Below are 278267 nucleotides of genomic sequence, written 5' to 3'. Positions count from 1 at the left end.
ACCTCAGGATGTTGTCGTCTCAGCTCCTGTCTGTGTTTGGATAGGGCTGCGACGATGCACGTGGGCATGAGGTCTGTGCTGTGAACCAATGCTGTTGGTCATTTGAGTGGGGGATGCATTTATTCTGTTATAAAAGAGAGCCTATTGATAATACTCCTTGTGAAGTTAACGAAAGTCTTTCAGAAAGAAATGGAAATGTATTACTCTCTCTCAGAAATAACTGTCCTGGCAATTTCCTATGGCTTTAGTTTGCCTTTTTGTTCTTTCTTGACAGTAGGATATTCTCTTGTTTTCACCAGATCCCAAGTCATCATCTCAATTTACATGTGAAGCAACAACCAAAATCGACCAATTGTGCTACAAAACCTATGATTAATATCTTGTCTCCATCAGAGACAAAACTATTTCACCGGTAAGACACAGAGTGTGGATTTCACTTAAGGAAGGATAGCTGATCTAATCAAGGCTACCTCCCTCACTGATTCCCCTCCAAAATTGTAATGGTGTTACAATTAGTCTCTCACACAACATAGCCCATACCTCCTTCCCACCTACTGAGAACTTGCATGAAGAGGGGAGATTTAGATTGGGAATAAAGAAAAAGGTTTTTATACAATAAGGGGAGCAAGTCACTGGCACAGGTTGCCCAGAGAGGTGGTGGATGCTCCATCCCTGGAGATGCTCAAGCTCAGGCTGGTTGAGGCTCTGAGCACCTGAAGGAGCTATGGGTGTCCCTGTTCACTGCAAGGGAGCTGGACCACATGACCTTTAAGGGTCCCTTCCGACTGAAATGATTCTATGACTAAGAGCTGCAGAACTGTCTTATAAGTCTGGAAGTGCTGGTCACAGCAGGGCTGTGTGCAGTGAGCTGTGTGATTAGCCAGGATATAACTGCACATGCTGTGCAGTCGCTGGGTCTACAGGTCAGCGGCATGGCTTGCGTAGCTGATTCCAGAGCTGTGCTACAGTTTCTGTCGGGCATCTGTTCTGGGGGCTTTAGAGCACCATATGGTTTTAAAAATCACAGTCATAATCTTGTTTCCCCATTGGAACCCTGTCTTGAAGTAGGAATTATGATCTTTCATGAGAGGAGGCTGGAAGAAGTTGTTGTGTTTAGATTAACAAAAGTTAGGCGGAGATTTGGTGCCTGAAAGGAGGTTAAGCATTGGTAGATTATTGTATTGGTATTGTTATTTAAATGTAAGACAATGTATAAAACGGGCATTGATGAAGTTACACTGAATTAGAAGATCTGGTATTTTCAGAGCAATGAGATTGTGGAGCAACTTTCCTGCACTGAGAGCTGCGAGCCCATCTGCTTTGAAATTGAGTCCTGATCAATCTATAAAAGTGCTTATGTGATACAGTTGCCTGAGATAGCAGGAGACTAAACTCCAGAAGCTTTCCAATTCTTTGTTTCTATTTAATGTTGCTTTTAATGCTTATTCCATGTATAATTTAATGCACGATTTACTGCACAGCACTATCATCCATTAAATAAAAATATTAATTTCCTTTAGAGCATTTTAGAAATGCTGTCATCCTGCTAAACATTAACAGTGTTATCTGTGTAACACCATTATGAAATGGATGGCATTATCTTTTCTTATGTCCAGGAAATGAAAAAATAACACCTCTAGATACCTGTGTGGTGAAATATAAGGATTCCTTTTGCAGCGTGTTGGACAATCAAAGGCTTACATTTCAACTTTCTAGTGCTTACATGTATTCAGAGTCCACTTCTCACTGACTTTAGATGTGCCTATGGATGTTCAGCATCTCAGCAGCTCACATAACAAATTACTCAACTGAGGTGGGGCAGAAAATGAGGAATACACATAACACAAATTCCTTAGATTTGCATGTGAATTTGAGGATGGAGTTAGAATTCAGCTTTCTAGAGGTTTAATCATTTGCCGTAACTTTAAGGCTGCTTTCCCTTTCTTTACCTCACCTTTTGCTCAGCTCTTGCCCATATTCTCCCTAATCTTGCCCTCCTTCCTGTAATTCCTTACCCACTTCTACTCACTGGCCTTTTCTTTTTCTCAGCTCCCAAGAAAACCTGTGAGTGGAGGACAGGGCTTGCTTAAGAGGACTGAACATTCAGTAGTCTTATGTGAGAGCTGGACTATGGAGGCTTGAGAAAATGTACTGGCAAATTTTAAGACGTTTCCTGAGCATACTCAAATTGAGTTTTTTTGTGAAGTTTACCACATTTGGGTAGTTTCCCATGAAACCTGCAGAAGACTTGACCTCAACTGGCCAACTTCTTGCTAAGCTTAAAGGAGCCACTCTAGTGGTTGTAGATGGTTTGGAGACTTGGGAACAAAGGAATAAGGTGAAGGTCTTTTGTTACACTACCATATTTTGTGTTTACTCTGTAAAGGTGCCGGAGATTGACAAAAGTGCTCTTCATGTTAAACCTACATTAAAGGTAAAAAGACACCCATCTAAGAGGCGAAAGCATCACCATCGTCCAGTAAGTAAGACATAACTGTGAGCTTCTGGGACCAAGCTCTTTAGACTTTATTCAGCCTGACTCCACATTGTATCTGCATTATGCTGTGAGGAAGGCCACAGGACTTCCTATGTTTTGAAAATACTTGCAGGGTTCGTTCATTACTGTGTTAAACAAGTCACTTCAGGGAGGGCAAGCCTCTAAAGGAAGTTGTTGAGTGTGTAGGCTTATAATGGGTGCAGTTTTTCTGCAAACTGTGTCCTCATGGGAGAAGAAAAATCACAACATGTCTGGGTTAGGAAGGTGAGTGTCAGTGTGGGGTGGTGGCATTGAATTTCATGTCTGCTGCTGTTCACCATTTGTCTGGTTTAGCTTGCTGCATGTTAAGTGTATCTGTGCTGAGAGTCATTTGTCTTTGCTGCTGAAGGATGATGCTGATGGTTATTGATACCTGCTGCTGGGGTAAATGCTGCTGTAGCCTGATAGACTGGAGCAGCTATTGATCATGGGTGGTAGTAAAATCTCAGTATTTGACACTTGCTTTTTCATACCATTGCAGTTGTTAATGTTAAATTCCACCTCTCTCTCTGGATGTGAAATTACTGTCACGTTATTGCATATAACTGTGTTTCTCTGCATCTTTTCCTTCTGTGTTGTGTGGTACAGAGGAGTGGAAGAAACTCTGGGGAGTGCAGTCAAATCTCTTTTATCCAAGTGAGCTGCCTACCTCCCTGCCGCAGGCCTGGGAGGATGCTGGCTGGACACAGAGCAGTTCCTCTTTGTGCTGTTTGGATAAGAACACAGGCCTGGCAGTGCTGGCCCCAAGCAGGTCCAAGGAACCTCTTGCAGAGTGGCTCTTAAGCCTTAGGGCCAGTCTAGGCTGCAGCTGCCAGGAGAGAGCTGTGAAGGAGTCCCAGAGGGGATTCCTCTCCCAAAATGCCATGCATGGGTCTAGCGAGGCCTAGGGACAAAACTTTTGAAGATATCCCTTGTGCCTCTTTTTGTTTTGCCTGTCCCTGTCCCAAAAACTGTGACTCGCAAGGGGAAGGGCAGAGGAGCCAGCTGGGGCTAAATGGCATCCATGAAAGTTGAGGTGTGTCTTTTTTTTATGGAAATGAAACAAACAGTCTTGTAATGGATTCTGTTCTGTTAAATGCAACTTGTTCTGCCAAAACATAATAAAGCACCCGCTTTTGCATGAACAAACAGGAGTGGCAGAAGTCACAGAGACTGCCAAGTAAATGTTATCCTCCTGAAGCTTCTCCTATTGGGAGGTAACAATAGGACCCCTAGAATTAAGATAAATGCAGCTAATTTCCTCATAATGGTGATTTGATTATCTTTCTTTACAAGTAACTAGTTCCCTTTTCTAATTATATAGCTTGCTTTTATCCAAGAAAAATTACCCAATTTACGAGAGTGAACCATTAAAGTCACTCATCTGTGAAGAGCTTATTGTAGTGCCAGCTTCAGAAAACATCTATATTGCAAGGGATACATATAGATTTTTGTATCTTCTGCTGTTTTGCTAACGGTCGTGACAAATAAGAAAGCAGATAGCAGGAATGGATGTGCAAGTGGAAATGAAATCACGGGGCTGGGAGCATAGACCCTTACGCCCATGTAGCGTGTCTTTAAAGCAGGGAGAAGGTCTTGGAGGGAAAGGGGGTACGGAGGAACAAGACAGAAATGTGTGATGTTATGCTGGTGGTTGGCGACCCTGCACATAGCAGGGGGGTTGAAACTAGGCGACCATTATGGTCCTTTTCAATCCAGGCCATTCTGTGATTCTATGATTCCTTCTCTGGCAGCTGCTCTAGGGCTCTCCAAAGGGGAGATGGGACTTCACCCAACCCGACTGCACAGCGGGACGGGAGTGTTGGTGTGTAGCCAGGAGCATGGTGAGTTTGGGAGAGAGCTCAGGTTCCGCTGGTAGGCTGCTGCTGGCTGCTCTGATTAGTCTGGTTGTCCAAAACTGTGTAGCTAGGGATGTAAGCAACATAGCTGGTGCAGATGTACACCCTCCTACTAATGATATTAAATCAAACAACAGTTGCAAAATGTAGACAAGCATTTGATCCAAAAGCATCCATTCTCTGTATAAGTAAAACATAATCCTTTGCTCTATGATATTATCATATTAATGGTGATAGATATTGAAGGTCAAGAATTTGTCTGAATTGGGAAGCTGACTGTTAAAGAAATCAAAAGAAGCATCTGTACAGTTATGTAAGCTGGGGTAATTCCCCATGTGAAAACTGTTCTAGAAAAGAAGCCACTTTTATTCTGAAATGCTTCTGCTAAGGGATAAATAACAGCAGAACTGCAATTATCAGATTATTCTCAGTGTTGGCAAACCATAAGAACAAAGGATATAAGGGAGAGGACAGAAAAGATGGGGTAGGAAAGAAGGTAGAGAAGCAATGCCTGTGGGACAACTATCCAGACTCCTGTGAACTCTGCAAGCCAAAATAAAGGTTGTAGAAAGAATCGGAACAGAAGTTTGTTTCAAGGTAAGCTATTTTTTTCAAACTCTGTTTTGAAGTGTTCCTGTGTTAGCTTCCCATGCCAATAGGATGTGTGCATACCGAACTTTTTCTTACAATCTGTAATGGAAAGAGTCTTGGTTATGAATTTATTTAGGACTCAATACAGCCTTCTTCGTATGCAGATCAGAAATCTGAAGACTATGACAAAGCATGTTAGGTCCCTACCTAGTTGTGATTGCATGCCCAGTACACAATAGCGATTTATATGCAGAATGAAATAATTTTTCAGTTGAAAAAGGGGATGACATGTGCATGTATGTGTGTATGCATATATGCATATTTTAGGCTTAAAGCTCTTTGATAAGCCAAGTACAGGACACTATGTCTGCATCTTTAATAATTGAGCTTCTTGTAGCGTTTAGCATACAACATCTTTGCTTTACTGAAATATTTTATCACGGTCATATACTGTGATTATAAGCAAGCTGCTTAATGATGACCCATGCTAATGCAAATTGTATCACTTAACTACTTGCATTAATATTGTAGGAAGCCTCAGATACATGGAATGAGCATCCATGGAGTTGCAAGCAAGAGAAAAGATTGAGACTAGTGAAAGAGGTCTCTAGGCAATGAGTTGTCTCCTACGTTAGTGGGATGAGCTTACCTATGGGAAGTTTTCCCTTCTGGAGAAACCTAAGTGAGAGATACTCCCTCCACCCCTTTCTTCTCTTCCCATTCTGCTGCTAATGAGAGAGTAAAGCTTTCAGTTGAGGTAAACAGCTATGCCTACAATATGTAGCCCCGAAACATCAAGGTAACACATCGTGGTTTGCTGTGGTAATGCTTTTTCTGTAGTGGGAGATACTTCTGAATAGAGAGACTTAAATGTGAGACTCATTCATGGATGAGTAGATGAGGGGTTTAGTGTGAGGGTACTACATGTTCACTATGGCGAACAGGGATACTGGGAGGAGTTTTTAGAACTAATTTCCATGTACTTAAACAGTGGAGACTTTCAAACAGAATACACAATTGTAATTAAATTCTGATATTTATTTTGTTCTGTTTCTTTATAGGATTCCTCCTAGTGCAGCTAAATTGTTCTTGTTCTTCTCAAATTATTCTTGTTTGTGTAACTTTCAGTAAAGTGTTTTTCAGCGGTTAATACTTACTGATACACAGCTAGCATGTTCCCTCCTTGTTCTTACCAACAGGGAGTTCTGTGAATTCGTTTAATTTATGTAAGTTTGAGCACCATGTTTTTTATAAAACTGCCTATGCTTAGAAGTTATGCATGGATCTTCAAGATGGTAAGATAATTAAGAGGAAAGCTTTAGTATAAAAGATTTCGTTAACTATATCAAGTGTTCCATAAATCTGTTTTTCTAACATCATAGCAATCTTAGCTACTTTATTCAAAACTTTCCAAGTTTGATATTTTTTATTTCCTTGGTTAATTTTAAATATAGAGTGATTTTCTTATATTTTCCTTATCTCCAGCATAAGAAACTTCTCAAAGCTGAAGTTTTATTGATCGTTACTTTTCCAGCAGCCCCTCCTTGTGTTTCAGCAGATAACACTGCATCAGAGCCAGAGCTGTTCCTGGCTTCATTCCAAACATTTCCCTGAAAATGAATACACAAACTGCCCATCCTTCCTAGACTATGGACTCAGTGTGCATAATACAGAAGAAACGTCTGGTTTTGTAATGTGATGCCAAAAACAAAGCTTTCATTACTCCTTGTGAATAGGTATTTCTTCTTAGTGTGCATAACTTAAAAAATATGTCGTTGCTGTTATTGTGGCTGTCATACTATTCCATTCTGGAATCTGGAATATTATAAAAATGAAATACTATATGAGAAGTGAACCTTGACAGACATTTTCCTAGAACATGTCTGAAGCGACCTTTCTGGGAACAAATGAATAAAATTCATCCTTCTCAAAGCAACGGTCAATTTGTTCTTAAGAGCCATCAAATCTGTGGCTTGTACACATATTTTGTCCAGTTAAAAAGCATAATTTTCCTTTCTTCTTTTAGATGGAAAATGGCAATCAGTTATACCTCTCAAGTCTGGAAGGCCTTTCTGCTTGAAATGCTCTTCGAGTCTGGGTCATGACACAAAGTGCTGCGCGTTGGCGTTGGTGTAATGGGTTTTCTTTTTTGACCAGCACCCTGTTGTCTTCAGGTTTTTAAACTGTAAGACAGTTAAACCATTTTAAACAACTCATCCTGACTCCAAATATTTTTGTAAGAAAATAGTCCTTTGGTGAAGTTGACTAGATTGGCAGGTAGCCATCAATGAGGGCAGAAAACTGTTATGTACATAGGAGAATATTGTAACCGTCTCTGCTAGGTAGCTGCCCAGGTACCATGCTGGCATGCTGGCAGCAGTCTATGTAGACATGATGTGAAATAACAAAGACTTCACCTGGCCAGCAGTTGTTTGAGAAGTAATTAGTTCTCCAGTTTCATAAGTTTACAAAGGAGCTAAGAACCCATTTTGGAGTCTTGTGGAATAATTAGAATTTCCGCATCGAATTTTTGTTGAATATGTATTAACTCTTACAGATTAATAGGATGATGTATCCTGGAATATAAATGCTGTTTTACAGGATTTTGCTAGGACACTCCCCAAAAAGACACGTGAGTTTCTCCCTTGTAGGTACAGTTCCAAGTTCCTGAAATTTTGAGCATGGAGGCCCTAGCATCTCTTTGTTGCCTGCGGAAGGCATTTCCAGAGGACAATTCTTCCCATCCCACTGAGACTCTGGAAAAGTCTCTTTCCAGATCCTTTAGCAGCTGCACTCCTAACAAGATGAAAGTGGCTGAACATAAGGCAAAGGCTAGAAATATGAGAGCAGTTTGATAAATATTCATCATGGCTGAAGTTTCCTCCTCATGGACCAATACAGAGACTATATACTATTTGAGTGGAGGCTGAGTTCACTCAGGAGGTGCCCAAGTGGTGGTCAGGCCCTCACTGACACTGTATGTAGAGCTGAATTTCATATTGTTTAAAGCATCGTTTGTCAGGACCCTGATTTCTCTAGATTTTCTCCCTTTGTATCACACATACTTTCATTCAAAATCATACTTCCTTCAGGTGGAGAGGAATATTCTGCATTGCTGAATCAGTTGACTTTATGATTGTTGGCGCACAGCAGTTTAATAGGTTTGAGCAAACAGTAGTTGCAGAGCCCAGTAGATACAATGATTGTCATCAGGAGTCATTTAGTGCTTTCTTTTACAGGGCCCAAACTCCCTGTGACTCACACTAACAGGATAAGGTCAGATTTTCATGTGGCGTAAATCAGAGGAAAACGTTGCCTGTGGTAATGTGTGCGTTTTCTGTATTAAATTAATTAAAGATTTTTTTCTTGTGTGCTCCTTGTAAGATTTATATAATCTGGGTCAGTCCAACCCTGCATCTGAAATTCTTCTGTTGTACTTTTCTGGACACTTTCTGTTTCACATGAATCTCTGTGATGGGAAACTTGGAACAGAACACCAACTGCAAGGTGAGACCGTATTGATTTAGACAGTGGTTTAATGCTTTCTTTTTTTTCTCTGTCCAATACTTTCTCATACTTTGTCAGCTCTTTAGAGTGTTTCTGAACATTGTGCAAATGTTCTTATTTTGCTGACCACATCAATACTCAAATATTTTTTCCAAGGCTGTAGTTGATAACATGAAGTTTTCCTCGTTTTTTGTGTTGCCCACTCAACCAGCGTCTGTTAGATCTGTATGCAGTTTTTCACAGCCTTATCTCAGGCTTCTGTTTTGACTGTCAAATAACATCATGTCACTTGCAAATTCACCCTGCTCAATCACTTTTCCAGATCATTAGTCGAGACATTGAGCAGCACTCTGCATCTTTAGGCACTGTGCAGTTAATCTTTGGCCTCAGTGAAAGTAAAGCACATATTCCCACTTTTCTGTCTGCATCGGTGACAACAGCAGACATTAATATGGCTGATAAGGCAACTAAAAAAAATCTTTTCCTGTAGATCACAGCATTGGGTGAAGTTTGAGCCAGTTTGGATAAAAGATCACACTGTGAGCAGCTGTGTTGGCCTCAGAATCTCAGAGTGGTTCCAAGAAATCTGTAGGGGTTGCAGGAGTGGAGCCCACAGGTGAGTGTTTCCTCCTGCACACAGAGTCACACAGTTGCTGTATCTGTAATCTAACCACCAAGGTGCCTCCAATGGGCAGATGGAGTCTTGAATGGGAGGTGAAGTGTGGGCTAAGGTGATAGATGCATGTTCTGTTCTCTAAGTATGCACAAGCCTCCCTGATGCATGGAGATGGTACAAAGTGGACCAGCCTGTGCTGGGATCAATGGCATTCTGTGCCATTTTTTCCTTTCTCCTGCCAGTCTTTCTGGCTGTTACCAGAAAGGGATATTTCTGCACTTTGCTTGTCATTACTGTGGTTCATTCAACAAGCATGGAGGAGTATGGAAGTCTCACAATCCCTAGAAATTCAGCTCTTTTTTTGGATAATGTTACATTCCCAGAGATTCAACCTAGGATGACTAAGACTTGGCATCTCTCACATTCCCAAATGATTGCCTGGCCCCATGTCAGATATGGGCCTTCCACCGTTCTTGTGCTGCTGAAATATCAATGCTGTTCCATTGCAAAAGAGCTACTTAATGTCCATGTTTAAGCATAAGAGCCTTATGTGAGACATTCCCTTACTTAATTCATGTCATCCCGCAGATGTTCACAAGCAGCTTGTGGAAGGTATGGGTTGGGGTGTGAGGAGAAATGTGTGAGTGCATGGGGAAAATGGGATCAGATATCAAAATATCAGGAAAGAATTCCCTGCTGAGAAACTGGAGAAAAAAAGAGTCATTTCATTAGTTGGAACTAGATGGGTATGTCTAGTCCAATTTGGCAAGGAAGATCCACTTTTCAACACTTCACTAAGGCAGCTTCTGCAGGAGCCATTCAGGCAGGCCTCTCTCCTCTCAGGTTTGTCATTAGAAACAGTAGAATTATACTCTGGATGCCTTTGGGAAGGCAGTAAGAGGGACACTGGAAAGCCCTGTGTTGGCTCAGCAAAGCACAAGAGGAGATTCTGCACTCACGTCCAGGTGGGGGAATGCCTGGTTGACAGCTTCTGCTTCAAATACCACAACCTTGTGATTCACTCAGACTGCTGTGCAAGTGTAGCCTAAACCTGTATGCTAGCCTGCATCTCCCTCCTTCTTTCTGCCAAAGCAGCCACAGCATCTCTTGAACTTGAACTTGTTTTTTTCAACAAAAAATGCCTGGCATCTTAGAACATCCCAAAGAGACCTCAGTAGGACTTTCAGTGCTGACACATTCACTTTATTACTGGTAAAAATGAATCTTCTTATACCTCCTGGCATCACACTTCAGTTTCTCAGCCCTGCATCTCATCAGTAAGGAATTTTAACATTTTTTAGCTAGAAATATGAGGTGCTCCTATTTTGCTGCTAAATGATGGCCTTCACAAGGCCAATGATAACAGAAATTCTGGTGTTAATCACTAAGTACATGACCTTATACTTTGTGATCTTCAGTTTTATCCTGCTTGTGTTACCTTTAGCCTGCCTGTTTAAAAAAAAATGATCTTCCTTTGCAATGACAGAGACTTAGAATGTAATGTGCTCTAGTTTCACTAGTATGTTTTCATTTTCTTGTGCCAAGGTCATTAATGAAAGTATTAAAGAAGACCTGTTGCAAGGTCCCAAGCTTGAAGAAGACCTAATTGGGTGTGCAGAGTGTGTTTTGAAGATAAACAAGGGATGCAGCACAAATCCTGCCAAGCAGCCTAATCCCAGTGACTTCTGTAGAGTTATCCTGGTTACTCGAAAGCTTCTCCTTCAGTTCAGTCTTTTGTTCTGTGCATAGATAGCAAAATAGTGCCCTCTGCCAAGTCCTAAGTAACTTTTTAAGGACAATTAAATAATTTGGAAGAAGCATGTTTAGACAGATAATACCACTGTTGAGGTGGAGATGGGACACAAATACTAGTGTCTTACTGCTGAGCGCATTTTGCAGCAACTTAGTAAGGACATAAACATAGAGAGCGTCCTGTGCAGATGTGGGAAGAGGCAGTGGATATAACAGCAGTCAGATAAGGAGCCCTCACAGAAATGCTGTGTGCTCTCAGGGGCACAGAATCAGAAACGGATTGTGCTCCTGGTGTGACTCAAACAGCCGCTTGTGAAAAATAGAGATGCCTCTGTATAAGGCATTAGTCAAGCTTATTACATGTCTACTTGTGTTTGGGGTACTATTATCATGATTCATGTGCACATTTTACCTTATTCTATGTGAAGAATTAATCATACTTTCTGTGAAATTGAAAGATATTTTTTAGTGATTTTTGATAAATAACGAGGAGTACATCGAGGTAAACATTGAGCAAAAATCAGTATTAAGCATTTGCAAAATGTTAGGAGTATCAAAGGCAGAGGGCTCCAGGGTGGTTATCTACCCCTGCACAACCCCAAGAGCTGTTTTGCTGCAGTGTATGAGCCCTTTTTCTGCCCTCCTCTTCTCCTGATTGTACTGATGCTTTGCACAAAAGAGAAGAATACGAAGTTGCTTTCCATCCTGTAGGGATTAGCTCAGTGCAGTTACCCTTTTGTCTTTTCCTCAAGTTTGCATCACCATACTCATATTCTTTCTAGACATAAACAAATCTGAAGTTACAAGGATTTAATCTTCCCAGCTTTTGCTGGCCCCCTGGGCCTGTTGTATTAAGGCAGTGCCTTGCTCTTCTGGCCATTTTTTAAAAATACCATGGATGTTTAGATATCCAGGGAAGGAGCAGAAGGCTAGAGGGCTGTTACCTGAGAGAGATTTTGGTGTGTGTGCGTCTCTGTTGGGTTGATGGCTGCTTTAAGTACAAGGTAGCAAGGTGCAAGAGAGTTAAATTAGTAAGTGGGCAGCTTTAGGGCTGTTGTCACTTTGAAGGATGTCACTGTCAAGCACATTGCCAGCAGTCAAGATCAGATTTTTTTTAATGATCTTGGGACAGAGTATGAAAATACATTCTGTTCCCCCAGAATATGTCCCCACACCAAAGACGAGCACATGTCCACCCAGTGTGAGCATCACCAGAGAGGTGGTCAGTACACAGCCTCCATGCTATCAGAGACCACCAGATTTGGCGTAAGTTCCTGTAAGTCCAGCAGGCCAGCATGAAGTACTGCAAAATGACAGGAAAGCTGCAGAGAAATCCCCTACAGCAACTCTCAGAATTGCTTTCTTTTGGCAAGTGTCTGCAATGCCTGAGCTCAGCAATTTCCCTCATCACAATAATTGATGCTGGCTCAAAGCTGAGGGCGTTAATTTAATTGTAAGCCAGCAACATGTCTCTAGAAGTTGTTTTTTTGTTGTTGTTTTTTTTTGGTTTTTTTTTTCCCCTTGTTCAGTAAGCACTGTTAGGATAAAATAACTTTTCCCTTCAACTGATGTGGTTTTGCTTTAGCTGTCTCTGGCCTTTGGCCAACAAGGCAAGGGTGGTGATTCTACTCTGCTCTGCTCTGGTGAGACACCATGTGCAGTGCTGTATACAGCTCTGGAGCCCTCAGCACAAGAAAGACATGGTCCAGAAAGGGCTGGAGCACCTTTCCTGTGAATACAAGCTGAGAAAGTTGGGGTTATTTAGCTTGATGACAATGAGGCTCTGGGGAGACCTTATTGCAGTGTTTCAGTACTTTAAGGCTTGTAAGAAGACTGGAGAGAGACTTTTTACAAGGGCATATAGGGATAGGACAAGGCATAACGGCTTTAAACTGAAAGAGATTAGGTTTAGATTAGATATAAGGAAAAAAATGTCTTATTGCTGAGCACATTTTGCAGCAACTTAGTAAGGACATAAACATAGAGAGCGTCCTGTGCAGATGTGGGAAGAGGCAGTGGATATAACAGCAGTCAGATAAGGAGCCCTCACAGAAATGCTGTGAGGTGAGGAGGGAGGTGAGGCACTGGAACTGCTTACCCAGAGAAGCTGTAGGTGCCCATCTCTGGAAGGGGCCAAGACCGTGTTGGATAGGGCCTGGGCAGCCTGATCTGGTGAGGGTTAATCAGCCTACGGCAGGGGTTGGAACTAGATGGGCTTTAAGGTTCCTTTCAGCCCAAGTCATCCTATGATTCTGTAGATTTCTTTGACTGATGTAATTCTCCGTCATCTAGGCAATCAGCTAAGTGAAGGAGGAAGCAACAAACATTGTGGTGGATGTGGAAGGACATTTTGGGGGGATACAGAAGATCTCTTGTTGTCTGTGATCTTACTCGTTTTGAGGAGTTCTTTTTGTAGGCTCTGAACATTTGCTGTTTAATATATCATGTGATACCTTCTGGAATGATCCTTTCCCCTGTCTGCAGAGTGATGCCCAGCAGGGACTCAGAGAACCTGAGCAGTCAGGTCTTCAGACACAATGTGCAGTAGCAGGCCGTCTTTGCTTTTATTGATGCCTTGTTACCATTCTTGCACCCTAGCTCTATTTTCTTTATTTTTATTACCATTACTGGCTTTATTTTTTTGTCTGCATTGAGCACCAACTAGTGATGGAAACAAGAAGCAGTCTTTTCAAGAGGCCATAAACTCCAGACTTCAGTGTAGAGTGGCAGTGACAAATCAGCTTGCCTCCAGCTGGAATGCTGCAGAACAGCCCTCAGCTGTTTGCCACAGCACCCAACAGGCAGGTAGCAGCAAAAAATGGGTAGCAGGCAAATTAAGCTGGAGCATCAGTAAAACAATAAGGGGCCATTTGAGAAGAAAGATACACCTCACAGAGTCACAGTATGGTCAGGGTTGGAAGGATCCTCAAGGATCATGAATCTCCAACCCCCCTGCTGCATGCAGGGCCACCAACCTCCACATTTAATACCAGACCAGGCTGCCCAGGGCCCCATCCAACCTGGCTTTGAACACCTCCGGGGACGGGGCATCTACAGCCTCTCTGGGCAGCCTGTTCCAGCACCTCACCACTCTCTCTGTAAAGAACTTCCACCTGACATCCAACCTAAATCTCCCCTCCCTCAACTTAAAACTATTTTCCCTTGTCCTGCAGTTATCTACCCTTTCAAAGAGTTGATTCCCCTCCTGTTTGTAGGCTCCCTTTAGGTATTGAAAGGCTGCAATGAGGTCACCCTGCAGCCTTCTTTTCTCCAGGCTGAACAAGCCCAGCTCCCTCAGCCTGTCCTCATAGCGGAGGTGCTCCAGTCCCCTGATCATCTCTGTGGCTCTCCTCTGGACCTCTCCAACAGCTCTCTGTCTTTTTTGTACTGGGGGCTCCAGACCTGGATGCAGTACTCCAGACTCCAGGGCCTCACAAGAGCAGAGTAGAGGGGGACAATCACCTCCCTGTCCCTGCTGTCCCTCCCTGGCCCTGCTGGATTTTATGCTGAATGGATTAGACTCCTCCAGCCATTTACCAGTCTGCCTCCAGACAGAGTTTAAACCTCGGTCAGTTTGGAATAAGTTACTTATTAGTTGAAGCAAGCCTAGTTAACAGTAGTTTACAAGCTCTCCCACAGGCATCCCTGGTGAAGACAAGGACAACATCCTTTCTTCAGTGACACTGATCTCTCTCTCAGTTCATAAGACCGAAAGGGAGGATGTGGATGTGCTTGTGCCTCCATTGCTTGAGCAGACATAAAGATACATCTGAATATGCAGTGCTGCCCTTTTTCATTCCTGTATTCATATTTAAGCTGTAGTTTCCACTGTTGTGACAGTCTTTAGGCTTAAGTGCAGAGCACAAGGGAAGGAATTACCACTCCCCACTGGACACCATTGTTGTTTATTGTGTATTGAGTATTAATCTCAGTGTTGTTAAACTCTGTGAGTTTGTGTACCATATATAACTCCTATGCCTCTGACATCACTCCAGCTGGAGTCAGGCATGGAAAGAGAAAGAAAGCAAGCTCGCTCTCTTGGCTCATCTATTACTGTAGGAGATCACTTTTGTTCCATTTCCCCACATTCTTTGCATTCTTTTGCAGTTAGGTCTGGGTCTGGAGCCAGCACCAGCCAGACTGTGAGCCTCCTGCAAAGCCACAGGCCTGAGGCACACAGACAAACCTTAAAATGTTCATCTGCAGGAGATGGGGAGTGTGCCCTTTGCAGCATCTCTCTTTTTGCACTCAGGGATTGAGGATCTGTATTTGCAAAGTAGAGGGTGCCTCAGGGACAAATATTTTCTGTTCAAGTCTATTCCCTTTCAGTTTCTCCTCTCAGGTAAAAATGGCTGGACCAGCAGTAGATTTGGACCCTGAATGCAAGACGTTGTATGACCTACCTTCCCATGTGAATTTTACCATACATATTCTCCAATGTCTGAGCAGAAGTTTCCTACCATACTTAAAGGAATATTTGCCACACATTTGAAGGTATGCTGTATATAGCACATATATACACATAAGGGGCTCATTCCCATTCAGGTTGGAAGCTTTCACTGCCAAATATTCAAGAGCATTTTAGTTCATATGGTAATGTAGGTATAGATATACAAGGGTGGATCTGCTTTCTGCAAGCATTTGCCTTTGAAGCATGTATACTAAGGGGACATTTCTTTTGAAGTTCCTGGTGAGGACAGCTTGAGAAGGCACAGCAACCTGCTCCAGGGCAGCTTTTTAACTGAGAGAAGAAGTATGGCCACAGCACTGCATCCTACCATTAGGGAAAATAAAGCTGGGAATGTTGCTTTTTTCCTGCTCAAAGAAAGCAAAGGGAAACAGAAGCCTCCCAGCCTTTCATAGCAACCTAATTGAACAGAGAAATGAAGGACATCAAGTAATCTGGACTTTATAGCTGAAATCTAATCTCTGTCAAAGCATTTCTAGGATGTGCATCATGCCTGTTAAAGCCATTATAATTCTGGTAGCAGAACTTGCACGCTAATTTGCACTGCCTTTGCCACAAAGTACCTTGGCGGTTTTTCTTCTTGTCCTCATTTTGCAGCGAGGCTGAATCCATGTTAAAACTGTAATTGCAGCAGTGAAAGTGTGTCTGCCTCGCCTGGATGTGTTGGTTTGCACTTAGGAGACATATAAACAGCTCAAAGGCAGTTATGTGAGGTGGAGCTGTTTGTGTTTTCAGGCATTGCTGTGCAACAGGCTCTGATGACCTGCCTGTGATATCTTTGGGAAGCTCCTATCACTTTGTCATCATGACTGTGCTTGGCATATCAGAGGGAGTAACGCTGTGCGCCTGTGATTACTCCTCTGTTTGTTTATTTAGCCACTTCCATACCTCAGTCTCAGCCCAGTCCTTCCCAGAGCTACAGGAGCTGCTGAGTGAGGACTCGAACAACTTTCTGATGAAGCAGCGTTGGGAGCATGAAAGAGGGCCGCGTTTGTGAGCACAGGAAATCTTTGCTCGCTCTTTGGCTGCAGAGCCGAGGAGGCTGTTTGCTGCAACCCTGCTCTCATCAGCTGCCTCTGTGGAGATGTCAGCTATGTGCTGCTAATATCCTCCAGCCCAGAGAAGTATCACATTTCTCTCACAGAATTTGTCAGGCTTTGTCTGATTCAAGAATTAGATTTAACCCCTGCTTTAAGCACTGTCTGAGAGCTTCTTAAAACTGCATGTTAAGCATCCAAATTTTATTCCTACACTTCATTTAATATCTTTTTCTTTTCCTTTTTTTTTTTTTCCTTTTTATTGCATTATCTTGCTTTTGTTTAAAGTCCACCTCTCTGCCTAGCTTTTTATGCATACCAGCACAGTATCTAAATGATTTAGATTGTGGTATGACACATATTTAAGATATTTAATTGCAAGCCAAGGATTGCTTTATAACTCATCATTTTTACTAGCATCGTTGGGAACCCTGAAGAACTCTCTGAGTCTTAGGCCTGAAACACTGCTTAGTTCCTTTTTATGTTGCAGAAGATCTGCTTTGACCTGCAGAACTGAAGTTCCCAAATGTTAAAACTCCCTCAATCTGTGAAAAAAATAGAGATCACGTTAGCAGACATTACACAGTTCAGACCCTCAGTTGGGCTACAGAGATTGGGAAGGCTCTGGAGGTGAGGTGTGTGAGGAGCAGCTGAGGCCCCTCAGTGCGCTCAGCCCAGAGCAGAGGAGCTGAGGGGAGGCCTGATGGCGGCTGCAGCTCCTCACAGGGAGCGGAGGGCAGCGCTGAGCTCTGCTCTGTGTGATAGCGACAGGGCCGAGGGAACGGCATGGAGCTGCGTCAGGGGAGGGCAGCTGGGGGTGAGGGAAAGGGTCTGCGCCAGAGGGCCAAGGGCATGGAACGGGCTGCACTGGGCTGTGGGCACGGCCCCGAGTGCTGGAGTTCAAGGGCACCGCTCTCAGACACAGGGTCTGGATTTGGGGTGGTGCTCTATGGAGCTGGGGATTGGACTGGGTGATCCTTGTGGGTCCCTCCTGTCTTGGATGTCCTATGATTCTGTGACTCAATTCCTTGTTATTACCTGAACAGCATCCCTGAAGGCTGTGGGAGCCAGGCAGTTGGTATCTCTGAGCAGGCAGAAGGCCTCTGACACCAGGAGAGAGAGATATATAGAATAGGAGAGAGAGCATATTCAAGCTGAAAGCAAAGCACGTTTCACCCTCCTGATACTTTTAGCAGGTCCTTTCCTAGGGCCCAAAGTGTTATTTACAACAGAGGAAATATTACAGTCGAAGCAGTCCCCGGGGAGCACTTCCCTGCCTGCTCTAGCTGGAGGAAATCTGGCCCACCTTGCATGTGACCCCAGCGCTGCTTCCAACCTGCGCGTAGACCTGGGCTGGCAGGGATGCCAAAACCAGCACTCAGCTGCTGCTTTATCCTGTGCAAAGCTGCAGTGTTTCTAAATGCACACTGTCTCCCAGACACCAATTTGTGGACTGTCAGCTGGATGCTGAAATGCTTTTGAAGGCCATGCTGACCCTTTTCCAACGCAGAGGTCACAAATTGCTCTTGACATACCTTAGAGAAATAAGAAAAGCAATCCTCTGTGACAAGAGGGGGGTGGCACTGCCTGTTGGTACGGATACACTTGTCTAGTACAACACTGATTGTTTTCCACACTGGAAAATCAGAGCTCTGCATTGTCGGGACATCCTGGAAAGCTGTGGCTGCACTTGCACCTGGGACTGCTTATTGCCTCAGCAGTCTGCAAGAGCCGCATCCAATGGGAAAACAGTTATCTGTGTCCTTCCAGACTATAGGTATGCTGTGTTCTTAGCTAAAATTGTTCAGAGTTGTGCTTGTCAGCATTTTATCAACACAGCTATGTGAAGGCAACTAACATTTCAGAAGAGCTGAGAATCCATGATTCTTGGGCTTCTGAAACTCAGTTCTGAGTTTCAATCTATATAATTAACCATGATATTGTTATGAAAGCTGTGTAACATTTTTTAAGGAAGAAGGTGTCTTCCATCCTTCCTAAGATCATCAGTGCACTATCAGGCTTATGTGAAGACAAGAGGGGTCTCTGGCACTTCGGATTTTGGAGGCTGGTGGAGCCCACTGGCTGCAGGGGGTCTCTGGGCAAGGTCTGCTGAGGATGCCACTGGCAGGTCAGAGATAACATCAGGCAAATATCAGGCATTTAACTCCTAAAATATTCTTGTAGAATAGTGCCCAGCTCTACAATCAGCACAGAGGAGAGGAAAACAACAGGAAAACTTGAGAAAAGACTGAGAACTCTTCAAGGTAATGGTTTAAATTCTGCCCTTATATAATTTGTTGAAGTCACCCAATATGAATTAGGTCCAGCAAACTCATTCATTTGCTTGTTCTATAAATAGTTTCCTCTCTCCAGCAGCATAAGTCTAGGGCTTAATAGTGGTTTGGCAATTTCCAGTTCTTACAGAGAAAAAGCTGCAGGGTTTGCCAGTTCTTGGCAAGGGAGGAGCAGAGGCGTGGTGAAACACCCTGCGACTCATTTCCATCTGAGCACACGGTGACTTAATGCTTGAACTTAACCCCTCTGTGGGATTCAGCGTAGCTGATTGTTCATAAAACATCATAAAACGTAAAGCTCAGCAGAGGCTTCTTTCCCCGGCAGTGTGACTCAGCGCTGGAGCCTCCACATCTCATGCTCATGCTTTGGCAGGACACCCCAGCTTCAGGCACACCTTTCACTGTGTGGCTTTTTCAGACTTCTGAGGAACAGGGGGAAGGCACCCTAAATGTGGTGGGCTTTGGCTTTTGTGATTGTCACTTATGACTTACTTTCCCTGCCCAGTTCTGTGTTGCAAATTGGGATTACAGAGTTAAAGAAGGCTATGCTGGAGTAATTTGAGAAGCCAGGCAGGAAAGAGAAAACAATAGCTTGGGTAAAAAGCAGCCCCAGTCATAAATGGATGACCAGGCTTAGAGGCGTGGGGAGGGTGTTCTGAGCTCCAGTCCTGTGAAGGCAGGACAGATGTGGGGGAATAAAACCACGCGAATATAACCCCGCAGCAAGGGAGGGAGCAGTGGAGGGCTGCTGGGCTGCAGCGGTGAGATGCTGGCAGACTGGGGAGGTTGTGATGGAGACGGAGGAGTCGGCTGTGAGCAATGCTGGCTGCTCCTGCGGCTTCCGAGGATGAGTGAATGGGATTTGCCAGGTCTGGGAACAGAGTGGATGCATTTAGGTAAGGGAATATGGAGAAGTATATGTGTGCCTGGGGGGAGGGAGGAGGAGGTTACACCTTGACTGTGTCACCCTTTGATTTTTGTGAGGATGAGTGAAAGAGATTTCTTCTGTGATAGCTGCATCTGATTCATAGCAACCAACTGCTGTCACAGGCACATGGCAGAGAGCAAACCTTTTTCTGGGAGAGATGAAGTAGCTGCAGTTGGTTGCAGCATAGCATAAGCCTTGGCAAACCCCTCAGGAGAGGAGGGACACAAACCACTCTGCTCTCTGTCCAAAAGGCAGGACAGTGTATGTGGCCTAGCAGTCACAACAGGTCCAAGTTCTGATTTTCTGCTTGCTGTCATCACTCTTCAGTTCAAAAATCATGCCAACATATCAGAGTCATCTCAGTCCCTGCTGTGAGCCTCCTCTGCTTGGAGGGCAGTAGGCTGGGTCCAGCTGCAGACCTGCTTCACGTCACTGGCACAACTGCATGCAAAGCCAGCACACGCACGGGGCTGTGCCTCTGCTGTGTTGCATGAGAGAGGCTGCAGCGCTGATGCTTCCAGCCACGGTCACAGGGACAACTTGCTCAAGTAGCACCACCTTGCCACCAGCCCCTTTCTTTCAGAAGCATACCCCACTCAAACAAGGGAGGAATACCGTAAAATCATGGAACCATTCCCTAACCCTGACCCTCCATGCGATTGCCTCAGGTCCTGTCACTGCCCCTCTGCTCCCTGTGAGGACTGTAGGCATCCAGACCTGTAGATGATCAAATGAGGAGAAAGAAACTCAGAAAAAAAATTAAATCTCAAGATGCTCCTTATATACCCTTACACAGGAAATCTCCTAATATAGACTTTCATGGATGTCCCCAGCTAGGACAAGAGTAGGGTTTCCATCTCAGAAAGTCACAGAGCTAACACTTCTTTCCCATAATTCTCTCTGAAATTGTCTGTGTCTTTATGTACTGGTAAGGACCAGGTGGTGTACATAAATGGCACAATGGGACATGATTTAGTAATGGAACTCCATAGATCAAGTTGATGGCTACATCTGGTGATCTTGAAGGTCTTTTCCAGCCTAAATGACTCCATGATTCTCCTGGCTCCTTCATGCTTTCAAACATACTGTACCACTGAGTTTCAGCCCTCCTGTTCTTTTGCCCTAGGATTTCACCTTCTTTTAATAGTGTTCCATGGCAGGACATTGTCATGGTCTTCTAGAATGCAGGTCCCTGTGTATCCTGGGGTACCTTCACAGGATCACTGGAAATGGGATTCACTGGCTTCTCAGCTGGCCCTGATTTTGCCTGTGATGTCGTGCCTGCTGTGGATACTCTGTGATCACCCATATTCTGTGTGAGGCTGTGCACAAAGAGCAGATCTTCCCCAAAGATGGTGTCTACATAGTGGAGTCCTTGGCCAGGCATTTCCGCCTCATGCTGAAAGTGGAAGCCCTGTTCTTCAATGTGTAAAACCATAAAGAGAGAGGTATTTTCCATTCATAAAGCCATCCAAGATGCTTCAACATCTGACTTCTCTCATTTTCATTCATTGTGCAGTCACCTTTTAATTTTTTCTTTTTTTTAAGAAGGAGGATGGAAGTTGTTAACTAACAAATGTATTAAATATTTCAGCAAGAAAAGTGGTTTAACAGGCACTCCTGGTTTCATGCACTAGTTACTTGCGATAGCTTAGGTGAAAAGTGTTGTTTGAGGGAAAAATGTGATGCATTTTTGCCAAGACAAAATTTCTCTCAGCCCAAATGATTGCATTTACTTGGTTATGGCCTTCATCAGGAGAGCAGTGAGAGTTTTTTAATTTGAGTTTTATATAGCAGGGGGTTTGGAATTAGATGAGGTCCAAAGGGTCTTAAGGGTCTTAAAGGTCCCTTCCAACTCAAACCATGCTATGATTCTGTGGTATCAGTGACCTAATGACAGACCAGGTCCTCAGACTTTAATGGCTGCCTGGCACTGTTTTGCAGAAGTTGTACTGTTAATGTTTCTATAATAGCCACATTTTTATGTGTAATTTCATGTTGCTACACGAACAGTCCCTTGAATGTGGAATGAAAGCTGGTTCTCCCAAAGACAGTGCTGAACTTCACAAACATGTGGGATTTGGTTCTCCTTTGGAGTATATTGCATCTGTTACACTGACTTCATGCCTGTAATTGATACATCCGTATGGAAGTTAATGGTTGTTTGGGCTGTGCTTCGACACAAGTTGTTCTACTTAGATACGGAGCACAGTCTATAGGAATATAGATGACAGGATGTGATCTGTAGTTTGATAAATTGCCAACGTGCTCGTGAGTCTGATGCAATGTGCTTGTGATGAGGGACAGCTGATTTGGGGATTGGAAATGAGCTGTTACAGAAGATATCATCAAACCAGCCTTAGCCTGCATCGCTAACTTCTAACCTCTGATTCAGCGGGAAGAGGCGATCTCTCTTCTCTTGTATTTTAGTATTTAAAATGATTGCATTAGTGTAATAATGAGTGGAGAAAAAGAAAAAGAGAAAGAAAAAGCAATCTGTTTCTGTATTCTTTTTCAACCATAAATCAAATGGTATTTTGGGAATACTACAGTCCTATAAAGCAAGTGAATTTACATCAAATAATTTTGTTTCAAGTTGTGGAGCAAAAAGGGTAGAAAGGAAATGTCTGATTTCTCATCTTTACCAAAATTTTTTCCCTCCTTCTTGACAATACGCAGAGGGAAATTAGGATCGTAGAAACACTGACTAATTAAGATTGGAAAAGATCACTATGATCACTAGTCCAACCATCACCCCATCCCCACCATGCCCACTGACCGCGTCCCTCAGTGCCACATCTCCACGGTTCTTGAACACTTCCAGGGTCGGAGACTCCATCACCTCCCTGGGCAGCCTGTGCCACTGCCTCACCACTCTTTCTGAGAAGAAACGTTTCCTAATATCCAACCTGAGCCTCCCCTGGCTCAGCTTAAGGTGATTCCTCTTGTCCTGTCACAGTTACCTGGGAGAAGAGGCCAAACTCCACCTATTCAAACACAGTGGGCTTATTTCCCTCTCCCACACTGCAGCACAGATGAGGGCCAGCTCACATCTGCATATGAAGCCAGAGTGCCACAATTACAGATCTGTTGCTGCAGTTACACTGGTGCAGTCTCCCATGTGAATCTTCTTATTACAGGATAAAGAGATTTTTTTTACTTTCTCTTCAGAAACAACTGTGCTGAAATTGGCCACTACTTATATCAGAAGAGAAATGCTCCCAAGGGGGATAAGGTTACCAGCATGATTAACTTCACACCTTCCTTTATCTTGGCATAGTTCCCCTCATCTGTGCTTTTGTCAGATTTGAGGCAGTGTTAGTCTCTCTTTCAGCCTGTTTAAACATCTGTTGGGAGTCTGCTGCTGATGAGCTGCCCAAGCAGAGTCCTACAGCTGGCATTGTAGCACCAGTATCCTCTCTGCTGTTCATCATGGTGGGCAAAAGCCAAAAGTCACTGATGTTATCATGTCCCTTGGATCTCAAGGCAGTTGACTTTCTCCAGTGAATGTCTCCTTCCAGTTTTTCATCTTTTTTTGATACCTTTCACTTCCTAGCCCTAGCTCACCCCACTAAGTCATCACCTCAATGTATTAGAAGATCTTCTCCCATGGATTGGGTTAGTTTTAGTTTTATCAGTGCTGATTTCTATGGGACATGACTTTGTGCCCAGAACTTGCTCAGGTCCCTGCACAAAGCTGTGCCAAGGCTGGCCAAAAAGCCACGGGCCTGTGGTATCCCATTCTGCATGCTGGAGACATTTCTCCTACTTTATTGGTCATGTCTTGCTGCACCTCAGAAACCAGAACATCCCTTCTCCATTTCCCAATCTGACTGGCAAAAAGATGTGCTACTTCCAGGTACAAGAGTCAGCAGTTTCTGAGCCAGGAAGGCTTTTTTTCTTCAGCAAATCCACCCCAGCTGTGGGAAACAGCGTGCCATTGTCAGCTCTCGTATTGCAAGTGAGTTGGTGCTCTCTTACCCTGTTTGAAGGCAAATTGAAATAAAAAGGATATTTTTCATGTGGTTATTAAATACATGCCTTCTTGGCATTAATCCATTCCAAAGAGTAAGTCCTGTGTTTTTATTTTACTGCATGCAAACCTTTGAAAAATACACTAAGTGTTTTAAAGCCCTTCTTTAACTACTGAAAACAATATGAGTAAAGATAAACCAAGAAAGCCAGCTGGAAAGATTTGTGATGTGCCCTTGCTGCTGTGAAGACTCATGGTGTCCTGGGTGGCATCAGGCCAAGCACTGCCAGCAACAGGTCAAGGGAGGTCTACTCAGCACTGGTGAGGCCCATCTGTGGCTGCCCAATACAAGAGAGACCTGGATATAATGGGAAGAGTTCAGCAAAGGGCGGCCAAGATGGTGAAGGTTTTGGAGCACCTGTTTTATGAGGAGAGGCTGAAAAAGCTGGAAAAGAGGAGGCTCAGGGGGATCTCATCAATGTCCATAAATACCTGAGAGGAGAGTGCAGAGAGGATGGGGCCAGGACAAGAGGCAATGGGCACAAACTGGAGCATGGGAGGTTCCTTCTGGGCACCGGGAGCACTTCCATGCAGTGCAGGTGACAGAGCACAGGCTGCCCAGTGGCTGCAGGGTCTGCTCCTTGCACTGGTCCATATACTGGTATATATATACTGGTACATGCACCATACCTCCTTCAAGTTTCTTATGCCACAAGATACATTTCCAGCTTTATGCACCACACACCAAAGCAGCTTCTGTGATCAAACTTGTGCTCTTTTCTCAGTCTTCAGTAATGTTAAAATTCTGTAAGAACTAAAATCCTGCAATGTGAGTCTGTAAATGGAGCCGAAAGGTCTTGCTGAGCGAGATCCACTCTGCAAACGTGGTGATGAATATTTATAGTGTAATACACATTCTTTAGCTGCAATTTTCCAGGAGCCAGCTCAGCATTGTGCAGCGAGCTATCCAGGATCTCAGCGGTGTGTCACACGTTACCCCTTTCTGCTCCAAATGCAGAGGAACTTCTTTCACCCCATCTTTTCTGATAGTGCAGGGACAGGAATTGACCTAAAGACTGAGCATGTAGCACTCCTCCTGGAGAGAGGCATCCCATCTGGTGGGTGTTGGTGGCATCTGCAGAAGATTGGGATTGCAAATGGAATGTGAAAAGATGTACCTTTCCCTACAGTTTGTGTCCATTCCCTTTCCCTTGAGGGATCCTTATGCACTAGACTTGCTTCCTCAGTACTTTTTAGTCTCTGTTGACCTGATATGCTTGGCATGCAGAGGTGATGCTGCTGATATGAGTCACTCCTGTGGGATGAGGCAGCGCTGCTGATGGGTTCCCCACATGCTGGGGCATCTTCAACTGGTGTTCCCCATGGGGTTTGTGATCCAGAGTGGTGCAGCTGATCATTCCTCTTTCTACACCTCCCTCCTGCAGTAGACTGCTACACTATTCTTCATTGATTAACCCCAAACTGTACTTCTCTCAGTTTGCTCACAGGTCATTGCTCTGTGTGCTCAATATACCTTTTTACCTGTGTTACCTCCTCCTCAAGTGCGTGTCTCCAGGTACAAGCAGATTTTCCTCCTGCACAGCAGTGTGCTTACACAGACAGCACATATCTAGGGGGGCAGTGCTCAGGCAGACCATCAAAGCATTAGTTTTTATTTATATTAAATGTATATTTTGCATTTTTACCTCTTTACAAAGGCATAGTGTAGGCAACAGTGTAGGCAACACTGAACCAAATAACCATTGTTTGTGAACAAGGCTGCAAACAGAAATAAAATAATTTGCTCCATCTAAATGGAGCTGAGCCCTTTGTAATACCTAAATGTAAAGGTTTCTGGGCTTGTAGGACAGACTGAGATCCCCATGTGTCCACGTGGGAATGCTCTGGGGCTTAATATTTCCCACTGAACTCAGGATCCAGCCTGCTATCAAGTGTGGGGTAAGTCTGTGCCCAAGAACTGAGCTCGTCGTTCTCATGTCAGTGGAGAAGGTGTTTGGGTTTTGATCTGGTTTTGGCAGTGCTGATGTCATCTTTGCACAGACAGAGTAGCTTTGCAGTTTGAGGCATCCAGTGCCCTGCTCTGCATAGGCCCCATCACGTGCACCGGCAGCAGCAGAAGGGCTGTACAGTGGCACTGCAAGAATTGCCTGTACTGGAATTCCCAAGTCCATGGGTGCATGGACAAGCTCTGGACTCTGCTGCTTTGGATTCAGTCTGCTGGATTCAGGTTTCTCACAGCTTACTGGTGAGTTACATTGCTGCACTAGGGTTTCCCATTGGTGGGGTACTGTCTGCCTATGCCGCTCTAATTTAAGATCAGTTCTTATTTGCTCTCCCAAAGATAGCAGAAGCAACCATACAGCTATAAAATGAGTTTTTCAGAAGTTTCCCATCACTGCCAACAGCAGTTTATCTCTATGAGCGTTGCCACTTTTGCATTCCTGATGCTGTTTAGCTGCCATTTGCCAGTGGTACTTTCAAAAGAGGTTGACTTGACAGAAATTTGTGAAGATGCATATTCCCACAGACATATGTCTTCCAGTGCACAAACAAGGTAGGAGATGTTTTGAAGATTCTTTGAATGAAATAGATAGTGTCATGGACTCGGTGGAGATCCAGTTATGGGGTGCAAGTGATCTACAAAATAGCCCCATTCTTCCCAAACCATTCAGGCATCACCTGATAGATTTTATTACAGTGCTACAGAAGATGAAGCAGCACTCATTAGCCCATAACCCGGTGATTTAAGTGGAGAAGCACCCTGTGAAATACCAGATCTAGTTCTGAAACAGAAATACCTCCATTCAGCTGAGAGCAGTGTTGCTGCTGCCTGAAATCTTCAGCTTTTTTACGCATGCCGTGACATTTCCCTTCCTCTAATGGTGTTAATCCTACTCCAGGATTGCCTTGGTTGTTGCTGGGATGCTCTTCTGCCCAGATTTTTGCTACAGTTGAATAAATGAATACTTTGTAGTAAGCAAAACCTGCCATTTGGGTGTATTTTTTTTCCTGTGTGGTTCATCCCAAATTCCAGAGTCACTTTTGTCCTTCTCTCTTTTGTGCATCCCTTTCCCTGTAGCCCATCTGCATTTAGTCGGATGAGTGGGAACTGTGGGCACGCAGCAGTACATGATCCCCTAATTACATAATTAAATTGCCATTATATATATGACTTAGGAATACGTCTGAACAAGTTGCTATGAATCATACATTTTTCTGAAACTGCCCTATTTAGCTTTTATTAATCATTTCACTGTTCCTACATTGTGAAGGAAAGCTTCTCCTTGCTTTAAAGACAATAAAAATGCAAGGGTGAAACGCTTTTTGATCTCAGATATTCCCATGAAAAAGATAAACCACACCACGTGCAGCTAAGATCAGAATCTGGCAGATTATCTCTGTATTCCTGTGATAATAAAATATTTCTATAGTCCCAAACTACTGAACTATCACCATTAGCATGCAAGTGGATAGGCGTTGTTTTAATTCAGCATACATTTTGTTGGGGTTTTTTTGTTTTGTTTTGTTTTGTTTTGGTACAGATCTTCAGAGGTAGTGGTTTTCAAAAGTAAAAACAATACTTACATTGGTTGGTGTCTTCTCCTACCTGTGGCTAATTGATCCCTTCTTGTCTCTGGTAGGATCCTGCTATGAGCAAAACCAGTTTTGTGCTTATCAAGAGGTATGTCTGATTGGAGAGCAAGGATCCTGCCAAAAATATGGTAGAACTTTGGCTACAAAGAAATACAAGTCAGTGGCAAAAGGAAAAAAGGTCAGTGTTTGCTTATTTCCTCTGTGCAAATCTCTGTCTTCACTGGAGTTAATTTCGCTTTCATTAAGTAACTCTGAGCAGAGCTTGGAACTCAAGTGTCTGAGCTTCTCCGTCCTGGTCCAAGTGAATAAAAGGGATGGCCATCTTGCTGCATCTGGGGAGCAGGCATGAGTCAAAAGTGACACATCCTTCCAGATTAAAGAAATCTGCCTGGGAACAAGCCACATTACTGTGCAGGCAGCACTTGGCGAGTCAGCATCATGATGTCCTCATCCTGGGAGCTGCCTTGTCCTGGCCACCAGTGACAATGCCTCCCCTGTGCCTCAGTGGTGGGAGTGTTGCTGGCGTTCCCCACAAAGCCCATATCAACAGGCAATGAGTGGTGGAGAACAGAACTCTCTTTACTGAGCATTTTGGCTATTTACAGTTTTTCTGTTGCTTTTGCACTATTTCTTTTGTGTCAAGTGACAAGATTGTGGTAGCACATAAATGACATCTTAGTACCGTGCAGTAACTGAAGTCCTGCTATGCAGTTCAGAGGCAAGTTTGCAAAATCACTGGTGGAGCAAAGAGACTGACTGCCATATGAAGGAACTGCAGGGACAGTCCTGCCCTGCAGAGGGGCAAGGTCCTGAATGCACATTTTGACGAGCTTTCTCCACACTGCAGCATGGAATCTGCATGAAATGAATAACAGATGCTGTGTGATTTCTTCTGATTTCACCAAGCAGAGAGAAGCAGTGGTTTGGAAGGGGAGGGGAGGGAGCTGTTGTGCAGATTAACGCAATTGCATTCATACATGTAGGGATTTTCTTAGTGCAGCCTGTGATTGTTCTGCAGCTTTTCTTAATTGTCTGGAAGATTCACCAATGTCAGTTCTATTTCCTTTTTAGTACAGGCATCTAGCATGAACTCACTTTCAGTTAAGGGCTCCCCAGTCCAGTAAACACAAGGAACTGCTGGAGAGAGCCCAGTGAAGGGGCACAAAGATGGTGAGGGCCTGGAGCATCTCCTGGATGAGGAGAGGCTGAGGGACCTGGGATTGTGAAACCTGGGGAAGAGAAGGCTGAAGGGGATCTTATCAGTGCCTGTAAATATCTAAAGGGAGGCAAGTGGATGAGGCTGGGCTCTTTTCAGTGGTGCCCCATGACAGAACAAGGGGCAATGGGCCCAAAGCGGAACTCAGGAAGTTCCATAGGAACACGAGGAAGAACTTCACTGTGAGAACATGTGAGAACTTCACCCTGCGACAGGCTGCCCAGAGAGGTGGTGGAGTTGCCTTCTCTGGAGATATTCAAAACCCACTAAACACATTCCTGGGCAACTTCTGTAGAGAACTGCTTTAGTAGGGGGCTGGAGTAGATGATCTCCAGAAGTCCTTTTGAGCCCCTGGGATTCTGTGTCATTGAGACTGCATTAACTGCACAATGGCTTGATTTATAAAAGATCTGCTAGAGAGCACAACTAGAGGTGGTGTGAAAAGGGATGACAATATTTTCCTCTTCCCCAGCATGTGGTTACAATCTCTTGGTTGTAGGGTTGTAAACATTAAACCCAAACACAATGCCCCAACTTTCAGACTGTCTTTACCAGGTATCAAAACCAGAAAATGTTCTTAGCTAACTCAAACTGGCCATAGAGGATACATACGTTGGTCCTTCTATTTATTTCCATGGAAACTGCAACGGATAAAGAGTACAATAAGACTGCATGATAAAGCAAATTCTCAGCTAAAGGCTATTTTTCGATATAGTCACCACCATTAGCTCTGCATTTTTGTCAGTGATGAATACGAGCCTGCATGCCACACTCATAACAGTCTGCACCAGCAGAGGACATCCACTATTTCACAGTATTTTACCACCTTTTGCTTCACTCTGCTCACACCCACTTTTGGTCTCTGTAAATGTTCAGCAAGCATCAATGAATATCAGTAGGTGCAATATTTTTCTGCATGGGAGAATTCAAAGACACACATTTTCTTCATAAACTCTTCCATGTCAGACAGCATTGTGTCGGAGTGCCCCTCTGCTGCCATGTGCACATGGCAACATGCAATGGGATATTGGTGGGAAGGCTCAAGCTTCCCACCCGCCACTGACATCATGGGCCAGCATAATAAACTAAGAGGCGTTACTTTTGGAACAGCCTCCATAGATGTCCCTTGAGAACTGTAATACATTTACAATACGGGGGTTTTGCCCAAGCTATTTCTTCTGTACAGTTTTACAAATGATTTCAAAAGCGAGTCCATGATGCAGTTCTAAATGTGTACAGAATCACAGAAAACACTGTAACACCAACTGACTCTGTAAGAAAGACGTTCATCTGCATCAGCAAAGCCTACAGCACAGTCACGTTTGAACAGAAAGGCCTTGATAGTTTTCTCTTTGTGGTGTGAAAGATAATGACTAATGCTATCTATTGGCAAACATTGAATTATTATTATTATTATTTTGATAACTCCTTCAGTGGAGACCATGCAGGTGCCAGTCAAGGAGTGCGCAATATCAGTGTGCCAAGATCATGAATTTAAAAATATTAAAAAAAAAATATGTCTCTGGGTCTGTGCAGCTTTTGAGTAATTCAGAGAGGGTGTAAATGAGAAGAAATGACAGAAAATAAGAGCTAACATTCTCATTACCGCATAATTTTCAATTTTTAGAGCATTGGGTTGCCTCCTGAAAAAAGGATTCAAACAAGATGTGCAAGGAGGTGTGGTTGAAAGTGTATGGCACGAAGCTAAGTGCCCAAATCCTGATGTCAGAGGATTACTCTGAAATGCAGAACCTGGTTCCTGTAGCCTGTAGCAGGAAAACAGCCAAGCAGCCAGCCAAAGTCTCCAGCATCAGGCAGCTCCAAACCTCAGAAAACTCAAGTCAAAATTACACTAATTCAAAAGGGATGTGTAGTCCACAATTTATTCTAGTCAATCGTTTCTTTAATTATTTCAAAGTATGTCTTTCTATTTTTGTCACTACAAGCAACCAAAACAAATCAATTTGTGTGCTGAATTCAATAATTTCCCATTGAATCAAATTAGTTTTAAGCATAAATCTCATTTTTAACTCCCAGCACAGCTAAAACACCTGCCTTGGTGCCAGTAATGGCTCCTTTTGCTTAATATGCACAGATGTCCTGGAATGAAAAAAGGATCAGGATTTGGGGAAACTTAATTTGTAGGTTCAAATAACAGTACTTTTACTTTTTTTTTTACTTTTTTTTTTTTTTTTTTTTTTTAAAAAAAGTAAAAAAAAAAAGTAAAACAAGAAAACATTAGTGAGGCACTGGCACAGGCTGCCCAGAGAGGTGGTGGATCCCTTGTCCTGGGGGCATTCAGGCATTCAGGGTCAGGCTGGATGTGGCTCTGAGCACCCGATGGAGCTGTGGGTGTCTCTGCTCATTGCAAGGCACTTGGACTAGCTGGCCTTCAAGGCTTCCTTCCAACTCAACACATCTCAGGCAACCTGTGCCAGTGCCTCAACACCCTTACTGCAGAAAAACTTTTTCCTTACGTATGGTCTAAATCTCCCCTCTTTTAGTTTGAAACCATTTCCCCTTATGCTATCACACCAGGTCTTGCTAAAGAGTCTGTCCCCTTTTTTCTTACAGCACTCCTTCAGATACTGTAAGGCCACTCTGAGGTCTGCCCAGAGCCTTCTCCTCTCCAGGCTGAACAGCCCTGGCTCTCTCAGCCTGTGCTTAAGGGAAAACTGTTCCATCACGTGGATCATTGTTGTGGCCCTCCTCTGGACACACTCCACCAGGTCCATGTCTTTAGTAATGGTTTTCTTCACTTGGTGTGGCAGCAAGGATGGCGCACTGAGGTGGAAAATATTTAGAAGGGTTGTTCATAAAGATGTCAGCAAGTTCAGCAAATCCCCAGGCTTCTGTATGGGACACTTGCTAGCACTCTGCTGTCCCTGAAAGCCCTCCACAAGGTCTGTCACTGCTCTGCTGCACTGCCATACACGTGGGAGAATGGCTGTTTTGCTTGGATACAAAAAGAGAGAAGTTTCATTAAATCTGCTACCTGGGCAGCAAGCCTGCTGCTTTCTGAAACCTCACATATGCGACCAGCTCAGCCTCACAAGAGGCAGAGATGGAAGAAATCCAGCCTAAAGGATAACATGCTACAGGCAAACAAAAGGAAAGGAAAAAGATTACTTCTGTGTAAACTCATGCTAGGTATAAGACAGATGGTTTTCAGGGCCAAGAGCCAATAGTTATTGAATGCTGGCCAGCAGTTGCAAGAAATCTTATTTATTTATTTAGTCTTAAAAAAAAAGTAATAGAAATAAACTCAACAATGTTCTTATTGCTCTAGTCATTATGTGAGGGTCTTAGAAGAGCAAGCAGCAGAAGGGCTCACATCCTTTCAACCACTGATCATTCAGGCATCCCACTTCCTATGGCTGAACCCTGGAGGAGTGGCCAGAAGATGTTCTGCTTATCACCGCTCACCCCAGGCCAGGCAATGACCCAGGTTACTCCTGAGAGCAAGGACTTCTGCAAACCCAGGTTCCATGGAGGCTGTGGCTGTGTTTCTGCAACTGCTCTCAATGCTCAGCGCTGGATCGAGGGTGACTGAGGAAGAGAGCAACGGAGATTATCTGATCCAAAGTGGTGACCTGTGTAGGTACTGTTTGTGCCATAACATCCTCACCAAACTGTGCAAGGTGTGCTAAGGCCCTCAAGACAAGTTTGCATACTAAAAAACATATATATGAAATCTATTCATCTCATGCTGTTAATCTCTTTAAAGTGTTGCCATATGCGGTCTGAAACACCGGTCTGGCACAGCACCGCACCACAACCAAAGGCAAGGATTGCCTGGGGGCAAGGTGATGGAGCAAGAAGTGGCAACAGGACTGCGCCTGGCATAACGCAGTGCATGCAAGAGAGGGGACTGCTTTGTGTGGAGGTGTCTCCTACCTACAACATAGGCATGGGCCTGCAGAGGATCACACCTGGCTACAGCTGCCAGTCCCCCAGCTCAGAGGAGGTGAGGCCCTGGCACAGCTGCCCAGAGAGCTGTGGGTGCTCCATCCCTGCAGGCACTCAATGCCAGGTTGGGTGAGCCCTGGGCAGCCTGAGCTGGTGGGCATCCAGCCCATGGCAGGGGTTGGGTGGGTGGGCTGAGAGGTCCCTTCCAACCCAACCCAACCATCCTGTGATGCTATGATCTCAGATATTTATTTTTATTTTTTTATTTTTTAACAAAAGAGAGGTCTGGTTGTGTGATCCAATCACATTGTTATTTACAATCCTCGGCTCCAAGTCACAGAATTTCCTCAAAGCAATCTACCTAGGGGTGGAATTTGGGTAGGCCAGAGAGTCTGTTAGCTCGCAGAGTTTTCATTCCTTCTGTTCAGTATAGTGAAAGTTATTTTGTAACACCTTAAGGGCGTTATTTAAGAGAAAGCCTCCTTGAAGAAGCTCTCTGTATTTATGTGCGCTTAGTGGTGTCAGATGAGGAGAGAGCAGCAGGCATCTCCTGCTCCACACACAGATAAAATAACTGAAGTGTTGGAGATGGGAGTGACGAGGACCACAGCCTGCAGCCACAGCTGGAGCACAGGAACTGACCAAGGATGCTGCAGAGGAAACCATGGGCCTTCACAAGAGCTGCAAAGAGAATTCATTAATGCTTTCTGAGTTCTGTCTAGAGGTCAGGCCACACATGTCTCCTTGAAGACACTCAAGACCAGGCCGAATGGGGCTCTGAGCAACCTGCTGTAGCTGTAGGTGCCCCTGTTCATTGCAGGGCAGTTGCACTAGATGGCCTTTTAAGGTCCCTTCTAACTGAAATGATTCTGTGATTCTATGATTACCACTACATCTAAACACTAAGCTGCAGCTATGTGTATGGATATGCACAGCAAGGAACACCGTAAGTCAAGGTTTCTTATCTGTTCTTTTTATAATTTATTTTTATTTCTCCATTTTCCCAGAAATGACCAACTATTCCTAAATTCAAGGGGCGAGATTCAAAATTCACTGTATTGAATCGAGTGATTCCAGCATGCCAGGCTTCCACATTGTTCATCTTCCCTTGCTTTTTTTTAATAGAGAAACCCAAGAGCTGCTCTAGGAAAGGAGATGTCCCTGGCACCGTGCTGACCCTTGCAATGACAAGACTAAGCAAAGCTATACCCTTGTGATCTAGTTATAAGCTGCATAATTAGTTCTTGCCAAAGTGTTCAATGCGAGGGCAATAGGGCTCCCTGTGTCCCTCTAGCACAATGTGAGTGTTGTCCACTCAGTCCCACCATAACATTTCCAATTCCTTTAGCCCACTTAAAAACTTGAGGCACTGAAGGCAGAGTCCAGCCATAATCCAGTCCAGCCACAGTGAATCTCAGCCAGCTGGCTCATAAAACTGCAGTTCAGAAGTCAGAAAGTCTCGTTAGAAATAAATTAAGGTTATGGAAAGAGGGAGGTAAAGGAGAAGGAAGAAACCAAGCATGAAACATGAACTGCAAGAATGATTTTTCTTTTCTACCAAGCACACACTAATGTGTGAAAAGGAATGGAGGAGACCTCTTGGAAATCTGCATAATTTTGAGGGAATATAGAGCAGAGAATATTTTTTCTCTGTCTGTGTGCTTTATCACACAAGCCCATTTCAATTATCCTTGGATAGATTTTTATACTTCATTTTTATACTTCACACGTGCTTGATATTCAAATAATTTGGTCAACGTTTGAGTAAATACATTTTCCACCTAGAATCTGCTCCCATTCCCCAAGCTAATCCCTGGCTCACGCTGCAGGAAAAGTCACCCAACTCATACAATAGGATTTTTGCTTTCTGAGCTTATGACTGCCAGTTCATTTCAGTTTGGCCAAGTGGCAGTTTCCTGGAAGCCATGTGATCAATTCACATCTTCAAATGTATCCATGGTGCTTTGCCTATGGATGCTTTAGCAAAAACAAACAAACAAACAAGCAAACAAACTGTGGAAACACTAATGAAAAGAGAAAAAACATAGGAAAATGTAGTAATTTCCTAAAGGAAAAGGATAGTGCTTCTCTGTGGTCAGAGGAAGGAAGGAGGGAAGGGCTCAGTCCCACTCTGTTGCATCAAAATGAAACAAGCAATCCAACAAACTGTAAGCAAGGGGTCCTACCAAGTCTCTTCCATAGAAAGCCTAGTGACGGAAAGAAGAATCCACGCTTCCTCCTCTTCAGAATGAAGATATGGTTGTGGTGTGCCAGCTAAAGAGTTGATTTTTTGCGAATGAGTTGGGAATATGAAAAGCCTGGTGCAGAAGTACTGCCTTAACAAGTCATTCCTCTTGCTCCTGGTGCAGACTGACTGCGGTGTGCCGCTGGGAGGCCAAGGTGCCACAACATGCAAATAATTATCACTCATATAAATAGTGTTTATGTTTCTTTGCACATAGTTTTAAATAAACTGCATTGAGTTTACTGATCCTTCCTACAGTTGCTTTTTTCGGGACCTGCTTTTCCTCTGTTATAATCATTTTATGGTAGTTAAACACACTGAAGGCCTTAAAGGTTAGGCCAAGTTCCAAAGACACTGCAAATCTAAGTGAAGTTTGATGGATACTTTGATGAAGTCTAATGATAAGCAGTAACTACTGTGAGTGAATCAAAGCTATTAATTTATATTGAGTTTAGTACAGTACATTGAGTTTAGACCTAATCAGAGGATCCACAGAAGGTATTGGGGGCCAATGCCAATTGTTTTCCTCTCTGTCCTGCTTGCACTGAACTGGATGAGGATCCTGGCAACGCCTTTGTGTCAGTTTGAACTTTCCAGCCCCCACTGGTACCAATTTACATATCAGAAAGCAATTTCTTTGTATTAAAAGGGACATTAAGGCAATGTTGTTGAAAATTGTTCTGTGCACTAAAATCTATGTAATTTGTTACTCTTAAGCAATTCTGCTCAACTTCCATTACTACAGACTGACAGCAACAAACCATTCTATCTTCCAGGCCTGTCAAATCAAGTATTTTTTAGAGCACTCTTATAACCTCATTTCTGAAAGTGACTGTGACAAACAGGAGGCTGCATTAGCCTCAGTGTCAATAGCAATCTGATTTTCTTCTCAGAAATTTCATTAGCCAGAAATAGATTAGAAAGTGACATGTGTACAGCATAAGAAGTTCAAAACCATTGAGAAATTAAATACTCTTTCCTTTGACAAAGCAGAGCACTTTCTTGTACATGCCCCAGCAGAAGCACTCCCATCCACTGGCACTGCCTTAGTGGTGGCATTAATGCTGCCAGTCCTGCACTTTCTCTTTTTGCCTTGCGAAGCACATTGGATGGTCATGGTGTGTTGCACTGATAGCTTGATCAAGATGACTACAAATTTCTTCCAGAGTCATTTATTGTAAGATGCAGTTCACAAAGTCACAGAGTGATTGAGGTGGACAGCAACCTTTGGGTCCGTTGGGCCCAGCTCTGCTCCAACATGGACTCCCAGAGCAGGGTGCCCAGCACTGTGTCTAGGGGCATTTGGAGGACCCCAAGGAGCAGACCCCACAGCCACTGGGCTTCCTGTGCTCCATCACCTGCACAGCACAGAATGCTCCTATTATTCAGAGGGAACCTCCTGTGCTCCATTTTGTGCCCATTGCTCCTCATGGCCATCTTCTCCAGGCTGAGCATTCCCACCTCCCTCAGCCTCTCCTCAAAGGGGAGGTGCTCTATTCCCTCCATCATCTTGGTACCCTCCTTGGTACTCTCTCCATTATGTCCAGTTTGTCTTAGGGGATGGTCTACCTTGACTGGGTCAAGTATTATCTTTGTATTTGACTGCTTTCAAATGCCTTTCTTTTGGGAAGTCTCTGTTTGATATGTGATACAGATCCTTCTGTCCTGCTCAGTATCTGCTGCATTTGAAATTTTATCAACAGTGATTTTGTGTCTTAAAGATAATGGAGAGGTGCCAAGCTCCTGCTGATCTTCCTAAGGTCCCATAGATAACAAATCTCTCTGACGAAGAAAATACATTTTGAGCTATTTATGACTCACTTCTTCATTCCCTTAATGTTTTATTAATATTGTATATTGATAATTTCTAATCAAAGTGCCAATATGAGTTTTAACCAAAAAAAAAATTGCAATGATCTGTTATGTCTTGGCAGTTATGAATCAAGCATATAATCTCCTCAAAGAATGAAATCTCTTTCTGGCAGCTCTCACCTTTCATGACTGTTAATTCTACTCTTGTCTTTTACCAGCTTTTTAACTTTTTTTTTTTTTTCACCTGAAACCACAACTCACTCTCATCTCTCTCACTCTCCACCTCCAACTCAGTTGATGGGAAGTGCTAACCTGCTAGTTTTAAATTTGCCTCTACAACAACTCTCTCTTGGACTTCACAATTTGCTTAGTGGGCTGAAGCTCATTCAACAATCAATACCAGCAAAGTCCCACCTTTTTTTTTGTCATCTGTCCTGCCAGCTGTGACTTACTGCTGTGATTCTACGTACTTTGTTTCCTTTATGCATTTCCTTAAAACCCCACTGCTTTAAAGTTTTCACATAAAACCATATGGTACAGGACATCCCCTTGGCCAGTTTAGATCAGCTCTCATGGTTCTGTTCCCTGCCAGCTGCTTACGTTCCCTCAGCCCCTCTCTGGCAGAGCAGCACGAGGAGCTGAAACAACCTTGGCTCTTTGCAGCACTGATTAGCAACAACTGAAGCACTGCTGTGCTATCAACACTGTTTTTCTCCTAAAACCAAAACACAGCATCGTACCAGTTACTATGCTTTCCATCCAGCTGAAACCAGGACAATTTCCTACAACCGTTCTTTGTGTTCCAGATCATTTATGAAGATGTTGCTGCGTGATCCATATGATTCATATGATCTAAGCCCTGGGAGAGATACCTGTGGGATTTTGCTGATAATCCCACGTTTGAGAATGCTGTCTGCCTATTCCTACTTCATTTTTTCCAGACTTAATGGTGCTTTGCTCATGCAGTGTCCTTCCTTGTGAGTATGAGACAAAATGCACCTGTTCTGTGCTCCATAGAGACAAGAAATGGGTCAGCTACAAGGGCTATTACTCCTGCATTACACAGGCCACGCTTCCTGCAGCAGAACATCACCGTGGGGTAGAACAGCAGAGTGTACAAAGCTGGAGATCTTGAAAGATTTGGCATTTAACTGTTTGAATAGAACAAGATAACCATGAGATGCTTATGTCTGCTTGCTGGGGCTCTTCTGGCCCTCTTCTTGAATCTAAGGGCACTTGGTAGAAGAATGTTTAAATGCACATTGAACTCTTGCAGGCTGAGTCTGGTTATGTGTCTGACCAACAGTGGGATGGGTGCCTGGGAAATTGCTGGGGCACCAAAGTTCCCAGTCAGAGAGGTTGTCCTTAATTTTTTCTTGATATGTCCAATTTTCTTCACACAGGTTGACTCACAGTGCATCTGTGGCCTTCTAAGAATGTGGAGAATATGTTCTATGAATACCTCTCACTAACAAACATAATCATTCGCCTGCAGTGAACAGTGAACAGTTCAGAAGTCTCTGAGTAAGTAATTCCATTATCTGGTGGTGACAGTAGATCATATTTATGAATGAAATCCTATTTGCTGATATGATACCTTCTGTTCCAGTCAGGCTCACATTCTGATCTAAGAAATTTACTGATGAGCACTAGCACAGAAATAAAGCAATCGTGACTATTAGAAAGTGATCAGATATTTCTCCTGTAAGAATAACATTATTTTAAATAATATAATAATGCAATGAAGACAGGACATTGAATTTTGTGATAATACATAGGCCTTTGTGTAGCAATTGGACTTAACTGTGCTGACACCCAAGCAGCGGGCAGATCTCTGCTCCAGCAGCCCTACCTGGCAGGCCTGTGGGGCTATGCCATGCCTTGTGGGTCAGGGCCCATAGTAGCCCAGCTCATGCGAATGTGCTGGCTTTGAGAGACCACCTAGCATCCCTACTGGAGAACAATTCCTGCCATCTGTGATATGTAAAACCATAGGATAGGTTAGACTGGAAGAGACCTCAAAGCCCAAACAGCCCCAGCCTCCTGCCACGGGCTGGTTGCCACCCAGCAGATCGGGCTGCCCAGCACAGTGCCTTGAACATCTCCAGGGATGGGGTACCCACAGCTTCTCTAGGCACATCTGCTACTTGACCCCAAGTTTTCATCCCTAGTGCCCTCCAGATCCTTATTGCTAAAGTAGCTGACCTCCCTCACTCCAAATGACAGCCAGCTTCTCACTGCTCACCCTTTGGGATGGGAGAAACAAAACTCAGAGGACTTGGCCATTGGCCAGTTGTCCATATGTGTGGTTTGGCCAGCCAAACGGTGGATGCTTTGTCACCAGCCAAGAGCCTGACTTTGGGTTCCCGTGCCTGATGGGCCACTTGGCTGCTCCCCTTGGCCTCTGGAGGGGCCGCATGGCTCCCACTCCTTCAGCAGCTGGGGGCCAAGCCCTCGCCCCATGGACCATATGCTGCACAGATTTTGTCCTAGTTTCTCTCTCTGGTGCTGCCTGATTGCTCTCTGCGAGAAGGCTGGATCTGCTCATGAATTTGTTGTGGTCCTTCTGGCAGAGGGAGGGTAAGATTTAATTTTTAAGAGTCCCATGGGATATATATCCTTGCAGAGGGATGCTAAGAAACGAAATGAAATTCATAATCTACTGCTGACAAACCTATAAGCTTTTCAGTAGAAAATAGCACTGCAGAGAGAGTATAAACTTACACCTCCCCACCCCTTTTTTTGTATCCAAGAATTCCACAAAAATGGGCTATTTTTTTTCCTCCTTAATTTATCTTGCTGATTCTGAATAGTGAAAGAGCCTAGATCTTGGGAGGGGAAGAGATGAGGAGGAATGTGCAAAGGAATAGATGACCCTTCATGAACAAAGCATTTCATTTTCAGGCAAATATCTGCAGTAAAGAGGAGGAGGGAACTGATACATAGGCAAACTTGTTTCAGCTTGGTATTTTTCATAAGACAGTAGCAGCTCTTAAGCACTGTTGATATGTAAATGGTGCTCTGCTGATGGTAAGTGCTATTTACCTCCCTGAAACCAAAGGGTTCTAACGTGAACTCGAGCAAAGAGCATGCATGAACTCCAACTTGGGCTTCAGGGCTGGGGATTTGCTCTGCTGTCAGGCAAGTGCAGGGAGCTCTGGCCAAGCTAAGAAGCAGGAATGTAGAAAAATAAAGTTTTCATTTGTGCGTTGGAGAACAGTCAGTGAGAAATTCCAACCTGCAGCTCCAGCCATTCAAAGGAAAACATTATATAAATATTTTTATCTAACAAGTCTGTAGCAAAAAGAATTCTTAGTTGGTAGTTGAGCCTGTTTAAAATAAACTGAATTTCCCAATGCAGGATGGTTTGTGATCCCTACTACTCAGTACATCATCCAGAGAAGGTAGCTTCCCCTTATGACACAGCCAGAGGCAGCCAGATGCAAAGCATACGCAGAGTTTTCAAGCTGCAGAAGGCAGGCTGTGTAAAAATGTGTTCTGCAGGGAGAGAGGAGTTCAGATTCTAAGAGGCTGCAGACATGAAGGATTTACTGCACTGACCTTCACCTCGTGATGCACCTGGCAGCTATGAACGCTGTGTGGGTGAATGGGCTAATTGTTTCCCCAAGGGAGGGCAATGCAAACACCTGGCTAAGGAGAAACATGGGCAAATGCCAGGGCTGAGCCCTGCCCAGCATGGGGTGGTTTTCTCCTCAGCTGCTCTGAGCACATGAAACAAATTTCCATCTTGAAACTTTCTCCTGGCTGTTGAGAGGGCAAGGTGGCTGTTGTCTCTGTAACCTTTGCTGATGAAAGCATTCAGCCAGTGCATGCTCTTCTTCACAGCTTTAGCTTTTCATATCCTGTCTTGGAAACTGCTTTAGGAATATCTGAAAAGTCACAGTTTTTCATTCCTTTATGACAAGCTGTTTTTTATTTTCAACACCAAAAAGATCTTTGTGCATGAACAATTTGCTCAGCAACTACCACTGCCAGGTGGTTCTGAGGAGGCTACCTTCAATAGAAAGCTATAGGGTAAGTGGGTGTAATAATCCTACAGCTGCTGAAAGTAAATTAAATTAACTCCTAGTTGACACTGTGTGATATGCTGGGAAGGAGTCTGCACTAATTTCTCCTTCTCATTTTCCCCTGACTGCTGTTGGAGAATAGAGGTTAGATTGTGTGGGTCCTTGGTTTGTTCTAGGAAAGCAATTTTGGGGTTCTTCTTGGGCTTTTGATGAATACCGCACATCAAAGGCTCTCTTGTGATCCCAAGTTTTGAAAGGGCACTGAAGCTGTGAGTTCTGCTTCATAACAGCAGTTCAAAGCAGGGATCAAAAATGATGCCATGGATTTGATTTCATTCCAAAAAAAGACCACTAGAACATGGAGCCTGAAGAGATCTCAGTTTTTTCACTTAGAGGGTGGTGATGCACTGGAACAGGTTGCCCAAGGATGTTGTGGATGCTCCATCCCTGGAGGCATTCAAGGCCAGGCTGGATATGGCTCTGTGCAGCCTGGTCTGCTGGTTGGCGACCCTGCACATAGCAAGGGGGTTGAAAGTTGATGACGATTGTGGTCCTTTTCAATCCGGGCCATTCTATGATTCTATGCTTTTTGGTCCACCATCCTGCTCCAAGGCAGGATCAGCTCTGCTTAACAGAGTATTGCCAAACATTTGAAAAGATTATTTGGGGCCAATTCTGCCCAATAAGGAACCAGACTTGGTTTGGATATACCATTGCCCATGTACAAGTTTAGAGTACATCTTAACTATCCACACTTCAGCACGGTGTGGTAAGAAACTGCTTTGGCAACCATCTCACTTGTTAAGGCAGAATGGTTACTTTGCTGTTGGGTTCAGATAAGGGCCCTCAGGTTGGTAATAATTTCCCAAGCAGCATTTTTAGCGGTTTGTGCAAACACTATGCCCTAGGGTGAGCAATGCTGACATGAATATAAATGTTCTGTGGAGGACTCTGGATGTTGTCACTAAAATGCTGCTGCTCAGACCTGAGCTGTGACCTTCATGTCCAGGAGGTGCCAGTGATGTCTGCTGCAGTGGCTGTGAAGCTACCCTGGAGTTGGCCTTTCAGGGGTGATCTGTGTCAGACAGAGCCTGGAAGCAAAGTCTGCTTCCAGCTGCCTCTGTTTCACCTTGCCCCCGTTTACATCTATCTCATTCTTGTCCCTCCCTTTATAGTATAATATTGCAGGTCAGCTGGCAAGACTTCAGATATTTCTTTAAGGAAAAGAAATATGTAGAACTAGAGAATCACAAAGACTGGAAAAGACCTTGACCTCTAGTCCAGCCTCCACCTCATCCCTACCTGCCCACTGACCACATCCCTCAGTGCCACATCTCCATGGCTCTTGAACACTTCCAGGGACGGTGACTCCACCACCTCCCTGGGCAGCCTGTGCCACTGCCTCACCACTCTTTCTGAGAAGAAATGTTACCTAATATCCAACCTGAACCTCTGCAGGTGCAACTTACAGCCATCATCTCTTGTCCTATCTCTGTTTCCTGGTAAAAGAGGCCAATCCTCATCTCATCATAACCTCCTTTCAGGTAGTTGTAGGGAGTTGTAAGGTCTCCTGAGGCTCCTCTTCTTCAGACTGAACAATCCCAGTTCCCTCAGCTGCTCCCCATAAGACTTGTGTTCCAGATCCCTCACAGCCTTGTTGCCCTTCTCTGGACATGCTCCAGAACTTCAGTACCTTCCTTATAAAGCATTGAATGTAAAGCCATGAGTGCAAAACCCCCTAGAAAGGATGCCAACTTATCACTGCACTGCTCAGAAAACAGTAGCATTCATATCACTGTGCTGCTGTATCTGCTGTCTGGCTCTCAGAGATGTTCTTGTGGAAATGGAAGTGGATCTCCCAAGCGGCACATGGCTGCTTCTCCAGACAGTGTTCCACCACCCTGCAGCACAGGAGCACCCAGCATGTAACCCTTGTGCTCTGGAAATCAGGCTGCTCTCAAAGCAGCTGCATGCTTTCATCTGAGACTGTATGTGTGATTGATAATCTATGGCTTAAGGAGTCACACTAATGACTTATGATTCATCTCTGATGTATATGGAAGCACTCACACCCATGCAATGATGGGCTGGCTCGGTGACTCATGCATGATTGAATGTGTGTGCTATGTTCCCGTGTGTGTCACTCAGCAAAACCCCAGGCTGTACCAATGTACCAAAGGGTCCCCACACCTGCAGCAGGAGCAGAGAGGTGGGGCGTCCTTGCCAGCACCCTGACCCTTGGCTTTGTTATGCAGGTAAGGGCTGCAGGAACAGCCTCATGGGGTTCTGATGTTGCAGTTATTCTTCTCCAACAAATAATCACTATGGCAACCTCGCTGTGTTGTATAATGTCTTCCTATTTATTCTAACGCACAAACTGCGACTGCTTCAAACACATTCTTAAGCCATTAGAGACTTTAGAAGAGAAAGAGTGGGCAGCAGCCGGTGCAGAGAAACATGACCAGCCCAGAGCATGGTCTGAGCCTTGCAAGCCTTTGTTTACATACAAGTTTCATATCCAAACTGTAGCCAGGAAATTGTTTTTGTGGATGCTGTGGCTTTCTGTCCAGATAGGTGGGCAGGTATGTGGTGCCACATATGGGGAGGCAGACCACTGAGCTGTCAGCCTCCCTCGTGGATACTGCACTATGCCAGGGCCAGGGCAGGTGGGTCTGCTGAAGTGAAACAGAATGCATTGCAGTTAAGAGAAATTAGTTCAGCAGGAGGGCTGAACTAAGGACAAAACAAAACAAACAGGAGAGAGCATGACTGTATCTCCCACGACCTACAGGGTTTGCCGCTAGACACAGCCCCAGCTGCCCAGGGCCCATCAGGCTGCCAAGATGTCTGCATCCCCCCTTGTTTTTTGAGGGCCTAAAATGATCAGAATCGTTCCATCATAGAATCACAGAATCATAGGATCACAGTGTGGTTGAGTTGGAAGGGAGCTCACAGCCCACCCAGCCCCAATCCCTGCTCTGGGCTGTTGGCTACCCACCAGATCAGGCTGCCCAGGGCCCATCCAACCCAGCCTTGAGCACATCCAGGTATGGGCTGTCCATCACTAAGGTGCTTGGTGGTGTTTTTTTCAGCTGCTATTGTTTTTACGACATTCTTGTATGGGAATCTGAAGGAAGGATTCACCACAAGAATTTTCTGCAAATGGAACTCCTGAAGAGGCACCACTTACGTAGTGCCTGCTTACATCCTGAATCACCAGCTTTCAGCCTTCATTTTCTGCTTGAAAGAACTGTTTGTGATGGGAGAAATGGTAACTGTGGTATTTATCAAAGACCAGTGTTTCCTCAGTGCTTAGAGGTCCCTGCCCTGCCTTATCTCCTGGTACCATCTAAGTAATAGCCCTGGAAAGGGACATCTCACATCAGCTTCTGATCCAGCATTGACTGAAAACTGATCTTTTCCAGCCTGGCCGGCCTGCAAATCTCTAGATCTCAAATCTCTTTCTGGGCCTGCCGCACAGGATGAATTAGGCAAAAGAATTTGTATTGCCTATGCCTGACCTTCCTTGTACGCAAAGTGAGGATAAGAGAAATTAATTTGTTGAGGCTTATGAGATTTGTTATAATCATCCTTTGAGATCTGACTAACAGGTCAAAGTTCAAGCATTGACTGCTTTTTAGCTCAGGTTGCTCTTTGTGAGTACAGCTGCAGTACTGTGCTGGGAAGCTGTTTGCGAGGGCTGATGGAGATCCCTGGATGTGCCCTGGTAGGAAGTGAGGAGCTGTTGAAGGAAGCTGCTCACAGCACATGGGGAAGAGGCTTTCCTGCAGAGGTGACTCAGCCCCAGGGCAAAGGGTGGCTGCATCCAAAAATAACCAGCCCCCAAAACAGGCCCTCACTATGGTGTGCAGAGCAGCACCACCTGAGAAGGCAGAGGACTCTTCTCTGAGTTTCTTCTCCTCTTTAATCACCCCGCTGGTTTCTTACCTGCACTGAATTCCACTAGACCTCTGTTAGTGTTTTTGGAGCACTCTTTAACCTGGCCTTGGGAAAAACACCCTGCCCATCTTCATCTCTGGGTCCCCAGGCAGTTCAGAGCAAACCCATGAAGGAATTTAACCCCAAGTGTCAGTTTCTATCTCCTCCTGTTTTTGAATGTGAATTGATAAACATGTGTTTGCTCCCAGGTTCAAGCAGTTCTCACTAATCACACTCTTATGTTTAGGATGATTATACCCAACTCAGAATATCCTGCTCTGTGTTGTTCTTTGAATAATGTCAATAACAAGCATTTGTTCTTTAGTTTTCTATAACATAATTGCTGCTGGAGGGCAATAGTAAGTGAGGGCAGGCATAACAGAAATATTATCTGGAGTGATTAATCCCTAACAAATTAAAAGCAAAATTTCAACTACTGTTGAATGGAGAAGCAGATACCCTTAAAATCCAGATATTTTCTGTAGAGAAGGGTAGCAGTGTTACAAAGCTGGCATTTCAATTATCCTTTACAAGGGGAAATGGAGTAGAATCACGGAGTCATAGAATCATTAAGATTGGAATAGAACTGTAAAATCATCTAGTCCAACCACCATGCCCACTGACCACGTCCCTCTGCTCCACATCTCCACGGCTCTTGAGCACCTCCAGGGACGGTGACTCTACCACCTCCCTGGCAGCCTGTGCCAGCGCCTCACCACTCTTTCTGAGAAAAAATGTCTCCTAATATTCATCTTAAACCTCCCCTAGCACAATTTAAGGTCGTTCCCTCTCATCTTATCACAGTTACCTGAGAAAAAAGTGTGACTACCACCTCACTACAACCTCCTTTCAGGGAGCTGTGGAATGATGAGGTCTCCCCTGAGCCTTCTGTAATAGTAATAATACTCAGGACTGCCACCAGCATGAGATTATGGGAGGTGAGGAGAGTCAGACCTAACCTCTCATGCAGAGAACCTGGCATTTTACCTGTATCTGTCCAGTGAAGGAAAGAAGAAAGAAAAGAAAGGAAGGAAATCTTCAGATAATGGAAAGCAAGGCCCAACTCAGCCCAAAAGAGTCCCCACCTCAATCTCTCCTGCAGCTGTGTCCTCATTCAGCATCCTCTGCAGGACTGAGCTATGATCAGGTGAACCTGAGCTCTGATCCAGGCCACCACAGCTTCACAATCCATAACAGCACAACTTCTAACATTTACAAAAGCTTACAAACAGGACAAAATATCATAAAAAATGGCAGAAAAGCTGATCAGCCCAGCCAGTGGGGTTTACACCATGCAGCTGCTTATGGACAGTTGTCTCTCATCTGATGTCTAATCATAGCAATTGCCTGCTGCACTGCAAATGCCCATTTAGAAAGGGACTGTAAGAGATGATTTCAGCATCAGATTAAGTGTAAACATGCTTTGCACACATTAACGTTTTATAAGTAGTTAAGTAGAGAAAAACACATACCAAATATTTCCAGGCATCTTTCAAGTGAAGGCCTGTGCGCTTTGAATTTTCCTGGAGATAATTTCATGAGCATCCCATTTTAACAAGGCATTTATCTGAGGGACATGTTTAGTGGACATAGTGGGGATGGGTTGACAGTTGCACTAGATGATCTTGGCGGTCTTTTCCAACAGTAATGATTCTATGATTATCAGTTGGGAATAGCTAGTAATGACCTCAGTGAAAAAAAGATTGGCTTTGGTACTGCTCAGAGTTTAATGTTGAAACACATCTCTGCCTGACCCACACGATAAGTTTTGAACTCTTCCCTGACCTAGGATTGGTGGATTGTATTCTTGCCATTGATTTGACTTTTGTTTTGGTCATGCTTTCAGAGGGCCAGACAAGAGCCTTTCCTAACTTTCTTTAAGACAGATGCACCCTCATTGGATGGGAAGTGCTTGGTCTGAGATATCATTAGCTCATCCCACGTCTCATGCTGAGATGATTCCATAATGCAGTAGATAAAGTTAGATGGGGGACCAGAGAATGAACTGGAGAAGCCCAGTTGCTTGATTGGGGCACAATAAAGCAAGGATGGAGCCAGCCCTCAAGCTAGAAATCCAGACAGCACCTTTGATTTCAGCAGTTTTATGTCAAATTCAAATAGCCAAAGCAGGTCTGCAGGTTGCTGCTGGAGGGCTTATATGGACTGTGGGTGCTTACAACTCCATTGCAAGGTCTCAATAACTGCCCTGCAGAGGTCTTGCAGCAAAGCCCTGCAGGAGGCCACAGTCCATTCAGCGATGGTTTTGCAGATAAAAGCCCCTGTTAAAATAAAAAGTTAACTGTTCCATCACTGGCAATTCTTGAGATGCAAGGTGGAAGGGTCAAGTAAAGACCCTTCTGAGCTGCTTCTCCAAAACAATGTTAATCACACTGTAAAGCCACTCCTAGCCTGGGCTCAGTTTTCCACACTTTAATAACTGCTCTCCTACCGTGGTCAAATATGGGATTTTCCAGGCAGTGCAGCAGCACTGTGCTTTCTCAGGAATTTCTGACAAATAAGCTCAAAAGGGGTGAGGCCACATTCCCAGATAAACAAGAGGATTGTGGAGCAAAATGGTTTGTGGAGGAGATACCATCAATCTGGGTTAGTCTGCCTTGAATCCTATGCACCGAGAGCTGTGACCTGTTGGGGTTTTCCTGGCACTACCACAGGGTAACAGCATGGCTGAGGTGGGCAGAAACCCCTGGGTCCATCAGGCTCAGCCCCTGCTCCAGCAAGGACACCCAGAGCAGGGTGCCCAGCACCACATCTAGGCAGCTTTTGGAGATCTCTTTCTGTAGACTCCATGTATTTTTCTTAGCTTCAGTACCTCAAAATAAAGTCAGCCCAAAGGGGGTGAATGCCCACCTTTGGGAAGAGACTGCAGTGCAAATTTCTGTCATATCAGACGCCAGAGAACACACAGCGAGGCTGCTTATGGAGAAGGCCACCCAAAGGACAGCCCTGTGCAGCATCTTCCCAGAGCTGGGAATACATTCAATACATGCTCATCTCACACCAAAGTCACTCTGGACTTACCCTGAGAAACCTCTAGGATCTAACCCAAAGATCTAAACTCCTTTTCCTATGAAGTTTTTCATTTTGTTTCAATAAGTTTTCTCTGTATTTGTCAGAAAAGCTCAGATCCCAGACTCAGCTGACTGCAAACAGAATAATTCCTGGAAGTACCACTTCAAATTGCACATTCTAAAAGCTGTTCTTGGAAACATATAATTCTGATATTGTGAAACTGTGAGGCATACAGGGCTCTGCATATACAGTGATGTTCACGCTGGAAATTTACCAGATGTCTTGTTATGAATGGTGCTTAGCATGCTATCGGGGGGGGGGGGGGCGAAAAAGAAGAATGAAATCCTCTGATATTTCAAAAGCAGAGAAAGAACAAAAGCATGATATAGTCACACAAACAATTCTGACATCACACTTTGCTCATCTACTGACATAAAATGTATTCAGCACAAATTTCCTTCTCTTCTGGCTGGTGCTCTGCCCATGGGCCAGCTCTGACTTTATAAATTGCAGTCACCAACCCTTGTCATGCAGATTGAATGAAGTGACAAATTTTTAGTCTCCCAGCTTTCCAAAGCTCTTGCATCAATGACACATATGGTAAGGCCAGTCCCTAGGACAGCAGCGCATTTACCTGCAGCTTAGCCTCTGTCCCTAGTATTTTTGCAGTTATGAGAAGAAGATGAGGTTTAGATAAGCAGCAAATATGTGCTAAAATCAGTAAGCACCATGATTTGCAAACAAACATGGCATTAATACCTAGCAGTTGTTTGAAAGGAAATAGTTCTGAGCAGCTTTTACCCAAACCCTCTTTACTCTATAACTACTCTGCAGCAGCAGTTTACACAAAATGCATACTGATTCTGTACTTGCAAAGCTTTGACAGCATCCTAGGAGGGGAACCAGATATCTCTGCATCTCCCCAAGCCAAGAATGTGGATTTTCTTGCTGTTCATCCCCAATTCTCCCACATTATCTCATGACTCAGCTGCCTGATGCAAAGGATTGTAATTACAGCTTTGCTGATGAGCTATGCCAGTTTGTGTGCCGTGGTTTCTAGGGCTTCATATGCAATTTTGATAAACGTTTGTATTTTGCAAATTCACTTTTGTAAATATGTATAGGCACTGTTCTGTCCTGTTTTGGTCGACAGCAAACTGTACATGAGTGTACATGAGTGTACATTGTGCCCAGGCAGGAACGCCAGCTGGACTGAAGGCTGTCTTTAAGGGTTTCTTCCCTTTGGGATATTCTATAACTCTGTGATTCCATTTCATGGGTTTTCCTGCTGATAAACCCCAGCTGCCTGAACATGAAAGTCACAGGGAAGCCAGGGCACAAACCAGAAAGAGGCCCAACCAAGACTCGGTTCTCCTCTTAAAAACACTCTGTTTGTTGCTTAGTATAGCCAACAACCTCGAGGCAGAGAGGATCTCCACGCAGCCACCTCTGGACACCTCCTGGCTCCCAGCAGCTCACTGGAAGCAGCCCCATCCAGGTGCTGCCCACCAGGGGCTTCCTGCTGCGCCCATGGAGCCATAAGCAGACAGGAGAGGGAGGTTCCTCCTGCTTGTGCCTGCAATCAAAATAACTTCCCTCAGACCATGCCAGCTCAGCAGGAGGAAAGGCCTGGGGGCCTGGAATGGTTTCTGCTTCCTGTTTTTCCTCTTTGCAGGGTAAACGAGGTTCTGAAGTCTCCAGACGCAGCCATGAACCAAAGCCATCCTTGAACTTTTGGGAAGTTTGGGTTCAGCTCTGGATGCAGACATTGCAGCTTTGGTGCATTGTTATCTATATTTATCCCCACGAGGCACAGCAGTGGTACCTGTGAGCTAACACTACGTGTTACACAGGCAGGAGGGATCACAGCTTGCCAACAACTTGTGCAATTATTACTTTTGCTATTGTTTGCCATTGTGCATTATATAAGCAAGTGTGTATGTGCACATGAGGTCTGTCATTGGCTTTGCCATTGGGTGTGCTAAGGAAGGAGCAGCTCCCTCCTGCCTCCTCTCTCTGATGCTGCTTCTGGCACAGGTGAGACACCAGTGATACATTTTAGCATCCAAACAAGTCCTTCGCCCTGAAAATCTTGTGTTTACTGAACTCCCATAAGTCTTCAGTCTCTAGTTTTAGGTGGTTGATTTAGAGGATACAAGTCTTTATAATGGTGTAAATCAGATTTAGCAGCCTGGTTTGAGACATTGGACAAAACTAGGAGGTTTTCTGTTAGTATTTGCCATTTTCCCAAGCAATGCTGCAAGTCTGATCATTCAGTCATGTACTGTAACTTCCCAGACAAAATTCCCATGGCTTTCAGCTAGCCTTTTGCTCCCAGTGATCATTAAATACTGATTATGGAAACATCAATGAAGAAATCAAATCACTGTGATTATCCCCAGAACCTCATGGAATAGGACCTCACTGATGAACCCACCCTCATTTATCGAGCTCTTTAGCCTGAGATGGCATTTTTTTTAATTAGAAATTAAGGCCCAAGTAGCCCTTTTTATTTTGTTTTACTTTATTTTGTTTTTTGAAGCGGCTGTGGGCTGAAGTGGTGAGGTTTGTGTATTTGCACTGCTAAGCAATCGCTACCACCTGTGCCATTGAGTGCACTCACATTTGTCCCATCGGGTGCTGCTGACGAGGAACATGAGACCCACAGAGTGGTGTGGGGCCTCCTGCTCACTGAGTCCCCAGGTGCAATCTCAGCAGCATTAAAGCAATGGCAATGCTCAGGTCTTCACAGCACGTTCCTGCTGAGAAACATTGTCCTGAACTAAAAGGAAGTGGGGAGCTGGAGACACCATCCATGGCCCCCCCGAGTAAGAAGGGCTTTCTACCTATTAAAGCACAAGTATCATCCCATTAAAGCAGAAGAGATTTCCTCCATCCACTAATGTGCTATTACTTATTAATGTAAAAACACCACTATTCTGTGTAGTGAGTTATATGTCTTCCTGCAACCTGTTTTTATCTGTCTCACAGGGGTTACATGCACTCTATGTTCTGTTGCCTGGGACCAAAGCTGATGCTGAAGGTGCAGTCGTGAGCAGTGCAACCCACAGGTGAGCACGGTGCTGCAGGGTAGGGCTGTGCAGAGCCAGGTCTGGACATCTCACCCATGCAATATGGATGAACCATGGAACCTGCACAGAGGACAACCAAAAATCACTTCTGGAAGCCTTAGGACAAATTATTTAGATCTTCCTCTCTTTTCACTGCACGCCCCATGTTGATGTTGGATGTCCTTAGACAAACTACTGCTTTGGACATTGTGTTGAGGGACATGGTTTAATGAGAACTATTGGTGAGAGGTGGATGGTTGGACTGGGTGATCTTGTAGGTCTTTTCCAACCTTGGTGTTTCTGTGATTCTGTGCTGGTGAGCCCGTGCAGTGACCAAAGGCTCAGGAGATGGATGCTGTTCTCCATCCATGGCTCAACAGCTGCTGCAATCCAGGCTGATCCTCTCAGTCACTTACTCATCTCTATTAATTTCAACTCAAATGTCAGCTCTCCTCCCACTAAACATGCATGTTCTTGGATGTTCCTATACATCCCATTATATCTCTTGCCAGCATAAGGCAAGCAAAAGGAGTTTATGCATAAATGCAGACGGAGACATAAACATAAATACAGAAGCAGCAAAAAGAGTGAATATACTCAAGAAAAGGTGTTTAGATATAATTATCTATCTTAACTGCACTCTGGTGCAAGGTGGCATTTCCTCCTGGGCACAGGCTGGACCAAGCTCTGAGCAACCTGACTTGAGTTGTAGATGTCCCTGTTCATTGCAGGGGAGTTGGATTAAATGGCCTTTAAAGGTCCCTTCCAACTCAAATGACTTTACGATTCTAAAGAAGGGGTAAGAGGGGCTCTTTTCTTCTTGTGCTTTGCGTGTTTATATGTGCTCATTTGGTATTCTGATTAATTACCCCTTGTGAAAAGGGGCTCATCCTCCCATCATTACTGGATCTAATAGCATCGGAAACAGAGAAGCTGCCTTCTGTGTAAGGGCATTAGGCAAGTGGATAATGGCTTTTAGCTTTCTGTTTCCCACATGCTCTGTCCCTGTGGGGTTGTCATGAATCGTGTTCTCCAGAGCTGCTATCAGGCCAATCCTTGCTGTCAGATGCGTGCAGTGCTCAAAAGCAATCCCCTTCCCCTCCCATAAATGCGCACCTCTGCTTGGCTGCCTTCCAGCCTCAGGGAAGTTTAGCAACAACCGAAAATAGCTGCTGAAGAATTTTGTGGGGCACTTCAGAAAGTTCATCATTACATTGATACATCCTCCTATAATGATATGTTCCTCCATGTGAATGATGCTAGCATCACTCTTCTTCGGACTTTTGGAATAAGTCTGTTCAAACAATCCTGCTCAGCTCTGGTAAAAATGGGGAAAAGTCAGGAAGGTTTCAATATTTGCACTGCTCATTGCAGAAAATGATGTGAGGAGGTGGCCAGAAGAACTCTCTCCTGGTGCCAGGGAGCACAGAAACTCTGCTGCCGTGGAGGGCCAGCCTGATCCTGCAGACAGGAGTCTGCAGGGAAGCACGTGTGCCAAGAGCCTGTGAGGTGGAGAGAATGGTCTGGTAAAGGGAGCAGGAGGTGGTAGCCACCATATTCTGCCCGTGACAGCCATATTGCGTCTCTGAGGGGGAATTGCTTGAGTGACAGTCATGTCTGGAGCACAGCATTTTGGCAGCCATGCCATGCATTAGAGCAGATGCTATGTCCATTCCATGCTTGCCCTTAACTGTGACACTGGAAGGAGCTGCTCGTGCCCTGATGTAGGTGCACACACAGGTTAAACGGAAACAGCTTGCTGAGGAATGGGAGTTTGTCCCTGATGTGTCATAGGAATACAGCAGCCTCCAGCCTCTCCTTTGCCTCTGCAGATTTGCTGTTTATTTCCTGTTCTCCTCCAAACTTTTTCCACAGTCCTATTTCAACAACTGCGATTCCAAATTAACCAGGTTTTTGTCCTGTAAGTGCTCCTCGTTATTCCATAGCAATCATAATCATTCACCTCACAAAGGTGATGCGAGGGTTAATTAGCCTGAACATGCCATTTATTTTGGAAATGGAGAATATAAGAGCTAAATATCATTAACTGGAGTAATTGGAATGAGGCACCACTCTAGTAATTGGAACAAGGTACCAATTTCTTTCAAGTAACCAAGATAAACTGGATGATTTCTTGATCTATTGGCTGTGACTGCAGCAGAATTGGGATCCATGGTGGCAGTGCACTGCTGTGGCAGGAGCTCTACAGCCACATGTGGATGCTTCTGCCACCTCCCAGCTGGGTGCCACAGATTTCTAGAGGGCTGGAAATGGAGAAGACAACTGGCATCTGCTCCGTTCATGGTGCAGTGTTCCTAAAGTCCTCACCAAGACAGAGCCATTTTCCTTTACCTACTCACTAATGAAGTGATTCTGCTGAAATAGTTCATTTAGAAATCTATTTTCCCCACTACTACTGTAAATGTTGAAGCTCCCCATTCCCACAGGTCTTCTCCATCAGCCTGAGCAGGCTGCAGCTGGCACAGGTGGGCTTCCCTTCCACCTGGGCTGATATTGCTGGCACACCTGGGACAGGATGCCACCTCTGTGCATCGTGCCCTGTGTATAATCAATGAATATAAAGATGCTATAATTATGAAATAAACCAGAGTTCGGCTAAGCAGGTTATAATAACAAAAAGAGAATAGATAGAATGCTTACCTGTGTCCTGGGCCCACTGCAAAACCCCAGAGGAGGAATCTCCAGAAGATTCCCTGCTAGCAGTCAGCTCTTACATGGGTCTAGGAGAGGTGCAGCCAGGCTCCACCTCTTCCTGCAGCACAGGTGAGTTGCCTCCACCTGTGCTCCCTTGGCTCACTCAGTGCTCGCCTCAGGTGATCAGTCAGAGGTTCAGGCTGTGACTCAGCAGTTCCCATACACCCTGCAATGGCTGCATGGAATCATAGGAACCAAATCACAAATCCTCTTGAATGGAGACAGAAATACCCGTTTCATGCTGTTTTTAAAATGTTCAGTCATCAAATGACTCCTTTCCCAGTTCCTTCCTCTCTTTGGGTGATTTTCAGGCAGAGTACACTGTGCTGTAAACAACATGTTTTTCAGCATCAGCTGACTCCATAAATGGTTGTTCTGGCTGTACTCTGGCAGGTTTTATTGTGTAATTAGGCTGACAATGTGCTACTGCTCTGCCCCAGACCTTCCAAATTCCTCTAACAGAATTTACACATCTGAAAATAAAATAAAATAAACAACAAAACAAAACTAAAAACCTGAGGAAGTGCTTTCTGTACTGGAAATGTTGATTCATTGCCATGCCTCAGTTTGCAAGGTCACTCTCTGAACACTGCAGCCTTGGTCAGCTGCTGCTCGAGCATCTCATAAGCCATTTACCTGACCTTGAAGGTCTCTTTGTGCACATCCAAGTGCTGAGGGCTGTCACTCAGCAAGACCAATGTGCAACACAGCCTCCCCTTTCCAGCCTGAGCAGGGATACGGCTGCTTTACACCCCTTAGTCCTCAACATGCCACAAAGACAGAGATGAGCTAAAGGATGCTGGTGTGTGGGCATCTCAACGTGAGTGCACCGGCTGGGTCTTTGCTCCTCTTTGTGTCCAGATGTCAGCTATTGTAGCTGAGGGCTGCTTCACCCATCTGGAGCATAAAGCCCAGAGGCACTTTATTTCAGCATGGCCATTCCCTACTGGCATTTGAACATGTGTCTGTGCTTGGGGGATGAGTGCTTTTAGCTGTACTGCTGCAGTCAGGGTTCCACCAACCTTGGGTATTGCTGGAAAGGTCCAGCATGAAACAGGAAGTTATGCCTACCTTTCCTCAGCAATAGGTGCTAGAATGATCATCACAGAAAACTAAAATTTCTTTTAAAAATGGAGAAAAAACAAATTTTCACCTTGCAAAACGTTTCTCCTACCTGTTGCCAGTGCAGGAAAAGTAGCACAGAGGAAGATAGAGACCTCCTCACCTGAGGGAGAGCAGACGTGGCATTAGTCTTTCCAATAGTAACTTTGTCTGAGGAGAGGAAACTGTTGGATATCTTTGTCACCATTAAAATGATCAAGCTGCTTCTCTTTTCTTAAAGAGCATCTCAGTCTCTCTCAGCAGCCTGTGGATGTGCAGGTCTGTGCACACCACCCATCATCTTCCTCACTGGGGGCTGTGGGGTGGGCAGAAGGATGCCCCAGAGTCTGAAGCTGGGATGTCCCCACGGATCAGTGCTTGCCACTGAGCTCCTGGGGGATGGGGGCACCTGGCAATGCCAGCAAATCCCCTCTGATGGAGAACAAAGTGCCTTTAAAGGTAGAAAACAAATCCACAGGCAAAGCACAACATCACGTCCTGTGAGATTCCGACTTAGCTGTTGACTTAATCATGACTTCAGGATGGGAACAGATCTACTAAGAAACAGCTTATTGCCTGTTATTGCTGCTTCCCCACACACCTTGGGTGATGATCTTTCCTGACACTTTATTCTGGTGTTTACCTGCACGTATGCACAGATCTCACTGCAGCATCCCAACCACTTCTGGTAGGCACAAACCTGGGGGCTGCAGAAACATCCAGCAGCACATGGAGCAGCCCAGCACCTTGTGACATTTCCTGATCCCATGAAGTGAGACACGGAAGGGGACCGAGCTTTACCAGGGAAAAATTGGCACAAAACCACTGCTCAGAGCTGAATCTGAAAACCCAGCCATTTTTCAGCTCAAGTCAGTGGGAGTTGATACTTAGATAGGAACAGAAAATTACCAACGAAAACATGCTGTTGAAAAGAAGCTGGAAAAAGAGAAAGTCATAGCATTTTATTTAGGCAATTATTTCTACTTCTTTGAAATACCTCTACGAAAACATGCAGAAAACTAAACTAGCTAAACTAGACTGTAACTGTTCTTCAAAATTCTGTTCTTTTAGTAAACCTATTTAAGATGTGATCACCATTACTTTTTCTGTGGAGGCACAGTAGCTGTTACATGCGTGTTCCACCTTTTGCAGTGTATTATTTCCCAAAATGACAAATGAATCTGAACGTGTGCACACAGCTATTCCCCTGCAGGTGTTAATGGTCATCATTAGGAAGAGTCCTCCAGCTGCAGCTGATCAATGCTTGATGGGTTGGTCCAAACCAGCAGAAGGGGTACCAACTGTCTTTAGGAATTAAAACCAGCTGCCAACAAGGATCTAATGAAGGTATTAGGCCACCTGGCTAGAGCAGAGAGAAATCGTGCAGATTTGGTTGGAAAAGAAATGCTACTGAAAGCTACATCATCTGTGGCTTCCCAGTATGCAGCTGCGGCTTCACGTGAGCCTGAGATGGGGGATGTAGAAGCTGCACCTCTTCAGATGTTAATATGTGTTGCAGTGTTTCACTGCTATGCATTTTTCTGTTCCTCTCCAAATCCTGCACAACTGGCCTTTGGGTAACCAGGTAACTGCTGCACCGGAGTTTCTGAACTGATGTGTTGAAAATATTCCAAAAGGAGCCTTTCTGCAGTCCAGACAGTGGATTGTAATGCTTACTGCACAGTGCAATGCTTATTGGCACTGCTGAGGGGTGAGCCGAGCAGCTTGCCTGTGCCTCTTTCACACTTGGGTGATGATCTGTCAGAGCCCATGCCAATGACGCTGCATCCCACTGCACCGCACTGCACTGCACTTCACGCCTGAGTGTATTGATGCTGCTGTTAGCATCAACCAAACTCCCTGCTGTGCTGCCTTGTGCTGGCTTCCACTGGCTCCCAAAGGAGATGCAATGACCCCAGGGGTCGTGCTGTGTCCTCACCTTCTTCACTATTGTGTGATGTTTATTATAGGGCTGTTTTTTTCCTTCAGTAAAAGCCAAAGTTTGCAGTTGTGCTCAGCAACAAATGAGAATTTTTTCATGGTGATTTTCCTCTTCCTTCTGAGGACTGCCTGTCCCCCCCTTGTTCCCCTGCACACAGGGACAGGCTCCTGAGCCTTACCAAAAGGTAAGGCTTCAGCTTTGCTTTTGGCTGCCCTGCTCAGTAGCCATGGAAACGAGGATGACTTTGCCATCCTTTCCTAGGGAGGGCTCGGCACTCGCTGCCATGTGTTCTGTTCTGCACAAATCTGGCAAAATGGATCCACAAAGGCATGAACCCTCTCCTTTCCAACAAGGAAAGAATGCATACTGCACGCTGATGTATTACGGTGTTTGGTAGAGCTGAGTACAACAGAAGTGATGCCGTGTTAAACACCTCCCCATCCTTTCCTCACTATTCACTGAAAGCAAAATCAATTTACATGGAATTTTCTTCTACGCTGCTTCTCCAAGCAGGATTTTGCACGCACCGTGCTCCTTTCCCTGCACTGACTGTGGAGCTCAGCACACAGCAGCACCCAAGGCCTCATTCAGTTTGATGATGGTTCAGAGCCCACAGAAACACACTGGAGGAGGTTTCCCCTGCCCAAAGCTCTACCTGATGGCGGGTCTCTGTCAGGCTGGCTGTGTGCTGCCTCCTGCATTGTTATTTTGCAAAGCAGTCCAGCGTGCTCCCTTGAGCCCTGGAAGTGAAACAAAAGCATCCCAACTATCTTTCTTGGCAGTTCTCGTTCCTCTGCAGCATTTGTGGTGATACTGAGTATGAGAAACCCTCATGCTACCCTTATGGGAACCAGTCAAAGGGGCAGATGATGAGAAAAGCTTTAGATGCATTTGGAGAGGGTGACATTTGGTTTCAAGGCTGAACCATTTAACCAAAATCTCAGCATCCAGTGCACTGTTATTAGTAGTTTTTGCTCCAGGTGCTGGAGAGCTTCATTGCGAGTCATTCCCACCACCTTCAAGTAGAAAATGGTAAAAAGATGTCTTCTGGTGGTGAGTAAGGACCAGCATGGCAGGGCTGGCGTGGGCTTGGGGGTATGCCACAGCATCACAGGGTCACAGCACAGCTGAGGTAGGCAGGGACCTCTGGGTTCCTGTAGCCCAAACCTGCCCCATCAGGGACACCCAGAGTAGGGTGCCCAGCACTGTGGCCAGGCAATATGAAGCACATGTGCTTTCCTTATTTGTTTTTTTCAGGTGATGGATTGGAGGGTCCATTCTGACTCTCAGTCTGCTTTCTTTCTACATGGAGAACTTTTCAGTTTATAAACAGTAAGAAATGTGCTTCAACTCACAAGCTGCTGAGAAGACAATCCATCCCAAAATGAAATCTCCATTTCAGATCTTGCACAAGTTACAGAGAAAAGCATCTCGAAATGTTTTCCTCATCCTGCCAGTGCTGAGAGTGGCTTTCCTGCCTCTGAGGAGTAGGCAACAACCCTGACACAGCTTTACAAAGATGCTTGAGCTGTGGAGATGAAAAGTGCTATTTTGCCTTTGTTTTGACTTCTTGTTGTACTCACTTGCAAAACTCCTGTAATTATTTTGCTTCGTTTGTTTGTTTTATCAAGCAAAGGAACAACACCAAAGCCTAAATTTAGTGCCCTGTGTTTGTGAGCAATCTGCAATTAGCAAACAATGAATCTGTGTGTGTGATGGCGGCAAGAAAGGCGCTGCGCTAGGTAGGTGGTATTTTTTTCTCCTAAGTAAACAACTTGTAGGAAAATACAGCCAGGCTGCACGTTTCTGTCTGCTCCTTTCCTGCTGTGCACATGTCTGTTGATGCTGGGATATCGATGTGGGCTGTGTCTGAAGCGCTTCCCAGGTTTCAGCAAGCTGCTTCCACACAGAAAGCACTGAGCATTGTCACTCTCTTAAAGTATTCCCACTCTCTTTAACGTGATGGTTGTATTATCCCTACTGAACTGATTGTGTTTATGTGCTGCACCAGGTTTCCTCCCTTGCTCTGCTTCCCACAGGATGGATGGATGCCCCACTGTCTCTCTTCCCATTCCTCTGCCCTTTTCTGAGGATGTGTCCAGTGCTGAGTTCAGGTTTTGTTACTAGAGGCAGCTGCTGTGGTGCAGTCGCTTGGGAAGGGCAGGAGTCTGCATTTAGCTCTGAGGAAGGAGATCTGCTGCCATCTGCACCTGGGGAAAGAAAGAGCTCCTCATCTGGAGGCAGGACAAACTCTCTGCCTGCAGCATGAGGCTCAGCTTGTGCTGGGTAGGAGTGGTGCAGTGATTTCATCATCTGGCAAAGTGGCTTTAACAACAGGATTCATTTGGATCGTGTGCAACTGGATCTAAGTATGACAGAGAATGGCCATGCACATGCAGAAAGACATTTTTCTCTAGTTTAGACATCAAGATCACTGGGCTATTTATGCACGTGAATAGATACTGAAAGGCAGCACAACTCAGACTCACTGCAGAGTGGGATGAAACTTCAGGAAATTGGACACCAGGTACAGTCAGCCCTTTGTCAAGCCCAAGGCACAGGGTGGCTAAAAGAAGAAAAAGAAAGAAAGGAAACCTGGAATGCCGTTTCCTTATTGCAGGCAAAACACCCTGCGTAAAGTACAGGACTTCCCCAAGACCAAAGTCTGGGACTGGGAAGGATTTGATAGCTGCTGACACTGTGAGCTAGCAGCGCTGCCACACTGACTCACCTCATCTGTTCAGTTAGCTAAGCATTCAGCTAATTGATTTTTCTAGAGATGAATGCTCTTGGGATGCAGCCAGCTGCTGCTCTGGATCCACGCAGGGGTGGCACACAGCTGTTGGGATGGCTCTGGTAGTCCCGCTTGCCCTACTCGTGCCCTGAGCATACTATGCTCCCCATCCAGATGCCTGCCTGCTGTTCTGGGGCTAAGTCTTGGATTAGCACAGATCTGCAGGGCCAGACAACAGCTGGGGCTGCCTTGTTAGCATGTTCATCCCCATAACGTGCTGATGCAAGGGCTGCCGTGTGCCTGTATGAATGGCCTCAGTTCCACTAGGTATCATGGGCATGAGGTGCTTGAGCTGCACAGATGGGTTCCTCACTCTGCGTCACCCCTCAAGCACATTGACACTGAGGGCACTTAATTCCCCTCCCTGTTTATTTTTCATGAGTCATTCCATAAGTGAGGACCCAAGGGAAATGCCCAGCTGGGGGGCTTCAGAGTGACTTCAGCCCTGCTCATCTGCAGGAGAAGCCTGCCAGAATTGATACAGGTAGACCTGATGGCAGTCTGTGGATCATAGAATCATAGAATGGCCTGGATGGAAAAGGACCACAATGATCATCTAGTTTCAATCCTCCTGCTATGTGCAGAATCATCAACCACCAGACCAGGCTGCCCAGAGCCACATCCAGCCTGGCCTTGAATGCCTCCAGGGATAGGGCATCCGCAACCTCCTTGGGCAACCTGTTCCAGTGCATCACCACCCTGTAAGTGAAAAACTTCCTCCTGATATCTAACCTAGACCTCCCCTGTCTCAGTTTAAAACCATTCCCCCTTGTCCTATCACTATCCATCCTTGTAAACAGCCGTTCCCACTCCAGCTGATATGCTCCCTTCAAGACAAGCTGATGCCACCAGCAGTGCAGTTGTTGGCTTCCTTGGACAAATACAAACAGGTGTGAGGGATCCTTCTGCCTCAGGTGCCATCCTTCCACGTGTCTTTGTGAGGAGGCTTTGCATGCCAGAGGGGAGGAGATCAACCCACGCTGAGTTCCCATGTCTCTTCTTCCTATGGCTGGCAATAGTGCCCACCATATGAAGAATCCCATAGGATCGTTCCATCCGTTCCCAGATGCCTTGGGTGAGCCTGGCATGCAGGCAGCCGGCGTGGGTAAGCCAGGCCCTCCTCCCCGACCTCTTCCCCTCTGTTCCTTCCTGTTGCTCAGAGCACGCTGCTGAGTCAGAGCCACTAATTTGGCCAGCGAGCAGGAAATTCTCAGCTTTGAGGGTGAGCTCAGGGTGTTGTTCCTGCTAAGCACAAGCAATTTATTTTGCTTTGCTGGCGATTTCAGCTGTGAGGCTGGGCACTGCGCCGGGCCTCCTCCCTGCACTGCTCACTATCGGCTCGCTGCTGTCACAGCACTGATAGCACGTTGCAGATACCATCACACCGGTCTCAGCGATGAAGTATTGCAGCACCGTGATGAAGTGGGAGTCGGATTATTAAGAACAAGTCATGAGACTTTTCCATGCCTGTTTTCACAGTAACTAATTATAAATACTCCATCCCATTCTCAGGACTCTGAATTGTAATTATATTAGAAATTATTGAGAAATGTTTAACGTGACACAAGAGAAAAAGTAAAGGGGGAAAAAAGCAGCATTCCTTCATCCAGCGACATTACAGTGGTTAACAGGATGTTCCTTTCAAATCCATTTTGTTGTAGAGGTTTTATTAGCAAAGAAAGTCTATTGAGACTATGTAAAGGGATGTAAGCATTGCTCTTAATTGCTTTTGCTCTGAGGGTTACACAGAGATACTTTCATGGGGCTGCAGATGACATTTCCCCTATAATGTGGAGGATGCCTTGTCGTCGTCTAAATGAAAAGCACAATTCTGTCGCCTGTCTTCATAAACGGTCCTTTCAGAAGGAGAGCTTGCATAGTCAAGCCCACAGATGGAAGAGCAAAACTGGATTCTCTAAGAGCCTCTCTAGGAGAGTGATGCTGGGACTTTCTAAGCTCTCAGCACAGAACAAGTTGCGTTGGCTGCGCCTGTTTTGGCCAACAATGCAGTATTTCAGTATGCCACGGTTTTGCCCGATACACATTAACCTCCCTGCTCCATGTGGTACAAACCCCTAACAATCCACAGAGCCCACATGTTAGTTTATATTCATAACTAATAGCTGAAGTTTTTCTCCAAAAATATTCCAACAAATATTTCCATTTTCAGCATCTGAAACCAGGAGATGTCGATCTTACTGTTTATAAACACCTAAAGAAGAAGCTGTGGAGCTTCCCATTTGATCACAAAAACATTCAGGGTTGGGATTCCAGACCTCTTGTGTGCAAAAAACCACCTGATGCCTCCCCAGCTCCTCCCTGTGCTCACAGAGCCATGCACCCTGGAGTGGAGGAGATATGGAAAGCAGCCTTGCAGGTGAAGGGACATGGAAGTGTCCGGGCAGGAAGGAGCTTGGCATTGCCGGGGAGCAGGAGCTTGGGGTTGCTTTCTGGGGCCAGTGATGAATGTCAGGACATGTGACTGCAGCCTGTTGAGCTGTTGGCCACCTACATGTTTCCATAGAGGTTTGGAGCAGGGATTCATTTAAGGTGAAGAATTTCTGTGCATGGGAAAAAAAGAAGAAAAAAACAAAAGCTTAACTAATAGGCAGTGTAATTAAATAGTGGGTAATTGACATTTTCATTTCCTGTACTCTGCCCTAGGAGGATAATGACAGGTTAGGCCATATCAAAGCGTTTCTGAATACCCCTAGTGACATGACAAGAGACATTACCTACAGAAATGTCTGCAAAGTGCTGGGGCCAGAAACAAGGTTAGGCACTGCGTGCTTTAGGCCTTGTTCTGCTGAGGCACAGCATGAGCACATTTACGCAGCAGGCGGTTCCCATGCCATCCTTGTTTCCATATCCTTGCAGAAATACCAGGCAGCCCCTGCTCCTCTCCAAGAACAGTCCCATTCACAGAATGTCTCTTTCTGTGAAGAACTCCTCAGAACAAGGAGCAGGGGCTAAACAATGTGTTTTTCATAGGCAATGCAGAACAGATAGAAATAGGGTCAACTTCTCCATCAGTTTTATCCGGTGATAAAACAGGGCTGTGTGTAACATAACTGGCCAGTGAGGCAACAGTTATTTATAGAGCACCGTAGATGAGCATCACACTTCACGAGGGCTAAATCTCTTATGGGAAATGGAATTTGTTCCCTAAAGAAATCATATTTCAGAGCACTCCTATGAGAACAGTCTGGCCAGCAGCCTGTGGCCATGGCAAGCAAAACAAGTGCAGTCACCTCAGCTCTCCTCCCTCTGTGCCATGCCCTATCACTGTGGTGCTGATGCTGACTTGTGGTCCTGACATCTAAATACCATGCAAGAAGATAGTGAAGAAGCTCTCCTACCACAGCAGGCTAACAGATCTGTGTTTGCTACTGCATTCTTTGTCCTTCCGCTGCATTATTCCAGCTCAGCAAGAATCACAAGAACAATTTATAATTCAAGAGAATGGCTGGGACATTTCCCCTCTTGTGGGAAAAATAAGCAAAAGTGTTGACTGTAGGTTCCTACTGACTCCTACTCACTTTGTGCCAGGTGCACTGGGAGTTGGAGTGCAGGTTAATAATAAATAAGGGCATGAATGCTGCATTAAGAGCATACAAGTTATTTTAGTTCTGTTTAGCTTACTGTGGAATAATGCAGCACCAGGGCTCTGTCTGTTCACTGTTACATGGATGGCAGCAAAGGACAAGCCTCTTTCAGGGTGGAAATGGATGGCTTGATGTTCATAATGGGATGCTGACTATGTGCAAGTGTCACACAGGGTTGGTGGGAGTCACAGATGCTATGGGGGTCCCATGTTCAGTGGCCCAAGGCAATGTGCCCAAGGAGAGGGGTACAAGCCCAAATGCCTTTCCCACCTCTGCAGCACTGTTGTACTTCAGTCTCTCCATCCCTGCTGGCAGCATCCAAAATAAGGGCAGATCTTGATTTTTTCTGGTCCTATAAGGGTTTGGCATTGAGCAATCCGTGGTGCCACGCAAAGCCAAGCAGCCACTCTTCATATGCTTGAATCCCAGGAGATTCTGTTAAGCAGCAAATGGTTGACCTGTTGGTACATCCACAACTCAGTCCTGCACCGACCACAGCTCAATGAATAACATTCCCACCAAAGTTTGCAGATACAGGTTTGGAAAGTGTCGTTGCTGCAGACATCCCTAGCAACGCTAAATCCTGCTTTTCATCACACCCTGCTGGCTTTTCAATGAATGCTTTGTATGGCACAGGAGCCCATGGCTTTGACCATTGCTCGTATATAATTTTCTGCTGCTGTTAAGGCAGCTTGTGCTGTGCTTGTTTGATAGCTCCTGCCTGTACACAGCACTGACTACTGCATCTATAAGGGCTGTGCAGGAGCAGGTCTGAAAAAAGTTCTGCAGAGCTGCAGGTATCTGCCAGGGGTTGCTGGCCCTGGCACACTGGATGGCTGCATGCTGGTGGCCTGGCAGTGCCCCTGCTGCTCACCTCCCTCTTGATGTCTCCCCCTACCCAGTGTCCCTTCCTAAATGGGTCTCTGGGACAGGGAGCGGGACAAGCAGGACAAATTATCTGTGAAAAATCTATTAAAATAATGTTCTTGATAGCTGGCACATTTGCATGTGTAATGGCCAAGGTGTTTTCCCTGGATTATGCCACCACAAATTCAGGAATGGCCACGAGGCATGTCTGCCATGAGCTATAGTGAGCAATACTGGAAAGTGCTGGGTGGAGCAGGGAGGGGACAGCTGTTATGTGCACACGGTCATTACACATGTAAACACAATATTAAAAATAGAGCTGGCTGAATATTGCCAAGTATTTCTCGGACTACCCATTGGAATTAAAGAGAGACATAGGTTTGGCCAGGTCCCTGCCATTTTGTTCTGTGCTCCTGTGAACAGTGTGCGAGAAAATGCCTGCAGAAAATGGGTAATAAACTCGTGTGTGTGAGTATTTACATGAGAAAGTTCTGTGCCGTGTGGGGCGGGACAGCATTCAGCACAGCAGCAGAACAGGATTCCTGAAACCTCTTGCCAGGGATTTGCATCTCTGCCTCAATGCTGCAGGAGCTGCTGAGATGCGACTGCAGTACATGAAGACAAATGGTGCTGAAGAGCACCCAGGGGAGAGATCTATGGCAGGTGAAGAGTGAAGATCAGCAAAGGGACTCCAAACAAAAGTGGAACCCTGTGATTTCACCCCCTGTCATGAGAAGCTTGCCAGCGCAGAGACAAAATCCAAAAAGTGGGAACTTTCTGACTTGAACTTAAAAGACAGGAATGAGAAGTGAAAAGAGGCCAAACCCAAGGACCCTCCGGCTGAAAGGCTGAAATTGGTCCTGAACATGCAGAAGGGCTGAAGAGCCCCAGGAATGGCATGAAGGCCTGGAAAAAAGTCCTAATCCATGAGCAGATGAGACGGTTTGCTTTATGTTAAAGACTGAGAGATGATGTGACGAGGCTGCAAAGACAATTTCATAGACAGATAGCAGCGCATACTAAAAAGGCTTCGCAACCAACACTTCAGCTTCTGCACAGATCTAAAATCTTTTTCATGCAAGCGGTGACAAGATGTAAACTTCTGTTCTGGTTGCCGGAACCAAGGGAAACAAAGCCAAACCCATCCCTTCCGTGCTCACACACACATAGAGGAGAACGGCTCGGATGGCTCGCACACAGCGTGTGATGCATCCTACAAGGTGTTTCTATTATTAGAAGCTGGCCTCGGCTTTGGGAATAACACACACAGATTGATAAAGCCGGTAGTGGGTCAGGCTCACTGGGACCGCAGGGGAGGCCGGTTTCTATGGCGATGGAGAGCAGCGCGATGGGAGGCATGGCGTGGGCAGCTGCAGCGGCTGCATCGCTCCCAGCACAGCGGTGAGTTGCTTTGGAGACAGGTGTGAAGTCTGAGACAGTCATTTCAGGGGCAGGGAGAGGAGATGGGGGACTGGGAGGCCCAGCTGGGCTGGGTGTGGGCTCGTGAGGGTGTAAAGAACCGAGGTGGTGTCAAACTGAAGCATTTCAGTTATTAAAAAGCTTTATGTGTGTTAAACACCAAAGTTATGAGTGTGCACTTTTGTTATGTGACCTGATAGAAGTCAACAGAGTCAGGCAAATGATGGGTCTAGTGTCACTGACACCCTTGAGAAGCTGGAAGGGGAGGGAAGCTGGTGGGACACCACAGTGCAAGTGTCTCAGTGAGCCTTTGGGCAGGGCAGTGCAGGAGGGAGACTGTGTGCAGTGCTGCTTGGGACCTGGAGCACTCATATATAGCACCATTGAACCACAGAATCATGGAATCATAGAACAATTTGGGCTGAAGGAAGTCTTCAAAACCATCCAGGCAGAGACACCTTCCACTAGAGCTGGTTGCCTAAAGCCCCATCCAACCTGGACTTGAATGCTTCCACAGAGGGGGCATCTCCTTCTGCACATGTGAAGGCAGCATCCAGGTGATGCAGAGCTCATAGTGAAAAGTTAACAAATGAAAGAAGTCAAGAAAGCACAGGTGATCAGAGGGATAAACATGACATTTAAAAATCAGTATGTCTAAGAACATGAGCTGGTCAAACCTCCAGGAGCTGCTTGTCCCAGCTGGACAGTCCCATGGGAGGATGTCAGCAGGAGGGACTGGTGTACGGCTTGTCTTTTCTTCCCGAGGCCAAACACAACACAAGCAAATTGGGGGTTGGACTCGATGATCTCTGGAGGTCCCTTCCAACCCCTACAATTCTGTGATTCTGTGAAATATTCAATCAGAAGTCTTCCTCTCTATTCAGAAAGGGTAACTTTGCACAGTAGAAATCATAAAAGGCAAATATGGTGACACAACTCATAAGGTGGAGATGCGTTGTCTGACAATGTGAGTACAGTTGGTGTCTGAGGAAATAGTGGGACCATGTCCTTTAAAGAAAGGACAATGCTCTGTTTGAAAAACAAGTGTAAATGAGTGTCCCCTATTTACCCAAGCCTAAAGAGATCCTACCTTACCAAGTTTTGTACTTGAAGAAGTCAAAGGCTTTGCCAAGTCCGGAACCATGAGAGACATCTGAACTACAATGTGCAGAGATGGGCTAATGGATCTCTACCAACATCTGCATGGCACTTCAGATGTTAGGGAGACCTGGGTGCCAATGTTTGAAGCTTGCTGTTAGGCACAAGCATGGACAGAAGTGTTCATGAGGAGAAAGGATGCCTGTCCTGCACTAACCAGGAGGCTGGGGGTGCTGGGGATTGCATGGGATGAGGGGTGGAGGCCAGGGACAAGGTTGCATACAGCCCAGAGGCACCAAATCGGAGCAGTGAGGCCAGACCTAGGCTCACCCCATGCTCTTTATAGCTGCATACACACTAGCAGAGGGCCAAAGGCTGCAGCGGAGCTCCACCTCCACAAGGCAGCGTGGGAGTTGGGGGGGGAAGGTGAGGGGGGCTGCTCCTTGCCCCCTGCCGGGCAACCAAGTGCATCAGTCAGCAGCAGTGCTGACACTGATCTGCAGCTTCCCCTGGCCTCGCATTAGTATCACCTTGCACACACAACCATTACAGCCGTTGCATTAGTGATAGATGAGTAATCTTAGATCCTCCTCCTGAATCACAGGGCTGGGCAGTGAGAACGAAGAGAAGGGATTGCTTTTTACCATAAAGGGATCAAAGGGTCCCTTCTCCATCCATCCTGGAACGTTGTGCACTAACCTATTAGTAACTGGGCTTTGAGGAGCAGAAAAAGGCTTAAAAAAGTAATTCCATTATGAGAACTACAACTATAAATACAAGGTTTATTGTGCTCCTGGGAATGCCATTCATATCCCTGCAAAGATAATATGGCATTCTCCAGTGAGGGTTGTTAATTTTTTTACTGGAAAAGTAGTTGTTTAATTGAAAAATGAAGAATTATAAAGATTTAACTAATTTAAACCTCTGAGCAAATTCACTGTATGATAGCTTGTGTATGCGCCTTTCTTGGCTAGCTGTGCTGAGGATGTGCTGTTGGTTTATCCCTGTGAAGCTGCTAACACTTATTTTTCTCCCTCACTTATAATGGGAAGGAAAAGGATTTGAAAAGTAGGCAGGTCCTCTGTTTTGAGCAGTTTCCTTGTAGTGTTTCAAGCACACATTGCCAATGAATTTTCTGCAGCAAGTTGTGTCTCAGGGAGCTGAGAGGAAATAACTGGATTATGATACTATCCCAGAGAATTTGTTGTAACGGTTACAAGGCAACTCTTTACCCATCAAAAAGGAGCTTCCTGGGAAAGTAAAAATGATATTGCTCATGACCCTGAAAAGTTTCTGAGAGAGGAAATTAAAGGCGAATTCAGGTTTATGAGCAGTCATGGCTGTTAGTCATCTATCAGCACTGCTTCTTGTGAGTAAGCGAGAGTGACTGTGGCTCTGCTTTATTCTGTGCTTTGTTTTCACAGACAGCCTTTTTTCTTGCAGAAGAGCGTGGATTTTGTATAGACGATGGTTCTGAATGTCAAGACTGACGTTTTCTCAACCTGAACACAGCACTGCACACCGGCCCTGCTCTGCTTCCCACCGGTCCCAGCTACACCACATCCCAGGTGCCACACACAAGCCAGAGACACGACCCAAGGACGAAGTAATGGGAGCTGACCTGCGGTGTGCAATGTGATCAGGGCAGCGCAGAGCAGCGTCGGGTGAATTTAAGACACAGGGGTACGAGCAGAGCTCACCGTGCCCCGGGTTGCAGCAGCCTTCCTGCGCCCTCCCTGCTGTTCCTCGAAAAACTCCTGGCCACATACTGGCATGAACTGATCCCATTCAATTCTTGGTGTTTAGCATGCTCACAGGCTGCAGTGATTCATAGAAAGCTCCTTGTTCTGGCCCTGGAATGAGCGTAAGTGTTTCAGAGCCTTTTTTTCATGCAGCTATGCTGCAGTCTCCTAAAAATGCGTGTGCAGGCAGATCGTTCTGCAAATCCTGTGGCAACGGGCGGCTGGCTGGCTGCGTGACAATGTGCAAGGCTTCTGCATGGAGAAATACCACGCTCACAGGGAGAAAACTTCCTAGGAATAGTAGTATTCAGCACCCACTATTGAGATACCATAGAAATCCAGCAAGATCTGACTGCTCAGAATTATTATTCATATACAGTGGAATATGTATTTTTTTAAGCAGCGTTGTAAATTAATTCTAGCAAAATGTAATTTGTAATTTAAATGTAAATCAGAATTGACTAAGAATATAATTAAGCTCTGAATGCCTCGGTGGCATTTGCTAACCAGACTGTTTTGTGGTGCTTTTTTCACCAAGATGTTAAAGTTCATCCCGAACACCTGCAAATATATGATCTGTATATGTGTGCAATAAATACGTAAATAATAACAAAAGCTCAGGTTATGTGCTGTTGAATTCTGGATTGATACATATGACACATTTGATGTATTTCTGCCAAAGTGAAGGCTGCTTTGTACTCAGGATTAGATGATGGCTCACTTTTCCCATGCACTTTTTCAGCCGACTTTACATACGAAGGTACCTGGGCCCAAAGCCTGCTGCCAGACATGTGGCTCTGGTTCCCTTTGACAAGCAGAACTGAAATCATTACTGACAGCTGAAATGAAGATTTTAATAATTACTCAAACTCTTTTTTGTATAGACCCAAGAGGAGCACATCCTACGATGTGTGGTGTGTCAGTCACTTACATCAAAGTAAATGAAAGCTGAGGCTTTGCAGCACTGGAAGGATGTTCGGCAACTTTGAGCACGCTGCAGCCAAGTGGGTTTCCTTCATACAAATAGTGGCTATAGGTGCAGTGGAAACTCGCCCTTTCATGAAGGTGAGGACATACACACCTTAGCAGTATGCAGAGTGTAAATGGTGTTAAACAGTGCTTAAATGTAACAGCATTTCAGCACGATGTCATATGGTATGGAATATCGCTTTGGCCACTTTGTCAGCTGTCCTAATTCTGCTCTCTCCCAGCTCCTTTGGCCCTCCACTGCAAATGGCCCCAGCTCTGTACAACACTGCTTAGCAGCAGCTATAAACACTGGTGTTACCAACATTGTTTTTCTCCTAACCAAAATGTAGCATCACACTCTGAAGAAAACAATTCCATCCCAGCTGAAACCAAGACGCATCTTATAATTTCTAAGAGGCTGTGACTTGATGATCTTTTGCTTGATAACCACAAAAAGTGCAGATGAATACTCATCCAGGCTATAGAAGTATTGAAGAAGGGGGAGTGCACTAGAAGACTGAAGGTTGGTTTTCCCACAAATTTGCAAGACATCTTTGTAGTGTACAGTGCCTAACTCTCTAAGTGCTGTATTTAAATTAAAAAAAAATATATATATACACAAAATGTTATTGTTCATATGCAAAAACTCTTACATGCAAATTCTAAATAATTTATTGCCATCAAAATCTTATCAGCTTATCTTAACCCTGGTACACATTTAGTCCTGCACACATTCAAATATCTTATTTTTCTGCTGAAGCCACCTTCCATCCTTTGCCACCAGTAGTTCTCTACCAGTCCTGTCTTTCAAGAGCACAGCTCACTGCAGAGATTAATATTACTGACTGAATGAGGCAGGCAAAGGGCAGAAAGAATAATTTTTTCACTTCTATGAACTATGTGATGAAAACTTTTCTTTTCCATTGAAGACAGTCACCACTACACATAGGAAAAAGGTTGGGAGATAGGATGTTTGGGCAATGGGGCTTGCATTATACACCAGAAGTCCCTGTTCATTGCAGGGCAGTTGGACTAGATGAGCTCTATGGGTCCCTTCCAACTCAACAATTCTGTGATTCTATGAGCTGCCAAATCAAAATTCACCTTTGGTGTACTTGCTAAACCATGTATCACCAACAGTTAATGTAAACTTAAACCTAAACGTGTCTTCTTACCAACCAGACCCTTAAGTCAGACAGAAAAACCCACTGCACTATTCTTAAATGAAATGATTTGTTTGAGTCCTTCAGTAGGGGACAAATTTTAAGACAGAGCTGTAAAAACATGTGAATGAGTGATTGTTTTCAACAGAACTGACTCAAGGAGCCCAAAGGCCTTTCTTTAAGCTCATATCCTCTGTTTCAGTGGAAATATTATAATCAGAAGGATTTTAAAAGTGATTTGGGTTAATTCCCTACTTGGGAAAGGGGATTTTATGCAGTTATATCTCATGGAATAAAAAAAAGTAGAAATGTTGTCATTTGGGATATTTAAAATTGAATGGGCCAGAACTACCAAAACACAATCTAGACAGGAATCCAGCACTGGAAGGAGAAAATCAGCATGCAGCCAGACAGCCTTTTCAGCCCTCATTCCTGCTCTGCCCGTGTTTTTCCCAGTGGTCTATTTATCTGAGCACACTGACTCCTCTCAAGATAAACAGAAAGGATTAATCTTTTGACAAAGAGACTCTGAGAGGCGGGGAACCACGAAGAAGGAAGAGGGGAGTAATGCAATTATTTTTGCGCTTTATAAATAATTTGTAACTGAAATAAGTAAAATTATACACAGCAGCATTTAGATATATTTTCCTCTCTACCCCAAGGGAATTAAATTGCAAGCACAGAGAAAGAGATACAGTGAAATTAATTCCTAGTGAGTAGTATTTGGAAGAACACTGTGCCTTTGGGCAAGAGGGAATGGGCTCATGCTGAGACAGAGGAGGTTCAGGTTGGGCATCAGGAAAAATTTCCCCTCAGAATGAGTGGTGAGGCACTGGCATAGGCTGCCCAGGGAGGTGGTGGAATTGCCATCCATGGAAGTATTCAAGAAATGTAGAGATGTGGCACCGAGGGACATGGTCTAGAGCAGCCACAGGCATGGTCTGGTGGCTGGACTAGATGATCTGAGTGATCTTCCCAACCTTACTGGTTCTATGATTCTTGTGTGCCTGCTCCTTCTCCCAGGACATGGCCCATTGGATGGACATGGCAGACTCCTCCCGTGTAGTCCTGGTGGCTTGCAGTGTGCTGGCAAACAGGAGCAGCTCAGATCTGTTAACTGGTTTTACTGTGAGTAGTGATTTCCTTGTTGATCTGCTCAAGTTTGTGCACCACCTGGTGCAGAAATGCAAGGAGAAGGAAAAGCACAATGCTGAAAGTACACCAAAAGCTTATGAATATGCAGTGTGTTGGTACAGAAAATCATTTGCATTCTAGCAGGGCATTTTCCCCCTCTTCATTAGTGCGTGAGCTTCCAAGGCCTTGTTTCTAATGACGTGCTCCTTTCTGCTCCTCATGCAATCACAGTGCAGCTGAGGCTGATAGTGCTGTCTGGGTCCATTGTGTGCAGCCCTGCTCCAGCAGGGACATCCAGAGCAGGGTGCCCAGCACTACATCCAGGGGCTTCTGGACCTCAGCCACCATTCAGATATCTTCTGAGTTCTCCAACACATAACTACACATTTGCCCAAATGAGCTTCCATCAGACTTTACCAGGGAGGAAGACAGGGCACAGTGGGCAGCAGTGTTCCATGAGAGAGCTTCCCCATTTGGGTGGACACAACCTTTTGGCAAGGGGAAACTGCCTGGGGGAGAAATCAAGTATAACCGTGGTCAAAGGCATGACAGTGTAGGTGACATAAAATTTTCAGTCTGTACCAACGTCACCAGCAGCCAAGTTTATAACAGCTTGATAGGTGACAATTCACGTTTACCTTTGTGGTCAGAAATAAATTACTAACTATAAATTATTTATAACACTAACATATTTTACAATGCATAAACATAAACAATAATTCACAAATACTAGAGATAGCATTTCACAGTGATTAAAAACGAGTTAATCCCTTTTACACAAGGAGCGAATTTGTTCACATAGGGGAAAGAATGCTGAGCTGCTGCAGAGCCTGTTTCTGTTGGTTCAGCTTCAACTCTAAGAAGTGCTGAAAAAAGAGGGGAGGTGGAACTGTTCAGAGGAACTGTGGTACCCCAGGGATGCTGTGCTGGGGCAGTTGGCTGTATGATGGGGGTGGTGTGTGCTTGCCCTGCACCCAATGTGATTTTCATCTGCTTGGTCCTGTGGCTGGAGCTTCTATGGCCATGTGGGCAGATGGTTCAGCTGAAAGCTGAAGCTTACTGGTTTTGGCCAAAGTTTGCTGTGCTTTTGGCAGTTGTGGCTGTTGCAGTTACAAAGCCAAGAAACTAATGGAAATACTAAATTCCAAATTATGCCTTTTTTTAGAAGTTTGCAGAGGGGTATCTGATAACTTCACAGGGAATCAATAGGGTCTTGAGAAAGGTATTTAAATGGAATATAACACTGAGATGGAGAAAGAACTATGTTTGGAAAAACACACCAGTCAGACTCCCTGGGGACGTTCTTTGTTTCTTTTTCCTTTCTAATTACAGAATATCAAACGCTACATAATCCCATAGTATATGCAGTGTGCAATAATATGCATTAATAATAAGCAACCTGTACAGTGCTTGACATCTTCACTAATTAATCTCTCAGCACCCCTGTGGGCTAAGCATGGTTACTCCTGCAGAAGCTGAAAGGTTAAAAGAGCTACTGCAGGGTGGGAACAGCAGAGGGCTGAGAGCTCCAGCCCTGCACCTTCCCCCTCGTGGCCTTACACACCATGGACTATCGCACAGGGGTAACAGGTAAGCAAAGTGTGAAGTTTTTCATTTGACACTTCTTTGGAACAGTAAGATGTTACTCATCATTTTGCCCTCTGGGAGAAAGATGACCCTAAAGTCAAATAAAAGACAAATAAGTGACAACAAGCCATTCCCCTGCTCTATTCTATCATTAATATTGCGCATTTGAATCGGGATATGAACCACCAGTGTTCACATCCCACCCCAAAGCCTGGAGACCTGCTCTGGATGGGGTGCTCTGGGTTGTGCCCAATGTTAGAGAAGGTCTGAGCCCAGTTCACAGGGCTGGCCAGGGGGTGGCTCTGCACCTTCCATCCTGCTGGGCGCATCTCCACGTGTCTTCAGATATCTGTCAGTTGTGCTTGATGACAGATGGTGTTTGGTGGTCTTAGTCAAAACCTGATTGATGCGGGTAGACAAATTCAAGATTGTATTCTATGGGTGCCACTTGTACTTCTGATTTGGTGAATCGAAGAATTTAATATCACCACAATTGGAACAGCATAACTGAAATTTCCAACCAGAATGGTTTTACTTAAACTTTCCCTTCATACTTATATTTGCAATTCAACCACCTGCCACAGAGCTGCTGCATACGGCCACTTGTCACCACCTGGGCTACCCGAGCAGGCCGTGCAGCAGAACTGCAGCTCCGCACTGGGAGCTCCATGCCGTCGAACCAACTCACATGCTGTAGTTTTGACCAGCTTCCATTTTCTGGCTGATTTTGAAGAGTGTTGGGACTGAAGGACACCCCGTTCCTTCGGATAATCAGCCAAAATATGTGCAGCAGAGGCAGAATTAAGGTGAGTAATGCATTCTTTTTTTCTGCGCTGGAGCAGGACCTACTCTGTCTGGGAGCAGAAGGTAGTTATAACCTACTGCTAATGATGCTGAATCCATCCATCGTGGTCGCCTCCTTCCCTCTGGCATGCAGTAAGTAGAGGACAAGGAAGTTGGAGCAGATAAGCACTGCGAGGTTTCCAGTTGAGCAAAACACTGAAATATCAGCATTTCAGTCTTGCTGAATTCAGCAAGTTTGCACAAGGCCTCATACACACAGCATCAGCAAAACGCTACTTTATTAAGATAACCAGGCCTGAGGGAAAAAAATATACAAAGTTCTTTCCCTTACTACATGTGTATATTTGACTGATTACATGTGCAATCCCCCAGTGCCCTTTGGTTCCACCTGTGCTCTCGTGCCCAGGCAACAGTGCCATGGATCTGAGGACCCAGCAGTTCTGGGCCTCATTTCATGTGAGATGGGCTGAGCTGACCAAGCTCTGCTCCAATAACACAACTTCTGCACAAGGTTTTATCATCAGCTTTTTATTAATTCTTGCTCTGTTTCAAATAATAAGGCTTCTCATTTTCTAGCCCACATGTTGAGTATCTGATGGACAGCCAGTGTTTTTCTTAACTACAGCCCACCAAATCTATCCTCAGGGTTACACTGCTCCAGGCAGCAGCTGAATCCCAGGAATTAGCTTAATCTGTTACCTTTGGTTTCGTTTTCCACAAAACATCTGTAGAGAAGACAAATAAGGACAAAGCAATGCGGTGATACAACCAGCACACAAGCAAAACTAAAAATAACGCGGCAAACCATTCTCACTGGGCAGTATAAATATTCCCTTCAGGTTAAAAATATATCTTGGAGGATATAGAACCCTTAAAAAACATAATAGATTCCAGACAATGACACTTCCTCCCAGCCAGCCCAGGAGCGGGTGTTTGCCAGTAAAGGATGTGCTCTGCTCTGCTGAGGAAGCGGCGGTGGCCATCTCACCATGGAGACTTCAGTCCTGGCTATAAAAAGATCAGCTTATCTCCTGGCAAATGTCCTTACATGGGGAGTAACAGCAGCAACAACAGCAAAGGGGGGCTGGCATTGAGGTGTTCTGTTTGAAATTGGCAGAGGCAATTTTGCACATTTCTCTCTCTTCCATTGGACACAGCCAAGATTGGACTTTCCTACTGTGTTAGGCTCTGCCACGTCTCTGGATGATCCAAAGAGAAAAACCGCATGGGCTGGGGTGTCTGTCGCCTGCAATGAGGGACAGGCAGTGCTTAGGGAGAGGTAGAACTGGAGTGCCTGGTGCTGTTGCTGCAGGTGTCCCTGTTCATTGCAGAGAAGTTGCACTGGATGGCCTGTAAGTGTCCCTTCCAGCTCAAACAATTCTAGGATTCTATGATTAACCAAAAGGAAGCATCAGTGCCCTTGGCTTTATTTTTCAGAAAATACAGAAGAAAGGATGCCTTTTTTCTATACGTAATAATAATAAAGTAAAAAATAATAGAAATATACAGAGTGAATAATTTAGAAGAATTTGGGAGTGTTGAAAATAATTTGGAAAGTGCTTTAAGCTAATTTCATGAACCACAACAGAGCTGTAGCGGGTAGGAACACTCTTGCATCTCATTTCACCATCTTTGAGCACTGGGTTTGTCAGTGTGATCTCTTTCTGCAGCCTGCTCTGCACAACATGGCAGCCCCATGGTGCCTACCCTACCAGCCCTCCCCACACGTGGGTCTTGCTGTCCTGTGCTGGCATCATCACACAGCCCTGGTGTTCATCTGGATGTGCTTTAAAGTCAGCTCAGTGCCAGCACCTTCATTGGAGCATAAGGGAATGATTTCCACCCCACATTTTTCCTTTTGTCTCAGACTTTCCTGCACGCCCTGGCACTGATTTCCTCAAAACTCACTGGCTTGGATGCCCTAGTGACCAAAACTGGCTGCTGAGTTGGACTTTGGAATCAAAGGGTCACAGTGCTGCTGAAGCTGGCAGGGCCCTCTGGGTCCATTGAGCCCAACCCTGCTCCAGCAGGGACACCCAGAGCAGGGCGCACCTCATTTGTGGGCTTCTGCAGAGCTCCAAGGAGGAGACCCCACAGCTCTAGGCAGCCTGTGCTCCATCACCTGCACTGCACAGAAATGCTCCCTGTGCCCAGAGGGAACCTCCTGTGTTCCAATTTGTGCTCAGTGCCTCTTGTCCTGGTACTGGGCACCACTGACAGAGTCTGGCTCTGTCCTCTGCTCACTCTGTTCATGCATCTCTGGACATGGATAGGATTACCAGAGCCTCCTTTTCTCCAGGAGCCGTGCAGTCCCAGCTCTCTCAGCCTTTCCCCATAGGAAAGGCGCTCCAGCCCCCTTATCCCTGTGAGTCGCTTCCAACTCAGGATATCCTGTTCTATTAAAATCCCAGCCTTTCCCCTGCTCACCTTGCCGTTGCCCCCGGCTCAGAATACTTCTGATAACTCCGGCTGCTTCCAGTAACTTCTGCAACAGCAGCACTTGCCCGCCTGTGAGTCCTGGAGAGCTGAGCACCTCCAGAGGGAGCATTTGCCCCATCGTAGAGCTGCCACCCAAAGCAAACCTCCTCTCTCAGCTCAGCTTTCAGTAGTTAATAACAAGCAAAACGAATCCTACTTTAGCTTGCAGTTGCCACTACAGTGATACACCAGTCTATACACATCCTTCATACCAGTGATCTGCTGTTAATCTTCGAATGATATTTTACTACTCTAATTCCATCAAGTGTTACCCCTAGCTTCCTTTTTTCAGATGGAACTGTGTTCCTGGCATTTTGTGATTTACAGGAATAACTTTTTCACATTTATTATATGACATTTTACAGCTTGGTCTTCAGTAGAAGCGCTGTTGTTTTTGTTCCTTCATTTCTGCGTGTTCATTTGAGGTGCAAAAAAAGAAGACAAAATCCAGCCTAAGTCCTTCTGCACCCTGAGCTTTTATTTCTGAAGCACAGAAGGCAAGTGAGCTGGACTTCTGTAGTTCTCTTTTTAGCAAGCTAGCTTAACTGAGGGAATGGTGGGAGTACCCACTTTCTAAAGAAGAGAAAGTTGGATGTTATACGGTAGGTCATCCTTTGCTATAGTAGCTGCTATCCAACAGAACATTAACAACAAAACTACAGGAACCAAGCTTTTGTATATTATTCCAAGACATATGGAAATTTTAATGTGCTCTTCAATGTAGTAGAGAAAATACCTTGGCACAGCTGTCCAGAGAGCTGTGGGTGCCCTGTCCCCAGAGGCATGCAAGGCCAGGTTGGGTGGGTGCTGGGCAGCCTGAGCTGGTGGAGGGCAACCAGCCCATGGCAGGGGTTGGGTGGGTGGGCTGTGAGGTCCCTTCCAGCAAACCATCCTTTGATGCTATGATTCTGTCTGGGAGATGTAGTGATCTGCAGTCAGCTCTGGGGGACTCGTGCAAGGCAGTGTCACACCATGTCACACCACTTGTAAGAGCTCTCTGACGCTCCAAGAGAAAAATGCATTAAAATATCCCCGGGGTGTTGCTACAGAACAAACAGCAACCCTTCTTCCCTTCCTATTCCTGCAATCTGCACATTTACAGGTTTCTCTTGCTATCACAAAAAATCATAGATCTTTCTTATGGTTTCCAGTTTTGTTCTGTAGTCTAACAGGAAGAGATATAAGGGGCTCTGAGCACCTGATGGAGCTGTAGGTGTCCCTGTTTGTTGCAGGGGAGTTGGACCAGATGGCCAAAGGTCCCTTCCAACTCAAGTATTTCTCTGATCCTATGATATCCTTCTTCAGACGCAGTTTGTTGTAGCAGGGTTGTTCAGAAATACCAGCTACACAAATGTTCTACAAATGTTGGTACAGAAATTCTGAGGCTTCTTCCACTGTTTTTTGAAGAAATCCTGAAATTCCTACAGAAAGACACTTCCAGGCAACTGGAAAAAAACAATACAATCTTGTAACTGGAAGTCAAAATGCTGACCAAAGCCTCAGCTCTGCCTCCATGGCTGCTGTCATCATGTTTCTTAACTGCAATGGAAGCAGCACAGCTGCCCCTTCAGCAGGGCTAGGATCTACATAACTTAGGAAATGTACCTAATTATTAACTTATATTTGTACTGAAGCTGCTTCTGATAACACTGACATTGTTTTAAATCCTATTCTGATGACTTAGAAAATAGAAATCCCCGTGGATTTGGACGCTTGTCCAGCAGGTGCACCGTGTGAGTAAATTATAACCTGCTGTCTCACCAGCGGTGCCTCTGCCCCGACCACTGCTCTGCAGCCCGTGCTGCACGCACCAATTTTCTGAACAAAGTGAATAAAGTGGCATAAGCCTCTCAGTGTGTTTCCACTGACTCCCATACTCAAATTAAACATGCAAATGAGAACATTAAAAGGGATGACTTATTCATGTTCTTAGGCAAAGCATACATATTAAATCAATGTACGTGTCTCAAAGAAGGCATTAAATGCTGACTCTTGGAAAGCATTGTGTAGGAAACTGTAGTATAAACTGTTCACTTAATATTTTTTATTGTTTAATATGAAACTTGGGAAGGCAGAGTGTATTGATTCTATCATCTTAAATATATGACAACTTATAGTAACTCCTCATTTCTGAATGTATATTTAATGAAGCACACAGCATTTAAAGCAGGCATTAAGAGTGTAAGTTCCATCCTTTCAACATTTTAGGAGTACATGTCAGGCTAACAACTGAGCAAGGGAACAGCTCCTCCAGCACAGCACGTCGGGCAGCAAGTTGTGGCTGCTGTGAAGCGGCGGCATGGGATTGCATTCACAGAGCTTCAGAAGCGCAGAAGAGAACATTTATAAGGGTGACAGTTAGACTGGCTTAAACTTGTGTCTTTTTTTCTGAATCCAGCTTTTTTTTTTGTTCACTGTTCTGCTGAAAATTATTTGCAGACGCGCTTTAAGTTCTCCTTATTTCAGGAGGAAAGGCAGGAAAAGCCATCAGTCAGCAACATTTTCTGTGAAATCACAAGGCATGAACCAGAGGGCAGGGAGGCCCTGGCACAGCTGCCCAGAGAGCTGTGGGTGCCCCATCCCCACTGCTGCTCGGGTTGGGTGGGCACCAGGCAAGCTGAGCTGGTAGGGGGCAGCCATCCCATGGCAGGGGTTGCGTGGGTGAGCTGTGAGGTCCCTTCTAACCCAACCATCCTTTGATTCTATCATTCTGTTTCAGGGCTGTAGTGATCTGTAGTTAGTGTCTCCACATTCCTATCAAGGAAAGGCAGAAAATATGTTGAGCTAACAAAGGCAACAGATAGCTCAAAGGTGGAGATAGGAAGAATGGTTTCTGCACATTCAGCTGCTGGAAAGCTTTTGCAGGGGAAAATTGAAGTGTTTGAACTGCATTTGTATATGGAGTGCAAAACTGCTGGGGTTAAGACTGGAAGAGACTCAAGTTACCTCGCCCCAGGTTAAAAGTTAGGAAAGGAAGATGCAAGAAGTGGGAAGAAAAAACAACAGTGTAACAAAGAGAGGAATCTGGAAAGCAAGGAGAAAACACAAGGGCACTAGTGGGAGGTAAGGGTGGCAATGGGTTGATGGCTAGATTAGATGATCCTAGAGGTCTTTTCCAACCTTAATGCTTCTATGATTCCATAGGTGACCAGGCAAACACAAGGCAGTGAGATTACTGTACTCACCTGGGAACTGAGTGAGGCTGGGTTCCTGCAGCACGGCCACTGTGTAAGTCTTTGCAGTGGGGTATTGGAGCCAAAAGTGTTAGTGTGGGTATACAGGGGTTGGCAGGCACCTGGTGACATGGCCTCTCTTTCTTCCAGAGGAGGGAAGGCATATTGCAATGTTGCTAGGCAGGTAATGGGACCAATGAGAGACCTCTTGTTCCTACACACAGGTCAGAAAAAAAACCAGTATCAGTAATAAAGCTGAGGGTAGAATTGGTGCGAGAGCACAGATGTCAGTAGGTCTGGACCACTGGGAGGATTTTCTAACAAGATATGTACAAAGACGGATGGAGGCAGTGCTAATTTAGACAGAGTGAGGGTGTTAGGGAAGAGGTGGCTGCAGAAAATAGAGCCTTGATCAAGCAGATCGTAGTGGATTTTGATTAACCTGAATGGAAATATAAACACATCCATGCTGTGTGGTCTGGGTTTTCATGTTTGGCTTTTTAAATTTCAAAGCAACAAATCCAACTGAACTGATGAAGTTGGGGACTTGACTGTAGAGGAGATTCCTGAAGTCAAAGACATAAAAAAAAATGTATTTCAAGTTTGCATTTCAGAAAGGAGAACAAGCTCACGGAGAAGAACTACAGACCTAACTGATGACAATCCACCTTGAGAAGGATATGAGGAGTACACACAGGGCCTGTAATGGAAAAAAAGGGGGCTGATTAACGTGGAAAAGTACATCTTGCAGGTCAGAAAGTGTAGAGAGAAAGTGAGAACTGTCACAAGCTGAGCCGTGTTAGACCTAGCAAAGGAAATTAAAAACACGTTGTAAAATGTTCTCTAGCCATATAAATAAACAGAGAAAAAAAACGATTTTGAGGCTGCTCTGCAGGTTGGGTGGGGATTAAAGATAACCTAGGCATGGGCCAAAAGCTAAATGAAAACTGCTTTAGTTTTCAATAAATGCTATGGCACATGGGGCAAAGATAGCATGGCTTGCGGAACAAGTGAGCATCTGAAGCAGAGACAGATATCAAAGAGCTTTTCAGATGGAGAGGACATCTTCTATCCAAACCGTGAAAGGATCAGCACATGAACCAGCCAAGTCCACACAGTTCACATAGTAGGTGCATTGACTCAATAAAGCACAACGAGAGAAGAACAAGAGTAGTTTCTGTATTGCAGAAAGTGTGAAAATTCTGATCTAGCTAAATACCATTGGGTTGATTTCAACCAATGAAGAGGCAAACACAAAGCACCACTTAGCACAGTCTGACCAAAGGTAGTTCACACAACACTAACCTGATATCTTTCTTAGCAGGAAAATCCCCTAACTTTTTCTTATTTTATTTTCATTAAAACATTTCACATTATGTCTCTTTGGAAACTGTTAATTAAATGAGAATATATCCATTGTGGGTGAAGAATTGGCTAAAGTGGAAATGGCTGATAAATAATGGTGTAGAAAAAGGCTATTTAGGCAGCTACTGAAGATTTAAACTTGGAATCCACTTAACTATTCTTATTAGTGAGCTTAACACACAAGTATGCCCATATTAACCACATTTACTGCTGATAAAGACAGAAAAATCAGAATACAGTTCAGAAAACCTGAGGTACTTAAAGGATCTTGAGAAGAAGAAAAGGATGGACTTCACAGAATGGCTTGGGTTGGAAGGGACTTCAGGGATCATCAAGTTCCAACCCCTGCCATAGGCAGGGCGACCAACCTCCAGATCTGGTACTAGATGAGGTTGCTCTGGGCCCCATCCAACCTGGCCTTGAACACCTACAGGGATGGGGCATCCACAGCCTCTCTGGGCAACTTGTTCCAGCACCTCACCACTCTCTCTGTAAAGAACTTCCCCACGATATTCAATCTAAACCTTCCCTCCTTAAGCTTAAAACCACTCCCCCTAGGCTATCTACCCTTGCAAAAAGTTGATTTCCCTCCTTTTTGTAATCCCTTTTCAAATACTATAAGGCCGTTATAGGTCTCCTTGTATCCTTCTCTTCTTCAGGCAGAACAAGCCCATCTCCCTCAGCCTGTCCTTCTAGGGAAGGTGCTCCAGCCCTCTGATTATCTTTGTGTCCCTCCTCTGGACCCTCTCACACTGCTCCACATCTTTCCTGCATTGGTAACCCCAGACCTGGACACAGTACTCCAGATGGGGCCTCATGAGTAGAGCAGAGAGGAACAATCACCTCCCTGTTCCTGCTGGCCATCCCTCATAGAATCATAGAATCATAGAATCATAGAATCATAGAATTGCTCAGGTTGGAAAAGACCTTAAAGATCATCAAGTCCAGCCATGACCTAACCGTACTACCCTAACTCTCACAACCCTCTGCTAAATCATGTCCCTGAGCACCACATCCAAACAGTTTTTAAACATATCCAGGGATGTGACTCAACCACCTCCCTGGGGAGCCTATTCCAGTGCTTAACAACCCTATCTGTAAAGAAGTGTTTCCTGATATCCAACCTGAACTTACCCTGGCACAACTTATGGCCATTTCCCCTCGTCCTGTCACCAGTGAGAAGAGACCAGCCCGGCTCTTGCTGTAAGCACCTTTCAGATACTGGGAGAGATCAATAAGGTTTCCCCTCAGCCTCCTTTTCCCCAGCTTATCAGCCCCAGTTCCTTCAGCCTCTCCTTGCAGAGCATATTCTCCAAGACCTTCCCAAGCCTTGTTGCCCTTCCATGGACATGCTCCAGCATCACAATGTCCTTTCTGTACTGAAGTGGCCAAAACAGAACGCAGTACAGTGAGGCCTCGCCAATCCCAAGTACAGAGGCAGGATTACTTCCCTAGTGCTGCTCACCACTCCATTCCTGATACAAGCCAGGATGCCACTGGCATTCTTGGCCACCTGGGCACACTGCTAGCTCATATTCAGCCAACTGTCCATCAGTACCCCAAGGTCCCTTTCCATCAGGCAGCTTTCCAGCCACCCTTCCCCAAACCTGTAGGTTTGCCTGGGGTGCCTGTATGGTTGCCCTTCATCTGATGGAGCCCAGGATACCATTAACTTGTAGGATAGGGTCACGTATATTAAAAAAAAAATGGCTTTTCCATAAGCTTGGAGTTAATCTTCTGACAGACAAAAGACCTGAGAATACTTGTGTCTTTAAGGCAGGCAGCTGTGGTAAGGGAAAATGCAATTCTGGTGTTTGTAACCTTAGGCTTCCTCTGTAGTCAGTGGGGAGAAAGAGGGCACTGTGATTTCCCATTTTAACAGAGACGAATGACCTGTGTAAGAGACTTATCTTAAACCTCCCTAAACTTTAAATGCCTCACTTAGCTTAGATGGACCTCCTTGAGAGATGCTGGCATGAAAGCCCTGCTCTGCACCCCATTTTGTCTTGTAGTGCTGCTGACTTCTGTTTGAAGCAGTCTATGGGAAGTAAGCACAGCTATGAAAGTCAGACACCTCAAATTTCAATTATTTTGGAAAGGACAGTGTGTCTCTACCTTTTGCAGCCTGCCTTTTGAAACTGCTGCTTGCGGTGAGCTCAGCTACAGCAAAGTGCTGCTGTGGGCAGAGGCCTTCCTACAGTGATGTTCACTGGGTATCACCACAGATTCACAGTGGGAATTGCTGCCTCGTGCTCTGCCAATACTTGCAGCGACATCACCGGAGGATACAATGCTGAAGGTTGTATTTTTTGGTGCAATCTGTGAGCCTACTGGATTGTAGGATGACAAAGCCCGAAGTGCTGCTCTCAGCTCAAAGTCCACAGTTGGACACACAATGAAGATGGTGTCCCAGGTGCCTCAGGAGGTCATCCTTGGAGGTATTGTCCTGCATATGGCTTGCAAAAATGCAAGATGCCGATGTGGAATTCCAGCAAAATGCTATTTCTCCTCTTGATTTTGGTTTATTTTTTTCTGCTCTGTGCATTACAGTGCTGCATTTCTCACCCAGACTGTTGCTAGGAGACACAACGTGCTTCAGCAGCATCACCTGGCTCCTGCATAGTGTGCTTGCACCTCCCATGCTCTATCAGAAACCTGACGGGAAACACTGCATTTCCTTATGCCTGCAGTGACTATAAGGAGCCATCCATGTGCCTGTGTAGGTGAGCGCACACTCTGCATGCTGCACAAGTCTTCATGCCAAAGTACAGAAGCAGTCATTCCCCTGGCCATTGGGCTTGCTTCTGCTGACAGGCAGGGTGGAAATTACTCCATAGTATGGAAGAAAGCCACTCTCTACGTAGCTTTCCCAGGGAGAAGCAATCAACCAATGGAAAGAGGATGCAAAGTGGGAGTGCCTCCAGCCTTTCCCTCGTGAAATAGGGCCCCTGCTTTCACTGGGTGCTGCAGGGTGAGTTCAGGTATTAGGGAAAGGTGGGGCACACCCCCTGGCAGGGTGAAAGTCCCATGGGGAATGCTCTGGGAAGTGTGAATTCTGGCTGTTGCAATAGGGTTTCCACTGCAAGCACCTGTGTGCACACCGTGTGATGAGGGGAGGGATTCTGTCACGCTCATCAGGCCCAGTGAGACCGACAGGGACAATTAGACACTGAGGGGAAAGATAAGGATCGCTAATCAACTTGCAAATCATCTAATCAAACCACGCTCTTCACATCCCACTGTTCCAGTGGATTTATAACTGTAATTATCCTATTTAAATTTTTTCCCCAATCAATTCTACATGAGTATTTATCTTTGTGCACTAAACATATTGTCCTCCATAGATCCGAGGACTTTTTTATAGTCGTGCTTCTCAAGCAGGAACCTTGCATGGCAGCTCTTAACCTTGATGCATGTACAGAGGCAGAATAGTGCTTCTGGGACTCTGCTTTCAGCTGACATGCAGCATTTGATGGTACACAAACATATACTTTGCATTTATCTATAGAGTATTTTCATTAGGGATTCTGTAGGAAATCTGAATCTTAGTGGATGATGTAGCTGAACTTTTAAAGAATTGCAAATTTTTTTTTAGAACAGTTTGATTCTCAGAGCAACTCAGATCCTTACATCTTTGGTTTGACAGCAGGACTTGCCTCTTCACGTCAGCTACACCCAATATATCACATATTGCAGGAAGAGCAGTCTCCTTAGGAAATACTTACATTCCCTAACATTATACATTTCAAGTGAAGTTTTTGAAGAGCTTTCTCCTTTTCATAAAACCCCAGTAGAAGTGCAGCGGCCACTTTTATGCCTCTGGTAGTATTCTGAAAAGCCTCTTTAGAGCCACTGACACCAAAAGTATCCAGGAGTCCTTGACTTGCATTCCCCAGATGGGAGTCCCTCCACATCCACATCCACAGCATGGTGGAAACAACCATATGGAAGGACCTTATCCCTCTTCCCTTCCACTCCTCAAGGGGAGAGTGTGTTGGGAATGTGCTTCTCCAGTGAGGAGGTGCTAAGGGAGCTGAGACTGCCCAGCCTGAGAAGGGGAGGCTGCGAGGGATCCCATCCCGTGTCCATAAATACCTGAGAGGAGAGTGCAGAGAGAGCAAAGCCAGACTCAGTGCCCAGGGCCAGGACAAGAGGCAGTGGGCACAAACTGGAGCACAGGAGGTTCCCTCTGAGCACCAGGAGCGCATCTGTGCAGTGCAGGTAACGGAGCACAGGCAGCCTGGAGGATGTGTGATCACCTTCATGGAGCTCTTCAGAAGTCCCCAGATGCAGTGCTGGGCACCCTGCCCTGGGTGTCCCTGTGGGAGCAAGGCTGGGCCCGATGCACCCGGAGTGCCATCTAACCCAACCTCTCTGTGATTCTGTGTAAAGCTGCAGCTTCTGGCGCAGATCTCTTCCGATAGGCTCTTTTAGATCTCTCGAGCTGTCAAATCAAATTCTTGGCAAGAAATTCAGAAGCTTCAAGGTCAAAAAAGTGATGGGACCCACTGCATTTGTGAATTATCCATGGAGGAAAATGTAGTCTTGTCCATGGTACCGAGCCAACGTGCTAAAGACAAAAATAAAATTAAAAAATTATTTGTATAAGTAAAACTTACCCTAAATAATATTAATGACAGTGCTATTATCGGGATTGCAGAGTGTGTAAAGCCAGGGAAAATTTTAGTCATCTCAAAGCATAAATCTTTGGAGCAGGAAAAGGGATAGACCTTTGCCAGCTGTAAAAGAAACTGCATCTTCATGCTTCACTACTCAACTTGCTGTGGCAAATCCCACCAGATAAACCCTTTTACTGACCTAGGAATTTCAATCCCCTGCCATGGATTCCTCCATTGCAGTGAGAAGCAAAGCAGGGCTCATCACAGCAAGTGTATGTCACTCAGGAAATTGGAGAGCTTCAGTAAAAAGGAAACAAATCCCACCTCCTAAATCAAGAAGCATTTGTGGCCATTGATGCTTTCCATATGTGGTGATGCTGTGTGCTGAGCCAACAACATCTCTACATCTGCAGTCTCAGAGCTTAGAGGTGGCTGTAACACATCAAGTTCAGCCCTGTGTTGCTACTGGAATAACAGACTTCAACCAGTTGCCAAAATTAAAAATATAACAAGCCCCCTCTCTAAAATGTATTTATATATTTCAAATGGGAGGGGGAGATGACAAACCGTTGGTAAAAGCAGCAATTCATTGAATAAATAAATAAATAAGCTACCTAAATTCCAGAAGAAGCGTTGAATGACATTTATTGAAACTGAAGCAGTTCCTTCAGTCATACATACAGCACATTTAAGGCAGTTCTGGGAAAGTTCAGGGGAAGTTGACCGGGAAGGAAAAGATCCCCAAAGAGATGCACAAGAGAAGAGAGCACCTTTCCAAGCCTGGCTTTATTGCTTGGTTTGGAGTTAATCCAGACTGGCTCCAGTAGAGCAGTTTTTTCTGTCTGGGCTCCTCTGCCACAGTTTTACAAGCAGTGTGCTCAGAATTATAAAATAAATGTGCAGCTAAACAGCCCAGAGCTCTTGTTCTGGAGCAGCACAGCTCCCTGCTCCATAGGTTTTGTTGTGTCTGGATACGGCTGGCAGAGGCAGATCCACACAGCAGACAAGACTGGCCAGAAGGTATAGGAAATTTTTCACTCAGAGGGCAGTGAGGCCCTGGCACAGCTGCCCAGAGAGCTGTGGGTGCCCCATCCCCACAGCCGCTCAAGGCCGGGCTGGGGGGTCCTGAGCTGGTGAGGGGCAGCCAGCCCATGGCAGGAGGTGGGGTGGGTGGGCTCTGAGGTCCCTTCCAACCCAACTGTCCTGCGATTCTGATTCAATGATACTACGATTCCATGATTCTATGAAGCGCTGATTTCGGGGCCGTGCCATCCAAACATCCCCACAGCACTCTCCAGGGTCAGCCGTGGGATGCTGGGCACACTGTGCCCTGCTGCTCATTGGCAGCTACATCATATCAAGCTCCTGGGCTGACATTGGGGCTATTAAATCTGCTCAGCAGTAACGTTTTGTAACTCTGGCCAGATGCAAGAGTAACAGCCTTTGCTCATCTCTCTGCACCAGATGGAAATACATCCTCCATGTCCCGGCTGTCAGTGAGTTTGGCCAAGCTTTTCCCTAGCAGAACTGCTGTGGCCCCTCCTTGATGACTGCAGCAGGAAAACTGCATGCAAGCTGGAAAGCATTAAAACTTCTGACACTTCCAAACTTTGAAAGCAAAACAATGAAATGAGTAAAAGTGGAAATCCTGGACTGATGAGAACTCTGGGAAGCCAAATATATTGCAGAAATGGATGCTTATAGCTCTGTGCTGAAGCAGAAGATACAACACCACATTTAAAATGTGTGATAAATTATCTACAGTGAGCCTCCATAGCACTACACCAATAAATCAGAGTTACATTTAATGGGATACTGGTGTGAAGGCAATATTGGGATTCAGATACAGAAAAAGCTAAGATGACAGTAGGGGATTACATTTCCACTCATGGTGCATTAATCAGTGATTTGGATATCCACCTGCATGCCAATAGGCCCCTGAGCTATTCATACATCAGAATACTGAACACTGAACACAGGGCTGCATATGTCTCTCCAAAAGTAATGCCTCCTATTTATTTCCCATCCACTATATCAGTGGATGTATATAGTGGAAACTACAACAGATACAATGAGCACAGTAACTCTGTTTGGTAGAGCAAGTTCTCAACTACAAAAAACACTATTTTTCAACCACCATTAGGTGTGCATTTTTGCCAGTGATGAACAGGAGCCTGCAGTTCACACTCGTAACAATCTGCACCAGTGGAGTGACCCACTGACTGTTGCCACTGCTGAAACGCACCACTCACTGCCTCGCTGCACTCACACCACTGCCTCACTGCTCTCACACCACTGCCTCACTGCGCTCACACCACTGCCTCACTGCACTCACACCACTGCCTCACTGCGCTCACACCACTGCCTCACTGTTCTCACACCACTGCCTCACTGTTCTCACACCACTGCCTCACTGCTCTCACACCACTGCCTCACTGCTCTCACACCACTGCCTCACTGCTCTCACACCACTGCCTCACTGCACTCACACCACTGCTTGTTCTCCATAAATGCTCACAGGTGTCGATGGATGTCAGCGGGTGCCATTTCTTTGCATGGAGGAATTCATTGATACACCTTTTCTTCATACACACATCCATGTCTGACACCATTGTGCCAGAGAGCCCCTCTGCTGCCATCGGTCACACAGCAATGTGTAATGGGTTATTGATGGGAAGGTTCAGCCTCTACTTCCATACTACCAACAACTGCCTCTGAAGTCACGGGCAAACATCATATAATAGGAGGCGTTGCTTTTGGAGCTGCCCTCATAAAATATATAATGTAGTTAATATATATACATAATAAAACATCTTAGTTTTTAATATTTTTTATTAAAACACAAAAAAGAGAGCAAGAAAACTCAAAACTAGTGGGATATGTGATTCTGTTTGGTGAAACAAATGCCTCAGGCTGGTTCTGGCAGTGGCTGCAATTTTCAGTGAGTTCTCAGGATGTTCATCAGAGATATTTGATGAAATTTTATTTTTCCTGTGCTTCACCCTTGAAAACAGTTGTTCACAAATGCATGTACTGCCAAAAATCCATGACATGAGTGAGGCATTACTGTGAATGAGGGATACGTCTCTCTGCTAGGATAGGGCTTATAAAAGTAAAGAGACACGGGCAGATTCTTGAGTTGAATGTCTGATTGCAACTCCATACACTCCATTTGAAAATTTGAGGGTAATGTACAGTTACTGCTAGTGAATGCCAAGTTCTGCAAGATGCTTCTTTTGTATTGTTACATAAAGATGTAAAGCATTTTTAAAACTCTGCTATTGTAAAGGGAGTGTTATAGACGATAGGAATTTAGGACTTGACTTCATTAGGAAGTGAAAGTCAGCCCTAATTCATCCATCCCAATAACTCAGCTTCTAGCAATAAACAGGGTTGCCACTTCTGTAGAGAAGTGGCTGGGTGTACAGACCCAAAGAGAGATGTCTTCCACCGTGTGCATGCTGTACCTCAGCCGTTCCAGCACAAGCCTGTGTCTGTGCAGCAATTAAGGAATGTGAATTGGCACTGGCCATCTCTCACATCTCTCGGCTTTTCTGCAGCTTTCCCTTGTTGCTCAGCCATTTCCCACTGCCAGACAAGTAGGCAAGCTGGGTGCTGTGGCACAGGACTACAACCTGCCCATAGGCTGGGGCCATGTGAGATGGAGCAGGCCCACAAGCAGCAGTGACTCCAGAAGTTGCAATGTATTATTAGCCCTGTCAGTATTATAGCAGGATGTGTGTTTCTACGTCATGCTGCAATGCTTCACTCACAGATGCCCCCACCACCGTTAGCCCTGGGGCCAGGCTTTTTTTTCTGTATGGAAGGAATGATGTATGCTTCTTATTTTGCTTGTAGGGATGGGGCGAAACCAGGAGTAGATGCACACATACAGATGCTGCCGTGCTGCTTCCAGTTCTCTGAATTACTTCTTTTCCTTCTTTTTCCTTTTCAAGCAAGCCCTCTGATCTCTCTTTGCCTTTTGCTTCAGCAGTGTCAGCACCAAGATTCCCTGGTTGTTATTTATACAGAGCCCAAAAGCCTGGGCTGTATTTCCAGCCCTGCAGCAGCCGATGGCCTGCAGCCAGCCTTGGAGCTCCATTCCAAGCTGAAGCTGCTGCGTGCAGCTGCACGGCCTGTGCAAAGCACAGCTATATCAAAAGCTTGAAAATGACTCCACTGTTTGTGGGTTTTGGCTATGTTGACTTATTTGTCGTTTAGCAATAAAGTATATAAATACATAGAAGCATAGATTGTACTGGAAGGAAATCTGCGTGAAACAGAAGGCGACATAACGAGTTGAGTATCTGTGTAATACAGCAGTGAAATCAGACTGATGCTATGGCCTAGAAAGCTGGTCTTTATTCTTTGGAGAAGTCAAAGCTCCTCTTGATTTAAAACGTACGGTGCATATCCATATCTGTGCTTTAAAAACAATAATATATGGCTGCATAAAGGAATTTTTTAGTGGTTTGCAAAAATGTGCACTGTTTCAGCAGCTCAGTGCTATGGGAGAAAGGTATGTTTATGACACTGCCTGCGTTTGGCATCTAACCCAAATATGATCCAAATAATGGAAATTAGGAGCCTGGCTGTATTGCAGAAGTTGAGCAAATTGAAATGGGAGGACTGGGGGACTCTTTCTGAGCTGAGAGCTGTTCATCAAAGTTTGGTGCCTCCACTGCAGAAACCCAAGCAGCAAGGCAGTACAAGTGAATTTGGACAGTCACACCACTGAGATCCTAAAGTCACCTGATATGACGTGAGGATGGCACTACTTTGTCAGCCTCCTGCCGTTTGTGTACACTGTTAGGTTTTCCCCAGCACTGGGACAGTGATGGCTGTCACTTCTTCTTATAGCCATGGACGCCTTCTCCATACAGCAACATCTGGGAAAAGAGCACAAGCAATAAGAGAAAGTTATGCAAAGTGTCATCAGCTGTTCCCAAAGGGTTGAAGAGCGAAAATCCGGAGTCAAGTGATGATTGTCTCCTTCAGATGTTTCACATTATGTGTTTAGGGTCTAAAAGCTACTGATAAAAGTGACCAGGAGAGACAGCAGTAGAGGACAGGAAGTGTGGACAGAAAAGATAAACTGGTTGGGTGTGTGTGTGTCACCAATGGCAGATCCCTGCCAGATCACCCGGTACTGACCAACGTGATTGTATCTCCAGAGACCTTCAGGCTCAGAATCTCACCTCTCTTCTTCTGGGGGTTGGTCTTGATGATCTCTAGAGGTCCCTTCCAACCCCTACAGTTCTGTGATTCTGTGATTCTAGGCATGATCAACCAGGACTGAATGAAATCAGTCATTAATGTCATGATTCATTAATTGACAGTTGGAAAAAAAAGAAAACTAAAAAAAAAGGACAAATTTATTTTTCTGTATCTTTGTGCCTCAGATGAAGACTAAGAAAAACTGTTTGTATTTTCTGATTCTAGTGGGAGGAAGGGCCTTTGTGACACTTCTATGAGCGAGGATAGGAGAATATTTAAGCTGTGTATCAGCCATTTCTCGAGTCCTGCTTTTTAATGCAAGATATTCTCAGGAAGTGATGGTTGAGAGCTGTGAGAACTGCAACTAGTTATTAAATATACATATGCACATTAATAGTTAATTTTGCTTCTCCCCAGTCTCCTCACATATTACTTCAGCTTCCCAAATAATGAAGCCTTTGGAGCAGGGAAGCCATAACAGCATTTCAATGTTGGTCTGGAAAGTGCTCAACAAACCCAGAGAGAAGCTCCAGAGCAGCTCTGGCAACATGGGAATTCTAGCACCCATCTCCACAGGTGGCAGCAGGTGCTAAGCCCAGGATCATAGGTGCCATCTCTTTTTAGAGCCATCACATATCTGTGTGTGATTGATTTCCCTCAGTGGTTGTGTCCTGTCCAAAGGGAGATGAAAATGCAGCACTGCAGGGTTCAGACTCCTTGGTCTGGCTGCAGGTCTCTGATCCAACTGCCAGGCTGGAGATTCTCTGCTGCCCAGCAGAGTGCACTTTTTCCATCTCAAGGATAATTCCAAGCCAGACTGTTTTGTTTCCCAATGTGCAGTTACAGAGCTGCTCAGCCAGGTATGTTTTCCTGTGTGGGTGGACGTAATCTATGCCTTTGCCAGCACCTTCTTAACTCTTTTGAAGCTAAGGGTCACATAGGAGTATTTTCTGTTGCTGTCCACCTATGTTTCAAAGTTATTTGAAGCTGGCTTTGTGAATGGATTATTTTAACATGCCTTATTATATACTCTTGAAAGAACCTTCTGCAAGTTTATAAATCACTCAGTTAATTAATCAACAGCATGGCATTTTTTTTCCTCATTGATCTGTGAGTAAATAAGTGGAAAGTGATTTTCACCTTAGATGTTAGTTCTGCAACAGTATTCATCTTGTCTGCAGACCCGTGTTTGCCAGGCAGATGGGTGCACGGGGCTACAGAAGAGAAGCAAATATAGATGCTTTCTTGCTACCTTACCAAAGCACAAGAGATGGCAGGCCAGTGGACCACACACCTCTGAAGGTCCCTTCCAGAAGAACTGTTCTATTCTAAATGCCAAGAATTATCATCCTGAAATTTGCAAACACATGTGCCAGCCCCTAAACATCAGGTAACCCGCCCCATTCCTTTGGAAATGGAACTGTGGGGTTTGATTTGCCTCTTCATATTTCAAACTTCTTGTCCTTCTATGCTTGTATGGCAGAACTGTGGAACCAACAGAATTCCTTGCCTGTAGTCTCTGATGACAAAGTTCTCATCCTACATACGTTTCCCATTCCCATTCCCAGTCTTTGCAGCAGTCCTCCTCTCTACCCCCATCCCCTGGTGTGCTCTTCTGCCTGCTCCAAGTCTCTGTGTAACCTCAAAGCGGGGAGAATACCATGGGCTTCCTTGTTTCACCTTCACTGGTCGGTCAGGTTTGACTTTTTGACAGGTTGAAGCGTATGTTCTTTTCAGCATTTTAGTTTGAAGAGTTTTTCATTGTGGATTTTGAAAAGACACATTTCACACGAGATTTTTTCTTAAGCTTTTGTCATCACTTCTTTTTTTCTGTATCAGAAAACATACAACAAAGGGAAAACCATTCCCCTGCCACCACTGGCCAGCTCATTTATTCAAACCCTCACATATCTACCTCTGCCTTATCTCCTCTCCCCACTTCCCCACCTCCTGAGACGGAAATGCTGATCAGATGGGTTCACTCATCTGGGTTGAACTTTGCAGGGCTTCTCCCAATTTGGAGATCAGCTCCAGTCCCAGTAAAGTGCTATGAGCTACAAGGAAAAAAACAACCCGTCAACAAAATGTAGGTAAGACCGCAAAGTACAGTGTGTCTGTAGGAGGAATATATTCTTAGGCTGGGGAAATACTGACTTTTCACAACATTGAAGCAGGTAATCTGGAGGAGGATGGAATTTTCTTCCTAGCACTCCCTAGTACAAATAAACAGCACTGAGAAAACAAACTTGTTTAGGTGAGAGAGGGCTGAATTAAACAGCGGTATCCATTTGTGGTCACCCAAAGCTGCTTCTGTGCAGATCGCTTATCTTTGTTTACTGTTGTAAATTGCCTAAATGGTGTGAGCAATGCTGGGGATGGGTGGATGCTGTTTACGCCTTTGTCTGAGATTGCTTGCCCTTGTCATACAGACATGGATAAGATGAAAACAAGATTCCTAGTCTGAACGTAAGAGCTCCCTTTTCTTCCTTTCCTATGAATGTGTAGTACACTTCGAGTACATTAGGATTTACAACCATTAGAATTAATTAAATGATTCCTTCACTAACTTGAATATACTCTTGAATTAGCTTATAGTGTCTTACTTGCATGGCTAAGATGAGAAAAATGGAATAAGTATTGGGAAAGAACCACTAATTTGGGCATGTGGTGTTTTTACCACACATTATTTTCATGTGAGAAAATAAGCATCTATTCAGCTATCATCAAAAAGCTCAAAGAAAACAAAACCGAAATCCCTAGGTGAAATCAAGCCCCAAACCCACGTTCTGTGAGGCCACATGAATTCACTCAGAATGTTCAGAGTGTGATCAGACCACTGCACAGAAGTGACTCTGTTACACACGTAGGTGCAGGCTTTTCCTCATGGTGTGGGTGGGATCCCACGAGTTCTCTACACTCCGCAGATCTGCACCCCTCCTTCCCAGCTTCCAGGACTCTTCTGAGGAGAGCTTACTTGAAGAGGTGCTGCAGGCAGGTAGCGTGGAGAGGGAAGTAGAGCTCATTATTTTTAAGCCTCTGTAGCCAACATGAAATGTTTCCAGTTAACCTGTGCGCAGGTCAACACAAGAAGTGGGGACATTAGAAACATCCATTAATTAGAAGCTTTTAATGTACAGGTAGTAAAGAAGGAGGGAAAAACTGAATAAACAAAGACAACAGGGAAAGAAATCCTTGATGCAATAGTAAGCAATCACTGCAGAAGGATGTGCCGTGGGATTACACACTGATCTGACTAAGGGAACTCGTGGTGTGTGGATTTACAGATGCATCTGTGAGTGGTGACAAGGATGCTTCAGTTTCCCAAGGGTGAGCTAAGGCTAAATACATTCAGCTCTGATAATTGCTACAGTACACAAACACACCCCTAGCCCAAGTCAGTGGCCAAGGGCATGATGCAAAAGCCACTGAAATGAGTGAAAATTTTTTCATTGTTTTTTTCCTAAAGGGCTCTGGATGGGATCTTACTGAATGGTATGGAAACAACCAAATGGTTTTATATTTAAAACCAGGAAAACAACTATTTACGATGAATACTTTTAATGGCTTTAGAAGACAAGCAGGTGGACAATTTTCAATCACAATTAAATCACTGTCCTCAAGTAGTAACTGTGCTGTTTAAAAACTAGAGTCGTAAGATGAAGTATACCAATAAACTGGAAAAGAATGTGACTCATCCCTAATTCTCCTCTTGTCATCCTTATTGCAAAGAATGATTTAAAAATTCATGTCAGTGTTTTTCTTCTGATTATAACACTCAATCCCTCTGTTACTGCAAAATGCATCCCCCTTAAGTTATACCATTAAAACAGGACTGGGCTTGAATTCACTGTACTAAAATGAATCCTCACAGAGTCTCAGTTACATCTCAGCTCTGGTCAGAGCCTGTCTGCTGTGCTTGCAGAACTGACATCCAAACCAAAGACTTTGACACTGTAGGTGCAAAGCTTTTCCCTGCTACCTACAGGTTTTAAGGATGATGTGTAGGGGTAAGGGAAAGAGGAACCATCATGGCTCTGCCCCCTTTCCACAGTGTATTTAATAACCATCCCCACCACAAATACTCCAGTGTGCAGATGAGCTCAAAACACCGTTGAACCTTGCTGAGGCATAATATAAGTCACAGGTTCTCCCCAAGCTGGTGTGAAGCTGTTTGCGTCCAGTGGCACACTGCAATTTACAGGCTTAATCAAGCTATGAATAGTAATGGGGATCTTTTCTTGCTTCAGAGAGGACAGATAAAACAGATGGTAAGAAAAGGAGAGCAAAAGCCGCTGGGGAAATGAGATTGTAAGCCAAAGCAAAACTATGCCTCTATTTTATTATGTTTTTCATTATTGTCATAATAGGGGTCATAACTGCTTTTTATAGCCCTTCTCTTTAAAAAGTCATCCTAGAAACTTTATTGAATTTTTCACTGTTTTTTTTTTTTTAGTTAGAGCAAAAGGGTTGTACTTTTAAGCTCTCATTTTAAGCTCTCCAACCCCGCATAAGCACATACAATAACAACTCTTATAGAAGTTGCAAATAAAGGTTGAGAATAGAAAATTGACAAAGCGTTGTGGTTTTTATTTCTTTTTCCAGAACCATGTGTAGGTCATTTATTTTTCCAGGTACATTTCTTTTTCCAGGACCATGTGTAGGTCAGAAGGATACCTACCAAACCTTTGTCACCTTGAACATGCTTGTCAGCATTGAAGAGTGCTGCATCCAGGGGAAGGTGCTCCTACCAGTTCTTCTGGATTCTCATGAACTCTGCCGTGTTCTCCTCTTGGCAGAGGCAGCTTGGGAAGTCCAGATTAGAGTCCAAAGCTTGGGAGCATTCTGAAAACAGAAGTTTGTGTTCTGCTGGCTTCTATTTCACCTGGATTTGTCTGTCCTTCACCTCAGTGTATTCTAATGTAGAATGAAGTATCATGTTTTAGAACAAACAGTGGAAAACTGCTGTGGGTCCACGCATGGTGGCCTCTAGGAAAGCACGATGGAATGAAATATCATAGGAAAAGGTGCAGGTCTTCTCTGAAATTCCTACTTTTTCAAACCAGAAAACAAGCTGGTGGTTCCTTGCCATAACTTGGTTCAGTATCTTTTTACAAATTTTCTCCTGCTACCACATAACATCTTACATGATTTCATTTAAACTAGTCTGAAGTGACCATTAAGGATAGCAAAAGATAGATATCTTCTGTTTGGCAAAACAGTGTTTGAAAAAGAAGGAAAACTAAACTCTGTTAATCACAAAGCTTATGTTGGGTTTGTCTGCTAAGAGTAGGCCTGAGAAGAATGACTTCTCAGGTTGCTTTCTCATGCTGCTGGCTTTGTAGCATGTTGTGGGATATTAATGATTGTTTGCTTAACAAGAACTCTGAATGTGGTATCTCTTCTGAAATGTAATTTAACTTGGAGCTCCACTAGTGTGTAACTAATTACAAAAGCTTCTGGAGCTGAAACATAAATTACTGGAAGATGGGTAAAAGCGTGTCAGTCTGCTTAGTATGCAGGTCTTGCTCTGAAACTCTGCTGTGTTGTGACTCAATAACCAGGCTGATCACCAGTCGATCACTATCGCTCCCACTTATCTCAGCAGTGGCTTCTCTGGCACCTGGAGAATGGTTCGAGCATCATGGTTCCTTTTTTGTTTTTGTTTTTGTTTCTTGTCTGATCTATTCTAGATATTTAGAGATTTTTTTTTTTTTTTTTAAATTGTGCTTAAGACACCATCTCATGACACTATGTGCTGAAAATAAAGTTTCTGCTGCATCAGGTTAGATATTAGGAAAAAATTCTTCTCCAAAAGAGTGGTCAGGAGCTGGAACAGACTGCCCAGGGAGCTGGGGGAGTCACTGTCCCCGGAGGTCTTCAAGAAACATTGTACTGAGGGACATGGTTTAGTGGGGAATATAGGTGATAGGTTGGACTGCATAATCTTAAAGGTCTTTTCCAACCTTAGTGATTCTATTCTATACGTGATGGGAGAGAAAAAGAAATGTTTTACAGGCCCTATTGCAAACTCTGTGCCAAGACTGCTTATTATTATTAAAGGGTGGTGATGCACTGGAACAGGTTGCCCAAGGAGGTTGTGGATGCCCCATCCCTGGAGGCATTCAAGGCCAGGCTGGATGTGGCTCTGGGCAGCCTGGTCTGGTGGTTGGCGACCCTGCACATAGCAGGGGGGTTGAAACCAGGTGATCGTTGTGGTCCTTTTCAACCCAGGCCATTCTATGATTCTATGATAATTTCTCGGCAGGAACAACAACCACTGAATTTTTTCAGTTATGGATTACGTCCACCAGTGATTTCATCTTTGCTGTACATTATGTTACATGTGGCAAGTTTTCAGACCTGGCAGTCATAATTCTTGATGCTAATAGCTGAATGCTGGACAAAATATGCCTACAACAGATATCTATAGAGAACAATCCCAAAACTTATCAGCACTTTTGAGTATTTAATTACTTACATGGTGAAATATGCCCCATGAACAACATAAAAAAACCCTTCAAACCCTACTATGGCTTTGCAAAATATAATGGACACATTACTTTGCTTCCTTGGTTTTGCTGCTTTCTGTACTTCTCCATCTCTTATATCCCTGCCTCCCACTGCCCATGTATATTTATTTCTTTGCTGTCCAGCATTAATCAGCAGAAGAGAGGTGTGATGCAATGTGCATTTATTGCATGTGTGCAGATGTGCATCCTGTTGGGTTTGGATTCCTCATCGTGAGCAGCTGTTCCCAGCAGTGTTATTCACAGCCCCTTCAAGAATCCCAGCTCCACAAGGTGGCTCTCGATTACTTTGAAATTGCCACTGTGTTTGCAGATGAACTGCATCTCCAGAGCTCCACAGATGCACAGTGATATAGTGAAAAGCGAGATTTCCTTTAGCATGCTGCATATTCTTCTTTCAGTAAAGCTGGAAACGATGCAAAATCTAATACAATTAAAAGTATTAAAACTTGAAGGAATGTTTCGTGTTAGCTATTTAATAAAATCTGAAATAGGAGAAAACAAAGGCATTGTACATGCCTGTGATGTATGGTGGAATATTCAAACACTCACTGCTTACTCTGTGCCTTCGTGGCTGCTAAGACCACTTTCCTAGAAGTGGCCTACCCCTGCCCTGTTGCTCTGTAGAATGAGATGAACACAGTCACCCATTTGGGGGGAAGGGGGTGTGTGAAATCTCTACTGGTATGGACAGAAAGAAGGCAGGTTCTCCTCAGGAAAGACAACTTGCCTTTGAAAGCTGGGACCCACAGTGAGATCTTTCCTTCCTTCCAGACAGGACTCTGGAATTCCCAAGGCAGACCTCACAGCTAAGTTCACAACTGACCACAATTTAGCATGGCTTTGGATCACATGAGGTGGCTGAACCTGAAGAGCTTTGCTTCTTAGATCAGCTCATGCAAACATGAAGCCCTTCCCTGAGGTGTGCATCTCCAAGGCAGATGGTTCGATGGCTGCAGATAAACATCAGCTCTCCTTTGTGTGGGGTCACATATAAAGCTGGAGCAAACCCATGGCCCTGCAAAGTAACTGTGAGATGGGCTGGGCTGCATCTGAGTACGTAGAACTTCATGCTCAGCACATGACCGGATATGTCTGCCCTCACTTGTATTAGTAGTATTGCTGCTTTCACCAGTCAAAAATTCAACTTCATGCTGCTCACATCCTAAGTACAGCACAAGAAAACCTGAGTAATCTCTGAAAAAAAATGTCACGTGCTTTCTGTTGTTTGGGACATTCAAGGTCACATGTTCAGGTTTTCCACATCAGGGCTAGGAACATTTAAAAAATAACATTTGAAAGCTGAAGCTGTACAATAAACACTAAATATCACAAGGCAATTCTGGGTGTGCCTGAGCAGTAATGTTAAAATCATTCTTCTTGTCTCTTCCTTCAAAGCTCCACTCAGCTCAGCCCCTCCCTGGTTATCCTCCCTGCCAGGCTGCCTGCAACCTCTACACTCCATCAGCGTTCCCACCTTTGTCCATTCCTGTGTTTGCTTCTTGCACAACTGCTCTCCCCACAGCTTTGTCTCTGCTGCACTTCTGCTTAGCACAGCTTTTCCCCTTGACCCTTTTATATTGTGATCACTTTTAGAGATTGGTTAGACTAAATCCATACAGTTCAGATAAAAGTGCCTCTGTCTTGTTTTTCTAATTTCCCTATGTTTTCTGTTTCCTTTTTTGAAGGTACAAAAACCAAATTGCGTGTGCTAATAACAATGTATATCTGCTATAAACTAGAATCTGGTAGATGTGCCCAGTGTAAATCTTTACAATCTTTAGAGCAGCCGGGGTTGTGTTTCTGCTCCAGCTCTTTGTAGTAGGTGTCTGATAATGGGTAAAGTCTATATAGGACTCCTGGGAGAATCTGTGATGCAGAATTTTTATCCTGGAGCCAATAAAATTTCATAAGCAATATCCTGAAGGATAGGCCAAAGGACACGTCTTTCGGTTCAAGATGTAGTTTTTGTGCCTTCACATACAGAAAGTCTGCACTCGAGAGCCAGAAATGTGGTATCAGCAGTGGAATCCAGTTCATTAAAAATTCAATTCAATGGAAACAACAGGACATATTATTTATCTAAGCCTTGAATCAATCTGACTACTATGCATAATGATTTTAATTAGAAAAGTGAGCTGAAGCAGGAAGACAGTCTGTCTCCTGGCTTTGAAATTATCATATGCCTATCTGTATGCTTGGGTAACTTGTAATTAGGGACAAAGGTTACACATAATTTTATATGCTGAAAAACCGGTTTTAAGCATGTCATCTCAAAAAAAAAAAATAATTAAGAAATAGATATAAGTCTTGCTACCCCTATTACACTTTGAATTTTTGCTACCAGATTACTAGTTAGTTGATGGTCTTAGAAAATACTAATGGAAGATTTGCACCATATAAAGCCTGAATACGTAACTAGAACCACCAACACTAGTCTTTGTACAGCTTTTTGTCTGAAGTTTGGTAGCTTTTCATATCTTCACCTCACCTGCATGGAAAACACAGCTCAGAAAAGCTGAGCAGGTTGTCCAAAAGCACAGAAACAGTGCTTACCCACTTAAAAACTTCACTAGGCTGTCAAACCAGTATGCTCAGAATTTCACCAATATCGGTCCCCATGCAGTCCCTCAAACTTTTCTTCTTTTGTTCTCTTCAGCTCCTACCACTGACAATGAAGTGCTCTGGTTTTGATGAATTAGCAATGTTCTGTCACTATGCTTCCTTCAACACTGCTTTGCCCAGGTGTAATTAGCAAGCAGAAGTCCTACCGCTGAGGCCCTGCCTCATCCAAGCAGTCGTTCCATGCTTAATTTAAGCGAGTTCTTCGGTTGAGTTAAATCCATGGAGCGGCCTGCTCATTCACACAGTGACTCCAAACCCAAGCCCAGCTCCTAGCAGGAGGAAGGCTACCTCTTCTAACCAGGACACAGCCCTTCCTGGTTTACCATATACAGAGCTGCTCTGCTTTTTTTTCAAGATGGCATTTCATCTTAGAAACTCATTACAAAGAGATCAAACTCTATCACACGAAAAGGTCTTGCTTTCCCAGAACTGTATTTTCACAAACAAAAATTATGGAAATTAATATAACAAGTAGAATCTGTTTCATCAGAGTGTTAGCTGCATTTCTGTGAGGCTGACGATCACCTTTTTACCATGTCAGGAATTATATGCATAATTCCCTCTAATGGGTGTTACAAATGTTCATCCCACACTGAAAAAAGATCACAGTTGGTATGAGTAATAACTTTTTTTTCATGAACATAAACAGTTCCCCTCTAGCTCTGTACATATCCTCCAACATCAATGTAACCACAGCTGTCAAGGGAGCCTCACCTCTTTCCGTGTATATTTTAGCTTTAATTTTTTCCCATGCTTTCACTCAGTGGAATTTTTTTTTTTTTTTTTAAAGGGGTCTAAACCTAAACCTGTTCTCCAATTTTGTGGGCAAATTCATTGCAATAACAGATCTCTGTGTTTAGACATCATTATTAGTATAGCAGAAATTAGAGACCTACATCAAGATCTGGAGGTTTGGTGTTTTGTTTTGTTGTTTTGTTTTTTTTTTTTTTTTAACTGAAAGCAAATTTCAGATCATCGTTTCCCTCATTCAAGGATCTGCAAAGTGCTTTACGTAGTTAAATGAGTTTTGCTCTCCTTTTGCGAGGGCAGCAATAGTCCCCCTCCAACATCTTTGGCAGGGTGTCAGGTGGGGCACTGGCATGGCCAGGGTGATCTGAGGATGCTCAGCAGAGAGGCATGGTGGTGGAGGGGCACATGGTGGTGGGACCATGTGCCTTCAGAGGTGAAGCCCCTTGGTGAAGCTCCCTGTGATCCATCAGGGGTGAAGCCTCCATGTGACTAACCTCTGTGATGCTCCTGCGTCCCCTCAGAGGTGAAACCTCATTGCTCCCATAGTGAAGCTCCCACGTCTCCCCAAAAATGAAACATCCATGCTCTCTTTGTGAAGTTCCCCATGTTTCCCCAGAAATTAGACTTGATATTAGGAAACATTTGTTCACAGAAAGAGCGGTGAGGCAGTGGCACAGGCTGCCCAGGGAGGTGGTGGAGTCACCATTCCTGGAGGCACTCAAGGGATGTGGAGATGTGGCACTGAGAGACGCGGTCAGTGGGCACGGTGGGGATGGGTTGTGGTTGCACGAGACCATCTCAGTGGTCTCTACCAACGTGAGCGATTCTGTGACTCTATGAAGCCCGCACGTCCACTCAGTGAAGAAGCCCCACGTGCCCCCCTCCCGTCTCCGTCCCGGCCCAGCGCTGACGGGCCGGGGAGGCCCCGTGCCCCGAGAGGCCGCCCGAGGCCGCCGGGCAGGGCCGGAACGCAAGCGCCGGGGCTGCCGTTTCCGGGCCGACCGACGGCGCGGGCGCTCGGCACGGCTGCGGCGGTGGGATCCCCGGAGCGGCCGCCCGGCGCTCAGCAGCATGGACGAGGAGGACGCGGTGCGGAGCGGGCGGCTCCGGGAGCGGCCGGTTTCGCCGAGCTGAAACACGGCCGCGTGGGCGGCGCTGCCCCGCGGGGCGTTCGGTGGCCGCGGGCGGGGGGCGGGCTGCGGGCTCCGGCGCTGGGGCGGGAGAGGCCCCGGCGGCGTTCCCGGCTCGGTGTCGGGGTTGGGGCCCGGCCTGAGCGCGGAGCTGCCCGGCAGGCCCGTGGGGCTGTAGAAGCGCTCCCCTTCCTGCTGCTTCTGTGGGTTTCCCTCTTCTCTCCTCCCCCCTCGGATTTCCCCGGGCACGGCTCTCCGTGCGTTGTGCAGGCTTCTTCCACGTGTTTTGCGCCGTTCTGGAGATGCGTTTCTTCACCTCCAGGCCTCTATTCCCCTTCCTGTTTCTGATGGGTGGATTACTGGGGCACTGACTTAGTTACCAGCTTCCCGTTATACTGAAGTTCGCGTGCTGGCGCTTGCCAGCTTGCACGTTGTTGTCTGGGACGAGCTAACAGCAAACACTGCCACTACCCGTTGTCTGCATCAACTCACCTCAGGGACTTGCATTTGCTGTAGCTAATCCTGAAAGCTGTGCAGTAGCCTGCCTGGGGGTTATCTGCTGTACTTGAGCCTGTGAAACTGCTTGTTTTCTCCTTTCAGGGAGGTTTTGATGAGCGCTGCGCACAGTGTTCAGAAGTAAACTGGGGTCTCACTGATGGAGGCAGATTTTACTGCAGAACTTGCCACAATGTTATTGAGGTAAAAAGCAGAGTTATTGGCCTTCAGATTGCTTTACTTTGATTATGCCTGGTTTTTAGGTTATAAAAATGCTATATGGCGTGACCTGGGTGTCCTAACACTACTGCCTGGACATTGCTGTGCTGCAGCACGGCACCGCTGTGACACACTGACAAGTGACAGCTGTATGTCCAGGACTGTAATAACCAATTTTTGCTAATTCTGAATGAAATATTTGTCTGTTTTAAGAAAACAGAACAAGTAATTCCATTGTGTTTTATTATGGGGCGATTGATGCAAATTAGGTCTGGCATTTTTCTTGCTAAGATGTTACTGTTCTGCAGAGAACTCGAGAAGTTGTAAGCACCGATGTTATCCCTAATGCAAGAATCCAGACAATCTCCAAAGGCTCTAGAAGTCAGAAAAAAACTGGTACGTACAGAAAACTCTGTGTTCTGCATGAGTGGATGCACTGATTCACTGAGCACATTGTCTTCAACTGTGGATGAAAGCAGATATCTAAAAAGGACCAAGAACAGGAATGTAATGCATCCCCAGACACTGACAGAGCCTTAAGCAGCCCCAGCCTCAGTGAGTTCCAGAGACACAGGTGGCCTCCATGAAGTTTGTGGATATTGTGCATTAGGCTTGGTGTTTCTGCCACTTGGATTTGTGCAGGCTGCTGCTCACTGAAGATGGTGCATAGTGTTCATCCAGATGTGGTGATCCCTCTGTTCCTTCTTTGTGGTGACTGTCACAAAAGAGCAGTGTGTGTGTCTAAATGAAATGTGGCAATGGTCTCACTCTCAAAATGTGTGCCCAGCTTGCCCTGTGCGCACTTGACCCTGCAACCTACACAGAGATTTAAGTGGATGGGATTTTGTGCAGTTAGAATAGCTAGTCTGAAGTAGCTTGGTAATACATATTTTATCCCAAGTCACTCTGCATTAATTTCATGATTTGAAAGAGCAGTAGCTGTTATATATGGTGATATGCTATGCGTGTTATAGTACAGTTGCTGCTGGAGCTGTGTGTGTGTACTCTCATGGCTGGAGAGTTGTTTTGCTGTTGTGGCCACTTTCAAAAAGCAAAAATGCATTACAGTGCTACGTGAAGCACGGAGCTATCTTTGTCTCTGATAGGCTGACCTATCTTCACTGTACTGCAGTGGCAGGAGATGACTGCATTCCTTTGAAAAGAGCAATTGTGGGAAGTTGAAGGGAGGAGTGAAGAAGGGCCTTAACACCTCCACCTGCCTTTCTCCTGCATTGCTCCAAAAGTCAGTGCTGAGACTTCGTGCCTTTTACTTTTCATGTTGGGCTTGTCATCAGCAATCCCCCATGCTTCTTAGCTTCATACAGTCCCTTCTGCAAGTGCAGTTGCACGAGGCTATGACAGTTTATTTTCATATGTGTGTAGGGTTAAGCTGTATCTGTGGTTAACAGGTAAAGCCAGCATCCTTAATGCTGGGGATTAACTTGGGGCAGATAACTTTTAAGATGATGAGATGCAAGGTGTGATTGGAAGGAAAAATAATGAATAACAGCGATGGAGTGAAAACAGAGTTGGGAGCTACAGAGACATTTTGTTTAAGACCAAGAGCATGTGGAAAGGATTTGTAAATATGGAGAGGTATGGCGGAAAGTAAATGTAATGCTGTCTGAGGAAATAGTGAATAGATTAGAGCAGGCCTTAGGAAATTCATCATATGCTGAGGTATAATAAAAGCTCTGAATGTCTGAGAAACTTTTAGTTAAACCTGTATGATTCCATGAGAGACACTGGTGAAGAGCACAGTAATTTTTATATATATATATTAATATCTGCCTGATGAAATACTGCAACGCAGTGTGTTCCAGCTTTTCATGCTCAAGATAGGGAAGAAAAGACATCTCATTTTTTCAACAGCAGGTCCTACTTTAAAATTGGTCACTAGGCAACTCTCTCCTCATTTACAAATGCTGTGTTAGAAATGATGGTGAAATATATTAGTATTTGGAAATGTGGTTAGAACATCACTTGTTCAGTAATGTTTCTTCTTTCTGAAGCCTGTGAGTAAGTGGAAATTAATGGAATATTCAGTGTAATGGTCTTTGCTCTCGTATCTGAACTTATTTCATAGAGATATGTCTCTGTCCTGGTACAAGATAACAGAATATTAAGTGAAAATACCTTGCTTAAGGTTTAAAAAACACTTTCTTTTTAATAGATGAAGGCTGGGAGTGGTATGTTTGTGAAGGCTTTCAGCTGGTACTAAAGCAACAAGCTGAAGCTTTGGAAGCATTAGGAGTGTGCCCACAAATGAAGGTATGTAGAGATCGGTTTGAATCCTACAAACTGTGAGTTGTGCACACTGTGAGTGTGCAGCAGGGGTGTTATTTAAGGATACTGTAATTTTTTGGGTAAATCAAGTCTCTCTCTTAAAAAAATATATATATATACTGAGTGCATTAAAACAAACTTAATTTTCCTCATAGTTATAAAACGTGAATTAAAAACTGGAGGTAATGAAATCAGAGCAGGAATATTGTTTAGGTTCCTGAGTTAGCAATTGTGTTAGGTTCTGTTTTCTCAGAACGTAACGTTGTCTCTCTAAACCTTGTACGAATCGCTGTCCATTTGTATTTACCAGGATGAAATTCTGTGCAATTTTTGGAGGCGTTACCTTCAGAAGAGCCAACAGGCATATTGCAACAGACCAGCTGGTGAAACTATCAAGGCATTATCAGTAAGTGAAAAGCTCAGATCCTATGAGATGTTGGTTATCTTTCTTAAAGAGTAACAACAAAAAACTTTCTTTAAGCTGCATACCTAACTCACATTAATCTCACCTCAGTGAGAATGTCTTCTAAATGGAATACCACGTGCCCAGTCTCCTGAAGTTACTTATTTCATTAAGCTTTGCTTCTATAAATTACCTCCTCTCTGGTTGTTGTAGGCAATTGGGATGTAACAGAATCACAAAGAAAATTTTTTTTTCAAGGTTTCTTTACATACTGGTGATTCATAGAGCAGGTAAATATGTGAACAGCTTGGGTTTCAACTTCATGTACTAGATCTTCTATCTGTTATGCTTTATTTGGTTTATTCAGATTAAACAGTTACTAACAGTAGATAATACTATGTCATATTTACAAAAAACAGGTATGTGATAGCAGTACAGATATGGACAGTGAACCAGAGCAACCTAGCCTGCTTCATTTTTTATCTGTCTCTGAAAGTGACGGGGATCTACAGACAGATTGCAGCTATGCCTCATCAGTTGGCAAGGTCTCAGGTAGGAGCAATGAAGTGAAGTATCTGGAAACCATTCTTGTAATGACTTGGGTGTATTTGTGTAGAATTAATTGGAAGGACTTTTTGATGTGTAGCTGGAAAGTGTAGAGTTTTCAATCCTATTTGCCACGGAGGTATTTTATATTCTATCTGTAGCAGAAGACTTTTTTTTTTTTTTCCCTCTAAAGTTGAATGTGATCTAGAAATGCAGAGGGAAGTTGTACTTTTTAGCCATGTTGCCCCATGCATCCTGTCTGGAATGTAGAAAGAAAAAGCTATTTTGTCTGCAAAGCTACATGTTCCTAACAAGTCCTGACTTCTATGTTTAAAAAAGAGTTGATTCTCTTGTTTCCTTTATGTTCTTCACGTTATGTGTTGTTTTTTTTTTTTCTCTGTCCCATATGTATTTTTCTTTTTTTTTTTTTAACAGCGTTTTTGGTACTTCTGTATCCCTTCTCCTGCATTATGTTTACTATCCTTATAGCCTTTTTCATCCAAAATCTTGTATCATTCCTTCAGCTTCTCCTTTCTGTTCACAAATGAGCTTGAAAACATTGACAGAATTCTAAACATTTTAATTAAAAAAAGAAAAGACTCCATAAAATTGGAGTCTTTGGTGTTAGTGGGCAAGTATAATCTCAGGCAGTGCTGTGATGTCTGATGATGGAAATACAACTCAAAGCATATTTGAACGTTTTTGCTTGCACTTTGAGTTTCTGATTGTTCTTTTAAGCTTGATTCTTTGTCTTTTCCTTCTTCGTCTGTTTCAGTGTTTACTGTTCCCACGTTAAAAGGTCCTCTTTATGTTCTGCTTCTATTTTTCTACGATATTGTCCATCTACCATCCAAGTAATATAATTTTGTCCTTCTATATTTTTATTTCATACAATCCAGAAATGAAAACAGAATGAGAAACTTGAGCTACAGCAATTAGAAATATTAAGAAACTGAAACTCTTGAACAGGATTAGAAAGGGGGAAATAGGGCAAAAATAGCGACACAAACTTTTGAGAACATAATGCAGGCACTTTTCATTCTAATATACTAAAATGTGAAGACTTGCAGGTAAAAAGTCTCTGTGTGTTCATACACAGCAGATTCAGGGCGTTTTACAAATTCTTTTCTTAAGTAGGAAAGAACACAGTGAAAAAATTCTAGTGCAAATACTCAGTTGAATTCTTCCCTTTTAGATGTCTAAAGGAACTCCTTTCTTTTTAGGAGTTGTGCCTCCTATATGTATCTAAAAGTCAGCATTAAGACAGGCCGTAATGTAATGTGTTCTCCTTGGTCTGTTGTTGTGGAGAACAGATTAACCTCTAAGTAGTCATACCTATTTCACTAAAAGCCTTTGAAGAGCTCAGTGACAGTAAAAGCATATTTTGGAGCAATCAAAGAAGCACAGCGATTATTTACTATATTGAAATTTGATACAAATAATACTAGATGTGTTCTAGTAGACCATAAATGGTGGTGAAGATTGATTCATTTCCTCCTAGTGCCATTTCTACTGAGTTGTTATTGCTACAGACTGGAAACCTCAACACTCTCCTAAGAGGCTGCTCCAACATGCAATTGTTGTGGGATTTTTTTGTTTTATTATTTTTTGGTTATTTTTGTATAGGGATAATAGCAAATTCCACTGAGTGTAGTGCTGAGATATTGCTAGGGAAGCCTATTAAACTCTTAAATTATTAGATGTGTGTAATTGTATGTTGTCATGTCTTGCGTAAGCTACAAGAAATAAAAGGAAATTGTGTGCTATCATTAAAGCCACAAATATAATGAGGATTATTCTAAATTGAGTTGAATGTGAAATTAATAATGAAGCTTCAGTCGTGAAGCTACCTAAGCACATGTATCCATGTAAAAGGTGAAACTGTTGACTAAAAGGATTAACTGAAGGCTGCTGCCTTTATTCCCCAGCACACCTATACGCAACAGCCATCTCAGGATCCTCTCATCTAGTCTGTGTCCCCTGCGTGCCGTCTCCTCTTTTGAGGAGCCAGTAGGTGGCATCAAAGACTAATTCTGACCCAGAAACACAACGCTTGCAGTTCTGCCTGCCAGTGTGTCAGTGGGTGCCAGACCTCTGCCTGCTGCCACTTCACAGACCTGGGTTTCACCTACCGCCTTAACCACGGCGCTGCCCAGCTCCCCGCTCAGGCTGCTCGCTGTGACCCTGCAGCTCCCAGGTTGGGAGCTGTGTGTCAGTCTTCACGCTTTCTGCCCAGTCTGGGGAACTGTGGAGAAGGCACTACAGAGTCAGAGTTGATGTTTTGTGTTGGTGTGCTTTAGAAACAAAACATTTTCATTTATCCTGGCGTATTCATGATGTAGGGAAGAAGAACTTTTCAGTTTTTGTTCCTCCTTCCCTGAACTCCAGGGTTTCACTGCTGAAAAGGTTCTTAATTCAAAGTCTATCCCATAAATTAAGTTTCTCATTGCTGCTTCTCTCTGTTTGGTGATTCATCTCAGTGAGAGTATAGGAAGGTTTGGTTGTTTTGTGGTTCGTTTTGGTTTTCTTTAACCTTCTTTACCATTTGATACTTCTGTGTTCTCAAGTTCTTTTTTTTTTTTTTTTATTGAATTTAAATGAAAAATATCCAACAACCTACTTTATGCAGATGGATACACACCTTAACTTCAGTAAAGTCTCTGCAGTGTAGATTGTGTTCTTGTTAAAGCTCTGACAGTGCAGAAGCTTAAAACTGTGTTTTAATCCCCATCTCCAAGGTGTTGCTTTAAGCACAGAATTTTTCCCCATTTCTCCACTGCTTCCTTATCTGTCAAATGGAAAATAGTATTTCCAGCTCACGACTGTGGTTAAACTCAGACTTCTGAAAAGCTGGAAAGTGTTGCTCCCACCAAAAGGTCCAGAGACCAAAGGGTTCCGTTTTTATGGGTTCCTGAATGAGGTCTCTTTTCATGTGATTCAATGTTTCAATTGAGATAGCTGTTTAGGGGACAGGTTATTACATAATGGCAAATGAATAAACTAGAGTGAAGCTGAAGTACCTTGACTGTCAGACAACTGCAGAGTAATGATTTGGAAATGTTATTAGTTGCTGAACAAGAGTACTTGTATGTTCCTTTGTCTTGTTTTCTGTACCCTATGGATTGTGTGTATGTTGTATCAATTACTTTTTTTCTCTTCTGTTTTTAACATAAACCAAAGAAAGCACCTCTGTATGCTCTGGGTCAGTAGATGGTAGCTTGTACGTAACGAAGAACCGAAAGGACAAACTGAGGATGTCAATGCCAATGACCCTTTCGTTTTGTTACATGGCATTACTCTGGCTGAAAGAACCAATGACGTTGTCTGAGCTCTTAAGGTATGAATGGTCTCTGCTGAGATGGCTGTTGCTTTTGTAACTAATATATATATATATTTAGTGGGATCTTTACTGTTACCTTGTTACTAATTTGTTCAGTGAGTTACCTTATGTTTAATATCCATAACTATGCTGTGACACAAGAATTTGTGCAGCTGCTTCAAGAGAACATTCTCTTCCGTTGTTTACACTGAAACTCAAAGACCTGCAAGGCAGAAGGTTTAGCAGCTAAAGAAGCTTTTAGTCCTTCTCCTTTGAAATTTCTTTAGATTCACTGGAGCAATAGGCATGGTTGCATTTTTGCTATTTTTGCTGTTGTCAGCAAGCCAAAACTAAATGAGTAAATGTTCCCTGGGACTTGCGTCAGTGTCATCATGCAAACAATGCCAGCAGTATACAGAGATCTGGAAGGTAACTAAGTAGCTTCACGTAATGGAGTGGGGCTCAGAAATTGATATAGTGAGTTCTTCTTTGTCTTTATAACTTTGTATCTGTAATCATCAGAGTTCAGAATAAACAGCTTTTAATACGGTAGATATAAAACAATGTAACGATATAGTTTGATGCTAAATATGGGGATTGTCAAGCTATCACTGACAATGTAGTTCTTTTCTCCCCCCTATGATTTGGGTAGGAATATATTCCTTGTTTTCTTAAGGGATTAAGCTGTCAACTTTTTTCTGTTGTTAGCAATAAATATTTTAAATCAGACCAAAGCAGCTTACATTCAGAAATGCGTAGGGCTGCTCTGTAAAACCTTTCGTATGCTGATATTTTTTTTAACCGTTGTTGAAATAGTGTCCATTTCTAGAAATATGGGGAAAATGTCTTTTTCTTCTTGCCAAAGTGATCAGGTAATTGTAGGCGGGCAGAACAAATTTCACTTGGACAGAATAAGGAAAAACTGATTCAAGATTCAGTTGATAAGATAGGCTTCAGTTGTTGAATTGTAATTTTTTTTTCCAAGTATATAACCTGTGAACTAGAAGGCAAGGCAATACTTGTGATGGATGTAACTTGTATTGCTGCTGAAGGTTTAATGCAAGGTGAGTTTATCCCAGTCCCTGATGTGCCTCTCTGGATGCCAAACCCCCTGCACTTGCTAGCTTTGTACAAGCTTTCTGAGAGCGATGAAAAGTACTTTTGTGGCAAGAGAGGTTTGTATGTCTTGAACTAACTATAGCAATTAATACTGAGTACACTAAACTGGTTAAGCTAATGTTTAATCCTTCGATTTAAGTTCAGGGGATGGCTGTTGCCTTCATCAATCACAATCACACAAACTGTTGCATGTTTGCATAACTGTATATGCTGTTGTGTAAAAGATGCTTCTAAAATGTTCAGCAACATGCCATGGCATTCAGAATTCAGAGTAAGTATCCTGCAGTACAGAAGTAAATACTGAGTAGGTTAATAAACAGCAGAAATAAAAACCAACTTTCAGTAAGAAGGCAAAAACAAAAAGCTATGAAAGTCAGTTTAGGTCAGAATAGAATGCAGTAGTGAGATGGACTGTGTTGATTCCGTATTAATGGTGTATTGTTGTGTTTGAGTCTTCAGAATCTGGAGACTGCAAAAACGATCCAGTAAAATTCAGAACCTGGAGAGCATCCTTTGTCTTTGTAAAAAAATAAAAATCAGGTACCAAATACAGCAGAGAAAAGCATAATCAGAAACTGATAACTGGAAACTGAATTAAGATGATTTGAAAGAATGTATCACTTAATTAGGGGCATTGTATGGGTTTAATAGACACTGTATAAGGCCATGAATCCAGTGGGGGATCGGAATGATTCGGTGACTTTAAATGCACTGAACATAAGAAGTGAATTAAATGCAAAAAGTGATGTTTAAAAGAATGCCGTTTGTATTGCAGAGTTTTACGATAGTTGTAGGAGACTGTAATTACATTATCATGTTTCCCTCCCTACCCTTAAGTTCTTTGCCTTTCACAAGCTTGATGAAGAAGGGCAGAGAATTCTAAACTGCGTGAACTATCATCAAACTCTTGTTTTCTGACGGCTGAATATTTAAGCTCAAAATTCAGACAACGTTAACATTTTTGCATGTGTTGAGATACAGATCAAAATAGCGACAGAGCAGAGATGGAAACATGAAATATTCAGCGTTACCTTTAAAATCTTTGTAAGCAAATTGTGTTATTTAAACCATCTGAATTACAGTTGTGCTTCAAAGTTCTGCCTTGTTTTTTGTCCTCAGTTGGTTTTCTCCCTGCCTGCAGTCAGCTGACTCCCGCTCCTCCCTTGTGACACATCCTTAGGCACCACACTGCGGCAACCTGCCAAGTTTTAAAGGATTTACTACACCAAAAATACACTCCTCCTTGCTACTTGACACACTTAGCAGAAAAACACTACAATTACCTCCTCTGAAAGAGACGTTTTTGGTTTAAAAATAACATTTTAACAACCTTCTGCTCTAGTCTGCGTAATAGTAAATCCTTTTCCACTGTGAGTAATCTCACAACGCTCTCTCTACATGCAGTGCATTCTGTAACTATTTAATAAAATGGGGGTTTTGTGGAGGGAGAAGAAGATCGAGGTGCTAGGCTTCGAGAGGCTGACAACTACTGCTTCTCAAATGAGGTTATACCCGGCTACTCCGGCAAGACTGAACTTGTAATCAGTTTGTGGCATTGCTGTGTGGCTTTAACAGATGCATCGTTTCCTTGTAGTATGCAGGATTTTCTTTGCACTTAGCCCTGACTAATGTATGCTGCTGCTGTAATTAAAAGCACATATGCTGTGTGCTGTATGGGCCATTCAGGCACTTCACTGATACAACTTTGTGCTGTGAGTGTTTTGATCACCCATCTGTTAAATGACAGGGCTGGAAGAAGAGCAGGCAGTTAAACTATTTTCAGTTCCGTTCCAAATCCAGGCTTTTAGAGTAAGTGTTAAAATCCTGAATCATTGGCATGTTGCATTCATAGCAGAGTATTTATGCTGTTTCAGGGATTTTTGAAACATAGAAGCAGCTTTCCACCTGAGAGAAGAGCATGTTTTTTGCACGGAGACAGTAATTTCAGGCTAGGATAGGTGTCATCATTGTTTTTTCAGCAGTTGCAATGCTTTGACGTGGTAAAGCCAAGTTAGTGAGAACTTTTAAGAGCAAAAAACCAAAAACACACAACCACCACTTTTGTAGGCGTTGTTTGTCTTTTGTGCATAGATACTGCTTGTTTTCTCTTGTGCTGGGCACTAGCATTCACCTAGCTGTTGATACATTAGCTGAAAGCAGATCAGAAAACTAAATTTGCAGAAGAAAGTTTCAGTGGGCGTTTTAGTGCCGTGTAATTTGCTTCAACATGATCCCTTTCCACATTGTGCTGGCAGTAATGTCAGCAGTCTGGAAATCTGTCTGTTTTAAGTCAAACCCTAGAAAACAAAAGACTGTTTTCAGTCTAATCCTCAGTAGAAGAGACACAAGTGCTTTTGTCAGCAGGGAGGAGACAGGAGTGTGATGCAGAGGGCAGCGGGGAGGGTGGGATTTCCAATTTGGGAGGCAGCAAGCTGTTACGGGTGGTTTAGCTGCAATCGAGGCCACACCACACCCTGTGCCTTGATTGTTTGTCCTCCAGCTGGTGCTGTGCTTGCTCAGGAGTTGCTGCTCTCAGTTTCTTGGAGCCATCTTTCAGATCTGGCAGCTAATTTTGTGAGTGCTCCTTACCAGAAGTCAGGCAGCACTTGCAATCAGCTGAGCCGCTTGTGTGCTTCCCTCTTCCTGGCACTGCTAAGCCAGTTGTGGCACTTGTGAGCAGCCTGTTAGCCTCTGATTGTTAGATGACAGCAGATGAACCCTTCTTTCCTTCTGATAGTAGGGTCACAGGGACGCTTTGGCTGCTTCTGTGAGTTAAATTTGTAGAAGAGAATGGTAAGCTCCAGGAGCACACAGCCAGAACAGGAGGAGGGAAGTACAGCTAATTATGGTTTTGGTTGTTTCAGTCCATCTTGTCGAACCATTCCTCAGGCTGAAATTGTTCAGTTTATTGCAATTTGGTTGCACAGTGCTGCTGGGCAGCAGGGTGGCAAGCGCACAGCGGGTGCTGGGTCTGGCTGGTAACCTCAGCAAGCATGTGGGGCAGCACACATTGCCAGTTGCAGTAACTGGCTCTTAAAACAGAATTTTAATCAGTTTTCCTACACGTACTCTGTAATACCCAGCTAGGGGTGATGGAGGTGCTGTAGTGGAAAAGAAGAGGTGGGTTTGTGCCCTGCTGTGTGTGAGGGGAGAAGTGAGCGCTCTGTCAGGGAAGGCATTCTTCTGCCTTGGTCTTGTTTTGTTCTCCAGACACGATGTGAGTGGCAGTGACAGATGGCTGTGTGCTATGAGGAACTTGGTCAGCTGCTAGGAGGGGACCTCTCCGGTGATCAGGGCGTGCAGGTCCTGTCCTCTGCTGGGAGCAGATGCAGAGCCTGGCTTTACCAATACTGTAGGAGTTTGTAGACCTTGCCAGTCTGTGTAGCAAGATCAGAAGGATGTTGTGCAGAAAGAAGGCACAGCTGGCACAGGGGAGAAAATTGTTTTCAGATCTGATACCATTTAAAGAACGTTCTGATCTGTTTGAAGTGCTAACTTAGTCCAATCTAAATTATTACTCAAATTCTGAAGAAAAGTAATCCAGGAAGGCAGTTCTGAGCCCTATGAAGGCTGTTAGTAGGCTTTAATCTGGAACGAGAGCAGTGCCCATTCTGTCATGAAGATCCAGGCTTGTTCAGTGCTTGCTTTGCCTGTTGTAGGCATCAGTATTGGATAAGCCTAGGGTTTGGAGGTGCTGGTGTCTTGTTATCGGTAGATGTTGCTGAATCCCACAATAAGGATCTGGAAGAAAAAAAAAATCCAGAATACTATTGTAAACTACAAGTCAGTTTTTAGTGAAAAATGCATTGTTTGGGTGCAAATTCAAAATAAATGATTTTGGATTTTATTAGCACGCAAAATAATTGCTCACTGAAATTATTTTATTTTTTATTTTTTATTTTTTTTTCTTAATCAGACTACAGAATGTAATTATCAGAGTTGTGGTTTTGGGTGTGTGCTCATAATTCTCTGACTCTCCCCCTTCCCCCCGTTGCCTCACTCACAACAGAAGGTGTTTCATCTTCATTTTGTAAAATTTACTTATAGCATTAACGTTTTGAAAGAAAGACAAGAAAGAAAGCAGTTTCAAAAACACAGGAGCTGAAGAATGTGCAGAACAAACTGTATGCAAGCCTGCTGATTGTAAGCATGCTGTGGTAACATCACCATTCGTCAGTCATAGCTGAGCTTGAATTTAAAGGCCCGTTAAAAGGATGAAACTGATGTTCATCCTGTGGAGCATTTAGGGGTGTGGAATTCAGATAGTATTGCTTAGGCAGTATAATACAGATGTTGTTTTGAACCAGAAATTGATACATGGATTAATTGTAGAACAAACATGCGTTTGTTGTGCTAACTGCTGTTTGTGTTCGCTTTTTTACGCAGGTTTGTTGTTGAAGGTCATATTCCATATTTCAATGCTTATCAGCACTTTCCAGAGAAGATGAAGTTATATGGCCTTGATCTTAGGATCTTTTGTGTGGAGGTAATTTTTTTTTTTCTTTGAATAATAGATTAAAAAAAAAAACAACAACCAGCTAATTTATCTTGTGGTATTTTAATTTTTGATTAATGTACTAATAAATTGATTAAATCTATTCTTACACTGTAGAATTCAGGTTTCACATTATTGGAGTCTGTGCAGAACACAGTTCACTCAGAGACCTTCCGTGCTTTAATTGTTAACCAGTCTAATTAGGCTGATTACCTGAGTTAAAACAAATTCAGTAAGTACTTGTTGAGAAAAAAGTATTCTGAACTGCTGTTGGAATGTTCAGAAATAGGATTTGGTTTCGTGTCTGAGGGCTATGTGGTATTTGTGTAAAACTACCAAAAAACCTTTGTCTCCTTCCTTTGGATTTGTGCCTCTCAACGTGGTTACACAGAACTTGAGTTTTGGCCCCAGCTAAATCAAAAACAAACAAAAATCCCTATTGAAGTTTTTGCGTGAGCTGTAGCTTGTACCACACCTCAGAATATGAGGTCTGGTTTGCAGAAAGGAGATCACAGTTGCCTAGGGAGGATCCCAGACGTTTTTGACTACGTGATTGGGTTGAAAATTGCAGAAGAAAACATCAAGGTGTTTCCTAGATCTTATGTTTCAGAACGATCTTACTTCTCATTGCAACACAGAGATTGCCAATCGTTTATCCACCTGTATCCAGTTTTGACATCTGAGTTTTGAGATATTCAGGAGACCAGGTGGTTGTCCTGGAGCAGGAAGTCAGATTGTGCAATACTCTATCCTCAAAGCACAGCCTATGTTTTTTTCTCCTTGGTGTTCTGTATATGGTATTCTGTAGACAGTTATGCTCCATGTCTTCTCTGATAGTGACAGGACAAGAGGGAATGGCTTTAAACTAGCAGAAGGGAGATTTAAGTTAGATGTTATGAGGAAGTAAATCTACTCAGAGCGCGGTGAGGCTCTGGCACAGCTGCCCAAGGGTTGTGGGTGCCCAATCCCTGCAGGCACTCAAAGGCAGGTTGGGTGGGCCCTGGGCAACCTGAGCTGGTGGGGGGCAGCCAGCCCATGGCAGGGGTTGGGTGGGTGGGCTGTGAGGTCCCTTCCAACCCAACCATTCTCTGATTCTGTGGAAAAAACTTTTTATCAAATTATGGTCATTAAAGCATCTTACACGCCCTCTTACATGCCTTGTTTTTCATGTCATTATTTGTTGCATTTCAAGTCTGGTGAATGCAAACTGATAATATTTTCAAAAACAGCTGTTTCACTAGGTTATTCAGTAGTTGTTTGGGTTTTTTTAATTATTTCCTTAACCATTTTGTTAGTAAATTTAATTGTTTCCTGTGCTGGCTGACTGCAACCCAAATTTTAATCAAGTAGTAGCTACATGGTTGCTTAAGATACAAAATCATAGTAAGCTACCGTCTTATCAGTTAAACATAGATGAATTGTAACTCAGTAAGAGTCACCATAGGTGTAAGTGCTCTCAGTGGCTTAAAAAACTATTTTCAGTAACAATTTTCCAGGTATCCAGCATAAAGATTCCAGAATTTGTGCAAGGTTGAAGTTATTAGAGCTTTAAAAAATAAATGCAATAGTTACTACAAGGTGAGTTGCATCTACTTTCTATCTACACAGGTGTGTGTGTGTGTCCAACATTTTTTACTCTTACTGTTATTCAGTTGGTGGAACTGAATGCATGGAACATAGCTTGCCTTAGCATTTCCAGCCAGTCAGTGTCAGTGCTGTGTGTAACGCAGGGAGTGAGTCTGTATCACTGATGGCATTTTGTTGTCTTGCTTGCAATTTAGGAGTTGGAGGTGATGAAAGAACGTCGTATCTGTCATGGGAAGAGAGGCTGAGGGAGCTGAGCTTTTTTTTATCCCTGAGCAGGGACTTCATTGCAGTAAAATGAGTAAGTGCTCAATAGGAAGGAGCGCAGATGGAGTCAGACTCCTTTCACTGAACATCAGAAACAGTGGGCAAGACTCAGTGGGCACATTTTGGAAAAACAGGAGCTTTAATTTAAACATAAGATTTTCTAATTTATTTATTTATTTTTACATATTGCAAGGGTGACTGAACACTGGAACAGGCTGCCCAGAATTACTGTGAAGCCTCCATCTCTGGAAATGCTCAAAGCCTGAGTGGACATGGTCCTGAGCAACCTGCTGTAGTTGGCCCTGCTTTGAGCAGGGGATGGGCTCAGTGATCTCCAGGGATCCCTTCTGATCTCCAGTGTGCTGTGATCTTCATGGTGTAGCATGCCTTGTATTCTCTGTCACATCTTCAGTGCAGGTGGCACTGAATTATGCAGGATTTAGTAATGGAACAGCTAATAAGAAGGGTGTTTTCTGTATTTTTGCATTCTGCACAGGGTGAGCTTTGCTTAAAACCATCCACAAAGGTTTTTTTTTGGACACCTTTAGACAAATGTGTCAGGCTAGAAGAGGAGATAAGCACTATGTGACAAGTATTTTATGAAGGATAAAAGTTCTTCATTCAAGAGCTTTGTGTAAAATGGGAAATGAGTTATTTATTTTCCATACGTATTCATTTTTCCCATTGCTCTCCTTTTTAAGCCTTCATTTCATCGCACATCCTGTGCTTACCCCTTCCTCTATTAAAATCATGCGTGTTAAAAGTTAGCATTTGAGAAGTGGGTTTTATCTAAAAGTACATTCATGGGGCAAACAGCAGCAGTAGCAGGATGCTTCTGAGTTCTTAATTCGGAATTTCTAAATTCCCAAGACAGCAGAAGAAAAGGAAATGTTCATCTTCTGCTGTGGGGGGGGAAAAAGCTTTTTGCTAAAGCAGACTAATAGCAGTCTCCATAATACTTGGTTTTTTTCTTTCTTGATGACTTTTTTTATAGAGGAGATCAAGGTTTTTTCTTCCTATTTGCAATTCAGTTAACTACAGTTAATCCCTCTTAAACTTAAGGCATTTGCCAGTAGTTAATGCACCTTTGATGAGCAGTCATCTCTTTTAGGTGGAAATCATTTTTGTTTCCTTATTGCAGAGGTTATTTACCTTTAAAAGCCTGCTAGTGTAGGACTTAAAGCTAGCTTGTGTATCAGTGGTAGTACATATAAAGCTCTGTGGCAAATTTGATTTCAGCTTCTTTTTTTTTTTTTTTTTTTTTTTTGATAGCATTTGTCCTCTGGTGAAGCACCACACCAATTTTTTTTTTTTTCCTCCATTCCTGCCTGATTGCAGGTTGATATTTTATTATTATTTTGTGTGTCTGGGAATGATTTTTGGTTTGATTCTCAGGTTATTTTGACACGCACACAAACTTACATGTCTATAGGTAAGCAGATGACTCCCATGACTGTTGTGCAACTTGATTTACCAAAGTATTGAAGATAACAGACACGTCAGTTTGTAGTGTGTGCTGTGTGGAACAGGATAGGTGTAGCCTCATAAATAGCTTTCAGGTCCGGTTGTTCTGAAGAGCTCCTGGAATGGCCTTCATTTTAGACGCACGAGTATCCAGGCATGGCGAGGAGCCAGATGTGTGACCTTGGTGAAGTTCCGTTCCCTTCCTTCAGTCTCACCTGTGGCATTCAAATAGCTCTTTTCTTCCTGAACCTGTTAAGAACAGGGTTTTTTCCTAAGGGGTGAAGGACTAGGAGAGAATGGATGGTCAGTGAATGTTGGTCAGTCCTGTTCAGAGGGCCACTGAACACTTCACTTTACAGAATAGTGTTGATATGCTTTGTGGCCTAGGACTCTTCAAATCAGTTTATTTTCTGGTTGGTTTTAATTCTGTTCTTAATTGTCTTCACCTGCTTTCATCCTTGATTTCTTCATCATTGCTTCCTGTACTATACTGAGTTGCTGTGATTTGTTCTGCGTCAGTAATTCTGGGCAGTTCTCCATTGTGTTCGGCTTAATAAAAATTTGGATTCGTATTTATGATCTGATGTTGGCTTTGATAGGAAAAAGAAGAGCTTGAAAAGCGGTGCATATATTTGGTGCCCTAAGAAAAGGTGTCATTCATCCCGAGTCTTCCTTTCCCTCAAGTAAGGAGTGCTGGTGTTGGAATAGGCGCCAGAGTGTATTCTCAAGTGTGGTGGAAGACTCTTCAGCTCTTCTCAGAATGTGCTTCTTCGGTGCAGAGAGTTTTATTCTGTGATTCTATGATTATTTTTTTTGAGTTAGAGGAGTGCATATCTTGCACACCTGCACGCGCACATCCTCTCTAGCTTCAATTATTATGTTTCTGTCTGCTTTTGATTGTGAAAGGCTTGCTGTAAGCAATGGCAGGCAAACTTCTCTACACTGAAACTCTTTGAGTCTTGCTTTCTTCTTTTATAGCAGTCCATAGATTGCATTGTCTTGCTGTTCTTATGATTTTATTTACTTTTATTTTTTTAATTCTTAGCAGTACTTTTGTATCTATGTGTGTCCATTATATTAAAGACAGTTGTGTTTTGCTTCTTTGTTTTGCGTGTGGTTTTTTTTTTTCCAGTGGAGTAGCTGTTTTTGTGTTTGAGGTGTTATCATGAGTCCCCCAGTGGATTTCTGCTGCCTTTTTATTTATTTGCTCCTCTTGTATCAGCTAGCTTTCCATAAACAAGGAGAATGCTCTTTTCAGAGAACCAGCACCTGTAGATCTCCTTGTTGGAGCTGAAGCTTCTGCTGGCTCTCTCCTTGTATGACCTTATGAAGGTTATTTGACTGACAGGGTATTTTTAGCTCCCATTTTTCCCATTGTCATTGTACTATTTTCTTCAGAATCCATGCCAGGCTAATCATTGTAGAGTTCCTGCATCTTCCCGTTTACATTTTTTAATATTAATTTTCTGTGTCCTTTGATCTTCAGAATTTCTTAAGATATTTAAAAAAACAACATTTGTGTTTCAGAGAACTCCTGAGCTCCTCGGTTATTTCCTTGAAGCTTCTTGTGTGTAAATTTCCTAGGCCTATCCTTTGTGAAATACTTCATTTTATCAGATACTGCTTTACTTTTTTACAGGCATAAATTTTCTCTGCCTTCCATATTATTTTAACAAGATGGATTCTTGTTCTTCTTCCAGATACAGAACAAACTTTCTATTTATTCCTATTTGTTTCATGGCTTGCCTATTTACCTTGAAATTAAAGGTTCTTTTGGTGATGGTGGATATTTTTTTTTTGTCTACCTTCTTTGCTTTGTATGGCTTAGTTGCCTTCACCTTTCATTTCATTGCAGAATATCTACAATGCTGTTTCTTGCCTCTTTTATCCAGGAGATTGTTGTTGAGTTGTGCGCCTCCTGTTACGTTCTCCCATTATCTCAAAAAACCAAGAGCTGTCAGGCAGTGACCAACCGATGCTGCGTTTGGAGAGGCCTAAAGTACATCCTTTTAAGGCAGGAGCTGGGGATTTTGGTATATTTTACTGTTATAACTGAGAACAAGGTTTAAATTTGGAATTTGTATCCTTGTGCTGCTCATTGTTGGACCCCTTTGCTTCCAAGTTTGCGATGATTCCATAATGATAATCTCTTGTCTTACAGCGTGGCTACGTGTTGCTGACTTTTACTGTGATGGCAGATGTCAAACCTCAGATTTTGCCCTTATTTCTAATTATTGTGATTATAGGCAAAATTATAATGGGAATACAGTTGTTAATGCTTGTAACCTGTAGACATTTTTTGCCTTGTGACCATCTAATAATTTAGTTGCTCAGTAAGAGCTGTTTTGAATAAAATAGGGTTGCACCACACATGCATATTTGAATCAACTCAGCATTGTTCAAGCATAGTAAAATCAGTTTTGTTTTGTAAATTTAGCTGACGAGTTTAAGAAGTTTAATACGCCTCCTGGTTTTGATTTCCTTGTGAATATTGGGGGCAGAAGAACTGACGATTAGCCTGGAGGAAAGTATAAAATAGGAGGATTTCTCATGGGTTAAGAAAAGAAAATTGCTAAAAACTTTGATGGTTACCTTCTGTATGCAACAAAAACTAGAATTTGGCTGTAGTCTTGAGGCTTTAAGGATAATGGCTCAATCTTAGAACTCATTTAACATTTATTCCTCATTAATTTCTAATAATCTTTGTCAAAGTGTAAAGGAGTTAGTGTAATTTATGCTATTAGGATTGATTGAGTAAAGAAGGTATGCTATGACCAGAGGTAGAATCACCATTACAGGTTTCTTAAAAACTAGTTTTTTGTGTTTATGGTACTGAATGGAGAACGTTGATCACTTAGATATCGAACTTAGTCTATTGCTCAGCTTATTAGTGCTGGAAACAGTTGTTTGCATTTACTTGTAACATACTTTGAGCTCCTTCTGTTTTCTTTCTTGAAATCGGGAGTGTATCACACATTGAAATATTTTCCTGTGTTTGAAGTGCCTAAACCTAGACAGATAGCATCTGCTTTTGGAGGCTTTGGAAAGCAAGTACCTCTCTCACTTACATTCTCATTAGGTAGCTTAAATGTAGTTTCTTGATGTACATCACATGGAACATAGGAGAGAAACTGTTACTAGAGCATTCATTCTTCTCTCTTTGCAGACACTCAGCCCATCTCCTCAAGGGCTGGACAAGCTTGTGGAGCTGGTGTGCTGATTTTGCTCATGTGGGTCGTTCTTCCCACGTGTGCTAAGAACAAAGATCAAGTTATTTTTCATTGTTCTTTTAAATACAGTAAAAAGAAGTGGGTTACTTCTCACATAGCAAAGTAGCTGAGCAGTATTGTCACACGGGAGATGAGGTCTGTACTCAAACCCCAAGAGCACAGAGAATGATGCATTGTCTGTGAGCACTCTTAGTGGGAACGGCTGCAGAGCACACTGCTGCACCTGCCGTGCTTGGAGCCAGGGGGTTGATGTTCTGGGTGAACTGTAGTGGTGGCATAAACTCATACAAAGCCAAACTGACCACTGAAGAGCCTTAGAAATCTCATGGCGATCATTTTTAATATTGTTAAGAACTAAGGGTATTTATCCAGCCCTTCAGGCTAATTCCTCCACACTTGTTTTGTTCCTTGATTTGTACCCTAAGCTGGATGTAGCATAACTGAGCAAATGATATTTCATACTTTGGGATTGTTTGATATCAAAGATGCTATTTCTGGATCTACAATTTCATCAGCTTAAAAGCAGATGGATTAACATTTGCTTCATTACAGAGTTTCTGTATGTTAATAGAAGTTTATAAACTTGACAGTGTTTCTTACGTGCTCGTGTTTCTTTAGTTGTGGGTGTAGATTGAGTCTCCTAATTATAGTACTCTTCTAGGAGGGGTAGATGAAGTGAATCACTGTTTTAGGGCTTTATGATTTTTGTCCCAATGTCTAAGGAGGAGTGAAATTCCTCTGTCTACTTCTGTATTCTGAGTATTTTATGAGGTCACTCAACAGAAATTCTTGCTGAGGAAATCATGGGGGTTGGAAGGGGCCTACGGAGATCTAATCCAACCCCCTGCTAAAGCAGATTTCCTGCAGTAGGTTACACAGAAAAGCATCCAGACAAGTTTTTAGTATCTCCAGAGAATGAGACTCCACAGCCTCTCTGGGCAGCCTGTTCTGGTGCTTCGCTACCCTTATCATCCTCAGGCACCTCTCCCATTCCCCAAGACCTTTCAAAGGTGATAGAAAGCTTCTTGGCAGCTCAGCACTTTCAGGTGCATTCCACTGGGATCCATAGATTTGTGTGTCTCAGATTTGCCTAGATGATCTCTGATCAGATCCTCCTCAACAAAGAAGTCTTCCTTTCTACAGTCTCTCTCTTATCTCCAGGGTCTGGGACTCCTCAAGGGCAGTCCTAACAGCAAAGACTGAAGCAAAGAAGGCATTCAGTAACTGTGCCTTCCTTCTCAGTGTCCTCTGTTAACAAGACATCCACTTCATTCAGCAGCAGACCAACAATTTTCATAGTCTTCCTTTTGCTATTGACATACTTACAGAAGCCTTCCTTGTTGTCCTTGACCTTCCTAGTCAGTTTTATTTCCAAGGCGGTCTTAGCCTTCCTCACTGTATCCCTGCGTGCCTTGACAGCATTCCTATGTTACTTCCAAGAGACCAGACCTCTTTTCTGCTGTCCATGGACATTCTTCTTCCATATGAATTTTTCCATGAGCTGCTAGCTTCATCGTAGCTTCATGTGGGTCTCCTCCCACCTTTACCTGATTTCTTACTCTTAGGGATGCACCAATCTTGAGCTTGGAGGAAGTGATGCTTGGATGTCAGCCAACTCTCTTGGACCTCATTACCTTCCAACGCTGAAACTCATGGGATGCCTCCAAGTAGGTCCTTGAAGAAGTCAGGGTTGGCTCTCCTGAAATCTTGGTTGGCAATGCTATGTATTGCCTTGCTTCTTCCATGCAAGGTCACAGAATCACAGAATGGCCAGGGTTGGAAAGGACCTCAAGGATCATGAATCTCCAACCCCCCTGCTACATGCAGGGCCACCAACCTCTACATTCAGTACTAGACCAGGCTGCCCAGGGCCCCATCCAATCTGGTCTTGAACACCTCCAGGGACGGGGCACTCGATTCCATCATTGAGGTCATTGATAAAGATCCTGAATTCCACTGACTCGTAGTCACTGCATCCAAGGATGCCCTCAGCCTTCACGTACCCAACCAGACCTTTCCTGTTTTTAACAAGGTCCAGCAGCACTCCTTTCCACCACTTGTGTCAGAAGGTTACCTTCCATGCACTGCAGGAAACTCCAGGACCATGTGTGCCTGATAATGTTGTTCTTCTGGTAAATATCAAAGTGATCGAAGTCCCCCATGAGAACGAGACCCTATGATTGTGAGCCTACTTTCTGCTGTCTGTAGTAGGCCTACCATTTGGTGACTGATTTGGCATTGTTAATTTGATGGGTGATAACAGTGCATTCTCTAAGTTGACATTGCCATCTAAATTAATTTGATGTTGCCATTTGGAAGTTTATTGATTAAAATGAGAATGTTGATAAATTAAGCCATTGTCTACTCTGAAGATGGTTTTTAAAATAAAACGGTCTGCTGAGAGTTTTTGGAGAGTTAGCCTTGTAGAAAAATTGTGTTATGGAGGCAAGTAACCTCTTCTGTGTTGCAAACAGCTTTGAATGAGTTGGAAAAAAAACAACAAAACCCGCTACCTTCTTAACCAGATTTCTCATGCAAGAAAACTGCTCCCTTCTGCATCTACTGAAATACATAATCTCTCATCTTGATTGTTATGAGAATATAGATAAAGCAAATACAGTTTGAAACTTCTAAGGTTTTCATCCTATCCAGCAGTTGACTGATGTTATTTTGAGACTACTGGGAGAGAAGAGTAGGAAATAAAGACATTATGTGGGAAGGAGAAGAACTGAAAAGACAGATATAGTACAAGCTTTGTTTTTTTTGTGTGGCATCATTATAGTGGGTAAAGATCACAGTGGGCAAGCATTGCATTTAATTTTTGCTCTTCTTTAAGACTGTGATTCATTGACCCACACGCTTCAATTAAGTAGAAATATATTTTTTTCACCAATATCTGCTTTGTGTCCAAGCACACCCATAAGGTGTATCTGAATCAACAGAAATGCCCATTAAGTCTGTCTAATAGGAAGTTATTTTTTTTCAAGTAGAAATGTTTTAATGTTCTCTGGAAGCTGATATGATCAATGTTATGTTCATGTACCAACCTTAATTTAAATATCTGCATGATCTTAATTATACGGGTTTCTACAATTCCTTCATGGTGTTTTCAAGCATGCAGCTGTTTTAGTCCAGCTATATTAGAATTATTTTCTAGTAATTCCTGACTTCTAATAAGGAACTGTAGAATGAAGCATTGTTAATGTATAAATCCATCATACTCTTCACGCTATGGAATTCTGGTTGGATTGATTTGTTGGTTGGTTTGGTTTTGGTTTTTTTGCTGCTGTTGGTTTTGGGGTGTTTTCTGATTTGGTTGGTTGGTTTCTTTTGTTGGTTTTTTTTTCTTCGTTTTGGTTGTTTTGTTTTTCTTACCCTCTCTCAAAAAAAAAAAAAAAAAATTGCAGGAGAACAAGAAGATTTGTGGAGTGACAAGGATGATCAAAAGCAGATACAGGTTTCCTAGGCAAGAAACAATTCAGTTTATCTGCTTAGCTTTCAGGTTAAAGAATGGTGATGGTTTATTTTGTTCAGACGGCAGCCATTCTGAATCTCTCCCAGTATCGCTTCTTGGGAAGCACCAGACAAAATTTGCTAGTCTGCTGGTTCAGAATCAAACAGCAGAGAATTTTTCTTTGTGTATCTTGTGGATAATTGGTGGAACTTATTGCTGTCAGACATTCTGGGTGCTAGTAGGGTCAGAGAGTGACTGGACAAGGCCCACAGAAGAAAAGGCATGCAGAACTATTAAGTGTTGGCTCAGCCACAAACTGCGTGAAGCTGGACAAAAAATTGGGAAGGTGTCCTTGTGGCTTACTTAGCTCTTAAATTCCTTCCCACTCATCTCTCTTGCTCGCTGCTGGACACAAGGCTAAATAGATCTTCTTGGATAGAAGTGGTACAGCCACTTTTTGTTGCTGTTCTGGGATTAAAGTTAGGGTTTCAATTTGTGGGTTTTGTGCTCTGGAGAAACTTTTTTGGGATGGTGAAACTTTGTGAGATAATTAATGAAAACCAGCTACTTTTCTTCCCAACGCTAGGAGCAGGAAAGAACAATGGTACAAAGTCTGGCCTAAAAATGTGGCAAGGTAGAAGTGAAAAAGATAAGGTAAAAGAGAAAAAGTGAGGGTAAATAGTGGGTCTTCTGGGAGACAGGTGTTTTTACACGTTACTGGTAATACTTCTAAACAACCTTCTTTTCTTTTTGGCTTTTAAGATAAGCGTAGGTCTTGGATTTGTGAACAGATTACACTAATACAGTCTTACTTTCATGTCTTTGAATTGTGACTAAGATTATAAAGTTGAGTGTGCAGATTTTAGGAATTACTGAAGGTATTTGCAAAGTGTGCTAGGGTGTAGCTATTAATCATTTAATCGCTTACTGTTTCTATAACAAGATAGCGTTGCAGTTTAATGCACAGAAAGTCATGAGCTGCTTGTCTATCTTTTCCTTTTCTTCATCTAACGTGGGAGTTTAAGCCTGCTTTAGCACGTGCTAGGTAAAGCCAGCACAGCTGCAGAGCATTTGCTCTGTTTTGTCCTTGGGTGCCCATCAGGTGCTGTGGTGGCTGTTCTGCTCAGGCCGGGGGTAACGGGGCACTGCTGCTCCCTTACTGTTGGGACCCCCGGATGGAGAGACTTCCCCAAGGCACCACTGTGCACCTGGGGTACTGCCATGAGTAACCCTCAAGATTTCCTAAACCCTGTGGAGCTGTCACCTTGTTTAATAAGTTTTTCTTTCACGCTGCCTATTCAAAAGGATTTCGTACCACTTCATAATCTGATCCTGGCTAATACCCATGACTTCAAGTCATCACACATCTCTGAGGAAACCACTGCCCTTGGGATTGTTTTGCAGCCTGGATTTTGGTGCACTGTGTGTTTATATTTTAGTTTGAGTCTGAGTCAAACTGAGGAATTGCTGATGAAATCGATGAATTAACTCATGAATGCAGGTCAGTACGTTCGTTCTGTTTTCTTCCAGAGTGTTCAGTCATAATGACAGCAGCTTTCTGCTTCTGGGATGTGCACCCCCTAGGCTTGTTTGTAGCTGAGCTAAAACTATTTACTGAGGTCCTTTTGCAAAATCCCATTTTGTCTGATGTGGAAGGATCCCCATTCTCCCAGTTGAAATTTGAATGAGCCCTCTGATTTTTGTTTTTAATGGCAGCTCTTGAAGGAATTCAAATTGACACAGAAGCCAGTCATTCTTGTTTATTTTTAAAAATCTTCTAAGAGGTGGAGAATTCCAGCCATACAAATTCTGCTGATCAGCCGTGCTGCTTTTACTTTCCAAAACAAGCAGCAATTCCTGCTTTGGTCTGCAGTGCTTTTGCCGTACTCTGTAATCTTAATTTGGGGGGTTCCTTCTCTCTGTTATTTGTTCCCTTTCTTTCTTTCTTTGTAATTTTGTATTCTTGTTCACTTTTAGCAGGTGCATGTACTACTCGTTCACAAAAAAAAGAATAGTGCAGAATGGAAAGAATCAAGGGCGAGGCTTTTATTTAAAAAAAAAAAAAGCTGAGGAGGAAGTTCACTGCTGAAAGGGTTATTGTAATCAAGTTTATCACGGGAGCTTGCTGTTGTGTAACAGAAACTCTAGCTTGTCCATACCTGCCTTCAAGCATTACTTAATGAAGAAAGAAAACAAACCTACTAAAATATTTATGAAATTCAATAAAATCTGTTCCTGAAGTCCTGTAGCTCAATATGTTTTTGACAGTTCAGTTCCCTGCTGGATTGCTCTCTCCATTTATAGACAGACCACATTTTTTAGAAAAATATTGGTTGCTCAGATTTAACTTGAGCATGAGCAGAGCAACATTCATGCACGTCTCCCTGTTGGTTTAATAATATTGAAACTCATTTATTCAAAAACCACTTTAGCCAGGAACTGCCTAATGAACAAGGCAAAAGTAGGATATTAAAAAGCCTGCAATAGAGCCAAACAACTTTTTTTTCTTCAGTAAAGGTACACTGTTGGGGGTTAGACTAGATGATCTCCAGCCCCTATGTTTGTGTGGTTTCGTGATCTGTGCTGAATGCTCAGTTAGCTCTTTCTCTTGCATGTAGGTTGCTGGCTCATCATTCACGTACCGTTCCTTGATTAAAAACTGCCTGCGTCAATCCCATGCAGTCAAATATCCTAGCACGCTTAGAATTAATTCTCTCAATGTGTAAACATTGTTTATTGAGCCCTCTTCTAAAATGGATCTTTTCTCTACAACAATCCTCAATACCAACTTCAAGCATATCCTATGTCTCTTGCCTTTCCTAGCAGAACTCTTGCACGCCATGTATTTTTCAGCAGTTGTACGAATGGAGCTGTAGCAGTTTCACCTGCCTTTGTTCTTCCTGTCATTTGGTTCCCTTTTAATAATTCCAGGCACACCCTTTGCTGTTACATCAGCATCTGTATATGATTCATGGATATCAGTGTTTGAAGAACTGCATCTGCTCCTTTCATCCACACTAAAATGGTGGTACCAAGCCATGCTCAGTGCCAATTGAACCTGGTCCTCTGCTTCCGATGATGACCTAGGGAGGGATGAGGGAGCAGTGGTTCTCCCCGGAATCCTTACACGTGCACCAGCAATTTGAGACTGAGACAGTTTTGTACAGCAGTGGTAATGGTCCCCATCCTCTAAATGGCCTTTGTCTCTGGCATATACCCTGTACTCCAGCAAAGAAGCTGTTCATACAGAATTTAGCTTTACTCTGCGTGGAGTCTAACTGCAACACAGCTCTCTGCCTTAGTTTGGCCATCTCACTTAGGTGGGAAAAGAATGTTATCTATTTCTGAAGGTTTTATTAGTGGTAAAACATTAAAGTGCACTTAATTTGCGTGTGATGGTTATTGCAGTAATTTCATGCTGCTGCAGGTGGGGTGATGATGAGGCAGATAGATGTTATGCAGAAGGGGGAAAAAAAGACACAAAAAATATCCATCAGTAAGATTTGTTGGTGCATATTTGAGTGGGGCAGCCAGATTAGTACAAGTGCACGAGAATAGTGGATTGGTGAGGGCAGAACCCGAGCATGGGGAAATGAACTTCAGTCATCTTAGGAGTTTGGGCTTTCCGATCACATTAGGTATCACATAACAATTAGGTCACAAGGTCATTCAGCATTAAATACTAGTTTGGGTGTACATTTCACAGCTGATTTGTTTATTGCCTTTATTGGCAGTTCTTTGTGCAGCCTGGTGGGCTGTATCCTACCCAAGGAGGGGAGGACAGCTTTCTGCCCCAGAGAACGAATGCAGCTTAGCTGAAGTAGCTGAGTAGCAGAAGCAAAGCACAGTGTGCCAGGCTCTGCAGAGCACTTGCTTGACTGCTGTGATAGCTCATTTTACCTTAGCTAGTTCTAAAGCTAGCTTGGTTCCTGGCAGTGTATGTCTCAACGCAGGCTTCGTTCAGAGGTGTTTACACACAATAGAGTACCCTCTTGGAGTGCCCATTTGTAGTACTCTGATGGGCTTATTAACTTCTAACTAAATATCTTCTGTTTTATGGATGTGCCTTGCTTTAATGAACCAGCTTCTGGGTTCTGTTGCATACACTCTTATCCAAGCTTCATAACTGGATGTTTTCCAAATCTTCTGGTTAAACCCCTTTCTTAGTCCATTTCTTGAGAAATTTGACACAGTTTTTCAAATTCAGGCTAGACTGACTCGGTCTTCTTGAAAGTGATGAGGTTTGCTGATATTCAGATAATTCCAAGCGTATCTAGACTAAATTTCAGAGATCCCCAACAACCTATAAAAAGCCAGTAATGAAAAAGGGAAGTAGATTCCAGAATTAAATGGCTGGTAAAGGAATCTCATAGAAGGATGTCTGCTACTGAATGCAAGCAGCACAGGTGAAGGTAGAGCCTCAGAAAACATGCAGGTATGGGAAGAAAAGAATCTTTGGGAAATTTGTGATTAAATGGATGATGAAGGGAACTGTACTAGGGAAAAGTACTGGAAAGGAGTACAATAGGGTAAAAGAAAAAGATATAAAAGATTTGAAACAACTCTTCAATTCTTTTCAGAAAGACAGAACATATTCACAACAATATAAACAGAACTGTGAATATATAAGTAATTACTCCTGGTTTCTTGTCCTGATACAGGAGGCGAAAACTGTCTATACAGTCATCTAAGAAGAGAGTCAGTTAGACCACATTTGAAACAAGAAGCTGTGGAGCCTGCAAGTGAATCTAGAAAGTCAGCCACTTGTATACTGTTTTCTACTTGTTGATCAGCAACATCCTGATACTGTCCAAACAAGTAGGAGAGGCTGCAATCTTGGCTCACCCAAAACAATTACCTGCTGCTGTGATCTGATTATCATGTTAATAGTTTGGCTCACCTGCTTCTGAAAACCGGGTGGTTCTTTTCTAACACGGGTGAAAAATTTCATGTAATTTTGAACGATAAATGCAACTAATTTAAATAGTGTAATGAGTGTATATTATAATGAAAATCTTATACTAGATACATCTTTACCAACTAAACATTATGTATTCTTCTTCCTATGCAAAGCTGGAGTTGGGCAGAGAGAAAAAAGAAAACCATAAAGTAGTAGTAATCTTCCACGCTGCTTTCTGTAGAAGACCTGAAGTTACCTTGTTTGTCATGTGTGAGAATGAGGTACAAAAGATTTTCAAGACAATGCTGTTAAGAGAAGTTCTCAGTAACCTCTGTACCCATTCTGGACGAGTTATGGGCTCTGTCAGCATTGTTGATCAGTCTTGAAGAAATTCCAGCTTGCGAAACACCTGAAAGGGCTATCAGATGGCATGACTTTAAAAGGGTTTTCTGTCAGTCTTCCTGAAATTATTAAGTGCCCTCAAGGGATTGTAACTGAGTTTTATATGTGGAGTGTTTCCCAGGTTCTCGAAACAAAGTGAGAGCTTAGTAACTCCATGTGCTGATGGACTGGGGAGTTGTCCTAATATTTAACACAGAAACACAACTGCAAATAAGTAATGCAAAATCTTTTAATTTGTGATTGGGTACGTGAAAGTTGTACTTCGAGAATGTGTGGTGTGTGGTCTAATACCCTCTTGTCCAAGGACTCCCACCTTGGGGTTTAACCATGAGCTGCTGGAGGCTGTGCTTTCACTGAAAGGAAGCCCCAGCTCTGAAACTTGCTTTCCTAGTTGATTTGTTGTTTTGGGTTGTTTTTTGTTGGTTTTTTTTTTTTTTTTGCAGCTTGTTTTATCACTTCGTTCGTTTGTTTTGGTGGAAAAGATGCATAGCTAGGTAGAAAGTTATGAAATTTATCAATTTGGAGGCTACCTGGGTGTAACCTTGCTCTAGGTTGGACCCAGTTGGTCCACGATTGAACCAGATGACTTCCTTGGCTCCCTTTGAGCCTCAGCTATGGTGTTGGTCTGTGGCTCTGACGGCTGCTGCTTTGCTGTATTTTGCTTTTTCCTAGTATCGTTCTGGTATTTACTGTGCTTGTTGTGTGGAATTTGGGTGTTCTGTTTGTTTTAACCCTCCCAGTTCATACAAGATTTTGCAGCATAAGGGATTTTCTGTATGAAATCAGACCTCCTTCAGAATTAGGCAGGTGTATGTGGTGACAGATAAGAATTTCCAGGGCTAGAAATGCTCTCTGGTCTCTTCAGTCCTAACCTTCAAGCCTTCCAGCTCTTTGCTGTGATGTGTCTTGCTGGGATGTGATCTGTTAGGTTCAGCTCACACCTACAGCCCAAAGCTCAGGCGATGGCTGTGTGTTCCTGGAAGCACAGGGTTCCATTCATCTTACTTTGTTGTAACTCAGCTCTGCATTGTAGAGGCACGAGTTGTGCAGTTGTGCATGTGGAGCTTGAGAGCTGAGCCTTGGGAAGCAGTAATTGATTTGGTTGGTCTCTGTGGTAGATTAGTGTGTCCTAGAGCCACTTGTCCCAGTTGTGTTCACATCTCTTTACGAACATAAATTGATAACTGTCTGCTTGTTTACACCCTTTTAAAATGAGCCAAATGGCTCTTGATGTCCCTGGGACCTGGAACCTAGGGCTGCCTCCTTAGCCTGATGTGGTGAGAAATGCTCATATAAAAAGTGATAGGACCTCAAATTAAGAGCTATGCATCTTAAAGCAGCTCTTGGTTAATTTAGGCTTCAGATAACCTCACTGTTCAGTGTTTGAGAATGGGAATGCTTCAAATGGCTGAATTCTCGGTGTCTTTATTGTCATCTGTGCTGTGCTATTAAGAAGCTACTAATTCAGCTGCTGTTCATCCAACGCATTTCCTTTGTATCTAATTAGGAGCATTACTTATGCGATGCTTTTATTTGAATCGCCTGGGACTTTCATTTTTTTTTCCAAATACACTGGAGAAAGGCGAAATCGGCTTCAGGTTTTGTTTTGGTATTCAATTAACGGCTGCTCTTTTAAGAGGAAGGGAAGCACCGTGAGCCGGAGCTTTTGCAGAGGTCCGGCAATGCGTGTTTTTCTTGTTTCTCAAGGTAGTCATGTAGAAGCCTAAGCCACTTTTTAACACCGTTTAGAAAATCTAATGAACAACTTCCTAACTGTTACAAGAAGTTGGCATGTGTAATAGTGACAGCAGGGTTATTCGTTTACTTAAGCATTTATTAATGCAATTAAGCAAGTCTTAACTGCAGTCTGGGGGGAGAGCACTTAAAAAAAAAAAAAAAAAAAAAAAAAAGTATGGTAACACTCCAAAACTATAAAATGTGAACATTGGCTACATAGCTTATATTAAAAGAAAGGAAACCAAATGATTGGATAAAAAGACATTACTTCAGTCTTACTGTTGTCATAAACATGATTACTCTGATCTCAGTCTGGTCTATAAAATCCAGAATTCATATAAAACCCTGAATTCATTATTGATCAAGGAAGTTCTGAATCTGTGTGCAATGTGTAAGCCTCTGCTAAATTCCAATTAAAGGAAAGTACTTAGTTGCTCTGAAAGTAATGCCTCCTATTTATTTCTGTGGAAATTGCAGTGGAGCATAGTAACACAGATAAAGTAGATGCTCAGTTACAAAACACTATTTTTCAACATAGTCATCACTATTAGCTATTAAATTCCATTTAATGATAAGAAATATATATATTGTTTTCTGCAGTGCAGGTAGTGAACCACTGGAATAGCAGGTCAGCCACGCAGTTGTAGGTAGTTGTCATCTTTGGAATTGCTCAGAATCCAACGGGACACGGTCCTGGCCAACCTGCTGTAGCTGAGCTGAGCAGGGCGCTGGGATCAGAGTCTCCCTCCCAGCCTCACCCATTCTGATTCTGTTATCTCTTACCTCTTGAGATATTTCACCTTCTATTTAATTATTGTTTTTAAATGCATTTTCAGTCTTAGAGTGTCTGGAAATGTATTGATCCCTTCACTAAGAGGGCAGTGGCTTGGCAGCAGTCTGAACAGCAATGTTTTATTGGCATTATATGCATTTTACGGGCTTTAAAAGTAGCCAGTGTTTCTCTTTGCAGTACTGCAGTCTGGCTCCATTCTCGCACGTGTGTTCAGTCATGCAGAGTGCTGGAAGAATGCAGTGTTTCTGTATTAAAATAGAAAATTTATTATTAAAATTAATAACAAATACACCAACACAAATACATAACACACTCTTAACTCTGTTTTGCAGTCATGGCCTGTATATGAAGAAGTCTACAACAAAATGGTCGAACTTGCAGCTTTTTTAGACCTGCCTCGTTTTCCAGATATAACAGACAACTGCTTTCTGCATCCAAATGTGTTGTGCATGAAGTACTTGATGGAAGCTAATTTACCTGGTAAATATTTTCCTTAACCTGAACCGATAAGTTTTTCTTCAGTTTATTAAATCCCAGCAAAAAGACTTAAATTACTCCTCTTAAAAGTGCCTCCTCTTTTCCTTTTAGTTTATACATGCGTAAGCTTGAACTGAAAGGTAATTTCTATAGGAAGTGCCTCCATCAAACATCCAAGTAGGTACTGAAGGCCCAGATATGCAGTGCTCTCTGGTGCTGACTCTCTGAGGCTGTTGAGTGGATGCTTTGTTTCACATCTTTCAGTGGTGATGTGAACTAAGAGCTCCTAGTGGAAGTCACCTGGTTTAGTAACTCTAGATCAGGGGTTCATGAAGTTCAGCACTGAATGGAAGCATAATATGCAATATTGAACACGTGTTCTGTGATACTGTGTATCAGCAATAATTTTAGTACTAACGAGTGATGCTGTGTGAGAAAACAGCTTGTCTCACTTGGTTGGTTGGTCTGGTTTAGGTTTGACAGAACGTACTGCGTAAGTATGAAGTATTTTTCTTAATTCTAAAATGAAGTGTTGAATATTGACCTACCAAAGAAAGACCAATGACTGCCAGTCTGTGAGCAGCGTCTGCTGAACTGCCCGGCTGCTGTCTCTGGAGATGACTTCTGCAGACAAATAGCCTGTAAATTGAGATTTTTTTCCTAAAGAACATTCTGACAATTAATAGTTTGGGGTGACAATTAATAGTTTGGGGATTTCATTTTAGAAAAGAGAGGCTAAAAATTTGGCATTTCCAGGTAAATTACAGAGAAATAAGGTTCTGAGTACCCTTTGGAAGTTAGTAGAAGAGAGGAATCTATTGTCCTTTACTCCTTCCTCGCTTACTGAACTTTTTGTCACATAGAAGTATCTTTTTGTTTTGGTTGTTACTTTCTGTGTGTGAATGGTTGGTATTTCTCCTTTATAAATGGAAAAAAAGATGATTGTTGCTGTTTCAACTCCTAAAATGAATTGGCGTTGCTTCTCAGGACAGTGAATAACAGTGAAAATGTAGGCTAAATGATTGAAAGTACAAGAAAGTGTATCAGCAGCTGTCACAAGAAGGTTTGTTTTGGAAGTGCTTTTATACTTTTCAGATTTTACTTACCTTCCACTGTTATGTATGAGAGGATTAAATACTGGTTTGTAGTGAGCTCTTTGTAAGCAGCAAGAGAATACAAAGTAGAGATGGATTAAGATTGTACTTAGTCATACGTTGCTAACCTTTGTGGAATCCAACGGTGATGTAATCGCCACCTGTATTTCTTGCTGAACAGGAACGGTGAGAAATTTGGGGGATTTGTATCTGTGAAAAATAAGCGTGGAGTAACACAGGGCTGTATGGACAGCGTGCTGCTGCTTTCGGAGCCGCAGCTGTATAGGTTTGCTACAAACCATGGCAGCAGGTGCAATTAGCTCTTACAGGGTCAGCTCCAGGTTGAACGTCTGCTTTGTGCCCGGTGCTGCTGTGCCCAGCATGCTGGGCTCCGTGCCCAGAAGCTTCTTTAAGCAGCCCCTGGTTCTCCTGGTGCTGCTATGGCCTGGCTCTGATCCCACATTTGTTTAAAGCTGACAGACAGAAAAAAAAGGGGGTTGACAGATTTTTGGCTTTGGGTTTGTTGGTTTTTTTAAAAATTAGAGTTTAAGGGTTATTAGGTATATAGATTTAAGATTTAAGATCCCGGAACAAAGTTGAGGATGACATAATGCCATCTTTTGAATAACATTAGACAATATTTAAAAAGTTTATTCTTTTTTCCTGTGAATGTATGTCAATCATTTTTATTTTAATTACAACAAAGATTACCTACCATCTATGAAAACATCTCGAAATGCTGCTCAGCCTGAGAAAGACGGCTAATTGTTCCAAAAGACAGGAGCAGTGTTTTGCTCTAATGAGCGCTATTTTGCACTGCAGAAGTATTTTTAGCTTCTTTCAACGTACTCCTTTTATATTCTGCTTTGTATTGACTAGATGAATTGCACAACTGGACTTGTCGCGTGGTCAAAAAGACTTCCATGGGAGAGGCGGATTTCCTGACTCTCACGCCTGGAAATAAATCAGCAAGGAAAGTGAAATATGATGTCCTTGCAGCAGCAGTTATTGTGGTGGTTCTAAAGTTACTGTTTTTATTAGATGATCACTACGAGTGGTAAGTATGTAGGCAGCTCTCTAACAAAGCCCAAACTTTCCTGTAGTGTAAATAACTCTTTGATGAGCCTTTCTTCAATAATGTTGAAATTGTAGTATTTTGTTCAGTAGCATGAAATGTGAACTTGAGGGCATTTTAGACTTTGAATGTTACTTATTCTTACAAATCAGCAGTTTGAAGCTGAAACCTGGAAGGAGAACTGGGGCGTGTTTTTGTCAGCCGCATTTGAAATTCATGTGAAAATTGCAGCTTTTGGGTCTACGAAAGGATCTGAGCTTTATTCCTTTCTTTCTTCCAGGTTGCTCTCAGACTTCTCTTCAGAAAGAAAGAAAAATAACAAAGAAGGTGAAGGTACATAAATATTGTAGTAGAAGCAGCCTTAGGATTTTCTAAACCAAATAACTTTGTGATCAGGCTTGGAAAGTCTTAATCCTACTGACTGTTGAAGAGTGATTTTGTCATTTATTCTTTTCAGGCAGTTCTTTAAAGACAATGGGATTTTATTCACATAAAATTGTTTCGGCTTACTTGCTTAATTCTGAGAGTGATACCTAAGAATAATATAAGGATAGGGAAGTTTGTACATACTTTACTGCATATGTTTCTGCTTTTCCCTGCTCTCCTCTCCTTTTTGTGCATGTTAGGTGAAGGTGAATGGTTACCTCGTAAAGTGGGAATGCACTTTGATCATAAATAGCAGATACTTATTAGGGGCATCCAACCACATTTATGATAAAATCCAAACTTGTTTAGTCTTGTTAAATAAAATGTCTTAGTGTGTAACATATTTGAGATGTAATCTATTTTCTTCTTCCAAATAATCCTGAGAGAGTGTGGAAAAGCTAGCAGCAATTAAGATAGAAAAGATAATGGTGTGAACGTAGTTCTTTGAGGGCAGAAAGACCAAATCAAAGATTAGAAATCCTCAGGAAGATCCTCTGTGACCTTATCCAGATCACAGCTGAAGACAAGATCAAAGATGTGTTGCAGTGATTTATGTTTTAAGCCTCACATCCTTTTTTTTTTTTTTTTGGTTCATTTTTGCCCTTCTGTTACATTTATGTCAATAACAAAAATGACCATTAGTCATACATGAATGCATCATCACCTCTGTATCTAGAGACGGTCCCCACTGACAACTAAAATGTGTAATTCTCATTTTAAGTGGATATTCCAACTTACTTCAGATCTTATTATTTCGTTTTTATTTCCCTTGAAAACTTTTGCAGCAGTGACCCAAGTAGAAGTTGCACAACTGCTTGCAAGCTGAGGCTCAAAGCTATTAATGTCTTAATAGGGTTTCTCTCTTATTAATAAGTCTCGTTGCCTTTAGCAATTAACAGCTCACTCTTTGCCCACTTTTTCTCCTTTGAAATCTGCTGGTGCAAAACAATTCATATGCTGTGTTCTGTTGTCCCCATTCTTCAGCTGTTGGAGTGGCAGCAGGCAGCTGATGTGAGAGTGTTCTGTTTGGGCACTGATCAGTGCCAGAGCTCAGCACTGCCCCGGCACTTTTGCAAGCTTAGTGTGCTCAGATAAATAATGGCTGATGCTGCATTGTAAAGATCCAGGGTGTGCTAGCTGTACTTTCAGTACAACTATCCTCTCTCTAGAATTTTTTTTTTTTTACTATATAAAATATTTCAGCTCCTACAGTTTTTCAAGACAGCCTGGAAGCTGTGCAGTAGGTGGTTGTAGCTTCCTCGTGTGTGTGTGAGTATACGTTCTGCAGACTGCACACATACACGATGCTGTTTATGCTCAAGTAAAATGTGATTGAGGCATGTGTGTATGTGTGAGTGCATCGCAGAGCTGTGTGTTTGCCAGTTGACTCAGCCATGTGAATGCAGGACTAGCAGTACCAGCCAGGTGAACGTTAGTGTCATGTCCCTGACAGCAGGCTTCCTTGCGACAGATGTTGAATAATTTGTATTAAAGTAAATACAAAAATTCTTTTCTTCCCATGGACCAACCTCCCAGCACCCTCTGTGTAGGCAGTTTGAAACAGAATTTTATCCATTGCATTTTAATAACTACTGAAGGATCTTTCTTACCTTTGTTTGTCCATTTGAGGCCACCTATAGCTCTAATTTGTAAGGCCTCTCATGGCAGGATAACTTGAATAGCAAAAACACAGAAAATGTACAGAACTTTGCTTATAAGAACAATATATTCACCTTCAGAGCAGTTTGCCAGCTAGCTCTTTAGAAATGAACGTGATGCAAGCATCCATGCAGTGCAGCTGGGGTGATGGGGAAATGCAAAGCCTGGTTAATTCACGATGCAGATAATACACCTACGGATAATAAGAGTTGGTTATTTAAATGTACCCTGTGCCATAGTTCTGTTTGCAGTTCTTACACTTATTGTACCCTGTTGATCTACTTCAATCCTGTGCCTCTTTGGAGTATCAATGGTAAACGCGCTGCTGGAAGGCCTTGTGCCTTAACATTTTTGCATGCACTGGTATGTATTTGTTCGCATATCAGTGTGTGAGAATCCTGTGCTCAAAATATGTGGGACACTGATACGCAGTGAATTGTCTGAATAATGCTTCTTGCCTTGCATCATCTCATGGGCAGCAGGATGGATGGTGGGGGATTGACACAGTTTCACCTCCTACATCTGAGCTTAGAACTTGTTTAAAACTAAGCTTCTACAGTTTCATTAATTCCTTGAAGTCAGATTTCAAACAGAGGAAGGCCAGTTAGTGTTGTGGAGATTTAGTTCAGGTAGTAATTACACTCAACTTTCAGAAAGGAGGGAGAAGGACTGACTTGTCTAAACTAGGAAACATATTCTGAGCAGAGGCGTTTCATCCCACCTGTTATGCTGTTCCTTTCCTGCATTTCTGCTTTTCATTTTCTCTATCTTACAGAAATGTTGGATTCAGTATGTTTTCTATAAGCAGATGGAATTTAAGATTTGCCTGCAGACGGGAGATGCGGAGTCCAACTGCATGATGACCACATTCTGTGTATCACATTTCTTTCACTGCTTCACAACCTAAAATTAAAACATGAATGTTTTATTCAGGTGGTCCATATTTCGAGTTCAAAAAGTGGTACAAGGTTATAAAATGTACCTTGGATGTGGAGCAAAAAAAACTGGATGAAGAAAAAGCCAAGTAAGAGATTTTTAAGTACTTGGTAATGATAATAATAATATTAAGGTAGATGATTTTAAGTGAAATCCTGACCCCTACAGAAGATAAAAAAGTTTAGAATTTGCTCCATGTTTCCATTCAGCACTCTTAGGTGAACAAAGCGATTTCATCCATATCTTAATTTTCTAATTACAGACATGATATTTATCCAACATATTAATTAAACACTTTCTGTGACAAAGTAGCTTATACAACTGAACAATTAACTGATTACAGTAAATCTGGGCTTACGTGCCTCCATTTATCTATGCAGAAGGAGACTGCCATATGTGTTGGAGGTGGCTTTTAACGGTGTTAACAGCAGATGATTTTGTTCTTATTTTAATAGCTCCATTTAATCAAGAAATTATTATTTTACATGGTTTCTCCAGCTCTTTTTCGTAACAGTTTTTATTTCTCTTACTTGTAGGTATCTGTGGAAATGTGAGAAGCCACTGTTTTATTCAGTCAAGAAGAAATCTAAAATCCTTAGGAGAAGACGTGAGTACACTCCACCTCTTTCTGCCAGCACAGAAGTCTGCTCCAACTTTTCCCATCATAGAAATTCTGACTGTAATAATATTTACATCTTAAAATACTTTCCCTTCAGTCTTTCATCTCTGGGCAAAATGAATGTAGTACTATTTTACAACCCATGGCTGGAATTCTTCAATCAGACGTTTTCCTCCTGCTTAACTGAAATTGCAGCCTTCATAGCGACCTACTTAACGCAATCTCAGAATTGGCACTTTGTCCTCATCTCACTCATCTGTCAGCTGCCTTTAACTGTGCTCTTCATCATTTTTTGTTGTTCTCCTGTGGCTTTTCAACTCTCCTCTCTTTCCACATATACATCCTCTGGTTTGTCCTTGGGTAGATCTTTCTGTCCCTCTTCTCTGCTAGTTACTTTTGCAGTCTTCTACAGTAAGTGAGGAGGATTTCTCTGAACGTGGTTTTGCATGATCAGCTGGCTGTTCATGGTCAGAGTGAAGGTCTGTCCATTTTAATACATATGGAAGTACCTGTAAGAAATTAGGGAATGACTTGGTTTGGAAGAGACCTTAAAGATCATCTAGTCCAAACTCACTGCAATGGGCAGGGCTGCACCCACCAGACCAGGCTGCCCAGTGATTGGGTTTTACTTTTCTTTTTAAAACAAAGAAGCAAAAATCCACCAAACAGAAACAAACAAAACCAACAGAAACTGCAACACAAAAGCAGGAATTTTATTTGCCTAAATAAAAGCCGAGTTTCTTCAATCAGTATTTGATAGTAATAAGCAACAGGAACTGGGAGAGAGATGTTAGTGTGGCAAGTGATGTTTTTCTCCTTATATACTCTCCAGTTTCTGGAAGTGACTGATATAGGAGCTTCGAAGCTGATTATATACTCCTGCTTAGTTTGAGTAACTCATCTTAGACTTACTGTGCAGGAGTGCATTGGGTTTTTAGTCATGTTTTTATGCTTCAAAATTCTGTAGGGGTGATGATGCTGCAGTTAAGTCGCATTCTGTGTAAAAACATTCTTAGGTCTGTTTTTTATTCTGAAATGGTTTCCTCTGGAGCCCTTTAGTTCCCCTATCAATAAGAAAAATGAAAAATCATTTGTTGTTCATTAATTCTGTGCCACTTTAGATTCTCCTTCTGGATCTTTTCTTTGAGATAGGAAAGGACTAACTGGATTACTGAGCTATTGCAGGCAGGAATCCCACATCATGTCATTTCAACAAGGCAAAATTCATCTGAAAACAAATTTCAAACAGTAGAGACAAAGAATGCCTGTACAAAGAGTGCCCTAAACCACTCTTGTTCTGGTGCTAATGCAGTTTGTACTTTTGGCTTGTTATTTCTGGACAGTTTTCCTCTTCTTGTTCTTTACCTGTGATAGCTTTTTGCCCTTTCTATCATTTGGCATATGTTTAAGATACAGGTTACAAAAACCTTCCTCAGCTTTGATTTTTGTGGTTGATTTTATTGAAACCATCATCTTTACTCTTGAAAGATAGGCATCCCTTTCCCTGGATCACTTCAAGATATCTTCCTTGCTTTTTTCCAATTTATGAATGATTGTTAGATACAGGTCATAAAAAGAAGCTGGAGCTCTAGGAAGGCTGTTTTCTAGCTGGCTTTTTATGCTGGGGAAGCAAGGCTTGGTGGCTTTGTGTGTGGTTTGGTGTTGTGTGTGCTGATCTGTCACCTCACCATCTTTCCCTTCTGTCCATCAGCATCAGTTAAGTATGAAAGTTTGTCATTCTCACTCACATTTGACATGGAGGGGTTAGGAGTCCCAAGGGTGTTCCCAGGGGCTTCTGAAAGGGTGGGAGTGAAAAATAGAGAAAACCTATAAAATCCTTATTAAGAAGAAGAAAAACTTTGATTGTTTTTTCTTAACTCATGTATTATAATTTCTTTTTAGTATTTCTCTAGCTGTGGAGAAAGGTGGTGTGGCTTTTGGTTTGTTCTGTCTGTTTTTAAATTCTGTTTCCAATTGAAATCTGCGCTGCCAAAAGCTTCAGCTTAAGTTTGTATTTGAAACTTTGTGAATGCTGATACCTGAGGAACTACTCATTGTATCTGGGCTGAGTGATAGCACGTGGCCAGATAAATACAGCAGGAGGCATCCAGGGCATATGTGTTCTATAGGAACAAAATTATCAGCAGTATCAGATAGATTTTTCTGGCTTTACTCAGGGAATGCTTTCGTGGTACTCCAATACTATTGGCATTGGGTACTGTGGCATTTTGAATGGTTTTTCAAAATTTTTCTTCAAAAATATATGACAAAAATGAATGCTAAGTACAGTGGGAGAAAGCACAGAACTTTAAGCTTTCTCAGGATTCCTTGCAGGGGATTAAAAAAAAAATGTAAAGGACACAAATACCGTATTATTTTTTTGCAAATCAGCTCGGAAAAATGTTCCAAAACTTAATGTTTCTGCCTTGTGGGATTATTATCTTTTTTGTCTCATTTCTATTTGTACAGAAATGGTTGAGAACTTGCAAAATCAGTTTGGCAAGTTGTCTGGTTCGGTGCGACCTGCAGGAAGGCCAAATCCGTCAAGTTTTCAGTTAAGCTGGTCTGAAGAAAACACAGATGGGTCTTGTTTTCATGGGCATAGCCTGAAGGGAATTTTGCAAGAAAAACATGGTTTACTTACAGCCATCAACACAGACTATTGGCTTTGTACAGATAAACTGTGTAATGAGAAGTAAGTATTACATTTCTGTTAATTGCATTTTGTAAAATCCTCTCGATGGTGAAGCACAGTGTGTGTATGTACATAGATCTCTCTTTTTTCCTTTACAAATGACACGTGGGGTGTGTACACAGCTATGTGTTCACATACAGTTGAAATCATTTGTAGAAGGGGGTGTGTGCAGAGTGCTTGGGCTCGGATTGGGAGTAGGCATTGTAATACAAAGAGTGATTAAAGAGAGCTTTTGAGAAGAGAGATGAGACTGTCAACAACTAGAGTCACATGGCAAGAGCAGCAGCTAGGTAGAAATATTCACTCCACTTCCTTCTTCACAGTACTTCAGGAGCTATTACATTTAAGAGAATGAGAAAACATCCATTCCTCTCTCCTCTAAGTCACAAAAAAGTGTTGAAAATTTAGTTTTAAATCACCGTGCTGCTTTTTTCGTGGCTTTAATCCACATTAGCAGTTAGATTTCAAGACAGCAGTTAATGCCTCCAAAGTCTACTTCAGAATGAAGTAATTGGGTGAGAAATGGACTCAAACGCTATTACATGAGTTATCTTTGCAAGCAGCCTGGAAAAGCAACATAAGAAATCTGGGAACAGGAAAGCTCTTGTGCTCTTGAAGTTGTTTAGTGGCTTTCTGTACTAGAGAAATGTGCCCAAATCCTGACTTCACAGGTGTTACAGAATTTTTTTTCACCTAAGCGCTAATCAGAACAATCGTGCCATTTCTTAGTACAGTTATTTACTTCCAAGGACCTAAACAGCAAGGACAGTGATAGGCCAGGTGATGTAGCCTTCCTTCTGAAGGTTGAGGTACCTTAATGTGAAATGAGTTTTCATTTGTGTGCTGTTGAATAAGCGTTGAATGACATCCTAAGTCTTTATCTGAACGTGCGTCTAAACGTCACGCTTAGGAGAGCAGTAGTCCCTACAAAATCTCAGTGATACATTCCTGATTTTTAAAAGATTAAATATTACCCTTGAAAATAACTGCCTTTTACATGTGTGCAGCCTTTTGTTGTTTTTTAGTGGATTTATTTGCTTATCTTCATTTTCCTTTTCACATTGCCTTTCACATATCCACCGTGACAGAAATGGGTTGGAATAATGTAAACACAGTGTTGTATTACAAGAGCCTTGGTTGTATGGATTCATTCTTTTGTATGAATAAGAAGCTTTTTCTGCCTTTTTTTTTTTAAGGGAGGGGATGTAATAATCCTTTTACCACAGATTTGCGTAAATCTTACAGACCCACTGAATGAGAGGATATTTCAGTGTGTGTTTGCGTGAATAATCTTTTCATGCAAAGTCTGTTTTTAAGCCTACATTTTCATATGTAATGTATTAAAATGATGATGGCGAACTGTCTTAGCTTTCACGAAACGAGATTTGAATTTAAACTCTTACCGGTTAAATTTCCCATTGTATCATTTGCAATGCAAGTAATTAATTATACATCTGACACTCACTTAACTTTGGAGAATGACATCTACTCCCTCAGACATGAGGTTCTATCCCATGCAAGCGTATGTATGTATAACAGAACTAAAAACAGACTTACAGGTTCTCTAAAAATCAGCGTGGTTTAACTGGGACTGCTGGAGTGCTTCAGTGGTAGGACTGAAGTATTTCAGTGGGCAAAACTGAGAGCGGTTAACTGATTGGTAAAATGTTTCTTTTATTTAAAACTTTTATTTTTAAGCTGAGTTCTAAATCAGGTATATAGCTGTGTATGATGCTCCAAAAGTAACACCTCCTGTATATTTCTATGGAAACTCCAACAGATACAAAGAATGCAAATAACGCTATTTGAACCGATTCTTAGCTCCAAACCCTGGTTTTCAAAATAGTCACCACCACCAGCCACGTATTTTCACCAGCAAAGAGCAAGAGGCTGCATGCCACGTTCATAAAACTCTACGGCAGTGGAGCTGACTCACTGTTTCATAGCTGCTATGACAGCATTGTTACTAGGAAAATGTTGCCCATGCGGTCCATCTTTCATTGGCCCAAGCAGATGGTCAGTGGTACCACTCCAACCAAGACTGGTAATGTGCTTCATGGTCTTCAAACTGGTGTGGGGCCTGGAGTTACTGTGTTGCAAGAAAAAGGTTGCCTTCTTTGGTTTGACTCTGGTAGTTTGAACTTTCTGCTCATCAGCCTTGCGATGTAGCAGTCAGAGGTGATGGTTTGTCCAAGTTCCAGGAAACCCAGAAGGATCACCGCTTTCCTATCCCAATAGACAGTGCACATCACTTGACCTGCTGAGAGATGTGTCTTTAACTTTTTCCTCATATGGAAAATTCATATTGCCGCTCCATGGACTGCCATTTTGACTCTGGCACATTGTGTTGACACCACATCTCCTCACTAGTAATTGTGTGAGGCAGGAAACTGTCAACTTCAGCCTCATATTGGTGCCATAGGTCCTGAGAAACTTTCATACTATGTTCTTTATGTTCTTTTGTGAGCATTTATACCCTCCTGGTGTAAATTCTGCAATATTCCATCATTGCCACTTATTGTTTCCAGAGCATTGAAGCCAACGTTAAGCTTGGAACACATTTCCCTGGTCAGAATCCACCAGATGAGCTGTTTGTTAGAGGCTCTTCGTTTCATGGTGTGACAGCTGTTCACGGCCTTCCAGAGCAGGGCTTGTCTTTCTTGTCACTGTTGCTACTGCTGAAACATACCAGCATTCACTGTACTCACATCCAGTGTTTGATCTCCCTTGTTATTTTGAGATGATAAAGTAGTGTGTGTGAGGAATGTTAAGAAAAACAGATGAATCTTTCCCTTGCTTTCCAGAGATTAAAATGTATTGGAAATTTTGTAGCTCTTTAGAGATGCTCGTAGTGTAAATAGCACAAAATGGGACAGTGGTGTGTTTATGGTTGTGTTTTGGGACTCTTGTGAAAAGTGTAACTCCAATTAATCAGATAGGTGCTTTATAATGTTGATGTAATTACACGTTGCCTGAAAATATCCAGTACAATTTCCCTGCCCTCCCAGTGAAAACTGAGCTCAGACAACTAGACTGCCCTAAGAGCTGTAGTTGCTGAAACTCAGGGTTAAGACTGGAGCGTCACAAAAGATTTGAATTCCTGTTAGCCAAAAAATGCAGGTTTGGTTCAACCAACAGCACCTATAAATGAAGCTCAAACTTAACAAACGCTTAGTGTGGGTTGTGGAGTCAGCTGGTTTCTTCTGACACTGCTGAAATGAGCGGTTTAACTTGGGTTTTGCAAGCTGGTGGCTTTCAGGTAGTGTGAGGACTGTGCAGGATAGGCTTTGGTGTGAGTGACCTACATTCAGATTTCTAATCTGCCAGGCTTCAGGAGGATTTAAACTGCGACTTTGCACCCTGAAGTGCGACTCCCATGGCTTTCGTGGCACTCCAGAATAGTGTATCTGTTCCTCCAGTTTGAGGTAAAATGTAAATGGGTGTTGGGCCAGAGGGAGTGAGCAAATGACTCTATAGTCTAGTAATTAGCACACTTGCCCATAAATTGGGACAGACGGGTTCCAGTCCTTGTTCTGGTGAATATTTAAGACCGCTGCTCTGAATCAGACAGAGGGGAAATGGAAGCTCTGCTTCTCCACATCCCAGGGCAACACATTGTAAGTGAGAGGATGCAGAGGGTTTAGGCAGGGAATAGCACCTGAGTCTTCATATGAATATAAAGGGTTTTTTAATTGAAGCAGCTGGGTTTTTTTAGGACAGAAGTGACATGGTAGATCAGAATTGGGGTTTAGACACCTGATGAAATGTTGATATTTTCCTCTAATTGCAACTGTGTATGTAAATGTTTGCAAAATGCTAACTAAATACACTTGTAACTCAGGGCTTTCTTTTTTCCTTTCTTTCTTTTCAGATTGTGCGGTCATCTGGCTCACTACAGAGAAGAGGACTTTCCCAAGAGTTACCATTTTGTACTGAGACTTTTCTCCTTTCTTCTGAGGATACAGCCTTCCTCCATCCATGAAGAGGTGTGTGTGATAGAACACAAACTTTTTAACAAAAAACTCTATAAAAAGCCAAAATACAGCAGGAGCCTAAGGAAGTAAAAGACCTAAATATTGTAGTATTAAAGCTGTGTGAATTGGTTTGATCCCAAACCGTGCTATTCAAACTGATAGTGATCCTTTTGCCTGCATAGAAATCTTCTGTTAAGGTTTTAGTGCTGACATCTACTACTGCAGTTATCTGTGGTGTCATGTTATCCATAATTTAAGTTGCTGGTTTCCAGCTGTGAGCTACCCAGGAAACTGTTTTCCAAGATTTATTTCCTCGCTTTGTAGCAGGGCCGACAGGAAGCTATGAAATTACCATTTTTTCACATAATTGTACATGCTTTGAATGTACTGGATGGCACATTGGCATCTAATTGCATTGCAAGGCTTTGCAATTAAAATGCTTTTTATTTTTTTACTGACTTGTATGACAGCAACTTCATTTCTAGAAAGTAATGTTTACTTTGTTTTGAAAGAGTGTGTTAATAAATAAAAGGAGCAGGTGGACAATGTTTTCTGTGCAGTGAGCTGTTCAGCTTTCGTTTCTTAGCTGTCTGTTGTGGCAGTTCTGGCACTGCTTTCAACATTTCCTTGCATCCCGAGTATCTCCTTGTCTCTTCTTAAGCCTGGGCCTCTCGTTGAAGTGTACACCTTTTGGGTCCGTGTTCCACTCCGGGCTCCACTGCTCTTGTAGCTTCTTTTATACCTGGAACCCTCCATCCTGTTTTCTGCACAGCGGTGCCTGCCAGGTCCTCCTGACACTCTTCTTTCACAGCACTGCTCTCTTTTGAGTTGTACTTCATTTCTTCTGATCACTTTGTGTCATAGCACCTTCGCCAGTTGTGCCTCAGCCATTCTCCCAGTTTCTCATGCTCAATCTTATTTATGCACCATGTTTTTATTCTGTCCCAGACAACAAGTAAATGAAGTTGGGTGCTACCACTACATGAAAGGCACCATAACATATGTGTATGTTGAACAGAGATGTTGAGTAGATATACAGATGAGTAATACTGCTTTCAGTTGAATGAAATAAAATTCAGTAGCTCCGTCTGTCAGTACGAAGTACAGAAGTTGCCAAATGCACTTGATCAGTAACACAATCAGCAGCTGTTCCTAGGTGGTGTTATGGACAAAATTGTCTGTGGACTTTTTAAGTGATCGCTTCCTTCCTGAAGGAGGCTTGGGCTGTGGTGAGGTGTAATCAGAGAAGGCAATCTGTTCAGAGGGTAGACTGAGTATGGTGGAAGGGGTTTCAGATCTCTAGCAGTGGAGCTGTTGTCTAAAAATTGGGAACAAGCGAATGAATGATAGGATGTACCACCCTGCCTGTCTGAAAGTAAGTGGTAAAGCAGTATTTAAGCAGAGGTGGAGCAGGCAGGGATGTGTAGGAGGGAGGGAGGGAGGCAGGCTACCGGAGGTAAGCTGTTTAGTAATACTGACAAGCAGGGGGGCTTCACAAACTCCGTAGAGGCAGGGGTAGGACATAGTGTACTGATTTAAGGTTTGGGGGAAAGTTTTTACTTTTCTTAACATTTTAAATAGCTCTTGGGATTTAGATGCAGCGGTCCCTTAATGTGGTTGTGATGCTTAGATGGGAAAGTACTGTTTTAGCAATACAGAGGCAAGCTTTGTGATGGAAAGAGCAGAGTGAGCTCTTACTTGTGTTAAGTGTTTCCTAAGCGGTGTGGTCAGTGTGTCTAACCACATAGCCGTGTCGTGTGTGTGTACCAACTGAATTGGACGTTGTTCTGGTGTCTGTATTTTAGAATTAGCTATTTGTTGTTATGTTTGACCTCACCTGAGTGAATTGCTGAAGTCTGTCAATATTGTGAAGAGCCATCTTTTGTTCTTCTCTGTATTTCTATCAGTTAGAAACCTACAGTAGCATTAATGCTTTCAACAGTGCTTGCTCCAACCACTGATCATATCTCATTTGCTTTACTGTAGTATTGTTGAAGTTTGGAATTAGCTGTCTAAAAGACACTTTATTTTACATAAAGGATTAATTTAATTCAGAAGTTGTTATTTGAAAGACTTACACACTTAATTACAGGTACATGCTTATTTTAAAACTACTGTAGTAGTAAAATCTCAGCTTCATAAATTGAAAATCCTGTACTTGTTACATTGTTACAAATGTAACAAAGCTCCCTTAGATGTTAGAATAAATTAAAGTTGTACTTTAATAAACTGGAATAAAGCTTCCAATTAAGCATCAGGAGCCATGTGCCTCCTGGACACATAGGTTAAGAGTCAGATTTAAAAATAAAGGGTGTGCCTCTCAAATACTGAATGTTAGTTCTACCCAGTTTAATCAATCGATGCTCACGCCGGAGTAATGGTGTTTAAGAAGCTGATGCACCACAGGAGTGCCTTATCTTCAGCGGAGCGTAGCTGAGCTCTCTTGGGACAACTGCTTTGGGTCCATTGAGTGTAACCCTGGGGAGGAGGCGTTGAGCAGCTGCAGGCAGTGGCTGCAGGCAGTGGCTGCAGGGCAGGGTGGCTGCCACAGCCCATTCCAGCCGCCTCTTCCTCCTGCCTGGAAGTACGGCTCCTTTCTGTAGCTCTTTGCTGACAGTTCTCCCTGGGCTTTCTGACACGTATGTTTTTGTATTTCTTCCCTTGGAATTTCAGGTCTCCAAGTGAGGAGGTTTGGTTTGTTTGTTTTTTTTTTTAACGCTAGATGTCAAATGTTCTTACATAGATTAAAGCTAAGTGGGGTTTTTTTTAAGCTTAGATTAAATGCTATTTTCTATCATTCAGAGTACAAATGCAACCATACTTTCAGACTTCTTAAATAAAGCAACCTTTCTATTGATTTTGTGGAAAACTGTCAGACGTAATTTTCTTTGGAAGTTAGTGCCAACAGTATTGGAATTTTACCTGACTACTTTTTCACTGCCTCTCTGTGTTTGCATTCTTAGACCAACTTAATCTGTCATGTACTTTTTTCTTTCTCAAGTTGTACCATTTTCCAGACATGAAGCAGAGATGTTTGGCTTTCTCCTCTTTTGCTGAGGGCCCTGAACTTGATTTAACAAGAGAGTGAGCATCAGCAAAGTCCCGTGCCTGTAGGCAGCACTAGTCTAATTTATTGTCAATAATGTGTTATACGGGCTCTGCTGTAATTACATCTTTCCTAACCTATTTGTAGCACGTCCCTTGAAACAGCTGTGTTTGGAAGATTTGGCAGAGCTTCACGCAGTGTTGCAGGCAACACAATGAGTAACTCACTTGCTTGTAACTTCCTGGGAAGCTTAGTGTTCCTTCCCCTGAATGCTTAATGCAGAGTTTCTTCCTGGCTGGATAAATAAGACTCCTGCTGAAATGTTATTTTAGACTATGGGATGTAGTCAAAAGGATGCTTTTGTAGAGGTCCTGGACCCACAGGCCTTTTGGGAAAGGTAAAGACTTACCAAATGTGAAGTCGTGGATAGATGTCTGCTTCGTGACTAATCCATCCCTTTCCTATTTGGGCTGAGATGTTGTGTGCTGCACCAGAGGTATGGGAGAGTCAGAATAACTTTGTTTGAGGAATTTCACATTTTGGTCCAAAAGGAAATGGGCTTCCCAGTATATTATGTAGATTGGCCAAAGCAGCACGTCTCAGTGCTCTGTCTTCGCACTAAGAGCAGAATGTTTACTTTCACCATCTCCTCCAGGGTTATTGGTCTCATTGCTGCGAAGCTGCTTTGCTCCTGGCCTGGTTGTGTGCGGGAAGGCATGAAGGGGATGCCAAGGTGTGGGAGCAGGCATAAATGAAAGAGCTTTCCTCAGCACTGCATGTGCTAAACAAGAGACTGAGTAAGGTTTGGCAGAACACGGGATGATGAGTGCTCATGTCCTCACAAGAGGTTACAGCTGTGCTTGTACAACTGCTACTGGCAGTACTTTGAGAGCCAGAGTGCTCCTCCCTGCTGCCCGGCAGCTGCAGCCTGCCTCCAGCAGTACCTCCGGTGCTTTGGAAAGAAAATACAAGCCAGTTCTCCTGATAATCTGCTCTGTACTGGGAAAGCATTCCTTATCTGCTCAGAGACCTCCTTGCTGTCCTAGTGGTGGCTTTGCTCATCAGTGGCAGATGCTGCCATCACCTAGTGAGAACATCAGCCTCTGTGTCTATGTTGTGACCAAAAAACTGGAGCAGGGAATGCTCTTGTGCTGCCTTTTCCTGGAGGACATCTGCATGGGCCGTGTGCTTGAGCACTGCCTGCCCCCAACAGGGCTCCTGAGGGCTGTGGGTAGGGGCTGCAGAGAGGCTGGTTGCTGAGGTTCTCAGCAGGACTCTGCATCTCATCAGCTCAGTGAGGTGTGCCATTTCAATACAAGACTGCAACAAAACACTTTGTTTACTGAAGGGTGGCTCATCTCTGTGATCTCTGTGGTGTTTGTAACTCCTGCCTGTGCAGCTGAGTGCTTTCTGTGCTGTGGAGCAAAGCAGATTAGGCAGAGAACAGCATGCAGGGAAAGAACTGCACACGCTGTTCTGTTGCTACAGAACTGTCACCCCACGTACAAGGAAGCCTAATCCAAAGGAAATGCTGTTAGAGATGAAAAATGTTCAGTGAAGCTGGTTATCATGGTAAAGGTGTTGTTGATACAAAGTTCTAGACTTTGGGTTCACTTCTTTTTATATGTAGGCTGTGGTAAAATTGATTGATTTTTGTCATTGTCAAAGGAGTAACAGGAGTAACAGGAGTAACATCTCCTGAACAGTCTGCGGTCTCTGAACAGTTTCTACGTTATCTTTAGGGCTAAATACAGAATGAAAAGGGGAAATCTGATTTTTAAAGAGTGCTTGCAAGATGTAACTGAAACGCAGTCTGATTCACTTTCTTTTTTATTGCACACAATTGGTCTTCATTAATTTCTTTACAGTTTTTCTCCACTTTTTCCCTAGAAGGCATTCCAGCATCCCTTGCCACTGTCACTTGTCTGCTTCTTTCTTCCCATTGTGTCTGCTTTTACCTCACTTCCTATTGAGCTCCTGAACTTCTGCCTGGGCTTTTCTCCTTTTTTCAGCCCTTTGGTGCCTTCAGGTTAATTCTGCAGGAGTCAGTGTGATCACTTGAGGCTTACTTTTCTGTCTCTATGGTCGGAAACCACCTGGCCTAATGCAGATGTACTGTGTAATGAAGTACAGAAAATTCGATACTCATTACAGCCAGTTCTGCAGCTTGGCCCTAACATCTTAGCGGTTCAAATTAAATAGAAAAAGATCTTGTTTTGACCACTTGTTTCAAAAATACTGTTACAAATTTGATGCAACTTGTTTGTTACACAGGTGTGAACGGCTGGTGCACGTAGATGGTAATTATCTTGTGTGAAATTTTAAAACCTTGTTGGGTAAGTCAGAACAGTAGCTAATCCTCATGCAGAATAATTCCTAGTTTCTCTAGATGATGATGTCAAAGACAAAATCGGAAAAGAAATCAGCGCGCTGAGATGGTGCTTGACCAGGTGGTGGCAAACAGTACGTGGCTCCTGATGGGTTCTTTATGTGCTCTGAGTGGGATTCACTTAAAAGGAAGTGGAAGTGTGAAGGAGGGAAGGAGAACAACAAAGGCAGGACTGAGGAAGAGTTGTAAAGGAAAGGGATAGGAGTGGAGGAGAGCAGTGACGTTGAGTGACATTGGAAGGCCTGAATAAGGGAAGAAGTTGAAGTGAACACCAACCAGCACACGGCAAGGAAAGTCCTGCCAGTGTGCTGCTGCATCACGCCGGCATGGCTTTGTGCCCAAGCTCTCCTAAATCCCTTTGTGGTGCTTGCCTGATTTTATCCACTGATGATGCAATCAGGTGAATGACATCACAGAAATACACCTACCTGTGGTGTTACAGTCTAGATTGTGACCGGCAGATTAGTCAGTGGTGTCACAATCCGTGTTTGTATCATTGTCTCCTGAATGTGGAAGTGATTGCTGCATCGACAGCTGAAGTTTTCATCAGTGAATCAGGCAGTTAGGAAGAGCAGTCCTTTCACAGAGGCAACAGCTTTGACTTATCTGGAATAGAACCTCGGTGTATTTTAGCAAAGCACAAGTGCCAAGTGTGGTATGCTACTGAGATTTCAGCAATTCGGGTGTGATGTAAAGAGGTGACTGAGCTTCAACACGTGCAGAACCTGGCTCGCTGGGAGCTGCGTGCTGTATTTGGTTGTTCATGAAAAGTGCGCACGCGTGCCAGATGATGGTGTGTACACATCCCAGAGCTCCAAGAACAGAAATGGAGAGTGTAAGGAACAAATGGCACCAGAGGAAGGTGGCAGTGCTTTCCAACAGTTCTGCCACAGAGAGCGACCAAGCTGAGTTCATTTCAGTTCAGAGCACGGCCCTCTGCACGACCGATCTGCCTTTTGCCTGCCGATGGCGACGTGTGCAGATCCAAGCAAAGCGTTCTGCTTCTTGGACGCCAGCTGTAATCTGGTCCAACGATGTTACCCAAGGTCCACGATTAACCCCTGGGTGAAAGTTTGTTCCCTCTTTTCTGCGTGTGCCTGGGCTGGCCTGAAAGCCCTGCTGTTGCTTTGTGTGCCCTGTACCGAGCGGGAAGAGCTGCTGACCCAGGAGAGCTCCGTTACTGTGCCCGCTTTTGTCTGCAGCATCCGGGCATGTGACAGACGGCACTGCTGCTGCTCGGGGTTCGATTCAACTCATTACCTGAACGGCAGCCTCCCACCCGTATTTCCCAGGGAGAGACCCACATTCTTCCGATTGCTGCGCGTGGCGTCGCCCCTCCACGCTCCGTGCCCCATAGCAGGTGCAGCGAAGAGCGGGCGGCCGTTTTTTGCCTCGGCGCAGCAGCTGACCCGGAGCTCCCGCCCGCGCGGGGCGAAGCGTTACCCGCGGCCCCCGTCCCTCTCCGCTCCGACAGCCGCTTCAGCGCCGCGACCCCGCGCGGCCGCGGGCCCCGCCCTCTCCTGCCCGACCGCCCAATGGGGCGCGGCGGCCCCGCCCCTTAGCCGCCGGCAGCCAATGGGAGGCGTCCCTCGGCGGCCGTCCACCTGCGGCTGCGGGAGCCACCTGAGCGGGCGAGAAAAGCCGCCAGAACCCGTCGGTGCGGCGGGCTGCGCGCTGCTCTCTCCGTTCGCCCCCGCGTCCTCTCGACCCGCCGGGCCAGTTCCGACGCCCGCTGCCTCCGCCAGACATGACACAAGACTACGACAAGTGAGCTGCGCGGGGCGGGGAGGGCTGGAGCCGCGTCCGGTCCGACCGGCGCCGCCTACGGGGGTCGGGGGGTGGCGGAGCCGGGGAAGCGCTGCTGCGCGGGGGGTTCTAGGGGCCGCCCCTCCGTCGCCTCGAGGGGGCGGCGCGACGCGGCGGGAGGGGGGCGGTGGCGCGACCCCTGCGGCCATCCCGCCCCTCTTCCTCCGCCCTTATCATCGGCGGCGAGCGGCGGGGCAGGGCCGCTTTGAAACTCGACACCGCCGCCGGGCGTGGGGCAGCGCCGCCGCCGTCCGCCTCCCGCCCCCTACCGCGCCTTAAAGGCGGGCGGCGGCCCCGGGCCGGCACTGCTCGGTGCGGTGCGGCGGGGCGGGAGCCGCCGCCTGAGCCCCTGAAGGCCCGCCCCGCCTGGGCTCCGCGCGCGGCGGAGGGCGCTGGAGCGGCCCCATGGATTTCTACGAGGCGCACCCCTCCGGCAAGGTGGATTTCGGCAGGTAACGGCCGCGCCTCGGGGGGCCGGGGCTGCTGTCGCGTCGGGCAGAGAGCGGCGTTCCTGCTGTTGGCCGCATCCGTGTGTGCTCGGAGCTTATCGGCGATAGCTCGACCGGCAGGGAGCCGCGCGTCCGTCGCTGTGACCGGCGCTAACGCGGTGGCCCCGAAGTCACCGGCGTCTGGAACGGGGCGCTGGTTTCTGTGTCGGGCTGCATCGGGCCCTGGGCGAGCCGGTCTGGCCGCGGTGGCCCGGTTGGACGAGATGGCCCTTAGCGGTCCGTTCCGACTCCGAGGATTCTGTGACTCCTTGAGAAGGCGTTGGGCTCTCTGCGGAGCTCGGCGCCTCTCTGTGGAACGCCGGCTCTACAGCCCTTCGCCTGGGCGCCGTGGCACCTCTTCTATTTGCGGTGCCGCTCCGCAGTTGAGGACGGAACGACGTCCGGGCAGCCCTGAGCGACTTACCGTGCCCTGCCGGGGACACCTGCGGCTCGGGAGCAGCTGCGCGTGCTGCCGTGTCCAAACCAGCGCCGTGAGAAGGACGAGCTGCTTTATTCTCGTTGATACGTTCGCGTTTACCTAAAAGAACTGTGGTTCTGTTGTGGCACTGCCAAGCTCTGTTCTTTCCCCCTCTTTGAAGGGGTCGGTTGCCTTCAGGGCAACGAGTGTGTGGCAATTGGCACGGAAGCGCGTCGTTCTGGGATCTGGAGCTCGTGGCTGTGGCAGCGCTGAGCCTTGGGTTCCCTCTGATTCCCAGTGATGCCGTGGCCCTCAGACGTGGACCTGTGTGCGCGCTGCTGCTGTCAGCTTTTCTTTGCAAGCGACTTTGCTTGAGGACTTCCCCATTCGCTACAGGTGTTTGAGTTTTCTTTCATTGTGAAGTATAAGAACAGGAACTTGTGCTGTATTCCTAAAGAAAGCTCACCTTGTCTTCTGTTGTCCAGTCTGTGGTAGAAAGTGGATGTCCCAGGTACTGGCAGAATCTGTGTTTCAGTGGGAGGGTGTCAGGGTAAAGCCGTGCAAACGCCTCGAGAAGTGTTGGGAGAGCTTGGCTTCTCTGTTTGCTTTTTCCGCTGCTCTGATGCTGCTTTATAGGTACAAAGTGCTCATATAAACCCTGGCAACTTCCCCTCTCTCCAGCTGCTGAAGCCCAGCCGGGTGTCCCATTGAGGCTGGTGAGACCACTTGTGTAACCAATGGGACGCATCATTTACAAAGTGCTTGGCAATCTTTTTGGTGGAAGGTGGTGATAAATGCAGGATCCTGTTAAGCTGATTACAGTGATTAGAGTATTTCACAACTTTGTGTTTCACAACTTTTTGTATTTGTATTATATTTTGGTCTCTGAATGCATCTGAGTAAAGAGCAGATAAAAAGAATCCTGTTCTGGGGAAGGGGTACGGTGGTGGTGAGGGTGGGGTGGCTTTGGTGGTGGTGGCTTTTTCTTTTTTGTTTGCTTTTTTTAAACAGTAACTATTACCAATCCATTAAACATTCAAGTTTTTAATTATTTTAGAAGATGAAAAAATACCCCCCGTTCGACCCAATCTAGGAAATGGATGTTGTGCTTGCACTGGGAAGAAAACTGAGCTTGATTAAAAGCCAGCTCTGACCTTTTTCTTGGGCTGACCTTAAAGCTGGAGCACTTGTCCCACCAACAAAGCCAGAGCATGTGCTGTGGCCTGAGCTGGTGGGGCAGCATGCTCTGCATAGGTCCCATTTTCACTTCTTGGCAGCAATCACAAAACAGAGTAGGTCCAGGTTCTCAATATGCTACATCAGCAGGTCTGTAGTGTGTTGGGGTTGTTTTGTTTTTTTTTTTTTTCCCCCTCAGTTGATGCTGTTTAAAACTAGGGTCACAGATGCTTCAGTGATAAGCAGGCAGTAGATCTTCACTTGCCAGAAGCAGTGAGTGCTTGCACTGACTTGGTTTCCCCATGCAGTCTGTAACTCGCTGGCAGCTGCTGGCTGCTGCCTTCGCAAAGCTCTGGGAGAAAGATGTTAGGTTAATTTGCACTTCCTAGTCCCACATGGGAGCTAGAGCAGGTCATGGCTCGCTAGCGTTATGTAGGTGTGCTGGAGGTTTGGTAGGTGGCAGGTCAGTGAGCACGTATGGCTTCTGGGTTGGATTCAGAGTGTTGGCGGGTCAGTGGTGCTCTGAGGCAGTGCTGTGATTGTGTGCAGGCTGGTGTAACCCAGCTGAGTTTGGTCCAAGTAATCCCGATGTATGCAGAGCGTGAGTGAGATCAGAATTAGGTTTCTGGGCTTTTTGTGTTGACTAATCCTTGCCGTGCACTGAATCAGAACCTGAACCCTGTGAAACTGGGGCAGGTAACACTGAAGAACTTGAAGAATGTTTTTCATGTGTTCTAACAGGTGTGGGTTTTTTCTTTTTCTTTTTCATGATTCAAGTAAAAGACCCGTGTTGGTTCTTCAGAATGACTCTCTCTACTCCCAGAGACGTCCTTACACCAGCGAAGATGAAGCCTGGAAATCCTTTCTTGAAAACCCCCTTACAGCAGCCACCAAAGCTATGATGAGCATCAATGGCGATGAGGACAGCGCAGCCGCCCTCGGACTGCTGTATGATTACTACAAGGTGGGTTGGCAGGGGTGGGCTCTGACACTGCCTGTGCAAAGGATTTTTGTAGAAGCCATGAATGGGGAATTGAATCTGTATGTTTTACAAATTTAATTAAAAAAAAAAAATTAAGTTTTTCCTGAAAATTGATTTCTCTTTAACAAAGTAAAGTAAGTTTGTCTAGATCTTGCAGTGGGGGGGTCAAAAGCCTCAGTAGTAGGGCTTTGCCTTTTGGTTGACTCTGGGTTCTGGAGGAGACAATGTATCGTTCGTAATAGTGGAGAATGAGACTTCGGAGCTGTCTGTCTTGAGTACAGATACGCATTTCTTTTTGCTTTGTGATGCCTGTTCTGGTGGGACTGACAGCTGGCTTTTGCTGGGGCTGTTATGTTCTGCTGTGGCATCAATTTGAAGCTACAGATAACAGATTTCTGTTGTGTGTGGGGTTGTCATTCCAAAGAGCTTATTGCCTGTGTCCCTCTAACTTTTGGTGAGCTTCTGCTGCCATAATCTATTAGTCCTCAGACAGCCATGGTCATCTTCTGTAGCATTCAGGGTCTTCTCAGAGACATTTACCCTACTATATTCTCACGGATAACCTGATTGGCCTGGAATATGCTTCATTTCTTCCCTACATATTAGACATGTAAGATGGGGTGGTTTTATTCACCCCAGAGTTCAAGTGAGTGGAGAGCAGCAGGCAGTTGCATGCTGGCAACCTGCATGCATGGTGACCTGCTTGTGCACAGCGGCCTGGCTCAGCGCGTGGAGATGCCTGTCTGCTCTTTGCTGAGCAGGCAAGGATGCCAGAAGGCTGCCTTGGTTCTGCTGCCTGACGTTGTGGTTAGTGTCTCTGAAGAGTCGTGAGCGTGCCTGCCAGCCTTGGTATATTCCTCAAATCATGGGAGAGGTTGCTTTCTTTGTATGGTCTAGTATTAAATGTGGACGTTGGTGGCCCTGCATGTGGCAGAGGGATTGGAGATTCGTGATCCTTGAGGTCCCTTCCGATCCTGGCCATTCTGTGATTCTGTATTGTGTTCTTGCTTAGAAAAGAGAATTGCATATGCCTTAAATATCAAAATATTCTTGTAACGCTTAATATGGAGATTAGTGCTCTACGCGCACAACAAAATGCCACAAACTCATTGGTGTGAATGTTATCCAGCCAGTTTTGTGAGAAAGTTTTTGTGTTTCTGCTTTGTGCTTGTGCTTTTTATGCTCTTGAGGAGGGGGGGAAAAACTCACAATAATCCCCCTCCCCCCGAATTCCCCCACAAATACCAGAACAACTTTAATCCACAAAGTCTACTTTGATATCAAAATCTGTATGTTACAAAGAGAGTGTCAGCATTGCTTCACGCTTAGCAAAGCAGTAGGGATTTGCTCCACATTCATGTCTAGTTGTCTAGTTTTGGGTTTCTTCATGTTTGGATACCAGTAGGTGTGTAGAAAAATCAGTGGAAAAACAGGTATTTGGCAGACTTGTGTGAGGCAGAATGGCTGGAGGTTGAAAGATTTATTGTTATGAAGTAATGCTGGAGGGACAGCGTCTAGGCATTCCGAATACGCCTCCTCTTCTTTGCAATATTAAAAGCAGCTGATGAGATCACCTTTGAACGTCTTATATTTAAAATAAAAACTAACAAACCGCTGGAAAGCAAACATTCACAAAAAAGATCTAAATGCACAAAAAAAGCAAACAACTGGGCTTAAATTGACTTCCATTTGACTAATGGGCTGCTGTGATAGTTCTGTTGGTGCCTCACAGGAAATTTATGCTTGGTCAAAATCTGGATTCTGCAGGTCTAGACTTTTGTCCAAAGGCAATTTGGAAGAGCTTTGTTTTTACAATAAATAGTTATCATCAGTACTCTTCATTCAGAGGTTCTCAAAATTCTGCAGTTGACTGTGGCATAACCAATTCTGGTGTTGGTAGAGATTTCATGTTATGTGGAACAGCTGGGGTTTAGGCTTTAGTCGGGGCTATTAAGAAAAGTATGCTTTTCATGCAGTTATGTCACCAGCATTAGAGTTAATTAGCAGTAAAGTGGTGATTCTTCACATTGCACCTGAGCTAGCAAACACAAGCAGCGACCAAACGCGCTTGTAATGCAGGCTTCAGCAAGGGAAAAAGTTGGGTTTGCTCCCCCTTGCACAGGAAGATGTTTGTTTTAATTATTCAGGTGGTACACTGAGGGTTGCAAAAGCCCTGACCGCCATGTGTGTGTTTGTGGAGGGACTTATGTGGGTTTAACCATGCAGCAGAGGGGGCGAGCCAGCCTGTTCTGCCCTGTGGCTGTTCGGCTGTGCTCAGGGTCAGCCTGTCACCAATGGCTGTGGGGTGAGTTGCACTGAAAACCACCACAAAATGAGCATGTGTCCAAGGCTCTGCTTTCTGCTCCGAAATGTCCCCATAGTTTCTCTGAGCAGAGGCTGTGGGGGCAATCTCTTTGGGGCAGGGCTGGGGATGCCTGCCCCATTGGAAGGTGCTGCTGAGCCAAGAAATGAGTTTGCTGCTACTGGGAGCACCATTTGAGCCCCCCACATTCCAGGTCCCCAAGGAAGAAGCGAAGCCTTAGGTGGTTTTGGGAACTTAAGGATTTACCTTCTGGTCCACTTCAGCTCTGCGCTGGTGTCCAGCTCCTGAGTGTCACTTTTCCTTTGGTTTTAGCACAATCTAATGCTGGCTGGGTTGCTGACAGCAGCATCTGCTGAGCAGCACATGGGATGGGCCTGGTGTTCAAAGCAGCTGTGTTTCCATCAGTCAGGCTGTAATGTAATAATGACTGGTATCAAAGAGTGATGCTTTCTTAATTTGACCAAACAAGGGGAAGAGCTTTAATGGCTGTGTTTGAAGGTGCTTTTTTTTTTTTTAAATATATATATGGAAGGAAGAATGCAATTATAGCTCATGCTGTATTTCCCAGGTTCCAAGGGAGAGGAGATCTTCAACAGCTAAACCAGAGGTAGAACATCCCGACCAAGATCATAGCAAAAGGTATCAGTTTTTAGTACTGTGTGTCTGCTTATCCCCCTTTCCACCAAAGCTTCTGAAGGAATGTTACCTTGTCTGCACTAGGAATGGGAAGGGAGCGCGCCGAGTTGTGGAGAGCTGAGACCCTAACTGCTTTTCATTGCCATCCGTCTGCTTTCTGTCTACTTGTCTCATGATCTGCTTGGCAAAAGCTGCTTTCCTGAAATTTGGGCACCATCTGGTAACACAGGTTTCCCTTCCCAAGGCTCACAGAGGTGACTGATGACCCTTTTGTTTTTGCATGTGGTTTCCTCAGCTCTGCACTGGGAATGTTGGTGTCGGGCAACAGCAGTGTTGCTCCCTTATGCATGGACTGGTAGGGAGGGATTTCGGAGTGCTTGGGATTTAGTTTGGTTTTGTGCTGTTTGTGGACTTCTCTTGTATCCTCTGAAACTGCTTTCTTTCTTCATCTTCCCACTTTCTCTGTCTTGTGCCTCTCTACTTGAAGCAGATGATACTGGTTAGGTAAATACTGTGCACGTGAAGTTCATTCAAGCTTCCTCTCCCACCATCCTTTCCTTTGGACCGATTAGAAGATAAGAACGTCTTCGGGACCTGTGGTGAGGCTTTGTGATCTGGCTGAGCTGATAGAATGACTTTTTGTTGAGAAGAGCAGTCTAGTTCCCAGCCATCTGTTCCCGCTGCTCCCCTAGCACGAGAAGTAGTCTTCTACTGACCCATAACCTAGCAGGAGAAAAAAGTGATTAGCTTGCTGTCAGTTGAACAAGCCAAACTGGCTCACCAAGAGGATGGGGGAGTGTCTGATTGGTGCTTTGGAGAGGGCAGGACCACATTGTTGGGAGGGAGAAAGGAAGGGAGGGCTGACTCTTAGTGGCTGCTAGCAGTGAGGTCAGCTCACCACAGATGTAAATGGCATCCTGGCAGCAATGAGAGTGTGAAGCTACGTAAACCATTCGGGGGAGTTTTGATGTGGATTTTCTTGAGGGGCTGTATGTGAAAGAGGGCTGTAATTTCCCTTTGAACTCTTCTTCAGTGGCAGACAATCCTATGGCAAAGGAACTGCTACTTTACTCTCAATCCCCCTTCATCCACCAGAGAGCAGTTTCATGCAGCCTGGTGTGAGGCTGCACGTGCTGATGTGAAGTGAGAGAAGCCTCAGTGCTTGGGTTTGGACTGCTGTTTTCCAGACAGTGAGAATCTGGGCAGTGAATCCTCCCTCACTCTTTGCTCCAGGGTAATTCATCTCCAGGGTGGAGTTGTTAGCAGTGGGTGAGGATTTCTTTTTCTTTTTTTATTTTTTCTCCATTTTTCAGGTTAGGGTGGAGCCGTTCTTTGCAAACACCAGAGTTTGTATCAGCTGTCCTTGTCCAAAAAACTGGAAAGTATTTCTGGTTATTGTGGAATGAGAAAACGAGCTGTAAAATTAACGTGCTTTTTCCTCCTTGTTTTTTAAAGGAACAGCATCCCAAACGTGACAGAGCAGTCGCTGATTTCCACTGGAGAAAACAGAGTCCAAGTTCTGAAAAATGTACCTTTCAATATTGTCCTTCCTCATACGCCCCAGATGGGCATGGACAAGAGAGGCCACCTCACAACCCCTGACACGACGGTCACTGTCTCGATTGCGACGATGCCCACGCATTCCATCAAAACGGAGACGCAGCCCCACGGCTTTGCAGTGGGCATCCCTCCGAGCGTCTACCACCCCGAGCCCCCCGAGCGGGTGGTGGTGTTCGACAGGAACCTCACTCCAGACCAGTTCAATTCCAACACCCAGCCACAGAACTCCCAGAGGCGAACGCCGGACTCTACCTTTTCAGAGACCTTCAAGGAAGGCGTGCAAGAGGTACCGAGAGGAGCTCTGTGTGTGTTTTGATCTATGTGTAGAATCCAGTTCTGTCTTTATCGTTTTTGTTATGTAGGGCAGAAATGTGCCTAGTGATTTAGAAATAGAAAATCTTCTCAGAGGGGTGCATAGGTATAACCTCGTATGTCAAACCCATACAACATGAAATCATTATCAAAAGCAAATGACTAATCCTATGGATGACAGAGCTGTTGGCTTGCAGAGTGTGGAAATAGTTCTCTTGATCCACAGCACTGGGCTCGGTTTTGCAAGAAAGAGTTCAGTGCTCGGCAGGGCCTGTGCAGATACCAAGCTGAAGGGACTGCTTATAAGCTCCATCACTGCTAGTTTCTAGGTGTAGTGTGTGGAAGACAGTAGTAAGGGCCTTGACTGTGAGGTAAAGTTGGATGAAAATCCATGTGTTTTGTTTTGTCTTACCAACCGACAAGAGATTTGTCTTGATTTGTTTTGATTTTATTTATTTTAAAGACATGCACTGAGGACATAGCTGTGCTCTTTCTTTGAGATTTGGGGAAGCTTTAAAACATTGCCATAATCTGACTAAGAAGACGTGTGAGATGTTGTGCTTAACTGGCACCCAAAAGTTTTTGATTGAAATCCTGCTCCAGCATCCTGTTTTCACAGACCAGAAATCAATTGTTACCTGGTGATCAGTTCTGTCTGTGATAACACCTATCTGTATAATCGTGAATTTTGTTGTTGCTGCTGTGTTAGTTGTTGTGTTGTTTTGTTTTTTGTCTACCCCAGGTTTTCTTTCCTGCTGAATTGAATCTACGGATGGCCAACATGAACTCAGAAGATTATGTTTTTGACAGTATTTCTGGGTAACACTTCAAGCCTCCCTCTCAGTCCTTTCCTTATTGCTTTCCTTATTGTTTTCTTAGCACTGGTTTGGCCAAGCTCTCTCCCTTCTGCACCGAATCTCTGTCAGGCACTGGGGACTGTAGAATTCAGAAGCACACACAGTACTTGCTTGTTTCATAGTTCAAAATTGTGCCTACATCTTTAATTAAAAATACCTGTGGGATTGGAAACAGCGCCCTGTTTCAGTTGCTGTCCTTGTAAGGACTTCCTATTCCATAAGGAGGTGCAGCGCTGTCTTGTCAGTTTGGCAATGATCTCAGCTGGCTTCCATGCACTTCCTTGCCTTCTTGCTTTCCTCTCTCCCTGCTGGAAACCTGCAGCAGAAGTAGGAAGCATGAAACTTTTGTGAACTTTGGTGAAGGAGAATAACATAGTTGTTAGGTTAGTTGCAGTTGATCAAGAGAGAAGAGGAGACTGTGGCCATTGAAGAGCTTGTTAGCTTGTGAATCAATTGCTAGTAGTTTCCTTTTCCATGAGAGCAGCTTACTGCTCTGAGATGGAATAAGGAGTTTCCAGACTTGCCTCCTGCTGTGACTTGCGATTTAGCTTGCAAAGAATTTCTCTTTAAATCTTCATTCATGAAGGACATAGTTTAAGAAGGGGCTCATCCTGTTTTCCAGCCTCCTTGCCTGTTGATGGCTTAGTGAGTCAACTAATGACTTTGGAATTTCTCCAAATTAAACGTAGAACATTTAATCAGCTTTCCAGGAAAGTGCCTTACCAATCACTGCCATCTTTGCTTTGCAGGAATAACTTTGAATATACTCTGGAAGCCTCCAAGTCCCTCCGACAGAAGCCTGGGGACAGCACGATGACTTACCTAAATAAGGGTCAGTTTTATCCAATCACACTCAAAGAAGTCAGCAGCAGTGAAGGAATCCATCACCCCATCAGTAAAGTCCGTGTGAGTGCCAGTTCTTGTGGTTTCTTGGGAAAGAGGGGTGTGTATGTTGGTAGCCTTAAACTCTCCCAAAGCGCTGTAATCTAAACCAGAGTATCAGCACTAAGGGCAGCTTACCAGCTCTGTTACGTCAATGTTCATTCCTTTGCTGTCCACCTACTTCCAGGCCAACCTATCTTGGCTTAGTCTGCTAAGAAGCGTTGTCAGCACTTGTGTAAAAGTGATGCAACACCTGGAATGAGATTCATGAACTCCAGTTAGGAGGGCAGTTCTGCTCATCTGTTTATGACCCAGAAAACGCTGCTGTCTGCCTTCCTGTTGCGTGTCAGGTGTACTGCACTGCATTACTTTGGAAAGCCTAATGCGGAAAACTTGATACCAAGGAGAACTTCCAAAACAAATGTACTCTGTGGCCTTTTCTCTCTTGTGTGTTTGTGTTTTATTTTCTTTAATCTTCTGCCCTCTCCTTTTAGAGTGTCATTATGGTAGTGTTTGCTGAAGACAAAACAAGAGAAGATCAGCTCCGGCACTGGAAATACTGGCACTCAAGACAACACACAGCCAAACAAAGATGCATTGACATAGGTAAAGGAACACTTCTTGCTGATGTCAAACTCCAAACTTAATTCGTTGGCATGGATTTTCTGCTAAAGCTTTGTTACTTGCATTATGCCTTCAATTCTGTAACTTTTCTGAAGGACTGGAGGGTGCTTCTAATTGAGTTAATGTGGTTTTTAGGATTCCTTACAGAGACTGGGTTTCTGGAAGGTTCTTTTTGGTTCATGGATGAGTTGAGTTTGAAGACCTGTGTTGGGTGATCTGATGACTCTCTCCAGATTACAGTTGCTTTTGGCATGAATCTTGGTAGCTGTAGCTAGATTGCATCTTACAGACTCTGTGGCTGTCCTAGATGTTGTATTTCTTCAAAGGGTAAAGATCCTTGTAGAGAAGTACCTCAACTCTAGTGAGACTTGCTCACAACTGGCCTTTGGTTCATGGACAAAAAAGGAAAATGCTGCAAATTTCCTCTTGCCTCTAGATAAGGCTGTGGTTGGCCACCTTCCAAACTTCTCTGGCAGAAAGCTGGGTTGTTCTGAGTCTTCCTTCTGTGAATAAAAGCAGGGATTAATCACTTGGCACTTAAAGCAGACATACATGCAAATCTTTGTTTGTTATTGGATGAGTTTTATTGAGAGCTTTTACCATTGCTGTCCAGAGTTTCCCCTATGTAGCAGCTTATGACTCAGGACATGCAATATCAATGATGTCTGCCTTTCTCACTGGAGTTTCTAGTTAGGATTTTCTGTGAGTGCCCCGTTTTCCAACCTGCGTAGGGTTTTGGTTTTATGTTGGTTATTTTTTTTTGTTTGGTTGGTTTTTGGTCTGAGAGTCATTTCCTGACTTCTAGTGATCCATTCTTAAATACGATTCACCTTCCTTTGCCCCCAAGGTGTTGCTGAGGAGGTGCAGCTTTTTGCTGCTGTGTATGTGTTAAGAACTCCAGGCGGTATCACCTCTTCTTCTCCCTCACCCTTCTTTTTTTTTCTAATAGCTGACTACAAGGAGAGCTTCAACACCATCAGTAACATTGAAGAGATCGCATACAATGCCATCTCCTTCACTTGGGACATCAACGAGGAAGCAAAGGTATGTGACCATGGTTTTATTTCCTGTCCTTTCAGGAGATTCACGGCGTGGGGGGAGGAGAAGGGTGTGTGGCCTACCCAGTGATTAGCATGTAACAAGTTTGTTTACGCTCTTATATTAGGCAAAACCTCCTGGCTGTTTCTTAAGAGGGTTTCTATGTGCAACTGCGGAGAGCTTTGCAACTGCTCTAAGATTCTTGGCAGAATTGTCTGCTGAAAGACAAGTACCGACAAAAGGAAGCACTGAACTTTTCCAGGGCAGATGAAATGGTACCAGGGGGGGATTGAGTGTAACTGGACTCAGGGGCAGTCCATGCCCTTGGTAGGAAGCAGGGAGGACAATTTCTCAGGAGTTAAGGCTGTGATGATGGGCTCGTATTGAAGGAGTAGCTGCTGCTGTTGAGCTAACAGCATGTGTTGCTGAGAGCACAGATTCCAATGCACCGTGACCTATTTAAAGTTAGAGCAGCCTCCCGGTGAACTTTGTTTTCATCTTTTTGCCAAACTTTGGGCACTACAGTAGATGTGTACAGGCAGCTTTCCTAGTTTGTAGAGAACTGTGGCTGTATGAAGCCGTTCCATTATTTGGAAGGGACTCGTGTCTTCTGGCTGGCATGATAGCAGGTAAGAGAGAATGCAGTATCCTCAGTTTCCAAGTCATTTTCTGCACTTTGTTGCTGGAGTTGAGTACAGAAGTCGTCTTTGGAGAATTTCTTTACTGCCTGGGCTGACAGTACAGGGTTTTCTTCAAAATGTGGGAAGTGTATCCTTTGTTTTTTGTGGACTGACTGTTCTCTTGCTACTATCTTGTGCTAGTTGCCATCATCGTGAGGAGAGCTGCTGGAGGCTGCGGTGCTGTGTGTAGGGAAAGCCCTACTACGGGGCACCTTGGAGCTCTTGGCAGCAAATGCAAAGGTCTTTCTAGAGCTGTGTGTGCTGCTGTGCTCTGCAAGAGGCACGAAATGTTGCTGCACTGAGCTTGTTGCTATTGCAAGCTTTACTATGTGCTGCACGAGAGCATAACAAGAGCAGGGCATAGAACTGATGCTGGGTGGCCATCCTGAGGAAAGCTATCCTGTCCCACCAGCTGACAGCCTAGTAATTATCTTCTGATTTTACCCCTCAGGGCAGTCCTAGCAAACTGGCAATGAGCAGATCAATGTAGATGCTCAGCATTTGGTGTTTTCTCTGTGATCAGAGGAGCAAACTGTTCAACAGCTCCACTGTGTCATCCTTGGCATGTCCAGGCAGAGTCTCTGGTTTTAGTGGGCACAGCAGTATTCATCGAGGTGAACCAAAAGATGAACCAAACCTTTTAAACAGGTTTGTCAGCACATAACTGATGAATTTGAGTGTATCTATTTTGAAGCTGGTGCAGGTGTTTATTGCCCAGCTGCTCTACAGCTACCTGAATGAGTAGCTTAGTTATTGCAGGCTCATAGTGAAATTACCAATAACAGCTTGAAAATGTCTGAGGATCCTCAAAGTTGAATTTCGTGTCATGGCTAATATTTATGGGATTAATTGGTATGGGAAGTTGTGACTGAGGCTGGTTTTATGGCTCTGTAAGACAAATTTCCTTCCTTCCAGCACAATATCCGTGTGCTTTCTGTGCTGGTTTGTGTGAATATGGAGAAGGCACCATTGATACCTCCTGGAATCCGGATCTTAAGACAAATACTCTGGACCCAAGTCTCATTTTTAACAAGTGTTCTGTGTGTTTAAATGCCTATTCAGCTTTTTTCCCTTAGCGGATGCATTTTGTCAGTGGTTGGATTTCTCATCCATGATCTGCAGCTCTTTCTCAACTCCTCTGATCTTATCAAGAGATGCCTGAGCCAATTTCAACAGTCTTTATTGCATGGTTCATTTACCTTGCATACACGTGTGCTCTTTCTCGCACTCTCCCAATCTCCTTTCTTTTTTTTTCTTCCTCAAACAATAGTCTTAAAGCATATGAGGAACAGAGAATAAAATGAGCTGAATTTCTGATGCTGCAGAAAGTCTTTTGCAGTAATAAATACTGTCTTGTGTTTAATAACAGCAGTGTTGCATAGAGAGTATGTTTAACCAGCCAGCAAGCCTTGATTATTAGAAACTTGTTTCCTGAGCCCTGGAGTTACCTGGGCTAGAGCCAGAAGATTCTTTTGGAGTTGCTGCTTCTCTCCTTTCCCTCTTGCTCTTGATTCCAGTTTGCTGTAGGAAGGATCTGGTCCTGTACAGCACAGTACAGTGGTGCAGGGCTGTGCATCTGAGGTTTCTGATGCAATTACTCATATAGGGACCCAGGACTCTGGGTGCATGTCAAAAAGTCCTAAGGCAGAAATGTGTATCTTCTCAAGAAACTGTCCCTAGCAGCTCTGGGACCAGAGTCTTACGAGAATTTGCCTTTTTTTCTTGTGCTAACCCTTGCTGTGTGGGGCTCTGCAGGAGCATCAGGTCTCTACCACCACTTTATCCATGCTCTCTGTCACCTTGCTCCTTAGGAGAATGGTTTGCTGATCCCCTGAGGACACTGACGAGTTGGTAATGCACAACTTCCTGGTGAAAAAAACAGTTTTCAAGTAATAACAACTGTTCACTCTGTATGAAGGAAGGTGTGCAGATGCGTTGCTGGAGGCTGGAAGCGCTCATCAGTGAGTGTTTCTCACCAGGAAAGAGTATTTCCCAGTTCAGAGAGCTAAGTGCGATTCCAGGGCACTGGACATGAGCTGCAGCAGGCAGGTCCTGCTTGAAGCAATTGAAGTTATGTATCTGGCTGCATCTGTGTGCTCTTAGGTCATCCCATGTGTGCGGGGACAGGAGTATTTCACATACAACAGGCTTTTCCCACTCTGGGATCTCAGTCTCTGGATTTCAAGGATGTTCTGTACTTCTTTTTAGTGGCTCCTCTCTGCCCTCTTCTGTTCCTTCAGGACAGCACAGAAGTAGCTGGAAATGGCCAGCCTGTGGAATAGCAGTGCAGTAAGTGCTCTGTGGCTTTTGCAAATGTGTTTGAACTGGAAAAGGGCCCGGGATCTGAAGTTTCCCTGCTCTGAGGCGGTGAAGGGAGCTGAGGGTGTGGAGAAGATGACCAGGTTTCAAAAGGGGATATAGCTGACAAAGTGGTGAACTGTTGAATTGGGTATTTAGGAAAGTCAGCACAGCTTCTTGGGAGCAGTCCCAGTTGGGTGGAAGCGTAGTCTGATGAGTCTGACAAAGATGTATAGCTGATACACTCGCTGCTTGCACGCAACAGGTAATGCTGGAGTTACCCTGAGGCTTTCGGAGACTTCAAACAGCTTCCCACCCTATCCTGGGCCTCTGCCTCTCTGGCCAGACAGGGCAGAGTTATTTTTCTGCTAACAGCGTTTAGGTGTCTGAACACAAGCCTGTTGCCTTTTTCTTCTGTCCCTTTGTTAGGGATGGGGTGTCTAGAGCTGGAATGGAGCTTTCTGTGGAGGTGTCTGCCATTCCCCATTGATTGGACAGTCTTTGAAGTCAGCTTCTTAAGTTAGGGAAGAGGAATCCTGTCCTTGCTGCTCTTTTTGTTGCTCTTTTTTTGTGTCTTTGACTCCATCTGGCAGCCAGGAAAAGTAGTTGTAGATCCAGATTGTAAGTTTTTGAGACTGAGAACCATCTCTTCTCAAGATTACACAGCGTGCCTGATTCTCCTTTTGGTTGGTACCCAGCAGCAGTCTTGCCCAGGGAGGTGGTGGAGTTTCTGTCCCTGGAGATTTTCCTGAAAAAGTTGTATGTAGCACTTAGAATCACAGAATCATGGAATGGCCTGGGTTGAAAAGGACCACAATGATCATCCAGTTTCAACCCCCTGCTATGTGCAGGGTCGCCAACCACCAGACCAGGCTGCCCAGAGCCACATCCAGCCTGGCCTTGAATGCCTCCAGGGATGGGGCATCCACAGCCTCCTTGGGCAACCTGTTCCAGTGAACACTTAGGGTTGTTGTTTGTGGGCATGGTGCTGGGTTGATTGTTGGACTAGTTGATCTTAGTGGTCTTCTCCAATCTTAATGATTCTAGAGAATTGTCAATGTGTGCGTGGGTAAATGTACAGCACAGTACAGTGGTGCAGGGCTGTGCATCTGAGCATTTCCTGCAAGTCCTTCACTTGCACTTCATTTCCTGCTGCTCTGTCCTTCACACTGGCCATTCTGTTTTGTTAGCCGTTAGGCTGTGAAACATTTTCTCTCCCTTAACCTTGGCCTGGAGACATGGCCTGCTCTCAAGGCAGTGACAGTTGAACAATCTGGACAGATTGGTTTCCCCAGGGTTAACTGGCTTTGCTGGATCCAGCTTGGCTCGGGTGCTGTCTGAGCTCCTGCCCCGTGTCTGCCCCAGGCAAGGCAGTGTGCTGTGCTCTGGGCTGGGGGCTCTGCAGAGGGGCTCAGCCGCACAGTTGAGCACTGAGCTGGCTCGCTCCAGGCTCTGCTCCTAACCTGTTTGGCTGAAAGCCCAAGAGCTGTAACTCGGCGGAAGAGCACTGGGCAGAGCACAGTAAAGCAAGCAGGTGTCTTCGTGGCAGTCGTGTCTTTGACAGGTTATGTGGTTATGTGAACCGCAGGTCCCTGCTGGTGCTGGAGGCAGCCTTCCATGCTTGCTGTGGCTCCTTCTGAAAGTCAGTGGCTCCTGAGCAGGGCCCTGTGGAGGGCTTCTGTCTGCTGGTTTTAGGCTGGATGGTAGGACTGCAGCCAAAAGTGATGTCACTGCACATTAAGGGCCCTATTGTCCTCCCACTCCTTCCCTCCAAAAACAAAAAAAGGCATTGTAAGCAGTCTCTGTGTGTGAAAGACCCTTTCTACTGAAATGAGGTACTTAGTCAGGGTGTAACAGCAGCTTTAGGGCTGGAGATCTCTGGTAAAGCTTTTGGCTCTTTCCACTAAAGGGTAGATGCTGTGCTTTCTCTAAAGTGATGCTCTGAATTACAATTAAAAATTACAAATCTGATTAAACTGCTTTTTTTTTTTTTTTCTTTTTTTGTCCAAGAAATGTGGGAAAGTCTATAAGGTAATTGGAAGCTAATTGGAGTCAGCCTTTAAAAATAGTAGTTTGCTCACTAGGATGGTCTTTCAGCAGGTCCTCGTGCACGTCAACTGCAGCTCTTGGGCAGGTTTCTGTTAGGTGAGCCCACTTCTTGGAGAGGGTGGGTCTTTTGCTGTAACATGCAGTAAGGCAGGGGTGTGCTCTGCTGGTTTATTTTAAGAGTTTATTCTAGCACAATCTTCACTTAGTGTTCACCATAGAAAAAAAATTCAACTTTTTTGATTGATGAATATTGCATGTATTTATATGGATGCCATTGTAATGAAACAGCAGTCATATGCCTCATTAAAGAAGGTGTTGCCACCTTCAGCAGCATTGGGGAGGTACAGGTTTGGTTAGTTGGAAATGAAACTATGAAATGTGTTGAGTCAGACATACTTAAAGGAAAGGTATTGGTTTGAAGCCAAGGCTGCAGACCACAAGTACTTTGGTGCACAAGTACATACAGCTTTAGGAGCAGGGATGTAGGAAAGTCACAGCCAGCCTTGCCTACCTGCCTGCTAACACAGCTCTCCATTCTCTGTGCTGAAACCAAGTGTCTGTTGCTCTTTATTTTAAACACTGCACATCAGGAGCAGTTCTTCAGCTAAGAGTCGTTCCTCCAGAACTTGGCACCTTGAACTCCACCATCTTTCCAACATGGAGCTCACAGCATGTCTCTTAACGCCAAAGCAGAAACCTTTCTGCAGTAGTTTTTCTGTGGACAGAACTGGGTGGTGATGATTTTAACGCCATTCCTTTCATACCTGATTGCAAAACTTCCTCTTCAGCCATCTTTTGCCATAGTAGACTTCATTCTTCCAGATTTTTTAAAAAAACATATTGCTTTATTTTTTTTATTTTTATTTTTTCCTTTGCCAAACTGCTGCTTTTATTTTCTTTCCACCCACTCCAATGAGAGCAACACCTGGGCTGCATCTTTATCTTATCAGAGTATGGGGTGAGGGGAGTACTGTAGGAATGGGAACCTCTATCCCTGGTTTTCCCATGTGTTGTGAGTATTTCCTTGCTCCAGAGCATGTTGGAATAGCAATCAGTGTTGCTCTTTGTGAGCAGGAATATGTATTTTCCTTTCATTACTATGCAATTTCATTCTGTTGACGGAACAAGCTTGCAAGGAGGATGTTCTTTCATCTGGGACTGGGTGATGTTTCCCACTCCGCCTTGCTTGGCAGGGTGTGGGACCCACACTGTTTGTTGCGCCAGTAGCTGGGATTGGGCTTTGGAGGCTTTGAGCACAAGCAAATTCCTTGGACTCCCAGCAGGACGGCGCTGGGTCTCAGGGAGCCGCAGCGGATGCGGCCCTATCGCAGATCTGCCAGACAACCCTTATTTGGAGCGTCCGATCCTGAAGGCAGGAGGTGGCTGGGGAGCCCACAGGTGCATGAGTTGCCCAATTTTTATCTCTGTCTTGGCTCTCACCCTGCTGATGCAAAACCTGTGGTGCATGTGGGAGGTGAAGAAACAAATGTGAGAGCAGCAAGATTAGCGACCTCTCAGGTGATCGGTACCAAGCATTTCTTTTTTTTCTTCCTCCTTCTTTGAAAGGCAGAGCAGCCTTCCCAGCACTGCTTTCCTGGGCTGTACTTTCATGGATGTGTGCAGGCAGAGACCCATGCTTGCCCTGCTTGTGCTGCCAGCTGCCTGGCCACGGCCCAGCTCCACTCCTGGAAGCCACATGGCCACGTTAGCATGGCACTCTGCCTCTTGGGGCTGCACTGGTGTCATTTATAAGGCTCCGGGGCTAGGAAAGGTTTGTATCCAGCTCAACAGGATTGAGCACTTTAAGGTCTATCCTGCATACATCCATGTGCTTGTCTCTCTAGGAAAGACCCCTTTGTCTTTCTCATTCACATCTGTATTTAGCAAAGCCTTTAGAGAACCCATGTGCTTTCGGCCATCAGCACTTAAATATTGACCTTTGAGCTTCTGGGTAATTTTTCTTTGGTGGATGGCTGATAAATGAGCTGTCTGTGGAATTTGGGCCTAAGGCTGTTCCTCCAGCTATTCAGCAAGAGTACAGTGACCATGTGGTTGCATGCATCTGTGGGTCACTGAGCAAAGCAGCTCTCAGGCCTGGAACTGACATTCCCAGAGCTCCTGTTGGCAGGCAGATTCAAATCCGCTGGTCCAAACCACACTCTTTTATTTAGGTTAGATGCATCCTTTGCCTTATTTGTTCCCCTGGTTTTTAATCTTGTGTGGAAGCCTCAAAGGTTCCTCTTCAGGTTAGTTCAGTTGAGGGGTTCCGTGGCTCTCTGTTCTACAAAAAGTGAAATTGACACAGAGATAAAGTCAACTGTACAGCAACTTCCCTGCTGCCTTCCCCAGCCAGAGACCACAGGAATGAGCTTGCTGCACCAAGAGAAAGCGGAGTGCAATGCAGCATGGTCCCAGTGGGTCCTGTTGGGTGAGGTCTGTGAGGCCCCAGGCTGGTTCTGGGAGCAGGGAGTCTGGTGAGGCATCTGCAGCAAGACTGTGCCTTGGTGTTATGGAAATGGGATACAATGGAATCCCTTTGCCTGCTGCATTTTGGGCAGAACACTGGAACTAGTGGGCCATCAGCACTTAAGGTCAAGAAGAATGGTTTATACTGCCTTCCTGAGGAAGCAGCTTAACCTGTCCCTATTGGGTATGTTGTAGACTCTGGGCTTTGTGTTTTCTCCAAATACAGTGAACCAAAGTCTCGAGCATCCTGGTAGGTTTAAGTTCAGTATAACATTAAAACAAGAGGCTTTTGCCTACCTAAGAGTGCTAGAGAAAAGCTGATTTTTTTTTTTTTTTCTGAATTGAGAAAAGAAATGGCCAGTGGACTTGGATTATTGAGCAGTGACTTTATCTTCTGATTACAAAAACATAATGGAGCATAAATAGGAGGAGTTGAATGCAATTTAGCTATGTTCTGCTTAAAAAAACTAAGTTGCAGGGAGGAAGGCAATCAGACGAGGATGGTCCCAAGCCCATCTGTCTAAGGCTATATTCAGAAGGAAATCCATGGCATGAGTGGAGGTCTGTTATGTGACCTTAGTGCAGGTTCTACCACATGTGGTGCTGGGGACTGGGCAGAGCTGATTCCCATCCACACAGCCTGCCTTTACCTGGGCCAGCCCCAGGATCCTTTTCAGCTTTGCAGCGGGTAAGAGGAGGCTGTGCAAAGTGACATCTCATCTAAAGCTTCTGCATATGCAACCTTTGGACTAAGCAAAATTGCTGGTGCTTCTTGTGTGACCAAAGAGCTCCCCGCGTCCAAGATAAACCAGGGAGAGGAGATGTAGGTATGCAGGCCTTCATGTTATAAAGACACCTTTCATCTCGCTGACAGCGAGGTTCCTCCAGTGCTTTGATTGCCCTTTAATTACGCCTGTTTTTCCTGGTTTGTTTGAAAGGCAGATCTTGTTAGGAAAAAGGTGCTGCGTGGAAAGAACCTGGCTGTCTGTGCTGCCCTTCCTTGAGGGCGTGCAGCAGAGCAGATTAGGTTTTTCTGCAGAGTTAAAACTGAAGATCATTTCTTGCAGATCTGACCATAGGCACAGTGTGTTCCTTCGTAGCTGTGAGCAGTCAGGTGGTTAGATGGCTCACGGAGCCAAGAAGGTCAATGCTCTTCCTATGCCACCTTCCAGCGTGATCTCAAAGCAGCTGTTTTCATCCCTGTGTCTCCGTTTGTTCCTTCTGCAGGACTGGGCTGCTGCTCACCTGCCCTGTGGCTGCACGGTGCTGACCGTGGCCATGGGAGGTCTGGAGTGCACTGAGGTGAATGTCACCGAATGTGGAGTTATAGCATCGTGTCCTGGCTTGCAGGCTTTGTTGTTTGGTGTTCCATCTCAAACACTGCTGTGCAGAGCTATTTGTCAGCTTTCATTAATAACAACAACAGAAAATGAAGTCTGGCAAAGCCTGGAAATATGATTCAGTATACACCACGGGTTTAACTGCCAAGCAAGCAAAATAAAACTCGGGAACAGGTTTCTGATCCTTTTCCAGATCTTTAAAGAAAATCTGCGTAACTTTTGAGGGTTTGACTCACACTCGTAAGTGCTTGGGCTTGACAGCACTCTATTTTTAAGTGCCGGCTTTATGTTGAATCTTGGGAGGTGAGATGAAAATGTGTTTTTTTTATTTTTTTTCAAAGTAACAGCAAATCTTAATATAGCTGAGAATGCGGAACTGCCCTTAGGAAAATAGGTTGGACACATGAAAAGGAATCTTGCTCAGCAGGCTGAAGACGTGGAGCAACTTCTGCGGTTACATTTTTCTTCTGGCAGTTGTGGGGTGGGGATGGAGCTGGCTCACAGAGCTGGTTCACTCACCCAGCCCTGCGTTTCTCTCTGAGTGCAGTCACATCTTCCTGAGCAAAGCACCGGACTGAGACTGTGATAGCTCAACCTAGAAAAGCAGTTCTCTGAAGTGCCCCTTTTGTGGAATTTGAAGCAACTTCAAACGTACAATGGGGCTCAGAGTTGCAGGATGGGTTGGGAGAAGCAGATGGATCCATTTAACTGAGGTGGTTTGGTACAAATGGGCAAAGGCGCAAGAAAGTTTGGGTTGTCGTCTCCCACCTAGAGTCCTGAAGACTTAAATGGCATTGAAATGAAGTCAACTCTTCAAAGCCAGAACTAATCAAATGAGGAGAATTTCAAGTAGGAGGATAATCTTTGTCATCTGACAGCCGATCCCAGGTTCCCATGAGATCCCCACACAGTTGTGCTGCAGCAGCACGTAGCTCTTGTGCCAAGGCTGCCGCCTTTTGCCCGGAGTGCTGTGCGTGCTTTGCATAGCTGGTAAGGCTGGGCCTGGGGGCCTCTTCCAGTGGAGTGCCCCGTACTTAGACCTGAATTTGCCAGAGAAGATGTGACACTGTTTTGTGGGTGCTCGATCTCTTGGGGTGCAGCAGTGTGGGACTTCAGGAGGGGTTTTGCAGGAATGTTGGGGCTGTGGGAGACGTGGAGCAGCTGCTGGTGCCTGTTTCCTTGCAGCATGCAGTCATCTTTCCCATGCAGATAGGAGAGCTGCATGTGAATATTCATCATGGGTCTGTATATTTAAAATGGAAAAGATGTAAAAGTATGCAGACAGCAAAGTTAAGGCTCTCTTACAAACAAGACCAGTGCTCAGGGAGCACAATTACCCAGGCTGCGCATGCGGCTGATTACACAGTCCCAGAGCAGCTGAGAGCATCTCTTCAGGCTCCTTGGAGCAATTGCTCACCCTGGTAGTGCTGCCAGCACCCTCCCTCTGCCCATTCCGGGCCCTGGAGCTCAACATGCAGGTGGTTGTGGATTGCTGATGTTTACTGGAAATACTTTCCACACGTCTCAGTTTCTCTGTAGGAGTGAGACCTGGCGGGGTGTTGGCAAGGTCCTGCAGAAGGGGCTGTAGCTGTTTGCTGGGCTGTTGTGCCAGGGGTTGTGCTCAGCAGTGCTCGACTGGGCAGCCAGCCTCCCTGTTTGGTTTTTCTTTTTAGATTTTTATTGCACTGTTTTATATGAGAATAAGAACTCGTATCCTAATCTGTTGATAGGTATTGCATTTCCATTTCCCCATTGTGTCAGAACTTGAGAAGGCTGTTGCAGAACCTGTGCAAAGAAGCCTTTGATAAGCACTTTGCAAAATCACGGTTCCTGATCAAACCCATCCACTACTTGCAAATGAGCAAGGGATTTTGCAATGCTGAGAGGCTCCGGAAGGTGGCACTAACTCTCTGTGCAGTGTCAGATTGTGCTTCACTTTAGCAGCAAAAGAAGTAAGCAATTAGTTGGTGGGAAGCATTCCTGCAATATCTCCAGCAACTTCTGAGATGTGCCAATAATGAGCATTGTGTCTGGAGAGAGGCCTGGTGTAAATGTCTGGGAAAGGTGGATGGAGATCTCATAAAGCTTGAGAATTTACTGAAATTGACTCTTACTGAAGTGACTTTGCCCCTGTCGTGATTTGGATAAAGAATTAGGAATGCAGTGATGTCTCTCATGCATTTTTACCTGAAATCTCTGAAGATAGAGAGTGCTGCATGTAGGGGTGGAGAGCAGCATCTAGATCTCCACTTGTCACGCAGTCTGTTGCTCAGTGGCCAGTGAGCAATCTGTGACACTGCTGATGAGTACTGTTTTCCTCTTCTGCAGGTTTTCATCTCTGTGAACTGCCTCAGCACAGATTTTTCCTCTCAGAAAGGAGTTAAAGGCCTGCCCCTGAATCTTCAGATCGACACCTACAGCTACAACAACAGGAGTAACAAACCTGTGCACCGTGCCTACTGCCAGATTAAAGTCTTCTGTGACAAGGTAAGGTTGGGTCAATGTGCAGATGATACTTTGGGAAAGGCTGCTCCTCAGCTTAGGGGGCTTTTGTTTGAACAGTGCAATTGATATGGACAAGTGAAGGCGTTCATTTTTGCCTAAGTTGCACCACGTCATCCCTTGTAAATATCTTTGTGTTTTCTTATTATGCTTTTCTTTTGTTGTCAAGTTGACCCTTCTTTGAGCGTAAAATGGAGCTGCTCTCGTTGTGCCCTTATGGGATACAGCAGTGTAGTCTGTTTACAGGGTGGATAGATGCTGTAATTTGACTGCTCTGCCTCATGCATTTAACACCTCAAGAACTAACACCTTTCCCAGTCATGGATCACCTGAAAGAGTGAGGGAAGCTACAGGAGCTGAGCTGAAAGCAGTTGTAAGAGCTTCTCTGGGTTTGTGAAGAAAGACTTCTCAGTTTTTTTAACCTGCTCCCATCTGAACAATCTTTCAAGGGAGATGGTAGCAGGTGATATGCAGTGTTACTGTTTCCAGAGCGACCAAGAGCTCTCCTGGCTGGCAGGAGTGCTCCGTGACTTCCCCAGTCCCTCTGTCCATCACTGGGAGCCATACTGAACTTCTGCCTTGCTGGCACCATACTTGGCTGGGGCCTCTCTTCACATCCAGCCCCTCTTCATCAGAAGGACTGTTTGCGAGCGAGATCTCGCACACCTCTGCAGTCCCAGGTCTGAGAATAGGTTCACACCCTCCCTCTGGAGGCCTGAGCTATCAGGCATTGATCTCATCATGTGCAGTCTTTCCTTGGCATGCTGCTGGAATATGAGTGTCCCATTTCATTTTTTTTCTGCCCCACCACCTCCCCAAATCTGTGGAGCCCTCTAATCTGCCTCTGCTAATAGCACCCTAGTAATAACCTGCCATGTTTTATTGTTCATTTTTGGTTTTAAACAGAGTCATGGAATCATTAACATTGGAAAAGACCACTAAGATAATCTCATCCCCCCACTGATCCATCCCCAGCATGGCCCTTAGCCACGTCCCTCAGTGCCCCATCTCCACGGTTCTTGAGCACCTCCAGGGACAGTGACTCCACCACCTCCCTGGGCAGCCTGTGCCACTGCCTCACCACTCTTTCTGAGAAGAAATGTTTCCTCATATTCAACCTGATGAAGTAACTGGTAACGAAGGCCTCTCTGCTTTCCTGCATATTAGGAGAAGCTGCTTGCAGTTATCAGTATAAAGTTGTTTATTTGTCTTCCTCCGTGTGCCTCTTGGGAAGAGTTTTGTTTTCCTTCCTGGGAAGACTGTTGTGATGATGATGAACTTACGAGAGAATTAATGAATGTTCTCAGGGCTACTTCCTCTGCAGATAACTGTGTCATCTGCATGTATCACTGTCCTTACTGTGTTTGTTGCCACCTTTTACCTGCAGGTGTGCTGTTACCCATTTTCTTCTTGGGGAACCAATTCTACACTGTGAAGATCTTTTTTTTGGGGGGAAGAAAAAAAAACAGCACAAAATAGCCTTGCTGTGGCCAACAACTGCTCTGTAGACCCCCTAATTCCACCTAAGGCCTGCCTGACCTTACATCAAACCTAGGTACTGGCATGGCAGTGCTCTGCTGTTTTATGTGTATGAATTCACAGATTTTTCTATGGAAGGCCAAGCAGTTGTGTTAATGCTGTGCGATCGCCTTTGCACAGGAAGGGAGGAACCTGTGGGGCAGGGGAAGCTGCTGCTGCTTGGTTCTGGTTTTTGGTTGCTGCCTGTGAGATGAAGTTTCTTCTGGCATTTCTGCTCTTTGTGTTCTGTGTGGAAGGAGCCCAAAGGTGCCCACCATGCTTGGATTGCATCTTATCTCCCATGTGGCTTCAGGAGCTGAACAGAGATTGCTGCCATTCTGTAGTGCATCATAGTGCAGGCTTCCTTCAGGCTTGTCACGGAATGCTTGGGCTACCAGGGATGGGGGTGGTCTGTCAGAGGGAGAACTCTGGGACACAGCTGAGTGCTGCATGACAATTAAATGCATGCTCTCACAAACTATTGCTGATGGTGTCCTTTGGGAGCTGCCATTGCTGTGCAGTGAGAGGGTTTTTGTGGGGTACTGAAACCAGTGAGATGTTGAAAGAAGAGGTCATGGAAGTGATGCAGCTGGCTGAAGAACAGGCTGTGCTGGTGCAGAGTGCTTGAGAGGGGATAATGCTTTCTGCCTCTGTCCCAGCCCAGTAAATCCCCCCCCTGCCCCCCTCCAGAATTTCTAATGCTTCTGCAGTGAGCAGCTTCCCCTCCTATTAGATCTCTTCTTCTCTGACCTACTTCATGAACCCAGAAGCAAGGAGATGAGAGATGCCAAGGGCCAGCCCCGAGGACCTGTGAGAAGTGTTATTTCTGCAACCCCCCCTGCATGCCATGGGTCGCAGCTTGAGCCTCCAGCTGGCTTTCAACAGTGATGTGCTGTTATTAGACCCCTTTGGCTCAGCATCCCTTATGCTCTCACGTCTCCACGTCCCTTTGCCCTAGTTTCCATGAACAAGAGAGTAGCAGAAGTCCCTTGTAGTGACATTTCTCCACCAGCCAAGCATCCTCACTACATTGTCAGATGTGGGGACATGCCAGGCACGTGGGCAGGATGCCCAGCTGTTGGCTGGAGTGAGCCTGTCCCACAGGGAAGCTCCTCTGCATTGCGTGCAGGCTGCCAGAGCCCTACCTAAACAAGAGGGGCTGGGGACATCTCAGAGCATGTCTGTTGTACCCAGCACGTGGGCAGGAGCCAGGCAGCCCAGCGGTGTCCTGAAGACTGTGCCATTTTGACCACATTTTTGTCACAGCTTTGCACCTGTGCAGCTGTTGTTTATCATGTAAGTTGTGTTTTGCTGCAGGAGGGAGGAATGATGGCTCTCCAGAGCACAGCTTCCCTTTGACAGCCCAAGAACCCATTACATGAGGGAGGAGAAACAACACAGAAAAATCCTGCAGCCTTTAACATGTTGGCAAGAGTGTGAAATCTTGCATTTCAGCATTTCAGGCTGGTGAGGAAAGTTGGGAAAATCTTTTTCTTGTGAGCATACTTACTCCATAACTGCAGAATATGGGATTCCAGTATCTTTGTTGTTTTTTTTTTTTTCCTTCCCCTTGCTCTTAGTAACAAGCTGACAAACAGAAGAGCCTGTCATTTAAGCAGCTGAGGTGATGCAGGGACCCAGGGAGAACCCAGCTGACTGTATATAACAGAGCTCTGTGACCGTGCAGTAAGGGAGAGGTCAAAGGAGGTTTCCTCAAAATGCATACAAATCCTGTCAGTGGATCTGTATGTTCTTGGCACTGAAGACCGTGCTGTTCTATAGCAGAAGGTCTGAGGAGCAGAACTTCAGTAATTGCACATGAAAGGTGCAGAACACAGGGCTGGAGCCAAATCTTTCTGCCACCAACTTCTGCTGTTGAGCTGAGATGCTGCAACCCCTCTGGTGACAGAAGGCACAAAAAGGAAGTGGGTCCATCTGGAGTTGGGGTGGGTGTCCTCACTGTCCTGGTGGAGCCTTTGTTGTTGTTATGGGGCCAGCTGCAGCCAGCAGCAGGCTTGTCTTTATCAGCAACTTTCTTGGGTTTTTTTCCACAACAGCTGTCATGAAACTACTTGTGTCCCTGCTGCCAGCGGGGCGAAGAGGAGGTATGTGTTGGTGCACATCAAACGTGTAGGTGAATCTTCCCTTTAGTTGCTAGTGCAGACATGCCTGCTGCAACCTTGCAGGTGTTAGTGTGGTGTTGCCCATAGAGTGGGGTTTACTGTGTGGTTAGGAGGGCTGTTGCCTTTCTCACATGCGTGTATTAGGTACTGTTAGGTGCTATTTCACACCTTACTGCCATGTGTTTTTTGATACTGTCTGCTATAGCTAATCTGTTCTTCCTCTGCTCTGCACAGCGATGTGGGAGTGTTACTGGCAGCTCTGCAGGGCTAGAAAGAAGCAGTGATGGCTTTCTGTAATTCCTCTGTGGCCAGATGACTGTTAACTCTGTTTTACAGGAGGGCAGAGCTTGTGCACTCCATCTGGGGCAGTGGTCTAATGGCAGCACCCCAACTGAGTCTTGGGTAGCTACTTTGGGCCGGTCGCTTCCTGCAGCTGGCTGTGTGACATCCCTGCCCTAACCCACAGTCTCGTGGGATTGTGTTCAGATCTGAAGGAATGAAAGTGATTCTCTGTTGTAGCTGTCTGCATCTACCTTGACTTTGTGTCCCCACTGCTGCTTGGGGTGAAGTGCCAGGAGCTATGTGGGCAGCAACCCAGCTTGGTCTCTGTGGCTTCCACCACAGCCCAGTGCTGATGCAAGGGAAAGAAAGAAATGATGCCTACATTAAAGCTGTGAATGTCTACAGCTTTAGACTGTAGAGGCTTCCATAGCTGCTGCTGACTCCACATGCAGCATGCAGGAAGGTATCTTGGTGATCCGAGCGTGGCTTGACGTTATAGATCAATGCTCACTAATTATCTTATGAACTCTTAAATTGGGAGGACTTGAAAGTTTCTAGTGTTTCAAACACTTCAGGTGTATCTTGTTGTGCTTCATACAATTGTTATTTCTATCTGACTTGAAAGAAAAGGAAGTAATGGCACCTTCTGTGTGGTTGCTGGAGTTCATTAGATGATAGGATTTGAAAGTAAATGCTGGGAGATCTCAGTGTTGGCATACATGTGGAGTTGCATCTCAGGTACCCTGGATCTGACCTCTGCAAGCACAGCTCTGGAAGAATCTGTTCCTGCTTTTGCAGCTAAAAACAACAAACTGAGAAACCTTCCTCACTTCTACTTCCCTTAATCTCTTGGCAGGGAGCAGAAAGGAAGATCAGGGATGAAGAAAGAAAGCAAAGCAAAAGAAAAGGCAAGTGCACTGACCCCAGCTCTCAGTTGAATGCCTGTAAGTAGAAATTATTCCACGAGTATTTTAAATATTAGATCTCATTTTGTTTACGAATAGTTTATGCAGTAGTACTCTTGAGTCAACTCCCCTGTGGAGTTGGTTTTGTTTTAAGCTGTTGTTTATGGATCATTAATTGCATTTAAAAAGTTACTGAGTCATTTAGGACTTTGTGTAATTTTTCCTGTCCAAGACAGGATCCTGGTGCACATTTACCAGCAGTTGAAGTGACAAGGTGTGTGTGATGTTTGGATGCTTGCTGCAGCCGCTGTAGATTCAGGTGTCCACAAGAGCTGGAGCTGTTCTTAACATTTCCAACTTGATTTTAAGCTTAAGCTTTAGCGTATGTTGGAAGGTGCTTACAGCTGTGCAGCAAGATGGTGGCAGGCTTGAATCTGTGCCTTCCAGCCCTGTGCTCACTCTTCCAGAGCGAAGCCATCCTTATTTAGTATTTTCAGTAGAAATTGTTTCCATACGTATGAGCGATGTGAAGATCTCTGTGTTCTCAGTACACAAAAGGCTGCACAGCTGCCTCCTGCTAAGTATCTTCCCCTTGGCTGCTGCAGGTGAGGTTTATGTATCTTGACTGCAACAGATCCTATGTTTTGATGGCTTGTTATTGGCTAACAGAGCTGCTCAGAGAACACATCTCCCTATGCTTCCTTTAATGGGGCAGGCGTGTGCTCTCCCTTGCTTATCAGAGCTGTGCTCTGAGCAGTCCGACTAGTTGGACAGGCAGGCATCTCACAGCTTGTTGGGCAGGATTTTCCTGACGCAGCAGGTATGGGCTGCTGGAGCAGCTTCAGAAGAAGGTAGTGCTCTGAGGAAACCCTTTTGCTCAAGGGCCAACATTGAAGGGATCTGTTTTGATTTGTTTTCCCCTACGTAAAAGGCAGCTTTAGCACACTGCTAGCATTTCACAAATGTGGTTGCCTCATTGGCTGTCAAAAGACTCCTGGAAGGTGAAAACTCAGTTTCAATACCAATTTCCAGGATCTTGTGATTGTAGAGAAGCTTTCTAGTGAGAATTAACCTGGAGAGACCTTGATTTTCCTGGAAAGTACAATGTGTTGCTGTTGAGTTTTTATGTTAGGAGTTTTTAATTGCTCTAAGACAAAAGCTGTTGTACCCACCTCTGGGATTACTGATACCGTATGCAAGTGGACTTAGCAACAGCAGAAATGTTGACTTTTGGTCAAAACAATTATTTTACAGGGATTGAGCAGTCTTTGAAAAATCAGTTTTACAAGGCAAAAAAAGTTTATTTCTGATTGGAAACATGAGAGGTGAAGTGCTTTGCTATACCCTCAAAGTGTAAGAGTTTCCACGTGGTAGTTAAGTGGAAATCTGTGGTTCTGACATGACCAGATATCAGAATCTGGTCATATCAGAACAGCAATTTGAGGCACCTCCTGCCTTACTCTGTCACAAATAGGCTTTTGTGAATGAACGCTGTGCTTTGTGTCACTGAACTGGTGTGTGGTGAGAGCTGAAGTCCTCTGTGGGAGATGGTGCTGGTGGGGGATGACGTGGGGTCTGGCAGCCTGGGGGTGACCAGGGCGAATGATGAGATGAAGAATATAAATTGAGAAGTATGAAATGCAACTCGTGAGCAGATTTGTGCATCTCTTTAGAGCAAACATGCTGCTTAATACAGACTTTGGAGAGGTGCCCAGCTGTGTGGGTGGCAGTCTGTTTCCTTCTTTCTCTTCTTTCCACCGTTCTGGTGTGGGAAATTCAGCAGCCCACTGTGGGGGATTGGTTAAGCAGAAGGGCAGGGGAGGCTTTAAACAGCTTTTGTTCTCTGTTCCACTTGATATATGGAAGACCTAGGTTTTTCTGTTGGGGTTAGTGGTCAGACCACCCTGCAGCCCAGCTTAATACTCAGATGGAGTCAGACAGTTCACTTAAATGGAATTCATTCTCTGCCGTCCTGCTGGAGTCCAGGCCCCCTTGCCCAAGACAGCCCAGGTTCAAACTCCTCTACTACAGAAACTTCTCCCTTTGACCCTGACTGTTGGGTACTCTTGTTCAGCAGCCTGTGTGTGCCTTTTAAATGATGTGGGAGAGCTTTGGCCTCCTCACTGCCTGCACCGTTCTCGCTGTCTGTGCTGTCCTCTGACCCAGCCTTTGGTCTCTCTCCAGTTTCTGATGTCAAAGTGCCAATGCTTCCCTCGCATAAGCGGACGGACATCACTATCTTCAAGCCCTTCATGGATTTAGACACTCAGCCAGTCCTCTTCATTCCTGATGTTCACTTTGCAAATCTGCAGCGTGGTGCTCACGTAAGTAAAGCCTGTGGGTGTGGGAGTGATGAGTGCTGTGGGGTGTATTTGCAAGAAGTCTAGGGTGCTGTGTGTTTCTATTAAATATGAAATACCAGACTGTCTGCGCTGATGCTGTAAACAAACAGGCTGAGTCTTACATGAGCAAGAGACATTGCTCCTAGACGTGTTGGCTGGACTTAACTGGGGATGTTTTCTGAATAAATTATTTTCCTGTGAGCTACTGTTGTGAAGAACCTGAAATGATTTTTCCAAAGCATTTCCAGCTGAGAGTTCACAGAAGGAACTGCAGGCTGGTTTTCTCTTGTAAAGTCTGCTGGCTTTCTGCTGTGCTGCTGTAGACTTCAGGATTCTGCAGCCTGCTGCTGCAGAGTGAAAAGCTGTTTTGTGGAGCTGGCAAGCGTGTCAGCTGTGTGATCTGCTGCCAGATCACCCTGCCTCAGCATTCCTGGAAAGTCCCAGCTGACAGGAAGCTGGAAGGGAAAAAATGAGTGCAACCAAATTTCAGAATCTTCAGTCTTCCTGTGTTTAGAGTTCTGGCATGCTCTAATAGAATATCAATGTTACTTTTTTAAGACAGTGGCCTCAATTCCTAACGGAGAATCGAAATAAACTTGTATCTATAAGCTGTAGTTTTAAGTACTGTTGGAAGACTACGTTAGCCTAGACAGAGAACTAGTTAGCTCTTATGCATTTCCATCCCTAGCATTTGAGATCCTTCAATTTCTCTGTAGGGAAAGTGATAAAAAAGGTACTTACTGCCTTTTGAAAGATTGAGTCTAAGTGTTGTTCGATACAGAGTTGAAAGATAAAGAGGAAATGAATTCCAGTTCTGGATAAAGCTTGCACAACCCTAAGCAAAAGTACTGTCTGTTTATTAAAATGAAGGTGATGTTTTTTTGCTTGGATCAAAGGATCTTCCTTGTAGTAGTGAAGGTGCATCTGGCTGCCTTCTTGACAGCCTCTTTTTCCCCTGTAGCCTGTACTGCTGTGTTTCTCAGTCAGTTGAGCAAGAGAGCCAGCTGCCTATCCCCTGCATTTCCTACTGTGGGTTTAGGGGTTCTCTCTGCTAGAACAAAAGCGTGTCACTCTTGGACCTTTGCTTGTGTGGAATACAGCAGAATTGCTCAGTGGCAATGACTCTTGGATGTAAGCAGAACTATTGCAGAGTTGCTGTTTGCAGTTAGTGCTTGAAGGGATGGGAAGTGTATTGCGGGCAGGACCGTGTAATGCCAGCCAAATGCTATGTCTTCGTGTGGCTTTGTTTTGTGGAGTTCAGACTACTACATAGTTTTCTCAGAGGACAGAATATGCTCTTAGGCTCTCACTAGCTAGTCAAATGACCGTATGTTTTTCTGCATATTTCAAGACAGTATTTCTTTGTTTTAAAAGGTCCTTCCTGTTGCTTCTGAAGAGCTAGAAGGTGAAAGGTAAGAGCTGTGCTTTTTCAGACTCCTGAAACTTTGCCCTTGGAAAGGAGGTAAGCCCCTGTAATTGGACTGTGGCTGACGTTTTGCTCTGTCAATGACAGTTCCAACCTGAAGAGAGGAGGTTACATTGGTGAAGAGGACTTCATTGCTACTCCAAACAAAATGGCCAGAATAGAAGAACCAAAAAGAGGTATTACTTTCTCCTTTCAAAGACTGCATTATCGGAGTGCTTGTCCATCAGGATAAAGAGCAGCCCCTGAGATTGTTTCATTTTGTAGTATGCTTTATCCTGACCTTCTTGTTTTGACTAATAATGGAAAGTACACGTGTGTCAGATTGTAATTCAGTTTCACAAATCTTTTTGCCGTGGGAGAATTTTGGGGCTTTTCTGCCAGCTCACACACTGCCTGCTTTTGAATTTTGTGTAAGGAAAGGTGCAGAGATATTGAGCAGTTTGTACCAGTTTTTTGAGCAGAAAGTTTACCAGATAATCAATTACAAAATACCAGAAACTCTTTTGTGGGAGTTTGACATTTCAGTGCCAAGAGCTGCTTCTGGATATTGTTGCATCTTCCATGGTGCTGGAAGATGGGCTGTTCACCACTAGGAAGCAAAATGAGAGCATATTTGGTTGATTTTTAAACCTGTTTTATATCTTTGAACTTTGTGGAATAGGACATTAATGTGGTGTCGTGGCAGAAAATGAGAGATCCTTTTTGGAGGAGGCATAGAGGAGGATTGCCTGCCTGATGAAAGCTGTGTATGGAAAGACCATGACAAGTCTTAAAGGATTAAAAGATGAAGATTGAAGTTGCGAGGTTTAACCTTTTCCACCTCACAAGTTTGACCCGAATGGGGCTGTACTTTGGTAGTCTGTGTAAACTAATTGGAAATGATGGATTTTATAAAAGGAAGTGTGACCTCTTGGTGTCTCTTGACTGTGTGCAATAAAATGAGATCCATGGCAATATCTCTATGTTGACTGCTCTAATGTCCTACCTGTGCTGTTACTGAGAGTGTTCACGCTCTCTTCATTTAAAAATCTACAGTTCTTGTTTCGAATCTTCCTCTAGCAGAGGAAATCAAGGTGTTGTGCTGTCCTTAGCTCACCTTGGTCAACTTAGACCAGTAATTGTGCTGTATTGCAGGCGTGTCAAAGGCGTGTAGTTAATGAACCCTTGTAAACAATCCAGTTCGCGATACCTAGTCATTAGAAGATGGATTAAAGGCAGCAAAGCCATTCAAGTCCAAGCTTTTTTGCTCTTATGGCTTATTCCTCAGCCTTAATGCAGTTTTTAATGAGGCTGATGCTACATACAATGACTCTGCTGGCTTGAGAACGCTAGAGATACTTACCTAATTGGGTTTCTTATTCTTTGGTTCCCATCCTAGCAGGAAAGAGAGCCTGTAGTGTGTGTCAGCTGAGCTGGAGTGGGGATTCCTCAAATATGGCGTGGAGAGGGGAAGTAGAGGAGATGGTGTAGGAGGAGGGGGAGTGTACAGATAATTATAAAATGAGGAGCTGACCAAGTTGGCTTCACCTGCTGTGATGGTGGCTGTCAAACTGGTTAACTGAAAAATCTTACGGTAGGTAACTGGTGGGACACGAAGGGATGCTGGATTCTCGAAACTCCCATGTTTTGCATTCCTCCTTTCTGTGTTTTAAATGTAATCTTTCAAAAAAATAGAGAAAATATCAGCTGGTGAAAAACCTGACTTTTGAGAATGAAGGTGTTTGACATGTAAGCATGCAGTATTTCTGGGCATGAAGGGTGTCTTTTGAGCTAACCTATCTGTACAGCTTCAGTGTATGGTAGGTGTATGTATGTACCTCTCTTCATGAGACCCTTAGTCCACATTGCTCCATATTTGGCCACTGTCGTATATACAGCTCTTTGATGAGGATCAACTGCAGTTAACTCCTCTCTCTGATTTGCTTTTCAGTGTTGCTTTATGTCCGAAAAGAGTCAGAGGAAGTCTTTGATGCACTGATGTTAAAGACACCATCTCTGAAAGGCCTAATGGAAGCTGTAAGTATGAAGGCTGATTTGTAGTCCTCGCCTCCTGCTTGAGGAAAAAGCAAGTGGCCCAGTCAGTGTGTGAAGGACAATCGTAGGATTTAGAATGCTGGTTGCAGTTTGTGTCCATGTATCTCTGCTGCTTCTGGAAAAGATGCAGAAGGCCAATGCTCTTTCAGTAAAGGGGAAATTAATGTAAATAATGCTTTAGTTCATTGTTGAAGGGGGTTTTGGAAGTTTCCTGTTATGTGTCTTATTCCACACGCATGAGATCTGGGTGTAAGAAGGTGGTTCTTAACAGTCTTTGAAAATCTCAGCTTAAGAGTCACAAACTGCTAGGCAGTGCTGGACCTCTGGGCTTGTTATTTATGTGGGCTCTTTTGTGGGCACGTGGCAGCAGCAAGCAGTTTGTAGGTCTTTTCCTTGAGGGAAAAAAAAGGCAGTGGATTCCCACTTGGAATGACTTTTGTGGCAGAGATAAGAGCTGAATTAGGAGGTGAAGCAATTTCCAGAGCATGTTCAATGGCTTGGGTTTATTTCTGTGTGAAAGCCCCATTTGGGGGCCTTCCTTCCCCTCTGCTAGGGAGGAGCTCTTTCTAAGCCCCTGCTTAGAACAGGGCAATGTGCTTGGACAGTTTTATGTGTCTGTGCACACAAGCGTGAAATTATTCTCTGGTGCTTGACTTCCAAAATAGCCTTCCACTTACTCCTGCTGCTGTAGTGCTGCAAGAGAAGTACAGAGCTTAACTCTGGGGAATGATGTCATGCTTGGCACTAGCTCAGAATTGCCGTTTCTAGCCGTCATTCTGTGACTAATGCCTCGTGGAGGCTTGGAAGACAGAGGCCTTGGGGCTGTACAGCCAGGTATTGCCTTCTCTTTGGGACCAGGGATGGCTCTATAACATGAGACCCTTTCCTGCCTGTGATGTTATGGAGTGTGATGTTCTTGGTCTGTTCTCCTCTACAAATCTGGATGAGGAATATGAGGCAGAAGAGGAATTTTACTGAGGGCTAATTGTGGGAGCAGCTTGAGCTGCTGTGTGCTGGGGCACAGAGGCTTTGCCAGCACACAGGCTGGAGAGTGGCTGACAGGTAGAGGGAGTGAAGGCTGTGGGGTCCTCCCTTACCCAGGGGCCCTGAAGTAAAACTGAACCTCTGCTGTTTCACTGGGACTTCTCATAACAGGGAATCAAAAGCTCGTAAATACAGTTTGGAGAACGCATCGCATGCTGTTGTGCCCTGAAAGAGCACATTGGTTTCGTGCTTGCTGTTGATTCAATAGAGCAATTTGCCAAAGTAAATCAGACGTGGTTGCCTTTGTGTATTTGTATGATGACAAGCCATGCTTTGAGGCTGTGGACACTCAAATGGCTAAGGCAGAAATTTGTGATCATTTTGTCTTCAGCACAGTTTTTTGTTTTGTTGCTCTTTCTTCCTTTATCAGCCACTGTGATGAGTAGTTTTTAACCTGATCTCTCTGATACTGACTTTAAAAATGGCTTTCAATACAGTGAGAGACCAGAGAGCCCAGGGAGGGTGCAGTGTTGTTGTTCTCTCTGTGCAGGCTCTTTATTGAGTCAGCAGGGAGTTGTTAGATCAAGAATTGGTGCCCAGGTTTAGATCACAGTTGAGTGTTTTGCACTGAATTAAGTGAGAGGCAGTCTTAGCAGCCTCCTTGCTTTACAGATGTTTTCTTTCTTTTGTTCTAGATATCTGACAAGTACGATGTTCCTTTTGATAAAATAGGAAAAATCTTCAAAAAATGTAAAAAAGGGTGAGTATGTATCCTTGGGGCCGCTCTGAGAACATGAGCTCCTCTCTTTCAAACCTGTAGGCAAATCTGCTGTAACTCTTTCTGTGCACTGCATGTATGCAAATGTCACGAGTGTGTGTGTGTGTGTGTGTGTGTGTGTGTGTGTTCAGGCCCTGAACTAATCCTGTTGCAATGTAACCCATAGAGCAGTAAAGCATAAGGGTCCTATAGAGCTAAACACTTGGACTGACTTACTCTATAAATGCCAGTAACTGCACTTGCATTGGTCTTGGAATTGACTGCTATTTGAATCAGACTTGATCATGCCAGATCAGAGTTCAGTTTGTTTAAAGGCTCCAACTGACAAAGAACCTACTTGAACCCATGCTAAATTATTTGAATGGTTAACTGTGCCCACTGTCTGTATTTGGCTAGAATTACTAAAGCTGGGTGGCTTGTTGTTATTTTGTGTGTGTGTGCTACATTGAGAAGACCCCCACTTGTGAAATACCTGTTCCCTGCAAAGGCCACGATCCTTGAGTTCGTACTTGAGTTTATGAACGTGCCTTTATTTTTCCTTTTAATCTTTTAGTAATTTTCTTGTCCCTTCTCCAAAATCACTTCAGTTTCTTAGCTTCTTCCCCAAAGCCCCTCTGCCCAGAAAAATTAATTTACCAGAAAAATTTAATCGCCTTTGGAACATAATTTCAAATAGTAGTTGTGCTTTTCTAGCAGCATTGCCACGCCAGAATAACTGCGAGAGTTTGGAATTGATGGCAGCTGCATCACTGCTGAGGACAGTTCTGTGTGTTTCAGTGTGTGAAATGCCTGTATGCACACACTTACACGCAAATACACAGCTATTCTGGCAAATAAAAGAAGTGGCCACATGTCAGTGTTTTTTTGCTGTGAACTCTGCAGGGGTTATTTATAACTGCTGATTAGTTATAACTGTCAAACAAGCCAGTTCAGAGCCCCAGGGCTGCTAAAGTTCAGCATCTGATGGGATTTGTGCCATTTCTGAGATCTCCTTCCCTCCCAGTTCAGGAGCTACACTTCGTGCTTTCCTTCAGCTGAGAAGTGTGGCTGCAACCCTTGGTGGCAGCTCTGGGTGACAGCAGCTAGATTTGCTATGGCAGGTGGAGATTCAATGCAGGTGGGCAGGAATCTTAGCTTACCTCTGGACAGTCTCAGATTTGAGTCTGCCTTTGCTGTCTTTGGCATGTAGAACTCTAATATTTCCCCAACTTATCTTATTTTTCCAGAATTCTGGTCAACATGGATGATAACATTGTGAAACACTATTCTAATGAAGATACCTTCCAGCTGCAGATTGAAGAAGTTGGAGGATCTTACAAGCTGACTCTCACTGAGATCTAAGATCACGGATCCTCTGTGGATTTTAAGCACAGATCTCGAGTGATCATTTTCCCATAATGTAGTGTGTCGGGTAAAACACTAATCACCTTCTCCAGGAGCAAGCCAGGTGTTGACTTGTTCTGGGGATCAGAGAGGTGTTTTTGCTTGATACCTTTGTCTGTTCTTTCTAGAGAACGTTGTAATGCTCATGACCTTATTTGCACTTGAAACCAGTGAGCAAAGAACAGCAATTAAATAGAGCATGTATAAAAGACTAGTAGGTAAGGGAGGGGAAACCCTTGGAAGGTGGCCTTTTAGAGTGGTGATGTCTTATTTATCTATTCGGTACCCACGATTGAGCCTGTTATCAGCTAATAGCGTTTTACTGGACTGTTTTCTGTTAGGTAGAGCTGCAAAACTACTGACTGAAACTGGTAGGAATTGCGTGCAGGTTGGAGAAAAGTCATCATAATGTTTACTCTTTATCAGGGCAGGTTGTTGAAATCACTTGTGTCATGGGGGGGAATGTAATACTGCCTTGCTTATGAAGAACTCGCCTTAGTAACTGTGTGAACTCTCATCAGATGAAGCTATATTGTATATAAGTGCAATATATTTTTGAAGGTTTGTAAATGTGTACATACAAGTGATATATAATATATATAAAATATGGTGTTTGTGTATATACCATGAATATATGCAAAGAAGCCCATCTTAAAAGAATGCCATATACAGAGAAAGCAGATATTTAACGTAGCTATTTAAAAAAGGACAAAGCCTTAACATGCACCAAAGGTGAGCACACATTGGTACATTCGTAGAGTGCGCAGAGACCTTGTTCAGCATGCATTCTCCTGTGTGGAGGGAAGGGTAGCAGCTCTCCTCAACCTCTCTGGACAGCAAGGCACTGGCAGCTCCGTCTCCTGACTGTCCTGGCTCTGAGCAGGGTGGTCTGTGCTGAGGCAGAGAGGCTGTGCCCAAGAAACGCTGAGCACATTCAGGTTCCTTGAAACCTCACTTGGAGGGGTCAGGAAGTCTCCTGCAGGGTGGATTTCTGTCTGACAGTATGCTTAGGGTTCCCCCAGCCCTCTGCCAAGCCCTGTGGCAGTGGCTCGGTCTGGGGAAGTCCAGTGCTTGGCAAGGTGCTGGGTGGTGCAGCAGGGAACTGGGGCCCTGGACCAACGAGGGCAGCTGGTAGCAGCAGTCAGTCTGGTCCCAGCTGCCAGAAACCTCCAAAAAACCTCCAAAACCAGCCACTGCAGTAAGCTCTATAGTGCTTACTCGTGCCTTTGTGCTTAGGAAGGGAAAGTGCCCTCTGGTTAGCAGCAAGGGAGAGGTACACAGTAAGAGCTCCAGCCACCTGCACTGCAAGCTGGGATGTGAGCGGGTAGGAAGTTCTGGGACTGGTGCTGATGGCAGTGGTCTGCATTTATGGGAGGTTTGCAGCACAAAGTTGGGGGGGTTGGATGTGCATTGCCCTGGGTTGACCCGGGTAGGCTGGAGAAGCAGGCTGGCAAAGTAGGACGTGATTCTGCTGAATGGTTTGTGTGTCCCCTGAGCCATCAGCAAGTGGTAACCCTGTGCTGACCAGCTGCATCATGCTGCTGTTTGGAAAAGGGACGTAGATGCCACACTGAGTTTCACAAACAGAAGCACAGGCTGCAGAATGCCTGAGCCTCGCCTGGTGTCCCACTGGGCTCTGAGGGAGCCTCAGCCACAGCACGGTGCCCTGCTCAGGGCTGGCCCTTGCTACTCTTGTCCTGCCAGGAGCCCAGGGCTGAGGGAGCAGAGTCTCCAAACGTGTTGATGTGTGCTCCCACTCCTTGTGCTGGGCTTACGTTGCAGAAATTCAGGTTGCAGATGGAGAAGGTTGCCCAGCGAGGGCTGTGGCCTTTGGCATCAGAGCTCTCCAGAGCCAGGCTGGATAATGTACCCTGGTGGCTGTGGGTACAGTTAATCCTGTCCTGGTGCTGGGGTGAGGTTTCCAACCTGAAATCCCTCCCCGCCATATATTTTATTGTTTTATGACTTAGGTGGACTGTGGTATTTTGGGATTTATGCTCGGGCTGACCTCGGGCAGGCTCTCAGAGCGTCCCATTCCCCCTCCTTTCCTCTCAGCACCACGTGCCCACCTGCTAACATCCTGCTTGGGCCCGGAGTGAGCTGGCATGGCCCTGCCCTCCATTGGCCTTCCCTTGCGAGTTATGGGCACTGCTGCAAGGGGGTTTTTAAAACCTGGTATATAGAATCCCTATCTGTTGACACATTTGTATCGAAAATGGAAGTTCTAGTACAGAATCTCAGTCTGGGGTCAGGGAAGTAGTTTAGGGTCTCTGTAGGGGTAGGGTTGACACAACTGTTATTTCTTTTTTACTGTGTAATGAAGTATGTGAACTAAATCTTCCGGTTGTTTTCCTCTAAGGCTCTCTGGGACACGGGTCTTCTCTCTGTAGCAGCAACCTCATGTATGTGTTATGGAACTGATTTTTTTGGTTTTGCCTGCTGTTTTTTAATTGAAAACGTATTTTAAACCAAGCTATTAAATTTTATATGTTCATTTCTAACGCTGAGTCCTCTGTGCAGTGAGCACGGCTGCCTTTCCTGGCCTCTGCGACAGCGACAGGGCCCGAGGGAACGGCGCGGGGCTGGCGGGGCGGCGAAGGGGGGGTTAGGGCCGGGCTGCGGGTACGGCAAGGGCTGCCTAGGGCCCGAGCGGCTGCACTGTAAGGGGCGTTTGAACGGCGCTCTCAGAGCTGGGCTTTGGGTTCAGGGCGGTGCTGCGCGGAGCCGGGGCTGTCCTTGCCGACTCGGGACGCCGTATGAGTCACTGCCAGCAGCGCGCAGTGCGGCGCTCCGCTCTCGCAGTCCGGGCTTGAGCTGCGGCGTGGGGCTGGGAGCCTCGTGTCCCCGCGTGCGCCCGGCCCTCCCTCCCCGTCGGCAGCCTTCTGGAGCCCCGGCTTGCAGGGACGGGCCCCGTTTAGGTGTGACGCGGCGTGGGTGGGCGGGCTGCAGGGCAGGGCCGGGCGCGGAGCACAGCTCGCGCTTTATCCGTTCATCGCCGGCCCATAACGGGGCTGCCCCGGGGCAGCACGTGGGTGGGTGTGCGCGGGGACCGCTCCTCCCGTAAGCGTATATGTAATGAGGAAACGGGCGTTCTACGTGAGCGGGTAGGGGCAGGAGAACGGCTTTAACCTAAAAGGGGGAGATTTAAGTTAAAAGGGAGGAGGAAACGCCGCACTCGGAGCGCGGTGGGAGCCCCATCCCGAGGCGGACGCGCTCCGTGCAGCCGGAGCCGTGCCCGCAGCCCTGCCCGCCGCACGCGGACGGCCCTCCCCTCCCCCCCGCCGGCCCGCCGTCCACGTGCAGCGCGGCACGCACTCGGGGGGAGGGGAGTTCCGGCCCGGCCCCGCCCCCTCCCCGCCCCGCCACACCCCCGGGCATTCCCGGCCGCCACCCCGCCCCCCGTCCCGCCCCCCGCCCGACCTTTCCCCCAGTTTCCAGCTCCTCTCTCCCGCCCCCTGGCGCGCCGCCTTCCCGCCCGCCGCCGCGGGCCGCGCCCACGCGCCGCCCCCCCCCTCCGGCAGCGCCCCTGCACGCCGCGATCACGCCGCCCGCCGCCCCCCATTGGCCGCGCGCGGTTCGCGCCGGGCGCCGATTGGCGGAGAGCCTCCGCCCCGCCCGCGCCGTCTGGCGCGCGGAGCTCTCGGCGGCTCGCGGCGCGCGGGACCGTCGGTGCCGGCCCCGCGGGCGGGGAAGAAGGGGCGGGGGCGGTGCCCGCCGCCGTGCTGCGCCCTGCCGTCCGCCGCGCCGCCTCCCGCCTTCCCGCTCGCGTCGACGCGCCATGCACGGCTCGGGTTCGCCCTGCCCGGAGATGGGAGATGCGGCCGCGGTGAGCGACGCGGGGACCGTTACCCCGAGGGGGGCGGCCGGGGCCGGTGCCTAAAGGGATTGGGGCGGGGGGCCGTCGGGGCCGTTAGCTGCGGGGATGGGGCGCTCGGGGCCGGGATCTGAGGGGCTCCGTCCTGGCAGCACGGCGGCCCCCTTACCCGGCTGCCGCCGACGCCGCGCCGGGCGGGGTGAGACGGGGACACGCGTCCCGGCCGCGAGCCGCTGCGCGGATCTCCGGCGCTGACGAGCTGCCCGTGCGCGTAGCGGCGGCGATGTCGCGCATCCGTACGTCCGTGACGCCGCGGAGCCCCGCTCCGTGAGTCAGTCCCAGAACTGCGAGCCACGAGAGCCCCGATGACATCACCCAGGAAGCGCGGTTCCCTCGGCTCCGGAGGCCGTGGCAGCGGCGTGGCACTGCCTGCTTTTTTTAGTTCCCCTTTTCTTTTTGAGGCAGGGCTGCGGCGCTCGTCCCTTGCCTCCCGTCCCGGTGCCGGCAGGGCGCGGAGCAGCCGCGATGCCGTGTGCTGCGGGAGCTCTGCCACGCTCGGGTTTCCTGTGCGGGAAGGCTGGGTGTTGCCTCGCGTGTGGCTGCGCACCCCTATCCGTGCCGCTCGCCTGTGGACGCGCACCGATAGCGTTCCTGCCCGTTGCCTTCGCGCTGCTCGGTGCCCTTTGGGATACCCGGCACCTGTGCGGTACCGTACGTTTCTTAGCACAGTTTTTCGAAGTGCTGCATACGAAGAAGCCCTGCTGTGCTCCGGAAGCTCCTTGCCTTCCTTTTTCCCCACTAGCTAAAAATAAAATGGAAATGCTTTGCACAGCATGGTACCCCCAGGCTCAGAGCATCGTGCTGTCAGCCTCAAGTGTGTTTTCCATGCGCTCCGGCAATGAGATTAGTGCTAATGAGCAGCCATCTTCTGGGGCCAGGAGACAGCCTTGTCTAAACAAGGTTGGAAGTTCATCCCTTCTTTCTGCTTGTATACAGACAAGGAACGTGTTTATTCAGAGCAGTGCTATCCAGGAAAAGAACTCTGGAAACCTGAGCTCCACGTTAAACCTATCAATTCCTTTTCTGTGAGGGTGGCTTTTTGGTCTTGCTTGGTTGATTTTATTTATTTATTATTTATTTATTTGTGATCTTTTTGGTTTTCCCCCTTTTTTTTTCCTTTAGAAGGGTAACAGGGTGGGGAGACGAGCTGGCAGGGGGAGGGTGAGAAAGGAGCTGATGGGTAAAAGTCCTGCTGCAGGCATGGGATCTGTTTCAGATGACCTTCATGGTGAGCAGACAGCATGTGGGTGGTGTCAGCTTTGTATTCTGACTCGTGCTAATAGCCAGTAATCCGATTACATCCAGGTTGACATTGTGGATATCTATGAGTCCATCCGGGAGCGGCAGCGCCACGACAGCGAGCGTTCCACCTGCAGCACCTTGGAGCAGAATGACATCGAAGCCGTTGAGGCACTTGTTTGTATGAGCTCCTGGGGGCAAAGATTGCAGAAAGGTGACATATTAAAGATAAGGCCTCTCACGCCCTTCTCGGATTCTGGAGATTTCACAATGCACGCTGAGGCTACTTCTGAATTACCAAAGGATTATTTATCTACACTGGTAAGGAAGATGTGACTGTAAAATAAGCGTGCGTGACACCTGGCTGGTACATCTCTGCCGTGTTTTGGCTTAGCTGAGGAAGATACCTCGCTTGTGTAACCGTGCATAGAACAGTGGCAGTGTGACTCGTGCTGTGTGTGTACATGCAAATCAGCAGCGTGGGGTTTCCTGCTGTTTCTGGGATGGCGAATGTAGGAGTTTGGTCTCCTGTTAAATCTTGGTATAAAAGCTCCTGCTGTCAGGAGCAGCGCAGAGGAAGGCTGTTTCGGTGGTTGGATGTTTGAGAGAATCACAGAGGGGCTGAGGTGGGCAGGGCCATCTGGGTGCATCAAGCACAGTCCTGCTGCAGCACGGACACCCAGAGCGGGGTGCACAGCACCACATCTGAGGGTCCCCGAGGAGAAGATCCTGCAGCTCTGGGCAGCCTGTGCTCCATCACCTGCACTGCACAGAAGTGCTGCCTGGTTCTTGGAGCATTTGGAGTACAAAAGGCAGATTGAGCCTCAGTGATTCAGCGCTGACTTATCTGGAAGGCCTTTAGGAGGAAGGTTCTTGACGACATTTGGCTTCACGCTGATCTCTAGTACAGCTTACCATTATGAAACAGCAAATTTAATTGGTTTTTATGCTGTGTGTTTCTACACGCAGTTTATTTTTCCAGAGCATTGGCCTTCTCTGACTGATTAATGTCAGTTGAATCACAGTTTTTTTTTGTTTCAACCTATGTTGCAATAGAAGTAGATTTAAAAAAAATAAAAAATAAAAGACTTGTCATTTGTGTTTTAGAAGGCTAAGACCTATTTCAGCCAGCTGGCTTTTAGTATGAAGTTACATCACAAAAAGAGAATAGGAGAGGCAGATAGGCTGGGATGATACAGCAACTGGCTGGTAGGCCTCTTCTGTTATACTCCAGCCACTCAGTTCTGGAACTCTGGAGCTGCCCAGCAGACAGGCATGGGTTGGGATTTCAGTGTTAAGAGGGGCAGGAGAGGTGGCAGCAGCAGGAAGGCACGGGTGTGGGTGGGTGCGTGGGCTTTAGGGAAGAGCAGTTCCATTTGTGTTTGTCTTGGGAATAGCCACCAGCTGCTGGAGAGGTCATTATTTGAAGATCTTAAATAATTAAAGTATCATTTATTATTAAATTAAAGATAAAAATATCAAAGTCTTACTGGAATATTGAAGTTCACGTGGTACAGTTCTGCTATCATTGCTCTGTCTCTGTGATCAGCAGAGCGCTCATAGCCTCTTACATCTGCACCCATTGCTGGGAGAAGAAATGAGGGAGTTTCTGTAGTGCACTGAGTAGACACGCACCATTTTACGTGGGTTTGCAATCTGCCCCATCGCCTTCCTTTTATTAATTAGCACACTTCTGAGCCTCTTCTGAATGACCATCAGATGAGGCAATGCAAGCTTTAATTGCTTTCCCCAAGCAGCGGTTTCTGAGGTTCTGAGGAGCAGGTGTGATTTGATTTTTGCACTAAGGACTGTGCTCCGGGTAGCAGCGCTGTATAACAGTGCTTTCTTTCCGCAGTGCATGACCCCCCCGCACAGCCCCGACCTTGTGGAGATGTCTGCCGCCGTGCTGCTCCCCTCGCAGGTCACTTACTCCAAGCCCAGGACCGTCATGGCAAGCACGGCTGCCTGCTTGGTCACATCCACTACCGACTCAACTCCCGCGGCCAAGCCATCCATCCTGAGCGTGGAGAGGCAGTGTGAGCAGAGGGCGGCCCTCGCGGAAGCCTCTGCCCCTCAGCCTTGCAGGGCCATGGCGACAAGCGTCATACGGCACACGGGTGACAGCTCTGCTTACCACCAGGGTCCTGCTGCGCGAGAGAGAGCAAAGGCAGCTTCGGGCTGCGGCACTTCTGGAGGCCGGAGTGGAGCAGCGGACCGAAGACATTCCAGCCTGCCGCAGGACACGTGTGCTGCTGATGCTTTAGTTAACAAAGCCTCTCCGGTACGCCAGCCGTGTGCTGGTGACCGCAGTGATGTCGTGCCCAGCCAGGGACAGCTTCCAATCCGACCTGTATCTCCACAGACCCACTTACCAAAGAGTTGCGAGGACGACTTGCAAAAAAGAGCTACCCCAGTGCCACCCGTCCCCGTGTCAAGCCCCCAGGTTCTGTGTCAAATGATCCCTTTGAATGGCCAGAGCGGTGTGATTAATGCCTACGTCAAGCCTTCAGCTCCAACCGTCTCGGCTCCGATGAAACCCATTTTACCGCAGACAGCTCCGCTCTCTCAGCCTGTGCTCGTGGGATCTTCTGTGCCTCAGGGGGCCGTCATGTTGGTGCTTCCACAGACTGCTGTCGCGCCGACGCCGCAGTGCCCGCAAACAGTAATGACTGTTGGGAACACCAAGCTGCTGCCCCTTGCTCCTGCCCCCGTGTTCATCGCTTCTGGTCAAAGCTGCGCCCCCCAGATGGACTTTTCGAGACGGAGGAATTATGTTTGCAACTTCCCCGGGTGCAAGAAAACCTATTTCAAGAGCTCCCACCTCAAAGCCCACCTTCGTACCCACACTGGTGTGTAACGTGGGGTGAGCTGTCATTGGGGTGTTGAAGGGTGCGTGGCAGCGGGTGGGAAGGGGAAGGGGCAGGTGGTCAGGGGTCTTGTGCTCATCTTGGAGAAGAGAAGAATGCTCATTCTCCATGGGCAAGCAAACAAAACAGACTTTGTTCTGAGACCTCAGCCGACCCTGTAGCGTTGGTTGAGTTTCACATGCTTTAGTCGGAGCAAAGCTTTGCCCTCTGTGTGCATGTGTTTAGATTTGAGTGGAATTCTGCCAGCTGGACTGGATTGCAGTGAATTGTGCAAGTCTTTATTTTGAGTATGGAGGGGTCTGGTGTAAGCAGTCCATAGTACAGGTAGTTGTTCTTAATTTGTACGTGAATGAAGGAAAAGAGACATTCCAGTACTACTAATACTACTATGTTTAGAATTCCTGGAGTTTTGGCTAGGCTAAATAGGTGTGCGTTAAGATTTTGGGTTAGAGTGTTAGGAAGCAGAGCTGCAGGAATATAATTGGTTTTATGTTAAGTAATTGTAAATTAGTTACAATTAATATGATTTGTTCCATAACATCTGGTTAGTGTAGAGGCAGTGTAAATGTGTTCTACCTATTCTCTTTTTAACTCTCAGATCCTGTTAAGTCAAAACTAAATGTTGAGTTCTTGGAAGGGACTATTTCTGATGTTGAGGAACATGCACATCGGGTGATTGATAAAGAAGAGTTCATTTAAATGTTTGTCTAAATTTTTTTTCCTTTGCTTATTTCTGCCATCCTCTGTGGTTCCAAGGCAGGATGTGCGTTAGTTTGCCAGCTTGTCTGTCCAATTCCTATGAGAACAGAGCTTAAGCCCCGTATGAAGCTGATAATCCCCGTAAACTGGAGCTCAGAGACAGAATGATGGTTCTGCTTCTGGTCTGTGGCAGCAAACCTCTCCCTTGTCACGTACCACCACTGACCCATGAGGGAAGCTGTGTCTGCTGTGATGTTAAGATGAGCACCCATGGCTGGGGAAGCACACAGTCCCATCACTTGCCGCCCTGCTGTGCAGCATCAGTGGGCAGAGCAGCAGCAGCTTGCTTTTCCTGCTTCATCCCACTCACTGAGCAGCTAGGTGGGCATCAGGCACACCGAGCTTCACTTGCCACCTGCAGTAAGAACACAGCTGCTGTGGTGCATCTTTTCTGCTGGACTTCTTGCTCTGCTCCAAAGAGTTCCCCAGATTTGTGGTGAAGGGTAGATGTTTATCTTGAGGTCTATGAGGGCTGCAGGCAGCAGGTCACATTGTTTAGGATGGGTGTGATGTTAAGCAGTCACCCAGCATGAGAAACTTCTGTTGAAAGCCTTCCTGGCTGCTATCTTTCCCTGGCATCCAGAGCTCCTGTAGGAGTCTGGGTCTCTGGGCACGTGGGCCGTCAGAGCACAGTGCTCCCTGATGTGCTGCATCGGTGTGTGGTCACTTCAGCAGGACTGGGAGCGTGAACCCCATGTTTTCTTGTTGCCCACAGCATTTGCTAATGATGCGTAGTGGTTGTAGGGCTGTGGCCACATAGGAGGGATGGGCTCCGGGATTTGCTTTTGGTTAAGTCTGTAGTTAACATAGCTTCTCTTTAAACAAATGGACTCTATGAAAGAACGTTTAAAGAGATGTGAGGAAATAAGGGGAAAAGAGACCTTCGCTTTTTCTCTGCAAGTCAAATTCAGCTTGTACTCGAGCTAGCGGTGGCTGCACGGATGGGTAGTTTTGGAAGCTGTCAGATTCTGCAAAGTAGGGTATGACACAGCTCTTTGGTAAAACAGAGCTTAATGAAAGTTATCTTTCTTTTACGTTCTGCAGGAGAAAAGCCCTTCAGCTGCAACTGGGAAGGCTGCGACAAGAAGTTTGCCCGCTCAGATGAACTGTCACGCCACCGCAGAACTCACACGGGAGAGAAGAAGTTTGCCTGCCCCGTGTGTGAGCGTCGCTTCATGCGCAGCGATCACTTGACGAAGCACACCCGGCGCCACATGGCCACCAAGAAGATCCCCAGCTGGCAGACAGAGGTGGGCAAACTGAACAGAATTGCCACAGCGGAGAAACCGAAAAGCAGCAGTGCTCTGAGTATGCTCATCCCCGTGCCACCGTCTGTCTGTCAGGGCTAGTGGGACAAGGCACCTTCTCTGAAACTGTCTGTAAACCGTGAAGAGCTCTGCTGGCTACAACAGGACTGACAGCATGCCCCTCTTCACCCCTCGGCGTGTTTGTTTGTACATACTTCAGTTCCCTTCATTTTAGGTCTTCTGTTAATAATGCTAGGTGAGAAATCTATCCTGTTTCCTCATCCTATTTGTTTGTTCAATATTTGGGCAGATGCAATCACCAGCACTTCAGGAAAGCGGGACTCTTTTGAAATGATGTTGGCAATAGGTTTAAACGAGTCATTGCTTGCTGTTAATATTTTGATGGACAGTGAAACAGGGTGATTTTTAATTTTTTATACTAGTGTTTTCTATACCAAATATATTTTGTATTTATTCCTTTGGATCTTCGTATGCAGGCTTACTTGACCTGCGTTAGTAGAGGTGTGCAGGATGAAACCCAGGGCTTTGGAAACTACTTTCCTGTGAGCCTAAGCAAATGCATTCAGAGCATTCTGTATGTAATGTTTGAAAATTTGGTGTTTGGGATTTTCACACTTCTGGATTCTGATCCTCCAACAGACTGGTGCTGTTAGAGCCTCCTTGTGCAGGTGATATTGGAGGTTGCAGAGTCTGAGGTCTAAGCCTGTCATTGTTCATAAACAAAACAAAAGCCAGCTAAAAACCAACCCAACAAAACCATCCTAGAATGACTTTCAGAAAAGAAGTGTTGAAATCCTCAGCACCCCATCAGTTCATATTCTTTGCAAGTGGAAGCTGTTGTGACTTTTAGTAAAGCTTGACACACTGGGTGTTCCTGGGTCCCCACTCTGCCTGAGCAGAGCACTGGGAGCCAGGCTGCTCTGCTGGATGTAGAAGCACAAACACTGTTCAGAAGCTTTGACACTAGAAACGATGCTTTACTTTCAGCCCTACTAAATCAGCGTATTAAAGTCTACTGAAAAATTGCAAAAATGGCAAGATAACCTGTGAGTGATTAGCTGGGTCTCTGTTTGCATATATTTTTTTTTAATACAGCAGAAATATAAAATTAAGTTTACGCATTGTGGATGCTTATGCACCTTATAGAAAATTGTTCCAGACTTTTGATGACCTGTATCAAAGCACCAGGAGAAATGCTAGTCATGTCTTAACAAACAGCCACCTTTGTCAACGCGAGGATGCTCTTCACGTGGCCTTATACTTCTCCACAGTACTTTGTATCGCATCACCCTTTTCTATTAAACGAGATACTCTCCCCGTTGGTTGGATTTTCTTTCACACCCCATGTAAATGTGACTGAGGAGTGGAACGGCTGGCTGCAGGGCACTGTGCTGTGCTGGCGTGCTGTGGGCAATGAGATGCAACACCCCTCCTGTGGCCAGCTTGTACAGGAGGGTACCTGTGTGCTGTGTGCTGAGAAGTGCCAGCTGCTGTTTCGCTGGCTGAAGTTCACCTGTTGTGAAGTATTTCTATAGTGTTCACCCTCCAGGGCTCCTATCTTCAACCGTTCCTATACTGAGCTCATTTGAGTGCTGGAGAGCACTTTTTTAAATTTATTTTTTACCTGGATGTGAAAATGCAGGTACATAGGAATGCGCTGCATCCTGCACGGCTTTGTTCTAAACACGTGGTCTTGCTTCTCAGCATGGGCAAAGTGCTGCTCTCATTTAAGCAGACTTGCTGATCTCAGCACTCCCCTGAAATCAGCAGAGGCCTTTTTCAGTTGAAAGCTGAATCTGTCATTATTTTTACACTTCGCTCTATAGTTATAATTACTGGTAACAAGTTTCCAGCCTGCACAAGAGCGTTGTGCTGGGTGTATTGAAGTGCTGTGCCTCACCTTTAAAACGCCCACACCCTGCTTGTGTGCTGCACCATCATCCCACGGGCAGCATACATGTTGGGGAGTGTGTGCACATGCAGCTTTGTGCTTCCCACTTGTAGTGAATGTTTGCACTTTGTGTGGTGTAGAAAGAAAGACTTTGCTCTGTTTTGCTCAGAAGTTCCCTAGATTAGGAAGTTTGACTTTTGGTTGCCACTGTAACACACTTATAACCTGAGAGAAGGTTGGCCTGTCTCAGTCTGCCGGCCCATTTAGTCCTGAGCAAAGCCATCTGGGGACTCACATCTCCCGCTCTCTTAGTTTTTTTTGTGGCCAGTGGTGATTCCTGCAGCTCCTGGGAGGTGTGGAAGCCCATGTGTGGCCTCCCACCTCCTGCGTCCTGTGAGTGTTCCCAAACAGCTGGGCCATGCTGTGGCTGCTGGCTCTGTTTGCTCTGCTCCTTCCTGCTGTATAAGCGTTATTTATGGATTACACGTGATGGGGGGCACTGCTCTCACTCACTGCCTGAACGACACCCTCCAGTCTCTTTGAGTCTGCATTTTAAAGAAGTGGAATTCTGGTTTTGTATCTGTTTTTTAGCTTCTACTGAAGGAATTGTGTGACGTGACTGTTTTTAAATCATTAAAAGGTGTGAATTTTCAGATTTCCTATAAATATCTGCTCCAGAGCTATGTAAAAAAAAATAATATGGATTATGTTATCTATTAAGCCAGTAGAAGACTCACTGGTTTACCTACCATCAAATGAAAGACCTTTTTGGTTCTTCTGTATTTACGTGTACATCACCACCGTGGTGTGGGGTTTTCGCATGCTGCCTGAAAACAGGAGTCTCGGGGCTCAGAACTGTGTTCTCCTAGCATGGCTTCTAGAAGCAGCATGAAAGGTGCAAATAAAGAAGAGATAAGAATGTGACTCAAGTATGGCTGCGTTAGCCCTGCTTCTTCCCATTCCTGTGTGCTCTGGGTGTGACCCGCAGGTCTCAGCTGGGAAGGATGTGGCCGGGAGGATGCCAGCACACTAACTCCTTGTTTACACTTTCAAGCATCTCTGCCGTTCCTTTCCCTCTGGCTGGTTCCCGGATTGCAGCAGTATTTATTTCTAGCAGGGCTGTGTTTCTAAATGGCAGGTTCTGGTTTCCACTACATCAGTGCCATGGGAATGGGGTGGGCGCATAAGGGAAGTGGAATTGGGAGAAAAGAGGAAGGGGTGTAATGAAACCGACTTTGTCACAGCTGCTCGCAGCAAGGTGACCCACTCCCAAGGTCAGAGCCCCCAGAGCTAGCCGGGAGCGAGGCCTCAGGGCAGAACAGCTGGGTACTCACACTTTGGCATACAGCTCACCCTTAGGCTACAGCTCAGGCTCCTGCTTCAGCGGTGGAGACTGTGCTGAGAGTGCAGGAGGTGGCATTTGGTGGCTCCCCCTCATGGCCGTGCAAGCTCCTGCATGGCAGCATCTGACACGTGGGGCTGCTGGGTGCATCTCCCAGTTCCATCTGTGAGCCCATATGGCTGCTGCCTTACAATCATGGCTGGCGAGGCAGCTTGAGGCAGGCAGGTTGTGGCCACGAAAAGGCAAACTCACACATGCAGGAACAGCAAATGATGACTCAGAAAATGGCAGCGCATGGGCTGAGGAGGCTGCAAGATGGCTGAGGAGGATGCCGTGACACCTCAACTGCACTCAGCCATCGCAGCGCGCTCTGTAGGATCGCTCCTCCGCGGGGTGTGTTGGCACTGAGGCAGTTTCTTTCATGATCAGTTTCTTCCTCCAGCAAACGCAGCCTCCTTCAGTTTCTGCCTCAGTCCTGGAGCGTGGGAGAAGGAAATTGGGTAATGCTCACTTCCTGATGCGTACAGATGGCCACGAGCACATCTCATGCATGCAGACAGCCTCAGCAGGCCGGAGCATGCCCTTTCCTGGAAGAGCTGTTTTTTAGATGAGAAGAATACTTCAGATTTTATTTTCTCCCTTGTGATCTCTCTTGAGTTCACAGCAGCTCTTTGTTTCTGAGCACAGAGCCTGAGAAACCATTGCACAGCTTGCAGCCGCTTCTTCCGACCCCACCTTTCCTTCTCCCCGGAGCATGGACTGTCCCAGCTCACTGCACTCCCCTCCTCCTGCAGCTCCTCCTCTGGTGGTAGCACTGAGGTTTGCCGTGAATGAAACCTGCCGCCCCCTAATCCTGGGAGCAGACGCGTTCTTGTTCCTTCACTGTCCTACCAGCTTCTTTCACAGAGAAGCTCAGAGGTTTGCTGCAGCCTAACAGGAATACACTCCATTTAGAAATATTTGTGCCTTCTAAAATTACTCAATTTCTGCAGAATTGTTGAAGTACAGACTTTATTTTAGGAGAGACTGAAATGGGTTGTAAGAATACACCTGGCCCAGTTAGCGACTGCAGCCGCAGAGAGAGGCTGGAAGTGACATGAAAGCTGGGCAGGGCACAGAGCCCCAAGGCCGCCTGCAGAGCTGCAGTCAGGAGGCCTCCAGTGTTTTCCCGGCACACATCTGTTCTGCTTGCCACAGGAGGTCTTTGAGAGCTGCCAAAAGCTAACACAAGTGGCAGGAGATCCAATGGATGCGCTGCAGAGCAGTGGCTCGGCAGCCATGGGTCTAAACCTAAATATTTCTGCTCCCCACAGAAAATGCTGGCGTTCAAAACAGGATTTTTTCCAGGAGACTCTGCTTCAAAACCACTGTTGCCTTTATTGAAAGGTACATAGAATACAGATGCATATATTTCTCTTTCACAAATACCTGCAATGACGAAGACATCATAATACAGCATCTTAAGATGTGTCCTGCTGTTTCCTCTTGCATTCACACTCTGTATTTCATCTGATATCTTGAATACTTCAGCTAAAGATAGAAATTAGGTATTTTTCTACTTCTGTTAAGAAGCAGCTACTCATGATACATTAAGATGCAGATAAAACAAAGGCAGAAATCCTACAACACAAGGCTTCCCTATTGGGGAGCACAGAAAACATTATTTTCTTCAGAGATCCACAGCCTTTCTGTTTTACTTTGGATCAGCTAAGGATATAACACAGTGATTTTTCTGCCGGGGAGCAGAAATGCATCAGAGCTTGCTGCATTTCACAGCACACTCCCAAAGTCAGATCTATATCGAATGATTTTGCTGCACTTTATTACTGCCAGGACAAAGCAAAGGTCTTCTTCCCTAAAGCACCACATCTCAAAAAGCCAGTAAATCTGGTAAAAAGGCCATTTCAAGAGGAGCTTTGAGATACTGATTCACAAGGTGTGCTTTTTCTGGTCTTTCTCCTTGCACTCCTCCTCACCATCCCAGGCATTGCGTTCTCCTGCTGGCAGCTCTGCTGCTCCAGCCATGCCCCGTGTGTGGAGCTCAGCAGCCGTACTCCCGCTCGATGCTGGCCATCAGTTCCTCTTCTGAGCCATGGTACAAGATGGCAGGGCACCCCACTGACTGCTTGCTGCCCTGTGATGGGCACCTGCAGGTGGAGGGAGCAGGTTATTGAATCATAGAATCACAGAATCACAGAATGGCCTGGGTTGAAAAGGACCACAATGATCATCCAGTTTCAACCCCCTGCTGTGTGCAGGGTCACCAACCACCAGACCAGGCTGCCCAGAGCCACATCCAGCCTGGCCTTGAATGCCTCCAGGGGTGGGGCATCCACAACCTCCTTGGGCAATCTGTGCCACGTCCTAATATCTAACCTAAATCTCCCCATCTCAGTTTGAAACCATTCCTCCCTGTTGCTGCTGGGAAGGGAGCTGCACTCCCTCATTGCCAACTTCATCATCGGGTGAATGGGAAAATGGCAGTGCTCTGGCTTGCTGAGATGCTGCTATTCTAATGCATCAGATTTCCACACTCCATGGGCACACCACTGGCTGACATTTTCTAGCACTTGGCACCTATTCTAGTCAGTGAGATTGTTACAGTGAAATCTGTACAGTACTCAAACTCCTGTGCTCCATAATGCTTGGTAAGCGACGGCCATGGCCCAACCAATACGCTGCATATCCTTTAACACCAGCTGCTAGTTCCAAGGTTTCATCCAGAAAGGAGCTTTTTGTTGTTATCCGACCACCATGTGCATGCCCTGTGGCCTTTGTCCTTTTTAAGGGAGCTGGATGTTGCCAATAAGAGTGATCACATTGGTATTTTTGCGCTTCTGCTTTTGAGAGATGTAAGGTAAAAGGTAATGCTATAAAACACCAAGCCCCAAAAAGCGAGGTACTGATGGAGAACATGTGCAAGGTTCTTCCATGGGAACCTCTGCAGCACTACGGGGCTTGGCTGGCTTTCCTTTGTGTTCCAACCAAAGTAAGAGCTCAACTCCCTCCAACTGCTCCTATGGTTTAGTTATTTCTCTCTCACACAAGTGATGTCTGATGTACCATCGGTAGGGGACTGGCCCGGGTTTTATTGGCACTGTAGAAATCACATCCAACAGCACATATCTGGCTCTGCCATTATTTAGCAACCACTGACCCACTGCTTCTCTAAGGATGAGGCCCAGCACAGCTGGGTTGAACTTGGTCATTAGCATCCCCACATCTTGCCTGTGTGCTGACTTCCAGGCAGGAGAGAAAGTCTCCAGGTAAAATTCAGGTTCAGTGACACACAGAGGGGCTTTCAAACAGACAGAAGCAACCCACTATCATGCAAAAGGAAAGCAAGCTGCTGCTTGGGTCCTTTCTGCTGTTGTGGCAGTTATCCATCACTTAATGTGGAAAAACTGAAATAAACCAAAAACAGAGATATCCCACCTGCATAAAAGAAGAAACCCCTCCAGCAGGAAGCCTGCAGCTGTGCATGCTGCATCACTGAGCCTTTTCAGGGCCAGGCCAGACAGGACCCTGCACTGAGGTGGCTTTGAGCAGGAGGTCAGTCCGAGGCCTCCAAGGCCCCCCAGCCTGAGCCTTCATCTCAAGGAATTAAGCTGGGGCTGAGAAACGAGAGCAATGGGGGTGCCACACGGCTGCCAGGACTGGACATTGGACCTGCAGCATCACAGTGCTGCCCGCTGAGTCCTGCTGAGAGCTGCTGGACTTGGTGACTTGAAAATTGGAGGTTGGGATGTTGGGAGGGAATTGTTCAAACCTAGCAGCCCTCAGGGAGCCAGAGGCATGAGAAGCAATGGGGGAGGACAGCATGGGAAACACAACCCATCGAGATCACTGCAGAGACTTTTGAGTAAAATACTGGAGTTACTAACAGCTTAGAAAGCAGCAGTAAGAGTGATCAGAGAGGCTAAAGCAGTTTAGAAAAGGAGAAAGCAAGGAACGTGCTCCATTTCAGCCACCAGACTCTGTGTTTAAATATGGTTAAGGGAAGGGGGAATATTTTTAATGGAAAGACAGTGAACTTTGCAATGAGGAGAAGGAAACACAAAGGGCAGGATTAGCTCAGAAGTGAGCTATGGGGTCTGCTGACAGTGTCCCTCATGAGTGGTAACCTCCTAGGTAGGAACCCCAGGATCACAGAATGGTGATGGGAGGGACCTCTGGTGGTCATCTGGCCAAGTTAAGCAAGTCAGCCCCAGTTAAGAGCCTGAAAATCACAGAATATCTCCAGTGAGAAAGGATTCACATGGATCCCCAGGTCCAACCCCTGGCTCCACACAGGAGCACCCAAGATCCAAACCCTGTTTCTGAGAGTGATGCCCAAATGTTCCTTGAACTCCGGCACTCGGGGCCATACCCACTGCCCTGGGCAGCCTGCTCCATGCCCACCGCCCTCTGGGGCAGAGCCTTTCCCTAACCCCTGAATGAGTCCAATCAGAATGAGATGGGATGAATCTAGGCCACTGTTTTTTATCTTTCTGCTGAGGATGGGAAAGTACAGGATTAATCATTAAAATGCCCTCTGCAAGACCTAGCAGCTGAAAAAATGGGTCAAAGCCACGCTTGGATAACACTGCACATGACACAGGGGTTGAAAGCAATTATAAGATTGTTGTGACATTCCTGAGCCATGTCATTCAATTGGTGGACTGCCACTGGTCGTGTGGGAAAAAAAGAGGTAATGTGATACAGCAAAGAACACATACAGATCCCGCTTGGAGGGTGTTCATTAGTGTCTGATTTAGGGGGTTATTTGGTGTCACATTTCCAGCCTCTATCTCATTGGGCTGCTCTTCTAGGTGACAGCAGGATGATCAGGGGGCTGGAGTACCTCCCCTATGAGGACAGGCTGAGGGAGCTGGGCTTGTTCAGCCTGGAGAAAAGGAGGCTGCATTGTGACCTCATTCCAGTACCTAAAGGGAGCCTACAAACAGGAGGGGAATCAATTCTTTGAAAGGGTTGATGACTGCAGGACAAGGGGAAATGGCTTTAAGTTGAGGGAGGGGAGATTTAGGTTGGATGTCAGGGGGAAGTTCTTTACAGAGAGAGTGGTGAGGTGCTGGAACAGGCTGCCCAGAGAGGTTGTGGATGCCCCATGCCTGGAGGTGTTCAAGGCCAGGTTGGATGGGGCCCTGGGCAGCCTGGTCTGGTATTAAATGGGGAGGTTGGTGGCCCTGCATGCAGCAGGGGGGTTGGAGATTCATGATCCTTGAGGTCCCTTCCAACCCTGACCATTCTGTGATTCTGAGATCTGTGTCTCTAACTGCTGCAGCATGGGAGCCTCTCATGGATTTTTAGGGTTCCTGGGGAGGAAGGACTTGTGATCCACTCCACCCATGCTGCACAGCCCATGGAAGGCCCAGGTGGCCATGATGGCAACAAAACACACAGCAGGGGAAAGGGAGGCAGGGGCTACTCACTCATTGCTGATGTTGTTGTTCTCTGGGTCTGAGGGGCGTCGTGGAGACGAGGCCTTGAAAAGAATAAACGTCAAATGTTTCAGTTACAATACAAAGCTGTCTTTGTGTCTCATCAGCCACATTTGCACCCACCTCTGGGAGGATGGTACATGGGCCAGAGCACCTCCTAGGAATGAAAATACCTGGTAATGAAAATACCTGCTGATGAAGGAAGTGACAAAGAGAACCCCCTGCAGGCAGGCTGGGTGCTGCAGGAAGAACCAAACTTCCACATTTCTCCTCTTTACTGTACTGCCCCACAGAAAGGGGAGGGGGACAAAGGCAGATTCTGGCTTGAGACAGACTCAGACTCAGTCAGCTTGGTGACTGCTTTCTCTAAGCTGAAGCTGGTGGTTCACACGAGCTATCCTGCCGCTCCCAACAGCACCAACAGAGGTTAAACAGGCACAGTGCAGAGCCAGTGTAAGGACCCAGCCCCTAGAAAGCAGGAACAAAGCAGCTCCTTTCTGTGCCCAGAAGAATGCTCAGCCCCGCAGCTTTGTCTCGGCAATTCCCACCCTGAGAACCCATTCCCAGCACTTCTGGGCAAAGGATGGGCTTGGAAGACAGGCGGTTGCCTCTTTTTCCCTTTGTGGCTGACTCCTCTGTGTTACGAGCTGTACGTGGTGTGTGGGTGGAAGACAGAATCAATTAGTCATCAGGATGGAGCAGCTTTGGTTAGCAAAATTTGCTTCCCTCTGCAAAACCAGCTCCCACCTTCTCTGAGGGATCTGTCAGCAGCAGTACCTATTTCCCAAAGGAGCACTGCTGGCATTTCACTTGGAGCTTTGAGATCTGTGGGGAAGTGAAAGAAAATGGCCCCCCAGCCCCTCCTGAGCCCCAAAGCCCCCAGTGCTGGGCCAGGCACAGTGGGGCTGTGGTGACACTGTGACTGCAGGCACACCCCAAAACCAAGAGTTATTTGGGGTCCACAGGCTGGCCCAAGTCAAAACGGTGACAGGGGCCATTCCAGCTGTGCCTGTGCAGTGAGCAGCAGCACCCTCCAGCGACATAAGAAATGCCACGGGTGGCCGGGCCACTGAATGCTGCCAAAACCAACTCCTGGTGAACACAGAGCTTGAGCTGCCACGGGCACGGATCCTATCCTGCTGATGTGCAGAGGGGTGGAAGGCAGCATCCTGCAGGGAAGGCAGGCAGTGCCACGCTTCTCCTGGCTTCCAGAGCTAACAGCAGCTCCTGACTGTCTTGTGCAAGCCTGGTGCTTGCTCTGGGTCAGGGATATGCCAGGGATGGGCAGGAGGTGGTGCCAGGGATCTGCCAGGGATGTGCCCGGGATGGTGTCAAGGATGTGTTAGGGATGTGTTAAGGATGTGGCAGGGATGAGCCAGCAATTGCGTCAGGGACGGTGCTGGAGATGTGTCAATGATGTGCCAGGGATGTGCCAGGTCAAAGAGGGGCTGTGCTCAGCTGAGTGGTGCTGTGGGGAAAACAGCAAAGGAAGGGTGGCTTTGGGAGCACAGCTGCAGCACAGCTGCGAGGGTGTGACCGAGGGGACTGACACTGGCCAAGGGGATGGCGCAGCTCACTGCTGAATTTTAAAGACAAGCAGCACTGAACGGAGAGACGATGCTGGTCCTGCAGGCAGTGAGTGCACCTCTGCCTAATAAGCCACTGCGCTCTGTGCTGCAACGGTCTTGGCAAAAGCACGGGTGGGTTTTTCCTGTGCTGAGCAATATTTATCTCTGTTGGTAAACCGCAGAATCACGGGATGTTTTATGATGAAAAAGATTCAGAAGATGAGTCCAAGCACTGCCCTGCACTGCCGGGTCCATTGCTGCACCACGTCCACACGCCTCCGAAATATCTCCAGGAACGCATTACTCCAATGCATTACACCACGCCCGCGACTTCTGTGCGTCTGCTCGGAGCAGCATTTGCCCAACGAACAACACGCGACCCCATAGGGGTGCTCGGACCGACGGCGCTGCCCGGCTCCGCCGCATCGCCACGGAACGGACCCGCACGACCACGGCACAGCCCGAGTCGGTAGGGACTTACACGGATCAACCCCGGGCTTCACACAGCATCACCCAAAACCAAACCCTGTGTCTGAGAGCGGCGCCCAAACGCTCCTTGAACTCCGGCACTCGGGGCCGTGCCCACAGCCCTGGGCAGCCCGTTCCGTGCCCACCGCCCTCTGGTGCACAGCCTGTCCCTGTCCCCCAGCTGCCCCTCCCTGACAGCCCCACGCCACAGAGACTCGGCTGTTATTTTTGGGCAGGGAAATAAATAAATAAACAGATCTCCTCTTTCCCCAGAAGAACATCCGGAAAACCGGAACGGTTCGGCGAGAACGGCGAGAATGGCGAACCGAGCGCGGTGGCAGAGCGGTCGCTGAGCTTCGAGGCGGCGCCGCGCTCCGGCCCCAGGCTCCCCCCGCCCCCAGCGCGGACCGAACCGGCCCGGCCTCGCGGCACTCACCTCCGGCGCGGGCTGGGCGGGGCCGGGCGGGGCCGCTTCCAGCGCCGTCCCTGGCGCCCGCCGCTCCTCCGTGGCTGGGAGCGGACCCGCCGCCGCCTCCGCCTGCGCCGTCCCGCGCGGGGCGCCGCCGGCACGGCCCCACCGCCGGCTGCTGCCGCTGCCCATGGCCGCCGCGCCCGAGCCGGGGCCGGAGCCGGGGCTGCCGCCAAGGGCCGCCTCGCCGCGGGGCGGCCCTGAGCCGGGCCGGGGGGGGCCGAGCCCGAGGGTGGCGAGGGGCGAAGATGCGGGAAAGAGGCGGCGGTGGGCCGCCTGGTGACTTTTTTTTACAGCAGACTAGTCGCTGTTCAAAGCAGTTTGGCCGCTCTCCAGGAGCGAGGGCGGAGGTATGCGGTGAGCCCGGAGCGGTGCCGGGGGACGGTGCTGCACCGAGTCAGGCGGGCTCCTCGCCTCCGTCCGGGGAAGGAGATGCACCTCGTGTCTGAAACACTGCCAGCCTCTGTTGGGCAGCGCTCTTCAAACCCAGCAGTCATTTCTTCTAATAAATAACGAGCCACGCGGACATATATATATGTATACACAGACATCTCCATATACAGGTATGTACACAGGAATACCCCCAAATTGCCCAACCCTTCACATTTCTTTATACACTCGAGTTGTTACTGTGTGACTGCTATGAAAGGAGGTCGTGGTGAGGTGGCCTCTTCTCCCAGTAGCAGCTATAGGACAAGAGGTAATAGCCTGACGTTACACCGAGGAAGCTTCAGGTTGGATATTAGGAAACATTTCTTGAGAAATTTTGTCAGAAAGATCGGTGAGGCATGGCACACCATGCTGCCCAGGGAGGCGGTGGAGTCACCAACCCTGGAGGTGCTCAAGAACCATGGAGATGTGGCACTGAGGGACGTGGTCAGTGGGCACAGTGGGGCTGGGCTGACGGTTGGACTCGATGAACTTGGACATCTTTTCCTACCTTAATGATTCCGTGACTCTGTGATTCTATGACCCACTGAAACCACCAGCACTGGATTGCCTCGTTGTGGCATCTGGCTGTTCTTTATGGCACTTCCAAGACCAATGGCCGAGGTGGAGTCAAGAAACACAATTGCTTGGACAAGATCTTGCTATCTGATCTCATTTTCGGGTTGCTCATTTCCTGAGCATGACAGTATAGAGGCTGGCTGTCCCAACCCATGTCAAGAAGTGTTGGTGGCAATGTGAGGGCAAGGAGGGTGTGGGTGATGGGGCATGGCAACGGCTGCCATGGAACCAATGTCATCACCTTCATTGCTGGAGGGCCAGAGAGCAAGGAAGGAGCTCACTCGCAGGATAAGAGGAATAACAGGATCCTTTCTCTGTAAGAACCCAAACAGAGCCTGCAGAGTTCTATTTTCTCAGGCTTCTGTTCCCACCAGAACTTCTCTAGGGCAGTTACAGACAGTACATTGAGGAAGCTGATCTTGTGACAATAAACACTGCACCATGTGTTTAAGTTTTGCCTTCTTTCCTGATACTTGCTGGGTTTTCTGTGAATCTTCAACAGAGACAGATGCATTCCTGTGGTATAGGAGCTCTAGAAAGCCATATCAATGACGAAAAGGATTAAAATTCAAAGTTGAAATATGTATCACGTCAGGGCAGTCTCTCCCTTTTGCTCGCTGGTGGTTTCTCCTGTGGCATGCCAAGGTGCAAGCCCACAGATTTTGGCATTTCTTTCATGGATTTGTTTGAAGAATGAATGTCACTGAGAAGGCAGTGTGATTCCAAACCAGCTTTCCTGGCTTCTGCTATATTCTAAAAAGAAAGAAAAACTATAAGGTGTGGTCTCTACAGAGGGAGCAGAGAAGGCTGAATCTTTCCCATGGCAAACTGCCGTGGCGGCATCACACCTCAGTGAGCAGGATTAGTTATTAATCTGCCTTTTAGCATTAACTGGCGCGCAGCAGAAGGGCTGTGTGCATTGCTCACATCGCAGTGCCTCTATCACACAACACTACTGCTGCCCTCACTTCCAAAGCCTTTTCCCAGCTGTTGCCTGCAGCTGTGTTTTCTGGCCCCAAACATCCTACAAAACGTAATGGTGATGACTCTTTGGGGTTGGTGTGGGGTCACATCCTGTGCCTCTGACCCTGTCCCAGTGTGACATGGAAGGAGCTTCAAGGCCAGGCTGGATGTGGCTCTGGGCAGCCTGGTCTAGTGGTTGGCAACCTTACACATAGCAAGGGGGTTGAAACTAAATGCTCTTTGAGGTCCTTTTCAACCCAGGCCATTCTATGATTATGTAATTATGTGATTCTATGATTCTGTGATTCTATGATTCTATGATTCTGTGGTCTGGGCTGGGGAGCACAGGACCAGCAATTTCTGCCCAAGGGTGGCTTTGCTGCCCCAGGGAAAACAGCCATGAGATGGAGGCCAGTGAACCCCAGGGAGCCGTCCTGCACAGGATGGAGCCTGGGATGTGGTGGGGAAACCACGGGTGGAGGAGGAACTGAGGCTGCCCCTATGAAATTGGTGGAGCTGGGCTTTGGCCCAGTGCTGGAGTTTGACTCATCCAATTTGCAAAAGAACTGCTGAGAACACATCTTTAAATCTAAAAGCCTGTTTTTTAAGAGTGTTCTTTCAACACATCTTGGATTTTACTGCACCCTAAGCATTGTCAGCAAAAGGGTTTTTTCATTCTGCAACCCAGGTGTGAAGGGAAGGGCAGGGGAGCTGAAGAGCTCTGTGGAGACACTGTGGGTGTATGAAAGCAACCAGCAGGAGATGAACCTTAGAGGTGAACCTCCCCTTCCCAACAGAAACCATGTTCTCTTTCTAGTCTTCTGAGCTTGTTTCTCCCCTTCAGTGTGGGCAAGGCTGAAGTCTATGAAGGCTGGCTGATTGTAGAAAGCCTAAAATCCCCAGTCTCAGGCAGGCTGTGGGATTTCAGCTAGCAAGGCTCTATGTCCTGTACTTCGGCAGGGCCAAATGTGCTGTTAGGTCTGCTGGGTCTGGACCTCAGGTCCCTCAGCTGGGTGACCACATCACTCTCAAGCTCTGCACCCATACGTCAGCTCTGTATGAATACCTGCTGGAAGAAAAGATTTGGCAATACCTTTATTTATTTAACAGGCTTCCTAGAGAGGTGCTTGATGCTCCACGCCTGTTGAGGCTAATGCCCTCAATAATATGCTTTAACTTTTGATTAGCCCTGAAATGATCAGGAAGTTGGACTTGGTGATCTTTGAAGATACCTTCAAAGCTGTTCCATTCTACTCTACTCTACTCTACTCTACTCTACTCTACTCTACTCTACTCTACTCTACCTTACCCTACCCTACCCTACCCTACCCTACCCTACCCTACCCTATCCTATACTACCTTTTGAGTATGCCTGGTTTCAGACCTTTGGTTACCAACCAGCTGCCTCCCTAGCCGTGATTCCTGGGTGGAACATGTGCTGCTGTCTCCTTCAGGAGCACCCACGGCACCGATTCACCTGTTGCAGTTGTGAGCAAGCCCTGCCTTAGCTGCACCTCATCCTAACACCGCTAAAACATGTTGACATCTTGTGCAGTGGGACAAGCCGCAGCCTTGAACAAAGCTGGGTGGCACCAGACAGCATTCAGTGGGCTAGCAAGTGGTACCAGGCTTGGTTTCCCCAGGCAGAAGCTGTTACGCTTCTTGGACAGCATCTGATTTGTTTCTCCAGTTGCACAGAGAAAAAAATAGCCAAGGTTAATATTTTACCAGCAGGCAATAAAGCTGACCTGGAATTCAGACATCTACATGAGCTGACAGGGCTGTCACCTGGCAGCAGGGCTATGCAGGCTGTCCCTGTATGCCCCCGGCCCGCTGCAGGCTGCAGCCAGGGCAGTGTCCCACACATGAGCTGGTTAGAGGCATGCCCTGGAATAATGTCAGGGGCTCCAGTCCTGGAATAACTTGCTGAGAGGCTGTAACGCGATCATGCCTGATCTCTCTGTGGTATGGACGAACTGTTTTGGTGCTAGAAAGCCTGTGTCTGCTAAGCAGACTCAGGGATTATACGGGTTTGTAACAGATGCCAAAGCTGGCTCTGATAGAATGAGGTGGAGGAGCACCACTAAGTGGTGAGGCAGGGCAGGAGCTCCCAGGTCTTTATCTGGGAAGGGCGGTGTGAATGGGATTGCTGGGAACATCAGCTGTGAACAAACCCTCCTTTCATCTATTTCAGCTTTAAAGTGCAAAATGACGTGCTTCTACCTGGGGGGAAGTGTTGGCATTTTTCTAGTTGAAAGAACCTGTACAACTTTTGGTATTTCACATTTGAAGAGACTAATAGTAGGGAAGATTTTAAAAGCATTTCCTTTCTAAAAGTCAACCCATACAGCATGTAGCTAATGTACAATATGCCTTTCAGCATGTAGCTAACTACATCAAGCTGTGCTGTTCTGGAACACAGGCCTGAGGTTTTGGAGCACAGGGATTTGCACTGCACTTACTCTTTTGCTGTTGGGAGGTTACAAAAGGGAAGGAGGAGAGGGAGGACCACTCCCCTGACTTCCCCAAAATATGGGTCAGAGATCCAAAGCTTAGACTGTAAACTCAGTGATCGCATCTTCTCTGAATGGCAGATCTGGATACAGAGTAGCTTGGCTGGGAATGGAGATGGGAAAATCAGTAGTGCTGGCAAGGAATGTTTTCTCTTCTCCAGTTCATGAAGGGGCAGAGACTCCAGCAGAATGGATGAACCTCCCCATGGAAACATGCAGGTGTTCCAGATGCCCTGGAGGTGGCTTGCCTGGCCTTCAGCCACATCTTCAAAAAGCGTGAGGTCTCTATAGGCCACAGAATCACAGAATAATAAAATAATTCAGGTTGTATGGGACATCCATAGATCTCAGTCCAACCCTCTAAGCAGGGCCGTCTAGCACACAGCTCAGGGCCTCACACAGTGTTGAGTATCTCCAAGGATGGAGACTCTGGGGAACTTGCTCCAGCACTTAACCATTTTCTTAGTAAAATGATTTTTTTCCCATGCACACAGCCAGAATTTCTCTTGTTCCAGCTTGTGACCGTTGCCTTCTGTCCTGTTGCTGAGCATCTCTGAGTCACAGATGTCACAAATACAGCAGAGCATTGACAACAGCTTATATTTGGGCAATCACATTCTATTTGGGGTTTATTTTAGTCAATGAACATGCAACTTGTCTGCATGGGGGAAGAAAGTAGCATCTGGCTCAGCTTCTGACCTGTGCAAACAATTGGAAAAAATGATGACATTTGCTTATTTACTTTTCCCACAGATAAATGAGCTCACAGCTTTCATTAGGCTACTGAAAACTTAGTATTCTTTGCTCAGGATTATTCCAAACATTCGCATGTCCACCAGTTATTGTTTGTAGTGTAGATGGAGCTAGACTAGCACCGAACAGCAAGAGGCTAAATTCCCATCAAACATGAGGAAAAGTTCTTCACCCTGAGGGTGGTGAAGCACTGAGCAGGTTGCTCAAAGAGGCTGGGGCTCTCCATCCCGTCAGAACTTGCCTGGCCCAGGGCAAACTGATCTGACTTGGCAGCAGGCCCTGCGGGCAGGTAACTGTGATGAGGCCCATCCCATCCAAATGTTTGGGTTTGCCAGGGTGTTGTGTCAGCTGGAGGAACACAGAGCTGTTGGTCCTGCTGGCAAAGACCATCCCAGTGGGAAAAGGAGAAAGGGGAAGAGGCTGGAATGGTCAGAATGCCCACCTGTGGCCTGGAGGTCAAGCCCCGTGCAGCCTAGCCAAGGGGCTCAGAGACTTTGGGGGAGAGGCCACCAGGCCGCCCTGCCACTGCCATGGTTTGTGTGTAGCCCTCCAGTTTTGGTGAGGGTGAGAGACCGGAGCAGTAGAGAGGCAGCCAGGTTGTGTCAGAAAGCCTCTGGGTCACGCACAAGCCCTGGCCAGCCTTATTTACCACACAGATGGATCCTCTGAAGCTACATTTGTTTGCAAAGAAGGCTGAAGTCCAGTTCTCTGGGTGGCATTGCTGGCTGGGTCCCAACCAGTGACCAGCATCACACCAGGCCAATGGGATCACGGGCTGTAAATGCTTATCTGCCCATCATGCTGTCATTAATGGATCAAAACAAAGCAGCTTGGCAGAGTAAGTCACCCCTCGAGTAGTTGGCCCTGGATGTTCTGCTACTGAGCACACTGAATATGGTGAACCAAGGTTTGTTGCCTCTGCTTGTATGGAGATTTAAGCATCGAAGGGGTGGTGCACAGGAGGGAAATGTCTGTTGTGAAGCCAAAGAAAAGCTGATGGTAGGTATGTGTGTATGTATTCAGTCTTAGTGGATTTGACAGCTCTGTTTGTCTGAAGATGGAAAATCTGAGCAGAAGAATTGGGAAAGCAGAGTACCTTATGGGGACAGGCCCCAGGGAGCAAAGATGCGCCGCTTTGAGAAGTAATTTGAAACAGAACTATGGGATCTGTGATATTACTTATTCATTTCCTTTAATCTCACATGGTATTCTTCTGCTGTTACTCTGCTTTTCTACAGGCCTGAGCTGTTCATTACCATCACACCAAGCATGACTGTAAATGACCAGCTGCAGCCTTGATTGTACCTTCTGCGTACAATAAATACCGCCTGGACATCACCTCTGCAAAAATTTCCCCTTTTCTTCCCCTGGAGCTCTTGTCAGCTCCAGGATGATAGGAAATATCTGTATCAGTTCCCAGCGACACTTCAGTGGTGCTTGCTTGCAGACAAATTTGTGTTTCCCAAAGATGGGAAGAAATTCCCAGAAGAAGAAGGTCAACAGCCTCGGGTACTTCTAGAGATCAGCACTCAAATGGAATCCACCAGTGATCAAAAGGAAGCATGGTTTAGTCCAAGAGATAAGCAAGGGTAGCCTTTGGAAAAGCAACATATTCTGGTGGGCTTGGCAATCCACCTACAGTAATACCACCAGCTCAGCTTGTGCTTATTGAAATGAAGTATTACATGTTAGCTGGAATCAGCAACAAAAGATGGGTGATAGAAAATGTATCAGCTTTTAGCCCAAAATGCACCAAATCATTTTTTTTTTCCTCCATCCCTATGTTCAGATAGCCATCTGAGCTGGGCTCATGTTGAATACATGAAGAACATCCCTTTGTTACTTTTTCTCAGCTGTGTAGTGCTCAGAGACAGTTAGTTAAAGCAGATGACTTCATGTCACTGAGTCATGAGCAAGTCAAACTTTTGCCTACTGCCTGCTTCTTCTGAGGCATGTCGGGGCTTCTACAGGAGCACACTTACATAGGAATAATAGGTTGCTTAATAACAGGGATTTTGGTGCTGAGCTTTGTAAAATGTCCCTTACACAGATTGGGTGTTAAAGTTCTGGAGACACTGACACTGTTTATTACAAAACGAAGCTGTAAACACAAGATTTCCCTGTGAAAGCATTGTGTAACTATTAGTTAATTAAGCTTCTCCGCCTCTGTTCAGGTGGATGTGGTTACCTCTGCTCTGCGAAGGACAGAACAGAGCACAGCAGAGGGTTTGTTGGCTGCTATAAATTACTCCCATATCCTCAGGAGAACCAGTGCTGAACGTCCTGATAATGGGGGTAGGTTTTTGAAGTATTTAATTAGAAGGTTCTTTCTTATTTTAAAACCACAGCTAAAAGGGCCATGGAAGAGTCCTTTGGACACTTCTATTGGCTGACAACATGTTGATGCACGTTAGTGACTTGATAGCGAGCTCTTGCTTTGTGGGGTCTGCTGGAGGATGTCCTTGGTGCTTCAGTGCAGGCATGGGCACAGTGAGTCTCTCCAACAGCATGCCATTGTGGGTTTGGCAGGATAGCTGCAAGGCTTTCAAAGCCTGAGTGCCTGGGTGGTGTTGTTGATGGCATCCACGATGTGTCTTCTGGTAGAGGAATGAACAGAGCTACTAACCACTGACCCTTGCAAACCTGCCAGAGGTTAAAAAATAAAATAAAATAAAATAGGAAAGAAAAAAGGCAGCAGAGCAGGGCCACACTATTTCTAGCATCTCAGAGCTCTGAGCAAGAGATGGACAGGTGAGGAATTCATTGCACTGGGGCAGGCTGCGGTATCTTGCAGGTCTGTGTGGTCTGCCTGCTGTGGAGCGGGGTGTGGGGCTGCACGCCAGCATGCCCATTAGTGTGCTAACTGTTGCCGTTTAATCTCCAGCATCTTGTTTGACGCCTTGGTGTCATAATGATGGCAATAATAAATGGTGTGCTACAAAGCTGTGTGCGTGGACTCGCTTTGTGCTGACAGTGGTGCTTTGCTCCCGGCACAGCTTGGTGCCAGCCTGCTTCCAGCTGAGTCAGTTGGAGCAGGCAAAGCCCCGACTCAACAGCTGGCACCGTTTCAGGGGCCATTGTGCTGGGTGCAGCAGAGCTCAACGCGCCCTTCTGCTCTGAGGGTCCCCAGGGGGCAGTTATCTCAGAGGTGTGTGTCTCAGTCTCCTGGGACGGCAGGTTTTTGGGCTTTTGCAGAACTATTGAAGCAGCACAGAGACTGCTTGAGGTTGTGACCTGCACCATCTGCTGCTCCTGAGACAGAGAAGTCCTCAGTTAGGACTGCAGGGTCACACCGGGAGCAGGGCACGTTCCTGCAGTGCTTTGCATTCCTCTGCAGGGGGTTACTCACACGTCCTGTAACCCATTAACGTCAACCCATCGACTGTTGTGCCGAGGTTACCTCGATCTGATCGCCTGCAGGAATGTTGTAATGACTTCTAGAGTGCGTTGCTGATACAGGTGTAGCCTGAAATTGTCCTTTTCAAACATCAGGGGAACAAAGCTCTTCCAATAAGGGCGCTGAGGCACTGGCACAGGTTGCCCAGAGAGGTGTTGGATGCCCCATCCCTCAGGACACCTGAGGTGAGGCTAGATGGGGCTCTGAGCACCTGATGGATCTGTGGATGTCCCTGTTCATTGCAGGGGAGTTGGAGCAGGTAGCCTTCAAGGGTCCCTTCCAACTGAAACGGTTCTCTGATTCTGTGACTTTTAACGCCTATCATCGGGAGGGACACGAGCACTTCTCAGTGCTTTGATTTGTTACTTAACTTTCTTCAGCTTTTTTGCAGCGTCCAGATTTCTGTATGAATTTCATACACGAGTTTCATAACCTTTATTTTAATGATGCTAGAAATGTCATGCACTGTGCTAAAAACACAGGCTGGTAGTGAGAGGCATCCCGCTGAGATTTCTATTGTGCTCCCAGCAAGCAGAATAAATGACTCTTCCCAGCACAGTGCGTAACCACAGCAGCCAAGGTCTGCTGGGGAAAGAAGGATAAGGTTTCTTCTTCCTTTTCTTTTTCTTATTTTTTTTTTTAAAGTTTGCTTTTACACCACTTCCAGAAGAACTTCCTATAAGGAGGTTATTTCAGTTTCAAATGACACTTTTCTTGAGAGGGCTGCAAGTGGGAGACTCTTTGCCCTTCCCTTGGTGAACAAAACACAGCTGGTAAAATGCTGAACTGTGACCAGGGAGCTTTCCTGGATCAGAAAGCTGTTTGCCTGAGCTCACTGCTTAAAGGTCTTTAGGTCCAAAAAACTCCAAACCCACCCCAAAGTCCAACCTCACCATATTTTTGCTCTCTAAACTCCAATTGTCAGTCTTTTTTCTTCACAGTGCTAAATGTAAATCAACCATGACAGGTTGTACAATGTTGTAGCAGCTTGAACAGGTGTGAACAAACAGTGAGAAGAATCTAGCTAAAAGCATGCTCCTGAAACATCACTGCTGGAGGCACATGGAAAGGAGATAAGTGAAAGAACAACAAAACATTTGGCCAGTTTGGTGAGAGGAGTCACTGCTGTCTATCACACCAGTAAATACTGATATTTATGAGTACCTCTCAAATAATGAGCACTAAACACTTTACTTTTAGGAGTCAGGAATTGATGCCATGGGCCTGTTTGGATTGCTCAAAGGCTGTGAGATCTCCTGCTTGGAGATCTTCAGAAACCACCTGGACGATGTGCTGGGCACCCAGGTCTGGGTGTTCCTGCTGGAGCAGGGGTGATTGCCAGGAAAACCAGTATTTATTACTCAGAGGAGTACCCAGGCTGGATGCAACCTGGCACAGGAATTACAGCAAAAGGGATGGCTTCTGCTGGGGGTGTTGGCTGCAGCCACCTGGTTTTAGGGCTGAGGAAGGCTGTATATCTCCCCCAGCTGCTCACTGCCTCTTGGTGCTGCAGCTGCCGGGTTATGTCCCTGGAGATGATGTAGCCCATCCTTCTTGAAGACCATGAGTAGGCAATGGCCAAGTCATGTGGTTCTTGTTCAGATAAAAACATCTCCATGAAACCAGAGGAGGGTCCAGCATTTGCAGGTGTGTGATGTCCTTTGAACAGAATTAAAAAATCATTAAAGTGGAAAAGACCTCTAAGATCATCTCGTGCAACCACCAACCCATCCCCACCATGCCCACTGACCACATCCCTCAGTTCCACATCTCCAGTTCTTGAACACCTCTAGGGATGGTGACTCCACCACCTCCCTGGGCAGTCCGTGCCACTGCCTCACCACTCTTTCTGAGAAGAAATGATTCCTAATATCCAGCCTGAATAGAATCATAGAATCATTAAGGTTGGAAATGAACACTAAGATTATCTAATCCAATTCTGTGAGGTCCTTCTGGGTTTATGGCATCCCAGGTACCGCAGCGCAGGGAGAAAAGGACAGGGCCAGAACTACTTAATAGAGGTTTCTTTGCCACAACATGGGGCAACACAACAATCTCTGTTGGTTTGGGACTCTTCTATAACGGGAGGTCTTTCAAAGTGCTCCAGATGTGCTCCCACTGCTTCCCAGCTGAACACATTTTCGGGATGTGGAGAGGCGTTTTGTGTAAGCGGTGGGACAGGACAGAAGCTGGGAGTTACCAGCAGGACATTCACCCTAAGATTGCTCATTTGTCTCCCAGCTCGGAGCCGTTCGGAGGCCGCGGGCTCCCTCTCCCGTCCCCGCCGGGTTACGGCCGCCGGGGGGCGGATGGCGGTCACACAGCGCTGGGCTGTATCTTGCAGTAGTGCGGCTCGTAGTTGTTCTGCAGACACAACAGGCTGGATTTGGGGGGCAAAAAGCTGATGCTGCAGCAGCAGTTGATGAGGTGCACCAGAGCTGTGCTGTGCCGCAGCTCTGCTTAGCGTGAGCAACCTTTGGTGCTCGGGAAGGAGGGAGCACCGGCACACACAGCTTCATGTGAGTAAATGCAGAGGAATGTAACCCAAAGGAACGTTCAGTATTCATTTGCAGTGATTGATGGGCTCTGTGAGTGGGGACGGCCAGTAATTTTCCACCTGTGCCAAGAGGGAGTTGAGATGCACACTTGCTCTAGTTAGGCCATATCTCCTATGTCGGTTCTGCTTAAGAAGCTGACAGTAGAAGTGGTATGGAGGAGTGATGTTCTTTAAGTGCCTGGTCTCGCTGCCCCAGCTGCCATGCACACAGGGATGCTGAGGAAGGCACCCAGATCAACGTTGCTGTCGTGAACTGCTTTGACGATGAGCCGGGGAGTGGAATTGGAGGCATTACCTCCAGGTACCGCCTGCCTGGCGACCAGGCTGGTAAGGACAGCGTTCTCACTTCCACAGACTGATGGACCACGGTGACAAATGCCATGCTCAGCCTGGGGCAGTCTGCCATACAGTCGGTCTGGGCTGCTGCTGTGGGGCTGCTGGGCAAATGCCTGCGGTGTTCCACATTTTTTTACCCTCAGTAAGTCTGCAGATGACACCAAGCTGGGAAGAAACGTCGATCTGCCTGGGGATAGGAAGGGCCTACGGAGGGATCTGGACAGGCTGGATCACTGGGCTGAGGCCAGCGGGATGAAGACCAACAAGACCAGGTGTCGAGTCCTGTGCTTTGGCCACAACAACCCCAGGTCGCGCTGCAGGCTTGGGGCAGAGCGGCTGGAAAGCTGCATGGACAAAAAGGATTCCCCTCCCCACAGCCCTGGACGGGGCAAACGCCGCAGTTCCGGCCATGGCCGGCCGTAGGGGCGGGGCGCGGTGCAGACCCAGGTGCGGGGCCTCCTCAGTTTCCCGCGTTTTTGCTCCCCAAGACGGCCCAAGTGCCGGGCGGTTCCTTCCTCCCGCCTTCGCCACTACAATGGAAGGCGGGGTCCCGGCCGGCATTCCAGCCAATACGCGTTGGGGGGTGGGCGGCCGCGGGCTCGGCGTGCGTTGTGATTGGCAGCCGAGTGTTCTGGCGCCAAGTTCGAAGAGGATATAAAGAAGCGCGCGGCCAACCCGTGCTTACTCTCTTCCTGCGTTGCCGCCATGCTGTCCACTCGCGTCCCGCTCGCCGCCCTCCAGGAGCAGCCCCGGCTGTCCCCCCTGAAGAACTTAGCGCTGAGCGATAAGGAGAACACGGTGAGCGTCCTCCCTTTCTCCCTTCTTCCTTTTCTCCTGCCGCTCGCCCGGTATGACGGAGATCTCACCGCTCCCGCGCCTCTCTCCTCCCAGCCGCCTGCGCTCAACAGCAGCCGCGTCCTGGCGAGCAAGACAGCGCGCAAGATCTTCCGGGAGAGCGAAGAGAAGCCGGTGAGTGCTCACGGCCCCGCGTTCCCCTTTGCCGCCACCCCGCGCCCCCCGCCGCCACCTTCCCCTGAGAACCGCTTTCCCCCCGCGCTGCCCCCGCTCCCTCGCCGCCTCCCCGCGGCGCGGTGCCGTCCCGAGCCGCTCTGTACTCCCCTCAGGTGGCGCTGGGCGCGGAGCAAGAGGAGGAACCGCTGCTGCGGGAGAATCCCCGGCGGTTCGTCATTTTCCCCATCCAGTACCATGACATCTGGCGGATGTACAAGAAGGCCGAGGCTTCCTTCTGGACGGCGGAGGAGGTGAGGTGTCTCGCGGTTCCGGTGCATTTCCGCCGGCTCTTCCACGGCGTGCTCTTGCGTCGCTCCCCTCGGCCGTGCCTCAGTGCGGGGAGGCCCTGGGCCCAGGCACACATCTCAGCGGCCCTTATTCGTGTGTAGGTGGATCTGTCCAAAGATCTGCAGCATTGGGAGTCCCTGAAGCCTGAGGAGAAGTACTTCATCTCTCATGTCCTTGCCTTCTTTGCTGCCAGCGATGGCATCGTAAACGAGAACTTGGTGAGTGTGTGGAAAGAGCCTGATGGGAGCATCACAGCTTGATTATAAACGTGTTCACAAATGCTCATTTGTTTCCTCTAGGTGGAGCGGTTCAGTCAAGAAGTGCAAATCACAGAAGCGCGTTGTTTCTATGGCTTCCAGATTGCCATGGAAAATATACATTCAGAAATGTACAGTCTTCTCATTGACACGTACATTAAAGATTCTAGGGAGAGGTTGGTATTGCCTTGTAATGAGAGATTTGAAGCTCTTAACTGTTGAGATGTGTTGCCTATAAGTTACTGCGAAGTGGAAACTGATTTTTGGGTTTCAACAAGACATAAAATACTGCTAAAAGGGTGCTTAGGTGCAACTTTATTCAAAAATATCTGCTCTTATGTGTGAGACCTCACTCAAGTGAAGTGAAACTGCAGCCACTTAACACTGGAACTAAGGAACGTAATTATAAAAGACAGAAGACAAGATTGTGTATAAAACTACAGTAAGCCCTCGTGGTGGGTCCACTGAACCTAACAGGTGGCTTTGTAGGATTGTTTCTGAGTCTTAGCACTTTGGTCACTGAAGACTGGAAGCTGATTAGTTTGTAGTTTAGAAAGCCTTGTTCAAGTATCATACTTTGTAAAACAGTATTCTCCTGGATGTTGTCACAGGAATTCATGTGAACTGGTGTTGGCGTGACAGGGAAAGTGTTGTAAACAGAGTAGATGGACATAAATGGAGCTCAATTGGTGCAAAATAAAATGGAAAGATGCTGAAGTATTGGGGTGAGGCTGCAGACCACTTGTAAGAGAACAAGACCATCTATAGCTATGAATGTTGAATTTGTTGTTGTACTCATGTCTCATACTGATGAGTTTTCTGCTTTTCAGGGAATTCCTTTTTAATGCTATTGAAACATTACCATGTGTTAAGAAGAAGGCTGACTGGGCCATACGCTGGATTGGGGACAAGAAAGCAACATATGGTGAGTACATCTATTGGAAGCAAAGTGAAATTCCTCCCCTAGCAGAAGAGGAGCCACTATTTCTCTAGACTTCACAGGATTGTTTTTGCCACAAGATGGATGAATAAATGCTCTTCAATGTAATTATGGAGATAAAGAAAATTTTAATCTTGTAAATGGGTTTGAATGTTTGTAAAACTGTTGGTGTTCTGAATGATGATAATGTATGTGGCAGTCACCATTCCTTTGGCTGCCTGCTGCTGAGCAAACTGCTGAAGTGACCAGAACAGTGTTGGCTGTTCTCTACCAGGGGACTCTTGACAGTCGTAGGCTGTGGCTCCTCTCTCCTGGTGATTCTTGATGCCTCATTTCAAAGGTGGGATCACAGAGGTTATTACTTTATTAGTAATAAAGCATCCTTTGTGGCCAGTGTCCCTTTTAATGGAGGGATGAACAGATAGTGACTTCAATTTGCTGCTGAAGTGACTACTTTGTGCAGGTTCACCTAGGAGAAGGATTTTTGGCTTCAGCTACTCTATTTTTGCTATTTATGATGTTTTCAAGCTTAACTTAGTAACTGGAAACCTCTACTATAATAATTTTCAGGATGAGCTGTAGCATACTTCAATAGAAACTTCTTCATTCCTCTTTGGAGGGCTGCTTGCTGCTCTTATCAAAACTTCTGAGTATTAATCCTGGTAAGTTCTTATGGTTGATATCAATCTGTCTTCTTTTAACAGGAGAACGTGTAGTAGCATTTGCAGCAGTGGAAGGAATCTTCTTTTCTGGCTCTTTTGCATCAATTTTTTGGCTGAAGAAAAGAGGCTTAATGCCTGGACTCACTTTTTCTAATGAGCTCATCAGTAGAGATGAGGTAAGAATCAAGTTCCAGCAGTTAAGATGGTAATGTGCCACATAGCTTGTTAGAGCCTCTATTTTACAGCAGGAATACATTTAGAAATGGGCAGTCTGTGAAGCTCACTAAAAAGGTGTAAATGTGTGGCACTGTGGATGGATCTTACAGCAGCGAATGAATGCAAGCACCATTTCACAACTGAAGTAGCGTTAAGTTTCTCACCAGCTCTTGCTCTCAGTGTACCTTGCTGTGGGAACACGTGCAGTTGGTATGGCCTGAATTCACGTGTGCATCTTTCTGGTTAGGCAGAAAGCTTTGTGTAGATAGCAGCTCTGTAGCAAGTACCAAGATGGTGCTTAGACTGCAGGCTCTATGTTCTGTGCTACTGAGCGGAGCAGTTCTTTTAAATCTGTATTCCTGAAAGACCTTTCTGATATTTCCTTCAAGGGTTTGCACTGTGACTTTGCCTGCCTCATGTTCAAGCACTTGATACGCAAACCGTCGGAGGAAAGAGTAAAGGAAATCATCATGAATGCAGTTCTCATAGAACAGGTAATTGTCTGCTCCTTGTTTGGGAACTTGATCACAATTAAGTGCAAAGCTATGGAGCTGTTGGGTATAACATTACCCCAGACAGCTCAGAATGAATGCCGGCTTCTGTACACGATGTGCTTCTATTATCTGCAGGAATTCTTGACGGAGGCACTGCCTGTTAAGTTGATTGGCATGAACTGCACTTTAATGAAACAGTACATAGAGTTCGTAGCAGACCGGCTGATGCTGGAACTGGGATTTAGAAAGGTAAGGCTAATCTGAATCTGTCATGGGGGGAAAAGATCACATTAAGTTTAATTTCTTCCAGAAACCCAAAGCCTAAAATGGCAGCAGCATTATTGATATAAACTCAGTTAGTAGTCCCACAGTTAAAAACTGTTTGGACAGCCAGAGGAAAAAAAAATCAAAGGATGCTGATGAAAACCATGTAAGAGTTGCTGTGCTTCTCCACCGAATAAGCTGTGGTTTAAAGACAGACATGAACATAGTAGAAAAGGCTTGGGATCAAAACTGGTTTACTTAGCTAATAAGCCCACTAATAGCATCATTGCACACCTCTTCTTTACCACTTTTAATGTTTTCTTGTATTGAAGATTTGGGAATCGTAGTGACTATAGAATTGCCTTTGCATTTCAGATATACAAGGTGGAGAATCCTTTTGATTTCATGGAGAACATCTCTCTGGAAGGCAAGACCAATTTCTTTGAGAAGCGAGTAGGTGAATATCAGAGGATGGGAGTCATGTCAAAGCCCACAGACAACTCTTTCACCCTGGATGCAGAATTTTAAAAGGACTGAGACATGAGTTAGTGTGTATGCTCCCCACTTTGTAAGGAAACGTCAGGCATATTGAGTCAGCGTGCCTTGATTTTTGTGTTAAAATGCCATTCTTGAGCACTGTGGTGATATTGGTACTTCTAAGGATGCTAGTGTAGCTCTGACAGCAAGATTCCTTTTTATTAGGTTTTGCCAAGGGCGTTAATTAGAATGCTTAGGTGAAACATGTTACTCTTATGAAACGTGGGCATCATCCTTCTGCTAGATGGGGGGTAATGGGCAACTTACCACTGGCTTCTCTAACTGCATAAAGAAGCAGTTGAGAATTTCTGGTCTTAAACTCACTGAATACCCTGGAGGCAACAGCATTGACATCACTGCTTTCTTAGCAGGTTCTAAGTTTACGTTTTTAACTATTATTTTAATAGTTTGTACATAAATCAGGCACTTTATTTTTCAAAATAAAGAATTGTCTTGAAATACTCTAATGGGTAAAATGCAAGTCTTGAGAATTTTGGAGCCTTAAATGTTGTGACTTGTGCTTCTCCTGGTGTGTAAGATAAACGAATGGTGCTACAAAACAGTGATATTTAAGTCTGTTGAGCATAAAGGAACTTGGCGTGGCAGGTGAACAAATGGATCAGTTGATACTCTGTGTATTGAAAAATAACATGCCACTGGCTTGTGGGCTTATTTGCTTTTTTTGATGTCTGGTAACATTATTTAGTAATAAAGAGCTGGTTGGATTTGAAGCTGTTCTGGCTTCAGTACTCCAATGGGCAAAGCTGCGTGTTGATTTCCTTCTGCATTGTGGACTTCCTGAGGAAATGCAAGTTCTGCAGGAAAGAGCTCCTACCGTCTGGTTGGCAGATGTTGAATTAAATGATTGTGCCTAACTAGAAGTCTACAGTTGTAAGTAGGTGGTGGTTCAGGGTAAAGCCAGTGAATTGGCTGGGGCAACATCCTCTGACTCTGCATCTTATTGTTAGGTTGGTTTTAATGTTTAGTATTGAAGGAAGAGAACACAGAATGCTACTCAATGACAAGAAGTATGCTTAATACAGCTATGGTAATGGCGTGTGGAATGTGGAGGGATTTCCTACGGCGTCAGGTTGCACTGTTGTGAATGAGTTGCAGCGAAACCACATTAATTCCTGCTGAGACTGAAAGTAACTGAAGTACAGACTTCCATGATAGGACACCTCAGTAACAAGGTCTGCCCTGCAGGCGTGCCTTCTGACGCCTTTTTGGTTGGTACTTTACAGAACTTACAGCATTTCCATAAACTGAAAAAGTGAGTTGGTGTCTTCCTGCCAAAGCGTTCCCTCTTTGAAGTTAGATACAATGTATACATTGTTTCTTTGAGAGATGCTGTCTTGGCAGAGAATGAACTGATCTGCTGGTCTTTGCTCTTTCCCTTGAGCTCACTGAGGCTGATGGTGTGTGACTGCTCTTCCCCTGAGCCTGAAGCTATCAGGACACATGTGTTTCTAAGGCTATATTAGGGAACAAAATGAAATTATTTTTAAAACCCAGCCCCAAAGCCTGGCATGCAAGGCAGAAGATAGAAGACTTGTAACAGATGGCTCTAAAACGCCCTTGCAGCACTGATGTTGGTAACAGGTCAGTGATTACCACAGGCTGAGAACATATTGGTAACTCAGGTAGGGGCATGTTACATCGACTGGCCAGGCACACCATTTTGAAGCACTGAAACTCAATGCTTGTTTTTAAAGTTATTAAGCAGCTTTCCTGCTAAATACCAGCGTATTTCTTCAGCAAATTGGATTTTGTGCTCTGTCGTTGCTTGTCTCAGTTAAAGCTTTGATCAAATTGATTTAAAGCATCAGAACTCATGGTGTTATTTGGAGCGTGAGACTAGTGGGAGGTGAATATGAAATGTTTAGCTGTGTCATAGTTATCTTTTCCTAATTGATTCTTATGTACTTAGAGGATCACTAGATGGAAATGATTGGAATGGAAGGCTTTAATTTGTTATCCCTAATTCAGGAGATAGTATGTTGAAAATTCAGTTCTACTTCCTATCAGGGCAATTTGAAATGAATGTGTGGCCAAGCAAGATTCCTGTAATGGCAGACAGGAGGAAAGTCTTTTAGCTAAGTGTGCTTATAGGGTAATAGATACCATAGACATAGAATCATGGATGTGTTAGAGATGGATTAGATAAGAATTAGAAGTGATTCAATGAGAGAACAAGGCTTGCTGTGGCTGGTGTTAATCTGATTCTGGTGTCACTGGTGTGTAAATGCCTGCTTAGCTTTGGTTATGAACTCACCATAATGCAAATAGCTTCTTGCTATGTAGCCTGGGGAAAAGCTATGCATATAATCTTTATTTTTATGCTTCATGCTCTGTGCTGTGAAGGTGGTGGAGCTGGAACAGGCTGCCCAGAAAGGTTGTGGATACCCCATCTCTGGAGGTGTTCAAGGCCAGGTGGGGCCCTGGGCAGCCTGGTCTAGTACTAATTGGGGAGGTTGGTGGCCCTGCCTGTGGCAGGGGGGTTGGAGATTTATGATCCTTGAGGTCCCTTCCAACCCTGACCATTCTGTGATACAATCCTGCCTTTATTTCCCAGTTTTCACAAGGAGAATTGCACATCTTAGTCTTGGTTAGTTGTACATAGATCGTGTCCAAGTCTTGATAAAGTACTTAGTTACTGGAAAATGCTTACTTCCTAATTCAATGGAGGTGTCATTTGTTTGACACTTGATCCTCTTAAACACTGAGGAGAGAATGAAATCTGACAGTTAAAAAAAAAAAAAAGATGAATAGACAAGAAATAAAGGAAAAACAGACTCTGAAATGCATACAGGAGCTGAGTTTGAAGAACTAGTAGATATTTGAAGCGAACTGATGAAAGTGCTGATTTCTTTACACATTTCTGAATGAGAACAGCTGTCTGCTGGGGGTTCTGGCACAGTAATTGCTGCGAGTGGAAGGCGATTAGGATAGTAGAGGAAAAATACTGAGGGGTAAGTGAAAGCAGTTGTGCCTGGTGCAATGCTCTGCCTGTCAGTTAATTTATGCAGAACTGATCCCTAACTATTCCCCCACGTGTTTTACTGTTGTTAATTTTAACAGCTTTTAATAGCACCAGACAAAATGGAAGAACAGTGACTGAGCATTTCTTTTGTAAAATTTATTTCCAACTGTGACTGTAATGGGAAAAACAAAAACAAAACAAAACAAAAAAAAAACCCAACATGGCTTCAGGTAAGAAAGCTCCCAGGTAAGAAAACTCTTTACTGGTGCATTTTTTTTCTTTTGAATTACATGTCAGACATAAAATCTTAAGCAACATGGAGGAGTAAGGGCAGCAGCCACTTCTGTCTTGTGCTCAGGAAGCAACTACAACATTAGAATGTAACGACAAAGAAAATCCCCAGATTTCTCAAATTTCCTGGAGTGATTACAGCAATTTGTGCCCAGAAGAGGTCAGAGAACAGTTTCTGCTGCTCATGCCTGCAGCAGGGCACAGCCAGCCTGCAGATCTGAAGGAATATTCACAATCTGGTGCAATACCCAAAGGGTAACCGCTTCCTCTACACCAGTGAGAAGTCAAACTTTGCCCGGTGGAAAGCAGTAAATGAGCAGAGTTATTCTGTCAAAGCCTACTTCTCAGTCAGGAACAGCCCCTTTTATTTTAAGCTGTTGATTACATCTTAACACTTTGGCCTCTTTTTTTGCCTAATTAATTGTAAGAAGTAAATGCTTTTGTCAGAAGAGATTTGAGAGTTAGAGTTCAGTCTCATGCCCTGCTTGCTGATGCAAAGCTATTGTTTTTTGTTAGGGATTTGCCCGTGGGAGGGAGAATTACTGATATCCTATGATATCAGACAGTCGTTTGATTTCTGAAGAAAAACAGCCTTCAAATGCAGAATGACCAAAAGATTAAGCTAACAAAATGTGTGGTAGGTCTTTGTGCCACAGACATCCATTTTTAAGAATTTTTATTGCTTCTGCCTGAGCCTGCAGAGTAACTGGGAAATAACTTTATCCCTTTGGAGAGTATTGTGTACTTAAAGGATGAGTTTTTTTGCTGGTGACATCTTCAGCAACGATTTCACTGATCCTCAGACAAGGTGGGGCTCTTGGTTAAATGGAAGATAAGTATGGGATGGGATAAAACAGGAACACCAGTTCTCAATCCCACATTCGAGCATCAGCTGAGAAATATCTGCTACTGTCACCAACCAGAGTGAGCAGCAAACCCAGGGCACTGCTGGTCACCAGAGCTGTCTGACTCTTGATCTTAGCCTTCATAACCACCATTATGTGCTTCTGAATCTACAGGGGAGAGATGCTCTAAGAGAGGGCTGCACATGGCAGAAGAAAGGGCTGTGTCAGAATCCCCTCCTGCTGTGGATGCTTACAATCTGAAAGCAGGAATTCTGAGATGCATCAAAGGGAGAATGGATTTAAAATGAATACCTTTTCTTCCCCGTGCTGTTATTCACTGCTTTGAGACTTCAGATATCAAGAGATGAATACCTTAATGGAATGGCTTTGTAATTATTCCCAGTAACCAAAGCCACCTTCTTCTTCTTTCCATGTTGTAATGCAGTGTGCTGCTCATGCCACAGGCAGCACTGCTTTGCTTGACAGTGAATGACGGGGAGGTGCTTATGCCATACAGCACTTGGCTGATGCTGAACACCTGTGTCTGCAGTTTTTTCTCCTGACCATGGAGTGAAGAGTTCTGTGTTGGATTCACACTTGTTGGATACCCCCGATGCTTCTCAGGCAGGGGGGGAGCATCCCAGACCAGTTCCTGCTGTCAGTTATCAGTAAGTAATTTGTACTTCCAAGTCTTGTAGGATTTGACTTGATGTGAGAGATTCAGTTCTTGCGTATCTGCAGCTTGGGGGAGCTGAGCTTCCAAAAAAATGGTCTTCTCAGTTGTTCCCGTTCTTGGGACTATAGGGGGTGCTGCTGTTCCTGTTACACCCTCCAGAACTGTCGAGGGCTGCTGGTAAAATCCAGGATGGGCCTTGTGGTCTTTACTTCCTCTAGTGCAGTATACTAGAGTTAAACCCTTTTTCCCCCTAGGAGCTCATTGTAGTAACTGGGCCAGCTGGGTAATGAAGTCTGCTAAGGGAATTGATTAAAGGCTGAACTCTTACTGAGAGAAAGGGGGGTTGCAGGTATTTCTGTAGCTGGACAATTCTTCAGGCAAGCCAGTTCTTGCAGTGCACACATACCCTGTCTCTTTCTTGTGACTTTCTCACTTGCTTTGTGCTGTTTTATGTAATGTTTAGTTTTTCTGATATCCAGAAGCTTTCAGTATGTGTATTTGTGTCAATGCTTCAGAACTCATCTCCATCCTCCCACCCTGAATCACTGCTCTGCAAGACACTGACATGTGTTTTCCAGCCCAAGACACAACTGAACAGCAGGCTCAGGTTGCCACGCACTTCAGTTTTAGCTGGGTTCTGTGCACAGCACTGACAGCCAGATTCCATGCACCTCTCTCCTGGTATTTAATTAAATGATTTATCTCCTCTATGAATTTACTTTTGGAGTAGTGTGGGGCAGGGGTGCAGGGAGCTGTCATTAGGTAACTTCAGCGTTGTTCTTAGGCAGTGAGCTAGAGATGAGCATGGCACAACAGAGTTGCTGGCAGGGCTAAGTGTTCTTATTTGCAGGTGACTGTTTTGGTTGTGAATTTCTGTGATGCCACTTAAATGCTATCTCAGCTATAAGGAGGGCTAAATACAATTCAGTTCTAAAAGGAATTGAAGTATTCATTGTGTATTGGATTCTGTAGCAGCTTCAAACAAAACACGTTCAAGGCTTAACAGTAACTTTGCAGTTTCAATTACTGCTTCTGAAAACTGTATATTCTATTGATATAATATCACATTTGCACTAGATAGTGCTGTAAATGTATGTAGATATAGAGAAAAAAGCAAGACTGGATTTATTGCTGTGTATGAACTAAAACTGGTATGGAGGACATAACAGAGTTTGTTCTTAATACACTTCTATAAAATGCTTATCCCTCTTTAAATTGAGAAGCTGTTTACTATGTCAAGTAGGCTAACTTCATGAGAAAGTTTTAATCTTGCTGCTTTTTCATTACTTAACTATGATACTGCACTTCCCACCACTAAATCCCAGCTTTACATGTGAAATAACAGAATGGCTGGGATACATTTAAATTGATTAAAGCAAAAATAGTGTTTCAAATGAAATGTTAAATATTGTTGTATAGATATTTAGGCAGCAGATGGATTTCACTGCTTATGTCTCTAAATAAGACAAGAAAAAGGGTTGAGACTGATTTTAATATGCTCATAAACTTGAGCAGAGCTGTTAGAGCTGTTCAGGCTCTGGGAGGAGGGGGGGGTTTGCCCTGCTTAGGAGAGAAGTTGTTTGCAATGATGAAGAAATTCTGCTCGAAGAGAGCTATCTAGAGATGGGCTTCTCCATTACCAACATACAACTGGTCCCTGGGGTTGTGATGACATGAGCCTGTGGAGGTTTGTTGGATGGATGCTGCTGTGCCTGGGGGATTGCACATCTGGTTGGGGATCTCCTCCACATCTGAGCCTCCTGCAGCAGCTGTCCCCTCACTGCTGCAGGTGGGGGGGGTTGGGCTTTCTTCTAGCTCCTATCCCTGTGTATGCACTCTGCTAACTCAAACATTATTTCTCTTTGAGTTAGGATCTGCCATAGTAGTTAATCTAAGGTTTAAGAAGAAGAAGACAAGATTTAAGGAGAAGGCTGACAGTCTTTTTGTCTCTGTCTTCCTTGGAAAGGAAGTCTCACCACACAGCCTTCAGGCTTTTGGTTTGGTAGGAGGGGATTGGGGAAGCAATGTCCCTCTCACTGTGAGGAACCTGAACATCTGCAAGTCTATGGGTTCTGATGAGATGCATCCCAGAGCCTTAAGGGAACTGGGGAGTGCCTGCCAAGCCACTCTCTATGATATTTCAAAAGTTGTGGCAATCAGGTGAAGTCCTTGGTGACTGGAAAAAAAGGAAACATATCCATCTTTAAAAAGGGTAAAAAAAGATGACTCTGGGAACTACTGACCTATCAGACTCACCACTGCTGGGAAAGATCATAGAACAGATTCTGCTGGAAGCTATGCTAAGGCACATGGAAGACAGGGAGCTGATAAGAGAGAACAGCATGGCTTCACTAAGGGCAAATCCTGCTTGACCAACCTGGTGGCCTTTTGTGATGGTGTCACTGCATCAATGGACAAGGGAAAAACCACTGATGTCATCTATCTGTGATATCATCATCATATGTGATTTAGTAAGGCCTTTGACATGGTACCCCACAAGATCCTTCCCTCCAGATTGGAAAGATATGGATTCGATGGGTGGACTCTTTGGATGAAGAATTGGCTGCAGGGTCGAGTCCAGACGGTGGTGAATCTCTCAATGTCTGGGAAGAGATTGATAGCAAGCAGTGTCCCCCAGGGGTCGCTGCTGGGGCCGATAGTCTAATATCTTCATTAGTGACATTGACTGTGGTCGAGTGCACCCTCAGCAAATTAGCTGATGACACCAAGCTGTGAAATGTGGTTGACGCACCAGAGGGAAGGGATGCTATTCAGTGGGTCCTAGACAGGCTTGAGCAGTGGGCAAAGATAAACCTCATGAGGTTCAACAAATCCAAATGCAAGGTCTTGCAACTGGGTTGAGGCAACCCCCATTACCAAGGATTGAGAGCAGCCCTGCTGAAAAAAGACCTGGGGGTAATGATGGATGGCAAGCTGGCCATGAGCCAGCCATGTGCCCTCACAGCCCAGAAAGCCAACCATACTCTGGGCTACTTCAAAAGATGTGTGACTAGCAGGTTGAGGGAAGTGATCCTGCCACTCTACTCTGCACTGGTGAGACCTCACCTGGAGTACTGCATCCAGATGTGGAGTCCAAAGTACAGGAGAAATATGGATCTGGTGGAGTGCCTCCAGAGAAGGGCCACAAAAATGATCCTGGGGATGGAATGCATCTCCTATGAGGTCACACTGAGAGAGCTGGGGCTGTTCAGCCCTGAGAAGGCTGTGAGTTGACTTGAGGGTGGCCTTTCCTTATCTAAAGGGGAGCTACAAGAAAGAAGGGGACAGACATTTTAGTAGGGTCTGTTGTGATAGAACAAGGGGAAATGGTTTCAAGCTCAGCGAGGGGGTAGATTTAGGTTAGGTATAGGGAAAAGTCTTTTACAGTGAGGGTGGGGAGGCACTGGATCAGGTTGCCCAGAGCTGTGGTTGATGCCCTGTCTCTGGAGATTTTCAAGGCGAGGCTGGATCAGGCCGTGGGCAACCTAATCTAGCTATGGTTTCCCTGTTCACCTCAGGGGAGTTGGACTAGATGGCTCTTGGAGGTGCCTTACAACTCGAAGGATTCTATGATCGTGCTTTGTGATGCTCTGTGTCTGCCTGCAGGTTCCCTGTAGCAAGCATTGCATTTGGCTATCAGTAGGGGGCTGCTGTTTAAGGATCTTAGCCGATCACCCTACCCTGCCTGCTCTCCTTTAGTGCTGGATGAGTGTCACATCTGGGTGAGAGCTGGGCTGCTGGAGCTTCCCTTCTGGAAAGACACGGAATGTATTCCTATACTTGAATACAAGACATCCTGTTTACTTGCTGAGTGCAGGATTAGAGTACGTGCACAAATCATGCTCTGCACAAGATTTCACAGCAGGCTGTGTAGTCTGTATTGCTGGGATTTTTTGGGGGCTGTCTGTTCTGCAATATGAGTGCTTCTCCTGCAGCCAGTGCAAACATGGCACATACAGTGCACTCACAGATCTGTCACCATGCAACACAACTGAAAACGGGAATGCTTATAAATGATCGACTTACTAATACTTCCTTTTGCTTATTGCTCTGCCCTTTCCTAGGCATCACAAGTCAATTCTGTAGCTCCTGGGGAGACCAAATTCCCATGGTGCTGTCTTGAGACCCCTCAGAAAGGGAGAACCTGATGCCTGTTAATTTAGAGTTTTCCTGCATCTATCAGGGTTATGCCTCTCTTTTTAGCCTTCTGTAGAATAAAATGAATCCAAACAGGAAGGCGGATTTGATATTAGAAATTCTGGGATGAATGTGAGGGTGCAGCAATGAGAAGGTAGCAGAGGTGAGTTCTTCATTTTGTCATCTAAAACCTCCTCTCAGGATGGTGTCAGTATAGCAAAAGCTTGCATCAGGTTCAATTGCACAGTAAGTCTGGGGTGAGGTGTTAATGGTGGGTTTAGCAGGTCTGAACATACACGCCTGCCCTCTCCCTGCTGCTAACTGAAGCACTAGTTCGTATTTAACCCAGGTGGAAGGCAGCTCTTGTTTTGAGTGGCTTCACCTGGAGAGCACATTTGACTTACTGAGAAAACTATGTATTGCTGAGCTTGGTGGCTCGCTTAAAGCACTGAACTATGAATGGAGCTGTCAAAATTGAGGGCTCACCATGGAGCAGCTCATGGGACAGGTGTGATAGAGCGCTGCTGTCCTACACAACTCCTGTGCCTTGCTCTTTATGCTGCTTCCATGGAGGGGTAGAGCAGGCCCTCGTTAGCAGCATCTGTCTCAGCACAGCTAATCAGCAGCTTGGTGCTGCTTTGTGGCTGCTTAGGTCTGGGGAAAGCTTTCCAGCAACTATGGTGTTTGGAGCTGCTGCAAGCAGCCTGCTTTGAAAATGCTTCTACAGCCTTAAGGGTGCTCCTTTCACCATTTCACTGGGACAATATATGCTTTGCTTCCCACATGTTAAAAGCATAAAACGTCTATCTGGTGTTAGCTCATCCCATGTGTGCTGACTGGCAGAGCCAACCAGAAGCCCTATGGAAACAGTGGAGAACAGTGCAATGCTGCAGGTGCTGGGCTTGTAGCTACCAGTTGTTGGCAAAGCTGAGGCTGCAGGCTGCCTCTCAAATATTTACCAGAAAATTTACTTGGAATTTGTGAGTATCAACTATTACATGGTACAACTGAAAATAGAGTTCTTGCCGGTAATCTGTCTTTGTTTTCACAGCGTGCAGCATGCTTTTCAGAAGAGCTGTACGTTTGTGTTTTCCCCAAATTCTGCTGCAGCAGTTTTGCTAATCAGGGCCTTTTGTGCTTCCAAACATCAGGTTCTTAAGTAGAACAGAGATGCGAGAGGCTCACCAAGAGGGACAAGCAGGCTGTGGTGAGCTGTGAGCAACTTGGTGCTGTCTTTGCTGGAGTGAGTGGCGCTGCTCAGCGGGCCCTGTAATGAGGGTGAGGGCAGGCTGCGAGGCCCTTACAAACCTGCTCTAATTAATGAGCTGCCTTCATGCTTCCCTGCAGCACGGGGTGCCACCCTGCTGGTTCAGGCCTAAGGCTTCGCTGATCCTGTGCCAGGCCTCCCCAGAGGCAAGTTAAAAACATCATGTTCTTGTTTAGAAGAGAACAAACCCTTTCTCATGAGGGCCCTGAGAGCCTGGCGGTAAAGGGCCGACTGAACTGATGCAGCTTTTGCTCTGGACCTACGGACAAGCACCTTGTCCCATGGGGAGCTTCAGGCAGTGGAGGTTCATGCTGTGGCAGTGCTTGCAGCCCCAGGGCACCAGGCTTTGAGACAGCACCAACTTAAAGGAAAACTAAAGCACATATGATAGGTGAAAAAGGCCTTCTAAGCTACTGACCCCATAAGAAAGGCCTGGAAGTGAGGGAACTGGGATTGTTCAGTCTGGAGAAGAGGAGGCTTGAGGGAGGTCCTGTCACTCTCTATGATCACCTAAAAGGAGGTTGTGGTGAGATGGGGTTGGCCTCTTCTCCCAGGTAACTGTGACAGGATGACAAATAATGGTTTTAAGCTATACCAGGGGAGGTTAAGATTGGATATTAAGGGAAATTTCTTCTCCGAGAGTGGTGAGGCAGTGGCATGGACTGTCCAGGGAGGTGGTGGAGTCACTGTCCCTGGAAGTGTTCAAGAGCCATGGAGATGTGGCACTGAGGGATGTGGTCAGTGGGCACGGTGGGGATGGTTGGTGCTTGGGCTAGACGGCCTCACACACTTTTTCCAACATTAATAATTCTATGATTCCTCATTAGCATCTAACTAGTAATGGTCTATTTGTCCCTGTAGGCTAATCTTGCTGGATACAGATATGGATGAAGTGGTGAAGCTCTTCTGCATGAGGGATGGATGCTTTATCACTCTCTTTGAGGTAATACATGTCGTAATAAGTATTCTCAAGTAGAAAGTAGTGTTTTTCTCTGCATGTAGCTATTTATTTTGATGGTGTTTCAGTAACTGTGAAATGCCAGGTACTCTTTCAAAACAATAGTTTCTTTAATTATTTATACCTTCAGGATCAAAAAAGCTTTTATTTTGCCTGGTTACAGTAACAGCTAGGTGAGTCAGAAGTGTAATTACTAGTGCTATCAGAGGAACTTTGATATTTCTAACAGGAAGTTTAATTATAAACTGAATCACCATTGTGTCCTTTGTTACCCAGGCCCATGCTTCCCAATGATATTTTTAGGCTCGTTGTGCATTACAGGTCTGTGGTTCCCTCTACAGAGCAAAGGGTTCCTAATGCGTGGTACTGTTGGTGGCTCTGCTTGCCCATTGGAGAAGAGTGTCAGACATGGGAGCAGAGGGTTGGCAAGATGTTAAATGTCCTTACTGTGCTTCCAGTGTGGCAATGCCCTGCCTCTGCAGGGTGCTTCTGTTGCACTCCCAACAAAGTGTTTTGGGTACAGATTCCTGAAACTAGATTGTTTTCTCTTTGAAACACACAAGCATCATAACGCCTGCGCCCTGACTCCCTGGTATCTTCTTGACCTTATCTCCAAGTGCCCAATTATGAGAATAGTCACGACTTTTCTTCCAGTGCTGCCTGCAAGATGAGTAATTTCCCCCAGGGCAGCCACATTTCCTTGTTGTTGATCTTGATTAGGACAGGTGTATGACAAATAATGCTGCCCTTAAAGCTTATTGAATAATCTCCCCAAGCAGTTGTTAATTATTACATAAAGCCATTACCCTCAGTTTTCCATTGACGTGGTGCTGAAGATGTTTAATTTTAATTATCAAATTGTCAAAGGGATATTTATTCATCTTGGACAAAGAGCTGCTGGCACAGAACTGGCATGTGGCAGCATGACAAGCAAGTGTCACGTGTGTTGTCCTGGGATTAATTTCATTTCACTAATGTTTCCATGCCTATGGCAGAGAAATCTGTACCTGGAGTGGTAACCCCAGGCTCTGGTTAATGAAGGGGAAGGGGCAGCTTGTGGCAGCTCATCAGGCTGGCACCGATATCAGCTTCCAGTGGGACAGATAGAAGATGTCTGCCAAGTGCCCGTTTCTCTCTGTGAATGGTGCAGGTGATGCTGGTGATTAACTCTGATGTTGACATTCACATCTAGTCAGATGAACTCTAGCCTTATGGAGATGCTGTGTAGGATTCCTGATGCATTTGGAGCCTGTGAGCTTTGTAAATGGGATGTCTCATGCTGGTCCCTAACCCCTTGCTGGGGTCCTGTCTATTCTCCATTTTGCACTTCCTTATTGTTCTGTCCTTTGCCAAACCTGTTCTGAGCAGGTGCTCAGTTCTCTGTCTAATCCCTGGGGTTACAACTGCCAAAGAACCCGAGGAGGGCAGCTTACAGCCATGTGCAGCACTGAGCAGGAGCGCTGCAAGCCAGCATGGCTAAATCCAGCAGTGCCCATCTGTCAGTGCTGCTCTCAGCAGACACAGCTGATTGCTGCGTTCTGAATGGCTGCCTGCTGTCCCAGGCTGGGAGCCTTATTTCAGCAGAGGCAGATAAAGAGGAGCAATGAAGGCATTCATGCAACAGCCATTTTGATAGGAACGAGAGCATCATCATATCTACTGAAACCCAGTAGTACACAGTGCATCGCATCACTTCACCTGTCAAGTTTGCTGGTGCCTGTCTCCTGAATTTGCTTCTTTTGTTCTTGATCTCTTCTGTTGTGGCTTTTGTTTTGCATTTTTATTTCTGCTTTGCATGACCTGTTTTCCTTCTCTCCCTGTGCTTGCTTCCTCCTGCCTTGCCCTGATGTTCTGCCTGACGTGGCATCAAGGTGGTTGGAATAGTGCAGACACATTGTGTCTGTGCTGATTTTTCCATGGGATGCTTGCATCTGCAAAGTGGCTGAAAAGGAAAGGTAAAAAGGAGCTGGATGTTCCTGCACAGGTGACAGTGGGCAGCCCAGGGCTCATGTGGAGTGGATTCCTGGGATGTCTGCAGTTTCCCATGACTGTGCCTGAGCTGTGTGACTGCACACAGCCTTTCTCCTGCACCAGTGCACAAGGAACAGGGAAAAATTTAGGTCATGCTTAATCTGTCCTGAAGATTAATATGTTCATGTCATGGATGTGAGGAGCATGTAATGAAATCAGATTAAAACAGTAGTTATTGTGGACATTATTTACACATCGGCATATCTATTTGTGAAGACAGGGAGGTTGCTCCAGAAGTATTCCTTCCTATTTCTTTCCATGAAAACTTCAACAGGTACAAAGACCACAATAGAACTATTTAATAGAGCAAATTCTTAGCTACAAAAACGTTGTTTTTCAACATGCTCACCTTCGCTGGCTGTGAATTTTCACCAGTGGTGAACAAAAGCCTGTATGCTGTGCTCGTAAAACGTCTGCACTGCCATGTGGAATGTGGCTTGTCTCTTGTGTTGCTGTCACCAGTGCTGAATTGTAGATGTTTGGTTTCCATAAGCGTTCAGCAAGCATTGAGAAGAGACATTACTTTCAGAGCAGCCCTTGCACATAGCCATTTAGGTATTCTGTAATTATTATTAACCCATTACATGGAGTCACTGAGCAGAACCTTCATACAAACATTCCTGAAGTCTAAAAGTGAGCTGTTGCTCAAGTGAAACTGTATTTTTTTTTTTTTTTGCAATAAAAATGTAGTCCTGTCAGTCATCCTCTGCTTTTGCTGTTTTTCTGATTCCTTGCTCATTTTAATGACAAGTACTCAAACGGAGAATTCCCTTTGTTGCTTGGCTGCTAATGTATTTGACAGATCCTCAGAGGAAAGAAACCAGAATTTATGGTATTTTTCCCCCCTTTCTGCTGAAAGGGCCAGCGCTGAGGGCAAAGCCTGCCTCTGTAATTCCATCAGCTGTTCAGAGCTGCACTCCCATAACCAGGCTTCCTTTGTGCTTTTCTTCACCAGCTGGAGCTGGTGCAGCTGGGACCATGTGCTAGTAAGCTTGGTGTGTTACATGGGTGCAAGCTGTGGAACAGCCTCCTCCATGAGGTGTGATGGGGTTTGGGAAACCTTGTCCTCAGCTACTTGACATGGAGAGGGAGCAGTGATCTGCAGACATTAAGCATCTGAAATGTGAGATGCAAGGATCTACTATCAGGCTGTTCCTTACAGTGACTTTTTGGAAGGGTGAAGAAATAATGAAGCTTTTGGTAAGCTGATGCTTAAGCTTTTGAAGAAACAGGATGGTGATATTCAGCCTTCCCTTGATGGGAGTGAGAAAACCAATAGAACACATCTTTAATTCTGCAAGAGAGAAGAAATGTTCTTCCCTCATAGCCTTAAGGAACAAAACTCTGAGGTTCCTTCCAGGTGCACAGTGTTGGATGCAGCAGTTGTTTGGTTTTGGTGGGTTATCCCACTCCTCCCTTCCTCAGTTTGCCTGCTCTTATTATAGGGTGCAGACCATGTGTTCCAAGGGATTTTGTCTTCCGCAGGTCAATGCTGTTCACTCTTAGGGTAAATAACCTGCTGTAGGGAGTAGGACAAGAGCCTCTGAATGGGAACATGGACTCTTCAGCTTTCTAAGGTTTGCAATGTGGATTTTGTAGCTTGGCTTCTTGGAAGTAGAAAGAAGCCCGGAGGGACCCTGGAGTTAATTTAAGTGACTGAATTAAGAAGCTAGCTTGAATGCCTGAGGCAACTGAAAGAATCGGACCAGACTTTTCTGTTCCTGATAAAGCTTCCAGTTTCTGCTCTGCAGGGCACCTCCTCCCTCACCTATGGCAGATAGGAACATTTAAGGTATGTGTTCCTTTACTTGGTGCTTGCTTTATTTAGAGCCTTCCGTATGTTCAATCAGTGCTCTGTCACACCGTTATCCTTGGACAACCATGCTCGGCCAGAATCATTAAGATTGGAAAAGGTCTGTAAGATCATCTAGTCCAACTGCCCACCCCGATGAACAGAAGCAATTGGGTTTAGGTGCAGTAAATAATAAAATAACAGCAACAAAATGAATAATAATAAGAAAAGCACTTGAATAGTGTGATCAATAGTGAGATGCTTTAAAAGGCAGAAGTCAAGTTACCCTGGAGGACAAACATCCCACAATCTTCATCTATATTTTACTGAATTTTCCTTTGAGATTTGCACAGAAGCCAGCTACAGTGAATGAGATATGCAGAGCAAACAGACACAGGTCATGTTTTATTCAGCTTAAGGAAAGGCAAAATTTGAATTACACAGACTCAAATTCTGAATCTGAACCTGGGAGCTGCAGGTTCTAAGGATGGTGTGATTTAATAGTGTATTGACATTTACTGATATTTCAGTGCTTTCGGACCACAGGCAGCAGTTTTAATTGCATTTCAAAACTAATTCAGATTTTACGAGTCATCTTCATCAGGAAATAGTCAAATCCCATAGTGGGGGAACCTTAATGTTTTGATTGTTTTGGGTAGATGTAGATATTATATAGTGTGTATATATATATACTTATATATCTGTTTTTGAAATAAGCTATTTAAAGTGTGAGTGATCAGAAAGATTTTTTAAAAGACATAAATACAGCTATTATTTGGCTTCATGGAAGTAGAATATGTTATTATAGTTTCTAGCAATGCAGTTTCTGTTTTAGCTTCTGCCTCTTAATGATTGGTTTTCATTTCTGTAGACAGTTTGTTGAGCACTTTCCCTTAAGATGCTTGCTGATTTCCCTGTTATGCTCCAGAACTTGAGATTCATGGAGATGTATGGGAACTGCTGAGTCACGGCCTGAACCTCTGATTAATCACCTGAGGTGAGCCGTGAGTCAGCCAGAGGAGCACAGGTGAAGGCAATTCACCTGTGCTGCTGGAAGGGGTGGAGCCTGGCTAGGACCTATTATAGCTCTCCTGGACCTATTTAAGAGCTGGCTACCAGAGGAGAAGGATCTCTTCTGGAGATCCCCTCTTCTGGTATCTTCTAGTGAGCTCAACCCAAGGGTAAGCTCTTCTACTTATTCTCTTTTGTGATCCTTGTTTGCTTTTGCCTTACTCTTTTGATTATATTGCAATTATAACATCTTGGTCATACATGGAGACTTGGGTGGTCCAGGGGTTTCCTCAAGTTGCACCTGATCAGGGGGCTCACAGGAGCAAGAAGGTTTGTGTGTGCCTGTCACTGAATGCTGTCACTGAATGTTATGCTTGCCTCTTTACGTGGAGGTGTTGCGCTGAAGGAAGCAATTAAACTCCATAAGAAACTGATGGTCAAGCTGCTCACAACTTATGTATTCAGTTATATAGAATCATAAGATTGTACACCTCAAATTGCTGCTTTAATTCCAAGCCCACTGGTATCCATTCAGCATTTTCAATGAAGAGAAATTTCTAATGCCTATTTAAAGCCGTAACTTCACGCCTCTGAGTCTGAAATGCGATCCCAGCCTTTTACCTTTTGTGATTTCTCCCAGAAGGGTCGCGCAAATCTTTCCATCCTCTTGCTTTTGAAACTGCTGCTCTCGCGAAAGCAGTGCAAGTGGAGCCTCATTGACTTTTATTCTCACTGTCTTCTTTAAACCCTTGTACGTGTACAGTGAGTGGAGCCTGCATTTCGTTTAGGGCTTATTTGGGCTTATAGAGGGAACTGCTTTAGTAAGAGCTTTATCTGAAGTTACAGGCCATAGCTACATCCCAAACAACCAGTTAACCTTCCATGGCTTCAGTTTTGCATGTTGCAGGCTGCTTTCAAGGTACCCACTATCAGTGCTGTGTGCACCCCACTCTCCTCTGAGCAACATTATGGGGGTTGGTCTCCTATGGCCTGTCTGGGTATATCAAGGGGGCATTTCTAAATATGTTGTGACCTCGCTGGACTTTCTGTGGTTGATGACTGAACTGCACACTGGCCTGAAATTGCACCAGGGGTGGTTCAGCTTGGATATGAGGAAAACAATTATTCTCAGAAGGACTGGTGAGGTGTTGGAACAGGCTGCCTGAGGGAGGTGGTGAAATCACCATCCCTGGAGGTGTTCAAAAAACGTGGAGATTGTGGCACTGAGGGGCATGGTTAGTGGGCATGGTGGGAATGGGTCAGTGTTTGGACTAGGTGACCTTCGAGGTCTTTTCCAATCTTAACAATTCTGTCATTCCACGATATCTTAAGTTTTGTCATTCCAGGGGAGACCATGCCTCTCTGTGTGGCAGCTCTGGCTGGAATCACCCCAGGTGGATATATGTTTGCCTTCTCTTCAGGCCCACCAGGCTTTTGTGTGTTTTCAGTGAGTCTCTGCCTCACGTTTCCTCTGGGAATTTGTTTATACACTTTGCATCAGTGTCATCCTTACCTTCTCATGGATTTGGGACCTCTCATTTTGGACGCAGGTTGGAGCAGCAGTAAGTAGTGGATGGAGCTGGGGAAAAGGCTGTAGGTTTATGCTGCTGGGGGGAGATGTTGAGTCTGTGCTATCCATAGCCTTTCATGCAGAAACAGTCTCTGACTGCTATACGTGTGGTTTCCTTTTCCAGCTTTTGCAAGCTTCTTTTTATGCCTTTCAAGCAAAACTTAGATTCTGATAAGTATGCTGGAGTTCAGACAGGTGCATTTAGCACTGCTGGCTGCAGGGAAGAAACGATATTGTTATTTAAAAAGTAACAGGACAAAAAGAATGAAAGAAACACACAAACTGCTCTACTAGTTCGGATTAAAACCCTGACAAAAGACTTTTGCTTTTTGTCTGAACTACTTGCTGGAAGAACTCTGTAGGGAGAGGAAGAAAAAGTTGCTGGTAATATGATTCTGAAACAGCAGTCCCAACTTGTTAAAATTTCACACTGCACGAAGCCTGAGTAAATCACACATCATTTCCTAATTAAAAACTGATTTTTTTTTTTTTTTTTTTTCTGCAGTGGCAGCACCTGGTACAGACAGGCAGTGTGCTCCAGGCTGCTGCAGCCCCTGTACCATCAGCCACATCTGCCTGCCGCCTGGCCCTGCTTCCTTCTAGGAGGCAGCCTTGTCAGAGACAGGTTAAACACACAGCCAGTTTTTATTGCTGCCAAGGGCAAGTTGGATGACTGATGATTAAAAAAAATGACAAACAGAAAAGTGCATTTTCTGTGTGGTAAGCCATGATTTTGAATTGAAGACTGGGGCATAACTGGACTGCTACAAGAATGCTGAAGAAATTGATGGGCTTTCTGGTTTTAAGGTATTTTACCTGTGCCACTTGCTTTAGTGAAGACCTGGATTTAATATCTATAAAGTGTCTTTGTGGGCATATCTGACATGGAAATGTTTAGGAGTGTGTTTTCTGTGCAACTCTAGTCCATGGATGGGGATAGACAATTTACAGTACTGTGGAACAGTGCTCACAACCTTTCCAAGTAGATTTTAGGTGTTTGTGTCTTAGGCACTTGGAAAGCATTTCAAATAGTGACTGCTTTGTGCAATTTTGCTGCGTTTTTTTATCTTGTTCACAAAGTAATGAGTGTTGCTTTAGCTATCTTGCTGTGACCAGCAAGCCACTTGGGGCAGAATTAGCAGTGGTATGAGCTAGTAGATGTCTAACAGAGACATTTTTCAGTGCACAACAAAAGATAAAGGTGTAAGTGGACCAAGCACAGTACAAGCAGCTGGAGCCTTCTATGAGGTCTGCCTCTCTCAGGGACCTTTGTATCCCAGAGCTACATGTGCTGCCTGACAGTGCTCGGTCAATTTCTTTCCAGTAAATAAGTCAATGAATGGACATGTTCCTGTCTGGATGCCCAGCTGTGTAACCTGCTGTAGGGAACCTGCCTTAGCAGAGGGATTGGACTCTGTGATCTCCAGATGTCCCTTCCAACCCTTGCAGTTCTATCAGGTTTGGCCACTGCTGATGTTGAGAAATGGGCCGGTGCCTTTCCTTACTGACCTGCAGCACAGTAAGCAAAAGGAGCAACTCTTCCATTCCCCTGGATGCTTCTGAGCATTTGGTGTGTTTTTTTGGTCAGCCAGGCAAAGGCCATCCTCAGATGTTCAAGAAGCATTTCGATGTTGTACTGAGGGACATGGTTTAGTGGGAAATACTGGTGACAGGTGGGCAGTTGGTCTGGATAGTTTCAAAGGTCTTTTCCAACCTTGGAGATCTATAATTCTGTCTATTGGAGTTCTTTTTGGAGTATGCCATCCCTGTGTAGTCTTGAGTTCTTTTTGGAGTATGGTGAGGACTGCTCAGTCTTTGGAAATGCTAATTTCCGAAGTGACTCAGAGCAGGCATAGTTCTGCTCTCCTCCAGGCCAGACCAGCTAAGTCTTTTCTGCTTTGTGGCTCTTTATTTATTTTATTTTATTTTTTTTACATCTGTAAAAAGGATTACCAAGACCCTTCTCAGCTCCCTCTTCCCTAACCTGCCTACGCCCCCCCAGCTAAGCCAGTCTTTCCTCAAAGGGCTGACTCCCTGGGTCACCAGTCATTCTGTCTATCCGCATCTGAAAACCACTGCTTACAGCTACATGCGAATATCCTGCGGAGAGCTTAGAGCTGAGAAACCCTTGCAATTGCTTGGCGCTTTTCATCTCCTGCACTCCTAGGTGTCAGCTTGTGCTTGGCTGTTTGTTCGTTTTGCGCTGTGAGCCTGCAGACCACTTGTGTGGCACTGCTGACTCGTGGTGCATGGTAATGCTCTGTTTCTTTTCTGTTCATTTGCCGCCTACCATCTCCTTCTCATGCTGTATTTTTCCACTGTCCTTTTGAATTGTGTCCAATTTGTTTCTAGCTTAACTTTAGAATTTATTTTTCTTGCTTTGCTTTTTTTTTCTCTCATCTAAAAATATAAGTTACATAGCCTGAAAATATATAGTTATGCTTCATGTAAGGAAAGAATAACACCTTACACGTCACATTTACCTTTCAACAGAAACAGATAACTGCCTGTCTTCTCAGAGGTTGCACGATATTGCTGTTAACCATGTGGAATATTCCATCAAAACGGTGCCAATTTCCTTCTGCAGCCTCTCAGAATAGCTGCCTTACAATACTGGGTAATTAAGTTGCATTTCTGCTGTCCTTTTAACCAAGGGTATCATAACCTTGCTTTAAACTGCGCATTCACAAGGAAAGCTTATACCTGTGTCTTGGCCCAGCAGGGTCCCAGGCAGGTGCTGTCCCACAGAGCACAGGCCAGGAATACTGTTCTTGTTGGGGGGAGAGGAAAAAGGGGTAAGGGGGAGGAAGAGCCATAGGAAACTCAGACAAACAAACTTGGGCTGTGCATCATGCCAGAGGGAGAAGCGTATCACATGGTGGTGTCTTTCTGGTGCAGTGTTTGGACTGCTCCAGCGGTGGTGACATCTCTGCTGGCATGGGGTGCAGCTGTGTATGGCTGGCAAAGGAGCTGCTGGGGTGTTCTTGGAGAGGAATTGTGTTAACTGGGGCTTTGTTCCAGGGAAGGCACCAAAGCAACTATCACAGAAACAGAACTGTAGGGGCTGGAAGGGACCTTGGGAGATCAAGTCCAACTCCCCTGCTAAAGCAGGTTCCCTACAGTAGGTTGCAAAGGGAAGTCTCCAGGTGGGTGGGTCTTTAATATCTCCAAAGGAGACTCCACAACATCTCTGGGCAGCCTGTGTTCCAGTGCTCTGTCACCCACGCATTGAATTCGTTTTTCCTTGTGTTTCTTGTACCTCATTCATTATTTTGAGGTTGTGTGAATGCTGCCTCACTCCTGCCTCAGTTTCTCAAGCAAGTGCATTTCCTGGTGGTGTGGAGAGACCCAAGTGCTATGAACACCCACAGTACTACAAACAGAGTTGGGATTCAAGGGATGTCTGTTCAGCAGAGTATGGGGCTTGACAGGAGGCAAAGAAATGGTAGTTTTAATTACGAATGAATTTATGATGTAATTTGCACTTACTGTGTCTGGCATAATATTTTTCTATGGGAACTTCTAGGATGGTATGTTGAACAAACTGAGTGCAGCTTTTGCAAAGTTGCATTAAGTTGCTCTAAACAATTGCATTTGTAATACAGCAAACTCCTGACCTTTGCCCGGTGAATAAATTAGGACTGTAAAATGATCATGTACACAGAGATGCTTTTTGCTTGACATTTAGGTACCGTTAATGACCATGATGAAAGAACAAAATTCTAACAAACACTGCCTACTTCAATAACTGGAACAGTAATGATTCAAATTTAATTGTGTATTTACAAGCTAATCATTCATGTGAAGCTTCCTAATGAAAGCCACATTGCCAGGCACCAAATTAAAAGTAGCAGAGTCCCTTTTCTGTAAGGGACACTGCAAATAAAGGAGGATTTTATAGCCAGGTTTCCGGGCTCCCCACTGAGCCACCGAATTCCGGATCAGATCGATGAGGTCTGCTTCCCTGCCTCTGGGTTCAGATTCAATTCTGTCTGCAGCTGCTCACGATGGCTGGATTTGGGCTGGGAGTGCTCTTGGCTGCATGACCGGTCAAATGGCAGAGCTTGAGATCATGCATCATCTCGGAGGTCGCTCAGTTGAGGTCAGGGGCTCTTTCAGATTGCTTTACTACCTATCGACCCACAGAGAAGTACTCGGTGTTTGCTGATTGAATTTTATTTCATTTATTTAGATGGATGAAAGGTGGAAAAGATGCTTTGCATTCAGAACCCATCTCTTCAACACCTCCTCTCGTAAAAAGCTAAGCTGTTACACAGGGTAGGATTTCAGGGAAAGATGTTTTATCCAGATCATCCCTCTAGAGCTCATATAACTCCAGCAGGATACGGTGATTCTTCTTGCTGAATCTGCTTAGTTTCAATTAGGAACTCATTTGCTGCTGGAAAAAGCTGATAATGTTAATTATAAGGACGTGAACAAAAAAGGGAGGAAGCAAGCTCACCTGTTTATCGTAGCAGATAAAAGGGTGAAGTAGATGAAGAGAGAAGTGCTTGTGTCAGTAAATAACTTCATTGCCTGTAAAAATTCACAAGCTGGTGATACTTAATTGGTTTTGAAAGGTAAGTTGGAATCCCAGGGGAGAATGAGCTTTCTCCTGTGGATGTGGGTGGAGCTGAGACTTGTGTATGCCATTACTTGACCAGCTACCCTGTGACAGGGAATCCTTCCTCAGCTCCCCCTCAAAGATGAGAGCTAACATCTTTATGAGCCATGAGCCATGGCTAACATCAATGTCTCAGCCAAAATGCAGTTGAGCTCCTCCAAAGAGGTTGAGGCTGTCTTTGGGGATGGTGCCTCTGTATGCAGACTCTGGTCCCATTGGAAGTCACTGCCATCATTTAGTGCTGGCTGTCACATTGGATTTTGCTGAATGAGTCTTGTTCTTGACTTTGCTTTTCCCTGGCCTCAGTTAGGTCTGTGCCCAGACTCCCCTGGGGTTTACTTGACGGGAAGTCATTCAGGAGTTGTGACCGGGTCCCAGTGCCTTGGAAGGAAATGACTTCAGCTCCTGCCAATCTAAACATCAGCTTGAGTTTAAAGGCTTGTTACAGACAGCAGGGTGAAGTGAGGAGTTTTTGTCCAAAATGGTGATGCTTTGTGGAACAGAGGACTATGGATATGCATAAGTTTGTGAGGGGTTTTGGTGACTTGCAGGGAGGTATGTCTGCACCTGAACATTGTGGTGTAGATGTGGTATTTGGGGAGCTCAGCCACTGTCATAGAAGCCCAATTCTGGCACGTGGAGTGTACACCACAGAGAGCTGCAGAAATGGATGGTTGTTTACTGTTAGATGCAAACAAAATGTCACTTGTGAAAGATTTCATATAAGGGCAATTACAAGGTTTTTTTCTGCAAATTTGGAGCCTGGTAACCGTCAGACAGCCACCCCCTCTAGATTGGCTTTATTTGTAAACTTCCCCCATTCCTGAACTGTAAAGCTCCTTGCTGCTTTGGCTGCATGTGGCAGTCACCTTTCGATTGTTCAGTCAATATGCAGCAAAAGCATGGCCTTCCTGTGCTGGCTGCTGACAAGCACAGAGGATGATCTTGCAAGGTCTCCTCATTGAATTGTGCTTACAACACAGCAGTCAACCACCTGGCTGCATTAGTTATAAATTGTCCCCGTGTCTTTTTGTGTGACACTCTGTGGAATGTCCCACGGATATGGAAGTACATGTGGTAAAGCGGTGCCCTTGTATCTGCAGTGTGAAAGAATGGCTCTCAGGTGAAAGAATTCTAGCTGCATAAATGAACTCTGAAACGTCCTTCATAAAAAAGTCTGGCTGGGTTGAATAGGAATGAAAGTAATGGTGAAACTAACATAACATTCTGCAATGATTTTATGTTTTGTATGCGTTTGCTACCTCATTCTAAAGAGGAAACGGTTCTCAGCTAAAATCTGAAGGCTGTATGGATTAGATGTGGTGCATAACAGTTTGCCCAAGGAGGTTGTGGATGGATGTGGAATCCCTGGAAGCATTCAAGGTTGGGCTGGATGTGGCTCTGGGCAGCCTGGTCTGGGGGCTGGTGACCCTGCACATAGCAGGGGGGTTGAAACTAGATGAGCATTATGGTCCTTTTCAACTCAGGCTGTTCTGTGATGTAGGCTACTGGCAGCTCTCCTGCAGAATCCTGGAGGCGTGAAGCAGAGCTGGACACTTCCCCAACCTGCAAGGATGTGTTTTAAAGCAGCTCTGGGTGTGAGGAGCAGGTTTGATCTGAGTTGATTGCTTCCTAATCCCTTCAAATACTACAGTTTATTTGTTGTGAACTGTAGTGACTCTCCTAATGCACAAAGCTGAACATCTGTAAGGGCTCCAGGGTGTGATATCTGTTGGGGTTTAGGCTTCTAGGAGAGGGAGGGATTCTGTTATCTCACTGTGCCTCTCATGTTCTTGGTACACACAGGGTGGAGGCTGGTATAAAAATGCAGATGGCAAGTTTCTGTCCATAGTATGACTTGGTTTTAGTCAACTTTTCACTTAAATATACCAAGAGTTGACTCCCTAAAACTGGTTTTCATCGCTTATCCAACTAAATATCTGGAAAATCCAGCATGTGCCAGGTTCTATCAGAACAACCTACACAGAAATTGTTTAGTTTTCCTAATATAGTGTGAACTAGATTGAAACACCTGAACGCTTACTTAAAAGCTTATACTTTAGCTTTGTGATAACAAAGACTCCTGCTCTAATTTTAGCAAGTGGAGCCCACAGTAGGCACTGTCACTTCCTTGCAGCCTCTGGGTCACGCTGCCCAATTTGTACCAAGGTGACCTTCCAGAAGCATCCAAATATTTGAAAATCCCCACAAATGTTCTATTTCATAGCACAGTTGCTTTTCATTAAATATTCTTTCCTAAGGTAGCACTGATGAGGGGAAAAGGCTTCTCCAGTGTTGCTTGTAATTAAATACAGTGTCAGGCACAGCTCTTGCAAATTGCAATCCCAGTCCTTTAATCTAGTCTGGCCTTAAACCTGTTTTAGCAGAAATCAATGAAAGCCAAAACAAACAGTGACTAATTAACAGCATCTAACACAACTATGTTGGTGTGCTGCATCTGAGACTCTTGTGGCCCCAGACCTCGGCAGGGACTGCTGATGTGCTCCCAGCTGTCCTTGCGCATGTCTTTGTTGTCCTACCAGCTGTGCCCATCTACTTGCATGAGTGATTATCCAGCAGCCTAATGTGGTCACAGGGAGTTGGTTTAGAGGGAAAAAAAACCACATACCAGAACACTGTAATTATTATTATTTTTTTTAAGCTAATACTACTTCATTACTTGACTAAAAAGTGGTTACTTTAGGGACTGCTGACAGGAGCTCTCATGCCAATGGATTGGAGGCAACCGGTTATCTTCAGAGGGGTAAAGGAAGGGCTGAGGGTGATGTTCATGGAGGTGGCTATGGCTGGACCGAGAGGCAGAGAGGCTGGAGACCTCTCCGCAGTCTCACCATGTCACCGAGATCTGTGGGCAGCATGGACAGAAGCAGCTTTGCTCCTTGATGCCTGCTGCCGTGGGTGTGGATTGCTGCTGGTGTCTGCCAGCTCTGATGTAATGAGGCTGTGCTCTGAGGCAGGATTTGACCTTCCTACTGCCTGCTCTGCTCACTGAGGGAGCGGCAGAAGTAATCTGATGAGCAGCTGGGACTGATAATCTGCTGTCAGAGCTATTAGAGCCAGAAGAGGACAATGCTAAATCTCTTTAAAAGCTGGTTGTGGAAAACCTGAGTGTTCATCCCTTTCTATGTATTTGTCAATATCTAAGCCTTCCTTCCTCACCTCACCTCACCAGCTTTCCCATGTCTTTACTCGAGCCAAATGCCTCCTTTGTTTACAGAAAATGCCATTGTCCTACCTGGGTTTGGAAGAAGGCATGAGAGCATTTGTTGTGTGGATGCTGCTCCCTGAGACAAGCAGGTTACCAACCACAGGAACTCTCCAGCTTTCTGCTGTGACTGCCATCCTTCATTCTGCTTTAGACACTCAGAAATGCATAGATCTGAACATCTCTCTTAATGAGACCCTCCCATATGTGCCTATTGTGAATGTGCTTTCTGTTACTCATGTGTGTCTCAAGGAGAATCTAGATGCTGCTCTGCCTTTGTTTTTGGATGAATCAGTCTTTTCCACTGTTTGAATAAGCATGCCTTATCCACATTTGCTTTGGGAAGCTGCTGTGGGGTTATCTGAGCAGAGCAGCCACGCCATTACTGCTTTATCTAGGAGTGAGATTTAAAAACAGGATTTAGGTAATAAATATAGGCTTTGTGCTAGTTATTAAAGCAAATAGAGTAGCAAAGATAAGCCTGCTGCATTTATTCATGGATAAGAAGGTAATACAGAGGAACCCAGCAGTACTTTGTCAGACGCATTCTGCCCCTTTTGTGGGTAATGCTTCATTGTGATTGCCTGGAGGGACTCAGGCCCCATTTGTGATGTGCTTCAGAGAAGTGGAAGAAAGTTTGTGGCATCTTTGAGCTGCAGTCAGGAGCTCAGACTCAAGGTGCTATATGATGATTGGCTGTTCTTTATCCACTGGTATAGAATCATAGAATCACAAGGTTGGAAAGGACCTACAAGATCATCTAGTCCTGGTATCTGGTTATATGTTTGCTTTTAGCCATGGCAAATGTAAGCTACTTCAGATTAGTTTAGAGATCAGAAGTCTACAAATGCCCCCACATTTCCCAGAGGCTTGGAATGCACACACTGCCCATCTCTGGGTGTGGAAGGATCAAGTCCATGGCCATAATGTTTGGTATATGGTGAGAAATGACAGGTCAACCTAGCAAAAACGCAGTGCAAGACAGAACTGATGTGATGGGGGTTAGAAACTTCACAAGATAATCTATGTTTGCCTGAAATATCATAGAATCCTTAAGAGTTGAAAGGCACCTGTGAGGGCCATCTAGTCCAACTCCCCTGCAGTGAACAGGGACACCACAGCTAGATCAGATTGCCCAGGGCCTGATCCAGCCTTGCTCTGGAAGCCTCTGGGGATGGGGCATCCACCACATCTCTGGGCAACCTGTTCCAGTGCCTCACCGCCCTCAGTGTAAGAGACTTTTTCCTTATATCTAAACTACATCTACTTTCTCTTTAAGCTTGAAGCCATTTCCCCTCCCCTTTACATACTGAAAGGCTGCTATCAAGTCACCTTGGAGCCTTCTCTCCTCCAGGCTGAAGAGCCCTGGCTCTCTCAGCTGTTTCTCACAGGAGAGGTGTTCCATCCCATGGATCACTTTGTGGCCTTTCTCTGGATGCTCTCCAACAGATCCCTGTCTGTCCTGTACTGGGGACTCCACATCTGGATGTGGTATTCCAGGTGATGTCTCACCAGTGCAGAGTAGAAGGGCAGGATCACCTCCATTTGAAATTCCAAGATTTCTAAGAATCAACTGGTGGGTGCTAGTAAAAATCTGAAAAGTATAAAGTGTTACAGATCATTTGTGTGGCAATTCCTGTGATCTCCTCTGTGGCAGCACCTTGGGGCTCTGTCATAAGCATCGCTGTGTGAGATGCTGTATAAGTGAAGAATAGAAAGAAGACCTTGCAATGAAGGTATCAACATGAGTTTACTTTGCAAAGATAAGGAGAATGTGAGACGTGCTTTGTAGTCTTTTGTATTTCATGCAGATGCTGAAATAAGCAGTGCTTCATTGCTGGCATAGAAACAGTGAGCTGTCAGTCACTATTTGATTTAGTGCTGCTTTCAAGAGTTCATTTTAACACTCACATGCATATGTATATTTTTGCTGAAGTGGGCTGTTAAACTGATATTCTTAAGGTCAGTGATTTGAGTTTAATAAGATAGCACTGTAAAAGAAAGGCGCTTAACTGAAACAGTTTATTTTTTTGCTATGCTTTATGTCCCATGTCCCAATAACTCAAGTCTGCCCAGTTTCATCTTATTAAGAAATTGGGGTAAAGAAAAAAAATAAAAAAGGCAGCATGAAAGAGATCTCCTTTGCTTGGGAAGCGGAGGTAAAGGTTGTTTTGGAAAGTAAACATGTGAAATTCTGTCTTGGACTGAAATTTCCTCTTGTAGCCAAAACAAGTTCAGAGCATTGTCTAAGCTTATTACAAACTTCTCTGGTCTCAACTCTTATTACAGTGCTTCCAGCAGAGGGAAGATCAGTAAAGCAGGATAGCTATAACAGCTAGGTGAGATGGTTTTGGCAAAAGACACAGTCTCAGCACTGTGAGCTTTTGAAAGCAGCTGCTCTGATCTCTGTAAGTACACAAAATGCTTGAGGGATATTCAGCCTTTGGCTCTGATGGAAACAGCTGGGAAGATGTGTAGGAAAAACAACCAGGATGTCTGGGATGGGTGCTCCCTAAATGCCCCCTCCAAAGGGCAGGCATGAGGGGAAGGAAGCCTCTCCTCTGCTGCCAGCACCACCTGCTGATTTGTATACTTCAGAGTCCCTACCTAGAGGTGTCCTCACAGACCTGTCAAAGGTTGTTTTTTTGTCTCTTATGGCAATTTCAGTGCTTTTACTATGCTTTTTAATAAGCTAAACTTTGGCTGGAGGGAGGGAGATGGTTAAAGATGGTTTCTGAAAGAGAAGATGGCTCCTCTAGCACAGTGTGGTCAGGGGAGCAAAAGGACAGATGTGGCCAGATTACAGGGTAGCACAACAGAGTACTGCTTTTGTTGCTGTCTCATGTCCTTCTAGAGGGATGTGAGCCTAAAAGCTTTGCTTTGGGTTCTCATGAACTCTGAAGGTGTGAAGAGCTTGTATTTGGTACCTATAACGAAGGAGTCCAAATAATTAATGCAAGTTCCTCTGTTGCCTTCATCTAATCATCTTGTTACTGCCAGCTGATGCTAAAGATTAGATGTAAATACGATGAAAAACTAGTTGTTGGACTTATTTGGAAAGATCAGTTCTGATGGAAGTTGGTGCATTACATTGACCTGTTGCTAGTTATCACTTGCCCTTTCCTGCATTTCAATGTGCTGGTGCTTAGGGCTGTTTAATTGATCTCCAGTTGCTATTCAGTGCTTATGTATCATTCATTTATGCCTATTAAAAATATTTCTCACAGCTAAGGACTGGCAGACTGGAGTACTGGGCTGATAGGAAAAGAGAGAATGATGGAGAAAATAATGGAAGAAAACACAGATGCTAAGCATGTAAGTCGTTTTCTGCAGTGAAGATGGAAAGCTGGTTTTTTACTCCTTTTTCAGTGCTGCTCATCAAGTTGAAATGAAGGACTGGAAGCAGAGAAAAGAACAACTGAATTGAAGAAATGCTTTCACGTAATTGCAATTTGACCTTGTGCCAGTGGAGCTCACTCATGAACTAGTGGATTGTCTGAAATGACTTCTCTGAATCACTGGAATCATATCTAAAATGGCAGCTTGATTTTCTTCTTTGTACTTTGCCTGTTGTCAGCTTTCCTTGGACTCTGCAGCTAAGCCTTAGTGCTGTGTCTGTGTGCAGGACATGATGTCCTGCTGCCATCACTAAGCTGCCCACGGTTGGTTGGGATGGATTCAGACTTTCTGTTACCAAAAAGCACAACAGAAATAGGATGAGGCGTGCTCCTGTGGCTGATGCAACAGTGCGGTTTATGCGAAGAGTGGCTGGGGCTCTCTGGTTTGTGGAGAAACTTGTTGGGACCAAGGAATAGAAATACCAATTGGAGGCACAGAAGGTCATTTCGGTGTTCTTTGCCCATTCTCCTAATCCAAAAGCAGGGGAAATTCAGTGAAAATGGGAGATAATAAATAAAACATTAATGGAGGGGGAAGGGGTTTGTTAGCTCTGTTTACTGTCTGTCTGTGAGACTTCATTGAGGATGGGATCTTAGTGCAGTCTAAAATAACAGATAACCACACAGGCATAGAAAGCCCTGGTTTCAGGGCAGACAAAGGTGATATAAAATGGTATATCTTATTTCATAGCAAATGTCAGCAAGGACAGATGCTTCCCTCGTTGCACACTGTCTGACAGGCACTGATCTGAGTTGGCTCTTGAATCTACATGTGATCCCTCAAGACACTTTTAAACCCATAGGAAGCAGAGCAATTGTTTGGGGACTTATTTTGTGAGCTGGATGGATGAAAGAAGATTTCTGTGGTACCAGATCCCTCTCTTCTGGCTTAAGAGAGAGGATGTGCAGGGGGATGTCCCTTTCCTGAGATGCTCAGGACGCATTGAAGAGCATGGGGCACAATTGTGTCTGATGTCTGAAGCTGGCTGAAAGCTTTTCTGAGCAGAACGTCCTTTGCCAATTCAGCCTGTGTGTGTGGAGGAACCACACCAATAGCCTCGAGTGAGAGTTTGGCTGTGGCAGACTCAGCTGTGGGAAGGAAGCTCTGCTGCAGCCTGTCCCTCCGCCAGCCCATCTCACAGCAGACACCCCCTGAGGGCACCTGTAACAGATGGACGGTGGCTAAGCAGCAGCCTTGTTGGAATTCGGTTAAAAATCAGTGCCATTTTGTAGAAAATCAGGCTTTCTTAGATGGGGAATGGTTTTCTTTTTCTTGTCCTCTCCTCGTATTTCACATATTTCTGTTGGAAAAGAGAAGATGATACAAAATTTATTTTTTTTCTTAAGGAAAAATATTTCCTTTCTGAAGTATAGAGGAAAGCAAGTGTTTCCACTAACTTCATTGAATGATGTGATCCTGAAAACTTTTAATGTTTTCTCAGTCTGTCACACTCTTTATTTATTTGAGCCAGGGAAGAGGAATTTTAGTCCTTTAGTCCTTTAGTTCTTCAGTTCTTTAGTCCTGATGAATCTGCCAGTGTGGTTCCCACTATTTTCTCTCCTTGATAGAAGCAATTGGTGTGTTGCTTTCTACCCTAGGAAGCCTCAACTGCCACAAAAGGCCACAGTCTGATGGGATGTCAAACTGCATTGCACTTGTTAAGCTCCCATGGCTGGCAGCATCTGTGCATTTGCAATGACAATTCTAAATCCATCCAGGATACAAAAGTACTCTAAAATTGTAGCCTTTGTGTGTGTATGTGCTATATGTTTTATTTATAAAGCTTTTAGAGATAGCAGTTTGTTCTCTAATTTATTTTGGGTTGGTGAGGAGGAGGAAATCTCATTGGCAAGATAGGGAATTTGCAATCTGAATGTAAAAGGAATATGGAAAAAAGAGGAATAATAATAAAAAAAAGTCCAGAGTTCTGGGACATGTTTGCATGAATAATAAAGCTTCCAAAATGATAATGGATTGTGTGTCATCCATTTGTGGAACTGTAGAAGCTGCTATGATAAATAAAACGACACGTCAGATTTTAAACAGCATGGGGCCTGCGTGTGTCACTCATCAGGTACAATTAAATAGAATAATTGGCTGCCTGCTAAATGAAAAGCTGCACTATTCTGGTTGCATTCTCAGCTTTCAATTGCATAAGGGACAGCTGCTCTGGACGTCCTTTTCAGGGCTGGCCCATGTTTGATGGGGAGTTGTGAAACTGAAGATGGGTGGATGTTTGCAAAACCCTGTGAGGAGTCAAAGCTCTGCTCTTCTGGTTCAGTGTTCAAAACTTCCATTATGTTTTTGTAGGGGCTTGACCATGACTGGCACTGCTGGTTACTTTTCCCCACTGGGTGCAGGAAGTACTTGCAGCAGCACGCCTGCAATTGTTTCTGAGCCTCAAAACCACTTCACAGCAGAAGTGTGTGTTGAGTCTCTCCAGCCTGGCCATAGCTCTTGGAGGATGTCTGAGTTCAGCAGAGGAAGAAGCTCCCACAGGCACCACTGCTGGGAATGCAGCAGAACAACTTATTATTCAGCTCTGGCCTGTTTCTTTTGCTGCTTTTTGTTTCCAATTATTTCCATGTGTTGGCACTAAAATAAGAACTTTTAATTGCCATCTACTCATTAGCTCATTATGAGCACCATCTTAGAAGCGATAATGGACAGGTGCATACTAACTATTCCAGGTAGCACTGTCTGCAAATACTTTACTGGAGGCAACAAAGACTTCCAGGAAATTATTTGCAAATGGCTTTTGGGATCCTAGTTGCTGTATATTGAAGGAGGTATTTCTCCTTCCCTCCTCCACTCTTCTGACCACGTGTTTGTTGCTTTTAAGTTTTCCTGCAGGCTTTCAGCACCTCCTGTCCCAAGTCTGTCTTTAAGCCAGGTTTGTGTAACACAAAGGCTTCCTACTTCACAAAGAACAAGTGAAAAATAATGGTAAGACCATAAATCTGCTTTTGTCATTTCAGGACTTTGAGGTAAACTTTTTTGCTTCAGGAGCATGTCTCCTTGCTTTCATCTAATGGCAGCTTCCACTTGCTGTCTGATATGTAGTAAACCACCACTCAAGGTGGATATTGAAAAGAGGGTATTGACACTCATATGTTACCAGTGAGACTATTAAAATATGAAGAAATCTAATGCGCTCGCTTTTCATGCCTGTGCTTTTCTGCAAAGTACAGAAACAGACATAAGATGCTGAGTTCTTTGTTCAGAAGCCAGGCTGACTGTGGACAGGACAGTCAATTAGTGTTATTCTCCTCTCTTGCCTGTCCTTTCTAGGCTGGAAGTTTCCCGGAGCGCTAGTTTCTTATGCCCACCAGTGTACGCTTACAGTGCTCTTAGACCCTACCAGGACACAAACCCACAACAGCTGTGTGTAAGTGAACTGCTGCCAGAGGTTAGGCTGATGGTATCAATGACAGTAACCTTCATTGTACGAGCCTTCCTCCCAACAAGGCTTCCTACCATTTAAATATACTGTTGACAGGAAAGCTATTTAGTTCAGTACCCTGCCTGAGTGTTATGAAGGATAGAAAAATGGTTGGGAGCACTGAGTTGGTGCAGATCCTCTGGTCTTTTTGCCAGTGTACCTGGAAACATGCTGCTGGTGCCCAAAAGCTGGCAGCAGTGTTGAGCTTTACTAGGCTGTGAGAAGCATCCTGATCTCACAGTAGGAGGTCTCTCTTGGATCTGTTTCCACTGCTGATTCTGGAGTTATGATTGGCTGACCAGCAATGCCAGCAGTTTTGCTAGCAATGCTTATCAACCCAAGATCTGGCTTTAAGAGTACAAATGCAAACATCTTCAATGTAGACAAAGCCATTAGCTTTAAAGGTCAACACTGAAGCCTTCTGTATACACTGTACAGAGGCTATCTGTGTTAGAAAGTCCTTGTAAAATTAGAGGGTAAAAAAACAAGACCATTAGCACAGGAGCAGACGGACTGCATTCAGCAAAACAGAGCTGAGACTTGTCTGAGCCCAGCCATTGTGTGCTGTTGGGCTGCTCTTTGCCAGCCCTGTGTTTCCTTCTCATGTGCAGGACACAGGATGACTTGCCTTGAGCCCTCTCAGGCTCTGGTCTGCCTAGAGTCCATGTTGTTTGTGTGCAGCAGTTCAGGAACGTGTTGGTAGCCGTGGGCTGACTTGACTGTGGCAATTGCTCTTTAGAGGAGGCTTCTTTTGGTCCTGCTCAGGCTCATTAAGGGTTGCTGAATGTGAGCACATCTGTGTGCTGGGGAGAGCTCAAAGTGACCAGGGTCTCCCGGTTCAACTTACGGGAAAATGGGGATGAGCTCATTGGGCTGATCCTGGCTGCCCACTGTGCTGGCTGAGGCAGCATCATCTTTCTGTGGATGGCCACAATGTGAGCTGTTCCATACAAGAATTTAATTAATTTTTCTACAGAAACAAAAGTTAGATTTGTAGTCTGTGTGTAATCATCTGTCTTCATGCTTGTTACTCCATGAACAGTGAACTCAGTTCCAGCAGATGCTTGCAGAGGCAGAGTTGTCTCAAAGATGTGATGTTCTAATAGGTAGATAAGGAAAGAAGCTACGATTGCAGCCCAGAAGGCTGACCATATCCTGGATTGCATCAAGAGAAGCGTGACCAGCAGGTTGAGGAAGGTGATTCTGCTCTTCTACTCTGCTGTTATGAGACCTATGAAGATAAGAGCACAATGAGAGTCCTACAGGATAACCAAGAGGGAAATTCAGTGAGCTCATGTTAGAATGCCAGGTAGCATCTCTTAACACCAGTTTGTGCTTTTGTGCTGTTCTCAGCAAACAGTACTCCTGAGCTAAACTTAGCGTGGTTTGGGCAGATGGAACCCAACTACAGACTAACAGCTGTGGGTATGAAGTTCATCTATCAACATTTTTGTTAGGAAGTGAAAACTGGTGGAGTGAATTTTTGCCAGCCTCATGGGCTTTTTTAGCCTCATGTTTATTGTGTTTAGTTGTGAGACTTCATATTAAGAGCCCTAAAAGCCAGTTTTACTTGATAATTGATAGAGCAAGGTCTTCACTGTAATTATGAAAGAAGATTTAAGTACTTTAACCATTTTGATACTTTAAAATGTTATGTCCTGTTGCTCCGTGATTTTGATAAACCTGATCAGTCATTGGAAAACTGAATTGTTTATGAACGTATCTGAACTTGAAAAAAGGCCCTCTTTTTTTTTTTTTTTTCGCTTCAAGAAAGGCTGGAGGCGGGGAGGAAAATCATGAAATATTAACAAACACTGCTTTTAATGCTGATACAATTGCCCCCACACAGCTCTGTACACTGCACTTTGAAAGCCTTGTGGTGCACTGGGAATTACCATGTGCTTTGTGAGAGGGGAAGCCAAATGAGCCTGCTTTTCTTCTTGACATTGCCAATGATCTTCAGAAATGGATGCCATGGAATATGGATTTGGGGCGTCCTCATTGCAGACTAAATAGAGATTGGAGCTTTATCGGGGGACATGGACTGATGACCAAGGAGATCATGGCCAGAAAAACTGGCAGGGTCTTCCAACATAGGCAGAGTCCTTTGTGCTGGGGCTGCCGGGCAAATGTGTCTGCAGCTGTGTGCAAATGCTGAATTTCCCTTTGGTTATCTGTGGGCAGACTGTCCTGGGTGCAAATCCATCTTTAAAGGCAGAGCTGTACTAAGGGGAATTTTGGCCAGAAATCATTCAGAGATAAGTATTTTTGTTAAATGTTAGTTGTAGTTAGCATAATAATGTCTTTGTGACAAGGCATTGGCTCGATTTATGAATAAATGAAAGCTGTTGCATTAAGCAAAGAGGAAAATAAGAGAGAAGCAAAGAAACACAACGCTCATCATACCTTTCAGCTGTCAGAAATGTTTTCTTCTGGTTTGGATGAAGGGAAATTTGAAGCAGTGTTTATTCATGAGGCTCTGCATAGCCCGGTGTGGTTTTTTACTTGCACGTCCTGCAGCAGGAATGTCAGAGAACATGGCACATATTTTGTTTGATGGAGATCAAACCGAGTCATATTTGAAACACTGTATGAAGATGAAGGTGTTCAGAATTAAAGAGCTGGATTAGGTATGGGTCTTCATGTCACGTTATTTCTCTGAATGTTTTCATGTCAGCAGAAAAAACAAGAACAAGGCTTTCTGACCTTGAAAAGAAATGCCTGAGGGAAAGACTCCTCATGCAATTTTTAATACTTTTCCTAGCAACTTTTTTTTAACTGCTGTAGCACAATACAGGTTTGAACTAATGAATGTCACGCTCATATGGGGCAGATCCAAAAATGAAAGACCTTGAGTGACTTAACGCTATTATTGCACTGTATGATGATGTTATCAACATTACCTACATTTCTGACTTTCAAGTGTCTTGGTATCTTACAGTTAGCTTGTCTCCTGAACGAGAGACACACTCAGTACTTAGTTTCAAAGCAATCATACAATTTTTTTTTTTTTAATATGTAAAAGAGATAATTACATACAGATTATTTTTTAACTTTCATTAGCCCATCTGCTTCATTTAAAGTGGTATTTACTAAAGGCTGCTTTTAGCTCAACTCCTCCTACCATATACTGGGAAAAGAGGGCATCGCTTCCAGGTCCTTTCAAAGATTGTTTTGCCTGCAGGTCTTTGAAAGACATGAATGGGATTGTGGTTGTGGTAAAACCTTGGCTGCATTTTAGCAAGGCACCTCAATTATACTGCTGCTTCTCTCTTGATGGGACTGAAGTACTTATATCCAGTGTCCTTGGGCAGAAGAATGGGTTAAATCATTTTACAGTGGCACATCTCCCTGTGCTAAAAAAATTTAAACCGTAGGACTGGGCTTTGGCACTCAGAGCAGCACTATGACACAATACTCTTGGGTAATCTCTGCTCCCTCCAAAATAGTGTCTCCATTTAGAGTGCCCGAGTAGGAATGGTTCCTGACCAGTGTGAAATCCTGAGCTACGTCCTCTGGAGCTTCCTGGCCAGTCCATCCAGGGCAGCACTGTCTCTGACACAGCTTCCCAAGATGCAATTAGCATTTGGTAGGTGGAGATGACAGAGCTTCAGCCGTGCTTCCTGACACTGCAGGTTTTCCAGCCTGACCATAGTAGAACAAACTGAGGGCCAAAAGTGCCACTCACATTGCTATAACTTCTCTGCCATCAAGGCAGGTGTTAGGGACAGAGTTTGGGTCCCCATTGCAGTCAGTGATAAAAATTTCCCCTAATTTCAGTGAAAGCAGTTTTCCTTCTTCCTGGTTTGGGCAGCAGCTGGAGGATGTTAGACTTCGTCTTCCAAATCTGGCAGATTCTATCCGCATGGTAGTGAGTTGGGACCAGGAAGATTTAGTCCTGATTTCACTACTGGGCATTGAAATTAAGGTACGGTACTTATTTCTGTATCAGTTTTTCCAGTAAAAATATTTGTCAGTGTTGAGATTCAGCTATAGTTACTAATTATACAGTTTTCCCTACTCGTGCTAAGTTTTTCTTCCACTGCCTCATTTCTTTCAGAAAGGTTCCATTAGCTGTGGCTCTTTTCAGTCTTTTGTATTTCTCTGGCTGTTCTTGTCTCGAAGGTGTGCAGAACTTCTCTTTACTAAAGTTAATTTCTTATCTCCATATCCATTTCTCTGCTGCTTCTCTGGTTAGCAAAGCTTTTCATGATTTTTAGTCAGAACTTCAAAAGCTGTAGGGGTACATGTCTTGGCTGAGAGGTGCTTAGAAAAAAGAAGGGTTTTGCAGGAACGAATCTCTCAATGCAGCACTCTCAGGTCAAAAGTCACTCTGGTTCACCAAGGTAGAAGCACATATCAGTTGTGGGGAGCTATTTTGGTGAGGAGCTGTGTGACTCCTGGGTGCTTGTATTAACAGAAGTGTTGGCTTGCGGAGTGCAGTGAAGTGTCTCATCTAATTCAGGTGCTTGTTCGGCATGGTTTCAGGGCTTTTTGTTTTGAGTTTGCTTCAAGTTTAACTTGCACTTCTACAGTGATGCGAATAAATCACACAACCACAGATTTGCACTACAGAAGAACAAGTTCTGAAGACTTTTGTCTATTTAACAGGCATGCATATGTCAAGAGACAATAACACCCGCAACACCACAGGTTTCACAGTCATGAACATACTCTGGCCTTGGGAGAAGAGATGTTTAACCTAGCTTAGCAAGCAAAAACAGAAAGAATCACCTCCATGTAGGGGGTGTGGGCAGGGCTGGGCTGCCTATGTTCATAAAGTCGCAGAGTAGTTGAGGTTGGAACGGACACGTGCAGGTCTTTCGGTCCAAGCCCCCGTCTCTTCCGTATGTCGTAGATCCTTCTGTACGTTGTGGATCCTTCCATGAATAATTCCTTTGTGGTCTCTTATGGTATAACCTGACAAGCAAGGAGAGGGAGTTGTCGGATACGCATGGGCTTTTGGTGCTTGGAGCGTTATTCCAAGGAGATGGGATTTAGCAGAAAGCTGCACCTGGATCTTTGTGGCCCAGTGGCACTGCTGTTGGAGCCTGGCTTAGGGTCTGCAGCCCGCAGCCATGCAGCAGGTCCCTCCTGCCACACAGCCTCCTGTGGCTCCAGCAGAAGCCAGAGAGAATCTTGTTCACACAGCAGAGTGGCGCAGCGGAAGCGTGCTGGGCCCATAACCCAGAGGTCGATGGATCGAAACCATCCTCTGCTATGTTCTCATTTTTACTTTGGAATGAACATCTATTAATGTGACTGGAACTGGTCGTACCGCATCCCTGGGTTTGCTGGGGCACAACCGTGTCTGGTTGTACTTGCAGGTTGCCCAGAGAGTTGTGGGTGTCCCCTCCCTGCATGTGCTTAAGGCCAGGCTGGATGGGGCTGTGAGCAACCTGGTCTAGAAGGAAGCGTCCCTGCCTGTAGGAGGGGGTTGGAGCCAGATAATTTTACAGGTCCCTACCATCCCAAATCGTTGCATGATTCTGTCATGGAGAAATGAAAAGGCCTTGGATTTTTCTCAGCAACACATCACGTAAGAGCTAGTGAGTGTTGTCAAACTGCACCAACAGCCTTGTTTTCTTTGTGTGTCTGCTTGGTGAGATGTCCCTGCGAGGTCTGGCAGAGTCAGGAGATTTTCCACTGACTGTGGCCTAAAGGTATTGCAATTGGAACTGGAAAAGTGAAGGAAAACAATAAATCAACTATGTAAAACAACAGGTTGGTTTTTTTTTTTTTTTCACTTGGCAAGGCAGTTTTTATGATGTGAGTCTCCAGCTTTGTGTTCCATTCTATTTCCCTTTGCTGTGCCTTTCCTGCACCGTCTTGCTTTAGTCCAGCATAAGCAATGTTCCAGGCTGGGGTAGATTGTCACAGTTTAAGCAGAACTGAGACAAGAACTGAAGGTTGAGGCTGATGAGGCAGAGCTAGAAGAGGTGCCTGTTCGCCTTGGACGTCACCACCAAGGACATGCCCCAGTCCCATGCTCTGATAGGAGCCTTGCAAACATTTTCTTGGTCCTCACTGACCGCACCAGGGTTTTGTGTTTTTACTTCAGTCCTCCCCATGACCTGCAACGCAGAGGGGTCTGTCCATGGGTACAGAGGTTCTGTTGCTTTGTTGTCTTCAAACAAAAAGCTCTTCAAAGATAAAACAGAAATTTAAGGGGAAAAAAAGCAAAAAATCTAGTACTATTACATCTTTCCTCTTTCTAAAGCTTTCCCTGAATAGCTCTGGCAAAGGTTTAATTTTGAAATGTGCAAGCTACTGTTTTGAGTAGAAAGTATAACCCAGCAACGCCAAAAAATGTCCAATAATCCTGTTTTAAAATAGACACAGGGAATGGTTATGCCTGGATTGTTTTAGACAATATTTTTCACACATTTTGCAGTGACAGAAGAAAATACAGCCTGTAATTCTATGATGATTTTTTTTCATCAGAACATTTCTCATTTATTGCAGATTTCTCAGAAGAAATACAGCCTTCATTAAATTGAAAGACTGGGCTAGAAATAAATAATATTGTCAGAAATGAAGAAAAATTCAATAGTTAAAGGACTTCCCTAGCAGAAAGATTGTTTTATGGAATACAAAATAGTACCTACTTTCTTTTTTATAAAAAAGGAAAAATATTAGGTAAATATTAGGTACTCTGATATAAAAAATATCCCTATATTTGCAAATGTATTTTCTTCATTAGATCCACTGTGCTAGGAATTTGGTTCTCTGTCCCAGCTATGCTCTCTCATGCCTCACCATTCTAGTCAGGAACTCATGCTGGTAGTAGTAAAGTAGCACTGGAGGTCTCAAGAATCACGATATTAAATTTTACAATATACTTCATACTTTAATAATCTTCTGTGGATGGAATATCAGCCTTTGATTTGTCCTACAGAGTAGGTTAGCAGTTGCTCTAAAGGAAGAGAAGAGAAACTTATCACTGAGTAGTTACTAATTTTTTTGGGGTGCAAGTACCTCAGTTTTGTACATTTTGTGTAAGCAAGAAGAATGTCCAACAAGCATCTGCATCTCCTAGGTGCATGGTAAATAACGTTTTTCAGAGAAGCAAAACTAATAAGGAAAAGAGATGGTATTTTGCTCATTAATGAAAGGAAGATTGGTAAAACAAAACAAGAAGTGGTTCTGGTTAAGAAAATTTCTGTAAACAAATCAATATTTAATAAAGGTGAAAGGGGCATTGATGGATTACCTGGATACAAGGAAATGCAGGCAGCTATTGAGGCACGATGAAAACATGAGTTAATGAATAAGGAGCTGGCTGCCCTATTCAGGGAACACTCGTAGATGGAAACCTGATTAAATAGCAGATCCAAAAATATCTATTATCACTCTACAGCAGCGAACAGCAAAGATATGATTTGTTCTTGCCCGAGTGTTAGTCAAGATTTGTATCTATGAACTCAGAGATACTACTTTTGCTGATATTATTTGTCCATAATTAAAACAGTGAGTGATAATTTATTAAGATTGGTCATTAGCACAGTCAGCACGAATTGCACAGGATGTGTTCTTAGCTGGGAATGAGATTCTCACTATGTTTCTAGAAGAAAATTTCTCTATTCCTCAAAAAAAAGCAACCATAGAAACAAAGGTGTCTGCTGTATTCGAGTTAAGTCGTCATTTCCTCTGTGTGAAACCAGCTTGCAACAGGCCGCCTTGCACCCTGTGTGCTCCAGGTCCCCAAGCAAGCTGCAGAAAAGCTGTTTTGAATAGTGAAGAGCTATGGGAATTTATTCCACTACCAAAAAGTCTGGCTTGGAACAACTTCACCGAGCGGCGGACTTTTTGGAGTATCTGTGCATAAAGAGGACAGCTGGTCTTGTGCTTAACTATCTTTTGCTTAACCAATCTCCATGTTTTCCTAGAGTTCACACATTCCACTGGAAACTTGCAGGGGCAAGTCCGTATGTGTATGTGCATGTGGAGAGAGAAGTGGTGTTTAACATTCTCCAGCCTTCAGCTTCATGTTACAGTGAAGCAAATCCCCGAATCATTTATTACTGGGCTTCCGCCTAGATTCCCAGAGTTTTGATTTAATCTTCAAATATTTTAATCATTTCCTTGGCAAGTGACACTGAAATTGGACAGATGGTTTAAACTTAGCTCTCTTCCCTGGAGAAAAGCTGCTCAATTAAAACAACTGCAGCTTTCACACATTCAATTCATTCTTATCAGCCTGCCCCAATTAATTCTCTTAAGTGCAGCGTTACATAACATGGGATCCTCTCTCCCTCGTTTACTTTTCCATCTTGTTTCCTGTATGTTTGCTTACCTGCATGGTATCACAGGCACTCAAAACAAAGGCCTGCTGTTCTCCCTGCAGTGATGTGGGAGAGGTGTGGGCGATGCCCAAGTCATGTCTAGTAGGGATGTAGACAGCCATACTTACACTTTCACCCCTTGATTTTATTCTTCTCCACAGAGAAACGATCTCTCAAATCCTTAAAACAGCAAAATTAATTTTCTATTACATCGATTTCTGCAGTGCAGAGACAATCCCTTCCTGCCTCTCGTGCTGGAATTGCTTGGCTTATGTGAGACTTACAGCCCGTGGAGGTGTGCTGCTGCATGTGTTGGGGGTGTGCAGTTTGTTTTGCTGCAGAAAGGAAAAAAAAAATCAGATATATGCTCAACGAGACAGAGTAAATGGTCATGAGAAATCCCACTGGAGGCTGGGAGATCTAATACTGTTAGCCTCTCCTTTTGCAGCGCTGTCTGCATTGTTACACTGTGCTGCAGTTTTAAGAATGTCATTTTGGATGTAAAAGGCCTCAAAACCTATCAGTGAAAGCACGTAACTTGGGAGCAATTCAAAATTCCTGAAAATTGTGGGATATAATGGCGTTTCATAGTTTGTTTCTGGAACATCTGTGCTGGAAAATTAGTAACTTGGAGGTCATGGCTGACATTTCCTCCATTAAGGAGTATTGCAACCAGCCTACAGAAGATGAAGTCACTTTTATGAGGATACTGTTGTGGCTGCAGAAGCTTTGACCAGTTTGGGGAAGATTCACGCCACAGTTTTTTTGAGCAGTGTAAGGAAAAGGCTCTGCCCCAGAGGGTGGTGAGCACGGCCCCGAGTGCCGTGGCACGTTCAGGGAGCACTGGGGCGCCAAACAGGGCTTGGGTTTGTGTAGTCCTGTGTGGAACCAGGGACTGGACTCGGCAATCCTTGTGGATCTTTTCCAACTTGAGATTTTCTATGATTCCATGACTCCATGGCTCATGTCTTGGATGGATTCATTTAATCTATGTTCAGGCTGTAATGGAAATGGTCAGCGCCGGTCTCTGGGATCTGCCAGGGAGGAGAAACCATCCCCTTTGGATGCTGGACCTAAATTTACCTGTTGTAAAAGGAATGTCCAAGTAGGATGGATGCCTTACTGGGGGGGGGGGGCTTCTTCCACCATACTTGTTAGGCTATGGCTGAGCCCTTCTGCAAACGTGGCCTGAGCAGATGACCATGCAGCCAATGGAGACTGCCTTAAAATACTGACTTCAGCCATGCTGGCTCTGCTCCAGGTGTTACAGATGGGGTGTCATGTATTCATTATCTCCTACTGCTCCAGGTGTGATATATAAGGCAATAAAACCTTATATATGAAGGACTTTGGAACTGGTCCTGCTTTGAGCAGGAGATTGGAGCGGGGACTGCAGTGAAGTCTCTTCCAGGTTAAATTTGTTTTGTGACTCTGCAGACAGAAAATATTAAATTCAAAGGCCCCTTTAACATTTGCATCAACAAGGACAATCATTGGGAAATGCCAAACAAACTCCACTGGATTTTTCCTCTAAAGAAATAAGCAGAGTAAGACAATCTGTTTTCCATATTTACTTAAAGGCCTTAGTGGAGTAGTGTTCTGTTTTGGTTTTGTTTTCTGAATGATTCCTTTGGCTGCTGACTGCTGAGCCGTTGCCTGTATGGAAAGAAGAAAAAAAAAATCTATTAACATCTGGAATTTTCTGTGAATTCCACTGTAATTACAATTTTGCTAGTTTCCTGGAGAAACGCTCTTTTTCTTTCTCTGAAGCACTATTTAATTTAATGTCAGTGGAGCGTATATTTGAATGTTGAGCAGAAGATGAATATTCTGTTTGAAATTGAAGCAGTATTTGTGGGCCCACTAAAAAGCAGCAATTCGTGTAGCTCTTTTACTCAATCTCTATTCCAAAATGAAAAACTTGTCTATTAATCCTGGGAGCTACAAACAGAAAGAATTTATTGACAGGGCAGGATTTTTTTTTTTTTAACTGCTGTTTGTTTTTCCAGTACTACATCCAAGGCAGCGATTTAATTTGGAAAGTAATGGCAGACTGCTTACCTGGAGAACTATTCCACTGCTTCATCCTCCAGGAATTCTTCTGGGTATTCGGGGAAATTTCAGGATCTCTTAATTCCTGATATTTCCAAATTTATTTCTATGTATTGCGTGCTACATCGTTTATATCCCTAAATGGCACTTGAAGAAAAACCAGACCAAAACTCCATCTGTAGGTTTTTCTGGGACTTTTGCATACAGATGTTATCTGGAGAGCTCTACTCACCGATCCTCCACAAATCCAAGTATGCATACAATATTTATTTGTAATAAAAAGTCTGATTCCATTACTTCTAGGTAATATGCCAGCACAATAAGTATCTTTATCTCTAAAAATAAGGAATTGTAAAAATATAAATGTCTTACTTTTATCATTCTTATAGATTATTATAACAGCAGCGAGTCAAAACACCCACTTTTGTTTTTCAGTCTACTCACCTATAGAGAAATTGCATTCTGGCTAATGAGTAGTATTGAGAAATTAATGTTATTTAAATTCAACAAAGACTCCGGTGTCCCCTGTGACAAAGTGTTTTGAAAGTATAAAGCATTTTTTCTGCCATGAGGATAACGAATTCGCAAATATTTGTAAATAAATGAAAGAAAATGGAAACTCCCATAAGACCCTGATTGTTTCATTCTAAGCAGCCAACTCCAAACGCCCCTAATTTGTGGAAATTAATTATAAAACACAACCATATGTCCCTGTAATTACAGGAAAATAGATGGAAGCTGAGGAGCTGGGCTGCAACCATATATGAATAAATCTCCTCCTCAGAGTTACCAACTCTAGTCTGTTCTTCAGGGAACTCAATCAAGTCATGCCCTTGGGGACTCCCTGAGTAGGATGCAGCCATACTGTTCAGCATCAGCATACCACAAAACTAGCTTCCATTAATAAGCTGCTGAGACTAGCTCAGAAGTAGAGGCACGAGAGCTGGATGTGTGTCAAACCAAGACTGTTAGCGTGACTGTTAGCTCTGAAGCCCAAATCATCTCCTTTACATGGGGGCAGTGAGGATTACCCCCAGGATGGTTTACCCCTGACTCTGCTGCCTGGTAGCAGGACAGACTGGGAGGGCCATGCACAGGATGCATCAAATCTGTTCTGAAGTGTTTGGGCTGAGGAGGGGAAGCTCAGCACTGTCTTGGTATGGGGATGGCATTGAGGAGAAGGCAGCTGCTCAGGCCGTTGCTGCCAGCAGGCCCTGGCACTTGTTACTTCATTAACCATGGAGATACTGCTTCTCTTCTGCACTGATGAGGCAAGAACAAAGCTCGGTATGACTCTTGGTGAAGGTCAGATAGAGGGGGACCCTACCTGGAGCGACCTGAAGGTTTATCACAGTGTGACAGCAATTTTCGTTAACTGACTGTGCTGGGAGAGCAGCAAGGATGTGATCTTCAAAGTCCGAGACAACGAGAAGGCCTAATGACTAATCCTGGCCTCAACAAAGGTGTGTGTGCAACTCTTTCAAACTTTTATTTGATCTCTGGGAGATGATCCCTGGCTATTGAACTTCTGTCATCATCCTGCCCTCCCTATGACACTGCTGCCAGTCTTTACAGCTTTGAGCTCTTGGCTAAAAGTGCCTGGCAAGGAGAAAGGGATAGGAGGAAGCCTGCGTTACTCACGGTGGCATCAGTATTGCAGCATCCTCTACAAACTGTCATCATCCTGCACAGAGCCTTTGTTATTAGAGGTGAGTCCCTGTGACATGCTGTGATTTAAAGAGTATTGCACAGACTGACATTGCTGTGCGCATCTTTCACGCGGCTATCCATCCATCTCTCACAGAGGCAGCTCAATAAATGGATGTGCGTGAACGTGAACATATACAAGTCTTACACCCAATAATTTTATTTAAAAAGCTGTGTATCAAGCTCAGCTGCCTTGCCGTTCTTTGCTGCTTGAGGCTTTTTTTTTTAAAGTGTATAGTAATGGAAATAATGTGCACCTTACTGATTCGATTAATGGTTAAATATTCATTCACGTTCTTAAGACTTTGACTGTAATTACATGACTGCTGTCAGCCGCCTTTCCTTTCCAGCACACAGGCTAAACAGATGTGACACCAGGTGTGCCTGCCATGCACAGACCTGAGGCTCAGAATTGAGTCTGTAAAGTGTCCTAGAAAATGTGCCGGGAACAAAGGAAACTTGTGGTCCTGTCGTGCTTGACTAGCAGAAATTCAGCTGAGGAAATACTCGGTGTAAGCATCAAAAAGCAGATTGTTTCGTTTCTTCTCAGGAATGCCTGCTAACCTCATGACAGCCCAGTTTCAATTTTTTATTCCGCTGGACCCCTTTGACACCTTGCATCCAGAGATCAGGACATTTCATCTCGTGTGTCAATAGCAGTTTGGTTTTCTTTGGTGTCAAATTGAAAAATTCAGCTGACAGAACCAATACTTATGACTCAAATATGCCATAAATGTGAGCTGAACAGTTATTTCAGGTGACTTGTCAAGATATTGAAGTTCTTGGGTCAATTGATGAAAAGGCTGTTAATATATATAAGCGGGAAACTATTGTTGACGAGGCAGTATACCTTTAAATAGGGCGCAGAAGGGCAAAGACTGATGTGTTTGGAAATATTTTATGATGAGTAGAGCAAGCTGAATGCTAAATGCATAGCCCTTGTTTTGTGAGTGTTTTTTTGTTTATTTTATACATTTTATTTTGAGAAGTATCGTAGGGAGTCCGCAATCCCAGAGGAATGCCTGCTTATGTTTGCCAGCAGTCAATCTTGATTTTTGTATTTAATCCTACAGCTCAGTTTCTCCATTTAATTATAAAAAAACCATTTGTTTAGAGATTGGGCACAGTACTATGCAAACCCAATAGCTCAAGAGCAGCCCACTGAAAGAGTAAGTATTGTAAGGAATTCCAACATCGTATAATTTGCATCTGTCATTAATTATGTTGGAAAAAAGTTGGAATTTTTAAATGTTTTGTGAAACAGAAAAGCTGAAACATTTCTAGTTGCAAACAAAAGACAGATTTCTTGAAGTGCAACATTTCAGTGGTGTCAAACTGTGCCATGAATGCCAGGCAATTTCATCTAATAAGTTGAAAACCATATCCTGTCCTGTTCCATTCTGTTCTATTGCAATACGCTATTATATTTCAATGAAAAGAATGAAGGGGGGCTTGAAATGTAACAGGACCACAGATTTTGATTTTGAATTATTCAGAAACATTTTCCAAGGAAAATATCCAATGGGACCTCTTCCTGGGAAGCAGCACTTCTTTACATGGTGACGTCCTCCACCTGGTTTAACAACAGCAGATGAAATACAACATGTTTCTAGGCTGCTTCTGCCAACTACAGGGGGAAGGAAATAGTTTTTTGTAAGAACCAGTTTTCAAAGCTATACAGAAAGCAAAAGGGACTTTGTGGGATTGCTGTATGCGCTGAAGTACCTGACTTGGGTATTAATGAGAGTTGATCTCAACTTGATACTGGGAAATCCTGCTAGCTGCTGCCCTGCCCCTTTGGGAGGCATATGTGAAAAATGTGAAAACATGCAGTCAGTGCAATCAGCACAGAGTGCCGGTGGGCACAGACTATTACTAACTTTGAAGGTGGACCTTCCATTCCGCTCTTCCAGTCTAAAAGATCTTAAGGGCATTTATCTCTGGCTCTGTTCTCTCTGAGTGTGTAGGCATGCGCCAGCATTTGTCTATGGAGTTTAAAATGAGAGAGCTATTCAAGTGTTTTAATTGTAACATAAGTCGTGTGGAATTTGGAATATTGTCTTTTTAATGAATTGCATTCAGGAAGACTAATTAGTATTCTGATGAAGTGCTGTTTGTGTGTGTGCCTATCTGCCACGCGATATACCGCAACAAAAGAACAGCGCTCACATCTGTCCAAGATATTAATCATTCTTCAATGGGTGAAAATACCTCATCTTAATTGCTGTGCTGTTTTACACATCCCACTAATTAATATTCATTAAGCACCCAGAGAGTGTTTGGTGCTGTGTGGCGCAGAGCTTCCAGGCTGGTCTTGCATGCCTCCCACGAAAAAGGCCACACATAGTGATGGCCCCCAAAGCAGGCTGTGGGTCCAGGTGGGGAAGGGAACTGAAGCTCCCTGCTTAGAGAAGAGAAGGACTAAGAGGTGTTTTTGTGGACCTGGTGAATTCTTGTTAGCTGAGCATGTAAATGTGGTTGAAAGGCAGGAGCCCTCTTTGTGGGATATTAGGATGCAGCAGTGTAATCTTGGGGGGCATTTTGAACAGGCTGGAGAAGCACTGTGTCACGGTGAATGTATGTGGAGAAGTCCATCACACACAGTAATAAATGACAAATTCTAAACACTCCAGTGCAGCACTGCAGGAGAAGTTCCTATTTCCAGCTTTCCCATCAGCCACCCAGGACTGCCTCCAGAGATACGGGGTTCTTCAGAGCAGCTCCTCCTTCCATGTAGGCACTCATTAATGACTGACATCAGATGAAATAATTGGATTTCATTGATATTTGTAAATAACCACTGCTTATCAGTTTTCCTGGAAGGTGATGATAGTAAGGGACAAGCACTCTGGTCACGTGCCATCAGCTGAGCAAGTGCAATCATTTCAAAGTAGATCAGACTTGTTCAGAAGGAGAGACTGCAGTGTGGGTGGATTGCATGGGTCTTATAACAACATAGGAAAGCCTTGTCTGGAAGGGGGTCTTGAGGGGTCTGGAGCACAGGTCTTACGAGGAGCGGCTGAGGGAGCTGGGATTGTTCGGTCTGGAGAAGAGGAGGCTCAGGGGAGACCGCATTGCACTCTACAACTTCCTGAAGGGAGGCTGTGGTGAGGAGGGATTTGGCCTCTTCTCCCAGGCCACGAGCAGCACACGGGGTAATAGCCACAAGTTGTATCAGAGGAGGTTTAGATTAGACATAAAGAGGAACTTTTTCTCTCAGAGAGTGGTCAGGCACTGGAATGGCTGCCCAGGGAGGTGGTGGAGTCGCCGTCCCTGGCAGTGTTCAAGAGGCGTCTGGATGACGTGCTGTGTTATATGGTTTAGTACTAGTGGTGGCAATGGTGATGAGGAGACGGTTGGACTGGATGATCTTATAGGTCGTTTCCAACCTTGTGATTCTATGATTCCATGATTCTATGACGGGGACCTAGAGAGGTCATCAGGTCCCACCTTTCGTGGGAAAAGGGAGCCTGGGTGAGATTATCCATTAATCCCTGTCCAATGGCACCTTGACAGCCTTTAGCAGTGGGGATTTTATCATGTCCCTACGAAGGTTGTTCCTAAGATGGATTGTGTTTGCTGTAAAAATAATTATTTCTTATATCAAGGTAAAACCTCTCCTGGTGTACCTTGTACCCACTGCCCCTTACCTTTTCTCTGAGGCTCCTTGTGAAGGGAGAACTTCTGTCCTATTTGTAACCATCCTTTGAGTACTGTGATGTTTTAGTCTCAAATTCAGAATTAATAATGGGAATAATTTTTATACACTGAAGGTGAAGATCAGTTTTTATTCTTTTAAAAGCTGTTTGCTTGGCAGGGAACTACCCCCATCAGTGAACAGTTTAAAAGCTCAGATCAAAAGTGTGGCAAACCTCTCACTCACCTTGCTTTAGACTGCTCTACAATTGCTGCTGTGCTACTGGGGACAGATGTAGGGCACTGCTGCAGCAGCATTGTCTCTGGAGGGGATCAGCTGAAGCATGTTGCATGGTGCAGCACAGCCTTCGGCTTTGGCTTTGAACTTGAGCTCCTGCATTAACAGGGCAGCAGGTTAGTATCCCCCTGCACAAGCACTGTGCTCATTTGCTTCTGAAGGAGAATATTAATATTAATACAGCATTTATTTATCTGGTGCTCTTGACATACAAAAAAGTGAGAGAGGAATATATAGAGGTCAAAGTTAGTCAGCCTTGCCATTTCAGAGAGAACAGCAGTATTTACCTGGAAGGAGATGAAGAAAGAATAGCTGTCTTCTGTGAGCTCAACATTTCCGTAAAGGGTATTTCTGACATATACTTTTTATCACCCAGGGTGATTTCTAGGCGTTGCCATATGTATCTACACACGCACACGTGTACGTAGCAGTATGACTCTAGATGCTATCTTGTTTGATTTGCAGTTCTACATTCATGCACAGAGGAAAAATTTTTCTTCTACTTACTTGACCAAGAGACCAAGTAACAATCACTAGGAGCATACACCTACCTGACTGAAAGATCCTAAAATGATAAATCTCCCCCCCACCCATAGGAATGGGACATTTAATCATTTAATTTTGGCTGAACAATCTTCCGCAAATTTTGGTTCCTAATGAAGCATTTGTAGGATATAAATTAATTTTTGCATCTCCTTTTGGTGGAGATGTAGAATTCATTTCCTGCTGGAAAGGCTACTAGAATAATGCACAGGTGGCTTGAGAGCTAGCATAAATATATTATGCCTTGGTATGTCTCATCTATTATGTAAACATGCAGTATGCTCTGCACAGAAGGAGTGGAGTGATGCTATATTGGGGTCACACGCTGTCTGGCAGAGGTTTGTGATGGTGTCCAACCATGCAAATCAAGCATTGTGACTGTAGGAGCTGTGGTTTCCAAGGGGATGTGCTCCCCAAGGGAGGTGAGGATACAAACCTTGTCTCCTCATTTTGTTTTCATGGCAAATGACCCATTTACCATTTACAGTCCCTGGAGGTTTTCAAGAAAAAGGTCGATGTGGCACTGAGGAAAATGGTGAGTGGGCACGGTGCTGATGTGCTGATGGTTGGACTGGATGACCCGAGTGGTCTTTTTCAACATCAGTGACTCTGCGATTCTGTAATTCAGTGGTGCTTGCGAGTGGTGGAATGAAATGCATAGGAAAGGATGCAAGAGCTCTGCTACTGCCAGGGCTGTCATGGCTTTGGATGGCTGTTGTTCCTGGAAAGACCCTTTGTCCCTTGCTTTTCTATGGAAGCCCTCACTTGCTAACCTTGGAGGAGTAAGGAATCTTTGGAGTGCCACAATTCTGCACCCAGATTAGCATCTAGGCATTTGAGAGAGCAGAGAGCTAGCAGCTCACCCATCATGTGACCTTCCAGGTGCTTTTGTGAGAAGGCTTTAAGTGGCCTTTCTCAGCTTGATGTGTGTATTTTAGGATAGAGATTTTCATGGTTGAGGGAACCGGACCCAAAGAAATTCTAGCTCCTGCCTGAAGGGTTTGAAGAGAAGGTCTGTGATAATTGTCCTAAGACTGTTGCTTCAGAGGGACTGTGTCCTCAAGTCCACTATCTTACAGCTGTTTTACATCTCCATAGCAGATGGTTTCCCAGTCATTTTAGATAGACATAGCAATAAACCATGCACTTTCATAACAGTTCCTTTTTGCACAGTGCTTAAGAACACTACACAACACTGCTCAGTGTGATCCTCTCTTCTCTCCTTCCCTTTCCCTCTGCTTCGCATTCAGCTATGTGCAAGGAAAACAGCTGAGGGAAATCTGCTGCTGCTGCTCACTTCAGTGTGATCTGTAAAACAGCTCGGAGCCCAGCACTTGTTACACAAATTGGGACTGAGTGCTCAAGCAAAAATGAAATGCAAACAAAATGCAGCACACTGTTGCGCTCTGTGCCTTTCCATGAAACTCAAGCCAGGCTGGAGAAGAGATGTTTGCTTCTGCTTTCCCTGGGAAAGCACGAGTTGCTGGATGCTTTCCTTGTTGATGGAGCGGAAGAGCCCAGGTGAGGCTTATGCCCACAGGTGGCAAAGTACATCCTGCAAGGGCAGAGGTTGGCGTCATTAGAGCTGGCTCCTGGCATTTCTTCTCTGTTTGCATTTGACAAGGTGCTATAGATTAAGCTGCGTATGTGCCTAAAGCTCTGAATGGATCCATAAATAAATAAATATTCCTTTGCATTAAAAAAAAAAAAGACAAAGCTTCCAGACATCAAGAATTGCTGATATGAGTGGAGATGCTCTGAATATATGCGAGAAGGGCAGGATGGGGTCATGTGATGAACAGATGGGGGATTGTTATTACAGTGCCCTTATCTCCTTTATTCTTAACAAAAAAAAAGTTTCCAACAAGCTTCTCCTCTCTTGCATGCCATGGAAACAGTTGTATCTGCCAGAACAAACACTGTGCAATCTAATGACCATTCTCTTGAAAATATCCCTATAAAAAATTCAGCACCTGTGAGCAGTTTATGAAGTCCTGGAACAGTCTGACCTAAAAAGTCATATCAAAATAGCTTTTTTGCCTATTCACTTTGACTGAAAGGCTGATGCACAGTTGGGAACTGGGTAAATTTTCAGCTCATTTAGCTTATGACTGAACCCCCAAATAGTCAAATGACTGAGTCAAATGACACAAGCCATGAGCACCTTTGGACAGGTTTAATGTTGGTGATGAGAAATCCTTGCTCTTTCATGGCTAGCATCAGCTGGAGTTTTTTGGGGGGAAAACTCCTTGGGAATGCCATTCACAGTTTAACTCCTGCTTTCATTTTGCAGCACTCTGCCCTTGTGGTTGGGTAGTAGAAACACAAATTAAGCAGTGCAGGAAGCAGAGGGAGCTTACTGGTTTCTGATGGATTGCATCCAAAAAAGGGCCACGTGGGTACATGTTACAACAGCCCCTGTGGCTGCCTCTCTGTGGGCAGAAACAACAGGTGATACAGAGCAAAAAGCACAGAATCACAGAATATCCAGGCAGAAGGGACCCACCAGGATTGCCAGGTCCAACTCCTGGCTCCACATTGGGCCACCCAAAGTTCAAACTGTATTTCTGACAGTGTTGCATGATATTTGCAGAAGGTGGCTGACTACCTTATGCAGCTCTTCACTTGCTGCTTTTGTGCCTGCTTTTGATCAGCTTTTTCTCTGTGAAATGCTCTGCTTAAGTACTGTTGTACTGGAAAGCTCATGTTGGGATATAAGAATTTATTGTGGTAGGATAAAGATTGTTCTTTAAGTCCCTGTGGATTAAGTTGTCATTTAAAGAAAGAGTAGAATATAATATTATCAGTAATCCCCTTATTCCTTTTTTACATTTATGCCCTGATCTTCTCAGACCTGTCTGGAAACACTAACATTCAGGAGGGAATCTGTCCTTGTGATACTTTTGCAAGTTTGTACAGACATGGTTGATGTATAAAAAAGATACCATTCCCTCTTCAGTTTTCAATGGGAAAGGCATCTAAACGTTGTCTCTCAGTGAGCTGTTGCATTTTGAAAATGCTGGTGTTTGGAGAGGAGTGTGTGCAAGTGCAGTTTTCAAATTAACCTGTATCTTTCAACAGGATAGAGAGCAAGATTTATTCATGAGTTTATAATAATCATTCATGCTTCTCATCAGTGCTTCTCTGGTGGCCTTCCTTCATCCATCTGCAGACAACAGTTGAGCAGAAAGTGCTATTACTGCACACTAGCTTTCTATTAATAATGCATATGTTAAAAGTACTTTTCCTAAGCTCTGCATGCTTTTTCTGTACAGAAGAAGGGTGATGACAAATATGGTTTATATTTGCCCTTCTAAACCTTCATTCTGTCCAGTGTCTGGGAATTGCCAGTGCTCCCCATGCAGCCTGATGGGTGTGGGGATGGTGATGCTTGCTCATCTGCCACTGGTCTCAAAGCATCTCTCAGTCTTTTTGTGGGAGTTTTGGAGGGAATGGATAGGACTTGAATAATTTAGTTGTACACGGGAGGAAAAAGCAGCTGATGGAGCCAGCAGGCAAGCCTTTCACTGAGCCCTACTGCTACCAGCAGACATTGGTGTTAAAGGAG

At 45.0% G+C, this 278267-nt stretch overlaps 4 protein-coding genes, 1 long non-coding RNA gene and 1 other non-coding gene across 9 annotated transcripts; 5 read left to right on the top strand and 1 right to left on the bottom strand.

The window, feature by feature from the left end:
- Window positions 1–101116: 101116 nt before the first annotated feature.
- On the top strand, window positions 101117–145443 carry TAF1B (TATA-box binding protein associated factor, RNA polymerase I subunit B). Of its 2 annotated transcripts, none has more exons than XM_042887792.1 (15): window positions 101117–101188; window positions 101830–101928; window positions 102252–102339; window positions 104117–104214; window positions 104540–104635; window positions 105052–105184; window positions 108359–108515; window positions 114003–114102; window positions 132275–132422; window positions 134393–134570; window positions 134869–134915; window positions 137607–137697; window positions 138146–138216; window positions 140698–140923; window positions 144795–145443. In XM_042887792.1, the coding sequence occupies exons 1-15, from the start codon at window positions 101171–101173 to the stop codon at window positions 144985–144987; spliced, it is 1743 nt and encodes a 580-aa protein (XP_042743726.1). In that variant the 5' UTR covers window positions 101117–101170; the 3' UTR covers window positions 144988–145443. The 2 variants fall into 2 exon arrangements, with proteins under 2 accessions (XP_042743726.1, XP_042743718.1); XM_042887784.1 differs by having other exon boundaries at window positions 134869–134921.
- A 6554-nt stretch (window positions 145444–151997) lies between these two features.
- On the top strand, window positions 151998–189154 carry GRHL1 (grainyhead like transcription factor 1). Of its 3 annotated transcripts, none has more exons than XM_042895188.1 (16): window positions 151998–152099; window positions 154998–155184; window positions 158094–158164; window positions 159617–160007; window positions 160776–160852; window positions 161640–161796; window positions 162267–162378; window positions 163346–163440; window positions 174596–174754; window positions 179549–179636; window positions 181782–181921; window positions 183314–183351; window positions 183453–183541; window positions 185296–185381; window positions 187079–187143; window positions 188388–189154. In XM_042895188.1, the coding sequence occupies exons 1-16, from the start codon at window positions 152080–152082 to the stop codon at window positions 188500–188502; spliced, it is 1890 nt and encodes a 629-aa protein (XP_042751122.1). In that variant the 5' UTR covers window positions 151998–152079; the 3' UTR covers window positions 188503–189154. The 3 variants fall into 3 exon arrangements, with proteins under 3 accessions (XP_042751122.1, XP_042751121.1, XP_042751123.1); XM_042895187.1 differs by lacking the exon at window positions 151998–152099 and adding an exon at window positions 152534–152590; XM_042895189.1 differs by lacking the exons at window positions 151998–152099; window positions 188388–189154 and adding exons at window positions 152534–152590; window positions 188165–188253.
- Window positions 189155–192299: 3145 nt separating this feature from the next.
- On the top strand, window positions 192300–201347 carry KLF11 (Kruppel like factor 11). Its single transcript, XM_042895302.1, has 4 exons — window positions 192300–192370; window positions 193724–193978; window positions 195513–196506; window positions 198328–201347. Exons 1-4 carry the CDS (start codon window positions 192323–192325, stop codon window positions 198630–198632), a joined length of 1602 nt encoding a protein of 533 aa, XP_042751236.1. The 5' UTR covers window positions 192300–192322; the 3' UTR covers window positions 198633–201347.
- Window positions 201348–202887: 1540 nt separating this feature from the next.
- On the bottom strand, window positions 202888–209726 carry LOC122188220. The gene is made up of 3 exons (XR_006181526.1): window positions 209698–209726; window positions 207217–207269; window positions 202888–203931 (listed from the first exon to the last, which is right to left on the bottom strand). It is a non-coding gene; the product is annotated as an uncharacterized LOC122188220 (long non-coding RNA).
- A 12231-nt stretch (window positions 209727–221957) lies between these two features.
- RRM2 (ribonucleotide reductase regulatory subunit M2) lies at window positions 221958–226388 on the top strand. Its single transcript, XM_042886360.1, has 10 exons — window positions 221958–222055; window positions 222149–222226; window positions 222382–222519; window positions 222658–222774; window positions 222856–222989; window positions 223644–223738; window positions 224458–224591; window positions 225021–225125; window positions 225261–225374; window positions 225765–226388. The coding sequence occupies exons 1-10, from the start codon at window positions 221963–221965 to the stop codon at window positions 225915–225917; spliced, it is 1161 nt and encodes a 386-aa protein (XP_042742294.1). The 5' UTR covers window positions 221958–221962; the 3' UTR covers window positions 225918–226388.
- A 36939-nt stretch (window positions 226389–263327) lies between these two features.
- Window positions 263328–263399, top strand: TRNAM-CAU. The gene has a single exon. It is a non-coding gene; the product is annotated as a tRNA-Met (tRNA).
- Window positions 263400–278267: the final 14868 nt, after the last annotated feature.

This window comes from Lagopus leucura, unplaced genomic scaffold (assembly GCF_019238085.1).
Source record: "Lagopus leucura isolate 7727_CA_CO unplaced genomic scaffold, USGS_WTPT01 Super-Scaffold_73, whole genome shotgun sequence".
In the NCBI taxonomy this organism is placed as follows: domain Eukaryota; kingdom Metazoa; phylum Chordata; class Aves; order Galliformes; family Phasianidae; genus Lagopus; species Lagopus leucura.
The sequence above is the reverse complement of the archived record's forward strand: the minus strand, read 5'-3'. Positions and strand labels throughout refer to the sequence as shown.

Bases quoted from the DNA above. Each gene is read 5' to 3' on its own strand.
- TAF1B (XM_042887784.1), top strand. The intron at 105,185-108,358 runs GTAGGAGCAATG...CATAAACCAAAG, and splicing joins ATCAGTTGGCAAGGTCTCAG to AAAGCACCTCTGTATGCTCT. The intron at 137,698-138,145 runs GTAAGAGATTTT...TCTTACTTGTAG, and splicing joins CTGGATGAAGAAAAAGCCAA to GTATCTGTGGAAATGTGAGA.
- GRHL1 (XM_042895187.1), top strand. From the start codon at position 152,544: ATGGATTTCTACGAGGCGCACCCCTCCGGCAAGGTGGATTTCGGCAG. The intron at 155,185-158,093 runs GTGGGTTGGCAG...TGTATTTCCCAG, and splicing joins TGCTGTATGATTACTACAAG to GTTCCAAGGGAGAGGAGATC. The intron at 185,382-187,078 runs GTAAGTATGAAG...CTTTTGTTCTAG, and splicing joins TGAAAGGCCTAATGGAAGCT to ATATCTGACAAGTACGATGT.
- KLF11 (XM_042895302.1), top strand. From the start codon at position 192,323: ATGCACGGCTCGGGTTCGCCCTGCCCGGAGATGGGAGATGCGGCCGCG. The intron at 192,371-193,723 runs GTGAGCGACGCG...GATTACATCCAG, and splicing joins AGATGGGAGATGCGGCCGCG to GTTGACATTGTGGATATCTA. The intron at 193,979-195,512 runs GTAAGGAAGATG...TTCTTTCCGCAG, and splicing joins AGGATTATTTATCTACACTG to TGCATGACCCCCCCGCACAG.
- RRM2 (XM_042886360.1), top strand. From the start codon at position 221,963: ATGCTGTCCACTCGCGTCCCGCTCGCCGCCCTCCAGGAGCAGCCCCGG. The intron at 222,520-222,657 runs GTGAGGTGTCTC...ATTCGTGTGTAG, and splicing joins CCTTCTGGACGGCGGAGGAG to GTGGATCTGTCCAAAGATCT. The intron at 223,739-224,457 runs GTGAGTACATCT...TTCTTTTAACAG, and splicing joins GGACAAGAAAGCAACATATG to GAGAACGTGTAGTAGCATTT.